The sequence below is a fragment of the Jaculus jaculus genome, chromosome 2, assembly GCF_020740685.1.
Source record: "Jaculus jaculus isolate mJacJac1 chromosome 2, mJacJac1.mat.Y.cur, whole genome shotgun sequence".
NCBI lineage: Eukaryota > Metazoa > Chordata > Mammalia > Rodentia > Dipodidae > Jaculus > Jaculus jaculus.
Genome location: NC_059103.1, coordinates 100575287 through 100856199, shown reverse-complemented (window position 1 = coordinate 100856199; position 280913 = coordinate 100575287). Strand labels below are relative to the sequence as shown.

General features: G+C 41.4%; 5 protein-coding genes and 3 pseudogenes across 8 annotated transcripts; 2 read left to right on the top strand and 6 right to left on the bottom strand.

Annotated features, from left to right (window-relative positions):
• Positions 1 to 421: 421 nt before the first annotated feature.
• On the bottom strand, positions 422 to 3076 carry LOC105944361 (annotated as a pseudogene).
• A 49255-nt stretch (positions 3077 to 52331) lies between these two features.
• LOC123458676 lies at positions 52332 to 64383 on the top strand (annotated as a pseudogene).
• Positions 64384 to 111385: 47002 nt separating this feature from the next.
• Positions 111386 to 125020, bottom strand: LOC123458675 (annotated as a pseudogene).
• A 21233-nt stretch (positions 125021 to 146253) lies between these two features.
• Positions 146254 to 146931, bottom strand: LOC101597622 (uncharacterized protein CXorf65 homolog). Its single transcript, XM_045143526.1, has one exon. It carries the CDS (start codon positions 146929 to 146931, stop codon positions 146254 to 146256), a length of 678 nt encoding a protein of 225 aa, XP_044999461.1.
• A 1428-nt stretch (positions 146932 to 148359) lies between these two features.
• LOC123458813 (DNA-directed RNA polymerase II subunit GRINL1A-like) lies at positions 148360 to 150246 on the bottom strand. Its single transcript, XM_045144327.1, has one exon. The coding sequence runs from the start codon at positions 150211 to 150213 to the stop codon at positions 149107 to 149109; it is 1107 nt and encodes a 368-aa protein (XP_045000262.1). The 5' UTR covers positions 150214 to 150246; the 3' UTR covers positions 148360 to 149106.
• Positions 150247 to 151452: 1206 nt separating this feature from the next.
• LOC123458674 (transmembrane protein 202-like) lies at positions 151453 to 159593 on the top strand. Its single transcript, XM_045143525.1, has 4 exons — positions 151453 to 151656; positions 152384 to 152555; positions 158695 to 158841; positions 159206 to 159593. Exons 1-4 carry the CDS (start codon positions 151453 to 151455, stop codon positions 159382 to 159384), a joined length of 702 nt encoding a protein of 233 aa, XP_044999460.1. The 3' UTR covers positions 159385 to 159593.
• A 6145-nt stretch (positions 159594 to 165738) lies between these two features.
• On the bottom strand, positions 165739 to 186696 carry LOC123458855 (3-hydroxybutyrate dehydrogenase type 2). Its single transcript, XM_045144675.1, has 10 exons — positions 186544 to 186696; positions 184554 to 184644; positions 183370 to 183448; positions 181778 to 181874; positions 180177 to 180285; positions 173767 to 173827; positions 172857 to 172970; positions 170541 to 170599; positions 169821 to 169913; positions 165739 to 166008 (listed from the first exon to the last, which is right to left on the bottom strand). The coding sequence occupies exons 2-10, from the start codon at positions 184623 to 184625 to the stop codon at positions 165955 to 165957; spliced, it is 738 nt and encodes a 245-aa protein (XP_045000610.1). The 5' UTR covers positions 184626 to 184644; positions 186544 to 186696; the 3' UTR covers positions 165739 to 165954.
• A 7748-nt stretch (positions 186697 to 194444) lies between these two features.
• Positions 194445 to 263859, bottom strand: LOC101597910 (centromere-associated protein E-like). Of its 4 annotated transcripts, XM_045143200.1 has the most exons (44): positions 263683 to 263859; positions 262435 to 262523; positions 260681 to 260770; positions 260427 to 260545; positions 259651 to 259770; positions 258763 to 258844; positions 258557 to 258624; positions 258416 to 258481; positions 255580 to 255631; positions 250667 to 250754; positions 250074 to 250203; positions 248554 to 248673; positions 247304 to 247462; positions 244227 to 244374; positions 243159 to 243247; positions 241821 to 241988; positions 239755 to 239829; positions 239426 to 239545; positions 237396 to 237518; positions 236845 to 237010; positions 236404 to 236558; positions 233783 to 234034; positions 233355 to 233627; positions 232654 to 232800; positions 229281 to 229439; positions 228830 to 229111; positions 227486 to 227773; positions 225811 to 226065; positions 225514 to 225672; positions 223925 to 224083; positions 223472 to 223753; positions 219918 to 220178; positions 218990 to 219148; positions 215303 to 215398; positions 211026 to 211244; positions 209240 to 209440; positions 208175 to 208378; positions 205850 to 206065; positions 205574 to 205759; positions 203406 to 203518; positions 202714 to 202811; positions 198278 to 198458; positions 196073 to 196359; positions 194445 to 194737 (listed from the first exon to the last, which is right to left on the bottom strand). In XM_045143200.1, exons 1-44 carry the CDS (start codon positions 263742 to 263744, stop codon positions 194643 to 194645), a joined length of 6861 nt encoding a protein of 2286 aa, XP_044999135.1. In that variant the 5' UTR covers positions 263745 to 263859; the 3' UTR covers positions 194445 to 194642. The 4 variants fall into 4 exon arrangements, with proteins under 4 accessions (XP_044999135.1, XP_044999138.1, XP_044999137.1 ...); XM_045143202.1 differs by lacking the exon at positions 227486 to 227773 and having other exon boundaries at positions 194446 to 194737; XM_045143201.1 differs by lacking the exon at positions 241821 to 241988 and having other exon boundaries at positions 194446 to 194737.
• Between the last annotated feature and the right edge of the window lie 17054 nt (positions 263860 to 280913).

Below are 280913 nucleotides of genomic sequence, written 5' to 3'. Positions count from 1 at the left end.
ACTTTTATTATTAAATAATTAAAACTGCTGTTTTAACCATCAAGTCATGTATACTGGGATGGTTAGGAAATTAATCTACTCAGTTATTATTCTGTGAAGTGCACTTGTCAGTTTGGCAAGTGTGGAGGAATTGAAAATTGAATAGAAGTCTCTCACTTTAAACTGGATAGAGGGAGTTCACAAATTACATTCATAAAATTTAAAAAAAGGAAAAAGAGAGTCAGGGGAGCTAACTGGCAACATTAATACTAGACACCACAAGACAGTGAAACTGTTTGGTCAGAATCTCAGGACATAACTGCCTTGAAATATTTCTTTAAAAAAACAACAACAATAACAAAAAAAACCAAGCATGGTCAGTGCAACATTTCATTAAGTTTCTAAAAAGCAGTCACTGGTGTTCACTGATGATCATCAATGCAGTCCCTGTGTCCTCCTCCCAGGTCAAGGGTTCCTTTGTCCCATCACCTCTAACTACAGGCGATGGTCTCCAACTGCTGCTTGGCCTCTGCGCCCATGGCCACAGCCTGCAACTGTTCTGTCTCGCTCTGCATGGCACTGGGGGTGACCGGTTTCCTCTCACTGTGCATATTGTTCTCGTGCCTCTTCAGATCCGAGGCCTTGGCAAATGCCTTGGTGCAGGAGCCACACACAAAAGGCTTTTCCCCTCGGTGTCTCTGTTCGTGCTCCTTTGACCCGCGAATGGTCTCTCCTTACTGTGGACTCGCTGGTGCTTCTTTAAGTCTGGGGCGCAGATGAAGGACTTCCCGCACACCTCACAACTGTAGGGCTTATACCCTGTGTGGATCTTCAGGTGCTCCTTGAGGTGGGCCTGGGTGGTGAAGCCTTTCTACACGTCACAGGCCAACAGCCTGTCTGCCGTGTGCAGCTTCTCATGCTTCTTCGATCTGCCTTCCTCAGAAAAGGTCTTACCACACGCCTGGCAGGCAATCTGCTCCCGGTGGTGGCCGTAAAGCGAATACTCAAACTTCGTGTCACTGGTGGCTGTGGTCCAGCCTCGTGTCTGTTCATATTTTACCTCACTCGTTCCATCATTTAAACGTTAAGGCTTGAGGGGTCTACCACCCTAAATCTTTGGACTCGGGGGTCTCCATGGATTCTACTTCCTGGCTGTAGCAGTTGACTTTTCGAACTTCCTCACTCCGCAGCTCCTTCAAAATTGCTTCTTGAACCCTGAGCATGGTCGTGGGTGACTTGCCATCCTCCTGCCTCGGGGGAGTGCCTTCTACACTGTCGTCAGAAGAACTGTCATCCTGATCCTCCATTTCCTCCACGTCACTGTCTCGGGTGTCAGCCTCATCTCCTATGGGGCGGTTTATTTTGAGGCAGTATTTACTCTTGGACTGACAATAACTAACAGCGGTCAATAACTAACTCCCGAGGCTGGTGGGTTAAAAGTGCAGGGAGCTAGGAAGGGGAGTGGCCCTACAGTAACCATGGCAACATATCAGCGTGCTGCTTCTCATTTTGGGTTGGTGTGTTTATAGCCAATACTTTAAAAAAAAAAAAAAAAGACCTGTGGAGACCGGAAAGCACAGCACACACCAATCATCTCCCCATCCCCTTTAAGATGTTGCAGTTGCTAAGTTCAAAATGAGTCAAAACAGAAGACAGACATGGCCAGTATCTGTACAAATACGTAAGGGACGGGAAGATGCGCCCACCCCACTAAAGCGCCAAGATAAAGCAGTCTCCCTTCCTAGGGGTGCTCCAAGCCTCAGGCTCCGCAGAGACGCCTTTTATGGGGCAGGAAAAAAAAAAAAAGAAATGACATAAGCAGCCACCTCCCCTGCTCGGGAGCAGCCACGACAATGGCAACCACCCCACTTCCCAGGTGCAAGCGCTCAGCTTGGGCACGGGGAGGAAGCAAAGACCGAAAGCGCAAGTCTCGGGGAGCCATCTTAGCTGTTCAGCTGTAGCCGGCACCTCCAGGCCACCCCACTACCAGAGGGAGCTGGGAAGTGGATAAAACCCTTTTGCACCTTCTTTCCTAAACAAAAAAAGCTCCGGAGCGCCGGGAGAAAGACACAGCCCACTTTCCCTTTCATCGTCCCCACGTTCCCCTCCGAGCACGACACCTTGGGGTTCCCAGGCATTAGTGATTGCACCCCCAACTCCCTGCCCCGGGCTGCGGTTGTGGCCCCACGAGCTGGGGAGCCAAGAGGTCATTTGGCCGCCTCTTCCGCAGCCCTGCGCAGCGCGGGTGGGTTGGTCAATGCCATGAGTTCAAGACCACCCTAAGACTACATAGTAAATTCCGGATCAGCCTGGGCTAGAGCGAGACCTACCTCGAAACACCAAGAAACAAGCAAACAAACAACAAAAACCTTCTTGAAATTTCTGAAATACCTGATATGCCACAAGATACATGAGTCTCCTCCCTTCTCTCTTCGATCTCACTTTCTCCTAAATTCGTACACACATGCCAAGAATCACATTGACCAACCAATCTGATTAGGGTCTCCCTTTCCATTAACTAACCAACTAACCTATTCTTCCATTCATAAAGTGTCAGGATTTTCCTGACACCCATCCTGCCCCTCCCAAACTGTCATCTCTCCACAGGTCTAATGACTTACTTTTCCAACCATCCTGTCTGTCACCATGTTTGCCTTATGGAGACAATTTTCCCCCAAATTACAGTGAGCTTATTAAACTTAGGACATTCCCGATTCTGTGAGTCACACAGTAGTAGTGTGCCAATGTCCACTTCCCACACCTTTTTAGCACTTGGACTTAAAGCCAGAGGCCAGCACAGCCAAGACTTCCTCTTATTCTCCTCCCCTCCTTTTCCTTCTGGCTTTTCAAACCTGCGGGATGGGGCTGGCTTCCTTTCCGTTCCCGTCCACAGGTCCACAGGTCCACAGGATCGGGAAGGCGCTGTGTGGAGCGCCCACCCCGCGAACCAGAACCGGAGTGGGGATGCGGGGAGGCGCTGACAACCGCCAACCCAACGCGGACCCCGCGGCCAGGCCCGGCGCCCCTACCTGTTACAGACGGGCCTCACCCGCACGCACACGGCCACGGCCACGGCCACCGCCACCTCCTCCGCCATCCGGCCTGGCCCCGGCCGAGACCCAGTGAACAAGGAAAATTAAATCCGTAGCTGCCTCCGCACGGCTGGGCTTTCACCGACCCGAGTGGAAGTTTAAAATTTGCCTAACGCCACTCTGGTTCAGCAGTGGTATTGTGACGTCACGACAGCGGAGAGGGCTCGAGACATGGCTTAAGGCACTAGACTGCAAAGCCAAAGGACCCGGGTCCGATCCCCAGGACCCACATAAGGCAGACGAACAAGGTGAGCATGTATTGGAGTCTTTGCAGTGGCTGGAGGCCCTGGTGCACCCATATTCCCTCCCTCTCTCTCTCATTCTCTCTCTCTCTCTCTCTCACAGACAGACAGACAGATAGATAGATAGATAGATGTATTTCCTGAATTTTAAGCATTCCAGTAGCTAGGATAGCATCCTGAAACATGTGATAGTTGATGAGCAGAAAAAGAAAGAAGCCAAAGAAAGGCATTCAGTTCCTCCAATGCAGGCTATTTGTATGTAGAACTGCAGCAGACGAAAACCAGTGGGAAGGAGCCTGTGTGGCTGGAAAGATTTTCCCCAGGAATTTATGGCTTAATTGATACAAAAATAAAGCCTTTGCAATTATCTCAAATAAATAAATAAATATAATAACAATAAAAGGGGTAGGAGTTATGGCTTACCAGCTAAGGCACTTGCCTGCAAACCAAAGGACCCAAGTTCGACTCCCCAGGACCCACGTAAGCCAGATACACATGGTGGCGCATGTGTCTCGAGCTTGTTTGTCATAGCTGGAGTCCTTGGAGTGCCCATATTCTCATTTTCTCTCTCTCTCTCTCTGCCTCTTTCTTTCACTCTCTCTGACTCTCTCTCTCTCTCAAATAAAAAAAAAAAACCACAATTTTTTTTTAAGCCATTAAAAGGTAGCACAAAAGGAGCAGAGAATGGTGGGACAGTGGGGGACATTGTCATCCCAGCCCTTCTGAGGCAAGAGGGTAATCTGAGACCAGCCTGGACTATAGACAAGAACATATATCATATACAGTGTGTGTGCAGATGTTTTGTGCTTTATACTCAATACACTGTACTTCAGACACAAACAGAAAAAACACATCTATGAAAAAACAAAAAAAGGGCCAGAGAGATGGCTTAGAGTTTAAGGCACTTTCCTGAGAAGCCTAAGACTCAGTTCTGATTCCCCAGTCCACTCCATGTAGGACAGATGCACAAGGTGGTGCATGTGTCTGGAGTTCATTTGCAGTGACTGGAGGCCCTTAAATAAATAAATTAATTCATTAATTAGATGAAATATATTTTTAATATATAATTTACATATTTAAATTCAAATAAACAAAAGAACAATGATTGTGATGGGGAGGTAATATGAGGGAGAATGGAATTTCAAAGGGGAAAGTGTGGGGGGTGGGGAGGGAGGGAATTACCATAGGATTTTTTTTTTATATAATCATGGAAAATGCAAATAAAAATTTAAAGAAAGAAAATATATTTAAAGAAGAAGAGGAAGAGGAGGAGGAGGAAGCCTGGCATGGTGGCACACACCTTTAATCTCAGCACTCTGCAGTTAGAGGTAGAAGGATCATTGTGAGCTCAAGAGCAGCCTGAGACTACAGTGCCGGCTATCGGTCAGCACGGACTGGAGTAAGACCCTCTCTGGAGATCTATTGCAGTGGCTGAGGCCCTGGCAAACCAATTCTCTCTCTCTCCCCCTCTAAAAGAAAAAAAAGAAAACAAAAGCTATGGACTTCAAACACCTCTGGGAAAAACAGAAGGCTTTAGACTTACAATGATGCACTGGAGGCCAAGTGGGCCATCTAGACAATGTTTTCTAAAAGGATTCTTGCCAAAGACAATAAATTGCTCTTTCTAGGGGTAAATGAGGCATTCCAGAGACATCTCCAAGGTGTTATGGGTAGCAATTAGGCTGTGCTTCCTTAGGGTCAAAAACCTTGAGTCTTTACAACTCTCCTCTGATGCCTATGTCCCAACAGTGGCCCTGTAAAACCACTTCACAACTTTGTTTACTAAGGAAAATTCTTTAACTTTTAACATTGTTTTACATTACACTCTAATTTAGAGAAGGGAGGGGTGGTTTCCTAGCCAACTGGGCTGAGTCCCTAAGTATGCGCACCCCATGTAGTCAGTCCAAAGGAAGTTAACTGCCATCCTTCCTTGAGGCAGAACAAGCCACACCTGTTTAAGACCTGCTTTTCCTTTCCTTTCCCTCCTGCAAGCCCCTTTTCTATTTCTTTCTTTGTTTTCGACCTAGAATTTACTCTGTAGTCCCAAATGTCCTTCAACTCCCAGTGATCATCCTACCTCAACTGGGATGAAAGGTGTGCACTATACCCTGCCCAGTTTCTCGCGCGCCCGCCCCCCCCCTTCCCGTTCCCTCCCTCCCCCCTTCCCTCTCTCTTTCTTTCTGTCTGTCTGTCTGTCTGTCTCTCTCTCTCTCTCTCTCACACACACACAAACACACACAAGCAGACAAACACAGAAACAGTGATACTGTGTGTGTCTATTGGGTGTGGCAAGGCCTCCATCCACCGCAAACGAAATCCAGACGCATGGACCATATTGCATCTAGCTTTTACGTGGGAACTGGGAAATTGAACCCAGGCTGCCAGGTTTTGCAAGCAAGCGTCGTTAGCCACTCTCCAGGTTCTGTTGCTATTTTTATTTTTTATTATTATTTTATTTATTGATTGATTTTGGTTTTGCGAGGTTGGGTCTCACTCTAGCTCAGGCTGACCTGGAATTCACTATGTAGTCTCAGGGTGGCCTGGAACTATGGGCGATCCTCCTACCTCTGCCTCTCAAGTGCTGGGATTAAAGGCGTGTGCCACCACACCCGGCTTTTAAAAAATATTGTATTTACTTATTTTGAGAGAGACAGACAGACAGAGAGAGAGAGAGAGACTGGGCGCATCAGGGCCTCCAGCCACTGCAAACAAAACTCCAGATGCATGTGCCACCCTGTGCAGATGGTTTACCTGGGACCTGGGGAATTGAAAGTGGGTCCTTTGGCTTTGCAGGCAAACCCCTGAACCACTAAACCATCCCTTCAGCATTTATCACTTAATAACATTGCCAACTCTGCATCCTCCGTGGGTTCAACCTAAAATTCAGGTTAGCTTCGGAGTCCCCGAGCCCCGGGGTTGAAGGTAACTTACAAGTGAACTCTCCCAGGCAGGACAGACCCGTGTTAATTAAGTGGACAGTGAAATTTCCACAGCTGACATTCTGCTTTCTTTACTGAACGGCGCCTCTATCGCAGGTACGGTTTATGGGGGGGGGGGGGGTGAGAAGTTACTACAGCCAAGGGAAGGAATCTAGATAGGCCTAGTCCCCCGAGGTGAGCCCAGTGAAAGGCTGGAGACCAGGGCTACTACAGGAGGATGGCAGGAGAGCTGCCGCAGACGGAGGAGCGGGGTGTGCAGCCAGGGCGTGGGCAAAAGCCAGAAAGGAGGGTGTGTCGGAGGGACCTGTGCCAAAGGCTCTTTGGGGAGGGAGGCGGTGACTCACCTGGGCAGCTGAGTCTGGGCCATGAGCCAGAACCAAAGAGCAGCTTCCGGTAGCACTGGAAAGCCTCGTCGAGGACAGCGAGCCGGGCTGCGCGGCCGATGCGGCATGGTAGCAGAACTGGAACATGTTGGGGTTCAGGGTGCAGCGCCCCTGGGACATGTGGATGTACTGGGGCCAGGGCCACAGGGCCGGCCCGGCACGCCAACGCCGCCAGCAGCAGCAGCAGCCCATGGTTCCCCCAACCTCGCCCCGCAGCACCGGGCGCCCGAGCCCCACGTGAGAGCCCGGTCTCTTCAGCGTCGCCCGAGCGTGGAGGCCGGCGGGCCACGTGACCGCGGCCACGCAGCCGCCCTTGAAGGGAAGACGCCCGCTTCCGCCCGCCCCTTGCACGCCGCTGGCCAATCAGGAGAGGCGCTTCGGCGCGGGAGGAAAAGGGCGCCGCCTCGCTGCCTGCTCATGCGATGGCTTGGCCTCCAGGAAGGCCTAAGGCCTTAAGGCAATTTCAGGAACTGAAAAACAGGCCTCAGTCATTGTTAAGTGTGAAGTGCTGCCAGGCAGAAAGGCACTGAGCTTCTGCAGTTCCGACCCATCCAGCAAGAAGGGAATGGCAAAATCCCAAGTATCATCTACTTATAAGGAAAAAGTGGTTTTGTTCTCTTTAGTTTGTTTTGAGGTTTTATCAAGGCAGGGTCTCACTCCATAGTCCCAGGCTAACTTCAAACTCGTAGCCATCTTGCCACGACCCTCCCCCCCCCCACCTCCTGGGTTGGGATCAAAGGCATGCGCCCTCAGGATTGGTGTAGGAAAAGAAAATGTTTAGAGGCACACACCATTGCACCATTGGTTGTCTCCCACTGGGAATGATTATAAATACCCTATGCTTCTACCCTCATACCCCTTCCCTTCAGATAGGACTTTACACATCCTGGAGACAGAGAGAGAAAGTGAGAGAGTGTATGAGTATGTGTGTGTGTGTGTGTAAACTTGTAGAGCAATTTTAGCAAAGTAGCAAGAAACAAAATCCGTAGCATTCATACATTCCAACAATGAATTTACTGAGAAAGAATTCAGGAAAACTATACCTTATACTAGCTTGAAAAAAGGACCTAGGCGCTGGATGTGGTGGCACACGCCTTTAATCCCAGCATTCGGGAGGCTGAGGTAGGAGGATTGCCATGAGTTCAAGGCCACCCTAAGACTACATAGTGAATTCCAGGACATCCTCGGTTTGAGTGAGACTCTACCTTGTAAAAAATAAGTAAATAAATAAAAGGAAATCTAGGGCTAAAGAGATAGGTAGTGGTTCAAAGCACTTGCTTGCAAAATCTAATAGTTTTGGTTTGATTCCTCAATATCCAGATATCGCCAGATGCACAGAGTAGTGCATGTATCTATAGGTACTTTGCAATGGCTAGAGGCCTTGGTGCTCATATTGATATTCTCTCTTTCTCTTTCTCTCTCTCTCTCTCTCTCCTTGCTCTTTTCTTCCTTTCAAATAAGCAAATAAAATATTGTTTAAAAAGAAGGAAAACTAGGGTCAGGGAAATTGCTCAATGGTTAAAGTCACTTGCTTGCAAAGTCTTAACAGCTTGGGTTAGATTCCCCAATACCCATGTCAAGCCAGATACACAAAGGGGCACATGGCTCTAGTTTTTGTTTGCAATGGCAAGAGGCCCTGGTATGTCTATTTCTCTCCCCATCTTTCTCTCTTTCTCCTATCAAAGTACTAAATAGACCCGGCCCCACTTAGCTTCCAAGATCAGACGTGTTCAGGGTAGTATGGCCATACACATTGGTGCTCTTTCTCTCCCTCTCTCTCTCTGTGTCTCATAAATAAAAATACATTTTAAAAGTGCCAGGGCTGGGGCTGAAGAGATGGCTTTAGCGGTTTAGTGCTTGACTGTGAAGCCTAAGGACCCTGGTTCGAGACTCAGTTTCCTAGGACCCACAGAAGCCATATGCACAAGGCAGTGCATGCATCTGAAGTTCGTTTGCAGTGACTGGAGGCCCTGGCACCCCCATTCTCTACCTGCCTCTTTGTCTCTTGTTGCTCTCAAATAAATAAAAACAAAAACAAAACAAAACAAAAATTTAAGTGCCAGGGCCACTTACCGGTGCAAATGAATTCCAGAAACATGGGTCACTGTGCATCTGGCTTTAGATGGTTTAGATGGAAATAAACCCAGGCAGTTTGGCTGTCCAAAAAAGTGCCTTACCTGCTAGGCCATCTCTTTAGCCCTCAAACTTATTCATTGAGATAGGGTTTCTTACTGAAGCCAGAGCTGACCAATTCTAGCTAGCCAGCTTGTGTCAAAGATCCCCTGCCTTACAAGATGGCACATGTGTCTGGAGTTTGTCTGCAATGGCTAGAGGCCCTGGTATGCCCATTCTCTCTCTATCTGCCCCCTCTCTCAAATAAGTAAATAAAATGAAATAAAGATCTGTTCAACAACAACAAAATTAAGATCCCCTGCCTTAGTCAGTCGTGGTGGCACACGCCTTTAATATCAGCACTCGGGAGGCAGAGACAGGAGGATCACTGTGAGTTAAAGGCCAGCTTGAGCCTACATAGTGAATTCCAGGGCAGCCTGGGCTAGAGTGAGACTGAAAAATAGAAACAAAACAAAAAGATCCCCTGCCTCTGCCTCCCTAGCACTCAGGATTACAGGAATGCACTCACCATGCTCAGCATTTACCTGAGTTGCCTGGGATTCAAACTCATTACAAACGTAGCAAAGGGTTGGGGCTATAGCTCAGTTGCTGGAGAACTTTCCTAGAAGGTAGAAAGCCCTAGCATAGCCAACACCTCTTAAACTGGGTGTGGTAGCACACATCTGCAATCCCAGCACTCTGGAGGTGGGGGCAGGAGGATTGGAAGTTCAAGGTTCAGGCTGGCAATACCGATGAGACCTTTGGCTGTATCTTACCTTACTCGCACATTGTGCTTTCAAGAATGAACAGAGTGATAAAATCCTTTTGGGTGAAGTGATGGTATGCACTAATTTGCATCAATCAGTGGTGTAACAAGGAGCCAAAAATCTGTACATCACCTTTGTGAAGGAGATCAGAGGATGGCCGACTTCCTGTTGCTGATATGGGTGGCATGGTTATAGCCACAGTATGACAGGGAGATGGCTCAGTGGGGAAAAACACTTGTGTGAAAGCATGAGAACTGGAGACATTTTACAATTAGCTACTCTTCTTATTTATTTTAAAATATTTTATTTTTTTTTGTTTATTTTTATTTATTTATTTGAGAGTGACAGAGACAGAGAAAGAGGCAGATAGAGAATGGGTGTGCCAGGGTCTCTAGCCACTGCAAACGTGCGCTCCCTTGGACATCTGGCTAACGTGGGTCCTGGGGAATGGAGCCTCAATCCGCGGTCCATAGGCTTCACAGACAAGCGCTTAACCACCAAGTCATCTCTCCAGCCCTATTTATTTATTTTTAAAGTACTTTACTTATTTATCTGAGAGAGAGAGAGAGAGAAAGAAAGAAGCAGAGAGAGAGTGAGAGAATGGGCACACCAGGGCCTCTAGCACTCCAGATATATGCATCACCTGGCATATCTGGCTTACGTGGGTCCTGGGGAATTGAAACTGGGTCCTTTGGCTTTGCAGGCAAGTGCCTTAACTCCTAAGCCATCTATCCAGCTCTATTTATTTATTTTCAATATTTATTAATTTATTTGAGAGACAGAAAGAGGCAGATATACAAGTAGATAACGGGCACACCATGGCCTCCAGCCACTGCAAACAACTCCAGATGCATGTGCCACCTTGTGCATCTGATTTTCGTGGGTCCTGGAGAATTGAACCTGAGTCCTTTGGCTTTGCTGGCAAGTTCCTTAACCACTAAGCCATCTCTTCAGCCCCCTTTTTGTTTATTTTTAAATACTTTTATTTATTTATTTATTTGTAAGAAGAGCAAGAGAAAGAGGAAGAATGGGTGTGGAAGGGCCTTTTTCCACTGCAACAAACTCCAGATGTATGCTCTACTTTATGCATCTGGGCATTGGGAGAATGAACTTGGGCTCTGCAAGCAAGCACCTTTAAGCACTGGGCAATCTCTCTAGCCTGAGGAACTGAGTTTGATTCCCAGTTTGATCCCCAGTATCCATGTGAAAAGCTAGGTTTGACCATGCATGCCTGTAATCCCACCCAAGTCAGGGCAGAGACCAGAGAATCACTGGCTAACTGGTCAGGCAGTCTGACTGAAAACTGCAGCTCGAGAGTCAGTGATACTCCATCTCGTGGAAACATGCAGAAGAGCAGGAAGGGAAGTCACATGGTATTCTCCTCTGGGTTCCACACATGTTCACACGGGACATGTTCTTCTGTGCACAAACTTACATGTGAAACAGGAAATTTAGTGTGACCTCTGTCAATGTGCCAATATATGCCAGTGGACTGATAATTTGGGATGTCCCTGAATTCTTGTTTTATGAATTCAACAAACGAAATCCACAGACCAAGGATAAGGCTCAGAAAGATTTTATGATAGCTCACATTTGGCCTTAGGAGGGAGAGTTTTAAGGGAAGGAAAACATAGTTTAGACTTTTAGAAAAGAGCTTTAAGAGAACGAGGGCTTAAGCCCAGAAGATAAGAAAAGGGGGCTGGAGAGATGGCTTAGCGGTTAAGCGCTTGCCTGTGAAGCCTAAGGACCCCGGTTCGAGGCTCGGTTCCCCAGGTCCCACATTAGCCAGATGCACAAGGGGGCGCATGCGTCTGGAGTTCGTTTGCAGAGGCTGGAAGCCCTGGCGCGCCCATTCTCTCTCTCTCCCTCTATCTGTCTTTCTCTCTGTGTCTGTCGCTCTCAAATACATAATAATTATAAATAAAAAAAAAAACAAAAAGAAAAGGGCAGCTGCTTTAGCCAGTCTAGTCCTGATGTCAGGTGTCATGTCAGGATTTCTGGAAAAGGGACATCTTCCTAGAAATCTGAATTCTCTAGGAAAAGCCTTCTTAGAAGGGAGTAGAAGGACTCCCTAACGGGACAGATATAAGGAAAGGCCAGACCCTTCTGAACTTTTGTTTTATTTTGTTTTGTTTTTTGCTTTTTGAGGTAGGGTCTCATTCTAGCTCAGGCTGACCTGAAATTCAATTTGTAGTCTCAGGCTGGCCTCAAAATCATGGTGATCCTCCTACCTCTGCCTCCCGAGTGCGGGGATTAAAGGTGTGCGCCACCATGCCTTGCCTTTATGACATTTAAGAAAATATTTTTATTTATTTTATTTTATTTTTATTTTTATTTATTTTCTTTTGAAAGAGAGGGGAGACAGATAGAGTGAGCATGGGCACACCAGGGCCTTCTGTCACTGCAAATGAGCTCTAGATGCATGTGCCACATTGTGCATGTGGCTCTAAGTGGGAAATGGGGACTTAAACCCAGGCCATCAGGCTTTCAGGCAAGTGTCTGTAACCACTGATTCATATTTCTAGCCCCTTCTGACTTTCCCCTTCACACCCAGGGACAATTCCTGCATTATTTAGTCAAAGATTTAGTCAAAAATTTATTCACTTTGGGGGTCCTGTTGCCCCTACACTGCCTCACATGTACCACACACACCACACCACACCACACATACTACACACACATGAAACAAAAAAAAAAAAAAAAAAGAAAAAGAAAAGCCCGCTGGGCGTCGTGGCACACTCCTTTAATCCCAGCATTTGGGAGGCAGAGGTGGGAGGATCACCAAGAATTGGAGTGAATTCCAGGTCAGCCTGGGCTAGAGTGAGAGCCTACCTTGAAAAACCAAAGAATAAAAATAAAATAAATAATTTAAATATAAATAAAGTGGCAAAGCAGAGTTAGGAAAGGTCCATCCAATGTGGTAATTTGACAATGACAGTCATACCTGAGAAAGGATGGGGTGTTCTTCGTTAGTGTAGACTGAGGTCAGAGATGTAGATGAGGAGAAAAGCACAAAAGGAACTTTGCCAAGTGTCCTTTGAGCCTCTACAGTACGGCCAGATTTTTGTTCTAAATCGTGCATCTGATAAAATACCCTCTTGCCCGACAGCTTTCTTTTTATTTTTGCAACAGGTTTTGCCTATATAGCCCATACTCACATCATGTTTGTGATCCTCCTCCTGCCTCTGCCTTAGCTGCTTCTTTTTATTAAACAAAAAAAAAAAAAATTGCCGGGCGTGGTGGCAGATGCCTTTAATCCCAGCACTCAGGAGGCAGAGGTAGGAGGATCATCATGAGTTCGAGGCCACCCTGAGATTACATAGTGAATTCCAGGTCAGCATAGGTCAGAGTGTGACCCTACCTTGAAAAACCAAAGAAAAAGATTATTTATTTGAGAGAGATTGAAAAGAAGCAGAGAGACAGAGAAAAAAAAAAATATGTTTGCACTAGGGCCTCCTGCTGCCTCAGACAGACTCCAGATGCCGGCACCACTTTATACCTTTAGTCACTGATTTATCTCTCCAACCTCTGCTTCTGTTTCTCAAGTAGCTGGAATTTCAGGCACGTGCCAACACAGCTGGCTTAGGCTCCAGAACGCCCTCTTTCCCCCCACCCCACAATACTGAGGATTGAACCCAGTGCCTTATACATGCTAGGCAAACGCTCTACCACCGAGCTATAGCAGCAGCCTAGATTTCTGAACTTTCATTGGCTGTGCAGTAATATCAGAATAAAATCCACTTTTTACTGATCCTCCTACCTCTGCCTCCCGAGTACTGGGATTAAAGGTGTGCGCCACCATGCCTGGCTTCAGCCCTACATTTTTTAAATTATCACATTTAAAAAAAGAATCACAGGCAAAGGGGGGGGGGAGATTGCTCTGTGGTTAATGAAAGTTGCCTACAAAGCCTGTCAGCCTGTGTTGAATTCCCTAATGTCCACATAAAGCCAGATGCACAAAATGTCATATGTTCCTGGAGTTTGCTTGCAGTAGCAAAAGGCTCTGACACACCCAAACCCACCCTATCTCTAACCCTCTCTCTCTCTTTCTCTCAAATAAAGAAATAAAAAGATTTTTTAAAGTAAAAATAAATAGAAAAATAAAATTTTAAAAAATCCACCTTTTATGATCAAAGCAAGCACTAGAAATTCATGCTATTTCAATAATGTTAGTCTACAGAAGGGATATTTGAGGTAACCCTACCCCCTTCCCCCGCCAAAAAAAAAACCCCAAACCACCAAACTCCAAAAAGCAGAAATCAGGGCTGGAGAGATGGCTTAGTGGTTAAGCGCTTATCTGTGAATCCTAAGGACCCTGCTTCAGTGATTGATTCCCCAAGACCAACGTTAGACAGATGCACAGGGGGCGCATGCATCTGGAGTTCATTTGCAGTGGCTGGAGGTGCTGGTGCGCCCATTCTCGCTCTCTATCTGCCTCTTTCTCTCTCTGTCACTCTCAAAAAAATAAAAAAAGAACAAAAAGTTGTTTAAAAAAAAAGCAGAAGTCAATGACCTTTCTGCTCTCATTTCTCTTTCTTTAGGTCTCTTCTGCTCCTCTCTGCATATCTGATCAATTTTCTCCTTGCCTGTCAGCTACTTAGTTTCCATGAACCTCAATATCCTCATGACTTGACTGTTGCACAATGTATGCTGGTCATCTTTTTTTAAATATTTATTTATTTTTATTCATATGTTTAAGACAGAGAGAGGAAGAGAGAAAGAGAAAGAGAGAGAATGGGCAGACCAGGGTCTCTAGCTGCTGCAAACGAACTCCAGATGCATGCAACACCATGTGCATCTGACTTATGGGGAACCTGGAGAATCGAACCTGGGTCCTTAGGCTTCGCAGGCAAGCGCCTTAACCACTAGGCAATTTCTCCAGCCCAGCACTTAAAATTTTTTTAAAAATTTTTTTCTATAATTTATTTATTTGAGAGCAACAGACACAAAGAGAAAGACAGATAGAGGGAGAGAGAGAGAATGGGCACGCCAGGGCTTCCAGCCACTGCAAACAAACTCCAGACGCGTGCGCCCCCTTGTGCATCTGGCTAACGTGGGACCTGGGGAACCGAACCTCCAACCGGGGCCCTTAGGCTTCACAGGCAAGCGCTTAACCGCTAAGCCATCTCTCCAGCCCAGCACTTTAAATTTTGAGCCATCTTCCTGCCCCTGAGTTGCCTCTTAAGTTTTATTATTATTAATATCATTATTATTATTATTATTATTATTATTATTTTGTTTTATTGAGGTAGGGCCTCACTCTAGGCCAGGTTGACGTGGAATTCACTAAGTAGTATCAGGCTGGCCTTGAGCTCACAGTGATTCTCCTACCTCTGCCTCCTGCGTGCTGGGATTAAAGGCGTGTGTCTCCATACCCAGGTATTAGAATATTACTATTAGCTGGAGGAGGTGGTGCATGCCTTTAATCACCTACTTCAACAACCTCTCCCCAAAAATGTTACTGTTAAAACTTTGTTTTATGTTTATATGTTTGGAAAAGTTTTTCTGTTTAAATTTTTGTTTTGTTTATTTATTTATTTGTTCATTTGTTTATTTTTGGCTTTTCAAAGTAGGGTCTCACTCTGGTCCGGGTTGACCTGGAATTAACTATGTAGTCTCAGGATGGCCTCAAACTCAAGGCAATCCTCCTACCTCTACCTCTCAGGTGCTGGGATTAAAGACTTGTGCCATACACCCCGCTCTAATTAATTTTTTTTGGGGGGGGTTTCGAGGTAGGATCTCACTCTGGTCTAGGCTGTCCTGGAATTAACTCTGTGGAATTCACTAAGTAGTATCAGGCTGGCCTCGAGCTCACAGTGATTCCCCTACCTCTGCCTCCTGCGTGCTGGGATTAAAGGCGTATGTCTCCATGCCCTTCTACAGCGACAGACACAGAGAGAAAGACAGGTAGAGGGAGAGAGAGAATGGGCGCGCCAGGGCTTCCAGCCTCTACAAACGAACTTCAGACGCGTGCGCCCCCTTGTGCATCTGGCTAACGTGGGACCTGGGGAACCGAGCCTCGAACCGGGGTCCTTAGGCTTCACAGGCAAGCGCTTAACAACTAAGCCATCTCTCCAGCCCCTCAATGTAGTTTTAATCTGCATTTCCCTGATGACTAGGGATGTAGAACATTTTTTTAGATGCTTATATGCCATCCGTATTACTTCCTTTGAGAACTCTCTATTTAGTTCCATAGCCCATTTTTTAATTGGCTTGTTTGATTTCTTATTATTTAACTTCTTGAGTTCTTTGTATATACTAGATATTAACCCTCTATCAGATATATAGCTGGCAAAGATTTTTTCCCATTCTGTAAGTTGCCTCTATGCTTTATTCACAGTGTCCTATGCAGTACAAAATCTTTGTAATTTCATGAGGTCCCAATGGTTAATCTGTGCTTATTGCCTGAGCAATTGGGGTTATATTCACAAAATCTTTGCCAAGACCAATATGTGGAAGGGTTTTCCCTACTGTTTCCTCTATCAATTTCAGTGTTTCAGGTTTGATGTTAAGGTCTTTAGTCCATTTGCATTTAATTTCTGTGCATGGAGAGAGAGAAGGATCTATTTTCATCCTTCTATAGACACATATCCAGTTTTCCCAGCACCATTTGCTGAAGAGGCTATGTTTTCTCCATTGAGAATTTTTGGCATCATTATCGAATATCAAGTGGCCATAACTACCTGGACATATATCTGGGTCCTCTGTGCTGTTCCATTGATCTACATGTCTGCTTTAGTGCAAGTACCATGATGTTTTGTTACTATGGCTCTGGAGTATAGGTTAAAATCAGGTATGGTGATACCTCCCACCTTCTTTTTGTTGCTCAGTATTATTTTTGATATTCAAGGTTTTTCGTGATTCCAAATGAATTTTTGGATTGTTTTTTCTATTTCCGTGAAGAATGTCTTTGGACTTCTGGATGGGGATTGCATTAAATGTGTAGATTGCTTTTGGTAAGATTGCCATTTTCACAATATTGATTCTTCCAATCCAGGAACAAGGGATGTTTTTCCATTTCCTAGTGTCTTCTGTAATTTCTCGCTTGAGTGTTTTATAGTTTTCATTGTAGAGATCCTTTACTTCCTTGGCTAGGTTTATTCTAAGGTACTTTATTTTCTGTGATGCAATTGTGAATGGGAGTGATTCTCTGATTTCATCCTCTGTGTGTTTGTTGCTAGCATATAGTAATGCTACTGATTTCTGTGTATTTATTTTGTATCCTGCTACATGGCTGTAGGTGTTTATCAGCTCTAACAGTTTGGTGGCAGAGTCTTTAGGCTCCTTTATGTATAGAATCATGTCATCTTAAATAATGGTAACTTGATCTCTTCCTTTCCAATTTTTATCCCTTTTTATGTGAGTTTCTTGCCTTATTGCTATGCCTAAGACGTCCAGTACTATATTAAATAAAAGTGGGGACAGTGGACACCCTTGTCTTGTTCCTGATTTTAGTGGAAAAGCTTCCCGTTTTTCCCCATTTAGTAATATGTTGGCTGTAGGCTTGTCATAAATAGCCTTTGTTATATTGAGATATGTTCCTTCTATTCCCAGTCTCTGTAGGACTTTTAGCATGAAGGGATGTTGGATTTTATCACATGCTTTCTCTGCATCTAATGAGATTATTGTGTGATTTTTGTCCTTCAATCCATTTATATAATGTATTACATTTATCGATTTGCATATATTGAACCATCCCTGCATCTCTGGGATAAAGCCTACTTGGACAGGGTGAATGATCTTTCTGATATATTCTTGTATTCTGTTTGCCAATATTTTCTTGAGAATTTTTGCATCTATGTTCAAGAGGGAGATTGGTCTGTAATTTTGTGTTTTTTTTTTTTCTATCTTTGCCTGGTTTTGGTATCAGGGTGATGCTGGCTTCATAGAAGGAGTTTGGTAGAATTCCTGCTTTTTCTATTTTATGGACCAGCTTAAGAGACAATGATGTTAGCTCTTCCTTGAAGGTCTGGTAAAATTCAGCAGTGAATCCATCTGGGCCTGGGTTAGTTTTAGTTGAGAGATTTTTGATAACTGTTCAGATGTCCATGCTTGTTAAAGGTCTATTTATGTGAATAATCTCATCTTCATTTAATTTAGGTAGGTCATATGAATCAAGGAAATCATCCATTTCTTTCAGATTTTCGTACTTTGTGGAGTATATGCTTTTATAGTATGTCCCTGATTTTTAATTTCTCTGGCATCTGTTGTGATGTTACCTTTTTCATCTCTAGTTTCACTAATTTGTGTCTCTTCTTTCTTTCTTTTGGTCAGATTTGCTAAGGGTTTATCAATCTTGTTTATCCTTTCAAAGAACCAACAAAAAAATTAAAAAAAAACAAAGACCACAGGGTGGCTCTGGTCTCATGGTGAATGGTTCCATTATTCAGGATGCTCATTAGGGAATAGGGTCAAGCCACAGCCATGGTTTTCCTTAGCACGAGTCTTGCCTAGCTTTCCCTGGGATTTGCAGCACAGCAAGGCGGTCGCCATCTTGGCCAGAAGTAAAGCCTGTTTTTGTTTTGTTTTGTGAGGTAGAGTTTGACTCTAGTCCAGGCTGACCTGAAATTCACTAAGTAGTGTCAGGATGACCTTGAACTCATGGCAATCCTCCCACCTCTGCCTCCCAAGTGCTGGGATTAAAGGTGTGTGCTACCATGCCCTACTTTCTTTTTCTGTTTTTAATCTTTTTTAAAAAATTTATTTGTGGGCTGGAGAGATGGCTTAGCGGTTAAGCGCTTGCCTGTGAAGCCTAAGGACCCCGGTTCGAGGCTCGGTTCCCCAGGTCCCATGTTAGCCAGATGCACCAGGGGGTGCATGCGTCTGGAGTTTGTTTTCAGAGGCTGGAAGCCCTGGCGCGCCCATTCTCTCTCTCCCCCTCTATCTGTCTTTCTCTCTCAAATAAATAAATAAAATAAAAATTAACAAAAATATTTTTAAAAAATTTATTTGAGATATAGACAGAAAGAAGCAGAGAAAGAGAGAGAGAGAGAGAGAGAGAGAGAGAGAGAGAGAGAGAAAGTATGAGCATGCCAGGGCTTCCTGACACCGCATATGAATTCCAGATGAATGTACCACTTTGTGCATCAGGCTTTGAGTGTACTTGGGTGTCCGTGTATTTGGGAATTGAACCAGGATTAGGTTTCAAAAGAAGTGCCTTTAACTGCTGAGCAATTTCCCAGTCCACGTTTTCTTTTTTCAATAGTCTTTTTTTTAAGTATTTTTATTTACTTATCTGAGAGTGACAGAAAGAGAAAGAGGCAGATAGAGAAAGACAGAGAATGGGCACGCTAGGGCCTCCATCCACTGCAGATGAACTCCAGATGCATGTGCCCCCTTGTGCATCTGGCTAATGTGGGTCCTGGGGAATTGAGCCTCGAACCGGGGCCCTTAGGCTTCTCAGGCAAGCGCTTAACCACAAAGCCATCTCTACAGCCCATCTTTTTTCAACATTCTTTTGCAATCACAGAGACAGTAAAAGAGAGAGGAGAATGGGAGCCATGGTGGACGCCTTTAATCCCAGTACTTTTCAGAAGAGGTAGGAGGATTGCTGAGTTCAAGGCCACTCAGAGACTACATAGTGAATTGCAGGTCAGCCGGGGCCAGAGTGATATCCTGCCTCGAAAAACATAATAGAGGGAGAGAGAGAGAATGGGTATACCAAGGCCTCTTGCTGTGGTAAATGAACTCCAGATGAATACTTTGTGCATCTACCTGTACCTGGGTACTGTGGATTGAACCTGGGCCATTGGGGTTTCGGAACAAGTGTCTTAACTGCTGAGCCATCTCTCCAGCCCCATTATATATTTTTTCTTTTTCATTTTCTTTTTGTTGTTGTTGTTCTTCTTTTGAGGTAGGGTCTCTCTCTAGCCCAAGCTGACCTGGAATTAACTATAGAGCCTCAGGGTAGCCTCAAACTCAAGGCAATCCTCCTACCTCTGTCTCTTAGCCAGGCATGGTGGCGCACGTCTTTAATCCCTGCACTCAAGAGGTGGGGGGGGGGTAATCAAGGTGGGGTTTCACTCCATCCCAGGCTGGAGAGATGGCTTAGTGGTTAATGTGCTTGTCTGCAAAGCCGAAGGACCCAGTTTTGATTCTCCACGACCCAAGTAAGCCAGGTGCACAAGGGGGCACAGGCATCTGGAGTTCATTTGCAGTGGCTGGAGGCCCTGGCACGCCCATTCTCTCTCGCTCGCTTTCTCTTCTCTCTCCCTTTCTCAAATAATTTTTTTTTAAAGTAATACTGGGCTGAATAGATGGCTTAGCATTAAAATACTTGCCTGCAAAGCCAATGGATCCAGGTTTGATACTCCAGGACCCACATAAGCCAGAATCATAAGCATCAGGCTGCGGGGCTCCTTCCCGCACAGGTAGTGCCAAGGGAATGACCAGGCCTGCTGGTTCCTCCCAAGGGGTTGAGGGGATGATGAGCGTCGGAGCGACTCAGAAACCTCTCCTGGCCACTGGAGAAAAACCACACAGTCGGGAGTCTTTGCAATGTAGGAACAACTTGCTTTATTACTCTGAGCAGTTGCTTATATCATGTTGGGGACAAAGGTGGGGATTTTAGGGTGGGAGAAGAGGTAAGGGCCAATAGTAAACTTTAACTATTAAAATGGTAATTACAATTACCACGAGGAAGTAGCAGGCCAGAAGCCCTTAGGCATCCTGCTGAGTCATAGCTGGCCAGAGACAGGTCGCCAAACTTTTGCTAGGCTCAGGAAGTTCCACTAGGCCTCACGCCTAGGCCTTTCAGGGCCCAACATCAGGCACGCATGCATCTGGAGTTTGTTCGCATTGTCTGGAGGCCCTGCCATTCTCTTTCTCTGCCTCTTTCTCTCTCTCTCTCAAATAAATAAACATAAATAAAAAATAGTAGTTAAGGGCTAGAGAGATAGCTTAGCAGTTAAGGCACTTGCATGCATAGCCTAAGGACCCAGGTCCAATTCCCCAATACCCATGTAACGCCAGATGTACAAGGTGGCATATGCATCAGGAGTTTGTTTGCAGTGGCTAGAGGCCCTGGTGTATCCATTCTTTCACTTTTCTCTCTTCTTCTCTGTCTCTCATAAATAAAACAAATAAATAGTAATAAAAAGGTAATTCTGTTTGCCAGCATGCATTATCCTACTTAAGAGAAAGAGGATCTCAACTTCTTATAATATTATCATCAGAAGAAATAATTGTCAGCTTGATATTAGTCCTGTGAAGTGAAGAAAACTCTGTGTACTAAACAACCAGTTCCTCAAAGACATGTTTTTTGGTTTGTTTGTTTGTTTTTTCAAGATAGGGTCTAGATCTAGCCCAGGCTGACCTGGAATTCACCTGGAATTCGCAGTCTCCAGGGAGGCCTTGAACTCTCAGTGAATTAAGGCCTGTGTCGCCACGCCTGGCTTCAAAAAGTGTTGCAACAGGAGCGCAGTTGGGATGGCTCCACCATCCGCCCAACTGTTTGAGTAGACTTCTCATCTCTGCTACCCTCACTCTCTCATGACAGTTGCTACGTAATGTCTATTGTATTTTATTTTCCTGCCAATTGTGGCCATTGGAATTGTGCAATGTTGTGACCTAGCTTACATATTTCCTGTAAATCTCATGTGGCCAAATATCTTGACTTGTCTACATTGTATCTGACCGGGATTAAAATTTTGGGTTACAGCTGGGTGTAGTGGTCCACTTGGGAGGCAGAGATATGAGGATCACCATGAGTCCAGGACCTCCCTGAAACTACATAGTGAATTCCAGGTCAACCTGGGCTAGAGTGAGACCCTACCTCGAAAAGCCAAGATAAAAAATAAAAATAAGTAATTCAGAGCCTACATCACTGCCCATTAATCAGTGTTTGCCATTTGTCTCTTACTCCCTTCCTTAACAAGTAGCACAGTTACAGCCTCCAGAAGCCTAGTGCACAAGTCCGTGTAAATCCTCTTCCTTCCTCCTTGCCTGCCTGCCTTCCTTCCTTCCTTCCTTTTTTTTTTTCCTAGGTAAGTAGGGTCTCACTCTAATGCAGGCTGACCTGGAACTCACTTTGTAGCCCAGTCTGGCCTCCACCTCACAGCAATCCCCTACCTCAGTCTCCCAAGGTAGAGTGTGTGGTGAGGTGTGCGCCCCCACACCCAGCCCATGTGATTTTTTTCCGACCTTTGGCCAATCACTAACACTAAGCTTCAGAAAACTAGTGATGCAGGACTGTGATACAAGTTTCCAAGAAGCACATTTCACTGACACTCAGAGAGGGCTTTGTTGTGATAAAAGCAGAGTTAGAATTTGCTCTGTTTGAAGCGGTGCTTTTTTTTGTTTGTCTTTGGTGGTGGTGGGGGGCGTTAAGGTAGGGTCTCACTCTATCCCAGACTGACCTGGAATTCACTCTGTAGTCTCAGGGTGGCCTTGAACTTATGGCGATCCTCCTACCTCTGCCTCCCGAGCTCTGGGAGTAAGGCGTGCACCACCACTCCCAGCTAAAGTGATGTTTCTGCTGTTCTTGTTTTGTTTGCAGTGCTGGGCCTGTCCCCGCTAGGAAAGTATTCACCACTGAATTCCACCCCCAGCATCCAAGTGCCTTGTTTAGGGGGATGAGGGGTTTTTCCTTTGGATTCTGTTGGTTTTCATTCATGTTTCGATTGTTTCTCCCTCTTAGGACTTGTGTCATGTGTGTGTGGCACAGAAAATGCTCTGATACTTAAGTCACCAGAGGAGACTTGGGAAGAGAAGCTTGGGTGCTCAGTACTAGAGGACCTACAGTCGGTCAAAGAAAACAGGGCGGTGCTGGAGAGATGGCTTAGTGGTTAAGCGCTTGCCTGTGAAGCCTAAGGACCCCAGTTCAAGGCTCCATTCTCCAGGACCCACGCTAGCCAGATGCACAAGGGGGTGCTCGCGTCTGGAGTTCATTTGTAGTGGCTGAAGGCCTTGGTGCGCTCGTTCCCTTTCTCTCTCTCTCTCACTCTCTTATTTTCTCTCTCTCTCTCTGTGCCTCTTTCTCTTTCTGTCTGTCACTCTCAAATAAATAAAAATGACAAACAAAAAAATAAAATTAAAAAACACAGAGTGGCTCTGGTGTATGGTGCATGGTTCCATTATACAGGATGCTCATTAGAGATTTGGCTCAAGCCACAGCCATGGTTTTCCTTAGCACGAATCTCTCTCAGGAACCTGGTAGACACCTTAGTTAACTCGTACGAAGACAAACCATTACACAGTACCCCATCCAGAATAAATATCAGACACCCACCGAATTCCACAGAGAAAGACTCAAGCTCTAACAAAGACTTAGGGAAAAGCATGCCTCTCAATAGATGCTGCTGGCAGTGTGTATGTGTGAAGGCTTACTGTTCTCTCCTAGTGTGTGTCTGCAACTCTCCTTGCCCACAAAAGCAGTAGACATGTAGGGGAATTTTTTTTTCTCAATTTTTATTAACATTTTCCATGATTATAAAAAATATCCCATGAAAGCCTGGCATGGTGGCGCACACCTTTAATCCCAGCACTAGGGAGGCTGAGGTAGAAGGTCAACCCGCGAGAGGATCCACATTCCCTGTCCTCCTCCACCCCTGAGCTCTCCCACTGACAAGAAGATCCACCTTAATAAAGTCTTGCTTATCTTTCCCTTGGATTTGCAGCACAGCAGGGCGGTCGCCATCTTGGCCGGAAGTAAGGCCTGTTTTTGTTTTTTTGAGTTAGAGTTTGACTCTAGTCCAGGCTGACCTGAAATTCACTAAGTAGTCTTAGGGTGACTTTGAACTCATGGCCATCCTCCCACCTCTACCTCCCAAGTACTGTGATTAAAGGTGTGTGCCACCATGCGCTACGTTCTTTTTCAGTTTTTAATCTTTTAAAAAATTTTTTATTTGAGAAATAGAGAAAAAAAGCAGAGAGAGAGAGAGAGAGAGAGAGAGAATGGTCATGCCAGGGCTTCCTGACACTGCATATGAATTCCAGATGAATGTACCACTTTGTGCATCTGGCTTTGAGTGTACTTAGGCATCCATGTATTTGGGAATTGAACCAGGCTATCGGGTTTTAAAACAAGTGCCTTTAAGTGCTGAGCAAATTCCCCAGCCCACTTTTCCTTTTTTCAATAATTAAATATTAAAAATATTTTTATTTATTTATTTGAAAGTGACAGACAGGGAGAGAAAGAGGCAGATAGGGAGAGACAGAGAATGGGCACCCTAGGGCCTCCATCCACTGCAGATGAACTCCAGACGCATGTGCGCCCTTGTGCATCTGGCTAACGTGGGTCTTGGGGAATTGAGCCTCGAACCAGAGTCCTTAGGCTTCTCAGGCAAGCGCTTAACCAGTAAACCATCTCTCCAGCCCATCCTTTTTCAATATTCTTTTGCAAGCACAGAGACAGTAAAAGAGAGAGGAGAATGGGAGCCATGGTGCACACCTTTAATCCCAGCACTTGGAAGGAAGAGGTAGGAGGATTGCTATGAGTTCATGGCCACTCAGAGACTACATAGTGAATTGCACATCAGCCTGGGCCAGAGTGAGACCCTACCTCGAAAAACATAATAGAGAGAGAGAGACAGAATGGGTATATCAGGGCCTCTTGCTGTGGTAAATGAACTCCAGATGAATACTTAGTGCATCTAGCTGTACGTGGGTACTGGGGAATGCCTCTTATCTGGGCATGGTGGCTCACGCGTTTAATCCCCACACTCAAGAGGCAGAGGTAGGAGGGTTGCCCTGAGTTCGAGGCCACCCTGAGACTCCATAGTAAATTCCAGGTCAGCTTGGGCCAGAGCAAGACCTTACCTCGGAACCGCCCCCCCCAAAAAACAACCCATTTTATTTATTTATTTGAGAGAGAGAGAATGGGCATGCCAGAGCCTCTAGCCACTGCAAACAAACTCCAGATGCATGTGTCACCTTGTGCATCTGGTTTACATGGCTCCTGGAGAATCAAACCTGGGTCCTCTGGCTTTGTATGCAAGTGCCTTAACTGCTAAGCCATTTCTCCAGCCCCCTCCCACCCTCCACCCGCATCATTCTTTTCAACTAGACTGGCTGACCAGGGAGCACAGTCTCCCTCAGCCACAGTGCTGGGCTCACAGCATTTTTATATGCATGGTAGGAATCAAATTCATGGCCTCATGCTTGTGTAGCAGCATTCTTACTCACTGAAACATCTCCCAGCCCCTTAAATTTTTATTACTTTTTTATTTTTTAGTTTTTCGAGGTAGGGTCTTGCTCTAGGCCAGGCTGACTTGGAATTCACTATGGAGTCTCAGGGTGGCCTTGAACTCACAGAGATCCTCCTACCTCTGTCTGCAATGTGTTGGGATTAAAGGCATACACCACAACGTCAAGCTTAGTACTTCCTTTTTCTTTTTTTTTTTTTTTAATATTTTTTGTCCATTTTTTATTTATTTATTTGAGAGCGACAGACACAGAGAGAAAGACCTATAGAGGGAGAGACAGAGAATGGGCGTGCCAGGGCTTCCAGCCACTGAAAATGAACTCCAGACACGTGCGCCCCATTGTGCATCAGGCTAACGTAGGACCTGGGGAACTGAGTCTCGAACCGGGGTCCTTAGGCTTCACAGGCAAGTGCTTAACTGCTCAGCCATCTCACCAGCCCCACTTTCTTTATAACTATCATATAATTTGTTTCTCAAGGTAGGGTCTCCCTCTAGCCCATGCTGACCTGGAATTCACTATATAGTCTCAGGCTGGCTTCAAACTCATAGCGATCCTCCTACCTTTGCCTCTCGAGTGCTGGGATTAAAAGTATACACCACCACACTTAGTAGAGAGAGAAACAGAGAGAGAGAGAGAATGGACACACCAGGGCCTGTAGCCTGTGCAAAGGAATCTGAGACACATGCACTACTTTGTGCATCTGGTTTTATGTAGGTACTGGAGAATCAAACTCTTGTCATTAGACCCTACAGTAAAGTGCCTTAACTGCTGAACCATCTCTCCAGTCCCGATCATACAAACTTTTTTTAATTTATTAGAGAGAGAGAGAGAGAGAGAGAGAGAGAGAGCGCACACACACAAGGGCCTCTAGCCACTGCAAACAAACTCCAGACCCATGTGCCACCATGTGCATCTGCTTTTTTGGGTTCTGGGGAATTGAACCTGGGTCCTTAGGCTTCACAGGCAAGTGCCTTAACTGCTAAACTATCACTCCAGCCCTCATACAATTTTTATTTTATTTTATTTTATTTTATTTATTTATTTTGTTTTTTCGAGGTTGGGTCTTACTCTAGCACAGGCTGACCTGGAATTCACGCTGTATTATCAGAGTGGCCTCAAACTCATGGCGATCCTCCTACCTTGCCTCCTGAGTGCTGGCATTAAAGGCATGAACCACCACGCCTGGCTCCTCATGCAGATTTCTTTTTTTCAAGGTAGGATTTCATTCTAGCCCAGGCTGACCTGGAATTCACTATGTAGTCTCAGGGTGGCCATGAACTCACCATGATCCTCCGACCTCTGCCTCCCAAGTGCTGGGATTAAAGGCATGTGCCCCCACACCTGGCTCCTCATACAGATTTTTGACACCATGCACACAAAATACATTTCATTACCTTTAATACAATCTCTTTTGGTAATGTGGACATGATACAAAGAAGGATTTCCAGAATTTTCACAATCATTCCCAACTAAAAGCTGCCTTCCCCTTTTTAAGAGAGCAAGGTTTTGTGTTTCTGGTCCCTATCTGCATCTTGCTCTGCGTAGTTTGTGCGCTCTCTTGTTTACAGGTTCCGGGTCAGGCTATGACTCTTCAGCTCCAGCAGGTGTACTGGTGTCACTGGACCAATCCGCAGCCTTGGCGTTTCCCTTGGCACCTCAGTGACATATTTGTCATGGGTCTGAGATCTGAACACTAGGTAGTTGAGAAAAGAGAATTCCTAGAGAATGGGGGGAAATTGAGGTGAGGTTCAGTACATAGATGATCTTTCAGCTTTGAAGTCTTACTCATTCTTTAATATTTAGTTCAAAAACTCCCTTTTCAGTGAACTCTTCTCTCCATTGGCAAGGTTAATTGATTGCCCTGCTCTCCCACCTCATACAGTATTCCAGTCCGCTTAGATATATATATATATCTTTCAAGGTAGGATGTCACTCTAGGCCAGGCCAACCTGGAACACACTCTGCAGTCTTGGGCTGTCCTCAAACTCACTGCAATCCTCCTACTTCTGCCTCCAGAGTGCTGGGAATAAAGGCGTGCGCCACTATATCTGGCTTCTCTTCCATTTAAAAATTGGTTCTTGCCAGGCGTGGTGGCTCATGCCTTTAATCCCAGCACTTGGGAGGCAGAGGTAGGAGGACTGCTGTGAATTCAAGGCCACCCTGAAATTACATACTGAATTCCAGGTTAGCCTGGGCTAGAGCAAGACCCTGCCTTGAAAATAATAATAATAATAATAATAATAATAATAATAATAATAATAAATTGGTTCTCTTGTTTTCTATGTGATCTTAATCAAGTTATGCAACGTGTCTGTACCTCATTCTGTGAAAAAAAAAAAAGCACAGCCTACTAATTGTAGATTCTAGACTTCCACGTCCATTACTGACCGCCTCTCCATGGGTAAATGTTCTAAATGGGACAGATGGTGCCTCTGTCTATTCTAGATTCTACCTCCCTTTCCAGAAGTGAGGCCCTTCTGGCAAAGGGTGGAGCCCAGGGGATGGGGACTCACCACCACACATGTATACGTTGTCACTCAACCAGTTAAGATAATAGGGCCATAGGAAATCCGCATCCATGGCGCACCTAGCATGCCATTGAACCTGTTGCAGAAACAGGTAGAGGCCAAAGAACAAGCAGGTGGCTGGACCAGAAGAAAAGACGTCACAGTTCATTAGCGTCTTCATTCCTCGTACTGCCACCCCCAGCTCTCCTTTTGCCTTCAGGAACCACATGTATGGCAACAAACAAAAGATTAAAAACTTCTGGGTTAGGCCAGGCCTGGTGGCGCATGCCTCTGAATTCCAGCACTCGGGAGGCAGAGGTAGGAAGATCGTGGTGAGTTCAAGGCCACCCTGAGTTGATGAAGTGAATTCCAGGTCAGCCTGGGCTAGAGCAAGACCCTACCTGGAAAAACCAAACAAAAGAGGTTTTAAGATAGAATGTATGAAAGTCCCACAAAGACACTTGGGTTAGAATAGAGACTTGGGTCATCATACTTAGCCATTCTAAATACTTCTTTTAAAGTATATATATTTTAGGGCTGGAGGGATGTCTTAGTGGTTAAGGCGTTTGCCTGCAAGGCCAAAGGACCCAGGTTCGCTTCCCCAGGACCCATGTTAGCAAGATGCACAAAGGGGCGACATGTCTGGAATTCATTTGCAGTGGCAGATGCCTTGGCACAGCCATTCTATCTCTCTCCCTCTTTCTCTGTCAAACAAATAAATGATAAAATAGTTAAATATATACACATTATTTTATTTAAGGGAGAGAGAGAAAGAGGCAGAGAGAGGGGGAGAGAGAGAGAGAGAGGAAGAGAGAGAATGGGTGCACCAAGACATCCAGCCACTACAATTGAACTCCAGACACATGCAGCACCTTGTCCATCTGGCTTATGTGGATCCTGGGGAATCAAACCTGGGTCCTTTGGCTTTGAAGACAAGCATCTTAACTGCTAAGCCATCTCTCTAGCACCATTCTAGGTACTTCTAAGCCTTGGAATCCAAGTCCAGTTTCCAAGTAACCCAGGAAAATGAAACTGTGTGTTCAGATGATTCCAGTATTAGCAGAAGTGGTGGCTCACATTTGAAATCCTAGTATTTAGGAGGTGGAGGCAGGAGGATCAGGAGTTCAAAGTCATCCTCAGATACATAGTGAGTTCTACACCAGTTGTATATGAGATCCTGTCTTAAAACAAAACAAACAAACAAAAGAACATTATTTCAGTCTTGAGCTTTGCTTCATAAATTTTACTTTGTGCTCCAGACCTGACACTTAGGATCACTAATATTCCTTATCATGAGAGAAGCCATATCCTACCTACAAACATGAGTTGCCAACAAGTTAATTACGTTAAAGCAAAATAATTCAGGGTAGCCGGAGAGATGGCTCAGCAGTTAAGATGCTTGCCTGCAAAGCCGAAGGACCCAGGTTTGATTCCTCAGAACCCATATAAAGCCTGATGCACAAGGTGGCACATGTGTCTGGAATTTGTTTGCAGTGGCTAGAAGCCCTGGTGTGCCCATTCTTATTCCCTTTCCCTCCCTCCCTTCCTTCTTTCCTTCTTTCCTTCTTTCCTTCTTTCCTTCCTTCCTTCCTTCCTTCCTTCCTTCCTTCCTTCCTTCCTTCCTCCCTCCCTCCCTCCCTCCCTCCCTTCCTCCCTCCCTTCCTTCCTTCTGTCTTTCTTTCTTCCTTTCTTTCTGCCTCTTTTTCTCTTATACACTCTCTCAAAGAAATAAAATTTAAAAAAACAACAACACCTGGGCATGATGGCACATGCCTGTAATTGGGAGAGAGAAGTAGGAGGGTATCCATGAATTGAGGTCACCTTGAGACTATATAGTGAATTCCTGGTCAGCCTGAGCTAGAGTGAGACCCTGCGTTAAAACAAATTAATTAATTAAAAAAATAAATAATAATAATAATTCCGGCTGGGGATATGGCTCAGTGGTTGAAAGTCCTTGCTGTTCAAGTTTGACAACCAGAGTTTAGATTCCTAAAAATTCACATGCAGTTCAATGCAAGTAGCCCACATTTTGTTGTTGTTGTTTTTGGTTTTGCAAGGCAGGGTCTCACTCTAGCCCAGGCTGACCTGGAATTCACTATGTAGTCTCAAGGTGGCCTTGAACTCATGGGGATCCTCCTACCTCTGCCTCCTGAATGCTAGGACTAAAGGCGGGTGCCACCACACTCAGCTTGCCCACATGTTTTGAATCCCAACATGCTTAAGGCAGTGGGAGGCAGAGTCAGAAGAAGCCTAGGCGCCAGTCTGGCATTCACAGTGACAACCAACAAGAGATTCCCTGTTTCAATCAAGGTGCAAAGTGAGAACAGACACACCAGCACTGCCCTCTAACCTCCACACATGTGCTGTGGCACATATGTGCCCCCCCCCCACACACACTCAGATACATCCCATACATTCATATATATGTGTACATACACCAAAAATTTCAAAAGCCCCACATTTCCTTTCCTTTTTTTTGTTGTTGTTATTCTTTGTTTTGTAGTTTGTTTTTTCGAGGTAGGGTCTTGCTATACCCAGGCTGACCTGGAATTCACTATGTATTCTCAGGCTGGCCTTAAACTCACGTTGATCCTCCTACCTCTGCCTCCTGAGTGCTGGGATTAAAGGCATGCGCCTCCACGCTGAGCTCAAAAATCACCACATTTTTCTAAAGTCTGGATCATTCAGAATTAGCAATAAATTTAATTTTCAGAACTATCCGCCCAGATTGAGCTGTATGAACCCAAAGACAGGTACTTTTTGATGAGTTTAGCCTACAATACCTCAAGGACCCTAGCAGTCCTTGTCTATAGCCTTCTGACAATAGCTAACTGGGTCATGAAGGGGACAGTGGACCAACTTGGATCAGTCTAATTATTAAGCTCAGAAACGTGGATTTCCTCTTTTGCTCACGGGAACTCAGACGACATAGAACTGGACTGGGCTATTGCTTCTAGAGCACTGTCACTAATAAACAGGAAAACCAGAGCTGTACAGATAAAACAGAACAGAGATGAGAGGCAAAGAGAGATATTAGGGAGTGATGAGTGACTGCATGGATTGTTTTTTGTTTTGTTTAGTTTTCTCTGCCTGAGATGCCACTCTTGAATCCATAAATACCCAGGGCACTTCTAGCCCTTCAATCTCCATAACAACTTTTGAATCTTTTTTTCTTTTTTCTCTTATTTGCTTTTTTGAGGTAGAGTCTCACGCTAGCCCAGGCTGACCTGGAATTCATTATGTAGTGTCAGGGTGGCCTCCAACTCACGGCTACCCTTCTATCCCTTCCGAGTACTGGGATTAAAGGTGTCTGCCACTATGCCCAGCATATCTTAATTTATTTATTTGAGAGAGCAGGGAGACAGAGCAGCAGATAGAGGTTGGGTGCACCAGGGCCTCCAGCCACTGCAAACAAACTCAGATGCATGCACCACCTTGTGCATCTGGCTTTTATGAGTACTGGGGAATTGAACTTGCGTCCTTGGGCTTCGCAGGCAAATGCCTTAACTGCTTAGCCATCTCTATAGCCCCTTAAATTTTTTTTTAATTATAACCAGGTGTAGTGGCACATGCCTTTAAACCGAGCACTTGAGAGGCAGAGGGAGGACGATCACTGTGAGTTCAAGGTTACCCTGAGATTACATAGTGAATAGGTCAGCCTGGGCTGGAGTGAAACCCTATCTTGACTACCCCCTCTCCCCCCCTCTTGAGTGCAGGGATTAAAGGCGTGGGCCACCATGCCCGGTTAACAGACAGAGGTAGGAGGATTGCCTTGAGTTTGAGGCTACCCTGAGGCTCCATAGTTAATTCCAGGTCAGCTTGGGCTAGAGCGAGACCCTACCTCAAAACAACAACAAAAAAATGAAAAAGAAAAAAAATATAATGGGGCTGGAGAGATGGCTCAGCAGTTAAGACACTTGTTTGGAAACCCCAATGGCCCAGGTTCAATTCCCCAGTACCCAGGTACAGGTAGATGCACAAAGTATTCATCTGGAGTTCATTTACCACAGCAAGAGGCCTTGGTATACCCATTCTCTCTCTCTCCCTCTATTATGTTTTTCAAGGCAGGATCTCACTCTGGCCCAGGCTGACCTGCAATTCACTATGTAGTCTCTGGGTGGCCTTGAACTCATAGCAATCCTCCTACCTCTTCTGAAATGTACTGGGATTAAAGGCGTGCACCATGACTCCCATTCTCCTCTCTCTTTAACTGTCCCTGTGCTTGCAAAAGAATATTGAAAAAAGATGGGCCGGAGAGATGGCTTAGTGGTTAAGCGCTTGCCTGAGAAGCCTACGGACCCTGGTTCCAGGCTCAATTCCCCAGGACCCACATTAGCCAGATGCACAAGGGGGCACACACATCTGGAGTTCATCTGCAGTGGCTGGAGGCCCTAAGGTGCCCATTCTCTGTCTCTATCTGCCTCTTTCTCTCTCTGTTACTCTCAGATAAATAAATAAAAATATTTTTTAAAAAAGAATATTGATAAAAGAAAATGTGGGCTGGGAAATTGCTCAGCAGTTAAAGGCACTTGTTTTAAAACGTGATGGCCTGGTTCAATTCCCAAATACACGGATGCCCAAGTACACTCAAAGCCTGATGGACAAAGTGGTACATTCATCTGGAATTCATATGCGGTGTCAGGAGGCCCTGGCATGCCCATTCTCTCCCTCTCTCTCTCTCTCTCTCTCTCTCTCTCTCTCTTTCTCTGCTTCTTTCTCGCTATTTCTCAAATAAATTTTTTAAAAAAGGTTAAAAACAGAAAAAGAAAGTAGGGCATGGTGGCACACACCTTTAATCCCAGCATTGGGAGGCATAGGTGGGAGGATCGCCACGAGTTCAAGGTCATCCTGAGACTACTTAGTGAATTTCAGGTCAACCTGGACTAGAGTCAAACTCTACCTCAAAAAACAAAAACAGGCCTTACTTCCGGCCAAGATGGCGACCGCACCTGACGATCCCAGGGAAAGATAGGCAGGACATTAAGGTGGGTGTTCTTGTCAGTGGGAGGGCGGGGGTGGGGAAGACAGGGAATCGCAGATCCCCTCGCGGGGTGTCCCCCTACCTCTGCCTCCCGAGTGCTGGGATTAAAGGTGTGCGCCACCACCCCAGGCCATAACAGGCGTTCAGGATCATTGGTCAGGGCTATCTTACTTTCTCGTCTCTATATATCTGGGGAAATAGTTCTCCACTACTGTGCTGTTTAGGGTTCAGTTTTCTTCACAACTACAAGATCTCTGTGTTTTGTTTTTGGAAACCAGACCAGGTCGGCCTTAAACTCCCGGTCCTATTACCTCTGCCGCCTGAGTGATGGGGTTAAAGGTGAGCACCACCACCAGCATTTCTGGGTCACTTTTATATTACGTAACATCGCTCTCAGTAATGGAGGCCACCCTGAGACTACAGAGTGAATTCCAGGTCAGTCTGGGATAGAGTGAGACCCTACCTCAACGCCCCCCACCACCGCCAAAGAAAAACAAAAAAAAAAGCACCACTTCAAGCAGAGCAAATTCTAACTCTGCTTTTATCACAACAAAGCCCTCTCTGAGTATCAGTGAAATGTGCTTCTTGGAAACTTGTATCACAGTCCTGCATCACTAGTTTTCTGAAGCTTAGTGTTAGTGATTGGCCAAAGGTCGGAAAAAATCACATGGGCTGGGTGTGGGGGCGCACACCTCACCACACACTCTACCCCGGGAGACTGAGGTAGGGGGATTGCTGTGAGGTGGAGGCCAGCCTGGGCTACAAAGTGAGTTCCAGGTCAGCCTGCATTAGAGTGAGACCCTATTTACCTAGGATAAAAAAAAGGAAGGAAGGAAGGAAGGCAGGCAGGCAAGAAGGAAGGAAGAGGATTTACACGGACCTGTGCACTAGGCTTCTGGAGGCTGTAACTGTGCTACTCGTTAAGGAAGGGAGTAAGAGACAAATGGCAAACACTGATTAATGGGCAGTGATGTAGGCTCTGAATTACTTATTTTTATTTTTTATTTTGGTTTTACGAGGTAGGGTCTCACTCTAGCCCAGGTTGACCTGGAATTCACTATGTAGTTTCAGGGAGGTCCCGGACTCATGGTGATCCTCCTATCTCTGCCTCCCAAGTGGACCACTACACCCAGCTGTAACCCAAAATTTTAATCCCGGTCAGATACAATGTAGACAAGTCAAGATATTTGGCCACATGAGATTTACAGGAAATATGTAAGCTAGGTCACAACATTGCACAATTCCAATGGCCACTATTGGCAGGAAAATAAAATACAATAGACATTACGTAGCAACTGTCATGAGAGAGTGAGGGTAGCAGAGATGAGAAGTCTACTCAAATAGTTGGGCGGATGGTGGAGCCATCCCGGCTGCGCTCCTGTTGCAACACTTTTTGAAGCCAGGCATGGCGACACAGGCCTTAATTCACTGAGAGTTCAAGGCCTCCCTGAAGACTGCATAGTGAATTCCAGGTCAGCCTGGGCTAGATCTAGACCCTATCTTGAAAAAACAAACAAACAAACAAACCAAAAAACATGTCTTTGAGGAACTGGTTGTTTAGTACACAGAGTTTTTTCACTTCACAGGACTAATATCAAGCTAACAATTATTTCTTCTGATGATAATATTTTAAGAAGTTGAAAAAAAAAGAAGTTGAGATCCTCTTTCTCTTAAGTAGGATAATGCATGCTGGCAAACAGAATTACCTTTTTATTACTATTTTTTGTTTTATTTATGAGAGACAGAGAAGAAGAGAGAAAAGTGAAAGAATGGATACACCAGGGCCTCTAGCCACTGCAAACAAACTCCTGATGCATATGCCACCTTGTACATCTGGCGTTACATGGGTATTGGGGAATTGGACCTGGGTCTTTAGGCTATGCATGCAAGTGCCTTAACTGCTAAGCCATCTCTCTAACCCTTAATTACAATTTTTTATTTATGTTTATATATTTGAGAGAGAGAGAAAGAGGCAGAGAAAGAGAATGGCAGGGCCTCCAGACGCTGCAAACAAACTCCAGATGCAAGCGAGCCAGATGCTTATGCTTCTGGCTTATGTGGGTCCTGGGGTATCAAACCTGGATCCATTGGCTTTGCAGGCAAGTATTTTAATGCTAAGCCATCTGTACAGCCCAGTATTACTTAAAAAAAATTATTTGAGAAAGGGAGAGAGAAGAGAAAGCGAGCGAGAGAGAATGGGCGTGCCAGGGCCTCCAGCCACTGCAAATGAACTCCAGATGCCTGTGCCCCCTTGTGCACCTGGCTTACTTGGGTCGTGGAGAATCAAAACTGGGTCCTTCGGATTTGCAGACAAGCACATTAACCACTAAGCCATCTCTCCAGCCTGGGCTGGAGTGAAACCCTACCTTGATTACCCCCCCCCCACCTCTTGATGCAGGGATTAAAGACGTGCGCCACCATGCCCGGCTAAGAGACAGAGGTAGGAGGATTGCCTTGAGTTTGAGGCTACCCTGAAGCTCCATAGTTAATTCCAGGTCAGCTTGGGCTAGAGCGAGACCCTACCTCAAAAGAAGAACAACAACAAAAAAAAAAAAAAAAGAAAAAGATAAAAATATAATGGGGCTGGAGCGATGGCTCAGCAGTTAAGACACTTGTTCCGAAACCCCAATGGCCCAGGTTCAATCCACAGTACCCAGGTACAGGTAGATGCACAAAGTATTCATCTGGAGTTCATTTACCCCACCAAGAGGCCTTGGTATACCCATTCTCTCTCTCTCCCTCTATTATGTTTTTCGACGCAGGATCTCACTCTGGCCCAGGCTGACCTGCAATTCACTATGTAGTCTCTGGGTGGCCTTGAACTCATAGCAATCCTCCTACCTCTTGCAAAAAGCACTGGGATTAAAGGCATGCACCATGGCTCCCATTCTCCTATCTCTTTTACTGTCTCTGTGATTGCAAAAGAATATTGAAAAAAGATGGGCCGGAGAGATGGCTTAGTGGTTAAACGCTTGCCTAAGAAGCCTAAGGACGCTGGTTCCAGGCCTAATTCCCCAGGACCCACATTATCCAGATGCATAACGGGGCACACACATCTGGAGTTCATCTGCAGTGGATGGAGCCCCGAGCGTGCCCATTCTCTGTCTCTCTTTATCTGCCTCTTTCTCTTTCTGTCACTCTCAGATAAGTAAATAAAAATACTTAAAAAAAAGACTATTGAAAAAAGAAAAAGTGGACTGGGAAATTGCTCAGCAGTTAAAGGCACTTGTTTTGAAACCTGATGTCCTGGTTCAATTCTCAAATACACGGATGCCCAAGTACACTCAAAGCCAGATGCACAAAGTGGTACATTCATCTGGAATTCATATGCGGTGTCAGGAGGCCCTGGCATACCCATACTCTCTCTCTCTCTCTCTCTCTCTCTCTCTCTTTCTCTGCTTATTTCTTTCTTTCTGTTTCTCAAATAAAATTTTTAAAAAAGATTAAAAACAGAAAAAGAAAGTAGGGCATGGTGGCACACACCTTTAATCCCAGCACTTGGGAGGCAGAGGTGGGAGGATCCCCATGAGTTCAAGGTCACCCTGAGACTACTTAGTGAATTTCAGGTCAGCCTGGACTAGAGTCAAACTCTACCTCAAAAAACAAAAACAGGCTTTACTTCCCGGCAAGATGGTGACCGCCTTGCTGTGCTGCAAATCCCAGGGAAAGCTAGGCAAGACTCGTGCTAAGGAAAACCATGGCTGTGGCTTGACCTAATCTCTAATTTGCATCCTGTATAATGGAACCATGCACCACCACACCAGAGCCACCTTGTGTTCTTTGTTTTTTTAATTTTTTTGTTTATCAGTTTAATTTATTTGAGAATGACAGACAGAAAGGGAAAGAGGCAGACAGAGAGAGATAGAGAGAGAGGAGAATGGGCACACCAGGGACATCAGCCACTGAAAACGAACTCCAGACGCGAGCACCCCCTTGTGCATCTGGCTAACGTGGGTCCTGGAGAACCGAGCCTCGAACCGGGGTCCTTAGGCTTCACAGGCAAGCACTTAACCACTAAGCCATCTCTCCAGCCCCACCCTGTGTTCTTTGACCGGCTGTAGGTCCTCTAGTACTGAGCACCCAAGCTTCTCTTCCCAAGTCTCTCCCTGGTGACTTAAGTATCAGAGCATTTTCTGTGCCACACACACATGACACAAGTCCTAAGAGGGAGAAACAATCGAAACATGAATGAAAACCAACAGAATGCAAAGGAAAGACCCCCTCACCCCCCAAAACAAGGCACTTCAGCGCTGGGGATGGAATTCAATGGTACACAGAGTTTTCTTCACTTCACAGGACCAATATCAAGCTGACAATTATTTCTTCTGATGATAATATTATCAGAAGTTGAAAAAAAAAGAAGTTGAGATCCTCTTTCTCTTTATTTTTCTTTTTTTTTTTAAAGATTTATTTATTTATTTATTTATTTGAGAGCGACAGACACAGAGAGAAAGACAGATAGAGGGAGAGAGAGAATGGGCGCGCCAGGGCTTCAGCCTCTGCAAACGAACTCCAGACGCCTGCGCCCCCTTGTGCATCTGGCTAACGTGGGACCTGGGGAACCGAGCCTCGAACCAGGGTCCTTAGGCTTCACAGGCAAGCGCTTAACCGCTAAGCCATCTCTCCAGCCCAGAGATCCTCTTTCTCTTAAGTAGGATAATGCATGCTGGCAAACAGAATTACCTTTTTATTACTATTTTTTGTTTTATTTATGAGAGACAGAGAAGAAGAGAGAAAAGTGAAAGGATGGATACACCAGGGCCTCTAGCCACTGCAAACAAACTCCTGATGCATATGCCACCTTGTACATCTGGCTTTTCATGGGTATTGGGGAATTGGACCTGGGTCCATAGGCTATGCATACAAGTGCCTTAACTGCTAAGCCATCTCTCCAACCCTTCATTACTATTTTTTTTAGGTTTATTTATTTGAGAGAGAGTGAGAAAGAGGCAGAGAAAGAGAATGGCAGGGTTTCCAGCCACTGCAAACAAACTCCAGATGCATGCGTGCCAGAAGCTTATGCATCTGGCTTTGTGGGTCCTGGGGAATCAAGCCTGGATCCTTTGGATTTGCAGGCAACTATTTTAATGACTAAGCTATCCGTCCAGCCCTGTATTACTTAAAAAAAAATTATTAGAGAAAGGGAGAGAGAAGAGAGAGAGAGCAAGAGAGAATGGGCATGCCAGGGCCTCCAGCCACTGCAAATGAACTCCAGATGCCTGTGCCCCCTTGTGAACCTGGCTTACTTGGGTCCTGGAGAATCAAAACTGGGTCCTTTGGCTTTGCAGACAAGCACATTAACCACTAAGCCATCTCTCCAGCAATAATACCTTTTGAAGATGTGTCTGGAGAACTAATTATGACTAACTAGTAACTCAAAGAAATTAAATGATCTGGGCTAGAGACCAGTTGGTTGGAGTGGCTGGAGGCCCTGTTGTGCTCATCCTCTCTCCCTCTCTCTCTCTTTCTGTATCTGCCTCTTTCTTTCTCAAATAAATAAGTAAATGCATATTTTAAATATGAGAAAACATTCTTTTTTCCAGGCAGAGAAGTAAAACCAGCTAATTTCATTTAAAATAAAATTTTTTTTCTGGGTGCAGTGGCGCACGCCTTTAATCCCAGCACTTGGGAGGCAGATGTAGGAGGATCGCCATGAGTCCTAGGCCACCCTGAGACTATAGAGTTAATTCCAGGTCAGCCTGGACCAGAGTGAGACCCTACCTCGAAAAACCAAAAAATAAAATAAAATAAAAATAAATAAATAAAAACCCTTTTATTTATTTGCGACAGAGTGAAAAAGAGGCAGATAGAGAGGCAAGTACTCTGGCCCCTCTCTAAGCCATCTCTCCAGCCCTCCTGTTATGTTTTGATTGTCAAGCATATTAGTAGCAGGAAGGAAGAAACTCTTGAATTCAAGGCCAGCCTGAATTGTGAAGAAAAACTCCATTTCAGCGGCAGGCAAGATGACTCAGGGTAAGAGGGCTTGTGGTACTGTGCTATGCAAACATGAGGATCCGAAATGTTCTGAGACTGCATCGGTTTCATCCCCAGACCCATATAGAAAGCTGAGTGTTCTGTCTCCCTCGTTCACTCTGCTTATCTCTCTGAAATAAATAAATAAAATAAAACATTGAAAAAAGAAAGCTCGATATGGCCACTCATGCCTCCAGTCTCTGCTCCTCACAGCAAGTCCTGTGAGGAGACTGGAGAATCACTTGGGTTCACTGGTCAGCCAGTATGGTTAAAAATGGCAGCTCAAAAGGAGACATAAAGGGAAGAGAAAGGAAGGGAGGAAGGTACTTAAAAGGTTGATATTGTATATATGTAAGTACAATGATTGTGATGGGGAGGTAATATGATGGAGAATGGAATTTCAAAGGAGAAAGAGTGGGGGGGGGAGGGCCATGCCAACTTGAACCGACAGCGGGACCCAAGCAGGAGCAGAGGTAACTAGGATTACACCCAGGAAGGGTCTCACCTGGTCATAAGATGACTTGGAACTCTCAACAGATCAGAAATTTTAACCTCCTCCAAATCTATCTTAGGGTGAAAGGTTGGAAAACGGTGTTTCAAGCAAATGGACCTAGAAAACAAGCAGGGGTTGCTATCCTAATATCTGACAAGGTAGACTTCAGTCCAACATTAGTTAAGAAAGATAAGGAAGGTGACTTTATATTGATCAAAGGCACCCTCCAACAGGAGGACATTACAATCCTAAACATATATGCACCTAACATGGGGGCCCCCAAATTCATCAAACAAACACTATTAGAACTAAGGTCACAGATAACACCAAACACAGTGGTAGTGGGAGACTTCAACACCCCACTCTCATCAATTGACAGGTCATCCCGGGGGAAAAAATAAAGAGAGACATATGGACTGAATGAGGTCATAGAAGGAATGGACCTAACAGATATTTACAGGATATTTCATCCAAATGCTGCAGAATACACTTTATTTTCAGCAGCACATGCAACAGTCTCTAAAATAGACCATATATTAGGACACAAAGCAAATATTAACACATACAGGAAAATCAAAATAATTCCTTGCATTCTATCTGACCACAATGGAATCAAGCTATAAATCAATAGCAAGAAAGGCTATAGAGCATACACAAAATCATGGAAATTAAACAACACACTACTAAATGATGAATGTGTCAATGAAGAAATCAAGAAAGAAATCAAAAAACTTACAGAGTCAAATGATAATGAGAACACAACATACCAACATCTCTGGGACACAATGAAGGCAGTCCTAAGAGGTAAATTTATAGCTTTAAGTGCCTATATTAAGAAATTAGAAAGGTCACAAGTAAACGACCTAATGCTTCACCTTAAAGCTTTGGAAAAAGAAGAACAAGGCAAACCAAAGACCAAAGAAATAATAAAGATTAGGGCAGAAATTAATGAAACAGAAACAACAACAACAACAACAACAACAAACAATTCAAAGAATCAATGAAACAAAGATTTGGTTCTTTGAAAGGATAAACAAGATTGATAAACCCTTAGCAAATCTGACCAAAATGAAGAGAGAAGAGACAGAAACAAAAAAATTAGAGATGAAAAAGGTAACATCACAACACATGCCAGAAATGAAAAAAAAATCATAGGGACATACTATAAAAGCATATACTCCACAAAGTACGAAAATCTGAAAGAACTGGATGATTTCCTTGATTCATATGACCTACCTAAATTAAATGAAGATGAGAGTATTCACTTAAATGGACCTTTAAGAAGCATGGACATCTGAACAGTTATCAAAAATCTCCCAACTAAAACTAGCCCAGGCCCAGATGGATTCACTGCTGAATTTTACCAGACCTTCAAGGAAGAGCTAACATAATTGCTTCTTAAGCTTGTCCATAAAATAGAAAAAAAAGGAATTCTACCAAACCCCATCTATGAAGCCAACATTATCCTGATACCCAAACCTGGCAACGATAGAACAAAAAAAGAAAATTACAGACCAATCTCCCTCATGAACATAGATGCAAAAATTCTCAACAAAATATTGGCAAACAGAATACAAGAATATATCAGAAAGATCATTCACCCTGTCCAAGTAGGCTTTATTCCAGAAATGCAGGGATGGTTCAATATACTCAAAATGATAAATGTTATACATTATATAAATGGATTGAAGGACAAATGTCAAACAATCATCTCATTAGATGCAGAGAAATCATTTGACAAAATCCAACATCCCTTCATGATAAAAGTCCTATAGAGACTGGGAATAGAAGGAACATATCTCAATATAACAGAGGCTATTTATGACAAGCCTACAGCCAACATATTACTAAATGGGGGAAAACGGGAAGCTTTTCCACTAAAATCAGGAACAAGACAAGGGTGTCCACTGTCCCCACTTTTATTTAACATAGTACTGGAAGTCTTAGCCATAGCAATAAGGCAAGAGACACACATAAAAGGGATACAAATTGGAAAGGAAGAGATCAAGTTACCATTATTTAAGATGACATGATTCTATACATAAAGGAGCCTAAAGACTCTGCCACCAAACTGTTAGAGCTGATAAACACCTACAGCCATGTAGCAGGATACAAAATAAATACACAGAAATCAGTAGCATTACTATATGCTAGCAACAAACACACAGAGGATGAAATCAGAGAATCACTCCCATTCACAATTGCATCACAGAAAATAAAGTACCTTAGAATAAACCTAGCCAAGGAAGTAAAGGATCTCTACAATGAAAACTATAAAACACTCAAGCGAGAAATTACAGAAGACACTAGGAAATGGAAAAATATCACTTGTTCCTGGATTGGAAGAACCAATATTGTGAAAATGGCAATCTTACCAAAAGCAATTTACACATTTAATGCAATCCCCATCCAAATTCCAAAGACATTCTTCACAGAAATAGAAAAAAACAATCCAAAAATTCAATTGGCATCACAAAAAACCTTGAATATCACAAATAATACTGAGCAACAAAAAGAAGGTGGGAGGTATCACCATACCTGATTTTAACCTATACTCCAGAGCCATAGTAACAAAAACATCATGGTACTTGCACTAAAGCAGACATGTAGATCAATGGAACAGCATAGAGGACCCAGATATAAGTCCAGGTAGTTATAGTCACCTGATATTTGATAACGATGCCGAAAATTCTCAATGCAGAAAACATTGCATCTTCAGCAAATGGTGCTGGGAAAACTGGATATGTATCTATAGAAGGATGAAAATAGATCCTTCTCTCTCTCCATGCACAGAAATTAAATGCAAATGGACTAAAGACCTTAACATCAGACCTGAACCTTGAAATTGATAGAGGAAACAGTAGGGAAAACCCTTCCACATATTGGTCTTGGCAAAGATTTTGTGAATATAACCCCAATTGCTCAGGCAATAAATACAGATTAACCACTGGGACCTCATGAAATTACAAAGATTTTGTACTGCATAGGACACTGTGAATAAAGCATAGAGGCAACTTACAGAATGGGAAAAAATCTTTGCCAGCTATATATCTGATAGAGGGTTAATATCTAGGATATATAAAGAACTCAAGAAGTTAAATAATAAGAAATCAAACAAGCCAATTAAAAAATGGGCTATGGAACTAAATAGAGAGTTCTCAAAGGAAGAAATACAGATGGCATATAATCATCTAAAAAAATGTTCTACATCCCTAGTCATCAGGGAATGCAGATTAAAACTACATTGAGGGGCTGGAGAGATGGCTTAGCAGTTAAGCACTTGCCTGTGAAGCCTAAGGACCCCGGTTTGAGGCTCGTTTCCCCAGGTCCCACGTTAGCCAGATGCACAAGGGGGCGCACGCGTCTGGAGTTCGTTTGCAGAGGCTAGAAGCACTGGCACACCCATTCTCTCTCTCCCTCTATCAGTCTTTCTCTCTGTGTCTGTCACTCTCAAATAAATAAATAAATAAATAAATAAAATAAAATAAAAAACTACATTGAGATTCCATCTCACTCCTGTCAGATTGGCTTCCATCATGCAAACAAATGATCATAAATGCTGGCAGGGATATGGAAAAAGAGGTACCCTTGTACACTGTTGGTGGGAATGCAATCTGGTCCAGTCATTGTGGAAATCAGTGTGAAGGTTCCTAAGACGGCTAAAAATTGATCTACCATATGACCCAGCTATAGCACTCCTAGGCATATATCCTAAGGACTCTTCCCATTTCCTTAGAAGTACATGCTCAGCCATGTTTATTGCTGCTCAATTCATAATAGCTGGGAAATGGAACCAGCCTAGATATCCCTCAACTGATGAGTGGATAGTGAAGATGTGGCACATTTCTACAATGGAGTTCTACTCAGTGGTAAAGAAATATGAAGTTATGAAATTTGCAGGAAAATGGATGGATCTGGAAAGGATTATACTAAGTGAGGTAACCTAGGCCTAGAGAGCCAAGTGCCGCATGTTCTCCCTCATATGTGGATCCTAGCTACAGATGATTGGGCTTTTGTGCGAGAAGGAAAAAACTCAGTAGCAGAGGCCAGTAAGTTAAAAAGGAGATATAAAGGGAAAGGAAAAGAAGGGAGGAGGGTACTTAATAGCTTGGTATTGTATATATGTTAAGTCGAAGAATAGATTAATGGGGGTGAAAAGGTCCAAAATTAGGTCAGGGGAAGAGACTGAGTAAAGGAAAGGTGGAGGCAGGGCTAATCAAAATCTAAGAAGATATAAATAAATCATATGGAAACTTCCTTTTCTGGACAATAGGACACTAAGGAGCCATAGATTGTGACTAGAAAATTTTCAATACCAGGGATGGGATACCTTCTAGTGAGTTGTTGGCCAGGGAGGTCATGGATGCCACCAAAACATTATTACATGCCATTGCCAAGGCCCTTGCTTTCCCACCAGGAATAGATGGTAAGACCCTATTGCTGAAGACTCCGCATACTTGGGCTACAAGGCCACTGAGAAATCCTGCTGGAAGTGATGTGATAACCTCCTCCATGTAGACCAACTGATAGAAAGCTGGAGAAAGCCATGCTGCACTCAGTTCAGTGGGAGCGAGAGAAATCAGCAGTGAAGGTACTCAAAAGCGGACACTGCAAGCCTTAGATTTGGCCAGCCAGGCCAAATGAGCCAACGGGTGCAATAGTGGTATGTCTGTTATGGGGGAAACCAACTGCCCTCTAATTGGACTGGAGGCCCGCTCCATGGGAGGAATACATCCCTGATACTAAAAACCTACAACAGGGTTAGCCATGAGCCATAGGGGTGTAATGTCTGCTGCTGTCTGGCTAAATGTATATACTATGCTCACCAAACTTCCCAGTAAGCACTTCTCTTAATGTTCATACCCATATATTAATGCTGCTCTTAATTTTGGTTAGAGAAGCTTCTCTTTTCAGATGGCAGAGACCTTGGGATGACTCAGAAGGCATCATGGTGCTGAGAAGAATTGACAGAGGAGTGCTCAGCACTGCAATATCTCTATCACACATTCCCAGGCTCAGAAGAGGTGGCAAAACGAATTTAAGAGCCAAAGGAAGGATAGGACTCCTTACAACGTGCTCCTCTCGACACAAATAGCCTGGATATAGGTCTATGACCTTGCAGTGCCTGACACAACCTACCCAAGATCATCATAGTTGGAGGAAAAGATCATGACATCAAAATAAAAGAGGGACTGATTGAGAGGGAGAGGGGATATGATGGAGAGTTTAATCTCAAAGGGGAAAGTTGGGGGAGGGAGGGAATTACCATGGGATATTGTTTACAATCATGGAAGTTGTCAATAGAAATTAATTAGAGCCAGGCGTGGTGGTGCACGCCTTTAATCCCAGCACTCGGGAGGCAGAGGTAGGAGGATCGCCGTGAGTTCAAGGCCACCCTGAGACTACAGAGTTAATTCCAGGACAGCCTGGAGCAGAGTGAGATCCTACCTCGAAACCCCACACCCCCCCAAAAAAATTAATTAGAGCCGGGTGTATGGCACAAGTCTTTAATCTCAGCACCTGGGAGGTAGAGGTAGGAGGATTGCCTTGAGTTTGAGGCCATCCTGAGACTACATAGTTAATTCCAGGTCAACCCGGACCAGAGTGAGACCCTACTTTGAAAAGCCAAAAATAAACAAATGAACAAATAAGTAAATAAACAAAACAAAAATTTAAAAAGAAAAACTTTTCCAAACTATATAAACATAAAACAAAGTTTTAATAGTAACATTTTTGGGGAGAGGTTGTTGAGGTAGGCGATTAAAGGTATTCACCACCTTGTCCAGCTAATAGTAATATTCTAATAGCTGGGCATGGAGACACTCGCCTTTAATCCCAGCACGTAGGAGGCAGAGGTAGGGGAATCACTGTGAGCTCGAGGCCAGCCTGAGACTACTTAGTGAATTCTACGTCAACCTGGGCTAGAGTGAGGCCCTACCTCAATAAAACAAAATAATAATAGTGATAATGATAATGATAATAATAATAATAATAAAACTTAAGAGGCAACTCAGGGGCAGGGAAGATGGCTCAAAGTTTAAAGTGCTGGGCTGGAGAAATTGCCTGGTGGTTAAGGCGCTTGCCTGCGAAGCCTAAGGACCCAGGTTCGATTCTCCAGGTTCCCCATAAGTCAGATGCACATGGTGTTGCATGCATCTGGAGTTCGTTTGCCGCAGCTAGAGACCCTGGTGTGCCCATTCTCTCTCCTTCTCTTTCTCTCTTCCTCTCTCTGTCTTAAACATATGAATAAAAATAAATAAATATTTTAAAAAGATGACCAGCATACATTGTGCAACAGTCAAGTCATGAAGATATTGAGGTTCATGGAAACTAAGTAGCTGACAGGCAAGGAGAAAACAGATCAGATATGCAGAGAGGAGACCTAAGAGAAAGAGAAATGAAAGCAGAAAGGTCATTGATTTCTGCTTTTTTTTTAAACAACTTTTTGTTCTTTTTTTATTTATTTCTTTGAGAGTGACAGAGAGAGACAGAAAGAGGCAGATAGAGAGCGAGAATGGGCGCACCAGGACCTCCAGCCACTGCAAATGAACTCCAGATGCATGCGTCCCCTTGTGCATATGGCTAACGTTGGTCTTGGGGAATCAATCACTGAAGCAGGGTCCTTAGGATTCACAGATAAGTGCTTAACCGCTAAGCCATCTCTCCAGCCCTGATTTCTGCTTTTTGAAGTTTGGTGGTTTGGGGTTTCTTTTTGGGGGGGGAAGTGGGCAAGTTTACCTCAAATATCCCTTCTGTAGACTAACTATTGAAATAGCATGAATTTCTAGTGCTTGCTTTGATCATAAAAGGTGGACTTTTTAAAATTTTATTTTTCTATTTATTTTTACTTTAAAAAATCTTTTTATTTCTTTATTTGAGAGAAAGAGAGAGAGAGGGTTAGAGATAGAGTGGGTTTGGTTGTGTCAGAGCCTTTTGCTACTGCAAGCAAACTCCAGGAACATATGACATTTTGTGCATCTGGCTTTATGTGGACATTAGGGAATTCAACACAGGCTGAGAGGCTTTGTAGGCAACTTTCATTTCCACTGAGCAATCCCCCCCCCCTTTGCCTGTGACTCTTTTTTTAAATGTGATAATTTAAAAAATGTAGGGCTGAAGCCAGGCATGGTGGCGCACACCTTTAATCCCAGTACTCGGGAGGCAGAGGTAGGAGGATCAGTAAAAGGTGGATTTTATTCTGATATTACTGCACAGCCAATGAAAGTTCAGAAATCTAGGCTGCTGCTATGGCTCGGTGGTAGAGCATTTGCCTAGCATGTATAAGGCACTGGGTTCAATCCTCAGTATTGTGGGGTGGGGGGAAAGAGGGTGTTCTGGAGCCTAACCCAGCTGTGTTGGCACGTGCCTGAAATTCCAGCTACTTGAGAAACAGAAGCAGGGGATGGAGAGATAAATCAGTGACTAAAGGTATAAAGTGGTGCCGGCATCTGGAGTCTGTCTGCAGCGGCAGGAGGCCCTAGTGCAAACATATTTTTTTTTTCCTCTGTCTCTCTGCTTCTTTTCAATCTCTCTCAAATAAATAATCTTTTTCTTTGGTTTTTCAAGGTAGGGTCACACTCTGACCTAGGCTGACTGGAATTCACTATGTAATCTCAGGGTAGCCTTGAACTCATGAGGATCCTCCTACCCCTGCCTCCTGAGTGCTGGGATTAAAGGCATCTGCCACCAAGCCTGGGAATTTTTTTTTTTTTTTTATAAAAAGAAGCAGCAGGGGCTGGAGAGATGGCTTAGCGGTTAAGCGCTTGCCTGTGAAGCCTAAGGACCCTGGTTCGAGGCTCGGTTCCCCAGGTTCCACGTTAGCCAGATGCACAAGGGGGCACACGCATCTGGAGTTCGTTTGCAGAGGCTGGAAGCCCTGGCGCGCCCATTCTCTCTCTCTCCCTCTATCTGTCTTTCTCTCTGTGTCTGTCACTCTCAAATAAATAAATAAATAATAATAATAAATTAAAAAAAAAAAAGAAGCAGCAGCTAAGGCAAAGGCAGGAGGAGGATCACAAACATGATATCAGTATGGGCTATATAGGCAAAACCTGTTGCAAAAATAAAAAGAAAGCTGTCGGGCAGGAGGGTATTTATCAGATGCACGATTTAGAACAAAAGTCTGGCCGTACTGTAGAGGCTCAAAGGAAACTTGGCAAAGTTCCTTTTGTGCTTTTCTCCTCATCTACATCTCTGACCTCAGTCTACACTAACGAAGAACACCCCATCCTTTCTCAGGTATGACTGTCATTATCAAATTACCACAGCTGTATGGACCTTTCCTAACTCTGCTTTGCCACTTTATTTATATTTAAATTATTTATTTTATTTTTATTCTTTGGTTTTTCAAGGTAGGCTCTCACTCTAGCCCAGGCTGACCTGGAATTCACTGTGTAGTCTCAGGTTGGCCTCCAATTCTTTGTGATCCTCCCACCTCTGCCTCCCAAATGCTGGGATTAAAGGAGTGCGCCACCACGCCCGGCAGCCTTTTCTTTTTTTTTTTTTTTTTGTTTGCATGTGTGTGTAGTATGTGTGGTGTGGTGTGGTGTGTGTGGTACATGTGAGGCAGTGTATGGGCAACAGGACCCCCAAAGTGAATAAATTTTTGACTAAATCTTTGACTAAATAATGCAGGAATTGTCCCTGGGTGTGAAGGGGAAAGTCAGAAGGGGCTAGAGATATGAATCAGTGGTTACAGACACTTGCCTGAAAGCCTGATGGCCTGGGTTTAAGTCCCCATTTCCCACTTAGAGCCACATGCACAAAGTGGCACATGCATCTAGAGTTCATTTGCAGTGACAGAAGGCCCTGGTGTGCCCATGCTCACTCTATCTGTCTCCCCTCTCTCTCTCTCAATAGAAAATAAATAAAAATAAAAATAAAATAAAATAAAAATATTTTCTTAAATGTCAGAAAGGCCAGACATGGTGGCGCACACCTTTAATCCCAGCACTTTGGAGGCAAAGGGAGGAGGATCAGCATGAGTTGGAGGCCAGCCTGAGACTACAAATTGAATTTCAGGTCAGCCTGAGCTAGAATGAGACCCTACCTCAAAAAGCAAAAAACAAAACAAAAGTTCAGAAGGGTCTGGCCTTTCCTTATATCTGTCCCGTTAGGGAGTCCTTCTACTCCCTTCTAAGAAGGCTCTTCCTAGAGAATTCAGATTTCTAGGAAGATGTCCCTTTTCCAGAAATCTTGACCTGACACCTGACATCAGGACTAGACTGGCTAAAACAGCCTCCTTTTTCTTATGTTCTGGGCTTAAGCCCTTGTTCTCTTAAAGCTCTTTTCTAAAAGTCTAAACTATGTTTTCCTTCCCTTAAAGCTCTCCTTCTCTTAAAGTTCTCCCTCCTAAGGCCAAATGTGAGCTATCATAAAATCTTTCTGAGCCTTATCCTTGGTCTGTGGATTTCGTTTGTTGAATTCATAAGACAAGAATTCAGGGACATCCCAAATTATCAGTCCACTGGCATATATTGGCACATTGACAGAGGTCACACCAAATTTCCTGTTTCACATGTAAGTTTGTGCACAGAAAAACACGTCCCGTGTGAACATGTGTGGAAACCAGAAGAGAATACCATGTGACTTCCCTTACTGCTCTTCTGCATGTTTCCACGAGATGGAGTCTCACTGACTCTGGAACTGCAGTTTTCAGTCAGACTGCCTGACCAGTTAGCCAGTGATTCTCTGGTCTCTGCCCAGACCGGGGTGGAGGTACAGGCATGCATGGTCAAACCTAGCTTTTCACATGGATACTGGGGATCAAACTGGGAATCAAACTCAGCGCCTCAGGGTAGAGAGATTGCCCAGTGCTTAAAGGTGCTTGCTTGCAGAGCCCAAGTTCAGTCTCCCAATGCCCAGATGCATAAAGTGGAGCATACATCGGGAGTTTGTTGCAGTGGCAAAAGGCCCTGGCACACGCATTCTTCCTCTTTCTCTTGCTCTTGTTACAAATAAATAAGTAAATAAAAGTATTTAAAAATAAACAAAAAGGGGGCTGAAGAGATGGCTTAGCGGTTAAGGCACGTGCCTGCAAAGCCAAAGGACTCTGGTTTAATTCTCCAGGACCCACGAAAATCAGATGCACAAGGTGGCACATGCATCTGGAGTTGTTTGCAGTGGCTGGAGGCCCTGGTGTGCCAGTTATCTACTTGTATATCTGCCTCTTTCTCTCTCTCAAATAAATAAATAAATATTAAAAATAAATAAATAGAGCTGGAGAGATGGCTTAGGAGTTAAGGCTCTTGTCTGCAAACCCAAAGTACCCAGTTTCATTTCCCCAGGACCCACGTAAGCCAGATATGCCAGGTGATGCATATATCTGGAGTGCTAGAGGCCCTGGTGTGCCCATTCTCTCACTCTCTCTCTGCTTCTTTCTTTCTCTCTCTCTCTCTCAGATAAATAAGTAAAATACTTTAAAAATAAATAAATAGGGCTGGAGAGATGACTTGGCGGTTAGGCGCTTGTCTGTGAAGCCTAAGGACCCCGGATTGAGGCTCCATTCCCCAGGACCCACGTTAGCCAGATGCACAAGGGGGCGCACGGTTGCAGTGGCTAGAGACCCTGGCGCACCCATTCTCTATCTACCTCTTTCTCTGTCTCTATCTCGCTCAAATAAATAAATAAAAATAAACAAAACAATAAAATATTTTAAAATAAATAAAAAGAGTAGCTAATTGTAAAATGTCTCCAGTTCTCATGCTTTCACACAAGTGTTTTTCCCCACTGAGCCAGCTCCCTGTCATACTGTGGCTATAACCATGCCACCCATATCAGCAACAGGAAGTCGGCCATCCTCTGATCTCCTTCACAAAGGTGATGTACAGATTTTTGGCTCCTTGTTACACCACTGATTGAAACAAATTAGCGCATACCATCACTTCACCCAAAAGGATTTTATCACTCTGTCCATTCTTGAAAGCACAATGTGTGAGTAAGGTAAGATACAGCCAAAGGTCTCATCGGTGTTGCCAGCCTGAACCTTGAACTTCCAATCCTCCTGCCCCCACCTCCAGAGTGCTGGGATTGCAGATGTGTGCTACCACACCCAGTTTAAGAGGTGTTGGCTATGCTAGGGCTTTCTACCTTCTAGGAAAGTTCTCCAGCAACTGAGCTATAGCCCCAACCCTTTGCTACGTTTGTAATGAGTTTGAATCCCAGGCAACTCAGGTAAATGCTGAGCATGGTGAGTGCATTCCTGTAATCCTGAGTGCTAGGGAGGCAGAGGCAGGGGATCTTTTTGTTTTGTTTCTATTTTTCAGTCTCACTCTAGCCCAGGCTGACCTGGAATTCACTATGTAGGCTCAAGCTGGCCTTGTACTCACAGTGATCCTCCAGTCTCTGCCTCCCGAGTGCTGATATTAAAGGCGTGTGCCACCACGCCTGACTAAGGCAGGGGATCTTAATTTTGTTGTTGTTGAACAGATCTTCATTTTATTTTATTTACTTATTTAAGAGAGGGGGCAGATAGAGAGAGAATGGGCATACCAGGGCCTCTAGCCATTGCAGACAAACTCCAGATGCATGTGCCATCTTGTAAGGCAGGGGATCGTTGACATAAGCTGGCTAGCTAGAATTGGTCAGCTCTGGCTTCAGTAAGAATCCCTATCTCAATGAATAAGGTTGAGGGCTAACGAGATGGCTCAGCAGTTAATCACTTTTTTGGAAAGCCAAACTGCCTGGGTTCAATTCCCCAGATTCCATCTAAAGCCAGATGCGCAGTGACCCATGTATCTGGAATTCATTTGCACTGGTAAGAGGCCCTGACACTTAAATTTTTGTTTTGTTTTGTTTTTGTTTTTATTTATTTGAGAGCAACAAGAGACAAAGAGGCAGGTAGAGAATGGGGGTGCCAGGGCCTCCAGTCACTGCAAACGAACTTCAGATGCATGCACTACCTTGTGCATATGGCTTCTGTGGGTCCTAGGAAACTGAGTCTCGAACCAGGGTCCTTAGGCTTCACAGTCAAGCACTAAACCGCTAAAGCCATCTCTTCAGCCCCAGCCCTGGCACTTTTAAAACATATTTTTATTTATGAGACAGAGAGAGAGAGAGAGAGAGGGAGAGAAAGAGCACCAATGTGTATGGCCATACTACCCTGAACACGTCTGATCTTGGAAGCTAAGTGGGGCCGGGTCTATTTAGTGCTTGGATGGGAGAAAGAGAGAAAGATGGGGAGAGAAATAGACATACCAGGGCCTCTTGCCATTGCTAACAAAAACTAGAGCCATGTGCCCCTTTGTGTATCTGGCTTGACATGGGTATTGGGGAATCTAACCCAAGCTGTTAAGACTTTGCAAGCAAGTGCCTTTAACCATTGAGACATCTCCTTGACCCTAGTTTTCCTTCTTTATAAACAATATTTTATTTGCTTATTTGAAAGGAAGAAAGAGCAAGGAGAGAGACAGAGAGAGAGAGAGACAAAGAGAAAGAGAGAAAGAGAGAATATCATTATGAGCACCAAGGCCTGTAGCCATTGCAAAGTACCTATAGATATATGCACCACTCTGTGCATCTGGCTTTATCTGGATATTGAGGAATCAAACCCAAGCTATTAGATTTTGCAAGCAAGTGCTTTGAACAACTAGCTCATCTCTTTAGCCCTAGATTTCCTTTTATTTATTTACTTATTTTTTACAAGGTAGAGTCTCACTCAAACCAAGGATGTCCTGGAATTCACTATGTAGTCTTAGGGTGGCCTTGAACTCATGGCAATCCTCCTGCCTCTGCCTCCCGAGTGCTGGGATAAAAGGCGTGTGCTACCACACCCAGCGCCTAGGTCCTTTTTTCAAGCTAGTATAAGGTATAGTTTTCCTGAATTCTTTCTCAGTAAATTCATTGTTGGAATGTATGAATGCTACGGATTTTGTTTCTTGCTACTTTGCTAAAAGTGCTCTACAAGTTTACACACACACACATACACATACACTCTCTCACTTTCTCTCTCTGTCTCCAGGATGTGTAAAGTCCTATCTGAAGGGAAGGGGTATGAGGGTAGAAGCATAGGGTATTTATAATCATTCCCAGTGGGAGGCAACCAATGGTGCAATGGTGTGCCTCTATCATTTTCTTTTCCTACACCAATCATGAGGGCGCATGCCTTTGATCCCAAGTCAGGAGGTGGGGGGGGAGGGTCGTGGCAAGATGGCTACGAGTTTTTAGTTAGCCTGGGACTATGGAGTGAGACCCTTCCTTGATAAAACCCCAAAACAAACTAAAGAGAACAAAACCACTTTTTCCTTATAAGTAGATGATACTTGGGATTTTGCCATTCCCTTCTTGCTGGATGGGTCGGAACTGCGAAGTTCAGTGCCTTTCTGCCTGGCAGCACTTCACACTTAACAATGACTGAGGCCTGTTTTTCAGTTCCTGAAATTGCCTTAAGGCCTTAGGCCTTCCTGGAGGCCAAGCCATCGCATGAGCAGGCAGCGAGGCGGCGCCCTTTTCCTCCCGCGCCGAAGCGCCTCTCCTGATTGGCCAGCGGCGTGCAAGGGGCGGGCGGAAGCGGGCGTCTTCCCTTCAAGGGCGGCTGCGCGGCCGCGGTCACGTGGCCCGCCGGCCTCCACGCTCGGGCGACGCTGAAGAGACCGGGCTCTCACGTGGGGCTCGGGCGCCCGGTGCTGCGGGGCGAGGTTGGGGGAACCATGGGCTGCTGCTGCTGCTTGCGGCGTTGGCGTGCTGGGCCCGGCCCTGTGGCCCTGGCCCCAGTACATCCACATGTCCCAGGGGCGCTGCACCCTGAACCCCAACATGTTCCAGTTCTGCTACCATGCCGCATCGGCCGCGCAGCCCGGCTCACCGTCCCCGACGAGGCCTTCCAGCGCTACCGGAAGCTGCTCTTTGGTTCTGGCTCATGGCCTAGACTCAGCTGCCCAGGTGAGTCACCGCTTCCCTCCCCAAAGAGCCTTTGGCACAGGTCCCTCCGACACACCCTCCTTTCTGGCTTTTGCCCACGCCCTGGCTGCACACCCCGCTCCTCCGTCTGCGGCAGCTCTCCTGCCATCCTCCTGTCGTAGCCCTGGTCTCCAGCCTTTCACTGGGCTGACCTCGGGGGACTAGGCCTATCTAGATTCCTTCCCTTGGCTGTAGTAACTTCTCACCCCCCCCCCCCCCAATAAACCGTACCTGCGATAGAGGCGCCGTTCAGTAAAGAAAGCAGAATGTCAGTTGTGGAAATTTCACTGTCCACTTAATTAACACGGGTCTGTCCTGCCTGGGAGAGTTCACTTGTAAGTTACCTTCAACGCCGGGGCTCGGGGACTCCGAAGCTAACCTGAATTTTAGGTTGAACCCACGGAGGATGCAGAGTTGGCAATGTTATTAAGTGATAAAGTGCTGAAGGTATGGTTTAGTGGTTCAGGTGTTTGCCTGCAAAGCCAAAGGACCCACGTTCAATTCCCCAGGTCCCAGGTAAACCATCTGCACAGGGTGGCACATGCATCTGGAGTTTTGTTTGCAGTGGCTGGAGGCCCTGATGCGCCCAGTCTCTCTCTCTGTTTCTCTCAAAATAAGTAAATACAGTATTTTTTAAAAGCCGAGTGTGGTGGCCCACGCCTTTAATCCCAGCACTTGGTAGGCAGCTGTAGGAGGATCGCCCATAGTTTGAGGCCACCCTGAGATTAGTGAATTCCAGGTCAGCCTGAGCTACTGTGAGACCCTACCTCGCAAAACCAAAATAAATAAATAAATAAAATAATAATAAAAAATAAAAATAGCAACAGAACTTGGAGAGAGTGGCTAAAGGCGCTTGCTTGCAAAACCTGGCAGCCTGGGTTCAATTTCCCAGTTCCCACGTAAAAGCTAGATGCAATATGGTCCATGGGTCTGGATTGCATTTGCAGTGGATGGAGACCTTGGCACACCCAATACACACACACAGTATCATTGTTTCTGTGTGTGTCTGCCTGTGTGTGTGTGAGAGAGAGAGAGAGAGAGAGGTGGGGGGAGAGAGGAAGGGAGGGAAGGGAAGAGAAACTGGGCAAGGTATAGTGCACACCTTTCATCCCAGTTGAGGTAGGATGATCACTGGGAGTTGAAGGGCATTTGGGACTATAGAGTAAATTCTAGGTCGAAAACAAAGAAAGAAATAGAAAAGGGGCTTGCAGGAGGGAAAGGAAAGGAAAGGAAAAGCAGGTCTTAAACAGGTGTGGCTTGTTCTGCCTCAAGGCAGAATGGCAGTTAACTTCCTTTGGACTGACCACATGGAGTGCGCATACTTAGGGACTCAGCCCAGTTGGCTAGGAAACCACCCCTCCCTTCTCTAAATTAGAGTGTAATGTAAAACAAAGTTAAAAGTTAAAGAATTTTCCTTAGCAAGTAAAGTTGTGAAGTGGTTTTACAGGGCCACTGTTGGGACATAGGCATCAGAGGAGAGTTGTAAAGACTCAAGCTTTTTGACCCTAAGGAAGCACAGCCCAATTGCTATCCATAACACCTTGGAGATGTCTCTGGAATGCCTCATTTACCCCTAGAAAGCGCAATTTATTGTCTTTGGCAAGAAGCCTTTTAGAAAACATTGTCTAGATGGCTCACTTGGCCTCCAGTGCATCATTGTAAGTCTAAAGCCTTCTGTTTTTCCCAGAGGTGTTTGAAGTCCATAGCTTTTTGTTTTCTTTTCTTCTTTTAGAGGGGGAGAGAGAGAATTGGTTTGCCAGGGCCTCAGCCACTGCAATAGATCTCCACAGAGGCTTGAAACACCTAGTGGACATGTGCGACATTGTGCTCGCCTCACCTTTGTGAGTCTGGCTCCGATCTATGGCCTGTAATCTCCCATAGTAGGTGTTGATTCCAAGATCCCAGGCCTGAGTTTGCTTATGGGGAGGGGTAGAAACACCTCTTGAAACCTCCATTTTCCATATCCTGGCTTGGGAGGAAGATAAGTGCTGTGACACTGACAAAGACCAGAGAAGCAATGAGCAACTTCTGTCTGGTGAAGATATTTACTTGAACAGGAGACTGAAATTACCCATTCTTTCAAGAAAAGGGGTGAGTGCGTGCGTGCGTACACACACACACACACACTCACACACACACACACACCTCTTGGGGGATTAAAATGAAAAGAAGACACAAAACTGGAAGTGAGAATTCAATGAAAAAGAAACTGTTAAAGTTTACAATCTAAAACAATACAGCGGAGGGCTGGAGAGATGTCTTTGCGTTTGGGGACACTTACTTGCCAAGCCTGACAGCCTGGGTTCCATTCCCCATCATCCATGTAGAGCCATATCCACAGGGTGGCACATATGTCTGGAGTTCCTTTCCAGTGGCAGGAGGCCTGGCACGCCCATTCTCATATTCATCTTCTCTCCTCCCCTTCCCTCCCTCCCTCCCTTCCTCTCCTTGCAAATAGACAAATAAAATTTTAAAAAATAATAATAAACAACACAGCAGGAAAGCACAGTGAACAGTAATAAAGGCAAACTGGCATTTGTCAGTGTCTCTCCGCTGGCTTGGGTAGGGAAGACCTAAGACCTGGGTGTAGACCCAGGCTAGGGAACCAGACAGCTTGCCACCTCAGAGCGGCCAGGCTGGCGCAGCGTCCCTGGAGAAGGTCTTAGGACTGATGCCCTACTAGGGGCATAAAGTGATGTAGGATATGTTCTAACATATGAAAGTCAGCTCCTTTCTCATCCGTTTTGGAGCTCCATGAAAAGGCATTATGATTAAGTCAAATGGGCGTATTGACCACCTGTTTCTAGTGTGTATTCTTCCACAGCAGATAATGGAAAACTAAAAACGTCTCCCCAACTTCCTCCCAAGTGAGTTCTGTCTTGCAAGGGGAGTCCAGCAAGTACATTATTTGCCAGAGGTTTCAAAGACAGGGGTGAGGCTGAGGCATCTTCCTGCTATTTTTAGCTGTTTTCTGTTGTCAAGGACAGTCCAGGTGATGCCAGGGTTAGTCATGACAAATGCGGGTGTCAGGAAGCACTTCCCCTCCAGACTCAGCCTTGTGTGGAGTTGTCGCCAGCCCTGTGATTGTCTAGAAGGGGTGCAGCATAGGGGCACATGTCTTTCATCCCAGCCCTCAGCAGGCTGAGGCAGAAGAATCAATTGTGAGGTTGGTGTAGTTGACTTTAGTGAGATCTTGTCTCAAGCAGCAGTTGAGGGAGGTAGGTGCCCATGTTCTGTGCTCTCTATCCAAATATGTCCCCGACCTGGCTTCTCTGGGTGACAGGTACAGTCCTAATCTCCTCTCTCTCTCTCTCCCTCTCTCTCTGTCCTTCTCCCCCCCCTCTCTCCCTCTCCCTCTCCCTCTCTCCCTCCCTCCCTCCCTCTCCCCCCCCCCCCCCGTCTCTTTTGGCTTTTTGATGTAAGGTCTCACTTTAGCCGAGGCTGACCTGGAATTCACTATGTAGTCTCAGGGTGGCCTCGACCTCACGTCTATCCTATCTCTGCCTCCCTGGTGCTGGGATTAAAGGTGTGTGCCACCACACCTGTAGTCTCTCTCTCTCTCTCTCTCTTAATTTGCTTATGTGTAGAGAAGGTGGGAGGGACACACACCATGGTTTCTTATTGTTGTAAATGAATGGCCATCCAGCTTTAGTTGGATGGCTGTGGAATTGAACCCAGGATGTCAGGCTTTGCAAGCAAGTGCCTATAACTGCTGAGGCATTTCCCCAACCTCTACGTGATGCTGTGGGCTGTTATAGGCCCTGTGGAACCTCTTGAGTATAGCAAAAGTTGTACATTTCTTAACCACCTGTTGTTAGTGTTCTGGAAGTCATCCTTGGGAGCCTAGACTTCACACTTCAAAATTCTCATGATTGGGGCTGGAGAGACGATTGCTTAGTGGTTAAGGCATTTGCCTGCAAAGCCAAAGTACCTTGGTTTGATTCCCCAGGACCCATGTAAGCCAGATGCACAAGGGGGCACTTGTGTCTGGAGTTTTTTTGCAGTGGCTGGAGGCCCTGGTGCACCCATTCTATCTTTCCCTCTCCCTTTCTATCTCTCTCTCTGTCACTCAAATAAAAATAAACAACAAAAAAATTATTTTGAATTTTAAAAAAATGAAAGTGCTGTGGGAAAAGAGGAACCCTTCTACACTGTTAGTGGGAATGCAATCTGGTCCAGCCATTGTGGAAATCAATGTGGAGGTTCCTAAAACAGCTAAAGATTGATCTATCATATGACTCAGCTATAGCACTCCTAGGCATATATCCTCAGAACTCATATCATTTCCTTAGAATTACGTGCTCAACCATGTTTATTGCCGCTCAATTCATAATAGCTGGGAAATGGAACCAGCCTAGATGTCCCTCAACTGATGAGTGGATAATGAAGATGTGGCACATTTATACAATGGAGTTCTACTCAGTGGTAAAGAAAAATGAAGTTATGAAATTTTCAGGAAAATGGATGGATCTGGAAAGGATTATACTAAGTGAGGTAACCCAGACCCAGAAAGCCAAGTGCCACATGTTCTCCCTCATATGTGGATCCTAGCTACAGATGATTGGGCTTCTGCATGAGAAGGAAAAACTCAGTAGCAGAGGCCAGTACGTTAAAAAGTAGATATAAAGGGAAGAGAAAGGAAGGGAGGAGGGTACTTAATACGATGGTATTGTATATATGTAAGTAGAAGAATAGATTAATGGGGGTGAAAAGGCCCAAAGTGAGGTCAGGGAAAAGACTGAGTAAAGGAAAAGTGGAGGGTGGGCTAATCAAATCTAAGAGAATGCAAATAAATCATATGGAATCCTCCAGTTTTGGACAATGGAACACTCAGAAGCCATAGATCGTTGTTCAAAAATTTTCAGTGCCAGGGATGAGATCTCCTGTGACTTGTTGGCCAGGGAGGTCCCTGATACCCCCAAAACATTATAGACCACTGCTGAGGCCCTTGGTTTCCCACCAGGAATAGATGGTAAAACCCTATTGCTGAAGATTTCCCACACTTGGGCTGCAAGGCCACTGAGAAATCATGCTGGAACTGAGCTGATACCTTCTGCATGTAGACCAGCTGACAGAAAGCTGGAAGAAGCCATTCTACATGCAGTTCAATGGGAGAAAGAGATACCATCAGTGAAGATACTCAACAGTGGACACTACAAGCCTTATAATTGGCCAGCCAGGCCAAATGAACAAACGGGTGCAATAGTGGCACGTCTGTCATGGTGGAAACCAACTGCCCTCCAATTGGACTGGAGGCCCGCTCCATGAGGGGAAACATCCCTGATAGTGAAAACTTAAAACGGGTAGTCATGAGCCATAGGGGTGTAACATCCGCTGATGTCTGGAAATATATATGTAGTATGCTTATCAAACTGCTCAGTAAGCACTTCTCTTAATATTTATACCCTTATATTAATGCTACTCTCACTTTGGGTAGAGAATCTTACCTTTTCAGATGGCAGTGACTTTGGGATATCTCAGAAGGTATCATAGTGCTGGAAAGAAGTGGCTGGAGTACTGAGTAACATCTCGATCACACCTTCCAAGGCTCAGGGTCTAATGCGGAAGAGGTGGCGGAAAGAATGTAAGAGTCAAAGGAAGGGTAGGACTCCGTACAACATGCTCCCTCCAGACATAAAATGGCCTGGATATCCATGACCTCATAGTGCCTGACACTACCTCAAAGACCATCATAAGAGGAGGAAAAGACCATGACATCAAAATAAAGAGAGACTGATTGAGATGGGGAGGGGATATGATGGAGAATGGAATTTCAAAGGGGAAAGTAGGGGGGAGGGTATTACCATGGGATACTTTTTATAATCATGGAAAATGTTAATGTTCTATCTAAAAGAAGTACCACTTTCAGTATACACTTGATTCATGAAGAAGCTTTGATTTCTTTTATTTTTATGTTTTTTATAAATTTATTTGTGTGTGTGTGTGTTTGCACATGATGTGCCAAGGCCACTTGCTGCAACACTTACTGTATCTGACTTACATGTGTGGCTTGGGATTAAACCTACAAGCACCTTTAACTGCTGAGCCATCTTAGCCCAGAAACTTCCATTTCTATTAACTCTTTCCTTTGGTCCATCCTTGAGAGTTATTCATATTGTAAAAGATTCTTAGTAATGGTGACTACAAATATTTAAAGTAGTCTTCATTTGCAATAGGCCACACAGCTCTATTATCTTGGGCTCATCTTTTTCCCACTTACTCTATTCTATTACTGCATTTTCTTTCTTTAAAAAAATTGTATTTATTTATTTGCAGAGAGGGGGGGGGAGAGAGAGAGAGAGAGAGAGAGGGAGGGAGGGAGGGAGAGAGGGAGGGGGAAAGAATGGGCATGCCAGGGCTTCTAGCTTCTGCAAATTCCAGATGCTTGTGCCACTTGGTGCATCTGGCTTTACGTGGGTACTCTCTGTCTATCTGCTGTTTCCCTCTCTCAAATAAATAATTAAATAAAATTTCTAACAGTTTTATTTATTTATTTATTTACAAGCAGAAAGAGTGACACAAAGAAAGAGTGGGGGAGCACGTGTGCTAGGGCCTCCACACTTTGCAAATGAACTTCAAATGCATGTTCCACTGTGTATCTGGCTTTAGGTGGGTACTGCGGGATTGAACCATGGTCGTTAGGCTTTGTAGGCAAGCAGTTTAGCCCCTAAGCCACCTCTCTATACCTAGTCATAATTCTTTTTATTTATTTATTTGAGAGAGAGAGGGAGAGAATGTGCACCCACTGCAAATGAACTCCAGATGTATGTGCCACCTCATGCATCTGGCCTACATGGGTCCTGGGGAATCAACCCTTGAACCAGGATCCCTAGGCTTCAAGGACAAGTACTTAACTGCTAAGCCATCTCTCCAACCCACAATTTTAAAAAAAGTATTATTAATTTATTTATTAGAGAGTGAATGAGGCAGAGAGGGAGAGAGAGAGAAAGAGTAGGCATACCAGGTCCTGTATCTGTTGCAAAGGAACTCCAGACACATGCACCACCTTGTGCATCTGATTTATGTGGGTCCTGGGGAATCAAACCTGAGTCCTTTGGCTTTGCAGTCTAGTGCCTTAAGCACTAAGCCATGTCCTGAGTCCACTCCGCAGCCGTGACATCACAATACTGCTGCTGAACCAGAGTGTCGTTAGGCAAATTTTAAACTTCCATTAGGTGCAGTGAAAGCCCAGCCATGTGGAGGCAGCTATGGAGTTCATTTTCCTTGTTTATTGGGTCTCAGCCAGGCCAGATGGTGGAGGAGGTGGCTGTGTGCATGCGGGTGAGGCCCCTCTGTAACAGGAGGGGTGCTGGGCCTGGCCGCGGGCTCCACGCAGGGCTGGCGGCTGTCAGTGCCTCCCCGCTCCAGTCCTGGTTTGGGGGGTGGGCACTCCACACACTGCCTTCCCTATCTGTGGACCTGTGGACCGGAACAGAAAAGAAGCCAGCTGGGTCCGCAGATTTGAAAAGCCAGAAGGAAAAGGGTGTGGGAAGTGGATATCAGAACACTACTACTGTGTGATTCACAAAATCAGGAATGTCCGGAGTTTAATAAGCTCACTCTAATTTGGGGGAAAAGGTGTCTCCATAAGGCAAACATGGTGACAGGCAGGATGGTTGGAGAAGTAAGTCATTAGACCTGTGGAGAGATGACAGTTTGGGAGGGGCAGGTTGGGTGTCAGGAAAATCCTGACACTTTATGAATGAAAGAATAGGTTATGTGGTGGTTTGATTCTGGTGTCCCCCATAAACTTAGGTGTTCTGAATGCTAGGTTCCCAGCTGATGGATATTTGGGAATTAATGCCTCCTGGAGGGAGTGTATTGTTGGGGGCGGGCTTATGGGCTTTATAGCCAGTTTCCCCATGCCAGTGTTTGGCACACCTCCTGTTGCTGTGGTCCATCTTATGTTGGCCAGGGGGTGGTGTCCACCTTCTGCTCATGCCATCGTTTTCCCCTGCCATCGTGGAGCTTCCCCTCGAGCCTGTAAGCCAAATAAACCTCTTTTTCCCAGAAGCTGCTCTTGGTTGGGTGATTTCTACCAGCAATGCGAACCGGACTGTAACAGGTTAGTTGGTTAGTTAATGGAAACAGAGACCCTGATCAGATTGGTTGGTCAATGTGATACTTGGCATGTGTGCATGAATTTAGGAGAAAGTGACATGGAAGAGAGAAGGGAGGTGACTCATGTATCTTGTGGCATATCAGGTATTTCAGAAATTTCAAGAAGGTTTTTGTTGTTTGTTTCCTTGTTTCTTGGTGTTTCGCGATAGGTCTCGCTCTAGCCCAGGCTGATCCGAAATTTACTATGTAGTCTCAGGGTGATCTTGAACTCATGGCAATCTTCCAACTTCTGCCTTGCAAGTGGGGGTTAAAGCCTTATGCCACTACCCCTGGCTCCAGAAGGCTTGTAAGGGTTTAAAGCAAGAAGAACATAATCAGCCTCGCATTTTGTATCTATTCCTTACAATTTGGCTGGGAGTGTACACTTCATTCAGAAACTCCTTTGAGAAAGAGGTCGCTAAATCCCACTTTAGCAGTGAAGCCTTCCGAAGGACATAATCAGTTTCAGTCTGTATCTGTTCCTTCCAGTGCAGGTACTTAGGTGGGAGTGAAGCACTTCATTTAGGAACTCCAATGAAAATAGTCACTAAACCCTACTTCAGCACTCAAGCCTTCCAAAGCAGTCTTTCCATCGTTCTCTTATGTATTTTCCCATTGGTTAAAATATCCTCCACCACATGAAATATTTTCACTGAGCTTTACTGTCACGTGATTTCTGTGATCAATTATATTGTCCTAATGTTTTGTTTTTATTATTATTTTAGGGAAGGACTGGAAGAAGCTACTCATGTTTATTGGAAAACTGACAGTAATGCTATTTGTCAGATTGATGGGAGTAAATCCTTCAGTTTTGGCAAGCTTACAACAGCATCAAAATTAGCTTTTAAGAGTCCTAGTAGCCTCTAATCCCTGTAGTAAAGCCGGTACAACAGCATCAAAATTAGCTTTTAAGAGTCCTAGTAGCCTCTAATCCCTGTAGTAAAGCCGGAACATCAGGAGTTCAAGGTCAACCTGGGCTACAAAAAGCAAGATTGGTACCCAGACAGCCCTGAACCCCATATACAATCACTGCAGTCTACTGCCTGTTGAAAATGATAGAGTTACCAGGCATGTGGTGCTCGCCTTTAATCCCAGCACTTTGGAGGCAGAGGTAGGATCACCGAGAGTTCAAGGCCAACCTCAGATTGCATAGTTAATTCCAGGTCAGCCTGGACCAGAATGAGATCCTACCTCGAAAAACAAAACAAACAAATAAAAAAAAAGATAGAGTTGAGTAGTTTTTGTTCATGAGAACCAACACATTCAACCTTTGAGAAGGGTATTTCAGAAAAGAAAAAAGTTGATAAGATACTGCTTAAACATGGCACCATTCAATATCCTGACAATGTTCAATATCTTTGGTAAATTACTCATTCAGTGAAAACACAGTTGATTTCTTTAACTTCTATCTTCTTTTTAGATCGTGTCTTTCATAGTAATGAAATGACTAAAATGTATGTGATGAAACCGCAGTACCGATCATCGATTCTGCCATACAAGGCAACAGTGGTTTGTATTCACCTTGTGCTGCAGAAGCATTTTAAGTCTTTGGGTCCATCCCGCAGCATTGTTAGTCTTACTCACTACAGGAGTATTTCAAACGTTTGTGTGTATGCTTTGAGCTCATTTCTTTTGTTTGTTACAGGTACTGTATTTGCCTATGGGCAGACTGCATCTGGAAAAACACATACCATGATGGGTTCACAAATTGTTTAGGAATCATCCTGAGAGCTATACATGACATTTTTCAAAAAATTAAGAAGGTTGTAATTTCACTGAGTTCTTACAAAGATGGGTAAACTAATAATAACTGGATAGAAATTAGTGTCTTCCTCTTGTAATTATGGATAAAACAGGCTTGAAACTTCCTCTTGATTCTGTGCGAAAAGAAGAAAGGGATAGCACTGTTTCACTTTTATCACACATACTTTATAAAGCTTAAACTTGTGTCATTCTTCCCATGGAGTCATGCGACAGGAATATTCTCCACAAAAAGTCAACTGAGTTAAGTACTAAAGAATTCTTGTCAAATGGTTAGTTCAGCATTTCCACCAGTGATGACTAAGGAACAGTAACAGTGTAGGTAAAAATAGAAAGGAGTCAGAAGGCCAGACTCCCCATGCTCATTAGGTAAGGCCTGATTTTAAATGAGCATTTTTGTTAAGGTTAAGTATTAGGATTTTATTTTGAGCCTAGACAGTTGGATTGAGTTCTCTGTTCTTCATGATAGCATACTTTTATTATTTCTGCAATAGCCCTCTTGATTTTGAGTATTATTAATATATAACCATGGTTTTTGCTTGTTTCATAAAAATAACTTTCTTTTCCTCTGTAATATTAGAAAACAGACATGCAAGATTATGTTGTATAATTGGGTGCTCTCTAATATGTTAAACTATTTTTTTGTCTTAGCTTCCTGAGAGAGAGAGTTTCTCTTATGGGTATCTTACATGGAACTATATAATGAAACCATTACAGATTTACTTTGTAACACTCAGAAAGTGAAACCACTGATAATTTGGGAAGACATTAATGTGAGTAATAGAATTAAGGTGACTCCAACACATGTGCTTATTTGCATTGTTTGGAATGATATAAAATTTTTCCAGTTTCTGGGTTTTTTTCCTTTCTTTTTCATATTCTAAATATTTGTGGAGATACACCTTTGAGTCACTGTGTGTAGTTTCAATGTATTAGCAGCTGGAATATTTTGGTTTAAGTGCTGACAATAGAAAAATTGAATCAGGGCTGGAGGGATGGCTTAGCAGTTAAGGATTTGCCTGCAAAGCCATAGGACCCTGGTTTGATTTCCCAGGTCCTATGTAAGCCAGATGCACAGGGTGGCACATGCATCTGGAGTTTGTTTGCAGTGGCTGGAGGGCCTGGCACACCCATTCCCTCTCTGTGTCTCTCTCTTTCAAATAAATTAATGAAAAATATTTAAAAAAAAAAACTTGAATCAGGATAGAATCTGGTGTACTGTAACATATGCACTTTTGTGAATTTTATGGATACATTGCTGTTTTCTACAAAACAATGTTTCTTTTTATTTATTGGAAGGAGAAAGAGAATCGGCACACCAGGTTCTCTAGGTATTGTAAATGAACTGCAGATGCATGAGCACCTTGTGCATTTGGTTTTATGTAGGTAATGGGGAATCAAACTCCTTAGGCTTTGCAAACCAGCACCTTAACCACTGAGATATCTCTCTAGCACCTGCTTCCATTTTTTAACACTCACAGATGAATTCTACAATAAGTTGCAACTTCTTTTTGAAAAGCAAACTGATTGTTTCTCTCATCTTTCCATGATTAAACCATTTTAAGAGGAATGTGTATTTTGCTGATCTCACAGAGGAAGTGGTTTCTACATCAGAAATGGCTCTGCAGTGGCTCTCCAAGGGAGAAAGTAAGACCATTAAGCTAAAATACAATACTCTTGGACTACACTTGTTATCAATAGACTGGGAAAAAAGTGATGGGTTTTTTTTTTTTTTAGTTTAATATATATGCAGCAGAAATATAATTCATTTTTACCGAAAACAGACATAATGGAATAACCAAAATGAATCAAAGAAACAGTCATTCATATACCATTTTCAGACTGGTAGGTAATTCCTTCTTCTATATCTGATCTTTCTAAATGAGAATTAACTCATTTTTGACAAGTTCCGTTTTCTGCTTAGATTTTAGAAAGTAGAGAAAAAGGTGAATCTTCAAATTGTGATGGCTCTATTAAAGTGTATCATTTGGTGAGTATTAATACACCACAATAAATTTCATACAGGCTGAAACAAGACAGTTCACCTGTTGGATGTTTGCTTTAATGAGAATTGTTACCTAAATAAATTGGGGGGAAAAGGCCAGTAAGTTGGCAGCTTAAATGGCCTTATCAGTAGCCTCAAATTACTAGCCAAAATGTTTCAGTGAGAATTTAGGAGCCTGGAGAGATGGCTCAGTTGATAAAGTGCTTACCATACAGGGTGAGGACCAGAGTTCAGGTGCTCAGCACCCATTTATATTATACCAGATGGGATGGTGGCTGAGTTGTAATCCCAGCATGCAGGAGGCAGAGATAAGGAAGTCTCTGGGGCAAGTTGGCTACACTAGGCAGCTTTGGATTCAAGTAGGAGGCTGTACCTCAGTAAATAAAGTGGAGAACAATTGAGGAAAATAACCAATATCAGCCTCCGGCCTCTCTGTGTATATGCATCCACACACAAGGAATTTCAGTAGAAAATGCTTTGGTATGTCAGACTTCTCTCTCCTCAATTAGATGTGAAGCTTACAGGTGTTGAGTTTCTTTTTCTTTCTTTCTTTTTTTTTTTTTCACAGCTACTAATGGAATTATGTAATCTTTAAAAAAAACTTTTCAAATATTTGTTTGAGAGAGAGAGATACAGAATGGGTGAGTCAGGGCCTCCTACCACTGAATATAAATTCCAGGTACACACATCTTTTTGTGCATCTAGTTGGCTTTGCATGGATACTGGGGGTGGGGCTGCACCCCAAGTTGTCAAGCTTTGCAAATAACCATCTTCAACTACTGAGCCATCTCTCCAGCCCTTTAATGTTCTTTTCTATACGTATCTGATAGTTTTAGGAATCTTAGAATTTGGAGTTTTTGTTTGCTTTACTTTCAGCTAATAATAATTTAGATTTGTGTAATCAAGAAAAATCTAGGTAGAATGCTTAAGACACATTCTTTAAGTTTTTTCTTGGAAACAGAGAGAAAGTTTATATTATAAGTGGTGAGAATTTTAGGGGGTGTTGTTTTGCTCTCTAGGGATCAACTTTAGAGCCTTGGGCATGCTAGGCAAGTACTCTACCCCTCAGCTAGATCCCACAACACACATACACAAACACAATTATGATTAGCATTATACGCTATAAATCCCTTCAACTGAAAAGTAGCAGTATCCCATTCATGGTTATTAATATCAAAAAAAGGGATAAAACCTTTCCTGTTTTATTTCTGACTTGTAATAGTTCACTGTAATTTTGCCATTTCTCTTAATTTAATTTTAATATTCTTAACATATTTGGTTCTCTCCCTTCTTCCTCTGACATACCATCTGTGCTTCTTAGATTCCGTCTGGGCCAACCCATAAGATTCCTGTAAAAGTCTGCTGGGGAATAAGTCTTCCCCTCAGAGGGAGCTTTAGCCCTTGGGGGTGGTCTCATTTGTAATTGTGTCCTAGCCCCAGGAAGATGGCAAGATCCAGGCTCTCTTAGCTCTGCTCACTCTCCCTGCCTGTCTGTATCTCTTCTCCTACTCTCTTATCAAAGTCTTTGGCCTTTCTTCAGGTTCTTGCTCTCATGATTCTGTCAACATTTCTGTGTCATTGACTGCCCGATCCTCAATTGGTCTAATATGTGTTGGCTTCTAATTCATATCATCCGAAATGCTACTACAATTTGGTATCCATTATCTGAAACTTCAATGTATCTAGAACTAAATCAACTTCTTCCCACCCTAGTCACTGTTCTTTTTTCCCATTAAAACCAACATTCTGGCCGAGCGTTGTCGCACACATCTTTAATAATAGCATTCAGGAGGCTGAGGGAGGAGCATCACTGTGAATGAGTTCAAGGCCACCCTGAGACTACACAGTGAATTCCTGGTCAGCATAACCTAAAGTGAGATCCTACCTCGAAAAACCAAAAAAATTAAAAAATAAAGAATAATAAGCCGGGGGTGGTGGTGCACGCCTTTAATCCCAGCACTCGGGAGGCAGAGGTAGGAGTATTGCCATGAGTTCAAGGTCACCCTGAGATGACAGAGTTAATTCCAAGTCAGCCTGGACCAGAGTGAGATACCCTACCTCGAAAAACCACAATAAATAAATAAATAAATAAAATAAAAACATTCTGCACATAAGCAGGAAACCTTTAGTCAAATTTAACTGATCTTTTTCTGCCTCAAACAGGTTGAAGGTGATGATGGATGCCAGGAGCTGGCCTCTGACCTCCACACACGTGATGTGGCATGCGTGCATCCACACACAGATAGGCACATCATACACATACACTAAAATAAAAATAAGTAATTTGGGTGGAAGTCCATAATTGCCTTTATTTAAGGTTTATTTAAAAATCAGATTTGGACTATGGATATTTAGGAGCTCTTTTAGGACATGTGGTTTTCCTAACTCTTCTCTGTCTTCTTTTCGTCACAGGTGTTGATACCACACCCTGTTTGCAAATGGTTTTTAATCTATTTTTTGAAATTTAATTTTATATATTAGATAGATAGAAGGGGAGAGAGAGAGGGAGAGAGAGAGGGAGGGAGAGAGGGAGGGAGGGAATGGGAATGTAAGGGCCTTCAGCCACTGTAAATGAACTCCAGATGCATGCACCACCTTATGCATTTGGCTTACATGGGTCCTGGGGAATTAAACCTGGATCCTTAGGATTTGCAGGCAAATGCCTTAACCCATCTCTCCAGCCCCTGCTTTGTTTGTTTGACAGAGCAAAAGAGGGAGAATGAGAGAGAGAGGAGGGGGGGGGGCGAGGGAGAGAGAGAGAGAATGGGTGTGCCAGGGCTCTATCCTCTGCAAATGATCTCCAGACACGTGTGACCCCTTCTGCAGCTGGCTTACGTGGGTCCTGGGGAATCAAATCTTGGTTTTTTACCTTTGCAGACAAATGCCTTAACTGCTAAACCATCCCTCTAGCCCTATTTTTTTCTTTTCTTTTTTTTTTTTTTTTTTTTTGAGGTAGGGTTGACTCTAGCCAAGGCTGATCTGAATTCAGTATGTAGTCTCAGACAGGCCTTGAGTTCATAGAGATCCTTGTACCTGTGCTCCTGCTCCTGAGTACTGGGATGAAAGGCATGTGCTATCAAGCCAGGCCCTTTCTTTCTTTCTTTCTGCTTTTTTTTTTTTTTTTTTTTTTTTTTTTTGGAGGTAGGTTATCACTTTAGCCGAGGCTGACCTGGATTGACTATGTAGTCTCAGGGTTGCCTCGGGACTCATGGCAATTGGTCTACCTCTGCCTCCAGAATGCTGGGATTAAAAGCATGTGCCACCACGCCTGGCCAGTCAGTGGTTTTCATATGGAGAAGGATCAACTCATTCTCCAAAGCTTGCCATGCCCATTAAGTGTGGAAATGTTCCATGAGTAATTTATAAATACTTCTCCATAGGGGCTGGAGAAATGGCTTAGTGGTTAAGGTGCTTGTCTGCAAAGCCTAAGGACCCAGGTTTGATTTTCCAGTACCCAAGTAAGCTAGATGCAGATGGCTTATGCTTCTAGAGTTCATTTGCAGTGGCTAGAAGCCCTGGTACACCCATTCTTTCTCTTTCTGCTTGCAAATAAATAAATAAATTATTTTTAAAAATAGTTCTCCAGGGCTGGAGAGATGGCTTAGCAGTTAAGCGCTTGCCTGTGAAGCCTAAGGACCCTGGTTTGAGGTTCAATTCCCCAGGACCCACGTTAGCCAGATGCACAAGGGGGCACACATGTCTGGAGATCATTTGCAGTGGCTGGAAGCCCTGGCACACCCATTCTTTCTCTCTTCCCCCCCCTCTCTCGCTCTCACTCTCAAATAAATAAATAAAGATAAAACAAACCAAAAAATATTTTAAAAAATAGTTCTCCAAACCACCCCATGCTGGCTGTGAAAATTTGAAAATCTTAATCCTGCATAAGCAATATTTCTTTCCAGAGGACAGTCATAATTCTTTCTTTAAAAATGTTTTATTGGGCTGGAGGGATGGCTTAGTGGTTAAGGTTAAAGTTAAGGCCTGCAAAGCCAAAAGGACCCAAGTTCAATTCCCCAGGATCCACATAGGCCAAATGCTCAAAGCAGCGCCTGTGTCCTGTCTTTGTGGCAGGAATCATCCACCTCCAAATTATGAGCAAGTGAGGTGAGAATGTGCACCAGTAAAGTTACAGTTAGAAAATGGGCCAAAGATTACTGGTCCTTTTTTCACAGCATGAGCTAAGGTTAAGTCTTCCTTCCATATGAGCCAGGTGAGTTCATGGTTCTGGTGACTCATGTATTCAGAGAGGCTCCTGGACTCTCCCTGCTGCCTGGTGGGAATGGTCCCCTTTACATCTCTGTGCTGCTGAGCTCCCCTGGTGTGCTTCCACAACACAAGGCTCTGGAAGCCTCTGCCACTTGATTCTAAAGGGGTCCAGTGGTGTGGAGTGGGACAAGGTGTTAACTCCTTCACATCTGCTGCTTCTCACAGGAGGCATGGGATCTTCCCAGCATACAGCTGGCCAAGTACCTTAGCAAGGCCACACATCTCAGATGGCACGTGGTGGACCAGCATATGAGATGTTGCTCACATGAAGATAGGATGTCCCAAAGGCTGTGTTCTTCCGATTCGCTGGGCGCACACAGTTGCACCTGATTCCCTGCTGGATGAAGTCTGCAGCCACGGACTTTGTGAGGCCTATCACAGCTGCCTTGGTGGTGCTATACACACATCTATTCTCCACTCCTGGGAGAGAAGGCCAAGGTCAATACTTGGAGGAAGTATAGGCAGTATGCCCAGGCAGGCTGGCCCTGGAGCTTGCCTTTCAAATCTACAAACCAATCGGGTCTTCCCCGTGCAAACCTGACTGACAAAAGAACACATTTTCTTTTCTTTTTTTTTTTTCTTGCTCATTTTCTTTTTAAAATTTTATGTTATTATTTTATTTTCTTAAATTTTTATTAACATTTTCCATGATTATAAAATACTATCCCATGGTAATTCCCTACCTACCTCTCACACTTTCCCCTTTGAAATTCCATTCTCCATCATATTACCTCTCCATCACAATCATTGTACTTACATATATACAATATCAACCTATTAAGTACCCTCCTCCCTTCTTTTCTCTTCCCTTTATATCTCCTTTTTAACTTACTGGCCTATGCTACTAAGTATTTTCCTTCTCACACAGAAGCCCAATCATCTGTAGCTAGGATCCACATATGAGAGAGAACATGTGGTGCTTGGATTTCTGGGCCTGGGTTACCTCACTTAGTATAATCCTTTCCAGGTCCATCCATTTTTCTGCAAATTTCATAACTTCATTTTTCTTTACCACTGAGTAGAACTCCATGGTATAAATGTGCCACATCTTCATTATTCACTCATCAGTTGAGGGACATCTAGTCTGGTTCCATTTCTCAGCTATTATAAATTGAGCAGCAATAAACATGGTTGAGCACATACTTCTAAGGAAATGAGATGATTCCTTCAGATATATGCCTAGGAGTGCTATAGCTGGGTCATATGGTAGACCAATCTTTAGCTGTTTTAGGAACCTCCACACTGATGTCCACAATGGCTGGACCAGATTGCATTCCCACCAGCAGTGTTGAAGGTTTCCTCTTTTTCCATATCCATGCCAACATTTATGATCATTTGTTTTCATGATGGTGGCCAATCTGACAGGAGTGAGATGGAATCTCAATGTAGTTTTAATCTGCATTTCCCTAATGACTAGTTATGTAGAACATTCTTTTAGATGTTTATATGCCATTTGTATTTCTTCCTTTGAGAATGCTCTATTTAGCTCCATAGCCCATTTTTTGATTGGCTTGTTTGATTCCTTATTATTTAACTTTGAGTTCTTTGTATATCCTAGATATTAATCCTCTTATCAGATACATAGTTGCAAAGATATTTTTTCCCATTCTGTAGGTTGCCTCTTTGCTGTTTTCACTGTGTCTTTTGCAGTGCAAAATCTTTGTAATTTCATGAGGTCCCAGTGATTAATCTGTGGTTTTATTGCCTGAGCAATTGGAGTTGTATTCAGAAGGTCTTTGCCAAGACCAATATGTTGAAGGGTTTCCCCTACTTTTCTCTCTAGCAGTTTTGGAGTTTCAGGTCTGATGTTAAGGTCTTTAATCCATTTGGACTTAATTCTTGTGCATGGTGAGAGAGAAGAATCTATTTTCATCCTTCTGCAGATATATATCCAGTTTTCCCAACACCATTTGCTGAAGAGGCTGTCTTTTCTCCAATGAGTATTTTTGGCATTTTTGTCGAAATCAGGTGGCTATAGCTACTTGGACTTACATCTGGGTCCTCTATTCTGTTCCACTGATCTACATGTCTGTTTTTGTACCAGTACCACATCACAGCTCACATAGACCTAACTGACTTGGAATTCGTCTATAAATCTTGGGCTTCTGTGCAGAGATCAACAATCATTTTTCTTTACACTGATGGCTGTGAAACTGCCACAACTTTTTACTTCTTAATTCCTAAGGACTGCACTTTTCACTCTCACCATGGATGTTTTACTTGTCTCATCCATATCTGTGTGGTTTTATCATCATTCTCCAGGTTTGCATCTAAGTTAGTTGTGCTCCTGCTGGGTTCTTGGACTATCTTTGGACTTCTCACTTCACACAATTCTTACTCCTGGTGGGCAGATCCACACAGGAGAAACTCCTATTTCCTAGTTGAATCCCAAATGAGCCCTTAGTATTATAAGAAAAGTACTGCTTATCCAGAGGTTATAGGCTTTCTTCTCTGTTGATTGTAGACTTATTTGTGGACAACAGCCATTTACTGTCTTATTATTTATGATTACTTAACATATTTGATTAACTGTCCATGAGAAAACTTTTCTGTAAGCATTTCAAACATATAAAATATAAAAACAAATGTGGAATCTATAGTATCAATCTACTTTTTCTGATTTTATAAATAACAAATACATTGACAGTACATACTTTATTAACTATGCAAGAAAGGAAATATATCAGAAAGCAGAATAAATACACTCATCACTGTTAAAACTGATTTGAGTAATACTGGCTGTTATGAATCAGTGTTATAAGACACAGCATCTAGTAAAGAATTAAAGACAAGCAAACATAAGAAGACTCCCAATTGGTGGATGAATATGTAAAGGAAGATGAGAACAGAGTTTTTTTAAATTTAATTTATTTTTTATTTATTTATTTGACAGAGGGAAAAGAGGACGGAGGGAGAGAGCGAATGAGAGAGAGAGAGAATGGGTGTACCAGGGCTTCTAGCCACTGCAAACGAACTCTAGATGCATGTGCCACCTTGTGCATCTGGCTTACATGGGTAATGGGGAATCAAACTGAGGTCCTTTGACTTTGCAGACAAGCGCCTGTACCACTAAGCCCTCTCTCCAGCCCAGGAACACAGGGATTTTTTTTGTGGCGTTAGAATGACCCTTCATGATAATGGGATGAGAGATTATGTCATTACACCTTATGAAACCGAGTGAGACTCTAATGTAAATCTTGGCCTTTGGGTGAGAATGAAGTATTAGTCTAGGCTCACAGACTGTGTGCAATTTTGGTGTGGAATGTTGGTAATGGGAGAGAGCAAGTTGGTGGAGGATGGGTATGTGAGATTTCTCTAGTTTTGGCTCAGTTTTCTGTGAACCTAAAATCACTCTTATTTCTCTCTGTTTTTAAACTAATACTAACCCCACGAAGTCCAGGATTAGCACATATGGTAGTGAGAATGCTGAGGTAAAAGGCATGAGAGGCCCTTCCAGGGATAGGCAGCAATGCTTGTGGCTGTCCCCAAGTAGCTCCTGCTCAGAGCCTGCTGACACAGCCTCAAGTTTCACCTCATCTGAGATGACTTGGGGGTAAAAACTCGATTCTTCAGGAATGGGAAGGAAAAGGGAAAGTAAGTAGCCAGCAAATTCAGGATTCGATAAGTGGAAACTTGAGTATCACACACAGCAGTTGCTACTATAACAAGTACAGACATAGTTAAGGAAGCAGAATACATTAGAAGCAGTTCAAAATCAAAACGTTTTATAAAGCCTATGTAAATATATTTAAAAAATGTACTCATAATCAAGTCATCCTAAGCCCTTTTAGGAATGTAGTAGAAAAACAAAAGCCAACAACAGAAAGAATGAGGTAGAATAATGGAACATTGTACTTACAATTATCTTATCATTATAGAAGTTATTCACTTGAAATAAGCTACTGTTTTCTTTCTGGATACCAAGTTTAAGTTTTTCTACATCAAAAGGAGCACTCATTCTTCCAAGAACTGACACTTTTCTTTTTGATCATTTAGTAGTTGTTGAAATTCAGTCCTTATACTTCGGAAGTCATATTCTGAGAAATCTTTGAGAATTTCCTGTGTGAAAAGTAAGTATCAAATTGCTTGAAGATAAGCAAAGTTGAGATTCAAATGTTATATGAGAAATAAAATTGCCATAAAAGGAAAAAATACCAAGTGGACTATAATTCTTCATATTGTAAAGCAAATTAGAATTATAATCCTAACTTAAACTTTATTCTAGTTATTTGCATTACAAAATGTGGCAGTAAACTCTAATGTGACAGAGGAGCATCTATAAATTCTAATTTATGCCTCAATATCCCAATTCATATAGTGCTTCTGGAAGCTGCTGTTTCGTGTCTCCAGCAGGCCTATTATGCATGTTAGGAATTGGCGTTCAGCTTTGTACTGCTGGGGAGAGGAGAAGAGTCTTTGTGGGGCTGTGACAGTGATAAGACTTCTTTTAGTCGCAAGTGTAGGGATTTTCAGAGGCATTAGAAAACCTATTCCAAACATAGTGGCCTATGACTCCTTATTTGCTAATGTTGTCAATTTCTGTGTCTATGACAGAAGTCTAAGATATCAATTGGTAATCAATCCTATGTTAGGTCAAGTGTCACTCAGCAAGCTATTTTTAATTTTATTTAAAAATTATTTATGAGAGAGAGAGAAAGAATATGGGTGCCAGGACCTCTAGTCACTTCAAACAAACTCCAAATGAATGCACCAATTTCTGCATCTGGCTTACGCGGGTAATGGGGAATGGAGCCTTGGCCTTTGCAGAGAAGCGCCTTAACCGTAAAGCATGTTCTCCAGTCCTTATGGTTAATATGTATTTATTTTGTCTTTTTTGAGGAAGTCTTGCTCAAATTAAAATTGATTTACACATATGGAAAGGTACCTTTTTGTGTGATAAAGGCTTAAAATCATTAAATCCATTTGAAATAAAATATACCTCAATATGTAGGTCAATATTTGGGTTCAATTTGAGATCCTTTAATTCTCTGGATGCTGGCGCATTGTAATCCATATCACAACACTGAATTTTAGTTTGCAATTCATTTTGCTTCTCTACTTCTTCAACAAAAGCCAATACAAATTTATTGATGGTATCATGTTGTTCTTCCTTTATCCTTGTAACATGGTTTAACACATACTTGAAGAGAAAGAATAAACAAGCTGGAAAATAAAACTCTTACTGCATTTAGAGTACTTTGTGCCCTTGAAATGGTAAGGAAGGAAGTGGGGAAGAAGGAAGCAGCTACTCTTCATCCTTAAATGTCTCCCTTTGCCATCTACTACTTCCATACATGACTTCCCACTGGATATACCTCCTGGATGTCTTAGCAGGATCTCATATTCAGTATGTTTCAAGGGCTACATGGTCCTTTCTGCCTTTCATGTTGTCTCACTTTTTGTTAAATTGGCAGCCACCTAGACCAAGCATTTGAAATATCCAATGCAGTGTCCTGCCAACCTTGACTGGATAACCAAAACAGTGTCATATGCTTCTAGTTTTTGTTTCCAGCACAGTCAGATGTAAGTACTGGATATCTGACTGTCAGGATTTGCAGAATGATTAACAGAATCTAAGGAATCAAGGCAGGTTAGATACATGCTTTCTCATTTCCTCAACCATTCCTTAACTTCTTATAATCTGACCAGACAACAACTTTCACTGCATCTATGATCAGAAACCGAGGTAATATCTCCATGCCATCGTCCTGCTCTCTGAAGCATTTCCGCCCTAGGTAACTTCATCTCTGACATCCTCTCACTCATGTATCTGAGTGACAGTGCTTCTGCTTAGTTCTCTTTTGTCTCTTGGATTTATCTAGCTTTGATCCCATGTTTTGTTCCTTTTTGGGGGTACTATCCTAGACATTTACATTTTTTGCTGTTCTCTTCTTATGCTTTCTAGATGATCTTACTCATGTTATATTACCTATTACCCATATGGCGATGATTTCCAAATTTTAGCCTTGACTCTTCTCCTGACAAAGCCTAGGCACGCACTAAGTGCTTTCTTGATTCTCTTCTTGAATGGAACCACAAGGGTGCTGCAATTCCAACTAGTTCAAATCAAACTCCTGATATCTCCTGCTCCCCCTCCCCATTCCTATCTACAAACCTAGCTAAGAAGTCATGTTGGGACAACATTCCAACTTCTTCCCCTTTCTTCTACTATTGACTACACTTGCAGCTGCTAAGCATTTCCTTTAATCCCTGTTTTCAATTCACCCTAAAGAACTTTACCTAGATGTACAGTTAGTTACAAACCATACCCCATCTGGACCACTGTAACTCCCTCTTAGCTCTTCTCATACTCGCCTCCCGCCCCCCCCCATTGGCATAGTAATCTCAGCATGTTCCCATCAATAGTTAAAATGATTGTCCATAGGCTCTGTGTCACTTTCAAAATGAACTCCAAGCTTTATTGCTTGAGGTCTGGTTTCTACTACAGCCTCATTCTCTGCAACTTCTTACACATGGGATGCGTGCGGCCCTCCATCACTGCACTCATTACCTGTGATACATCTACGTTGCCAGATTATGATATCTTTGAGATATGTCTCATACCTGTCTCCTGAGCACCCTTACACTGTTCAAGCCCTTAGACAGAATTCAGGTTTTGTTTAATGAATTCTATTTTCAGAACCAAATCTTTAATGTGGTGATATAAACAGTACATATGTTACCTTCTAAAGAAGTGCTTAAATACAATGAAATGTGTCGCTAAAATTTCATGTGGATATTACAACAGGTGGTACCTTAAATTTCTTTATGACTCTGTAGGATTCTATAGAACACCTTTGGTTTTCTGCAAGAAGTTTTTGAATCTGTTTGGTTTGTGAGTATGGCAGGTACAGGTTTCCTTTTACTCTAACTGAAAGCTCTTTTTGGGTTTCATTTTCCTTCTCCAAATCAAGAGACAATCTATCCAAGCACTCATAATCATTATCCATTTCTGAGTATTTTTTCAGAAGCTCCTAAATAAAATCAGAATTCACCCAATTTAACACAAAGTAGTTCCAAAGTTAGAATTTAAACAAAGCTCTTATTTTAAAACTTTCTTTTGGAAAGAAATTAAGATCTTTGTATGGGGAAGAAATTAATATTAATTCTTGAGTGAGGCAAATGAGATTTATTGACAAGTGGTGAAAAAGTCCTATTGTATCAGGACAAACACACTTAGGCTTTCAGCTGGTATTCAAACAAGAAAACTATGGGGAAAAGGGAAAGAGAAAGAAGAAAATTATGTTGAGTTAGAACTCAGAGGACTGGCCAAACTCTGCTGTGAAGGTCTGTAAGCAATTGCCCCAATTGTAGATTATACAAATGACATATCACATGGAAATTAAAACAAATATTGGCAAATACTGAAAAATCAGACAATATTATCATTTTGAGGTATCTTCTGAGTTTTTTTAATCATGCATGATTTGAACAAGCAGTGGTAAAGTATGAAGAAAAATGTGAACTCACTTTAAAGTGCATCACATTCAGGTTGAATGTTGGCTTATGTTTGTAAAACATAAGTGTTTGCAGGGAAGCCAGGTTGGCGTAGCCAGTTCACACATTTTGTGACTTACCAGTACTGCTTTCCACACCTGTGCCATCACTGGAGTTCATACTCCAGTTGAATTGGGGAAGTCATTGAGTCATTTTTCAACAAACTATGATATCTACAATTGTCGGAAAGTTTTCTAGTGGGTCAAGCAAAACACACACACACACACACACACACACACACACACACGTATAAGGCATGGAATAGATACAAACATATCTTGAAGGAAATAAAATAAAATATTTAAAAATATTTCCACCACTCCTAGGCATATATCCTAAGGACTTGTCTCACTACCTTAGAGATACTTGCTCAACTATGTTTATTGCTGCTCTATTCACAATAGGTAGGAAATGGAACCAGCTTAGATGCCCCTCAACTGATGAGTGGATAATGAGGATGGGGCACATTTACACAATGGAGTTCTACTCAGCAGTAAAGAAAAATGAAGTTATGAAATTTGCAGTAATATGGATGGATCTGGAAAGGATTATACTAATAACTAGCCCAGGCCCAGAAAGCCAAATTTTGCATGTTCTCTTGTCATATGTGGGTTCTACCTACAAATGATTAGACTTCTATGTGAATAGGAAGAAAAGTCAGTAGCAGAGCCCAGTAAGCTAGAAAGTAGATATAAAGGGAAGAGAAAGGAAGGGCAGAGGGTACTTCATAGGATGGTATTTATATATGTAAGTAGAACAGATTAATGGGGCTGAAAAGACCCAAGTGAGGTCTGGGGAAGAGATTGAGTAAAGGCAAGGTGGAGGGAGGGATAATCAAAATCTAAGAGGCTACAAATAAATCATATCAAAACCTACTTTTTTGGACAATGGAACATTCAGGAGCCATAGATTGTTAGTAGAAAAATTTCAGTGCCAGGGATGGGATACCTTCCAGGGAGTTGTTGGCCAGGGAGTCCCTAACGTCCCCAAAACATTACAGGCCATTGCTGAGGCCATTGATTTCCCACCAGGAATAGAATAGATGGATGGTAAGACCTTGTTGCTGAAGACTCCACATACTTGGGCTATAAGGTCACTGAGAAATCCTGCTGGAACAGAGCTGATAACCTCCTCCATGTAGACCAGCTGACAGAAAGCTGGAAAACCCCACTGCATACAGCTCAATGGGAGAGAGAAATCAGCAGTGAACTCAACAGTGGACACTGCAAGTCTTATATTTGGTCATCCAGGCCAAATGAGCCAACAGGTGCAATAGTGACATGTCTGCTATGGGGGAAACCAACTGCCCTGTAATTGGACTGGAGGACTGCTCCATGGGAGGGAAAACATCCCTGATATTAAAAACCTACAACAGGGGTAGTCATGGGCCCTAGGAGTATAATGTCTGCTACTATCTTCCTAAATGTATATACTATGCTCACCAAACTGCCCAGTAAGCACTTCTCTTAATGTTCATACCCACATATTAATGCTATTCTCAGTTTTGGTTAGAGAAGCATGTCTTTTCAGATGGCAGTGACCTTGGGATGACTCAGAAGGCACCATGGTGCTAAGAAGTGACAGAGGAGTGCTCAGCACTGAAATATCTCTATCACACCTCCCAAGACTCAGGGTATTGTAGAAGAGGTGGTGGAAAGAATGTAAAGAATGTAATAGCCAAAGGAAGGGTAGGACTCCTTACAATGTCCTCCTCCAGACACAAAATGGCCTAGATTTCCATGACTTCACACTGCCTGAGACTACCTACACAAGACCAACATAATAGGAGGAAAAGATGATGACATCAAAATAAAATAGAGGGGAGGGGTGGAGGGATGGCTTAGTGGTTAAGGCATTTGCCCACAAAGCCAAATGACCCAGGTTCAATTTCCCAGGGCCCACGTTAGCCAGATGTACAAGGGGGCACACTTGTCTGGAGTTTGCAGTCCTTGGAGGCCCTGGCATGCCCATTCTCTCTCTCTCTCCCTCTTTCTCTGTCAAATAAATAAACAAAAATAAATTTTTTAAAAAAAGAGATGGGGTAGGGATATGCTGGAGAGTAGAATTTCAGAGGCTAAGGGGGTGGGGGGGGGAGAAAGGAGGGAATTACCATGGGATATTGTTTACAATTATGGAGGTTGTCAAGGGACATTGTTTACAATTATGGAAGTGTTCAATAAAGAAATTAGCAATACATAACTAAAGATGCAAAAAAAAAAAAAAAAGAAAAAGAAAGAAAGAAAGATGACAAAAAGGAAGCTGTTAGACCTGAGAAGATCGTGGACCTTATATATTCCTACTTAAACACTGCATTTCCTGTCACAACATCTTTTGCCACCTACAAGTAGAATGAAGTGTTGTCTTGGGTTCTGGTGTACATTGCAATAAACTTTTGTAAACAAACAGACAGACAAACAAACTGCAAAGTATTTCTACATCCAAGATTTAAACTTGGGCCTGGCAGAATCAAATCTGAGTTTACTAATTTACTTTTTTTTTTTTTTTTTTTTAATTTTCGAGGTAGGGTCTCACTCTGGTCCAGGTTGACCTGGAATTAACTCTGTAGTCTCAGGTTGGCTTTGAACTCACGGAGATCCTCCTCCCTCTAACTCCCGGTTGCTGGGATTAAAGGCGTGTGCCACCACAACTGGCTTTACTAATTTACTTTTTGTGTGTAACACTGAGAAACTGCTAAAGTTCTTCCCTTAACTTCCTTTTTTTTTTTTAAATATTTTATTTACTTATTTGAGAGCGACAGACACAGAGAGAAAGCTAGATAGAGGGAGAGAGAGAGAGAATGGGCACGCCAGGGCTTCCAGCCTCTGCAAACGAGCTCCAGACGCATGCGCCCCCTTGTGTATCTGGCTAACGTGGGACCTGGGGAACCGAGCCTCGAACCGGGGTCCTTAGGCTTCACAGGCGAGCGCTTAACTGCTAAGCCATCTCTCCAGCCCTTAACTTCCTTTTTTATAAATGGAGTAATAAAACCTATTTCCTAAGGTCAAGGACCTAGTACGGTACCTGCTGCAGGAGATATATGTAATAAGCCTGAGCCCATATGCTCAGGTAACTAAATACCAGGCAGGTGACAAGCTGGCCAGAGCACAGGGAAAGGATGAAACGGGGAAAGGAGGGGAAAAGAGCACACCTTCTCACCATCTGTCCCTCAATCTGGGAGGTTTGAGCGGGGATTCCTGCCTTTGTCTCATGATGAACTACCTAACAATATGGAACAGCACATGAAATACCTCAGCCACGAACGAAATAGCCTACACAAATAACAGAAAAGTTCTTAAAGCGCTGCTTCAATTATGTGTTCAGAATAGAAACACTTCTTACCACCAAATTTGCTACCTCTCTACCACCTCTGGCTAGATTACTGAAATGAGTCTTTGTGTTTTCACACAGTTTTCAATACAACATTCAGAATTTATACTTTGAAATGTAAGTCAGAAGCCAGGTGTGGTGTTACACCCCTTTAATCCCAGTACTCAGGAAGCAGAGGCAGGAAGATTCATGAGTGTTCGAGGCCACCTTTAATCCTAGCACTCGGGAGGCAGAGGTGGGAGGACTGTTGAGAGTTTGAGGCCACCCTGAGACTAAATAGTGAATTCCAGGTCACCCTAAGCTAGAGTTAGACCCTACCTTGAAAAACACAAAAACAAACAAACAAAAAAATTAAGTCAGACTAGGTTGTCTCTCATATGGTCCAAATTCTCCAGTGTGAACTCAGAGACCTTTTGTGGCCTCTTGGTCTAAAACTTTCCATTGGCTCTGACTCTCCTCCTCATTAGCCTTTCTTGGTCTTGATGCCCCTTGGACACTGGGCAGGCCTGTGCTCCAGGGCCTAGTACCATTGTGTCTTCTGTCTAGTCAGCTCTTACCTTGACTCCATGTCTGGCTGAAACATTTAGTGGTTTCAAGGATTGCTAAGTATCAGTGAGGCCTAAAAATAATCACAAACTTGCCTTTCCAGAATCTTATGTTAAAGTGACCAAGACAGGGTAGTAAGATGATATGGAACGGTGTGTAGGGGGAAAGCAAAAGAACACATTTGACATGTAAATGGGTTGAGCACTCCTAATCTGATACCCAAAGTGGAAGGTTTCTGAGCACCTATGTATAAGTATACTCATGCATACTGTACCTGATAACAAGGCTTAGAACAACCCTGGTATTACCTGTTCACTTCACAGAGACTCCCTTTACTCCATGCGAGGCTTTGGGATGCCTTTGGAATAGGAGTAACATGCACATGAGTATTTATAGAGGACACTTACTTTTATATTCACACATTTTTCTTTCAGGCTTTCTGTAGGATGTTGTTCTGCATCATATAGCAATTTTCTTTTGTGTTTTACCTCTCCTTTGTGGTTCTGATAGAAAGAACAAAAACACCACCATGATATATTTGTATTTTACATTTCATAAAGAAGTAGGAAACAAAATAAGAATCCCTCTTCCCTTCCATAGCTTCTCCAAGTTGTGTGACTTGGTCACTTTAGTGCCTAGAAGAAAGTTTCCTAATTAGGCTTGTCAATTGATAAACCTGTCTATGAATTTACTTAGGATCCATATAAAGACAATTTACTAAGCATCTAGTGTTTTTTTTTTTTCCGAGGTAGGGTCTTATTGTAGCCCAGGCTGACCTGGAATTCACTATGGAGTCTCAGGGTGGCCTTGAACTCAGGGCAATCCTCCTACCCATGCCTCCTGAGTGCTGGGATTAAAGGCATGTGCCACCATGTCCAGCACATCTAGTGTTTTGGTTGATACTAAATATGATGCTTTCAACATTAATCTTCAAGTATAAAAATTTAAAAAATTACATTCATTTTATTCAAGTATTTGTCTGAACTTTATTGTGTTTTAGAGGGTCTGACTGGGTTTAAAAAGAAATGTTTCAGTGCTGGAGGGATGGCTTAGCAGTTAAGGAATTTGCCTGCAAAGCCAAAGGACCCATGTTCAATTCCCCAGGCCCCTCGTTAGCCAGATGTACAAGGGGGCACATGCACCTGGAGATCAATTGCAGTGGCTGGAGGCCCTGGCACACCCATTCTCTCTCTTTCTGTCAAACACATTTAAATAAATTTTTTAAATAAAAAAAGGAAATGTTTCAAATATAAAAAGTCAAGAACCTCCCTGCTGTTAAAAAAACAAAACAAAACTCTTATCTTACTTTTTTCCTTCTAACTTTACCAATGAAAAGCCACATCTAGAATTCTGTCATAGAGGTAGAGAAACGGATAGTCTTTTTCAAATTTTATCCTTCATATATTTTTCCATTTAGAATATTATTTGTTTCAGAAAATGAAATCTTTGTTGTTTCCCTGTCTGCACATGTTTGAGTATTTGTATGGGTGTGTACATATGTGGAAGCTAGAGGATGATATTGTGTCTCTTCTTCAGTCACTCTTTACTTGATTCTTTTAGACATGGTCTCAATGAACGTATAGCTCACCGATTCAGTGAGACCACCTGGCAAGCCAGCCAGCTTTTGTCTCTGATGCCCCAGTGCTGGGATTGTAGGCACAAGCCACCACACTTGGCCTTTACAAGGGTTCTGGGGACCCAAACACAGGTTCTCATGTTTACATGGAAAAAATTTTACCCAGTGAGTCATTTACTTGCCCCAACAAATCTTTTTAAAAAAATATTTATTTTATTTATTTGAGAGAGAAAGAGGGAGGGAGAGAGAGAAAGAGAGGAGAAAGAAAGATAGAATGGGTACACCAGGGCTTCTAGCCACTGCAAACTCCAGACACATGCACCACCTTGTGCATCTGGCTTACATGGGTACTGGAGAGTCTACCTGGGACTCCTTAGACTTTGCAGGCAAATGCCTTAACTGCTAAGCCATCTCTTCAGCCCAAATCTTTTTTTTTTTTTTAATGAAGAATTAAATAGCATTTTCTAATAAATATTTGGCCTCTTTAAATATGAGACTCTTTCTCAGGGAGGCACAATCACTTTTTAAACAAAAATTCATTTATTTATTTATTTGCAAGCAGAGAGAGGAAGAGAGAAAAGAGACAGACAGAGAGAGAATGGGTATGCCAGGGCCTCTAGCTATTGCAAATGAACTCCAGACTCATGTGCTACATTGTGCATTTGGCTTATGTGGGTCCTCAGGATTTGAACCTGGATCCTTAGTTTTTGCAGGAAAATGCCTTAACCACTAAGCCAGCTCTCCAGCCCAACAATCACTTCTTTTCTTTTTATTTTGTGGAGTGAGGGTTTCACTCTAGCTCAGGCTGACCTGGAATTCACCATGTGTCTCAGTATGGCCTTGATCTTGTGGTATGGCAGTCCTTCTACCTCTGCCTCCAGAGTGCTAGGATTAAAGTCATGAACCACCACACCAGGCTGACAATTACTTTCTTTAGTGGTGTAGCCACTGGTCAGTTGCCCACACACACATGAATAACCCCCAACCCATGCTTATACAATCACTTCCATGACGTTCAGTGGGTGGCAAACAACAAAGACCACAAAAAGACACTGAAAGTAGGAAGTGGACTAGTTGGGAAGAAAATGGTTCAGTGGAAAGGGACTAAGACAGCAATGTACTAGTAAAAATGATCAAAATATACACAGGTTTGCTGGGCATGAAGGTGCATTTCTTTAATCCCAGCACTTGGGAGGCAGAGTTTGGAGGACTGCCAAGAATCTGAGGCTACCCTGAGACTGCATAGTGAATTCCAGGTCAGTCTGAGCTAAAGTGAGAACCTACCTCAAAAAAAGTATATATATATATTTTGAATTATTAAAGATACCAACATTTAAATAAAATGCTTCTATGCTTCCTTTTCATTTAACAATTATGTTGTTTTCCTACCCACCTTTACTGTTCTCAGAAGTTTTCAGAAAAATAAGATCAAAAGCAAAACAAAACAAAATTTAAATAACCCATTTTTTAAAAACAACCTAAATTCTTATAGTTATAAATAGGGGAAGTTTCTGAACTCACTCTAGTTTTTGTTTTCCTTATGGATTCTCTGAATTGGACTCTTTCCATTTTGAGAGACTCTTTTATCTTCCTTAGCTCATTGCATTCCTTAGCTACATTTTTTATTTCTTCAAGGGTTTCATAAACGCTTTTAATCAAGTGAAAATTGTTTGTAGCTATACTCTGCACCGATGTATGTTGGGCCTCATGTTTTTTCTTCAATTGTTCTATTTCATTCATTTTGGTATAACTTTTACTGAAATCTTCTTTAAAAAGCTGAAGCTCTTTCATCAGAAGTATTGCATCTTAAGATAATTATAAAATAAATTTGAATGCAAATATAATTTCATCAAGGGAGGAAAATAGTTTTTATTACTTAACTATGCTTATATAAAAAAATTGAGCTTCCTTATCTGAAATGCTTGGTAGCACAAGTACTTCAGATTTTAGAGTGTCTGTGCTAACATCACTGGTACAACACCCTTGATCTGAATGAAATGCTTTCAAGACCAAGGTTTTGTGTTTTACAGGTACTCAGAAACCTTCCACTTCAGTTATCAGATTAGGAGAACTCAACTTGTCTTTACTTAAACATAGAAACATCCTTTCTCATTCTACAAATGATTATGGACATGGTTACTATCTTAAGAACAACAAGATATATACCTTTGTTGGTAATTTATCTTTTGATTTATCTAAATCCTTCTGGTTGTCTGAAATTTGAGTTGTCTTTTCACCAAGTTTCTCTCTCAGTCTATCAATATTTTCTTCTTGTTCTTTCAAATTCATGGAGCAATTGTTAGTTCTTGTTGTGTGTCTAGATCCTTTATTAGAAGAAAAATGTGATAATATAAAGGAACATTATTGTTCTTAATGATTAATGACTTTCAGCATAATTTAATAAAAGTGTATGCTCAACTACAAACAAGTCCTATCTCAGGTCACAGATTGGAAAAGGGCTGCAGGATATGAGGTACAAACTCCCACCCCTAGCCTTTCCTTCCAGCCCTGCTCCCTGCTGGACTCTGCCACCCACTCTTTTCCTTCGCTACACCCATCTTTTGAAAAAAGCACCCTACTCCTAGGCTCAGAATTCCTTTATAGGAGAAACTTCACTGACTTAGTGCCTTGTGGGTAGATACCTGGGTTACTTCTAGATTTTCATCACCACAAGTCACAACTTACTGAAGAATGTTATGTTTTTGTCCAATGAGTGAAGAACATATTGGTAGGATAAATTCCTAGAAGTGGTACTTCCATGCCACCAAATACATGTACTTATAATTAAAAAAAAAAAAAAAAAGACATTGCTGAGCTGCCTCTTAAAAGGTTGTAACATTTACCTTTGTACCTCTAATATATCTTGTATTTTCTAGGAAGAATAGTTTTGCATTAAGAATTGTGTGTAGGGCTGGAGAGATGGCTTAGTGGTTAATTGCTTGCCTGTGAAGCCCAAGGACCCCGGTTCAAGGCTCCATTCCCCAGGACCCACATTAGCCAGATGCACAAGGGGGTACATGCATCTGGAGTTCCTTTGCAGTGGTTGGAAGCCCTGTTGTGCCCATTCTCTCTCTCTCTCTCTATCTGCCTGTCTCTCTCTGTGTCACTCTCAAATAAATGAAAAATGAACCAAAAAAAAAAAAAAAGAATAGTGTGTAATGCTGGGCATGGTACCACATGCCTTTTATCCCAGCACAAGGGAGGCAGAGGTAGGAGGACTGCCGTGAGTTCGAGGCCACCCTAAGACTCCATAGTGAATTCCAGGTCAGCCTGTGCTAGAGTTAGACCCTACAGCGAATCACCCCACCACCCACAAAAAGAATAGTGTGCACTGGGTAGAAAGAATGCACACCATTCACTTTAGCTGTGATTTTCTCTAAGTTCTCCTTAAGTTGGTCTCTTTCCAGTTTAAGTATCTCCTCTGCTTTCCATAGGTTATCTCTTTCTGTTACAAGAGTGTCGGGAGCCATTTTGGCTGGACTTGTATCCATAGCTCTAGGCTTATGGCAGCAAGACATTAGCAAAACTATAGCAGCCTTCCTGTAAGAAAGATTATGTATAATCAGCCATTTGGCTGGTCTTTTGTACTGAGAAATGATTGAAATGCAAAAACTCTGTAACAGGAAGGTTTTTTTGATAGGAACTTGTAAAGCTCATAAAATCTTTGTCCATGGAAAAACTGTTTGTAAAAAGGTATAAAAAGGAATGCTGTAAAATAAACCTGGTCTTCAGTCCTGGTTTGAGGCCTTGCTTCAGCCCTGGACTGGGGTCCATGCTTTCAGTCTTTCTTCTGTCTTTCCTTAATCCTCATTCCCCATCAGGCTCGAACCCTTTCAGCTGGCAGGCTCCAGCACAAGAGTCTTTATTTCTTCAAAAGCTTAGAAATAGAATTCCCATATGAACCAGCAAGATATGCACACCAATGAACTGCAAGTAGAGTCTTGATATCTGCACACACATATTCACAGCAGTGTTAACTTTGACTACTCACAGTAGTTGAAAGGTACAAGCACCCTATATGTCCTGAAAAGATGAAGGCTCAGTGGTTAAGGCATTTGCATGCAGAGCTTAATGACCTGGGTTCGATTCCCCTAGTACCCACATAAAGCCAGATGCACAAAGTGTACATGGTTCTGGAGTTTGTCTGCAGTGGCTAGAAGCCCTGGTGCAACCATTCTCTCTTTCACCTTGCTTGCCAATAATAGTAAAAAGTGTTTAGGGCCAGGTGTAGTGGTGCATGTCTTTAATCCCAGCACTCGGGAGGCAGACGTAGGAGGATCACTCTAAGTTCAAGACTACCCTGGTACTAAATAGTGAATTTCAGGTCAGCCTGGGCTAGAGTGAGACCCTACCTCAAAAAACACACAAACAACAACAACAAAAAGTGTTGGGGGGGGGGGAAGCATTAGAGAGACTCTGACTTTTCAATGCTTAATCAGCCCAAACCTTACTGTATTTATTGTGTCCTGAATGTCATTTCTAAGTTGGTCTCTCTCAATTTGCAGGCTCTCTTGGAGTTGCTGCAGGTCATCTTTTTCTTGAGTCAAAGCTTTTACTTCTTCTAATGTTTGCTGTAGCATCTCAGTTAGCAGGCTGTTTTCCTTTGCTACAAATCACAGCACAGAATCCTTGTTTTCTAGCTTTTCCTTCAGTTGTTCCACCTCATCTAACCTGTCCTGACTCTTGGCTGTTTCCTGCTGGAGCTCCTGAGTCTTTCCAGAAAGCTTTAAAGTAAGAAAAGTAATGTGATACCGTAAACACACACACACACACACACACACACACAAAAACCAAAAAAACAAAAGGTCATTATTTTTCTAGATAACATTTTGTACCAATTTCAGTTGTCAAACTTACACCAAGACTTTCTGCATCTTTAGAGAGATTTCCTACCTCTTGTTTCATTTTCTCTTTCTCTTCCAGGATATTTTTGTATTTTTGCTCAAGTTCCATATGAAGAGTTTTGAAATGTTGAAATTCTTCATCAATATTCCTGCAATCCAGCTGGGAAGCTGCAAGGTCACCTTTAGTTTTCCCCATTTCTCAAGTAAACTTTGAATTTTATTGTCTTTATCAACTACTTCAGAAAATAATTTTTCTTTTTCTGAAGTTATTATAGTGAGCTCTTTAGACTTCTTATGTATCTGTAGAAAAGAGATAAGATTTAAAAATGTTTGCAATACATGACAGCTATCCTGAAACAAGTTTCAAAGAAAAAAAGTTGTTTAAATTAAGGTGAAAGGCCCAAGAAGCCAGAAGCCTAGAAATACTATCACACTCCAAAAGGAGCTTTAGTGGGGCCCTGCATACCTTAAATTCCAGGCCCTACTCTCTGCTAGAAAGTAAGTAAAAAGTCACTCTTCTTATTGTGTTACAGCCTGCCCTCGATATAAAACTAGGTAAAAGGGCATAAGACAGGCCCTTGAGGATGGGAAGTAGTAATGGCTTAAACCACTTATCTGGCTTCTGTAAACTGCTTGCACCATAAGCCCTAATAGCCTGTCTTAACCACACTTTATCACCCCCACCCAAGAGCCCGCGCAAATGCTGACCGCTGAGGTTATAGGAAACTGATTGGTCCACGGAGTGCGGGCTTGAGTAATTTAAAATGATTGGCTTAGAAATTATGGAGTGGCATAAACTGACTGGCCCGCACTGCACGGGCTCCTGATGCTAAGAAATGATTGGTTTTAATGCACAGGCTTTGTTAGAAATCATATAAAAGCTGTGCATTCCTGCATTTGGGGATCTGCAGTCCTCTACCCCTGCATGGTGTACGACTGTGGGCCCCAGCACGCTTGGAATAAAAATCCTCTTGCTGTTTGCATCAAGACCATTTCTCGAGTGATTTGGGGTGTCGCCACTTCCAGGCGGAGTGTGGGGGGGGTCCATGTTCTGGGGGTCTTATATTTGAGGGCTTGTCCGGGATTTGCGACCACCCCTCATGCCTGAGAACTGACTTGGAGGTAAGGGGGACTCCCCTGGAGTGAATGTGTGCCAGCCAGTGGTGTTTCTGTTCTGAGTATTTGTTTACTGGGATGTCTGAGTATCTGTTTTCTGGGATGTGCACTTTTGGTTTTAGGTTTGCAGCCGTCCTCTTGGGCCGTAAGGACCAAAGGACTGTGTTCAGCAGACATGCGAGGAGGATCACAGGCTGCCACCCTGTGGGATGCCCTGGGAGTTGAGGAGAGCCAGGGACACCTGGTGGTCTCCTACTGTCGATCAGAGGACCGAGTTCTGTTGAAGCAGAAGCTTCCCTCTCTGTGGCTGTCCAATTCTTTTGCCTGCTTGTGGAGGACGCGGAGGGTCCACTGATGTCTGGATCTGTTAGTCTCAGTTGTGTGTGTCTTTGTCCTTTGTGTCTTTGTCTACAGTTTTGTCATGTGACAGACGGTGAAGACTCCCCTTAGCTTGACTCTTGACCATTGGACTGAACTTAAACCTAAGGCTCATAATTTGTCAGTTGAGATTAAGAAGAGACCCTGGAAAACCTACTGTGCCTCTGAGTGGCTGACTTATGAGGTCGGGTGGCCATCAGAAGGAACCTTATTTCTGAGACTATTCTGACTGTTAGAGACATTATTTTTCAGAATGGACCAGGCTCTCATCCTGATCAAGACATTATATCCTCACATGGAAAGATTTGATGAACAACCCCCTGCCATGGGTTAAGCCATGGTTGAACAGACCAAGGAAGCCAAGCTCCTGAGTCCTGGCCCTTGAAAATGAAAGAAAACCCTCGCCTGAGAAAGTCAGACCTCCTCCTCATATCTATCCTGAGATCGAGGAGCCCCCAGCTTGGCCGGAACCTCACCCTGCCCCTCCTCCTTACCCAGCCCCAGATGGTGAGGTAGGGCCCTCCGCAACTCCCAAGTCTCTGGCCCTCCACCCCTTCCAAACCTCCGGCAATGGGAGGACCAGCTGCAAGAACATGGAGCCAGAGAGATGCCACCCCAGAAGGAGTAGACAGGATTAAAACGTTGCCACTATGCATGTCAGGTCCTCCCATGTCGGGGGCCAACTACAGCCCCTCCAGTATTGGCCTTTTTCCTCTGCAGATCTTTATAACTGGAGAGCTAACCACCCCCCTTTTTCAGAAGACCCCAATGCTTTACAGGGTTGATGGAGTCTCTTATGTTTTCTCGTCAGCCTACTTGGGATGATTGCCAACTGCTGTTACAGACGCTCTTCACAACCGAGGAGTGGGAGAGAATTCTGATAGAGGCCAGAAAGAATGTTCCTGGGGCCGATGGGTGACCCACACAGTTGCAGCATGAGATAAATATGGGATTCCCTCTGACTCGCCCTGCCTGGGACTACAACACGGCTGAAGGTGCTGGCAGATACACCCAGAAGAGACACCATGCCCACTGCTGAAGCCTCAGCCCCAATTCTTGCAGGGGGCACTGATGAGATGGACAGGGTGGGTGAGTGTTCTCCCAGAGGGACTGGGAAACATCGGCCCATGCGGCCTTGCCTCCATGTTTTTGAGGGCTGACAGGTTTCTCTTTCTCCTCCTCTGTCTCAGATTCATGAATTAAGAGTTCTTTTAAAAGTTAAGGAAATTAGCTGTTCCAGAGGGAGGCAAGCTCCTTTTGGGAAGAAGTCATCCAGGTCATTTCTGGATTTCTGGGCATCCATGTGGACCTGCATAGCTTATTCTGGCTAGGAAATGAAAAGTTCAGGAAGGAAATTTCCCCTCACTCCCTTTAAGTAGCAAAACTACAAGCCAGTTTTGCAAGAGCTCCAAAGTGGCTTAAGTCAGAGTCAGATGGAAGACAGACAATGGCCCCTCTGTCCATGCAGGTGCTATGTCTCCACCTCCTCCCCCAGGAGGCCCACTCTTTCAGCAGCCTCCCAGTGGGTCGCCTTCTTCAGAGGCCTCCTGGCAGTCCTGGAGGCCCTTTCTCCTTCAGATAATCAGAATCCTTGGCCGCCCCAACAATCATCTTGGCCATTACCTCCACGTGTACTAGACTGGACCTCTGGGGAATGCCGGGAGTAAGGCAGAGCTGATCTAAGATGATACAAATCCCGCCCATCCGCAACAGTGCACCAAAAAGCTGCAAGGGAAAAAGAAGTTATATTTAACTACAGCCTAGAAAGAACTAAAGTTTTACGTGCTATCATGAATATAATTACTAAACTTATGTTCTAGGTCAACTTTAACTTTCATAGAGGAATATTAAAAACAACAGAATTCTTTCTAAAGTGGTAATTTAATAGTTTTTTTTTAAATTGTAATGTACTTAAAAGGAGGAGACAACAGACCTGACTTCTAAGCCAGCCTGCCTCAAGATAACAACAATATTTGCCTTAGATTAATGTCTTATTGGTATTAATGACATAACATTGTCTTTAGACTACTCACTTATTAATGAGTAATGAGATTAATTAATTTGGTGTAGTTTTTCATAATAGCCTTATAAGAAAGGTGGTTAATAAGGGGATAAGATAAATTGATTAAAGGAACTGGAAAAATTTTTTTTCAATGTTGGGACATACAATGTTCATTAAAAATGCCTTTTGAGCGGTACTTAGATAAAAATGTTAAAGTAGGCAAATAAAGATGTGCGTATATAGGAAAAACTTTTCAGGCTACACCTATACACCATGCCTAAAGTTAAGAGATTTTTCAACTGTTTCCAGACTCTTAAGGATACTCTAAAAGTTTTATATAGGGACATAGTCTTAATCTAAATTCATCTTATATTAGACACAGGTGATGCCTATACTAGGTGGGTCACAAAATTATAAGTACAGATGTAATTAGAGGTTTAACCAGGTTAATCATAGACAAGAGTCTATCACCTTGTGTTTTGCAAATGGGTGAATTTGCTATGTAAAAACAACTTCAGAATAGGATAAGGAATGTCAGGATGTTTATCTCTCAGCTCTGTAACTTCATTTTATCTTGCTTTCCAACATATGCTGCTTAAATTCATGAAAAGCTGGACTCTGAAAAAAACGGATGAAACCCCCTTTTATCTCAGACCCCATACAAGTTTCAGCTGTGTATCCCCCAGACTCTGACTAAAGATACAATGGCCAATTGTCTCTGACAAAGTAAAAGGAGTACAACATACAACTGTGGTTCTCTTTAGTTCTTCTCTTTCGAACACCTAAAGTTACATCTGTTAGATAAAGTTTCTCACTAGACAAAATGTTAAATAGGTAAACTGAGTCAAGGTATTTGATCAGCTTACAAACTCCTTACATAAGACAAACATCAGGCTTATCTAATGTGTATATGTGAGTTCTGAGGTCAGATCCTCACACTTGCATGACAAGTACTTTATCCCTTGAGCAATCTCCCCAGCCCTGAAAACTTTTGGATAATTGCTCACTATTTTCTCTTTCAGCACCAGGTTTTCACTTGTAAGGAAGGTTGATTTTCTCTTGGCATAAAGGACTACAGCTTCTGTATCAACCAAATCTTGTTTCATTTGTTTTAGGTCTTCAGTGGTTTCCTGATGAGGAGACACATAGGATCCAGTTAGATACAATTTTGGTAGATTTGGAAATTACTTTGGAAAACATGTACATAGTACATGTACATATTGATTTCCTGGGGATGTAGCTCAATTGGTAGATGGTTTTCCTAGCATGCACAAAGGTCTGAGTTCAATCCTCAGCACCACATAAATGCAGCTATGGTGGCAGCAAACGCATAATAGGAGACCAACATTGGCTACATGAGAACAAGAGACTCTGTCTCAACAAATCAAACAAAACAAAAAAAGATGTTGATTCTAGCTAATCAAAAAGTGTGAAACTTGGGGCTGAAGAGATGGCTTGGCAGTTAAGGCATTTGCCTGGCAAGCCTAAGGCCTCACGTTTGATTGCCTGAGTACCCATTTAAGCCACATGCACAAGGTGGTGCATGTGTCTAATATTCTTTTGCAGTGGCTGGAGGCCCTGGTCTGCCCGGCTCTCTCTCTCAAATAAATAAGTAAATAAATAAAACATTTAAGAATGTGAAACATATGCTATTCCATATGAAAAGATTTTTTTTTTCCTGTTTTTTTAAGGTAGGGTCTCATTCTAGCTCAGGCTGACCTGGAATTCACTCTGTAGTCCCAGGGTGGCCTTGAATTCATGGCAATCCTCCTACCTCTGCCTCCCAAGTGCTCAGATTAAAGGCATGCACCATCCCACCTGGATTGAAAAGAAATGCTTTCCACAATTAAAAACATTTAAGAGATTCTAGCCATACTGTTCCATATCAAAAAAAGTAATATATGCAATGAGAATAATTTCTTTATGTGTGTGTTCACAGTATGTTTGTGATGTATAGGGCATGCACATGTGTGCACCTCATGTATGCAGAAGACAGAGGACAATGTGCTGTTCCTCTCTATCGCTCATCTGAATATCTTCTTGAGTCATGGTCTCTCCCTCAACCCAGAGATACTGTCCATCAGTGAGCCCCAGTAATTCTCCAGTTTCTGCCCCTGCAGACTGGGGTTCATATATGTGCATAGCAATGTCCAGCTTTTTATGTAGGCTCTGTGGAGTGAAGTTTAGTTTCTGGTCCTAATGCTTAAGTGACAAGTGCTTTTAATTGCTCAGCCATCTCCATGGCCCTACAAGTATTATAACTTAAGACATCTGTTTCTGCTTAATAAATGACTTAATTAATAAGCTATAGAAGCAGTTATTTTGAATTATAATATTTTGATCTCTATTAATCAAATGAAAAAAAACCTCAACTTATTTATTTGAGAGGGAAGGAGGGAGGGGGAGACAGAGACAGACATACAGATACATAGAGAACACAGATGGATCAGGGCCTCTTGCCACTACAAAAAATCTCCAGACATGTGACTGTTTCTGCCTTTACGTGGGTACTGGGAAATTGAACCTGGGCCAGCAGGCTTTAAAAGTAAGTGCTTTTAGGGCTGGAGAGATGGCTTAGCGGTTAAGCGCTTGCCTGTGAAGCCTAAGGACCCCGGTTCGAGGCTTGGTTCCCCAGGTCCCACGTTAGCCAGATGCACAAGGGAGCGCACGCGTCTGGAGTTCGTTTGCAGAGGCTGGAAGCCCTGGCGCGCCCATTCTCTCTCCCTCTATCTGTCTTTCTCTCTGTGTCTGTCGCTCTCAAATAAATAAATAATTTAAAAAAATATTAAAAAAAAGTAAGTGCTTTTAGCCCCTGAGCCGTATCCCCAGCCCATAAATTTATTTCTAAATTCTATGAAGTTGTAATGACACTGACAGTATATTTTTCAAAGAGTTATTGACAGATTAAATATATTGAGTATAATCAAGCCCAGAATATACTTGGTTCAATACAAGCATCTGCTCTCATGATGATTATGATGTCATATTAGAAATGGCAAAGCAATCACATGAAAAAATAAAGCCAAATTTTACCAATGAATATGACAAGTACATTTTTATAATATCAGAGTTTTGTATGTCTATGCATTTCTATAAATTCTTAATCTGGTCTTCTTTATCTTTAATAAGTTCAACTTTTGAACTTAGTTTATTCTAAAATATGGGACATTGAACTAATACTTGGACTTTGATATGAATTTCTTTTAACAGTTTTCTCTGCAGTGCAAGTTATTAAACTAAAGGTACTCTATTTTTCAAATGTGTTCCAACAGAAATCCTTCATAACTTCTAGCATGATATCTTAATAAAGAATAACGTTCTCTTAAAAAAATAGAATGAAAGAAAAATAAAACAGTATTTAGTATATAAATTGAATTTAAAAGGATTAAAAATAACATACATGATATTTTGAATTGGTCATAACTCAATTGGTAATATTTACAATGTAATCCCTTTATTTTCTATAACCCCGTGTAATTACATAGTACACATTTTATAGCTGCAGTTACTTATCAACAGAAATAACATTCGCATTTACCTCCAGATCCTGATTATATGCTTTTGCATGCTTAACTAAATCCTTTAAGTTGGAAATTTCATAAATTAGTTCCACCTGCAAGAGCACTTGAACAGGAAACAAAGCAAGTGAATAGTTCGTGAAGCAAAATAAATAAATGAATAACAATTTTTTACAAAGGGTATGGGGAAGAAAACCAGAGAAGGCATTCTTTCCCAGCTTCAGAATCTCCCACACAGGTGGGACTGAGAGATCACTTCCTAAAGCTACTGCAACAGAGCACCTCATGATCTACACTCTAAGAAACACCACCTAAGCAAAACAAAACCTACAAAATAAGGAAAAAAAAAAAAAAAACCAAAAACCCAAAAAACAGAAACCTTGGCCATGATCCTATAAAGCTACAATAATATTAGTAGCAAATTAGTAATCACCAACCAGAGGAGACAGTACAGTGTAATCACAATTTTTAAAATATATATTAATGGATTTTGTTTAGAGTATGTTTATTCTATATGATTTCTTTTTTGGTCTTCCCAGTAACCATTAACTTGGCTCTATACTAACATGCTTTTGCATAGGTATGATCTGGAATCAATGTTTGAAGTTGTGTCATTTCATGTAGGATCTTTATGATATCATTATCACTCAGCCAAACTGTTTGGGATTATTAATTATTACTCTGTGAGTTATATAGGAAATATTGGGAAAATGATGCTATTGCTTTATATTGTTTATCTATTTAAGAGTACAGAGAGGAAAGTATTTAACTTTAGTTTTGTTTTCTCTAAAATATCTGTAGCTTAATTTTTGAGTACTGGAAAATCTTATACTCAAAACTAGTAAACCACAAGTGATCAAAGAAAAATAAATTTTTCCTTAGAATCATTTAATAATAACATTCAGACAAACACTTAAGTCTAAGTTTCTGGGTACATGTTCATATACTGGCATGTGTGTGTGGTGAGCTTGTGGAAGTCAAATTTCAATGTCAAGATTTTTTCTCAACTGTTCTCAACCTACTGATTAAGACAGGGTTTCTGACTGAATCCAGTGATCGCCCATTTAGTTACTGTAGCTAGTCAGTTTGCCCTGAGGATCCACTTGTTTTTGCACATTCATAGATGTGCATCGCCATACCATTTGGTCCTTATGGTCATGCGGCAAGTGCTTTATTAATTGAGCCACCTCCTCAGCTGCTGATTGCTTTTGGCATACAAACACAAAAAATACCTTCGCCAAAGCAATGTGGAGAGATCCATTGACTAACAAATGGAGTATACCCGACCCTGTATTAATATGGGGATGAGGATCTGTTTGTATATTTTCACAGAAAGAAAATGGAGCCAGATGGTTTCCACAACGTTTGGTGTGGCATGCAGGCCACAAGATCAAGCAAGAGGACACTGCTGATCCTGATGATATGGAGTCATCTACATCTTGCTTACAGTGAACTTTACTGGACCTATGTTCCTGATCCTCCTATATTACATCCAGTGACTTGGGAGAAAAAAGAAATCATAGTTCTAGTCAATAACACTCGGTTGCTAAGTATACCATCTAGTAAAAATGTAGAATTACATCAAATAATTATGAGTTCATATTCAGGGTGTAGTCTAGGTAATCTACTATGGTTTTCTAAGACTAGAATAGTGGGATGTTTTGAATTAAAGGAAAGAAACATTACTGTAAAGCATGTACAAGAGCATGTAAAAGGTACAAAGAAGATAAAGCAGGTTCAAATAAGCAGAATTTCTATTTGGCTTCCCTATGGAAATCAAGTTACAGGGGATAGTCCACCAGAGGACTTTATTCCCTGTGAAGGAAATACACCTTGGTTCAATAAATCTATACATTGGAGTAAATGTGTAGGGAAAAAATTTATCAGGTATAATGTTTCTGGACCAACTAGATATGTTAAGGACTGGTCAGGATCAGCAGGCTCTATAGAGAGTAAAACTGAATGGGTTAATGATTGGGCTACTGGACTGTCCTCAGGATTGTGGTGGTCAGACAATGGACATCAGCAAACTTATGTGTGGAAAATTGCTGCTGCTATGGGAGGTATCAAAGTTACATCTGCCAGCAATAATTCAAATAGCCTTCCAAAGGGAACTGTTATGGCCTGTGTTACACCACCTTATGCCCTGATGTTAAGGGATATAAATATTACCTGGTATCATGGGTCTGAGGAAATGTTTAATGTTACCTGTGATAATTATAGTCTGTCCAATTGTATTTTTAGAAGCCCTGTGCCATTCTTTAGTTAAGTCTATTTCAGTAATTAAATGTGCTCCATATGTATGTACATCCAAGCTGATGTAACTTCCTTTCTAAGTGTGTTAATCACCTATGTAGAAGCCAAAGCCAAATGGAATCATCAGAGTAAAAAGTGTCAATATTTTGGCCTGTGCTCCCATGTCATGAGGCCACTGGAAATGATGGGACACTTCTACACTGGCCCCCTGATAAGTCACCTGTCTTCCTGAGCAGGGAGGATATGGAGACCCAAACAAAAGTGGTGTACAATGTAAAACAGGAGAGTCACAATTGGGAAGCAATCAGTCCTCCTGACTTCCCAAAGAAGGGAAAACTACTTGGCCAGCATGGCCCTGACTCATCCTAACAGGCCAAAGACACTAGTAAGCTGTGGGGCTACTCCTGTGTCCCTAAAGTCTCTTTGGAGAGCCATTAATGACCTCCAAAATTAATCCTTAATTAACTTTTGGCTATCTGCAAGGTCTTAAACACTCAGAGAAAAATGTATAACCAAAGATAAAAAATAGCTCTTTATTATTAAGATTAAATGTTATGTATATGTTTCTGATAACTCTGCTAGCATCTCATCTGTTTTACAAGCCATGTTAAATACTACTGTGCCATTTAATGAACAGTTCTGAAAGAAAATCTTAGCCAGCTCATCCTCAGATGGTCCTGCGATGATCCAAGCCTGTCTACCTGGATTCCCTCGACCTACAAAAAGACCAGTTTGCTGTGTGTTCACTTCTCAGTAACTCCTTACTTTTATTCTTTCTTTCCAAAGTTATCTTTCAAGATTATCTTCCTACACTCTGGGGTACATTAAAATAGTTCCCCTCTCTAGGAGAGATTCTCTAACTGCAACAAGTCTCCACTTCGTGTCCCGTTCAGCAGGAAGTAGTAAATGATCTGATGTCTTCGACCCAGCCCCCTAAAGGAGTTAGAGTGTCTTCTCATGAGAGGGAGAAATAAAAGGGAAATAGACTGTCTATACCATACGTTACTGTTGTCATAGATAAAGTTTACTTAAAATAAGTTTATTTAAAGTTCCTCAAATAAAATTATAGAGCTTGATTGAAATGCCATACAGATTAAAAGTTCTAGGACCTCCCTTTTATGAGGGAATTGCCATCCTTACATCTCCTGTGTCTACTAACAGTGCAGAGGGATTATTCTGGCACTCTGCCCCAAAGGGGGGTATTACTCTTACATCCATTTCCGGCCTCGGACTGTGTCTATTAGGCCCTGATATGCTCCCTCCTCTGACTCTTGAACCAGTATGCAACCAAACTGCTATTATCAATGATTCCTTTATATATACTAAAGCCCCTAGTAACTCCTATCTTGCTTGTTCCAAAGGGCTGACTCCCTTTATTGTCAACAAGGACTTTTTACAGACTAAGGACTATTGTGTTGTAGTTATAGTTTTGCCACGATTTTTCATTCATGATTCTGAAAGTTTTACAACTACTATAGATCAAGGCATTGCCATTAGACCAAAAAGAGAGCCTTTAACTGCCCTCACCCTGACTGTGCTCCTGGGACTTAGTGCTGCAGGGGCCGGGACAGGTATTGCCTCGCTGGTAACCTCCCAACAGCATTTTTCACAACTCAGTGCCTTAGTGGACAGAGATCTTAACCTCATACATGAGGGGATACAAGATCTCAAAGATTCTTTGGCCTCACTCTCTGAGGTTGTACTTCAAAACCGGAGAGGGCTAAATTTGGTGTTCTTAAAGGAAGGGGGACTCTGTGTAGCCCTCAAAGAAGAATGTTGTTTTACTTAGATAAGACTGGGCTAATACAAAATAGCCTTGATAAAGTTAAAAGAAATCTAGAGGATAGAAAAAGGACTCTAGAACAACAAGAATCTTGGTATAAAAATTGGTTTTCCACATCTCCCTGGCTAACTACTTTGCTTCCCAGTCTTTTAGGCCCTTTTGTTGGATTCCTTTTGCTTATCTCCTTTGGCCCCTGGGCCTTCAGACGACTAACCAGTTTCATTAAGAGTCAGGTAGATTCTGCAATCAAGCCGGTGGAAGTCCACTACCTCGCCTCGCCACAGAAGAAACATTTGCCGCTGACCCGCCAAAAGAACAAGACAACCCCCCATCTCGACCCTTAGACTTTACCTCCCTGCAAAAACCCACCCTGGGGTGGAAATTTTGGTCCCGCCCCTCCAAATAATAACTCAGGTCTCCGCGACCCCTCATACTAATTGGCTACCAAACATATTTCCTCCAGGATCCTTATGTGGCATTGATGGTCTTGTTGAGAGCAAAATGCGTTACATTTCCACAAAGTGAGTGGTCTGGTAAGTCAGCGACTGAACGGGTAGCTAAGTCTCGACCCGCCTAAGACAGGACGACCTCGCCGAGAGGAGGCCGATCCAATGACGGGTAAGGGTCCAGCACTGCTCTTCTAACAGGCTCAGACCATTTGTGCCCCTTGTTCTAAGGTCAATCCAAATGACTTTATTAAAATCAATGACCTATGAGTAACAGCGCTCAACCTACTCTGGGGAACGCTTGCCTCTCTGATGTCAAGTTACTGTCAGGTTGCTCCTCTGGATCCATTTTTACTCTTAAACAAAAATAATCGGCCACCAAAATAAGCCCTTCTTTGGGACATCATTAAGGGGTCGCGGTAACCTCCCTATCCTGGTCCTTGTATACAGAAGAGGGGGAGATGCTGGAGACGAGGAGATGAGCCCTGAACAGATCTTTGCCCTGAAATAACCTCTGCCCTGAGGTAACTTCTGCCCTGAGCAACTTCCGACCTTTCCTCATCCCCCCACCCTGCCATACCTAACTGATTCCATCCCCTCACCCCGCCACACCTAACTAATTAACATCCTGCCTGGCGACTGCAGAGACGTGAGAACTATACCGGGAATTCTTAGAATAACTGCAAACTGTCCTAGGCCAAAGGCCAAGAAGATTCTGTAACTTTCCACCACCTGCCTCCTCCAGCCCCCCCTCACCCAAGACCCTAACCCTAACCCTTAAAAAGGCCGCTGTGGCTCAATAAAATTGGACTCTTGACAAGTGTACATTTGCTTGAGTCCCTTCCTCTCTCTCGCCCATCTTATTTCAGGTTGGGGTCCTCCTCGCCCCCACGAATAACGAGGTCCCGCGGGTCGGGACAAGTGGCGCCCAACGTGGCGGCTCGAGGCACGGACTCCTACCAGACGGAGACCCCCAGTTCAGCGACCTCCGGAGGATTTGTTAAGTGGTCACCGCTTCTCCACCCAAGAAGACGGCAAGACCTGGTAAGTTTTCCCTCTTCATTCCATCCCATCAAGGTGGGCCATTCATTGTCTAAAGAGGCTTCTTTCATAAAGGATTTAAAAGCCTCTCTCAGAGAGCGAGGAATACGGGTATAGAAAAAGGATCTTATACAGTTTTTTATTTTTGTTGATAAGACATGTCCATGGTTTATGATTGATGGACCTAACATTCATCCCAAGAAATGGCAAAGAGTCGACACCTCTGTCTCCTGCGTGAGATATGATATGTGTCGACCCCAGAGCTCTGGTTTCCTGAATAAAGCCTCATGCTTTTGCAGCAAGTTGGGTCTCCTGTGTGTCTTTGGGTGCGTGCTATCTCGAGACTTGAGTGGAGCTCGTCCAGGGATTTGCACGTCTACCCAGGACTCCGGAGACCCCCTTGGAGGTAAACAATGTAAATGTCTGCAGCGCTGCTTGTCTGAGTGTTTGTCTGAGTGTTTGCCTGAGTGATTTCTGTGATTTCTGTTGCTCTGATCTGTTTTAATTTCGGTTTGGGCAGCTGTTGTTCAGGACCGTGAGGACCTGACAATGGTGGTTGGCAGGACCACAGGCTGCAATCCTGGGGGATGCCCCAGGATCTGAGGAGAGTCAGGGTGGCTGACAGTCTCCTATCTGGTAAAGGAAGATTGTGTATTTTTCCTTCAGGAGAAACCACAGAGGCATCTTCCATCTGAAACTGCATTTGATTTTCTGTTCTGGACGCATCGGAGGTGTCACAGTTTTTGGTTTCTTTTTGTCAGTATCTATTTTGTGTTTGTTTGTGGACTCTTGTTTCTAATTATGGTACAGACTATGACGACCCCCCTGACTCTGACGGTATCTCATTTCTCTGAAGTTAGAAGTAAGGCTCATGACTTATCTGTAAAAATTAAAAAAGGTAAATAACAGACTTTCTGCTCCTTTGAATGGCTGCCAGAGGGAGCATTTGATCTAACCATTATTTCTGCTGTTAAGAATATTGTTTTTCAGAAGGGACCCATTGTCACCCAGATCAACAGCCATACATCCTGGTCTGGGAGAGCCTAGTGATGGATCCCCGGCATGGGTCAAGCCCTGGATCCACCCCCCACCACGGTCAGGCTCCCGAGTCCTGGCAGTTGCCCAACAAGCCACGAGAAAACCAAGCCGAATGGCCACAGACCCCTCGGCTCAGCCCAAAATATATCCTGAAATAGAGGACCCTCCCGAGTGGCCCTCTGCCCTGATTCCATCTCCCCCACCTTAGCCCCTGCTCTCCCTGCTCCAGCTTTGCTCGAGGGAAGAGGAGATGGGCCCACTGCAGGGACTAGAAACTGAAGGACCTGAGCCTTTGGTCCTTCCCCTGACCCTAGCATGTCTCAGGCCCAAATGAGTAGCCTACCTAGCTCCCAAATGAGATTGATGTGGGATTCCCTCTCACCTGACCTGAATGGAATTACAACTCAGCAGAAGGTAGGGAGCAACTGACAGTCTACCGCCAGGCTCTGATGGCAGGTCTCAGGGGGGCTGCTCGCCGCCCCACGAATCTGGCTAAAGTAACTTCCCTCTACTTTTTTAGAATGCTTGATGGGGGCTTCCCGGAGATATACTCCTTTTGGCCCTACTTCTCCGGGTCAACAGGCAGCAATAACAATGACATAGATAAGGCAAATCTTTGTCTATCACTCTGATGCAAAGGGATGGAGAAAAAACAGTCTTTAATATCCACTATAATAAGTTCCCAATGTTTTGGCAGAACTGACAATAAGGGCAGACCTTTTTGTATAGGTCCCATAATTTGCATTTGAGTATTAATAGCTCTCAGGTCATGTAAAAGTCTCCATTTTCCTGACTTTTTCTTGATCACAAAAATAGGAGTATTCCAGGGTGATTGTGAGGATTCTAAATGTCCCTGCTCTAATTGTTCCTGCACAAGTTCTTTTGCTACTCTTAATTTCTCAGAGGTGAGAGGCCATTGGGGTACCCACACAGGTGCCTCCGTCACCCAGGGTATGGGCAAAGCATCCTCAATGGCCCCTAGGAAAAACCCAGTCCTTTTCGATCTAATTTTTGAGTAACAGTCACAGGCTCTGGACTTCCTTGTAACATTTTTCCTAATCCTTTTCCTGGAACACACCCCATATCTCTCATAATTTGTTGACTCTGACTAGAGTAATCATTAGTCAATTTAAACTTCATCTGATGTAAAATATCTCGTCCCCACAAATTTACTGGTAAAGGGAGTACATATGGTATGAATTCTCCCGCACGCCCTTCATGATCCCTCCATTTTAAAGCCTGAGAACTTATACTTGGAGAAGACTCATATCCCAGCCCTTGTAAGGTTTGTGAAGACTGATTGACAGGCCAATTAGAAGGCCACCATTTGGTGGAGATGATACTAGTATCTGCTCCCGTATCGAAGATACCAGAGAAAATTTTTCCTTGAATAATTAACTCCAAGGTTGGTCTTTCATCCAGATCCAGCGAGACATAGGCACATCCTCCTCCAGAGGATCCAAGACCTTTTGTTCCCCTAGTATCCTTTTTATGAGGGAACAAGCCATGTAGGCTAGGCAATACTAAAAGTTGAGCAATACGATCCCCACAGGAAATAGAAGATATCCCTCTAGGGGAAGAGCACAGAATTTTTACTTGTCCTTCATAATCCTCATCAATGACTCCAGGGTGAACAATTAAGCCTTTCAGAGCTGAAGATGAGCGTCCTAGCACCAAGCCTACTGTATCAGGGGGCAGGGATCCTTTAAAATCAGAGGGGATTGGTTGACAGCCCATTTGTGGTGTTAATACTGCTTGGGTGGTGGCACAGAGGTCCAATCCTGCGGAACCCGGAGTGGCTCTCCGTGGCTCCCCGGTGGCCTCATGGATACCTTGGGTGGCTCGACATTCATGGCCCCATACATTTGAGGGCCCTGGGGTCGAGGGCCCCTCTGTCTGTTTTTTGGCTGGTTATTAGAATCATTTGTGAGCACTCTCCCCTTAATATCTTTAACTGACCTACACTCATTGGCCCAATGTTTACCCTTCCCACAACATGGACACATCCCAGGAACTTTCTTCTGTACATTAACTCTGTCTTGACTTCCTGGAATCTGACTCTTACACTGCCTTTTTATGTGTCCTCTTTTCCCACAATTATAGCAAGTAATGTCTCTAACCCTTTGTGCAGCAAGGACAGCTGCTGCTATCCCCGCATTAGACAAAGGACCTCCTATCTCTCTGCATGCTTTCATCCAGGCATTAAGCCCTTTTCCTTTCCATGGTGTAATAGCATTTCTACACTCCTTTGTACATTGCTCATAAACAAGCTGTTCTATAAGGGGCATAGCAGTATCAGGGTCTCCAAAAATTCTACCTGCGGCCTCCATCATTCTTGCCACAAAATCCGAAAAAGGTTCATTTGTGCCTTGAACTATTTTTGTTAAGTTGCCAGTAACTTCTCCTTTATTGGGCAGGCTCTTCCATGCTCGTACAGCTATCTGGTTAATCTGTCCATATACCTCCACAGGGTAGGCCGTCTGATTAACCGTCTATTGTCCCTGGCCAGTCAACATTTCATAAGTCCAAAATGGCCGACCATTAGCAGCATTTTGTCTAGCCTGAGTGGCGCAGGCATCTTGATAGATTGATTTCCAATCAAGATATTGTCCCATTGTTAAGCAGGCTTTCACTGTATTATACCAATCTGCAGGAGTCATTGCATGAGCAGTGAGTCTCTCTACCTGAGCCTGAGTAAAGGAGGCATTAGTCCCATACGTCCTAACTGACTCTGCAAGATCCTTTAACTGTTTATGCCCTATGGGCTCATGATATCGGCCCTGAGCTGGATCATCAAACACTGGAAATATTTGTTGAATTTTTCTTATTTCTTTTGGCTTATAGAAAGAAGTTCCCTCCATGTATCTCGGCACTTCCCTATTTGTTAAGGGTGGGGCAGAAGGCACAACAGGCGGGTCAGGGCGATATCTCTCAGCCTGATACTTGGCAGCTTCCTCCTCTAACACAGTCTCATCATACAAGTCCAACTTCCCTTCGCTGTCTGAGGATTTAAAAGATCTTACAGAAGCAGTCTCAGAACTTGATGAGCTTGCCACATGTAAATGTTTGAATTCACTTAATAAAGGATATAAATTATTACCTTCTAAATCTTTAAGCTTAGTTTCCTTTTTACCACTAACCTTCATTACATTTTGTTCTTTCCTTTTATTCTGTTTTCCTTTTTGTTCCCTTTTTTCTGTTTCTGACATACTGTCCTGATGTTCCGCTAAAGTCCTCTGGCCCTCTTTCACTTTCCTTTCACACCGCTTATCATCCAGACAAGCTCTAACCATCCTCCACAAAGGCAAAGTTCCCGGTCTTAGCGTATTGTTGTCTTTCTCCCATTGCAGATCTTTTCCTAACTTTTCCCAAGATGGTACCGTCAATGACCCCGTAGCTACAAACCAGGGTGCAGCCCGGTCTATTTCCTTCAGAAATCCGTTTAAAGTTGATTCTGATATTTTAAGATTTCTCTCTTTTAGCAATCCTTGTAAAGCATGGAGTAACGGTCCCGAATGAATATTGCCCATGATTGTCTCTTTTATGTACAAGAGCGGGCAGCCAGCAGAGTTATCTACCTCTGACTTACAGCAACAACAAACACAACAGACAAGAACTATAATGAGCACACAGGGCAAGAAGAAAATCACAACAATAGGATCAACCCCCCGGGGCAGCATACCTCTCAGAAAAAAGTCCGGATCCGTCTGTCCCATGTGTCAATTCTGAATCCTCCTAAAAACAGGGATCTTCGCTGGTGCAAGATGTCTTTGTTCCCGGGTTTCGGCACCATTTGTCGCGCCCATCTCGCCAGCAAGGAAGACGCCACAATCAGGATTCTTCTGTACACACTTTATTGGGGACTGCCAAGCTGCTAGATGCGAAGACCTCGAACCAGGAAAGGCCACGGGTTATATAGGGTTCTTGACTGCATGTCCACTAATGATTGGTTACCAAAGGATATGTGACTGCCAGTGATTGGTTACTCCCTGGATACCTCATTAGCATCTGCCCACACCAGGTCACTTGTGTAAGTGAACATGCGCACTGTGCTTATTTACTTCAACTGTGACCAAGAAGAAACCAGAAACCGGCGCCATCTTGTAATGGCGTCTGCACGGCTCCTTACAGTATGGCCTTGGCAAACAGTCCTCAGGCACAGAGGCATTTGTGGAGCAGACTCTAGGCACATAGGCACTGTCTGGAAAGCTTTATTTTCTATATATAAGCTTGTGCTTGCCTGAATAAATCTGAGACCTTGGTCAGAATATAGACTTGGTCTCTTTCTTTGTGTCTCTTGTCTCCCATCCAGGTTACTTTCCCCTCATGTCCTTGTTTACCTCCCCGCTGGCCAGGGCACAATGGAGAAGTATTTACCAATGGAAAAGGCATATTCTGTCCCGTCCTGCGGGCCTTAGTTATTCATGGGGGCGAGGAGGACCCTAACCTGAAATAAGATGGGCAAGAGAGAGAAAGAAACTCAAGCAAATGTACACTTGTCAAGAGTCCAATTTTATTGAGCTGGAGCGGCCTTTTAAAGGGGTAGGGATAGGGTTAGGGTTAGGGTTTTGGCTGAGGGAGGGGCTGGAGGAGGCAGGTGGTGGAAAGTTACAGAATCTTCTTGGCCTTTGGCCTAGGAGAGTTTGCGGTTATTCCAAGAAGTCAAGGTACAGTTCTCAGTCTCTGCAGTTGCCAGGCAGGATGTTAATCAGTTAGGTGTGGCAGGGTGGGGGGATGGAATCAGTAAGGCAGGGTGGGGGGATGAGGAGAGGTCAGAAGTTGCTCAGGGCTTGTCTCTAACAATATTCTAAGGAAGTATAAGGGATTTAATAAAATGGTATCTGCTTAGAACAGTTTTTGGAGGCCTAACTCAGTTCTGGTTGAGTTCTAGACTTCAGACTAGTACTATAATTGACATTCCTATTTAAGTCCTATCCAATAAAAATGTAAGAAAGAACCCCTGAAAAACATCTTAGCACTATTTCTGAGTGCTTATAGTGTAATATTTTCTCGATTAGTTCATCTTAACCTGCAACATAATATTAAGTAGCTAGAAAACTTAAGTGACATGGTTCATTTCTAAAGAACTCTTTTAATAGATCTTTCTATATATTTTAAGACTATTTTAACTACTTATAAACATACTTTATTTTTTGGTTTTTTGAGGTAGGGTCTCACTGTAGCCCAGGCTGACCTGGAATTCACTGTGTAGTCTCAGGGTGGCCTTGAACCCATGGCAATACTCCTACTATGCCTCCCAAGTGCTGGGATTAAAGGCATGCACCATCATGCCCAGCTTATGAATATACTTTTAAAAGTGAAAAATCATTAATACGAAGCATCCACATGTATAACATCTAGCCACATAGTAAAATTCCTACTGGTCTCACCAGGAAATGAGGTTCTCTGGGCAGCATCTAGCGTGCCTTCAGTAACTACTTAACACAAATAACCAAGAGACACAGCCCCACGCTTCCCCAAGATGTTCCTGTAAGCATGATGGAAACAAATATGTTTAACCATGTTAAATCAAGGTAAATACATTCATCCTTAAATCCTCCAGTTGTGTGTATTTGCTTACTTCTGAGTCTTTTAAGAGGATGATATTTCTGCTAAGTGTGGTTTCTAGTTCACCTTTCCCATATCTCTTCCTCTTACCTCTTGATCTTTTTTACCTTCTCTTTCTAGAGTCTCAAATTCACCTACACCATTTTTTTCTGTTAATTTCAATTCCAGGATTTTATTTTGTCTTCTTAGCTGTTCACTGTCTAATACCAAATTATCATATTTAGCATGAAGGGAATTCAGCTCGCCTTCTAAGTTCTCCTATTATTAACAAAACCAAATTTTCTAAGAGATGTTCAAGTCACAAATTTTTTATTTCCTTAAATAATATTTAGATGAGTTGAAGGCCTAGGGCATTCTCTTCTTCAACCTTTCTAATACTCGGGCAAATTTGCTAACTCTGAATAGCTTATTTTGGAAGGAGCATAATAAATTAACAATCATACAAATAAATCATAACTCTCCCTGTGCCAGATAGGGGAAATCCAATTGCAAAAGCAGAGAAAATACTGATAAGCCCATGTAAGTACAAGTTAAACTCAGTAATTAAACTGATTCTTCAGTTGCTCATCTGTCTGACTCATTTCTCAGATGGCTCTGAATTCAGGAAGCACACAGATATTAGGTTGACCTCTTAATCTCTAATGGTTATTATGTTTTATGATAGGTCCTTAGAGAAGCCTGTTTCTATGTCATTTTGAGAAAAGCTATGATGAGGCAAAAAAAGTTAAACTGAGGATTTGAAAATATGCTATATTGTTTTAATTTTTTAAATTAACTATTCATTTATTTGGTTTTCTGAGGTAAGGTCTCACTCTAGCTCAGGCTGACTTGGAATTCACTATGTAGTCTCAATATGGCCACAGACTAACACTGATCCTCCTACCTCTGCCTCCCAAGCACTGGGATTAAAGGTGTGTACCACCACACCCGGCTTTGCTGTATTGTTTTTAAATAACAAACTCTAATTTCTAATGTCTTAGGGATACAAAAACACTTTGTCTTTAATATGTTATAATCATCAAAAATGGTAATTATAAATGCATAAAGTACTTAAATTATATTCCAAAATTAAAATAAAAATTTCTTTAAAATTTATAGAACTATACTATATGTTTGAATATTTTGTCACTTTTAAATCAGCCTTATATCCTCATGGCATTTCCAAAATCAAACTTCAAACTAAAACTACCACATATATGAAGATTTGCTGGTAAATTCGTAACTTCATAGCACACACCTGTAGCATGGAATGTTTAGCCTACCTCTAGATGTCTCATAGTTATTAACCAGAGAGGTATAAAATGAGAGAAATCTTCATTACAGTCAAAATTTTCTAAGATAGTGCCCAAGTTAGCAACATGCTACAACAATAAAATCCAGTAACAAATTTAAAGACAATTATTCTGTAAAATATTTTAAGTTACCTGACTTAGTAGCGTTGTTGCTGAGCTCCATTCTGTCTCAGTTAATGGTTCAAGAGTATTACTAAAGGTATCAGTCTCAACACACACAGCTAGAATTAGAAAAAGACATGTCTATAGGCATTTATACATGTACCTATATAATTTGGATATATACATATTTATAAATAATTTTGCTCCAACTCAAATGCGTGATTACTAAAAACCATTCTGAGCAGAGGTAAGGCCATAGAAACCCATGGACTCTGAACATAAACAATGAGCATACACTAACAAAAGAGGCGCTTAACTATAACACTGTGAATTAAGACAGCTGGATGGAACCAGTACAGTGATGACATATATCCTGGAAAGCTGGGTGTGGTGGTACAGGCCTTTAATCCCAGCACTCAGGAGGCAAAGATAGAAAGATGGCTGTGAGACTGAGGCCAGCCTGACAGTAGAGTGATGGCACCCTGAGCTAGAATGAGACCCTACTTCTATCATCACTCCCCAAATATTTTTATCTCCTTGACCGAGTGTAGATTTTTGAATTAAACATTTGATCATTATCAGTAGATCTTTAAACACCTCTCAAATATAATGCTGGAGACATAATTCTGAAACAAATTTCTATGAAAATACCACTCTTTAAAAACTGGGAAGGCTTTAGGCAGATGTTCCATTCCAAATGAGTAACCTAATAGCAAGAAAACATATGACTCATGATTCCACATTCTTTTCTTTTTTTTTTGAGACAGGGTCTCATAGTTCAACCGTGACTGGCTTGAAACTACAAGCTTATGCTGGTCTTCAACTCATGGTAATCCTCCTACCTCAGCCTCCCAGGTGCTGGGATAATAGGCCCGAGCCACCATACCCAGATTATTAAGAGTTCTGGAATTAGGAGCGAATATTTTACAACTGTTTGCTTTCTTAAAATTACTTTTGTCATAATCTTGTAATCAGATCTACCATAAATGCATTTTATTTAACCATGTTTAACATATTGACTGAGTTAGTGTATCTCTATGGAGAAGCTTTTATAATCTAATGCGGTTCCACTTAAGGCACTCACATTCATCGCTTTCTCCTGATACAGTTATGGAAGATTTGTGTGTTCTAGTTGTTACATTTGTTGGCACTTCAAATTCATTTACATCAGTTGAATCACTCATTATGTTAACTTTGCCTAAGCACCAAGTAACTCTTTGCTACTTTTTGGACTATAAAGAAAGAAATCAAAATTACATCATACAGATCTGGGCTCAGACATTAATAAAACAAAAGAACTAATTCCTGGATGTAAAAGCAGCACTGTGACACCATGTTCAAAGCAAAGGAAATGAAAGTGAGGATCAATACCTGAAAGCTGTCCTCTGACCTCCACCTGTGTGCTGTGGGATATGTTCTTTCTTTCTTTTGCTGATGTGTGCACATAATTGCATCCCCCACCCCAGCAAAAGAAATCCACTGATTTGATAGAATTCTTAGGTCTACTTTAGGTCCTTCTACATTAAAGAAAATATACTCAAAATTTTCAAATCAGTAATCACATAATGCATTTGGTAAAAACTTCTTCTTCTTTTTTTTTTTTTTTTGTTTTTTTAGTTTCCCAGATGACAACCGTTATTGGAAAGTTATACACCTAGACTTACTCATCTTATGTAGTTGTTATCCTTTCAGTTTATCTGTTCTCTTAACCCCAAGATGGCTACTTACTTAACACGGTCTGCCCCTTGCTGCAGCACATTCTTCCTGCCAACTCCTCTTGTTTCTCAGTAGTCATTCCAGATTCCATAGATTATCAATTTCACCATGTTTGTTATTTCAGGTTAGTATCCTCAAACGATTTGGCTCCTTCTCTGTCCCTCAGCTTCCTCATGAAGCACATTTGCGGCTAGATCACGCTGCCTTTAAGTTTCTACCAGCTTCCTGCACACTGCCAGAGTCACATAGCTGGACAAGTAGGTGCCAACATTTAAAGTCTTTAATGCTCCCTGGCAGGACTTTTTTTGCTTGTCAGATTTCTTTCCCACTTCTAACAAAAACAAGAATATTCAAATTCTTGGACTATCTGGGAAACCTGTGATTCGGCCTTTACCTGCCACCACAGCACACAAGTAGCCTGGATTTAGAAAAGCAATGGTTTTCCTCCACGAGTCCTCCCAAAAGACAGTCTCTTTCTTTCACTTAGAACCTGCTCCCTCTATTAGATTCAAGAGTTCATCCTAGCCCACAGCAAGGCAGGATTTTAACTTCACTGCATAACTCAACTTAACTTTTGGATATGAGTTCCCTTTTCCTAAATGCAAAGGGATTTTATTTATCTTCATTTAATTTCTTGTCAGAATGTGATACTATTGTCCATTCCTTACTTGAAATCCCTTCTCAGCTGTGACAGTCACCTTACTTCCTTAATACTAGAGCAGAATTTAGACTCCTTTCTAGTTTCTTCCCTTTAAGATTTGTGCTGGGTCGCATGTTTCTCCTCTGTGCTCTTCTTTTCCTTTTTTAAAAATTTCATTTATTTATTTGTAAGTACAGAGAGGAGAGAGAGGAGAGCAGGGAAAGAGTAGGCACAATAGGGCCTAGGGCTGCTGCAAACTCCAGAGGTATGGGCCACTTCGTGCTTTACATGGCTTTACATGGGTGCTGGGAAATAAAACTCAGGCTTCCAGGCTTTACAAGCAAGTTCCTTTAACCACCAAGTAAACTCTAGCCCTGTGTTCTTTTTTTAATGTACGTATTCCAAATACCTCTTCAGTTTCTCATTGCACTAATGAATTCTGGGCCTCCAGCAAGCAAAGCAATGATTGCAGGTCTTTTTGGGTATCTCTACCTCCAAACATTCACAAAATGCTGCTGAATCTACCTCTCTTCTCCCAGAATGACAACTTTTGCATAGGGTCAACTAATCGGATATACCCAGTAGCCACATCTTTCTAAACAGCAATTCTGATATAAAGCTCTTTCTTGTCTTTAGCACATCACATTCAAATTCCTCAATGTGACTGGATATGCCCTGGTCACCAGAACATTTTTTAAGTCCAAAGAATGTGTCATGCACGTTCACAAATCCAGGCTTTTGTTTATGTAGGTTTTCCTGAAACACTCTTCCTGTACCTTCCACTAGGCTATTTCCTACTTATCATCCAATACTTCTACCTTATAAACACTGAGTACACTGACTGATACAGTATGTCTAATAATAATAACAATCATATTTACGGCTTACACTTACAGAAGATTTGCTGTGCTGAACTATTATGTTAAGCATGTTCTATGTATTATTGAAATCTCATAAGATGGGATATCAATTTACCTTAACAATAAGGGTAAGAGTCAGTAATCAAGGTAACTGAATTAAGATAAACTTGGTATAGCTCTACAGTCAGTCCATCCTTCTGTCCCTCAAAGTATCTTGTGGATGAAGAAAGCCCTACTCCAGTAAAAACAAAAAGGACATGAACTAGAAAGTAGAATTTTGAACACAGCATTACCCTACTGTCCTACAGTTCCCAATCATGCAATAAATTTCATTCAATTTTATTAAGAAGCATCATTCACATAGATTCTTTTGACAATATTCTAGAGTTCTTGAATTAGACCCTGTATGAGGAAGAATTGGGGTGAGGTACTTTTTTAAAAAGTTTTTTTTTTTTTTTAATTTATTTATTAAGAGACAGAGAGAAGGAGGGGTAATAGGCATGCCAGGGCCTCTAGCCACTGCAAACTGAACTCCAGAAGAATGTGCCACCTTGTAAGTCTGGCTTATGTAGGACCTGGGTCCTCAGGCTTTGCAGGCAAGTACCTTAACCACTTCGGCATATCTCCAGTCTAGGGGGGAGGAACTCCTAATGAAATACCTGTAAAGTAGATATACAGGCAAATACACACTAATTTGGTTTTTCTTTTTCTTTTTTTTTTTTTTTTTACACATTTTAAACATTTGTTTATTTATTTATTTGAGAGTGACAGACACAGAGAGAAAGACAGATACAGGGAGAGAGAGAGAATGGACGCACCAGGGCTTCCAGCCTCTACAAATGAACTCCAGATGTGTGTGACCCCTTGTGCATCTGGCTAACGTGGGACCTGGGGAACTGAGCCTCGAACTGGGGTCCTTAGACTTCAAAGGCAAGCACTTAACCGCTAAGCCATCTCTCCAGCCCCTAATTTGGTTTTTCAAGGTAGAGTCTCACTCTATCTCAGGCTGACCTGGAATTAACTATGTAGTCCCTCACAGTGATCTACCTACCTCTGCTTCCCAAGTGCTGGGATTAAAGATGTGCACCATCACACCATGTGTATTTTAGGTTTCTTAAATATATTGTAGTAATGAATAACTAGCACATAACCTTATAGTAAACACACAGAAATGTGTATTCTATTTTTTACTGACATGATCACTGGCCATGTTTCAGTGTACCTTTAGTTCCTGTTGCAAGGCAATAGAAGACGAGGTGACCAGCATCCGCTTTAAGTTCTGAATTTTCTTGTCCTGTACTTTTAGAAGCAAGTCTTTTTTTCATCTAAAAGTTGGGCCAATTGGTCTTTTTCCATTTCTTGTACCCAAGTTTTTACACTTACCTAAAATGTGGTATTAGGTTATGTAAACCATACATGTAGCAAAATTTTAAATCCTCAGTGTTTCAACAATATTAATTTGTATTTAATGTATCAAATTTCTATGAGCATTTAAATTTTTTGAAATAAGGCATTTCCTACATGTAAGAACTTCAACAGGCAGTTACCATAACCAGTAACTTCTCCAACTTACCAAACTTAAATATAACATATTAACTTCTTATCATACTATGTATATAATGTAAAATATAATGTTGTGAAAACAAGTCTACTATTTGCCTGCGAATATGCATGTACCATATATTAAATATCATAACCGCTGATATTTAAACACCAATAGTCATATTTCATCTCATTTATTTAAAATTTTTATTAATTAGGAACTTTGTTATCTGGGCAAAATACGGGTTGGTCCCATTCCTCTCATACTATTCTTTTATATCCCCTCCTCTCCCATAAGGGCCCTCCTTATGGGATTGCTGTTATTCAGGGGTATGTGTTAACAATGCAGCAGTCACTGAGTGTGTATGGGGTGGGCAATGCCTCAAGATAATCCTTCCCACCTTGGGGCTCTTACAATCTTTCCAGCCCCACTTCCTCAATGTTTCCTGACTCTTGGTGGGTTTGTTATAAGCCTACTTTAGGTCAACTCATTTCTTAAAAGATCACTAAAATGGAAGACTTTTATGAACTATGAGACCATGATGACGAAAACGAACAATTAGAATGACAGGTTGACTGTGCTATGTTATTAGAGGACTACGTATACTCAAGAAGGAAGAGAAATTCAAGAAACTGTTATCTTTCAATTTATAGTATATGAATTTTTTTCTTTCAGTTTTATAGTAAATTATTTTTTTTCTTTCCATTTTGTAGTGGTCCTAGGAATGCAACTCAGTATCTTGTCTGTGCTAGGGAAGCATTTACCATGAGCTTCAACCTATTCCTTAAGTTAAAATTTTATGAGTTGATTTTAGTTAAAAACTGTTTTGTTTTAAACTTAAGTTAGAGTCAATGAGATATTCAGGAATCAGGTCTGGGCAGATCTCCATTGCTCTAATAGGCCTGTATTTACTAAAGTAAATGATTCATACATACTTCTTCTAATTGTTTACTCAGATCCACTATTTCTTTTCTGTATCGTTTTAGGAGTGCTTCATCACTTGATACCTCATTCACAAAAGGAGTGTTCTTCATTTATTTAGCAGTGCTGGCAAACTGCAACAAAGTAGTATAAAATCTTCAATATTAATTCTAACAGTTGATAGAATATCTTATTTTCTTACATCAACTTTCTTGGAATAAACAAACTTTTCCCAGTTGGCTTAACACTTCTGACTACAGGAAGCATTCCATGGCCTTTTAATGTTTTGTAATTCGGTCAGGTCAAGGAGAGGGGAAAGTATACCTTGAAGACAGATGCCAATAGAACCTTCAGGCACTGATTTCTTGGAATCCCACTTACCCTGCAGAATGCTTCCTTTATTCTGAAGCTCCATTTTTGCCGCATAAGTTTCTCCCCTTGCTTTGGACTCCATTCTACTTATTGGCTACTTAACTAGCAATCCATGGCAAAAATGTTGGAAGACAAGTCTTATCTATTCTATAAATTTTATGAATTTTGGCAGTAGTTTGACTCAGTGCTAAATAACTTTTAATTTCCCCTTCATTTTTATTTAGTTATTTATTTTTGTAGCCTAGGTTGGACTGAAATTTCCTATGCAGACCAGGCTGGACATGAACTTGGCAGTTTTCCTGCCTCTGCCTTCCAAGACCGGAATGACAGGCTGATCTCAAGGGATTCACCCTCCCAAATGCTAGGATTAATCACATGTACCACCATGCCCAGCTTTAAAGCATTCTTTTTCTTTTTGCTTGTGGAGGGGATCAAACCCAGGGCCTGTGCATGTTGTGAAAGCACTCTCCCATTGAGGTATGGTCCCAGCCCCTTTGGCAGCTACTTAATACCATGGTTCTTGAGTATGAATCCTCGAAGTAACCTAAAGTGGGTAGATAAGACAACCACTGAATCTATCATTGAGAAAACAATTCTGTTAATCTTTTCATTTCTTCCCCTTCCTTTGTCTTTTCCTCTTTTTTATTTTTTAAATTTTTTAAATTATTTTTTATTTTTTTACTTTTTTGAGCCCGGGTTTCAATATAGCCCAGGCTGACCTGGAAATCACTAATTAGTCTCAGGGAGGCCTTGAACTCATGCTGATCCTCCTACCTCTGCATACCAAGTCCTTGAATTAAACGTATGCACCACCATGTCCCGCTTTACCTCTTTTTAAATAGAATGTGTAAATTTGCAGCTCAGATCAAGGCAGGGAATAGTTAGGTAGCAGAACTTCAATAGTAATATCTACATATATATACATACATGAGTTAGTTTTTTTTTTATGGAACTATATTAGTCCCATAACATTTCCTATGCTCCAATTTTAAGTACAAAAAAGAATTATTTAAATAAAATACCAAGTGATTTAAGTTGTATCTATCAAAAAATCATGGAGAGGGCTGGAGAGATAGCTTAGTGGTTAATCATTTGCCTATGAAGTCTAAGGACCCCGGTTCGAGGCTCGATTCCCCAGGACCCACTTTAGCCAGATGCACAAGGGGGCGCATGCATCTGGAGTTCATTTGCAGTGGCTGGAGTCCCTGGCATGCCCATTCTCTCTCTCTCTTTGCCTCTTTCTCTCTCTGTCACTTTCAAATAAATAAATAAAAATAAAAAAAATTTTTTTTTTAAATCATGGAGAAAGGATATAAATTATTAAAGCCCAGAAATATATTATTTAAGAGATTATTACAACAGGAATTATGTCCAGAAAGGAAAACTGTATCTAATCTGACTGCTTTTCTTATATTAAGGTTAGATAAAAATCAAGTTCACCTGGAGAGTAAAAAGGCTTTCATCAAAAGAAATTGGAGTAAGTGTACAAATAATATGTGTTTTTGCATTTCCTCCCAGGGAATTCTGAAGAATATGTGTTAATTGGCTATCTCAATAATTTATGAAACCACTTCACCAGAAACAAGTTTGGGAAGAAAAAGATTGATAAAATGCATATAGTAATATTTTTTTAAAACACTTAAATTAGTAATCATTAAAAAATGCTTTTATAGGTTACATAAGGCAAATGAAAATACTAATCAAAACTACTTAAAGTAGCAGGTCAATTCAATAGGTTATAGTCATACGAATAAGAACCTATTCTGATAGAATCCCCAAAGCTTTTGAATATGTAGATGAAATCAATATACGTTATTATTACTGAAGTATTGCTTTCTTTTGAGTTAGGTTCTAATTCTAGCCCAGGTTGGAGCTCACTAGGTAGCCCCAAGCTGACCTTGAATTCACAGATCCTCCTAGTTCAGCCTCCCTAGTGCTGGGATTAAAGGTGTGTGTCACCACACCTGGCTTTGCATTTTTCTATTGAATATAAAACACAAGCAATAAGTGCACAATGGGATAAACTTACCCAATTTGCCTATCACTAAGTTTCTTGATCACTTGTCTCAAAATAAATAATCTTTGATTTATATTGCAGCCTTCCTTGAGTTGCACCCCTGAATTTATTACACAAATATAAAAGTTAACCCCTGTACTAAATGATGAACTGACTTATATGGAAGTTATGTGAGAAATCAGACATGAAAGGTCAGATGCTAGTTTATGCTCTGAGTTGGACACAAGTCCACAATTAGTAAAACTGAGAGGCGTTCTTTTGCTTTTCTGCCCACCTACTATATCAATCAGAAATATCATCACCTGTGACAAAGAGGAGGAAGACAGAGAAGAGGTAGGAAAACCCCATATCCTAAAAGAGCTCCTCTATATCCTCAGTTCAAATCTGATTTTTAAATAAACCTTAAATAAAGGCAATCATGGACTCCCAACCAAATTAGTCATTTTTATTTTAGTTATTTTTGTTTTAGTGTATGTGTATGATGTGCCTATGTGTGTGTGGATGCACTTATGCTGCTTCACGTGTGTGGAGGTCAGAGGCCAGCTCTGGCATCCATCCTCGCTTCTACCTTGTTTGAGACATTGTTTGCTCCTGGGTACACCAGGCCAGCTAGCCCATGAGAGTCCAGGGATTCATCTGTCTCTGCCTCCCAATGTTGGGGTAAGGAGTACTGGGATATAGATGCATGCCACTGTTTCCGGTTTTATGTGGATCCTTGAACCATATCCTCAGCTCAAGTTTTTAATTTATTTTTATTTACTTATTCATTGGGGTGGGATAAAGAGAGAGAATTGGCATGCCAGGGTCTCTAGCCACTGCAAAGGAACTCCAGACATATGCACCACCATGTGCATCTGGCTTATGTGGGTTCTGGGGAATCGAACCTGGGTCCTTCAGCTTTAAAGGCAAGTGCCTTAACTGCAAGCATGAATTTTTAAGTTTTTAACTTAATATGCTTACATGATTCAAGAAGTTATAAGAAAGAAAACATGTACTGTGTGAGAAAGCTCCTTCCTACTTCATCTCCCATTTAAATAGCTTTTGTTCCCCATGAACAAACCACTATCATTTCTTTTCTCACTCTTCCAGAGGTTTTCTTAAAAATTTTATTTTCATTTACGTATTTATTTGAGAGCAAGAGAGAGAGAGAGAGAGAGAGAGAGAGAGAGAGAGAGAGAGGGAGAGAGAGAGAGAGAATATGAATGAATAGACACACCAGGGCCTCCATCCACTTGCAAATGAACTCCAGATGCATGTGCCCCCTTGTGCATCTGGATTACATGGGTTCTGGGGTATCGAGCCTTAAACCCAGTTCCTTAGGCTTCACAGGCAAGCGCTTAACCACTAAGCCATCTCTTCAGCCCCAGAGATTTTTTTAAAATGGAAATCTATACATATTCATTTTTTACTTTCTTTTTTTCATATAGACTGCACACTTTATTTTGTACTTTGCTTTTTCCCTGGACAATATATCTCAGAAAAATTTCTACATCAGTAAGGATTTTTATTTATTTTGTTATCACAGAGCACTACCATATGAATTTACTACAATTACCTAAGGCTGCAATGAAAGGCATGTAGTTTTCCAACCTACTGATCCTATCAAAAAATATTATGACAAACATTTTGAACAAATATGTTTCAGTTACACCAGTTAATGATGAGTTTCTACTTAACCAGAAATGTTTCTTGGTGGCTTGAGATGGCTCAGAGGTTAAAGGCACTTGCTTTTAAAGCTTGCAGTCTGTGTTTGATTGCCCAGTATCCATGTAAGGTAGATACGCGAAGTGGCACATGTGTCTGGACTTCATTTGCAGTGGCAGAATGCCCTAGAAAGCCCTCAGACTCTCTCTCTCTGTTTGCAAATAAATAAATATTTTCAAAAACTGTATTATTTCATGTTCAGATGCCTGATAGACTGGTTTGGTGCATGACCAGTGCCTCTAGTGAGGCAGCAGGGGAACCTTCTGCATCATATCTTCCTGCGGGAGGCAGAAGCTTTCCTTAGTGCTTGGCATGAATGCAAGCATTGTGCATCCTGAACCGTTCTAAACCTTCCCTTGGGTTTTACAGCTATTAGTTTTTCTTTTCAGTTTCTGCACTTAGTGTAGTATGTATGCAAACTGACTTCTAATAATTCTCATGGCTCTTTGTAAGACAAATTCTTCAAGCTGTTCAAAATGTATTCCTTGGTATGTGACTATGGATGTAATCTATTTTTTTTTTTCAAATGGCTATCACAAATTTGAAGGACTTTAAGATTTTTTTTAATTCATTTTTACTAATTTATTTGAGAGACAGAGAAAGGGAATGGTTGTGCCAGGGCCTGTAGCCACTGTAAACAAACTCCAGACAGATGCATCCCCTTGTGCATCTGGCTTACATGGGTCTTGGATAATCGAACCTGGGTCCGTTGCTTTGCAGGAAAATACCTTAAACACTAAGTGTGGTGGTTTGATTCAGGTGTCCCCATAAACTTAGGTGTTCTGAATGCTACATTCCCAGGTGATAGAGACTTGGGAATTAATGCTTCCTGGAGGAAGTGTATTGTTTGGGGTAGGCTTATGGGTGTTATAGCCAGTTTCCCCTGGCCAGTGTTTGGCACACTCTCCTATTGCTGTTGTCCACCTTATGTTGGCCAGGGGGTAATATCCACCCTCTGCTCATGCCATTATTTCCCCTGCCATCATGGAGCTTCCCTTAGAGCCTGTAAACCAAAACAAATCTCTTTTTCCCACAAGCTGCTCTTGGTCAGGTGATGCGAACCTGACCTGGAATTCACGATGTAGTCTCAGGGTGGCCTCAAACTCATGGCCATCCTCCTACCCCCGCCTCCCGAGTGCTGGGATTAAAGGTGTGTGCCACCACGCTCGGCCTATTTGAAGACTTAACATACAAATTGTGGTTACTTTTATCAGCTTCTACATGTGCCAAGTAGCACTTTGAACTCATAAAAGAATAGGAAGACACCTAGTGGTTCTCATTACCTTCGGCTCCTGTTTGAGAAGCTCTTTCACTGCCTCCAAGATCCACCAAATTATGTAAGACAGATGAAAATGAATTTTTAGGAGGGGAAATTGAAGTCATGAAATCCACATTACTCTAGGAACATTTAAAAAACATGGCTTAGGACACCAAGACACTGAAAGATTTATGTCTGAGAATACCACAGTATTATTCAGCATTCTTAACGGAGGAGCGAGAGTGGCAGCAGGAAAGCCAGTAGAAGCACACAGCAGAGGACACAGGCAGCTGGAGGCAGCACAGCCTAGGACGGCAGCAGCGGAACCCACCTCTCTTTAAGAGAGGGCTCTTGTCTTTCTTTTCATCTCAAAGCCTAGCACTCTACTCTTAATGTGAGAAAGACTCAGTATATATTCTGAATGCCTTACATACGTCAGAGCTTTATTTCTCTGTGGAGATTTTCAAGAAACATATGAGTAATCATATACTCACTCCTCTAAACTATCGATCTTACAAAGTATCCACTATAGACAATTCAGATATGCAAACACAGGAAAAGCAACAATGGAGGCAGCATGAGTGAAAGAAGCTATTAGAGAGGGAGCAAGAAGTCATAAGCAGACATGTTTGAGAGAGAAAGTAATGGAAGGAAGTAAACTGAGAGTGATTAAAAGTGGCCAAATAGTTCCTAAGATTTGGGACCTAACAAAGCAGTGTTTAGTAGCCTCAGAAGTCGGTCTGATGGACTGAAGAAAGGAAAACTGAATCACAAAGGTCAGATTCAAGAGAAATGATCACTTAAATAGTGTAGCATCCACAGGAATGTACCAAGATGAAATAATGAAGACATGTGACCAACAGACAAAAGGAAATGCAGAAAAAGATCAGTTAAACTTGGCTAAAAGTTTCCTGGTTATGTGAAGAATGTTTTTTTTAGTTTTGTTTTTCTTTTTTGTTTTTTTGAGGTAGGGTCTCACTTTAGGTTACGCTGACTTGGAATTCACTATGTAGTATCAGGGTGGCCTTGAACTCACAGTGATCCTCCTACCTCAGCCTCCTGAGTGCTGGGATTAAAGATGTACGCCGTCATGCTTGGACAGAATGTTGGTTTTAATGGGAAAAAGAACAGTGACTAGGGTGGGAAGAAATTCATTTAGTTCTAGATATATTGAAGTTTCAGATAATGGATACCAAATGGTAGTAGTCTTTCTGATGATATGAATTAGAAGTCAGATATATTAGACCAAATAAGGACTGGGCAGCCAATGACACAGAAATGTTGACAGAATCATGAGAGGAAGAACCTGAAGAAAGGCCAAAGTCTTTGATAAGAGAGTAGGAGAAAAGATACAGACAGGCAGGGAGAGTGAGCAGAGCTAAGAGAGCCTGGATCTTGCCATCTTCCTGGGGCTAGGACACAATTACAAATGAGATCACCCCTGAGAGCTAAAGCTCCCTCTGAGGGGAATACTTCTTCCCCAGCAGACTTTTATAGGAAGTCTTCTGGGTTGGCCCAGACGGAGTCTAAGAAGCCCAGATGGTATCTCAGAGGAATAAAGGAGAGAACCAAATATGTTAAGAATATTAAAAATAAATTAAGACGTAGCCGGGCGTGGTGGCGCACGCCTTTAATCCCAGCACTTGGGAGGCAGAGGTAGGAGGATCGCCATGAGTTCAAGGCCACCCTGAGACTACAGAGTTAATTCCAGGTCAGCCTGGACCAGAGTGAGACCTTACCTCAAAAAACCAAAAAAAAAAAAAAAAAAAAAAAAAAAAGAATATTAAAAATAAATTAAGAGAAATGGCAAAATTACAGTGAACAATTACAAGTCAGAAATAAAACAGGAAAGGTTTTATCCCTTTTTTTGATATTAATAAACATGAATGGGATACTGCTACTCTTCAGTTGAAGGGATTTATAGTGTATAATGCTAATCATAATTGTGTGTGTGTGTGTGTGGTGGGATCTAGCTGATGGGTAGAGCACGTGCCTAGCATGCCCAGGCTATAAAGTTGATCTCTAGAGGATAATACAACACCCCCCCCCAAATTGTCACCATTTATAATATAAACTTTCTCACTGTTTCCAAGAAAAAACTTAAAGAATGTATCTTAAGCATTCTACGTAGCGTTTTCTTGTTTGCACAAATCTAAATTATTATTAGCTGAAAGTAAAGCAAACAAAAACTCCCAATTCTAAGATTCCTAAAACTATCAGATATGTATAGAAAAGAACATTAAAGGGCTGGAGAGATGGCTCAGTAGTTGAAGATGGTTATTTGCAAAGCTTGACAGCTTGGGGTGCAGCCCCACCCCCAGTATCCATGCAAAGCCAACTAGATGCACAAATGATGTGTATACCTGGAATTTATATTCAGTGGTAGAAGGCCCTGACTCACCCATTCTCTATCTCTCTCTCTCTAAAATAAATATTTAAAAAGTTTTTTTTAAGGTTACATAATTATATTAGTGGCTGGGAAAAAAAATAAACTCAACACCTGTAAACTTCACATCTAAATTAGGAGACAGAAGTCTGTCATACCAAAGCATTTTCTACTGAAATTCCTTGTGTGTGTGGATGCATATACACAGGGAGGCCGGAGGCTGATATTGGTTATTTTCCTCAATTGTTCTCCACTTTATTTACTGAGGTACAGCCTCCTACTTGAATCCAAAGCTGCCTAGTGTAGCCAACTTGCCCCAGAGACTTCCTTATCTCTGCCTCCTGCATGCTGGGATTACAACTCAGCCACCATCCCATCTGGTATAATATAAATGGGTGCTGAGCACCTGAACTCTGGTCCTCACCCTGTATGGTAAGCACTTTATCAACTGAGCCATCTCTCCAGGCTCCTAAATTCTCACTGAAACATTTTGGCTAGTAATTTGAAGCTATTGATAAGGCCCTTTAAGCTGCCAACTTACTGGTCTTTTTTTCCTCCATTTATTTAGCTAACAATTCTTATTAAAGCAAACATCCAACAGGTGAACTGTCTTGTTTCAGCCTGTATGAAACTTATTATGGTGTATTAATACTCACCAAATGATACACTTTAATAGAGCCACCACAATTTGAAGATTCACCTTTTTCTCTACTTTCTAAAATCTAAACAGAAAAGGGAACTTGTCAAAAATGAGTTAATTCTTATTCAGAAAGATCACATATAGAAGAAGGAATTACCTACCAGTCTGAAAATGGTATGTGAATGACTGTTTCTTTGTTTCATTTTGGTTTTTCCATTATGTCTTTTTTGTGTAAAAATGAATTATATTTATGCTGCATATATATTAAACTAAAACAAATGCATCACTTTTCCCCAGTCTATTGATAACGAGTGTAGTCCAAGTGCATTGTATTTTAGCTTAATGGTCTTATTTTCTCCCTTGGAGAGCCATTGCAGAGCCATTTCTGATGTAGAAACCACTCCTCTGTGAGATCAGCAACATACATATTCCTCTAAAAATGGCTCAATCATGGAAACATTAGAGAAATAGGCAGTTTCCTTTTCAAAAAGAAGTTGCAACTTATTGTAGAATTCATCTGTGAGTGTTAAAAAATGGAAGCAGGGGCAAGAGGGGTATCTCAGTGTTACGGTGCTAGTTTGCAAAGCCTAAGGAGTTTGATTCCCCATGACCTACATAAAACCAGATGCACAAGGTGCTTATGCATCTGGAGTTCATTTACAATACCTAGAGAACCTGGCATGCTGATTCTATTTTTCCTTCAAATAAATAAAAAGGAAGCATTATTTTGTAGAAAATAGCAATGTATCCATAAAATTCACAAAAGTGCATATGTTACAGTACACCAGATTCTATCCTGATTCAATTTTTTAAAAAAAATGTATTTCATTTATTTATTTGACAGAGAGACAGAGAGTTAATGGGGTGTGCCAGGCCCTCCAGCCACTGCAAACAAACTCTAGATGCATGTGCCACCATGTGCATGTGGCTTACATAGGACCATAAATGCTAAGCCATCTCTCCAGCCCTGATTCAATTTTTCTATTGTCAGCACTTAAACCAAAATATTTCAGCTGCTAATACACTGAAACTACAAACACTGATTCAAAGATGGATTTCCACAAATACTTAGAAAATTAAAAAGACAAAAAATATATATATATACAAAATTTGGAAAAAATTTTAAATCATTCCAAACAATGTGAATAAGCATGTGTGTTGGAATCATCTTAATTCTATTACTCACACTGATATCTTCCCAAATTATCAGTGGTTTCATTTTCTGAGTGTGACAAAGTAAATCTGTACTAGTTTCATTTATATATTTCCATGTAAGATACCCATAAGAGAAACTCTCTCTCAGGAAGCTAAGACAAAAAATTTGTTAATACATTAGAGAGCACCCAATTATACAACATAATCTTGCATGTCTGTTTTCTAATATATTTTTAAACCTTTTTCACATTTTGTTATTTGACAGAGAAAAAGAGAGAGAGAGAGAGAGAGAGGGAGGGAGAGAGGGGGAAAGAGAATATGCATGCCGGGGACTCCAACCACTGCAAACGAACTCCAGACACATGCGCCCCCTTGTGCATCTGGCTTACATGGATACTGGGGAATCGAACATGAGTCCTTTGACTTTGCAGGCAAATGCCTTAACTGCTAAGCCATCCCACCAGCCATGTTTCCTAATACTAAAGAGGAAAAGAAGAAAGTTATTTTTATAAAACAAGCAAAACCTATGGTTATATGTTAATCATAACACTCAACTTACAAACGGCTACTTCAGAAATAATAAAAGTATGCTATCATGAAGAACAGACAACTCAATCCAACTGTGTAGGCTCCAAAGAAAATCCTAATACTTTACCTTAACAAAAATGCACATTTAAAACCAGGCCTTAACTAATGAGTGTGGGGAGTCTGGCCTTCTGACACCTTTCTATTTTTACCTACGCTGTTACTGTTCCTTAGTCATCACTGGTGGTAATGTTGGACTAACCATTTGGACAACTCAGTTAACTTTTGATTGAGAATATTCCTGTTGCATGACTCCATGGGAAGAATGAAACACGTTTAAGCTTTATAAAGTATGTGTGATAAAAGTGAATCAGTGCTCTCTGTTTCTTCTTTTTGCACAGAAATCAAGAGGAAGTTTCAAGCCTGTTTTATCCATAATTACAAGAGGAAAACAATAATTTTTATCCAGTTATTATTAGTTTACCTATCTTTGTAAGAAGTCAGTGAAATTACTACCTTCTTAATTTTTTGAAAAATGTCATGTATAGCTCTCGGGATGACTCCTAAACAATTTTCTGAACCCATCACGGTATGTGTTTTTCCTGATGCTGTCTGCCCATAGGCAAATACAGTACCTGTAGAAACAAACAAATGACCTCAAAACATACACGCAAACGTTTGAAATACTCCTGTAGTGAGTAAGCCTAACAATGCTGCGGGATGGACCCAAAGACTTAAAATGCTTCTGCAGCACAAGGTGAATACAAACCACTGTAGCCTTCTATGGCAGAATCGATGAGTGGTACTGCGATTTCGTCATATACATTTTTAGTCATTTCATTACTATGAAAGACACGATCTAAAAAGAAGATAGAAGTTAAACAAATCAACTGTGTTTTCACTGAATGAGTAATTTCCCAAAGATATAACATTGTCAAGATCTTGAATGGTGACATATTTAAAACAGTATTTTTATCAAGTTTTTTTTTTTTTTTTTTTTTCCTGAAAATACCCTGCTAAAAAGGTTGAAAGTGTTGGTTCTCATAAACAAAGACTACTCAACTCTATCTCTTTTTTTGTTGTTTTGTTTTGTTTTTGAGGCAGGATCTCATTCTGGTCCAGGCTGACCTGCAATTAACTATGTAATCTGAGATTGGCCTCGAACTCTCGGTGATCCTCCTACCTCTGCCTCCCAAGTGCTGGGATTAAAGGCGAGCGCCACAATGCCTGGCGACTCTGTCATTTTCAACAGGCAGTAGAGTGCAGTGATTGTATATGGGGTTCAGAGCTGTCTGGGTACCAATGGTGCTTTTTGTAGCCCAGGTTGACCTTGAACTCCTGATGTTCCTGCTTTACTACAGGGACTACTAGGACTCTTAAAAGCTAATTTTGATGCTATTGTAAGCTTGCCAAAACTGAAGGATTTACTCATATCAATCTGATAAATAGCATTATTGTCAGTTTTCCAATAAACATGAATAGCTTCTTCCAGTCCTTCCCTAAAATAATCATTAAAAAAGAAAATTCTGTACTTTAGTACAATATAATTGATCACAAAAATCATGTAACAGTAAAGCTAAGTGAAAATATTTCATGTGGTGAAGGATATTTTAACCTATGGGAAAATACATAAGAGAACGATGGAAAGTCTGCTTTGGAAGGCTTGAGTGCTGAAGTAGGGCTTAGTGACTATTTTCATTGGAGTTCCTAAATGAAGTGCTTCACTCCCACCCAAGTACCTGCAATGGAAGGAACAGATACAGACTGAAACTGATTATGTCCTTCGGAAGGCTTCACTGCTACAGTGGGATTTAATGACCTCTTTCTCAATGGAGTTTCTGAATGAAGTGTACACTCCCAGCCAAATTGTAAGGAATAGATACAAAATGCGAGGCTGATTATGTTCTTCTTGCTTTAAACCCTTACAAGCCTTCTGGAGCCGGGGATAGTGTCTATGCCTTTAACCCCAGCACACGCAAGGCAGAAGTAGGAAGATTGCCATGAGTTCAAGACCACCCTGAGACTACATAGTAAATTTTGGGTCAGCCTGGGCTAGAGTGAGACCTACCTTGAAACACTAAGAAACAAACAAACAAACAACAAAATCCTTCTTGAAATTTCTGAAATACCTGATATGCCACAAGATACTTGAATCACCTCCCTTCTCTCTTCCATGTCACTTTCTCCTAAATTCATGCACACATGCCAAGTATCACATTGATCAACCAATCTGATTAGGGTCTCCATTTCCATTAACTAACCAACTAACCTATTCTTCCATTCATAAAGTGTCGGGATTTTCCTGACACCCATCCTGCCCCTCCCAAACTGTCATCTCTCCACAGGTCTAATGACTTACTTCTCCAACCATCCTGCCTGTAAGCTTGTTTGCCTTATGGAGACACCTTTTCCGCCAAATTAGAGTGAGCTTATTAAACTCAGGACATTCCCGATTCTGTGAATCACACAGTAGTAGTGTTCTAATATCCACTTCCCACACCCCTTTTAGCACTTGGACTTAACGCCAGAGGCCAGCACAGCCAAGACTCCATCTTATTCTCCTCCCTGCCTTTTCCTTATGCTTTTCAAACTTGCAGGCCCCGGCTGGCTTCCTTTCCATCCATGTTCACAGGTCCACAGATCAGGAAGGCGCTGTGTGGAGCGCCCACCCCATGAACCAGAACCGGAGTGGGGAGGCGCTGACAACCGCAAGCCCAGCGCGGACCCCGCGGCCAGGCCTGGCGCCCCTACCTGTTACAGACGGGTCTCACCCGCACGCAGGCAACTCTGCATGTCTTGTTCTAGCCCAGGCTGACCTGGAATCCACTATGTAGTCTCAGGGTGGCCTTGAGCTCACATCTACCATCCTACCTCTGCCTCCCAAGTGCTAGGATTAAAGGTGTGCGCCACCATGACTAGCTTGTTTGGCATTAAGAATTCTCGTTGTGCTTTCACATATCTTTTGGTGTGATCCTAACAAGTGTGTGTGTGACTGATATGGTTCTGAGCTCCACCTATGGTGTGCCAGTCTTTGAGGGCAGAGTTGGCAGCCTGGAGCCTTGTTCTGAGCTTAGCTCAGTGGTGCACCAAAACTAGTCAGTGCAGTCGATATTTTCTCATATGAAACACAAAACAAGAAACACATCAAAGGCAGTATGAAGAGTGTATCTGCAGAAATGTGATCATTCAACCTTAAAACTGTGTTGAAGATAAATTTCAGTTTTTTAAGAAATTACAAATGTTTTCAGATTTTAAGAGCAAACAGGTTAACATTAACCTCTACTATGCAGCAGTTGTTATTTATTGCGTGTGTGAATACATTTCAAATCTCTTTATATGTGCTTGACTTTTATTGGGAAGAACAGTTGAGCCATTTTTTTTATGGTAGTTAAGTACCAGCAGTAATAAGGAGCTAAAAAGACCAGCAAAATCACAATGATTCATTTTAAAAGTAGATTAGTGGTTCATTTAGATTTAGTCTTGAATGCCATACTTACAAAAGGAGTTTATGTGTGGAAAAGTTAAATGAAAAGGATTGGAAAATACCTGCAGCTTTCTACTTACTTGAAGTATCTTGGGCCTGTTGATTTCTTCTGAGATTTTCTCTTAGTGCCCGTATCATTTCTTTTTGATATTCAATAGTAGCTTTTGTAGAATTCATTCTAATGAGAACAATAATTAAAGTGTAAAAACCCAGTATATAATGTTAGGTGGAAGAGTAATTAGAGCTATTGTTATGGATTTTCTAATCGATATACCCTACTGACATAGTCTCCATAAGTACTAGTAGTAGTCAGCCTCCTAGACAGCACACTGCTACCATGATGCCCTTGACGATAAAAGCCAGCCACATGGAAACTAAGGCATGCAAAAGTCCTTAATGTTCACTTTGAAGTATACAAGACAACTTTAAAAATTTTATTGACAGATGATTCAGGAAGACATTCAGAGACACAGTGACCAGAGCTGGGCTCACTATTATTTTCCTTTTCAGACTGGCTGTTGAAACCAGGGAGGCCTTGTGCTTGCTAGGCAAGTACTCTATGACTAGCTTCACCCCAGTTCAAAATTGTACATATCAGGTGACAACTGAATGAGTTTAAAGTCTGTGGGCATTTGAATTTTCATACAGCAATAACAATTATTTTCATAAGTTGCTTTTAAAAATTTTAATTAATGCTAAGATATTCATATAGTTTAGAAAGAAATGTATGACTAAAGTCATGTTCAAGAGAAGCAAAGATACTCTTTTTCATGTTCTCTGCCATTTTTCATCTTTTCTAGGTCTGTTTTGAACAGTTTTGTTTTCAGGTCTTCAATTTCTTCTTTATAAAGTTTAGCTCCTACAGCAACTTCTTCTTAATTGTTATAGGAAAAAGAAAAGAAAAATAATGATTAGTTTTAATTTCCCTAGTTTGATGTTTTTACATTTATTTGAAAAAGAAGGAGAGAGAGAGAGAGAGAGAGAGAGAGAGAGAGAGAGAGAGAGAGAGAGAATATGGGTGCAACAGGGCCTCCAGCCACTGCAGATGAACTCCAGATGCAAATGCCACCTGGTTTATCTGGCTAACATGGCTCCTGGGGAATTGAACCTCAAACTGGAGTCCTTAGGCTTCCACAGGGAAGCACTTCACCACTATGCCATCTCTCCAGCCCCTCATTTCTCCAGTTTTGAAGAGAGTTTGGCTACCTTTGCAAAGAATATCTAGTAATTTTCAATACATGAAACATAATGCTAGTCATTAACTTTAATTGAACATCTACATATCTGATATAAAGTATATCTGAAGGTAATAAGTCAATATTTGATTTTTATTTCTTTTCTAGCTTTTTGCTTGCAAGAAGCCAGAGATAGAAACAGAGAGACAGAGGATGAGAATGAATAAATATGGGCATGCCAGAGCCTCTTGTCACTGCAAATGAACTCCAGATCCATGTATCACTTTGTGCATCTGGCTTGGCATGGGTACTGGGGAATACAATCCAGGAGCTTGGCCTTTATAAGGAAGTACACTTAACTGCTGAGCCATCTCTCTGGCCCCTATAACATGTACATTTTTTCCCAAGAAAAATAGTAATATAGTTTACAAAATGAAACAGGATAAAAATTATGTGTGGTCACAGGCAGATACAGAAAGGGAAAAATAGCAGTAGTGACACTTCACACAAAATGCAGTGTGAACATCAGTGACTTCACACCACAAAGCAGTATGAGCAGCCCTGACTTGCTTGCCACAAAGGAGGGTGAGCAGCAGTGACTTCAGGCTACAAAGCAATGTGTGGTAGTTTGAATGTGAATGTAGGGCCCCATAGCCTCAGAAGTATTTTTTAAAAAATTACTTCCTTGTGAATGAGAGAAAGGGAGGGAGGAAGGAAGAGAGGGAGGGAAGGAGGTAGGAGGAGAGAGAATGGGTGCATCAAGGCCTCCAGCCACTGGAAACAAACTCCAGATGCATAAGCCACCTTGTGCATCTGGCTTTAAGTGGGTACTAGGGAATCAAACTTGGGTCCTTAGGTTTTTCAGACAAGCACCTTAACCACTAAGATATCTCTCCAGCCCAGTTACTTTTAAGTGATTAATTTATTTGCATGGAGAGAGAGAGAGAGAGGGGTGTTGGAGGGTACACACACAAAGAGAATAGGAGTGCCAGGACCTCCAGCTGTTGCAAACAGACTCTGACACATACCACTTTGTGCATCTGGCTTTATCTGGGTACTGGGGAATTGAACCAAGGTCGTTAGGTTTTGTAGGCAAGTACTTAAATTGCTAAGATATCTCTCCAGCACAGTAAGTTATTTTTTAAAGAGTAAACTAACACATGCAATTCTAACAACATGGAACTGACTATAAGAAAGTGTGAACAGCAGTGACTGCACATCACAAAACATTATTGGGATTTATGTGAAACCTGGAAAATCGAACCTGAGTCCTTAGGCTTCGCAGGCAAGCACCTTAACCACTGGCCATTTCTCCATCGCAGCACTTTAAATTTTGAGCCATCTTCCCTGCCCCTGAGTTGCCCCTGAAGTTTTTTATTATTACTATTATTATTATTATTATTATTATTAATCATTATTGTTTTGTTTTATTAAGGAAGGACCTCATTCTAGCCCAGGTGGATGTGGAATTCACTAAGTAGTCTCAGGCTGGCCTCAAGCTCACAGTGATTCTCCTACCTCTGCCTCCTGTGTGCTGGGATTAAATGTGTGTCTCCAAACCCGGCTATTAGAATATTACTATTAGGTGGGCAAGGTGGTGCATGCCTTTAATCCCAGCACACAAGAGGCAGAGGTAGGAGGATCACTGTGAGTTTGAGGCCACCCTGAGTCTACATAGTGAATTGAAAGTCAGCTTGGGCCAGAGTAAGACCCTACCTCAACAACCTCTCCCCCAAAATGTTACTATTAAAACTTTGTTTTATATTTTGGAAAACTTTAAATTTTTTTTGTTTTATTTATTTATTTGTTTCTTTTTGGCTTTTCAAAGTAGGGTCCCACTCTGGTCCAGGTTGACCTGGAATTAACTATGCTGTCTCAGGACGGCCTTAAACTCATGGCAATTCTCCTCCCTCTACCTCCTAAGTTCTGGGATTAAAGACTTGTGCCATACACCTGGCACTAATTAATTTTTATTGACAACTTCCATGATTGTAAACAATATCCCATGGTAATTTCCTCCCTCCCGCTACTTTCCCCTTTGAAATTAAACTCTCCATCATATCCCCTCTCCCTCTCAATCAGTCTCTCTTTTATTTTGATGTTATGATCTTTTCCTCCTATTATGATGGTCTTGGGTAGGTAGTGTCAGGCAGTGCAAGGTCATAGATATATATCCAGGCCATTTTGTATCTAGAGGAGCACATTGTAAGGAGTCCTATCCTTCCTTTGGCTCTTATATTCTTTCTGCCACCACTTTGGCAATGGATCCTCAGCCTTGGAATGTGTGATACAGATGTTGCAGTGCTGAGCACACCTCTGTCAATTCTTCTCAGCACCAGTGTACCTCCTGAGTCATACCAAGGTCTCTGCCATCTGAAAAGAGAAGCTTCTCTAACCAAAAGTGAGAGTAGCATTAATATATGAGTATGAACATTAAAAGAAGTGCTTACTGGGAAGTTTGGTGAGCATAGTATATACATTTAGCCAGACAGCAGCAGATGTTACACCCTTATGGCTCATGGCTAACCCTGTTGTAGGTTTTTAGTATCAGGGATGTATTCCCTCCCATGGAGCAGGCTTCCAGTCCAGTTAGAGGGCAGTTGGTTTCCCCCATAACAGACAACCACTATTGCACCCGTTGGCTCATTTGGCCTGGCTGGCCAAATCTAAGGCTTGCAGTGTCCACTTTTGAGTATCTTCATTGGTGATTTCTCTCTCTCCCACTGAAAAAAAGTTCAGCATGGCGTTCTCTAGCTTTCTATTAGTTGGCTTACATGGAGGAGGTAATAAGCTTAGTTCCAGGAGGATTTCTCAGTGACCTTGTAGCCCAAGTATGTGGAGTCTTCAGCAATAGGGTCTTACCATCTATTCCTGGTGTGAAACCAAGGGCCTTGGCAATAGCATGTAATGTTTTGGGGGCATCAGGTACCTCCCTGGCCAACAACTCACTGAAAGGTATCCCACCTGTGGCATTGAAAAATTTCTAGCAACAATCTATGGCTCCTGAGTGTTCTAGTGTCCAGAAAAGTAAGTTTCCATATGATTTATTTATATCTTCTTAGATTTTGATTAGCCCTGCCTCCATCTTTCCTTTACTCAGTCTCTTCCCCTGACCTCATTTTGGGCCTTTTCACCCCCGTTAATCTATTCTTCTACTTACATATATACAATACCAAGCTATTAAGTACCCTCCTCCCTTCCTTTCCTTTCCCTTTATATCTACTTTTTAATTTACTGGCATCTGCTACTGAGTTTTTTCCTTCTCACAAAGAAGCCCAATCATCTGTAGCTAGGATCCACATTTCAGGGAGAGCATGTGGCACTTGGCTTTCTGGGTATGGGTTACTTCACTTAGTATAATCCTTCCCAGATTCATCCATTTTCCTGCAAATTTCATAACATCATTTTTCTTTATCGCTGAGTAGAACTCCATTGTATAAATCTAGGCTGGTTCCATTTCCCAGTTATTATGAATTGAGCATCAATAAACATGGTTGAGCATGCACTTCTATGGAAATGGGATGTGTCCTTAGGATATATGCCTAGGAGTGCTATAGCTGGGTCATATGGTAGATCAATTTTTATCTGTCTTAGGAACCTCCACACTGATTTCCACAATGGCTGGACCAGATTGCATTCCCACCAATAGTGTAGAAGGGTTCCTCTTTTTCCACATCCCTGCCAGCATTTCTGATCATTTGTTTTCATGATGGAAGCCAATAAGGCAGGAGTGAGATGGAATCTCAATGTAGTTTTACTCTGCATTTCCCTGATGACTAGGGATATAGAACATTTTTTTAGATGCTTATATACCATCCGTATTTCTTCCTTTGAGAACTCTCTATTTTGTTCCATGGCCCATTTTTTAATTGGCTTGTTTGATTTCTTATTATTTAATTTTTGAGTTCTTTGTATATCCTAGATATTAATCCTCTATCAGATATATAGCTGGCAAAGATTTTTTCCATTCTGTAGGTTGCCTCTTTGTTTTATTCAGTGTCCTATTCTGTAAAAAATCTTTGTAATTTCAGGAGGTCCCAATGTTTAATCTGTGCTTTTATTGCCTGAGCAATTGGGGTTATATTCAGAAAGTCTTTGCCAAGGCCAATATTTTGAAGGGTTTCCTCTACATTTTCCTCTATCAATTTCATAGTTTCAGGTCTGATGTTAAGGTCTTTAGTCCATTTGGATTTAATTCTTGTGCAAGGAGAGAGAGAAGAATCTATTTCATCCTTCTATAGATACATATCCAGTTTCCCCAGCACCATTTTCTGAAGAGGCTGTCTTTTCTCCAATGAGTACTTTTGGCATCCTTATCGAATATCAGGTGGCTATAACTACCTGGACTTATATCTGGGTCCTCTATTCAGTTCCATTGATCTACATATCTACTTTTGTGCAAGTACCATGCTGTTTTTGTTACTATGGCTCTGGAATAGAGGTTAAAATCAGGTATGATGATACCTCCCATCTTATTTTTGTTGCTCAGTATTATCTTAGATGTTCGAGGTTTTTTGTGATTCCAAATGAATTTTTGGATTGTTCTTTCTATTTCTGTGAAGAATGTCTTTGGAATTTTGATGGGGATTGCATTAAATGTTTAGATTGCTTTTGGTAAGATTACCATTTTCACAATATTGATTCTTTCAATCTAGGAACAAGGGATGTTTTTCCACTTCCTAGTGTCTTCTGCAATTTCTCGCTTGAGTGTTTTATAGTTTTCATTGTAGACATTCTTTACTTCCATGCTTGCAAGGTACTTTATTTTCTTTGATGCAATTGTGAATGGGAGTGATTCTCTGATTTCATCCTCTGTGTGTTTGTTGCTAGGATATAGGAGTGCTACTGATTTATGTGTATTTATTTTGTATCCTGCTACATGGCTGTAGGTGTTTATTAGCTCTATCAGTTTGCTGGGAGAGTGTTTAGGGTCTTTTATATATAGAATTATGTCATCTGCAAATGATAACTTGATTTCTCCCTTTCCAATTTGTATCCCTTTTATGTGTGTCTCTTGCCTTATTGCTATGGCTAAGACTTCCAGTACTATATTAAAGTGGGGACAGTGGATATCCTTGTCTTATTCCTGATTTTAGTGGAAAAGCTTCCAGTTTTTCCCCATTTAGTAATATGTTGGCTGTAGACTTGTCATAAATAGCCTTTGTTATATTGAGATATGTTCCTTCTATTCCCAGTCTCTGTAGGACTTTTATCATGAAGGGATGTTGGATTTTGTCAAATGCTTTCTCTGCATCTAATGAGGTGATCATGTGATTTTTGTCCTTCAACCCATTTATATAATGTATTACATTTATAGATTTGCATATATTGAACCATACCTGCATCTCTGGGATAAAGCCTACTTGGTTAGGGTGAATGTTTCTGATATATTCTTGTATTCTGTTTGCCAATATTTTGTTGAGAATTTTTGCACTATGTTCCTGAGGGAGATTGGTCTGTAATTTTCTTTTTTTTTTGTTCTATCTTTGTCTGGTTTTGGTATCAGGGAGATGCTGGCCTCATAGAAGGAGTTTGGTAGAATTCCTTCTTTTTCTATTTTATGGAAAAGCTTAAGAAGCAATGGTGTTAGCTCTTCCATGAAGGTCTGGTAAAATTCAGCAGTGAATCCATCTGGGCCTGGGCTTTTTTAGTTGGGAGAGTTTTGATAACTGTTTGGATCTCCATGCTTGTTATATGTCTATTTACATGATTAATCTCATCTTGATTTAATTTAGGTAGGCCATATAAATCAATGAAATCATCCATTTCTTTCAGATTTTCATACTTTGTGGAGTATATGCTTTTATAGTATGTCTCTATGATTTTTTGAATTTCTCTGGCATCTGTTGCAATGTTACCTTTTTCATCTCTAGTTTCATTAATTTGTGTCTCTTCTCTCTTTCTTTTGGTCAGATTTGCTAAGGGTTTATCAATCTTGTTTATCCTTTCAAAGAACCAACTCTTTGTTTCATTGATTCTTTGAATTTTTTTTTTTCTATCTCAATAATTTCTGCCCTAATCTTTATTATTTCTTCCTGTCTTTGGTTTGCCTTGTTCTTCTTTTTCCAAAGCTTCAAGGAGAAGCATTAGGTCATTTACTTGCAACCTTTCTAATTTCTTAATTTAGGCACTTAAAGCTATAAAATTACCTCTTAGGACTGTCTTCATTGTGTCCCAGAAATGTTGGTATGTTGTGTTCTCATTATCATTTGACTCTATAGGTATTTTTGATTTCTTTCTTGATTTCTTCATTAACCCATTCATCATTTAGTAGTGTGTTGTTTAATTCTATGATTTTGTGTATGCTCTATAACCGTTCTTGCTATTGATTTGTAGTTTGATTCCATTGTAGTCAGATAGAATGCAAGGAATCATTTCAATTTTCCTGTATTTGTTAAGATTTGCTTTGTGTCCTAATATGTGGTCTGTTTTAGAGAATGCTCCATGTGCTGCTGAAAATAATGTATATTCTGCAGCATTTGAATGAAATGTCCTGTAGATATCTGGTAGGTCCATTCCTTCTATGACCTCATTTAGACCAGATACCTCTCTGTTTATTTTTTCCCCGGGATGACCTGTCAGTTGATGAGAGTGGGGTGTTGAAGTCACTCACTACCACTGTGTTTGGTGTTATCTGTGACCTTAGTTCTAATAGTATTTGTTTGATGAATTTGTCGTCCCCCATGTTAGATGCATATATATTTAGGATTATAATGTCCTCCTCTTGGAGGGTGCCTTTAATCAATATAAAGTGACCTTCCTTATCTTTTTTTAACTAATGTTGGACTGGAGTCTACCTTGTCAGATATTAGGATAGTAACCCCTGCTTGTTTTCTAGGTGCATTTGCTTGAAACACTGTTTTCCAACCTTTCACCCAAAGATAGTTTCCATCTTTTATAGAAAGGTGGGTTTCTGGGAGGCAGCAAATTGAAGGATCCTGCTTTTTAACCCAGTCTGCGAAACTATGCCTTTTGTTTGGGGCATTAAGGTTGTTGGTATTAAGAGATAATATTGAAAGATGTGTATTCATTTTTGCCGTTTTTTGTAGTTCTTGTGGTTTTGCCTTTGCTCTCTTGTGTTAACTAGTATTTCAGTATTGTTTGTTTTTTCCCAGTTCCTTATATGTGTGCTTTTCTTTTTCTTCAGCATGGAGGATTCTTTCAAGTATTTTCTGTAGAGCTGGTTTTATCTTCAAATACTCCTTTAGCCTGCTTTTGTTGTGGAATGTCCTTATTTCTCCGTCTATTTGAATGGATAGCTTTGCAGGATAAAGTAACCTTGGTTGACAGTTGTTATCTTTCAGGACTTGGAATATATCATTCCATGCCCTTCTGGCTTTTAAAGTTTGTGTTGAGTAATCTGCTGTAATCCTGATAGGCTTGCCTTTGTAGGTAACTTGATTTTACTCACTTACTGCTTTCAATATTTTTTCTTTAGTTTGTGTGTTTGGTAGTTTGGTTATAATATGATGAGGAGAGGTTCTTTCCAGGTTTCATCTGGCTGGTGTTCTAAAGGATTCCTGTATCTGCATTGGCACCTCTTTCCCAATTTGGGGGAAGTTGTCTTCTATGATTTTGTTGAAGATGCCTACTATGCCTTTGGAGTGAAATTCTTCTCCTTCTACTATGCCCTGAATTCTTATGTTTGATCTTTTCATAGTGTCCCAAATATCTTGAAATTCCCACTCATACTTTTCTATTAGTTTGTCTTTCTCTTTGTTGGACTGTATTAGATCTGCCACCTGGTCTTCTATCTTAGATAGTCTGTCTGCTCCTTCATCCATTCTACTGGTGATATTTTCTCCAGAGTGTTTTATTTCATTAATTGTGTTCTTCATTGCTAGTAATTCTGACTGGTTTGTCTTTATTATTTCTATTTCCTTATTTATGTCTACTATTGGCCTCTTTATTTCATTAAATTGGTGTTCTGTGTTTTCTTTGATTCCTTTGATTTCCTCTTTCATTCCTTTGATTTCTTCTTTGAACATATTTATAATCATTCTTTTCAAATCTTTCTCAGGCATTTCCTCTAACTCGTTCTCATTGGAGGTCATTTCTGATGCATTAATAATTTTTGCTGGATTTATATTGTGGTTATTTTTGGTGTTTCTTGTGTTATAATGTATATATATTTGCATCCTGGATTATTTAACGATTGGATTTTCTACTTACCTGGGTATTATTCGATGTATCAGACACTCTGATGTTATATAACCTCAGGGTAAGAGCTGAAGGCATTAGTTGTGGCTCTCAAGAGTCTCAGAGTATCTACAAAAGTGACCCTAGGTGATGGGTTTGTCTGCTATTAGAGTATACAAGTAGGCTGAGTGGAATAAAATATAGGCAGATTCTAAAATTTAACTGAACAATGTACACTTTCAGTGAAAAAACAGCTCAGATTATTTATCCAAAAGTAGGTATTATGATAACCAGATCCTCTGTCTGTCCCTTAGGGTGTGTAGTGCCCCACCTATATCCTTAATCCTGACAACAAAGAGGTTAAAATTTCTGATCTGTTGAGGGTTCCAAGTCATTTTATGACCAGGTGAGACCCTTCCTTGGTGTAATCCCAGTTACCTCTGCTCCTGATTGGGTCCCGCTGTCGGTTCAAGTTGGCATGGCTGGTCTGGGGACTGCTGCTCTGTTCGCTAGAGCTGGGCACTGGTGGGGGGCGGGGGTGGGGGAGGCTGCCCATGCTGCTCTAGTTCTCTCACTGTTCCTCTTGTTCCTCTTGTTCTTCTACCTTGTGATCTGCTCCTCCATTGTTCTCTGCTGCTCTTCCTTCACGTTTCTTGAGTTTGCGGAGAGCTCCAGTGTGAGTGGAAAATCCTCTCACCTGGCTTATCCTCTGCTCAAGCGGAGCCTGGTGGCTTTCTGGTGTGCTGCCGCTGCCGCTGCGGTCCACGAACCTGCCGGGCCGCTTCTGCCAGCCCGTGAGGGCTTTGGATGCTCTGGATCTCTCCTATTATTCTGCTGCCATTTCAATTTCCTATACACCTTGCTTTTTAGTAAAAATGTATATTTTATGGAGTTTTATTTTCTCTCCCCCCCCCCCTTTACCATGGTACCTAAGCCACCATCTTAACTGGAAGTCCACCTCTTCCTTTTTTAATGACATGTATTTTTTAAACATATTTATTTATTTCAGACAGAGAAAGAAGGAGGGAGGGAGGGAGGAAAGGAGAGAGAGAGAGAGAGAGAGAGAGAGAGAGAGAGAATGGGCCCTCCAAGGCCTCCAGCCACTGCAGACAAACTCCAGATACATGCACTCTCTTGTGCATCTGGCTTATGTGGGTCCTGGAGAATTGAACCAGGATCCTTTGGCTTTGCAGGGAAATGCCTTAGCCACTTAGGAATCTCTCAAGCTCCCTATTGCTATTGCTGTTCCTCTTTATCCCTTAAGTTGTGATCTCTCACTGAACATTGAGCTGCCATTTTTAACCATACTGGCTGACCAGTGAGCCCAAGTGATTCTGCCTCACAGGACTTCCTGTGAGGAGCAGAGACTGGAGTCATGAGTGGCCATGAGCTTTCTTTTTTTCTCACTGTTTTATTTTATTTATTTATTTGAGAGAGAGAAGCAGAGTGAGCGAGGGAGAGAGAACACTCAGCTTTCTACATGGGTCTGGGATGGAACCTTTCGGATCCTCATGTTTGCATAGCACAGTACCACAAGCCCTCTTACCCTGAGTCATCTTGCCTGCCACTGAAATGCAGTTTTTCTTTACAATTCAGGCTGGCCTTGAATTCAAGAGTTTCTTCCTTCCTGCTACTAACATGCTTGACAATCAAAACATAACAGGAGGGCTGGAGAGATGGCTTAGAGAGGGGCCAGAGAGCTTGCCTCTCTGTCTGCCTCTTTCTCTCTCTGTCTCAAATAAATGTTTTTTTTTTTTTTAATGAAATTAGCTGGTTTTACTTCTCTGCCAGGAAAAAAGAATGTTTTCTCATTTTCAAAATACGCATTTACTTTATTTGAGAAAGAGGCAGATAGAGAAAGAGAGAGAGGGAGAGAGAATGAGCACAACAGAGCCTCCAGCCACTCCAACCAACTGGACTCCAGCCCAGATCAGTTAATTTCTTTGAGTTACTAGTTAATCATATTTAGTTCTTCAGACACATCTTCAAAAGATATTATTGCTGGAGAGATGGCTTAGTGGTTAATGGGCTTGTCTGCAAAGCCAAAGGACCCAGTTGTGATTCTCCAGGACCCAAGTAAGCCACGTGCACAAGGGGGCACAGGCATCTGGAGTTCGTTTGCAGTGGCTGGAGGCCTTCGCATACCCATTCTCTCTCTCTCTTTCTCTACCTGCCTATTTCTCTCTCCCTCTCTCAAATAAATAAATAATTTTTTTAAAAAGTAATACTGGGCTGGAGGGATGGCTTAGTCATGAAAATACTTGCCTGCAAAGCCAAAGGACCCAGGTTTGATTCCCCAGGACCCACATAAGCCAGATGCATAAGGGGCGCATGCATCTGGAGTTTGTTTGCAGTGGCTGGAGGTCCTGCCATTCTTTTTCTCTGCCTCTTTCTCTCTCTCTCTCAAATAAATAAACATAAATAAAAAATAGTACTTAAGGGTTGGAGAGATGGCTTAGCAGTTAAGGCACTTGCCTGTATAACGTAAGGACCCAGGTCTAATTCCCCAATACCCATGTAAAGCCAGATGTACAAGGTGGCATATGCATCTGGAGTTTGTTTGCAGTGGCTAGAGGCCCTGGTGTATCCATTCTCTCTCTTTTCTCTCTTCTTCTCTGTCTCTCATAAATAAAATAAATGAATAGTAATAAAAAGGTAATTCTGTTTGCCAGCATGCATTATCCTAATTAATAGAAAGAGGATCTCATCTTTTTTTCAACTTCGTATAATATTATCATCAGAAGAAATAATTGTCAGCTTGATGTTAGTCCTGTGAAATGAAGACACTCTGTGTACTAAACAACTAGTTCCTCAAAGATTTCTTTTTTTTTTTTAAGATAGGGTCTAGCTCTAGCTCAGGCTGACCTGGAATTCACTATGTAGTCTCCAAGGAGGCCTTGAACTCTCAGTGAATTAAAGGCATGTGTCGCCACGCCTGACTTCAAAAAGTGTTGCAACAGGAGCGCAGCCGGGATGGCTCCACCATCTGCCCAACTATTTGAGTAGACTTCTAATCTTTGTTACCCTCGCTCTCTCATGACAATTGCTAGTAATGTCTATTGCATTTTATTTTCGTGCCAATAGTGGCCATTGGAATTGTGCAATGTTGTGACCTTGCTTAGATGTTTCCTATAAATCTCATGTGGCCAAATATCTTGACTTGTCTGCATTGTATGTGACCGTGATTAAAATTTTGGGTTACAGCTGGGTGTAGTGGTCCACTTGGGAGGCAGAAGTAGGAGGATCACCATGAGTTGGGGGCCTCTCTGAGACTACATAGTGAATTGCAGGTCAACCTGGGCTAGAGTGAGACCCTACCTTGAAAAACCAAAATAAAAAATAAAAATAAAAATAAAAATAAGTAATTCAGAGCCTACATTACTGCCCATTAATCAGTGTTTGCCATTTGTCTCTTACTCCCTTCCTTAATGAGTAGCACAGTTACAGCCTCCAGAAGCCTAGTGCACAGGTCCGTGTAAATCCTCTTCTTTCCTTCCTTCCTTTTCTCCTTCCTTCCTTCCCTCCTTCCTTCCTTTTTTTCTAGGTAGGTAGAGTCTCGCTCTAATCCAGGCTGACCTGGAACTCACTTTGTAGCCCAGGCTGGCCTCCACCTCACAGCAATCCCCTACGTTAGTCTCCCGAGGTAGAGTGTGTGGTGAGGTGTGCGCCCCCACACCCAGCCCATGTGATTTTTTCCGACCTTTGGCCAATCACTAACACTAAGCTTCAGAAAACTAGTGATGCAGGACTGTGATACAAGTTTGCAAGAAGCACATTTCACTGATACTCAGAGAGGGCTTTGTTGTGATAAAAGCAGAGTTAGAATTTGCTCTGCTTGAAGTGGTGATTTTTTTTGTTTGTCTTTAGTGGTGGGGGGTTTGAGGTAGGGTCTCACTCTGGCCCAGACTGACTTGGAATTCACTCTGTAGTCTCAGGGTGGCCTTGAACTTATGGCGATCCTCCTACCTCTGCCTCCTGAGCATTGGGAGTAAGGCGTGCGCCACCACGCCCAGCTAAAGTGATGTTTCTGTAGTTCTTGTTTTGTTTGCAGTGCTGGGCCTGTACTCGCTAGGAAAGTATTCACCATTGAATTCCATCCCCAGCACTGAAGTGCCTTGTTTTGGGGGTGAGGGTGTCTTTCTTTTGCATTCTGTTGGTTTTCATTCATGTTTCAATTGTTTCTCCCTCTTAGGACTTGTGTCATGTGTGTGTGGCACAGAAAATGCTCTGATACTTAAGTCACCAGAGGAGACTTGGGAAGAGAAGCTTGGGTGCTCAGTACTAGAGGACCTACAGCTGGTCAAAGAACACAGGGTGGGGCTGGAGAGATGGCTTAGCGGATAAGCGCTTGCCTGTGAAGCCTAAGGACCCCGGTTCGAGGCTCCATTCCCCAGGACCCACGTTACCCAAATGCACAAGGGGGTGCTCGCGTCTGGAGTTCGTTTGCAGTGGCTAGAGGTCCTGGCGCACCCATTCTTTCTCTCGCTCTGTATTCCTCCTTCTCTCTCTGTCTGTCGCTCTCAAATAAATAAAAATGATAAACAAAAAAAATTAAAAAAAAAAAAAGAAGATCACAGGGTGGCTCTGGTGTGATGGTGCACGACTCCATTATACACGATGCTCATTAGAGATTTGGGTCAAGACACAGCCATGGTTTTCCTTAGCACGAATCTCTCTCAGGGACTTGGTAGATACATTAGTTAACTGGTTCGAAGACAAACCATTATATCATACACCGCCCGGAATAAATATCGGACACCCACCGAATTCCACAAAAAGACTCAAGCTCTAACAAAGACTTAGGGAAAAGCATGCCTCTCAATAGATGCTGCTGGCAGTGTGTATGTGTGAAGGTTTGCTGTTCTCCCCTAGTGTGTGTCTGCAAGAAAAGAACTCTCCTCGCCCACCAAAGCAGTAGACATGTAGGGGAAATTTTTTTTCTCAATTTTTATTAACATTTTCCATGATTATAAAAATTATCCCATGTTAATACCCTCCCTCCCCCCACTTTCCCCCCTTTTCTTGTCTCCATCATATCCCCTCTCCATCTCAATCAGTCTCTCTTCTATTGTGATGTCATGATCATTCCCTCCTCTTATGATGGTCTTGTGTAGGTAGTGTCAGGCACTATGAGGTCATGGATTTCCAGGCCGTTTTGTGTCTGGAGGGAGCACGTTGTGAGGAGTCCTACCCTTCCTTTGGCTCTTCCATTCTTTCCACCACCTCTTCCGCATTAGACCCTGAGCCTTGGAAGGTGTGATGGAGATGTTACTCAGTACTCCAGTCACTTCGTTCCAGCACTATGGTACCTTCTGAGTCCTCATGTGGGGGAAATTTTTGAGAATCATAAACAATAGGTATATGTGAACTTAGAAAATATAGAGCTCACTGGGCATGGTGAGGCACACATTTAATCCCAGCACTCAGGGGGCAGAAGTAGGAGGATCACCATGAGTTTCGAGGCCACCCCACCCCCAAGAATACAGAGTGAATTCCAGGTCAGCCTGGGCTACAGTGAGACCTCGAAAAAACAAAAATAAAAACTAAAACAAAAATAGCCCGGTGTGGTGGTGCATGCCTTTAATCCCAGCACTTGGGAAGATTGCTGTGAGTTTGAAGCCACCCTGAGACTATGTAGTGAGTTCCAGGTCAGCCTGGACTAGAGTGAGACCCTATCTCGAAAAACCAAAAAAAAAAAAGAAGAAGAAGAAGAAGAAAAAAACTGAAACAAAAATATTCTTCAGCAGTTAAGGGCACTTCCTATACAAGCATGAGGGCCCGAGGAAGTCCAAGAGATGGCTTAGGTTTGACCTCCAGGACCCACATCAGCAGCTGGGCATAACTACACTCACTGAAACCCCATTATCATAGGGGAGTAGAGACTAGAGAATTTCTAGAGCTTGAAGGGGGGCAAGGCAGGGTGGCAAGCTCTGGGATAAGTAAGAGATTACAGCTCACATAAGAACCACAGAGTGGAAGCTGGTCATGGTGGCACATGCCTTTAATCCCAGCTCTTGGAAGGCAGAGATAGGAGGATCACCATGAGTTCAAGGCCACACCCTAGACTACCGAGTGGATTCCAGGTAAGCCTGTACTAGAAGGAGACTCTACCTCAGGAAAAAAAAGAAAGTATGACAGAATGGAGCTAGAGATATTGCTTAGCAGTTAAGGCCCTTGCCTGCAAAGCCTAAGGACCCAGGCTTAACTCCTTAGAACCCACGTAAGCCAGGTACACATGATGGTGCATGCACCTGGACTTGTAGGCCCTGGCGCAACCATTCTTTCTCTCTCATGCATAAATAAATTAAAATAAAATAACTCTTAAAAACAAGAATGACAGAGTGATGGGAGTGGGACTCCCAACATTCCACTTCAGCCACACCACACCACAGGTGAGTTAATGGGGCTTCACAAAGGTACATGCATATGCATACATTCACATCTTCACATCATACACATAAGCAAAGCACAAATAAATAAAAAGAGGCATCAGAATCTACTAAACTTCCTCGGGGGCTGGAGAGATGGCTTAAAGGATGTGGCACTCACCTGCAAAGCCAAAGGACCCAGGTTTGATTTCCTCAGGACACATATGAGGGAGATGCACAAAGTGACTCATGTGTCTGGAGTTCATTTGCAGTGGCTAGAGGCCCTGATGTGCCTGTTCTCTCTCTTTCTTTGTAATTTATTTATTTATTTTTATTTTTGAGGTAAGGTCTCGCTGTAGCCCAGGCTGTCCTGGGATTCACTACGTAGTCTCAGGATGGCCTCCAACTCAGAGCGATCCTCCTACCTCTGCCTCCCAAGAACTGGGAGTAAAGGCATGCATCACCATGCCCCGCTGTTCTCTTTCTTTCTATCTGCCTCGCTCCCTCTCTCTGTCAAATAAATAAATGAAAAATAGAAAAACTTCCTTGGCTCTCTATGAGCCAGACAGTGGCAGGAGGCCCATGGAAGGATCAAGGATTGTTAAGCCAACAAGGAAAGAGAAAGGCAAGTAGGAAGTAATGACAGCTCTAAGCATGTAGACAAAGGCCAAAGACGTTGAAGTTTCCATTACTGAGAGCGATGTTATGTAAAGTAAAAGTGACCCAAAAATGCTGGTGTTGGTGCTCACCTTTAACCCCAGCACTCAGGAGGCAGAGGTAATAGGACCAGGAGTTGAAGGCCGACCTGGTCTGGTTTCCAAAAACAAAACACAGAGATCTTGTAGTTGTGAGGAAGACTGAACCCTAAACAGCACAGTAGTGGAGAACTATTTCCACAGATATATAGAGATGAAAAAGTAAGATAGCCGTGACCAATGATCCTGAATGCCTATTATGGCCGGGTGTGGTGGTGCACACCTTTAATCCCAGCACTCGGGAGGCAGAGGTAGGAGGACCGCCATGAGTTCGAGGCCACCGTGAGACTCCATAGTGAATTCCAGGTCAGCCTGAGCTAGAGTGAGACCCTACCTCGAGAAACCAGAAAAACAAAACAAAACAGAATTCCTATTAGGAACCACAGCTCCCTGGGCCCTCATGGCCTGTGCTGTCTCTCCTCTCCCACCCCCTTGCTCATCCTTTGTCCCTCCTGCAATTCCTAACGCATTTTCTCAGTGTTCCAAGAGAGAGAGAGAGAATGTGATTGGCCACACTAGAAAATTAAGTCATTCTTTTAAAAAATATATTTAATTAATTTATTTATTTGAGAGAGAGAGAGTGGCCACACCAGGGCCGCCAGCCACTGCAAACGAATTGCAGACACATATGCTCCCTTATGCATCTGGGTTACATGGGTCCTGGAGAGTCAAGCCAGGATCATTTGGCTTTGCAGGCAAATGCTTTTCCTGCTCAGCCATCTCTCCAGCCCCCACCCCAAATAAGCCATTCTTGATCCAAATATTAAGGGCACATTGTATAGATCAGGGATAGCAGGGTCATTCAATTTTTTTTTTGTTTTTGGCTTTTCAAAGTAGGGTCTCACTCTAGCCCAGGCTGATCTAGAATTCAGTATGTAGTCTCAGGCTGGCTTTGAACTCACAGAGATCCTCCTACCTCTGCCTCCCGTGTGCTGGGATTAAAGATATTCGCCACCACGCCCGTCAAGGGACATTCACTTCAACATGTTCAAAACTCCATCCTGACTAGGCATGGTCGCACGCACATGCAATCTCAGCACTTATGAGGCTGAGGCAAGAGGATTGGGAGTTTGAGACCAGCCTGGGCTACAGTTAGACCCTGTCTCAAACAAATAGCTCTATCCTTGAGTGGGTGCTAGTGAGAACAGATTCACTTAGAAGGAGATATGCAGAGAGGCAATAACTGTCATTTCTTTACTACACCAAGCAATATGTATCTGTTTTAGAAATTCAAACACCAGGGCTGGAAGCATGGCTTAGTGATTAAGGCATATGCCTGCAAAACCAAAGGACCTAGGTTCAATTCACCAGGACTCATGTTGGCCAGATGCACAAGGGGCCACACTCATCTGGAGTTCATTTGCAGTGCTGGAGCCCTGGCACACCCATTCTCTCTCTTTCCCTCTTTCTCTGTCAAATAAATAAGATAAAATATTTTTTTAAAACCTTAAAAAATTCAAACACCACAATATTGTATGCAGAAAGTATGATTTGCAGTTTACCAGTTCTGCTATGCTGGAATCAATAGTTTTTGTTTTGATTTTTTTGAGGTAGGGTCTTGCTCTAGTCCAGGCTGACTTGAAATTGACTTTGTAGTCTCAGGGTGACCTTGAATTCATGGTAATTTCCTACCTCTGCCTCCCGAGAGCTAGGATTAAAGGTGTGCACACCATGCGTGGCCTAGTTTTTAAAGCATGCATGTGCATGTTTGTGTGTAAGCAGGTGCATATGTGTGTACAGATGGGTTTCAAAGGACAACCTTGAGTGTCCCCCCAAGGAATGCTGTCCACTTTTTTTCATTTTCTTTTTTATTTGAAACAGCATCTCTCATCAGCCTGGAGTTCCCCCATTAGGCTAGACTGGCTGGCCAGTGAGCCCCAAGGAGGCTCCTCAACTCTGGGATCGTTAGCACTTGTCACCATAGGTACTTGCTGTCATGCCCAACATTTTTAGGTGGGTTTTGGGGACCAAACTCAGATCTTCATGCTTTTGAGGCAAGCACTCTACACAGATGGTTGCTGAAACATTTTTAGTCTCAAATTATAACCACAAGCAATAGAATCCAGGAGAAGTTGTTATACTTTGGGTTTTTTTTTTTAAATTTAAATTTTATTTATTTATTTATTTATTTATTTTGGTTTTGTGAGATAGGGTCTCACTCTGGCCCAGGCTGACCTGGAATTCACTATGTAGTCTCAGGGTGGCCTTGAACTCACAGTAATCCTCCTACCTCTGCCTGCCAAGTGCTGGGATTAAAGATGTGTACCACCATCACACTAGGCTCTTAAAAAAAATACATACATACATATATATATATATATATATATATATATATATATATACACACACACACACACACACATATATACACATATATATACGCACATATATATGTATATATATGTATATATATTTAAGATTTTTATAAACTTTTAAAGAAATATAAACACAAATACAGAGATTTTTTTTAACAGGGGCAAGGTGCTAGTCATAGGGTGAATGCTTTTTTCTTTCTGAAGGCTTTGTCATAGTGACATGATCCAAACACTACTGACAATGCTAGTGGAGACAAGGAGAAGTTGAAAAGCGGTGGGTAGCAATAGTGAACATGGGAAAGAGCTCCCATTTGGATCAGGATGAGAAAAAGGTCTGTGCATAATTTAGGTTGGAATGTAAAAACCTAAGCCCGTCCCACACTCTGTCAATTTGTGCCTGGGAGAGGGTGCTGCTTGAAGAACCGCCACACTCTTGTATGACCTAATGTGGGTTAATGCTAAGGGAGAGTGCATTGAAGCCTGGAATTAGCTTGGGGCCTCCAAGAGGGGCAGGAGGAGTGAGAAAGAGAGAAGGATTTAGGGTGGTAAATTTAGGCACAGAGACCTCTCTGTTCATGGCCTGGGACAGCTGTCCCTGCCCTTCTTCCCCTTCCTGGACTCCCAAGAGTTGTGTGGTGGCAGGCAGGGCTGAGGAGGGGAACCAGGAAGGGGGCGCTTGGCTGAGGGTCTGGGAAATGAGCTGGGATGGGGGCAATGTGGATCAGGTTTACTAGCACCTGCCAGGGAGGCCATCTGGGGCTCCTCAACCCCAGGACCCAAGCCATCCCTCCCCCAGTGCCCTTTGCATTGTTCCCTCCCCCATCCCTGCTGTGGGTTCCCATGATTTCCTGGGTCAGCGCCCGGCCTACACAGATTGTATCATGTGCTAGATTGGAGTGGGGAAGTGTGTCAAATCAATAAATGAATAAATTCAATAAATGTCTATATCCAGCTCTGGTTTCTGCTCTCTTACTGTTCCCCTCCATTAGAGAGGGGAGGGAGGAAGAGGAAAGTCGAAGGGCAGTAAGTCCAAGGGTAAGGGTGGTGGGAGGGACTGCCTGCAGGCTAGGAGGTAGGGGGGTTGGGGGAATTTCAGCCTGGGAGGTAATGAACTGTGGTGGGGGAGGGACCTGTAACCCCAGCAAGAGTAGGCGGGGAGATGGGCTTTCCAGAGGGGAGGCTGTGTGTGAAGACGCCACCCCCTACTCACTCGGGCCCTCAAAGGCTCCTTGTACTAGACTTCACTGCCCAGGCCAGTCCTCTCTGGTGGCTAGGGTCCACCCTCAGCCTTCCTGGTGCCTGGGGCCTACTTAAGCCCTTTTGTCCATGTACTGGCCAAAAGAATCTTTCTGAAGAAAGAGCTTCACGTTGAATTCCAGTAATTTCATACCCACAGTTGCTGCTCTCACTGGACTACTTATAAGTTCTTGACTTATAGTATCCTCTGTGGCCCCTGTTATCTTCTGACCTTCCACTTTTGGACTTCTGTTTACTTTTTGAAGACAGCTTGCCCAGCTTGGCTTGCTTGGTCTGGCTTTTGGCTCTTCTTCTTGGAGTCTCATAGATGATTTAGATGCTTCTAGCACAGCTAATCTCTTAGCTTCTAAGGCTCTAAGCAGCTTTATTCGGCTCCTCTCCAGGAACTCACATTGTGTACACAGGGAGTCAAGTAGCTCAAATGTTGCATTCTTCAGGAGGGGCACAATAGCTTTGTAGGGATGCTCAAGTTTGATTTCTTTTCCTGGTGCCCCACGCTCCACTTTACAAACATAGTAGGTGATTCCAGCTGTAAGGAATTTGCAGGCATAATCTCCAAGGGTCTTCAACAGGAAAAACAACTTCAGAGTCCCTGATTCATCACACAGATGGATGATGTCTGTTTTACGCAACCTTGTTTTTGTGCGAATATAATGTAGCAGTATCTGGATAGTGCAATTGGTATTGACAAGGAACTCTTGATTATCTGCATGTTTGATGATGATAAACATGCTATCAAGAGCATCTCACTCTTCCAAGTTCATCCCAATGAATCATAGGGAAGGAAGGCATTTTACGGGCCCTGGGTGGTCTTTGATGGCCCATAGGGTTGGTGGGCTGGAGGGGCAGGTTGATCTCAAGCTGGTGGAGGCCTAGACTGGGAAATATATACATACGTACATACATATATACATATATATATGTATATGTATATATATGTATGTGTGTATATATTATATATATATATTATGTGTGTGTGTTTGTGTGTGTGTGTGTGTATATATATATATATATTTCCAAGGTAGGGTCTCGCTCTAGCTCAGGCTGATTCAGAATTCACTACATAGACTCAGGGTGGCTTTGAACTCAAGGTGATCCCTCCTACCTCTATACTTCTGGATCCTGAGTGCTGGGATTAAAGACATGCACCACCACACCTGCTATTTTTAATTTTTCTACTTTTTTATGTATTGATTTGCAAGGAGAAAGAGAGAGAGAGAGAATGAGGGAAGGAGAGAGAGAAGAAAGAAAGACAGAATCGGTGTACCAGGACCTCCAGCTACTGTAAACAAGCTCTAGATGCATGCACCATCTTGTGCATCTGGCTTACACGGGTCCTGGGGAATCGAATCTGAGCCCTCTGGCTTTGCAAGCACGCGCCTTAACTGCCCAAGTTATACTTGCTTGTTTGCTCTGAGAGAACTGCATCTTCATCTTCATGCCCCAGTATGCAGCATGAAGTCTGACATACCACACTTGATGACAACATACGGGTGGATTTCCTTACCACAATGGAGACATAGGAAACAACACCCCGCACACAGTGTACTGATTTCTTCCTGCTGTGGGGAGACCAAGGAGACAGAAGAGAAATGGGGTCTGAGCTCTGGGCTCTGAATTCTGCCAGCATGGGTGAGGAGGCTCTGAGACAAATTCCGTGGCAGTTAGAAAACAAATGGCTGCCAAGATGGAGAGGAACGAATGGGTCTTGACCTTCCACAATCCTAAAGTCCACAAAATCAAGGGGAACCAGTCATACCAGAGGGGGAGGAGGTACCTAATTGTACTTAGAGAGAAGGAAGAGAACTTACTTAAAGATCTGACTGGACAGAGAAAAGATTATCCTGAAAATTCTGACTTTTTTTTTTTGAGGTAGGGTCTCTAGCTCAGGCTGACCTGGAATTCACTATGGTGGCCTCTAACTCATGGTGATCCTCCTACTTCTGCCTCCTGAGTGCTGGAATTAAAGGCGTGCACCACCACATCTGGCTTTAAATTCTGACTTTTAAATATATATGTATATGTATATATGATTTATATATTTATTTATTTATTATGATTTTTTTTTTTCAGGGGACTGTTATTTTATTTCTCCTTTCAATACTTTTAAAGATACCACATATTAGACAAAGAATTTTTTGATAACGTGTTAACTTCTCTGGATATAACCATATAATCATTTTACATGACATGAACATGTACACATGAGATGGGAGTTTCTACAGTCTATAAATGCTTCTTTTGGTGGGAAAAAAAGGCAATATATTGACAATTCAATTGTAACTTGCAGAAGTTGGTTTCCTTACCAAGCATGACTGCTGTGTGTGAACCAACCACTCATGACAGCAATGAACTCAAGTCAGGTGAACCCAACAACAGCTGCCCCCAACTCAGGTCAGCTTGGATGCTACTCCAGAAAGACACTCCAGCCACAGGCACCTTCAACTGTCCTTACTCCTCACGAGACGTGTCTTCTCGCAGAAACACGGAGCAGAAGCAAATACTCTGAGGCGCTCCGGGGTCTTCCCACCCCACACCTCAGAAACCCCATGCACAGGACCCTCAACTAAGCTATCACTAACCAGATGTAATCAGTGCTGATAAAGAAGCCAAATTACCCGAAACAGAAACACAAGTGTGCTCCATTACACACTAAGATATCAGACCAATGCACTACATAGTGGAAAACTTTAATACAATACGGGCAAGCACAATATTCAAATACTAAACTTGTCAAGCACAATGAAGATCGTCTTCTGAAAGACAAGACTGGGCTTCACTTTGGAGCGACCTGTGTAACGTAGCCTGCTTTCCCTCCGCAGCGTCCCACAGCGATCTCATACTTGTTAGCGGTTCCATGGAAGGAATGACCACGTGGCTCAGAGACTAGAAGAACGCAGCCCCTCCTAGAACTCCTCCGAGGACTCGGCGTCGTCCTCATCCCTCACTTCTCGGTACTGCCCCGACGACCCCCCTTCGGGGTTGTAGCTCTGCATCTTAAAATCCAGTCTCTCCGCTAGTTTCTGTGCCGCGAGCTTGGCCTGAATCTCCTCGTAGTTCCGCTGCTGCCGCCTCTGCAGCGCCAGCGACTCCTCCATGGCGAGCAGGCGCGCGGGCTCGTGGTGCAGCGGCCGCAGGCGCGCGGCCGTGACGTCATCGAGGTGCTGCCGCTCGTGGCGCCGCCGCTCCTCTGAGACGGGAGCCAGGCCCCGCGGAGGCTGACCTGGTGAGTCCCTGGGCGGCGCGGGTAACACATTGGTTTTAAACTTGTGTGTTGGGGGCACTGGGTTTCTGGCTCGCGTCTCTATCACTTCCATGAAATGAGGCTTCTTAGGAGTCCCTGGAAAATGGCCCTTCAAGTTCTCAGCACTCGTGTTTTCTTCTGAGTGGTGTTCACTTTGATCTGAAAGTGTGATCCTTTGTAACTTATCAATAAACAGGCTGTCAAAGCTGTGGGCAGAGTCTTCTGCTTGACTTGAAGTACAATGCTGGGAGAGACGTTGGCTAGCTGCAGATGAGGAAGGCTCCCTGGCTGTTCTTTCAGAAGCTGGGCACGTGTTCACTGTGTGCTCAGCCTCCACAGCCTCTGCGCTGCCTGTATGAGCAGGCTGTGCAAGTCCCTGTGTTTCTGAGGTTGTCTTAGATGATGTGATGTTGTCTACAGAGGAGCAGCCAGGAACTAATGATGAAGTATCAAATATCTGGTCAGAATTCTGGGCTTTCTCTATGTCCACATCAACTCTTGCAATGGCTTTGTGCCTTAGCTTACAGTCTAAACTAACGGGGTCAAACAGTTCACTTCTTCCTCTAAGCTCTTCACGTTCCGCAATGGCAGCTTTCAGCTTGGCAACAGTATCTGCAATCTTCTTACCTTTGTCGGGCAATTTGCAAATGAATTTTTCGTTGCGCAAAAGTCTCTCCTGGCGCCTCCACATCTCCCGCAGCTCCGCCAAACTCCGCTGCCCCAAGTCCTCGGGAGCTCGGGGCTCGAAGCCGCGGGGCAGCGAGCACATTGTGCACGGGCCGGGGCTGCGGCTGCGGCTGCGGCTGGCGGGGCGGCGGGCAGTCGGCGTCCTCGGCGGGCCCCACCGCTGGCGCCGGGTCCGCGGCCGCCGGCGACTCCGGGGCGCGAGCGGGAGTCGCCATTTTCCCGGAAGCTTATTATGATTTTTTGAGGTAGAGTCTCACTCTAGTTCAGGCCTACCTGGAATTCACTATATGGTCTCAGAGTGGCCTCAAATTCATAGCAATCCTCCTACCTCTGCCTCCTGAGTGCTGAGATTAAAGGTGTGTGCCACCATACCTGCCTTAAAATATTTTTTAAAGATTTATTTTTTATGTTTTACTTTTGTGTGTGTGTGAGAGAGGCAGGGTTGGGGGAATGTACATGCTAGGGCCTCCAGCCACTGCAAACAAACTCCAGATGCATGTGCCACCTTGTGCATCTGGCTAACATGGATACTGGGGAATTGAACCTGAGTCCTTTGGGCTTTGCAGGCATATACCTTAACTGCTAATCCATGTCTCTAGCCCTAAAATATTTTTTTTATTTATTTAAAAGAGAGAGAGGGGGTGGGTCTGGAGAGATGACTTAGGATTTGAGGCATTTGCCTGCAAAGTCAAAGATCCCTGTTTGATTCTCCAGAACCCATATAAGCCAGATGCACAAGGGAGGCATGCATCTGGAGTTCATTTGCAGTGTCTTGAGGCCCTGGCAAACTCATTCTTTCTCTCTCTCCCTCTCCCTCTTTCTCTCTCACAAATAAATAAATAAAAAATATTTTAAAAAAATTATAAAAGAGAGAGAGGAATGAGAAGGAGAGAGGGGGAAAGAATGAGTATGCCAGGGCCTCTAGCTACTGAAAACAAACTCCAGATGCATGTGCCACCATGTGCATCTGGCTTTATGTGGTACTAGGGGATTGAACCTTGGTCCTTAGGCTGCTCTCCAGCCCCAAATTCTGACTTTTGTAAAAGAGGGAGGGGTAGAGAGTCACAAATCATACCCACATGGGAATATCTGAGGTAGAGATGAATAGGAGGTCTTGGGGCTCAGAGATGATCTTCTTGGGTAGGCAATATTTTCCTCACTTTTGTAGCCTACTATTCCCACTGGGAAACTTCTGAAAGCCTCCATGCCTCCTCAGGAGCAGAAGCAGAACAAGGATCAGATGTACTCCTCTGTGGCTATGGACTCCTGATGCTGATCTTCACGTCCCCACTGAAATGGGTACAGTTCCTGGTGACCAGCAATGGCCTCGAGCTCTATGCAGGACTCTGGACCTTATGCCACCATGAGCTGTGCTGGAGCCACATACCCAAGCCACCCTGTGAGTGACATAAGAATCGATGCCATTGGATCCCAGAGCTTTCTGCTGCACTGGTCATTCCTGTCTTTTCATCCAGAATCTTTTGGTTCTCACCTGTCCAAATCCAGCATGGGTGTCACTCAAGTTGTAAATGTGGGCAGTCACCCTTTCCATTGGATTCTTCAATGACCCCTCCTCCTTCCTATCCCAGATTGATTGATTGATTGATTTTGGTTTTTCAAGGTAGGGTATCTTTCTAGCTCAGGCTGACCTAGAATTCACTATATAGTCTCAGGGTGGGCTTGAACTCACAGTGATCCTCCTCCCTCTGCCTCCCAAGTGCTGGGATTAAAGGTATGCACCACCACACCTGGCTGAATTTTTTTTTTCTTTTCTGATTTTTTAAAAATTTTTTAGGTAGGACCTCCCTCTAGCCCAGGCTGACCTGGAATTCAGTATGTAATCTCAAACTGGCCTCAAACTCACAGTGATCCCCTTACCTAGGCCTCCTGAGTGCTAAAATTAAAAGTATATGCCACCACGCCTAGCCATAGGAAGAATTCTTTTGATATTTATAGGGTGCAAGTTTCAGACATGTTTGGACACAGGTGACCCATCACTGATGACATATGAGTATTCATTTTTACCTATAGCATTCTCCTTTCTGGACCACAGCTTATTAAAACATTCTAGCAGGCCCTTTGTAACTGAGATCCTAAGAGTTTTAAAACTTTGCTCAGTAAGCTGCTGCCCTTTAAAAGCTCACATCATGGAGAATGGAATTTCCAAGGGGGAAGTGTGGGGGGAGGGAGGGAATTACCATGGGATATTTTTTTTATAATCATGGAAAATGCTAATAAAAATTTAAAAAAAGAAACAAGGATCAGATGTACTCCTCTGTGGCTATGGACTCCTGATGCTGATCCTCACGTCCCCACTGAACTGGGTACAGTTCCTGGTGACCAGCAATGGCCTCGAGCTCTATGCAGGACTCTGGACCTTATGCCACCATGAGCTGTGCTGGAGCCACATACCCAAGCCACCCTGTGAGTGACATAAAAATTTTTAAAAAAGCTCACATCAGTGGGCTGGAGAGATGGCTTAGCAGTTAAGGCGCTTGTCTGTAAAGCCAAAGGACCCATGTTTTATTTCCCAGTACCCACGTAGAGCTAGATACACAAGGTGGCACATTCATATTATTTAAAGTGAGGTCCTGGAGCACCCATTCTCTCTCTCTTTCTCAAATAAATAAAATGTAAAACATAAAAGGATTTACAAAATATTTTATTTTTATTGATTTATTTAACAGAGAAAGGGGAGAGAGAGAGAGAATGGGTGTGCCACAGCCTCCAGCCACTGCAAATGATCTCCAGATGCATGCACTCCCTTGTGCATCTGGCTAATGTGGATTCTGGGGAATTGAACCTGAGTCCTTTGGCTTTGCAGGCAAATTCCATAACTGCTAAGCCATCCCTCCAGCCCATAAAAAAGATCTTTAGGGGCTGGAGAGCTGGCTTAGTGGTTAAGGTGCTTGCCTATGAAGCCTAAGAACCCAGGTTTGATTATCCAGATCCCATATAAACCAGGTGCACATGGTAGTGTATGCATCTGGAATTCATCTGCAGTGGTTAGAGGTCCTGGTCTGCCCTTTTTTTTTTTTGAGACAAGCCCAACAGATTGACTTTTATATACATACATATGCAAGAGAGAAAGGGGGAGAGGGAGGGAGAGGATTGGTGTGCCAGGGCCTCTAGCCACTGCAATCAAATTCCACACGCATGTGCCCCTTTGTGCGTGTGTGCGACATTGTACGCTCGTGTCATTGTGCGTCTGGCTTATGTGGAGCCTGGAGAGTCAAATATGAGTCCTTGGGCTTCACAGGCAAGCACCTTAACCACTGAGCTATCTCTCTAAGCCCAGTGTTAATTCTGTAAAAAGTAAAGGCTATGTCTGGGAAGAGAAAGGAGACAGCCCAATCGGTAAAGTGCTTGCCTTTCAAGCATGAGGATCTGAGTCAGATCCCTAGAATCCATTTTTTTTTAAAGCCCAAGTATAGTACCTTGTTTGCAATCCTAGTGCTAGGGAAGTAGGGACAGGTAGATCCTTGGGGCTCACTGACTAGCCAGTCTATCCTACATGGTGTTTTCCATCATGAGGTCAGGGATGGGGAGATGGTTTAGCAGTTAAGTGCTTGCCTGGGAAGCCTAAGGACCCTGGTTCAAGGCTGCATTCCCCAGGACCCACGTAAGCCAGATGATACGGTGGTGCATGCATCTGGAGTTGGTTTACAGAGGGTGGAGGCCCTGGCGTGTCCATTCTCTCTCTCTCTGCCTCTTGCTCTGTCACTCTCAAATAAATAAATAAAAATAAAAAAAGATCCTGTCTTCATAAAGGTGGATGGAGTTAAAAAGCTGTCTCACATGCTGGAGAGATTGCTCAGTGGTTAAAAGCATTTGCTTGTAAAACCTAACAGCCTGAGTTCACTTCCCAGGGTAGCCTTGAACTCACAGTGATCGTCCTGCCTCTGCCTCTTAAGTGCTGGGATTAAAGGCATGCGCCACAACACCTGGCAATAAATTTAAAAAAAAAATTAAGGGGCTGGAGAGATGGCTAATCAGTTAAGGCATTTGCCTGTGAAGCACAAGGACCCAGGTTCAATTCCCCGGTACCCATATAAAGCCAGATGCACAAGGTGGTGCATGCATCTGAGTTTGTTTGCAGTGGCTGGAGGCCCTGGTGCACCCATCCTCTATCTGCTTCTCTGTCTGTCTTCCCTCTCAAATAAATAAATTAAGATATGCTGGGCATAGTGGCACACACCTTTAATCCCAGCACTCAGAAGGCAGAGATAGAGGAGTAGCCGTGACTTGGAGGCCACCCTGAAACTACATAATGAATTCCAGGTCAGCCTGGGCTAGAGTGAGACTCTACCTCAAAAAGCAAATAAGAAAAAAGAAAAAAGATTCAAAAGTTGTCATGGAGTTCGAAGGGCTAGAAGTGCCCTGGGTATTTATGGATTCAAGAGTGGCATCTCAGGCAGAAAAAAACAAAACAAAACAAAAAACAATCCATCCAGTCAGTCATCACTCCCTAATGTCTCTTTGCCCCTCATCTCTGTTCTGTTTTATCTGTACAGCTCTGGTTTTCCTGTTTATTAGTGACGGTGCTCTAGAAGCAATAGCCCAGACCAGTTCTATGTCGTCTGAGTTCCCGTGAGCAAAAGAGGAAATCCACGTTTCTGAGCTTAATAATTAGACTGATCCAAGTTGGGCCACTGTCCCCTTCATGACCCAGTTAGCTATTGTCAGAAGGCAATAGACAAGGACTGCTAGGGTCCTTGAGGTATTGTAGGCTAAACTCATCAAAAAGTACCTGTCTTTGGGTTCATACAGCTCAATCTGGGCGGATAGTTCTGAAAATTAAATTTATTGCTAATTCTGAATGAAAAATGTGGTGATTTTTGAGCTCAGCGTGGAGGCACATGCCTTTAATCCCAGCACTCAGGAGGCAGAGGTAGGAGGATCGACGTGAGTTTAAGGCCAGCCTGAAAATACATAGTGAATTCCAGGTCAGCCTGGGTATAGCAAGACCCTACCTCGAAAAAACAAACTACAAAATAAAGAATAACAACAACAAAAAAAAGGAAAGAAAATGTGGTGCTTTTGAAATTTTTGGTGTATGTACACATATATATGTATGTATGGGATGTATCTGGGGTGGTGTGTGTGTGTGTGTGTGTGTGTGTGTGGGCACATATGTGCCACAGCACATGTGTGGAGGTTAGAGGACAGTGTTGGTGTGTCTGTTCTCACCTTGCACCTTGATTGAAACAGGGAATCTCTTGGTGATTGTCACTGTGAATGCCAGACTGGCTCCCAGGCTTCTCCTGACTCTGCCTCCCACTGCCTTAAGCATGTTGGGATTCAAAACATGTGGGCAAGCTGAGTGTGGTGGTGCCCGCCTTTAGTCCTAGCATTCAGGAGGGAGAGGTAGGAGGATCCCCATGAGTTCAAGGCCACCTTGAGACTACATAGTGAATTCCAGGTCAGCCTGGGCTAGAGTGAGACCCTGCCTTGCAAAACCAAAAACAACAACAACAAAATGTGGGCTACTTGCATTGGACTGCATATGAATTTTTAGGAATCTAAACTCTGGTTGTCAAACTTGAACAGCAAGGACTTTCAACCACTGAGCCATATCCCCAGCTCGCATTATTATTAATTTTTTAATTAATTAATTATTTTTTTGAGGCAGGGTCTCACTGTAGCTCACGCTGACCTGGAATTCACTATATAGTCTCAAGGTGACCTCAATTCATGGACACCCTCCTACCTCTGTCTCCCAATTATAGCCACGTGCCACCATGCCTGGGTGTTGTTGGTTTTTAAAATTTTATTTATTTGAGAGAGTGTGTAAGAGAGAAAGAGGCAGAAAGAAAGAAAGAAAGAAAAATAGAAAGAAAGAAAGAAAATAAGAATGGGCACAAGAGGGCTTCTAGCCACTGCAAACAAATTCCAGACACATGTGCCACCTTGTGCATCAGGCTTTATATGGGTACTGGGGAATCGAACCTGGGTCCTTCGGCTTTGCAGGCAAGCATCTTAACTGCTGAGCCATCTCTCCGGCTACCCTGAATTATTTTGCTTTAATGTAATTAACTTGTTGGCAACTCATGTCTGTGGGTAGGATATGGCTTCTCTCAATGGTAAGGAATATTAGTGATCCTAAGTGTCAGGTATGGAGCACAAAGTAAAATTTATGAGGCAAATCTCAAGACTGAAATAATGTGCTTTTGTTTGTTTGTTTTGTTTTAAGACAGGATCTCAAATACAACTGGTGTAGAACTCACTATGTATCTGAGGATGACTTTGAACTACTGATCCTCCTGCCTCCACCTCCTAAATGCTAGGATTTCAAATGTGAGCCACCACTTCTGCTAATCATTCTGGAATCATCTGAACACACACTTTTGTTTTCCTGGGTTACTTGGAAACTGGACGTGGATTCCAAGGCATAGAAGTACCTAGAATGGTGCTGGAGAGATGACTTAGCAATTAAGGTACTTGTCTTCAAAGCCCAAAGACGCAGGTTTGATTCCCCAGGATCCACATAAGCCAGATGGACAAGGTAGAACATGTGTCTGGAGTTCGACTGTAGTGGCTGGGTACCTTGGTGCACCCATTCTCTCTCTTCCTCTCTCGCTCTCTTGCCCTCTCTCTGCCTCTTTCTCTCTCTCCTTTAAATAAAATAATGTATATATATTTAAATATCTTATTATTTAATTATTTGACAGAGAAAGAGGGAGAGAGATAGAATGGGTGTGCCAATGCCTCCAGCCACTGCAAAAGAACTCCAGATATGTGTGCCCCCTTATGCATCTGGCTAACATGGGTCCTGGGGAATCGAACCTGGGTCCTTTGGCCTTGCAGGCAAATGCCTTAACCACTAAGACATCCCTCCAGACCTAAAATATATATATTTTAAAAGAAATATTTAGAGTGGCTCAATATGATGACCCAAGTCTATATTCCCAGTACTTGGGAAGACAGAGGCAGGATGATCTTGAGTTCAAGGTTATCTTGGAATATATACTAAGACCTGTCTCAAAACATAAAATTTAAAAAAAAAAACATAAAAATAAGGGCTTAGGGAGATGGCTCTGCATTTAAAAGCACTTGTTTGCAATTTTTGCTGACCCAGGGTTTGATTGCCCAGTGTCCACATAAAGACAGTGGCACAAAGCTTCCCATGCATGTGGAATTTATTTGCAGTGACAAAAGGCCAGCTAGCATGCCCATTTTTTCCCTCCCTCCTTCCTCCCTGCCTTCCTTCTTTCTCTCTCAAATAAATAAAATAAATAAAAGTTCAATCTGAAGAACCCAAACAAAACAGAAGTGTTTCAAGAACATTTTTTTTCAAGGTAGGGTCTCACTTTAGCCCAGGCTGACCTGGAGTTCACTATGTAGTCTCAGGATGGCCTCAGACTCACAGCAATCCTCCTACCTTGGACTCCTGAATGTTGGGATTAAAGGTGTATATCATTATGCCTGGCTAAGAAAATCTTTTTGTCATTTAAAAATATTTTATTTATTTGATAGGGAGAGAAAGAGAGAGAGAAATAGAGAGGGAGATAGAGATAGAGAGAGACCAGGGTTTCCATCCATTGCAGACTAACTCCAGATGCATGTGCCATTTTGTGCAGTTGGCTTTATGTGGGTACTGGGGAATTGAACCCAGGTTGATAGGCTTTGCAGACAAGTGCCTGAACCCCTGAGCCATTTCACCAGCCCCCGAAATGTTTCTATTTATTTGAAAGCAGAGAGACAGAGACAAAAAATGGGTGTGCTAGGGCCTGTTGCTGCTACAAACAAACTCCAGATGCACGTGCCCCTTTGTGCATTTATGTGAGTACTGGAGAATTGAACTTGAGTTGTTAGGGCTTGCAAAAAATTGCCTTTAACTACTGAGTCATCTCTCTAGCCCCCTCATATATTTTATTTTTTTAAATAATTTTTGTTCATTTTTATTTATTTATTTGAGAGTGACAGAGACAGAAAGAGGCAGATACAGAGAGAGAGAGAGAGAGAGAGAGAGAGAATGAGAATGGGTGTGCCAGGGCTTCCAGCCACTGCAAACGAACTCCAGATGCATGCGCCCCCTTGTGCATCTGGCTAACGTGGGTCCTGGAGAATCGAGCCTCGAACCGGGGTCCTTAGGCTTCACAGGGAAGCGCTTAACCACTAAGCCATCTCTCCAGCCCTATTTTATTTTATTTTTTTGAGACACGTTCTCTTATAACCCAGGCTGGCCTTGGACTCACTGTGTACTTTAGATTGGCTTTGAACTCCTAATCCATTGCTGCTACCTCCTGAGTGCTGGAATTATAGGTGTGTGCTATTCCTAGCTATCCAGCTTTCTTTCTTTCTTAAAAATATTTTATTTTTATTTATTTATTTGACAGAGAGAGAGAGAATGGGCTCGCCAGGGCTTCCAGCCACTGCAAACAAACTGCAGACACGTGAGCCCCCTTGTGTATCTGGCTAACATGGGTCCAGGGGAATTGAACCTGGGTCTTTTAGCTTTGCAGTCAAATGCCTTAACTGCTAAGCCATCCCTCCAGCCCTCCAGTTTTCTTTAGGCACGTTACTTCCTGGACTAATCAAGCCCTTCCCCCTTTCCTTGCAGATTATATCCAATATTCCAGGGCTTGCTTCATCCTTTCCACCCTTCCCATACTCAGAGGCCTTGGCTGGCTCTTTAGCTCTTGCTTTCCTGAAAGAGAAAACATGATCACCAACTTGGATCTGAAGGTATCCATGCTCAGCTTCATCTAGGCTGGAGGGCAATGCCTTGATGAAATAATCATGGTAACCCAAGTGTCTATGTGGGACTTTCATACATTCTCTCTTAAAACCTCTTTTGTTTGGTTTTTCCAGGTAGGGTCTCACTCTAGCCCAGGCTGACCTGGAATTCACTATGTCAACTCAGGGTGGCCTCCAACTCACTGTGATCCCACTACTTCTGCCTCCCTAGTGCTGGAATTCAGAGGCATGCACCACCATGCCCGGCCTAATCCTGAAGTTTTAAATCTTTTGATTCTTGCCATACATGTGGTTCCTGAGGGAAAAAGCAGAGCTGGGGGTGGCAGTCAGAGGAATGAAGACGCTAATGAACTGTGACGTCTTTTCTTCTGGTCCAGCCACCTGCTTGTTCTTCAGCCTCTACCTGTTTCTGCAACAGGTTCAATGGCATGCTAGGTGCGCCATGGATGTGGATTTCCTATGGCTCTATTATCTTAACTGGTTGAGTGACAACGTATACATGTGTGCTGGTGAGTCCCCCTCCCCCAGGCTCCACCCTATGCCGGAAGGATGAAAGGGGCCTCACTTCTGGAAAGGGAGGTAGAATCTAGAATAGACAGAGGCACCATCTGTCCCATTTAGAACATTTACCCATGGAGAGGCGGTCAGTAATGGACGTGGAAGTCTAGAATCTACAATTAGCAGGCTGTGCTGTTTTTCCCCCACAGAATGAGATAAGGACAGGTTGCATAACTTGCTTAAGATCACATAGAAAACAAGAGAACCAATTTATTATTATTATTGTTGTTGTTATTATTATTATTCTTTTCAAAGCAGGGTCTTGCTGTAGCCCAGGCTGACCTGGAGTTCAGTATGTAGTTTCAGGGTGGCCTTGAATTCACAGCAATCCTCCTATGCCTTCTGAGTGCTGGGATTAAAGGCATGAGCCACCACGCCTGGCGAGAACCAATTTTTAAAAGCAAGAGAAGCCAGATGTGGTGGCACACACCTTTATTCCCAGCACTCGGGAGGCAGATGTAGGAGGGTTATGGTGTTCACAGCCACACTGAGACTACATAGTGAATTCCAGGTCAGCCTGGGCTAGAATGAAACCCTACCCTGAAAAACAAACAAACAAAAAATCTGTATGAGGAGCCAGGCATGGTGGTGCATGCCTTTTTAATCCCAGCACTCGGGAGGCACAGGTAGGAGGATCACTATGAGTTTGAGGCCACTCTGATAATACAGCATGAATTCCAGGTCAACCTGTGCTAGAGTAAGACCCTACCTCATAAAAACAAAATAAATAAATAAAATAAAATAAAAATTGTATGAGGGCTGGAGAGATAGCTTATCAGTTAAGGCACTTGCCTGTGAAGCCTATGGACCCAGGTTCAATTTCCCAGAACCCACATAAGTCAGATGCACATGGTGGCACATAGGTCTGGAGTTTGTTTGCAGTGGCTAGAGGCCCTTGTGTGCGTGCTCTCTCTCTCTCTAATAAATTAAAAACTGTTGTATGATAGGGACTGGAGAGATGGTTCAGCAGTTAAGGCACTTTACTGTAAAGCCTAATGACAGGAGTTTGATTCCCTAGTACCCACATAAAACCAGATGCACAAAGTAGTACAAGCATCTCAGATTCCTTTGCAGAGGCTACAGGCCCTGGTGTGTCCATTTTCTCTCTTTCTCTCTCTGCTAGGTGTGCTGGTGTACACTTTTAATCCCAGCACTCAAGAGGCAAAGGTAGGAGGATCACTATGAGGCCAGCCTGAGACTATATAGTGAATTCCAGGTCAGCCTGGGCTAGAGGGAGACCCTACCTCGAGAAACAAATTGTGTGATGGTTATAAAGAAAGTACTAAGCCTGGTGTTGTGGTGTATGCCTTTAATCCCAGCACATGGGAGACAGAGGTAGGAGGATCTCTGTGAGTTCGAGGCCACCCTGGGACTCCATAGTGAATTCCAAGTCAGTCTGGCCTAGAGCAAGACCCTACCTCGAAAAACCAAAACATAAAAAAGTAATAAAAATTTAAGGGGCTGGGAGATGTTTCAGTGGGTAAGAATGCTGCTACACAAGCATGAGGCCATGAATTCGATTCCTAGCATGCATATAAAAATGCTGTAAGCCCAGCACTGTGGCTGAGGGAGACTGTGCTCTCTAGTCAGCCAGTCTAATTTAAAAGAATGATGCTGGTGGAGGGTGGGAGGGGGCTGGAGAAATGGCTTAGCGGTTAAGGCACTTGCATACAAAGCCAGAGGACCCAGGTTTCATTCTCCAGTACCCATGTAAACCAGATGCACAAGGTGACACATGCATGTGGAGTTCATTTGCAGTGGCTAGAGGCTCTGGCATGCCCATTCTCTCTCTCTCTCTCAAATAAATAAAATGGGTTTTTAATTTTTTTTTTTTTTTTTTTTTTTTTTTTTGGCTTTCCGAGGTAGGGCCTCGCTCTACCCAGGCTGACCTGGAATTCACTATGGAGTCTCAGGGTGGCCTCAAACTCACGGCAATCCTCCTACCCCTTGAGTGCGGGGATTAAAGGCGTGCACCACCATGCCCAGCTAAGAGGCAGAGGAAGGAGGATTGCCATGAGTTCGAGGCCACCCTGAGACTCCATAGTGAATTCCAGGTCAGCCTGGGTAGAGCGAGGCCCTACCTCAGAAAAACAAAAAACAACAACAAAAAATATATAATGTGGCTGGAGAGATGGCTCAGCAGTTAAGACACTTGTTTGTAAACCCTGATGGCCCAGGTTCAATTCCCTAGGACCCAGGTACAGCTAGATGCACAAAGTATTTATCTGGAGTTCATTTACCCCAGCAAGAGACCCTGGTATACCCATTCTCTCTCTCTCTTTTTTAAGTTTTTCAAGGTAGGGTCTCACTCTGGCCCAGGTTGACCTGCAATTCACTATGTAGTCACAGGCCTTGACTCATAGCAATCCTCCTACCTCTTCCTTCCAAGTGCTGGGATTAAAGGCATGCACCATGGCTCCATTCTCTCTCTTTTACTGTCTCTGTGCTTGCAAAAGAATATTGAAAAAGAGAAAGTGGGCTGGGGAAATTGCTCAGCAGTTAAAGGCACTTGTTTTAAAACTTGATGGCCTGGTTCAATTCCCAAATACACGGATACCCAAGTACACTCAAAGCCTGATGCACAAAGTGGTACATTCATCTGGAATTCATATGCGGTGTCAGGAGGCCCTAGCATGCCCATTCTCTCCCTCTCTCTATAAAATTCTACTTCCTAAAAGACAGACCAAATGACTGAACCTTCACTAGTCCCTTACAGGAAACACCTGAACCACAAGACACTGGAGAGGGTAGGATCAAGACTGACCTAAATCTCCTACATCTTCCCTCCCTCCCTCTCCCCCTCTCCCCTCTATCTCTCTTCTCTCTAACTCTTGTATATTAGTTATCTTTTTCCTCAATTTCTTAGTGGACACTGACCTGTAACCCCCACTTCCAGCTTGGGCCTACAATCCACAATGAGCTTTTGATCAAAGAAACCTACAAGGTTTCCCAAAACAATGACAGACTTCTGTCAGAGTAATTGATGACCCACCAAAGGCCAGTGGTAAGACCCTATTGCTGAAGACTCCATACGCAGCTGACACGTAAAATGGAATGACATGGCTGGAAGCCAGGAGAGAGTCAGTCCCCAGACAGTCAGCGTGTCTAGTGCCAGAAGGCGCTACATAGGCGACTGGGGGAAGTGACCAAGATCTGTCCAAGCAACACATTGTTTAACCTAAGTAGCAACAATTAACCGGATGTGATACCCACACAAGTGCAATAGTGGTACACAGCCATGGTGAGGAATCAATTGCTCTTGATTTGGCTAACTGATCCACTCAGTGGTACTAGACCCTTAGCTGGAGCTGGGAAACAAGTCAGAACCATACCCAAACACAAGCCCACTCTACAATATCAAGCTACCATCAATCACGGGGTATAAGAGGGCCTACACCTATCAAACTGTCTATCAAAAAAGTAAGTGTTATCTCAATTTTCTGGGTGCTAACTCACTCTCCGTTGGAGAATCTGCTTCTCTTTTCCAGATAGATGCAGATCCTAAGAAGGGAGCTGCCCCAACATACCTCAGAAGGGGCCCAACTGAAACTAAGGACAACTGGCGAAATAAGCAAGGATGATGTTTTCCTGTGAAATGGATACCAGCACAAAGGGGAAGGAGATCAATTCAGAGAAAAATCAACTCCTACCAAATCAGAGAGCCAGAGCCTCAGAAGCCCCCAACACCTCAGCACTGAAGCAGACCAAAAATGAACCCAACATGGCTCAGGGAAATCTTGCGGAAGAGGGGGCGGAAAGAATGTCAGAGTTACATGTTGGGTCATGATTTTCAGAGACATTTATCATACTAATAACTGGGGGCTAACTCCACAATGCACGACCCATTTTCAATAATAAGGAGGGTCTAATGGGAGGGGGTAGATCACAGATGAGCCTAAATAATGGTACCTAACTGCCTGTATTTACTGAAAAGAAAACTAATAAATTAAATTAAAAAAAAAAAAAAGATATACTACTAAAAAAAAAAAAAAAAAAAAAAAAAAAAATTAAAAACAGAAAAAGAAAGTAGGGCATGGTGGCACACGCCTTTAATCCCAGTACTTGGGAGGCAGAGGTGAGAGGATCGCCATGAGTTCAAGGCCACTCTGAGACTACATAGTGAATTCCAGGTCAGTCTGGACTAGAGTGAAACCGTACCTCAGAAAACAAAAACAAAGAAACAAACAAACAAAAAAAGCAGAAAAATGAAAAATGGGGAGTTTCAGGTTCAGTGAGAGACTCCATCTCATGGAAATAAGGCAGCAGAGTGACAGAGAAGGACATCTGACCTCTTCTGTCTTCCACTTGAGTGTCCATCTGCACACACAGGTGCCTACACAACATGCATGCCCCACCCGTGCTACACACACTCCTACCAAAGGAATAAAATTCACTTAAGAACTCTACAAGAGGGCTTGGAGAGATCGCTTAGCGCACTTGCTTGAGAAGCCCAAGGACTTGGGTTCAATTTCCCCAGCACCCATGTAAGCAAGATGTACAGGGTGGTGCATGCATCTGGAGTTCGTTTGCAGTGGCTACAGGCCCTGGCATGCTCATTCTTTCTCTCTCTCTCATCATATATATATATATATATATATATATATATATATATATATATATATATATATATATATATATTTTAAAAAAGAATTCTAAAGCCGGGCGTGGTGGCACACGTCTTTAGTCCCAGCACTCGGGAGGCAGAGGTAGGAGGATTGTCATGAGTTCAAGACCACCCTGAGACTACATAATGAATTCTAGGTCAGCCTGGGCTAGAGTGAGACCCTACCTCGGAAAAGCAAAACAAAACAAAACAAAAAGTATCCTAAAAGAAAAACATCAGTGTTTAGGGTCACAAGTGATAGAAACTAACAATAGATGCAGCATGGAACAGAGGGCTCTTTGGGTATCAGGTGTCATGTACTGGAATGGCCCATGATGGAGGATGTTCATTCTGTGTGAAATTTTCTTTCTTTTTGTAAGTCTTTATTATTATTTATTTATTTGATGGGGAGGAGAGAGAGAAGGGGCACACCCAGGTCTCCATCCACTGCAGATGAACTCCAGATGCATGTGCCATCATGTGCAACTGGCTTACCTGGGTCCTTTGGCTTTGCAGGCAAGTACCTTAAGTGTTAAGCCATCTCACCTGCACTGAAATTTTATTGCTAGCCTTTTAAGAATATATATTTATATTTATTTTATTTATATTTTATTTATTCCAGAGAGAGAGAAAGGGAGAGAATGGGTGTGCCAGGACTTCCAGCCACTGCAGATGAACTCCAGATACATGTGCCCCCTTGTGCACTGGCTTATGTGGGTCCTGGAGAATCAAACCCAGATCCTTTGGCTTTGCAGGCAAACACTTTAACCACTAAGCCATCTCCCCAGCCTGAAATTTTCTTTATGCACACTCACATTTCATTGTGCATACTCGGATAGAAGGCACTTTGATACCTATTATTGATTTCCTGGAGAATCGAACCTGGGTCCTTAGGCTTCACAGGCAGGTGCCTTAACCATTAAGCTATCTATCTCTTCAGCCTGTATACAGAACTTTATAAGCATTTCTTTTCCTGTGAAGAGAGCATGGACTCCATCAGATACTTTTTTTTTCCCCCCAAGGTAGGGTTTCACTCTAGCTCAGGCTGACCTGGAATTTACTATATAGTCTCAGGGTGGACTCAAACTCACGGCAATCCTCCTACCTCTGCCTCCCAGTGCTGGGATTAAAGGTGTGCCCCAGTCCCCCACCAGCCCCAACCCCAGCATCCATCAGATAATTTTGCATGTCTGTGGTTCCTCTGGATCTTTTAAGCATCAATTATATTCTATTGAGCCAAGTGAAACTGAAGGGCTTCTGTGGTGGTTTGATTCAGGTGGCCCCCCATAAACTTAGGTGTTCTGGATGCTAAGTTCCCAGCTGATGGAGATTTGGGAATTAATGCCTCCTAGAGGCAGTGTGTTGTTGGGGGCGGGCTTATGGGTGTTATAGCAGGTGTCCCCTTGCCAGTGTTTGGCACACTCTCCTGTTCCTGTTGTCCACCTGGTCAGGAGGTGATGTCCACTCTCTGCTCATGCTATCATTTTCCCCTGCCATCATGGAGCTTCCCCTTGAGCCTGTGAGCCAAAATAAACCTCTTTTCCCCACAAGCTGCTCTTGGTTGGGTGATTTCTACCAGCAATGCGAACCTGACTGCAACACCTTCCTTCAGCCTGAGACTGTCACTGGACACAGACCTTGCAGCACCTTGACCTAGCATTTTTTTGACTTTAGACTAACAAATATTTGTTCCTTAAGTCCCAAGCTATGATAATTTATTATACCAATAAGAAGTTTATGAAGCAGTTCATTTTGCAAAAGCTGAATTTATTAATGGTCATTTCAAAAGAGATTAGAAAAACTTAAAGAATCAAACTTGTGGGAACAATCATTAAAAGGGGCATTTTTTCATTAATATCATTCAGAAGAGAGATGGCCAGTGGTAGTTTTCTTGAGAAACAGGTGCGCTGTGCATAAGAAGGGCCTGCCTTCCTTCCCGGCAAGGAGAATCAACCGTGGTGGTCACAGGCTCCAGCCTCCGTCAATGATGACAGGGTTGCCTGTTACATAGGCTGACTGCAGTGACAAGTGCAGAAGACCCAAGTTAACCAAGGACAGTATTGAAGCTGTTTTCTATGACTGGGAGGATTAAACATTGACTCTCATGCCAACATGAACTTCAACTTATGAACTGAATTTGGAGCAAAACAAAGTTTGGATGATTTAGAACTACTGAGTGTTCCTGTTGATCTGAAGCAAATGGCCTGTGGCTATTGCTCCAGTATGCTACATTCAACACAGGGTAAGTCAGGTGTTTGGGATCAGAATAACAAAATTAAGGAGTGGTTATATAAAGTGTAGGCTATGATTCCTTCTTTTCTTTTCTTTCTAATTTATTTTTAAATATATTTTATTTATTCATTTATTTATTTGAGAGAAAAAGAGAATGGGAATAGAGGACCCAGATGTAAGCCCAAGTAGCGATTCGATATTCGATAAAAATGCCAAAAATACTCATTGGAGAAGAGACAGCCTCTTCATCAAATGGTGTTGGGAAAACTGGATATATATCTGCAGAAGGATGAAAATATATTCTTTTCTTTTGCCAAGCACAACAATTAAGTCCAAATGGATTAAAGATCTTAACATCAGACCTTAAACTCTGAAACTGCTAGAGGAAAAAGTAGGGGAAACCCTTCAACATATTGGTCTTGGCAAAGACTTTCTGAATACAACCCCAATTGCTCAGGCAATAAAACCACAGATTAATCCCTGGGACCTCATGAAATTACAAAGATTTTGCACTGCAAAGGACACAGTGAAAAAAGCAAAGAGGCAACCTACAAAATGGGAAAAAACTTTGCCAGCTATATATCTGATAGAGGATTAATATCTAGGATATACAAAGAACTCAAAAAGTTAAATAATAAGGAATCAAACAAGCCAATCAAAAAATGGGCTATGGAGCTAAATAGAGAGTTCTCAAAGGAAGAAATACGAATGGCATATAAGCATCTAAAAAATTGTTCTACGTCACTAGTCATCAGGGAAATGCAGATTAAAACTACATTGAGATTCCATCTCACTCCTGTCAGATTGGCCACCATCATGAAAACAAATGATCATAAATGTTGGCGGGGATGTGGAAAAAAAGGAACCCTTCTACACTGCTGGTGGGAATGCAATCTGGTCCAGCCATTGTGGAAAACAGTGTGGAGGTTCCTAAAACAGCTAAAGATTGATCTACCATATGACCCAGCTATAGCACTCCTAGGCTTATATCCAAAGGACTCATTTCATTTCCTTAGAAGTACATGCTCAACCATGTTTATTGCTGCTCAATTTATAATAGCTGGGAAATGGAACCAGCCTAGATGTCCCTCAACAGATGAGTGGATAATGAAGATGTGGCACATTTATACAATGGAGTTCTACTCAGCGGTAAAGAAAAATGAAGTTATGAAATTTGCAGAAAAATGGATGGATCTGGAAAGGATTATACTACGTGAGGTAACCCAGGCCCAGAAAGCCAAGCACCACATGTTCTCTCTCATATGTGGATCCTAGCTACAGATGATTGGGCTTCTGTGTGAGAAGGAAAATACTTAGTAGCAGAGGCCAGTAAGGTAAAAAGGAGACATAAAGGGTAGAGAAGGGAAAGGAGGAGGATACTTAATGGGTTGATATTGTATATATGTAATTACAATGATTGTAATGAGGAGGTAATATGATGGAGAGTGGAATTTCAAATGGGAAAGTGTGGGGGTGGGGAGGGAGGGAATTACCATGGAAAATGTTAATAAAAATTAAAAAAAAAAAAAAAAAAGAGAATGGGCATGCAAGCACCTCCAGTCACTGCAAACGAACTCCATGTGCATGCGCCCATTTGTGTGTCTGGCTTACATGGGTCCTGGAGAGTTGAACCAGAATCCTTTGGCTTTGCAGGCTAAGGCCTTAACCACTAAGCTATCTCTCCAGCCAATACCTTATTTTCATTGCGAAACTCAGAACCATCCAAAACTAGCTAAACTCTAGCCCACTAATCCTTTTTTAAAATCTCTCTTACTACTTTAATTTATTTTGTAAGCAGAGAGAGAGAGAGAGAGAGAGAAAGCAAGAAAAAGAGAGAGAGAGAGAATATGAGGTGGAATTGCTAAGACCTCTTGCTGCTCTAAACGAACTCTAGATGCATATTACTCTGTGAGCCTGACTTTACATGGGAACCAGGGAACTGAACCTGGGCTGGTAGGCTTTGCAAGCAAGTGCCTTTAACTACTAAGAAATCTCCTGAGACCTAATTTTTTAAATATAAGCTTTTTAGTCATAAGCTAACCATGCCAATGACCAAACAAACAAAAACAAAGTGGATATTAGTTGACCAATACATGGAAATGCACTAAATTTTTTTTTATTTATATGAGCAATAATTGTTGTAAGGTATTAAGTTATGAAATAATGTTTTGTACCAGTTTTACATCTATCCAAATCTATATAAAATGGAAAGAATTAAAAAGATTAATTATTGGGCAAGCATTGTGGTTCATGCCTTTAATCTCAGCACTTGGGAAGCAAAAGTAGTAGCAGGATTGCTGTGAGTTTGAGGCCAGCCTGAGACTACATAGTGAATTCCAGGACAGTCAGAGCTAGAAAGAGACTTTAAATGGAAAACAAACAAAAGAAAAAACAAAACAAAACAAAGCAAAGAACAACAACAAACAAAAGCAAAAACAAAAATAAAAAAAAACTGTTAATATAAATTAGAAGCACTTGGGGTTCTAATAACTAGGGGCTATTAGTCACTTTACCCAAGAAAGTCCAACTTCTCTGACTTTCCAGCTGTCTGTTTTATATATGAACTGTGCCTTGCCTCTCTAAATGGCCAGAAGTCCTTTTGCTTAACATTTCATGTCAGAATATGTACAAACCAAGGGCTTTATAGTTATCAGCTGAGCTTGTAACTCAAAAGAGCTTCCTAAAGAGTTGGCTTTAGAGTAATCACAGACTAAAACACTGGTTCTAGTCATCATTTCTCTAGTAATCATAGCAGTTCCCCCAGCTGCTCACAGCTGCTGCTAGCCCCACTGAGAAGTGGAGACTGCTGGGCCAGAATATTTCAGCTCTTGTATTTGCCATTCACCAATCATCTGCTCAGCACTGAGTCACCATAGAGCGGCCAGTGCTAACTCAAAAGTATCCTTGCCACTCCCACCTCTCCCATTCCACCTGTTTATGCTCACAACATGCAAGCATATAGAGCAGAAGAGGAAGTGCTTTTTGTCTGCATCTTCTAACATGGCTTTTACTTTGCCAGCTATATGCCATTACAAAGTATACAGTGGCCACCAGGGAAGAAACAATCACTGGACAGATGCAACATGGAAGAGAGAGGGTTGGGAAATTTTACCCAGATGTCAGACAAGTAGGACTAGGAAAAATAGCCAGTGGACATCTCCCAAACAAGTCCCCAGTAATACTAACTGCCACACGCCAGTCTGCGCCCCCTGAACACAAATTGGCTAACCCAATTACTATTTCATTTCAAGGACTCACAGTCCCCAAAGATTTCTTTGTTTGACTAGTGTGTAATTGGTTGTTTACCAATTGTAACTTAAGAAAGTAAATTTCTGAGAAAATGGAGCACTTTTAATTTTTCCCCACCCTTCATTTCATTTGTGATATGCTTCGAGACATATAAATGTGAATGAGGAAAAGTTGGTTTCACATAAAAGTGGCTTTTCTTTGAGAAAATTAAATCAAAACTTATTCCTACCTTGGAAGTGAAGCATGTTAGCAACATATGCCACAGACTCTCTAAAATGTCATTGTCTTAAAGAGCAAATAGTAGCCTGTGGTTGAGAATGATGAGTTCTGGGAAGAAGAGTGCTTACTTCATCAGAGGCCAAGAACACGCAGAGCAGGGCTACTTCTTCAGCGGTCGCAAATCTTCCTGTTTTCTGTCTCTTTAGGAAAGAACTCAGCGCCTGTGATGAGAGGCCATTGCAGATGTGAGTAATATGGGTTGGCATAGGGGCTCCCCTATAACTCCTTACGGGGTTAAAAGCAAAAGGAATCTACAGAGGGATTACTGAGGTTACCATGACATTTTCACCCCGGCATTCAAATTGTTCATGACACACTAAACTCTGTACATACTGGGACAGTTGAGAAGGATAATGGCGACGAACAACTAATCAAGTGTTGTTTCCTAAAACAGGTATGATCAATGATGGTGCATGCTGGTAATCCCAATTCTTGGGAGGTTGAAGAAGGAGGATTCAAGTTCAAGGCCTACGTAAGCTATATATTGAGACCCTAGCCCAAAAACAAATGTGGTATTCACAAAAAAGATAAAATTTATCGTGTAGCCACTTCTCGTGCACAGTTCCAGAGCAGTAAGCCCACTCACCTTATGTGCTGCTGTCACCCACTCTCCATAGACCTGGTTTCACCTCACAAAACTGCAAATCTACTAAGCCATATCTTTCCATCCTTCCCCCAGGCCCTGACAACCTCCACTGGACTTTGTGTCCCTGTGAATCTATCTCATGCAAGGAAGAAAACATTTCATGGGCCAAAATGTTTGAACACATTCAAAGTACTAGATATACCTCTTCAGGGTTTTCTCTGGCTTGAATTCTTTCTTGCAGAGAGGGGGTATCAACCGTTCCTAAACCAAAGAGGCACATTCAGCATGGTTTCTTAAATTGAGAAAGAAATTAAACTCGAAACTTTCTTTCCTATATGATACAACAATCAGCCAAATCCTTGCCTTTTCACTTAAAAATGTTCCATTTCCTCCACTTGCCTGACCACTTATTTATTAGGATTATAACATCTTTAATAACAAACATTACTATGAATTTTAAAAACACACACCATGATTTTTTGTGATACTAGACAAGGACTCTGAATGAATGACCTAGCACCGTCAATGACATATATTTTAGTCACATTATATTTACATGATGCTTTCTTGATATTAAATACCTTCATTTACTTTAAAAATATTCTATTTATTTAATTGCAGGAGGGAGGGGGGAAAGAAAGAGGCATATATATTTATTGGGGTGGGGGAGAGAGAAAATGGGCATACCAGGGTCTCTAGCCATTGTGAACAAATTCTACATGCATGTGCCCCCTTGTACAACTGGCTTACATAGGTCCTGGACAATGAAAACTGGGTCCTTTGGCTTTGCAGGTAAGTGCCTTAACTGCTAAGCCATCTCTCCAGCCCTTTAATACTTTTATATGAATTATTTCAGTAATCCCCACATGGCCCATAAGCACTCTACCAGTTTGCCTCAATGATCTCAAAGCCATTCTGCTCCAGCCCTCAAATTCCTGTTTTTAACTACTGTTTTAAGTTTCTCATAAAAATATAATTGGGTGGGGGGAGAGACTAGAGAGGTGGTTCAGAGGTTAAAGGCACTAGTTTTCAAAGCCTGCTGACCTGAGTTCAAATCCTTACTACCCATATAAAGCTGGATGCAAAGTGTGAACCTATGCACCTATGAACCCAATGGGAGGTGGAGCCAGGAGAATCCAAAGCTTAAGGGACATCTCATCCTTATGTCTGCAGCCCGGCAGTTTACTTACAGTGGCAAGAGACCCTTCTCAAAGAAGGTGGATCACAGAAAACCCAAAGGGCTTCTCTGGCCTCTACAGCAGCACAATGGCATGTCTGCCCCATACCACACACACAAATAAATAAAAAATATATAATTCATTTTTCTTTTAAAAAGAAAAATAATGATTAAAAACTGTAAAATCTCACTTAGTTGACACGTCTCTAGACTTTTTTCTTAGTTTGATCTTTAAATTCTCTTAGAGAACCTTTTTTACAGAATGGATGGTACTCTAGGGAACCATTTGATTTTTCTGAAGTTAGAAGAAACAACTTTATAGTCACACCTCAGCTAGACCACACTCCCGAGAATGCCCAAGATTTAATCTATGCTCTGGAGATGTTTGCTTTTTAAATTTTATTTATTTTTACACTGAGGAGGAGGGAGAGAGAAATAGGATGGGCGTGTTAGAGTCTCTAACCACTGCAAACATCCTCCAGATGCACGCACCACCATGTGTCTCTGGCTTACATAGGATCTGGGGAGTTGTAACTGGGTCCTTAGGCTTTACACACAAAGCGCCTTAACTACCACGCCATCTCTCCAGCTCTGGAGATGTTTCCTTTTTTTTTTTTTGAGGTAGGATCTTATTCTAGCCCAGGCTGGCCTGGAATTCACTTTATTCTCAGGGTGGCCTTGCACTTACAGTGATCCTCCTACCTCTGCCTCCTGAGTGCTGGGATTAAAGGCATGTGCCACCACGCCTGGCCAGTCAGTGGTTTACATCTGGAGAAGCATCAACTCATTCTCCAAAGCTTGCCATGCTCTTTAAGTGTGGAAATGGTCCATGAGTAATTTAAAAATACTTCTCCATAGGGCTGGAGAAATGGCGTAGTGGTTAAGGTGCTTGCCTACAAAGCCTAAGGACCCAGGTTTGATTTTCCAGTACCCAAGTAAGCTAGATGCAGGTGGCTTATGCGTCTGGAGTTCATTTGCAGTGGCTAGAAGCCCTGGTACACCCATTTTCTCTCTTTCTGCTTGCAAATAAATAAACCAATGATGGTCCGCTTTGCATCTCTGTACTGCCAAGTGCCCCTGGTGTGCTTCCACAACACCAGATTCTGGCAGCCTCTGCCACTTGATTCTAAGGGGTGCTGTGGGGTGGGGTGGGACAGGGATGTTAACTCCGTCACATATGCTGCTCCTACCAGGAGGCATGGGATCTCCTTCCCAGCATACAGCTGGGCCGGTACCTTAGCAAGGCCACACATTTCCTCAGCTGGCACATGGTGAACCAGCATATGAGATGTTGCTCACCTGGAGATAGGATGTCCCAAAGGCTGTGTTCTCCCGACTCACCTGGGCACACACAGTTGCACCTGATTCCCTGCTGGATGAAGTCTGCAGCCACGGACTTTGTGAGGCCTATCACAGCTGCCTTGGTGGCACTGTACACACATCTATTCTCCACTCCTGGGGGAGAAGGCCAAGGTCAATATTTGGAGGAAGTATAGGCAGTATGCCCAGGTGGGCTGGCCCTGGAGCCTGCCCTTCAAATCGACAAACCAATCGGGTCTTCCCAGTGCAGACCTGGCTCTTACAAAAGAACACATTTTCAATCATCTACAAAAGCTGTTCCCAGCCTTGTCTCTCTCTCTCTCCTTCCCCCAGCATCCCCTTGCTCTGCCTCTCCTCACTCTGGTCCCAGTGATACACATGAGACTCATGTCTATAATCCCAGAATATGGGAGGCTGATGCAGGCAGGCTGACATGAGTTTTAAGGCCAACCTGGTCTACATAGTGAGTTCAGGACTGCATGGGCAACACACCATGTGTTTGTACCATCATTTCCCACCCCCCACCCCCATTCCATGGAGTACCCTCCTTAGTGGGATTGCTGGTATTCACCATGGGGTTGTGGGTTATAATGGGGGCTACAGAGATGGGTCAGTGGTTAGTGGGCTTGTCTGCAAAGCCCAGTGACCCCAGTACCCATGTAAAGCCAGATACACAAACTTGGCACATGCATCTGGAGTTTGTTTGCAGTGGCTGGATGCCCTGGCACACTCAGTTCTCTCTTTCTCTTTGCAAATAAATTAAAAATATTTTAAAAAGACAATAATAGTTATTGTAAAATAACTAAAAATGAAAAGGAATTTTGAAATTATATACAGGTTTTATGACTTCCTCTATACTTATTTCCAAAGCCTAAGCTGAGAAATGTTTATGTGTGAGGGCATTACAAACCCTAGAGAAAGGCATCCCTACCTTTGATGCTGGAGGCCACGGAGGACATGTTGATAATGTTGCCAGATTTCTGAGCAAGCATCTGCCAAGACAAAACAAGGAGCTCTACTCTGCAGGCCAAAATCACTACTGTTAAAAAATCCACTTTTTTTTAATGTAACCAATTTGATGTTTTTCATTTTCCTGCTTCCTTCCCTCCTTCCTTCCCTTTGTAGTTTTTGAATTATATTTATTTATTTATGAGAGAGAGAGAGACAGAGACAGACAGACAGAGAATAGGTGCATCATAACCTCCAGCCACTGCCAACCAACTCAAGACACATGTGTCACCTTGTGCATTTGGCTTTATGTGGGTTATGGGGAGTCAAACCTGGGTCCTTTGGCTTTGCAGCCAAGTGTTTTCACTGCTAAGCCATCTCTCCAGCCCTTCTTTTGTTTTTGAGGCATCGTCTCATATTGTAGCCTGAACTGGCCTAGAACTCAAAATATTTCTACTATAGCCTAAGAGAACTAAGATTGCAGCATTTAGTACTCTGTCAGCTCAACTTAACCTTAAGATCTATGAAACTGAAACATTTTTTAAAATTTATTTTTATTTACTTATTTGAGAGCAACGGACAGAGAGAGAAAGAGGCAGAGAGAGAGAGAGAAAATGGGTGTGTCAGGGCCTCCAGCCACTGCAAACAAACACCAGATGCGTGCACCCCCTTGTGGGTCTCACTAACATGGATCCTGGTGAATCCACCCTCAAACCAGGGTCCTTAGGCTTCACAGGCAAGTGCTTAACCACTAAGCCATATCTCCTGCCCAACTATGAAACACTTTTACAAGTAAATCTGAAACACTTAGCACATGCTTTGATGGGAACTGGTAAACACTTATTGACATTTCTGAGAGATGCTACTACCTTATTGTGGTACCAGAGCATTAGCAGCAAGACCAAGAATGAATTCTGAGTTAAAATATGAATAAAGCATTCCTGATAATTGTCAGACTTTTACTCTATTCAGCATGTATTTAGCAAATATCTACTCTGCTCAGGTATTACACAGGGGTTCAAAGATAAATGGGCATGGTTCCTCCCATGGTGGGCAGCCAGCCTAACTGAAGAGGCTGACATAATTAGCCTCAGTGGTGACAGAAGAGGGTAGGAGGCTGCTCTGGGCTCAGGGCATTCAGAGAGGAACTCCTGAGGAGGAGGGATCAGCACTGAATTTTGAAAACTAGATGGTGAGTCAGAAAAAAAACAGACAAAAGCGGAGGTGCTCCATGGGGAGGCTACCACAGGTATAAAGGCTCAAAAGAGGGACAGGGGAGGAGTGATGGGGCTGGTTGAATGCAGGCCCAGGGAGGAGCAAGGCTGCAGAGAGGAGCCCATGCTGACCTTGGAAGCAGTGCAGTAATACTGAAGGGCTTACAGCGGAAGTAGGGTGGCACATCCAGATTTGGGGGTTATCAGGATGACTCCGGAGCCATGCAGAAAGCAGTGGAAGCATGTGCAGGGACTTGGGACAGCACGGTAAAGCAGAGCTGCAAAATTACTTAGTACAGAGTGGGAGTGCTGAAGTGGGATGGGCAGGCCTTGGTAAAGGGCTATCCCCGTGAAAGCAGGTGCCACCCACTTGGGACTGTGATTCCTAAGATGCCTCTTTGAGAATTTCCTAAGATGTGACATTATCAAAAGAGGTCTTTGTCTTCCTTATAGTGCACCCTGTAGGCAGTCAACATATTTGGTTGAGTAAGGTTCTCCGGATGCTACCCCAAACTGCAGATGCTACACCCTGTCCTAGATCTAAAGAAATGTATAATGAACAAAGTTGCTACAAATTTTAAAATGTTTTAAAAACATGGGCTAGAGAGATGGCTTAGTGGCTTAGGCACTTGCCTGCAAAGCTAAAGGATCTAGGTTCAATTCCCCAGGACCCACATAAGTCAGATGCATTAGTCTGGGATTTGTTTGCAGTGGCTGGAGGCCCTGGTAAGCCCATTCTCTCTTTTGCTTTCTCTCTCAAATAAATAAATAAAAAATGTTTTAAAATTAATTCTGCTTTATTAGCCACAACTCCAATGTATGTTTTTAAGACAGCAGACAGGCAAGGGCATAGGTATCCATGATTATTCTGGGAGAGAAGCAGGAAGTTAGTGGAATTCCCAATTATTGTGTACCAAATTTTCTGTGAAGTCACTGATGAGGCAGACTGCCAGGAAACAAGGCCAAGGTGGTGGAGGACACAAGAGAGACAAAGTATTCAAATAACTTCTGGGGAATGCAGGTCACAAAGTCAAGAACGTGAGACCCAACTTGTGTCACACTGAAAATTAAATGATGTCTCCATGCAATGAACGATCTCTACAGGTGCTGGAAAGGATCTGTCCTCTTGGGAGCACACACCAGCATTCAGGAACAGAACTGGAGGAGAGGAGATGTGTGGTGACAGATGGACACAGGGCTGAGGAGGACATGATGATATACTTCTGTATGGTATTTTTCTTACGTTCTATTTTAATATTCCTAGCTAGTTGTACCCAGGGTTAAGTCATGTAAAGTAACTCCAAGGCTTTGCACGGCAAGGACTAACAGGATGCAAGGAGAGGCAGGGGTGATCAGGCCAGGTCAAGGAACACAGCACAGGAAATGCAGCAATGAACTTCAGTGTGCTTTCTACCTGATATTGGAAATTGTAACCAAACAGGGTCCTTTTTCATCAAAAGACCTGGAATGTTTGTAGGATATAATTATGGTGAAAACCAAGTCTTAAAATTGTTCTTTCTTGTCCATTTTAACTGACATGCCCTACCTTTGGTGTGTGCATCTTCATGTGTGTGTGTGAGTGCACGCACAGTATACGTGTGGAGGTCAGAGGACAATATCTGGGTCGGTCCTCACCTTTCCACCTCATCTGAGGCAGGGCTTCCATATCTGGATCTTTCTCCATGGTTCTTTGCTGTGCCTACCACCAAGAGCTTCCATGACAGGCTCCTGTTTCCACCTGTCATCTTACCATCACCTCAGCATGCTATGAATACAGAAGCCCAGATGCAGCTTCATGCTTTGTACATGATGTCTGAGGATCAAATTTGGGTCCTCAGGCTTGAGCAGCAAGCAACTTATCCATGCACCATCTCCCTAGGCCCCTGCTTTTAATACACAGAGAATATGAACAGTTCATTTTAACAAGTAAAGATTGGCTCAGTTCCTGGTCTTTTGAAATGAAGTAATTCCCTGGACAAAACCCTTAGAAATCAGTCACATTGGAGATGCTCATGATGCCCTTAACACTTGTACTGTCCATTCCACCCAGGTTCATCTGCAGTTCTTGTCCTTGTCTCCATCCTGATGGCCCCAATGCCAGCTCAGTTCCTGCTGCTATGACATAATTCAATCACCCAGCTCCCCATGTGACAGCACTCTTATGGGTATGGAAAGTGAAGCATGATTCACCTCCAAGAAACTCCAGTGCAGCCTACAGAGCCCTCTGAAGGGTCCTTTTGTCTGTATCAAGTTAGTCTTCTCAGACCCAGTCCTTCTGTCCCCATTGGAAAGACCTCAGCTCCTATCATTGGCAAGTCTTGGCCACTTAAGTCTTTGAGTTCAGAGCTGACCCCCATCTGGACTGACAACTTTGATTGATTTATTCATTCAATAAATCTTGGCTGGCTAACTCTATGTGCTAGTGACTCCCTTGAAATAAAACAAAGAGAAAAAAACCCCAAAGAAATGAACAAACCCAAAGAACAAAGATGTCACCAAGCCTGTGCCTTAGTGGCTGTTCTCTTATACTGGACCTTGAGCCCATGTTTACCTCTCCTAATAGAACCTTCATCCTGGTCTTGCCTCTTGACTGATCCTCCCATCTATGATGGTTTGTTGTACATCTTTCCATGAACAGATGTTGTCCACAGGTATCACCATGTGCTGACCAAGTAACTTTTATATATATGTGGGTTCCAAATCCTGACTATCTCTGGAAACTTCTACTCTGGTGTTTATGTGTCAGATTTAGTGAAAGAGAAAATCTTAGTTAGGACTGGAAACGACGTGCAGTGTGGGTGACAGGCAGACACTGGCAGGACACAAGTGCATCTTCTACAGCACAAAGCCTAGGAGGTCAGAGTGTGCCCAGGGACTTCTGACATCAGTGTGTGAGACCAAGAGTCAAGCTTCTCAGGGTCATTTCCCCCACATGACTAGATCTTGCACAGCCTGGACTGGTCTCAAAATTCTAGTCCCCCTGCCTCAGCCTCCAGAATGCAAATATTACTGATGTGTGCAGTGCACCTGGCTCAGTCAGTTCAAGCAAGTGACAAGGAATCCCTCTGATTCCATAACCCAGCCAATATATTTTTCTGTTAAAAAAAAAGAGTGAGTTACTGCCTCACCTAGGTCATTGTTAGGATGCATTATTCTTGGCAAACTCACTAATTTATGAGGTGGCATCAGTATATTTTAAAAGTTAACGTGGATGACAGGTTTCAGTCCTACTCAGCTGTGCTCCTAATGTCTCTCCGAGCCACTGCTTTTGCAGGACTTCAAGCTTATAGAAGGCTGGATTGGAAAATGAGTTGTGCTCATGTCTTGCCCTCTGAGACCTACTTTTCTCTCCCTGAGTGACCTTTTTTTTGTCTTCAAATCTACTTTGAAATCCTAAAAAGCACAGATTCTCATAAACTTTAAGTAGGCAAGAAGGGAACATATTTTAAAGGATATAATATATGTATGTATGCATGGTTTCACTGTAGCCGAGGCTGGCCTCAACCTAAGAACAATCCTCTTAACTCAGCCTCCTCAGTGCTGGGATTAAAAGTGTGTGTCACACACTGGCTTATTCAATATTTTGTGAGCCTACCCAATGTCCTTTTAGGCACCAAATAAGGACTTCAAAAATCTGTTATTACCAAGTCAGTAACTAGCTTTCCTGTCAGTGTTCACATAGATTTTTCTTAACATTTGTTTGACTATCCAGAGCAAACTGGCAGCCACATCTTTCCATTAGCAAAGCTGTGTGCCTGCCATGGGTTGGGCAGCAGCCAGTCAGGACCTTTGGTCAATCATCCAGTGCAGCTGAGGCAAAGGGAACGTGGCTCCTGTATATTTCACCCATTATCTGACAACCTGGAGCCGGACTGGCTCAGGCTCAGTATCTTCCACATTGTCTGCTACTGGTTCAGGTGCTCATTCAAAGCCAGGGCTGTGCACATCCCACATTGACACCACACAGAGCACCCAGAACAGTACTTTGTACTCAGAGATGTGTCAGTGTTGCTTGAAAGTGAAACTTAAAATCCTGATGAGGTGGGTGAAGACTAGAGAATTCAGGGGAGACTGAACTTAGAGGCCCATGGTGGTTTGAATCAGATGTCCTCCATAAACCTATGTGTTTAATGCTTGGTCCCCAACTGGTCATAATTTGGGAGGTGGAGCTTTGCTGAAGGTGTGTTGTTGTGGTGGGCTTAGGGGTGTTATAGCCAGCTCCCCCTTGCTAGAGCTCTGTTCACTCTCCTGCTGCTGTTTCTACCTGCTGTGGCAAAGGAGATGCCCATCCGCTCATGCCTTGCTTTCCCCTGCCATCATGAAGCTTTCCCATTAAGATTGTAAACAACCAGACTAAAATCTTTCCTACCATCAACTACTTTTGGTCAGGTGCTGTGTCCCAGCCATAAGAAGGTAACTACAACAAGACTCCACTCACTCTCTCCTCCCCAATCCCTTGTGGCTCAATTCAAAATAGAAGCAGGAGACTCCAGAGTGGAGAATAGCACTGGGGCTCATGCACCTTGACAGTGTGCACCAGAAGCTGGAATTGTGAAGGGATGAGCTACCAGGCTTCATATTTTGCCCCCAATCATTTGCTGGTCATGTAACTCAAAGCAAATTCCCTATCTCCTCAAGTTTCACCTTCTCTATAGTCAGTGGATATGATAAAATACCACATGCTTCACATGATCCTTCAGGTCCTGCATGCCTTCTTGCTGGCTCTTCTGTCTGGAGACCTCTCCCCAGATACTTATGACATTCACTCCCTCCCTTCATTTCCATGGCTCTGAGCATCCCACCTTGTCAGTGATGTACTGGAGGCTCTCACTGGTATCCTAGCTCCTTTGACTTCATGGAACTTACAAATACTCCACATTTTATATGTCATTTGGATTACTTGTCAACCTGTCTCATTAATTAATAATGGGAACTATCTTGTGAAGAACTTAAGTTTGTTACTGCAGTTCCTTTGTGTAGAATGGAGTCTGGTGAGCAGAATGTGTCTAAAATATACTTCTTGAATGTAAGATCTGGAAAGTTAAATGAATCAATTTATATGAAATATCCAGAGAATATTTGCCATTCTGTTATCTATCATCACTCTAGTACATTTGTGTTTCCGTCCTGAATCCCAGGAGGAGACTTCGCTCATTTCTTATCGTGGCAGTCCTCTTACTTTGGGAAGAAATGCCTTGATCATCAGGTACATGCTGCGGACATTAAGATTCATTGAGAAGTCCCAGTCTTTTTCTTCACAGTCTAGAATGGTTCCATGGTGCACAAAACTGAAGAAGTAATTAAACAGAGGGGAAAATACACTGTTAAAGGGCTATAAATTGGGCTCTGTGGTGAAGTATTTCCTTAGCATGTTTGAGGCTCAAGGACTCAATCTTTAGCACCAGATGAACAAACAACACAATAGCAGCAGTAGCAGCAACAACAAGAACACACGCACACACACATGCACACTTGTGATTGGAAACTTCTGTATTCTAGATAATGATCATTTTTACTGTCCTTTACTGACTTTAACCATCATCCCTTCACCTTATCACAGCATTAAACAATTCACACTAGTACCATTCAACACATACTATGAATAACACCAACAACATAAGCCTGAGCATTTGTTAAGTGAAAATACCATTCTTTAAGAGAAGGCAAGGATCAGGGGTTGCTGAACATGAAAAATTTATACCACATCCATTTGGAAACACCATTGCCATTAAAAAGCAAACAAGAGGACTGGAGGGATGGCTTAGCATTTAAGGCACTTACCTGTGAAACCTAAGGATTCATGTCCAACTCTCCAGATCCCACATAAGCCAGATGCATAAAGGTGAGGTAAGCACAAGGTTGCACATGCCCAGTGGGTGGTGCAAGTGTCTGGGGTTTGATTTTAGTGGCTGAGGCCCTGGGGCAATTTTTTCTCTCTCTGTGTCATGTATGTATGCATGTATGTATGTACATACGTACGTATGTATGTACATATATATGTATGTATATAGCAAGCAAGAGATGAACAGAACAGGAAGTCTGTCCTGTTCGACTCCCATTTCCAGAGCAGCAGTGCCCTCAGGTGGCAGAGGTATAACATTCTTCAGGGAAGTCAACATTTGAAGGAAAACAAGTCTTTTAATTTCTCAGGATAGCAAAATAACATTGGTTCTGTTGCTGCTAGTTGTGAAAACAGAACAAGAGAAAGTCCTTAAAATAACCCCCTCTCCTTTGTAAGCCTAACTTCCCCCAAGGAAGCTTTTAACACCGGCATCCTTACTGATTTGGTCCTCTGGTCCATGATTACATGTTAACTATAGAGCATGTGGTTTCCATTGACAGCAGGGCTTCCAGTTTAGCTACTCTGTCAGCTTCCTGCAGCAACAGTTCAACATTGACCAGATGCTGAAAAGCCACCTGCAAATTTGCTGTATCTCAAGATATAGAAGGATAAGCAGACTAATTATAAAATAGATAACCAGGATCCACTGCTTTACTTAAACTTCTATAGTCTAAGACATAGAGCTGAGACACACTTTGCATCAGTATCAAGTGTCTTGCATAGACTTTAACTGTCTTTCAGGCCACAAGTCCCCATGAGGCACCAATTTTATTTCACTTGCTGTATCTTACTTATAATGCAAATGCTTTCTGAAATGTGGCCAGACTTCCCAAGGAATTTCATGGCCCATAGTCAACCATGTTTTCATATTACCACTATGCACCTAATAAAGTCATAAAAAAAACTTTCTGAAAGTGAAATTAAGTGGTTTAAATTACCCAGCAACGTTAAAGAGAACATCGACTCTCTCAACTTCATTGGCAAACTGATCAATTTGTTTTTTCTTTGTGACATCAAGGACTCGTGTTTGAATACCTGAAGAATAAAGTAAAAGGCATTTAGCTATAAAACTATTTACCTCAAGCATCCTCAAGCAGCTGCTTCCTGACATACATCCATTGCTGAACCTAATCTCTTTTCTGTACCCTAACTTACAAGGGGGAAGAAAGGGGGAAGAACAATCCAATGGCTTTCAGAAGCCTTATCTGTGAAAAAATGTATAGTCTCGATGGTTTTTCTGTTTTGTGGTGTGGGGAATGTAGTCCAGCCACGATGTAGTCAATTATAGGTCAGCCTGGACCAACTAGTGAGTCCCTGTCTCAGAACAACAAAACCCCACCCCATCATTTTCTACCCCTTTAGTGTGCTTAGTTTTTAGTTGTCAATTGTATCCTGGTAAAGGCAAAAGGAAAAATAACAACAGGGCTGGAGAGATGGTTCAGTGGTTAAGGCACTTACTTGCAAAACCTAATTGGCTCTAGTTTGATTTCTCAGTACCTACACAGAACCAGATACACAAAGTGGCACATGCATCTGGATCTTGTTTGCAGCGACTAGAGACTCCTCCACACCCATTCTCTCTCTCTTTCTTTCTGCCAGGTATGGTGGTGCACACCTTTGATCCTAGCATTTGGGAGGCAGAGGTAGGAGGACCACTGTGAGTTCTTGGCCACCTTGAGACTGCATAGTGAATTCCAGGTCAGCCTGAGCTAGAGCAAGACCCTACTTCAAAACACTAAAAGAAACAGGGGCTGGAGAGATGGCTTAGTGGTTAAACACTTGCCGATATAGCCTAAGGACCCTGGTTCAAGGCTTGATTCCCCAGGCCCCACGTAAGCCAGATACACAAGGGGTTGCATGCATGTAGGGTTTTTGCAGTGGCTGGAGGCCCTGGTGTGCCCATTCTCTCTCTCTCTTCCTGTCACTCTCAAATAAATAAAAAAAATAAATAATTTTTTAAAAAACCAAAAAAACAAACAAACAAAAACACCCAACAATAACACCAACAAAAGATGGAGGTGAATGTGAAGATGTATGCATGTGACCAGTAACATCTCAGCACTCAGGAGGCTAAGGCAGGGAGATTGCAAGTTAAAGGCCAGACTGGCCTATATGGTAGAACTTTGTCTTCAGAAGGAGAGTAAAACATTCTCTTAATATGTTTATTATTAAATTATTTTCTACTTTTTTCAAACCTGAATTTGCAATTATGTGAGGATCTTACCATGTTACTATTGGGCGGAAGCACAAGTGAAACATTACCATTAATGGTTAACCCTAACTGTTAATTTTCATACATGATTGTGTAACTGGGAACTAAAGCCCTTAACATGATGCATGATATAACATCTTAAGTATACACCTTCAGATTTCTCCTTAAGGACTCAGATCTTGTTTGTTGGTTCACAGACTAGAGACATGGTATCAAAGAGTCAGGCTGAGACATAGAGTTTTCTTCCAACATGTGAGTACCCTTGTTCTCTAATACCTGGCTGACTGAGTGCCATGGCCCAGCTGCTGAGTAGCTCACCTGGGTACTCTTCCAGGTCTTGAAGTTTAGACTCATTGATATCCGTGGCTATGACCTTAGCACCTTCTCTTGCAAAAGCCTGGTGGACACAAAGTATGAGTCAATCCATGTTTACTTGACTGAATCGCTCTGTAAAGAGAAGTCATTTGTTCTTTTTTATGCTTATCATATTTTTGTTGTTTTTCACAGAAAATATGTGGAATGTAAGTCTGGTCTCATCTTCCCCTTCTCCTTGTTGTAATTATTATTTATTCATTTTCATTTATTGGTCCAACATGATATACACTATGCTTGTCATTTTTGTCTCTTTATTATCAAACAAAATAGTGGAGTTTTTAAGCTCTACTTTTTTTTAAATTTTTAACTTTTTTTCTTTTTTTTCTTCTACTTTTGTTTATAATGTTATTACTGTGACAAGAGCCTTTATGCCATTTCCGAGTGATGACTAAACTCTGAATGAGAGAAGCACAAATGATTTTCCCTCCCAGGAGTATAGGAGTCCATGCATAATGTCAACCCACACCCAGCACTATACTTCCAGTGCATTACTAGCTGGGGGAAGGCGGTACAGAAGTTGAGGTGAAACATTAAAATGGACCTTAGGGTGTCATGTCTGGGCTATGGCCACATGGTCCTGGGTTGTGGATGTGCCGGATTTCATTTGATCCCGATGCTAAGCAGTGTTGCCTCCTTCCCCCACCCCTGTGGTATTTGGATGGGAGTTTTATAACTCTGGAGTTCTGGAAGCTATGTACCCCTGTGGGTCACCTGCAGAAAATTTCCAAGTCAAAGATTATCAGAGATATCACGTAACAAGCAGAGCATACTCATTCCTTCATCCGTGTCAGGATTAGGGATTTTTTTCTGAGCTCCACCCTTTCCCACTTCCCTTTGCCCCACTGCTCCATGGACTTTAATTTTTCTTCTAACTTAAGACACCAGAAGCATAAAAGTTAGAAAATGGAAACTGGCCAGGAATGCAGCTCAATGGCAAGAGTTTATACTTAACCTGCTCGGCCTGGGGTTCAATACCCAGCCCCTCCCCCACCAGAGAGAAGAAAACTGAAAAGAACTGGGCAAAGAAAAAGAAAATAGTACAGAAGAATCAAATAACCATGGCATTGGTCCATACAACTCAGTACTTAGTAAAAGTGAGAACGTAAACAAAAACAGTATCAACTCACTAGGGCAGAAGCCCGGCCGATCCCCTGGGCAGCGGCTGTCAGGACAATGACTTTCCCTTCAAGTCGTCCCATTAGGAGCCTGCAGTGGAACCTAGCGACACGAGCAGATAATGCTTTCACTGCAGCAAAGGCGTCATGCAGGCAGAAACACCCGGAATAAGTCTTCGGTGTGCTCCGTGACGCATGTGAGCACAGCTGCTGCAAGCCTCCCCAGCCATGCGTACCTGCTTTTCTCAGGTCCGACTCGAAAGGCGTAACTTTCCCTTCTTCCCTTTTCTATCTCTTCTTTGGATCCTGACCAAAACCCTATGTATGCCCTGAACGTCGAGGTTTTCTCATTGTTTCTGTGAAGACCACCTATCCTCAAGCAGCTCTTTGTTGACATACATCCATTGCTGAACCTAATCTGTTTTCTGTACCCTAATTTACAAGGGGGAAGAAAGGGAGAAGAACAAGCCAATGGCTTTCAGAGGCCTTGTCTTTTCTGCAGTTAGGAAGTCCTCATGGATGCCCACCTTTGTTTCACTGACCACATGTGTGCAAGGAAGCAGAGGTGATGAGAAAGGAGAGCATTGGAGCAGTTTGTCTAGCCATCAGTGAAAAGCAGGAGGGAGAACTGCACTTGGTGGGTGTTGAATGAAACTGGTCAAAATAACCTTCACATTCCTCTGCTCAGCTGCTGGCCTGATAAAGCTCAGGAAGCCTTGAGCACTCACATTTCCTCCTGTCTTTGGAACTTTTCACTTGAGCCAGCTAAGCTTTGTTTTATTTTCTTAATTTATTCTTTGATGTTTTACCCATGTACTCTTTTTTTCCAATCCTCTACAGTTTGGTCTAAGCTATATAAGTTCAAGTGCTTGTAGGCAGCTGGCATTGGGGGATTCATGAGAAGACAGTTAATTTTTTCAAATTCACAAATTAGAAATATTCCTGGGTTGGTACAAGGTCTGGTAAATTGAGGATTACACATTTGCCTTCCAATTACAGGGTGAAGAAAAGACCTCCTGGTTCTCCTATCTCCAGTAGGCTTCTAAGTCTCCAGGGCTGGGCCAGGAACCCGAGCTTTGTATACCAGGGACTATGGGAGAGAAGTGGTCATGAGGTCCCCTCACCAGAGGCCATTCTCCACATGAAGGCAGCCCTGATTTCCCTGATGCCCGGATCTCCTTCTCCACATCTCCCACCCCATCTACCACCTTGCTGAAGGCCATCACGGTGGCACAGTGGTCAGGGCTCATCCACACCACCTGCTTTGTTCCCTCCCTCTCTGGCACTATGGTAGAAAGTTCTCCCAGTCTTACCTAACTCCTTCCTCATTTCCTCTAACAAGATGCATGTCTGGGTAAGTCCATCTTGGAGGTTAATTTTTGGAGAACCAGCCCAGCACAGTCATTTTATAACAAGTAACTTCTGGCTGTGCTCCAGGTATGTTCACAAATGTTAGGGGACAGAAACTTTCCCCCTCCACCCATGCCTCACCTACTCTGATACAATGTCTTTTCCTTTTCTTCTTGCACAAAACTTACTTCCCAGCATGGCCATTGGTGATGCTAGGACTGGAACCCTAACAATAGATAAGACTGCGTTATTACTAAAATGGATTTCTTTTGGAAAAAGAGAGCAAATTCGGCCAGAAATCATAGGATAAGCTCATTGTTAGCAAATCCAACATGAAACTTGAGTACTTTGGCTTTCTCACTCTATTGAGAAGATCATCATTAACTTTTGATTAGTGGGGACTCAGAGCATATTCAGGAATTCCTTCTATCTTCATAAACCAGACAAACAAGTTTACTTAGGATCGATAATGTGAAAGCTGTCTTTTTTGGCTATTTTGAAAAGATCTGGCAAATTCTGTCCTTTTAAAATCTTTATCCTTCTAACTTCTAACATTCATCTTGAAATAGGCATGTACAAAATAAATAACATCTAAAAGTTAAACGTGCCATTTCCCCCAAAGTTTTGTTTTAAAGCTATTAGAAAATCTTACTTTAGTGTAGTGAGTTGATGCAGTCCTCCGCTCCAGCAGCTGAGAAGTTTGTGCAGAGCTGAATCACATGCTCAGGAATGCTTGCTGGGATATGTAGTTCCAATTCTTTGTGGCGCACTAGCCAGTGCAGTTACTGTTTAGAAGGAGTTGCAACAAATATATACCTTATATGACTATGTGCTTCCATCTAGTGGAAGATACGTGGAACTGTTAACTCTAAGCAGGTGAACTTTGGAAAGTCACGTTACAGATTTTATTATTTATTTACTAATGAGAAAGAGAGAAAGAGGGCGGGGTGGGGAGGGAGGGGAGGCAGGGAGGGAGGGAGGGAGGGAGGGAGGAAGGGAGGGAGGGAGAGAGGGAGAAAGGGGGAGGGTGCACCATGGCCTCCAGCCACAACAAACAAACTCTACATGTATGCACCACCTTGTGCATCTGGCTTAAGTGGATCCTGGGGGATCCAACCTTTGGCCTTGCAGGCAAATGCCTTGACCGCTGAGCCGTCTCTCCAGGCCACATTACCGATTATTTGAGTTGAATGAATCCTTTTTTCTTTAGCTTCTTAAATCTCTAGCTTTTTAAAAATCTCTATCTAGTTTTTGTTAGTATGCACTTATCTGGAGCAGTAAAAATATGTGAGACTGAGGAGATGACCCAGTGGTTAAAGTGCTGGCCCCACTAGTGAAAGGGCTGAGTTTTGAGTCCCAGCAGTCACATAAGAAGCTGGGCATGGTGACATAGGCCTTAAACCCTGCCCAGGGGAGATAGAGACAGGAGGGTCCCAGAAGTTAAATGCTACTTAGTTTACTTCTGCAGAAGAGTGTGCTGTCAGAAAGAGTTCAGGCAAGTAACCACACCCCAGGCAGTTCACTAGAGTCCCTGAGCCTCACTTTAACTTATTGGTCAAAGTTTGGCTTCACACTCTTACCAGATTGTCCTAAATATGAAATGGCGAGTGTTGCTGGGGGATATCTAAGGGGAAGGCTCTTTGGGGGGAAAGTATTGTTGATCATTTTGGTTTCAGAGACTGCAGACTTTCTGGGTTTTAAAAAAAGGTTTTTTTAATTTTAAATTTGTTTTGTATTCAGCAAATAGAGGCAGTTTGGTACCATTACTAGGTTTGTTTTTTATGAGAGAGAGAAGGAGGGAGGGAGGGAGAGAGAGGGAGGGAAGGAGGGAAAGAGAGAGGTGGAGAGCTGGCTTAGCAGTTAACGTGCTTTCCTGAGAAGCCTAAGAAAGCCAGACTCAAAAGTGATGTAAGTGTGCAATGTCACACATGCGCACAATGGTGTGCACAGGTCTGGAGTTTGTTCACAGTGGCTGAAAGGGCCTGGCATGCCGTTTTTTTATTTCTGTGGGTCTTCCTCTCTCTCAAAAATAAAAAAGAGAGAAAGGAACAGGCAGATAGAGAGAGAATGAGTGCACCAGGGCTTTCAGCCATTGCAAGTAAACTGCAGACGCAAGCGCCACCTTGTGTATCTGAATTAGGTGGGATCTGGGAAATGGGACCTGTGTCCTTAGGCTTTGCAGGCATGTGCCTTAACCGGTAAAACATCTCTCCAGCCCAACTGTCTAGGTATTAAGGTTTGCTTACTTCTTAGGCCCCCAAGGACTTATGAGTCAGCAGGAACTTTCAGAAAGCTGCTCTTCCTCACAGTCAAGATGTCCTTAACCCTTTGATAGAAAAGACAGCATGTCTATTTCTCACATTCCTCACAAGCTGAATCTGTGAGCTCCAGGTTCAGGGGGAGAACCTGACCCAAAATAATAAGGTGGGAAGTGATTGAAGAAACTTGATATCAACCTTTGGCCTCTGCACCCACATGCAACACAGGTGCACATTCACATACACATGTACCCACGTACATGAGTGTACACACACACATAGAAAGAACTCAGCTCACTGAAGATTTCTGGTCATTCTTAGAGCTTTATCCTAGATTGTCAAGAGGGAGGAGAAGGAAACTTCCCTGAGGTAAGCTGCCATGCATACTGTACTGTATTCTCATACTAACGCACGCATAGGGGCAGACAGCTGGGTCACTCTGGAGTGAGGGAGTGAAGCACACCAAGCTCCAATGGAAGTGTGAAGATCTGAAAGGAAGAACCTCTTGGTTAACAGCAAAAAGACAAGTGTGGCTGAAGAACACAATAGATACAGAAAAGATGAGGCTAGTGATGCTTTATCAAATTGTGAGGAAGCTGAGTAATTATGTAGGTCATCTGTAAATGTCCTACATAAACTTCTCAGTTCACCTCACTTACCCATTGCTTTTTCCTTTTGAGGGCAAGAAAACAAAGCTATCAAATTCCCAGTCTTTTTTGTTGCCATGCCGCCCAGATCTAGCTATTGAAATGTAGGCTGAATTTTCTGAGGGCTTCTTTCTGAAAGAGAAATGTGATGCCTCTCTCAGGCTCTTGTCCCTCCCCTTCTTTTTCTATGTGATGAGGTTATGAGGCTTTTGATATGAGCACAGACACCATGGTGCTGCTCCCAGGATCTGATGCACAAGATAAGGACAGAGCAGAGCAGGAAAAAGCAGCCTGGTCCCATGAAGACAGTTCAGGGTGACTCTCTCCTTAGTGGGTTGTGTCAACTTCTGATCACTGTTTCTGTTTTGTTGTCATTATTGTTACGAGGCTCTGGGTTCTGAGTGTGGTGAGATTACAGGTGCCTGTAATCCTAGCATTTAGGAGGTGGAGGCAGGAAGGTCAGAGATTCAAGGTTATCTTCAGCTACATATTGAGTTTGAGGCCAATCTGGGCTACAAGAGTCTAGATCTGGTGAAGGAAGGCTAATTAAAGACTAATTCCCTAGGGCAAATGCCAAGAGTTTTCCTCACTAGCTGAGTGAGCAAGTCATTTCAGCCCTCAAACATTGTCAGTGGAGTTTTATTATAATTGGTAATAAAGCTGCCCTTTTCAATCCCTGTAGTTTCTGCATGTGTCCTGTGAGGTCTTCTCTGACATCATTCTTCTCTGCTTTACTGAAGCTTCCTGTGATCTGCAGTCACATCCATCTGCATGCTTAAACATACCTGCCTTTGTCTTTGGAGGCCTTTGGAACAGAAACACATTTTAATAAAAGTATAACCAGAGTTGTTAGACTCATAAGAGTTTGGGCCCTTAAAAATATTTATTTGCAGGCTGGAGAGATGGCTTAGCGGTTAAGTGCTACTTGCCTGTGAAGCCTAAGGACCCTTTTCGAGGCTTGATTCTCCAGGACCCATATTAGTCAGATGCACAAGGGGGTGCATGGGTCTGGAGTTCATATCCAGTGGCTGGAGGCCCTGGCATGCCCATTCTCTCTCTATCTGCCTCTTTCTCTGTCTGTTGCTCTCCAATAAATAAATAAAAATAAACAAAAAATTAAAAAAATATTTGCAAGCAGCCAGACGTGGTGGCGCACACCTTTAATCCCAGCACTCAGGAGGCAGAGGTAGGGGATCACCACGAGTTTGAGGCCACCCTGAGGCTACATAGTGAATTCCAGGTCAGCCTCAGCTAGAGACTCTACCTCAAAAAACAAAAGAAACAAAAAATTTGCAAGCAGATAGAAAACACACATAGAGAGAGAGAAATGGGCACATCAGTGCCTCTAGCCACTGCAGGTGAATACCAGATGGATGCATGCCCTACTATGCATCTGGCTTTCGGTAAATACTGGGGAATCGAACCTGGGCCATTAGGCTTTCCAGGCAAGCACTTTATCCTTAATGGGCAAATTCAAGACAGATGAATTAAGAGTGGACACAGATTTATTCAATGTGGCTATTCCTTCCCCCAGCAAGAATTTGGCAGTAGTTGCCAACCATACACTTTCACTGTCTTACCTTGAGGATGTATCAACTCTCCAACAATTTGTCATTAATTTAGTTTGCAGGAATCTTGATTTCTTTTCTCTCCTACAAGATATTATACTGGGCCATTTATTACATTGATCATATCATGTTGAATGGACCCGATGTACAAGAAGTAGCAAACTCTGGACTTTTTTGGTGACATCGTGGCAAAAAGGGTAGGAAGTGAATCCAACTAAAATTCATGTTTTCTACCTCAGGGCAATTGCTAGGGGTCTAGTGGTATGAGGTACATGCAGATATTTCTTCTGGCTGAAGGTTCAGAGGTTACACATGACCCCTAGGACATTTTTTTTTTTTTTTAAAAGGAACAATAGCCTTTTGGATTTTGGAAACAAGCAGTTTTCACTTAGACCTGTTTCTCCAGCTCATTCATGAGTGATTAGAAAAGCTGCTAGTGTTGGTTATGGTCCAGAACAAAAGGTGGCTCTGCAGTAGTTCCAGTCTGCTGTGTATGTTTCTCTGCCATTTGGGTCATATCACACAGCAGATCCAATAGTACTTGAAGTGTCTGTAGCAGAGCAGGCACCTGTGTGGAGCCTTTGACAAGCTCCTGTAGGCAAGACCTTTAGGATTTTGGGATAAGATCATGCTATCATTTGCAGCAAAATAGCTCTTGATCTTTACATAGACTGAATACTTGACTATGAGTCACCAAGTTACCATGTGACCTGAGCTGCCTGTCAAGAACTGGGTGAGATGTGAATGTGTACCATAAATTATATGTAGCATAAACCATGAAGTTTGGTATGCAAGCAGTAGTCCCTTATCAAATGGAAGTACTATGTACATGATTGGACCTGATCAGGTACTGAAGGCACCAGTACACTTATATGAAGAAATGGCCTAAATAGGCATAATTTGAACCCTGCTGTATCACTTTCTACATCCTTGTCTGTAGTATAGTTTTATGAGAGGTACTCTGTTGTCACCTGACAGAGGAAGATAAGGCTATAACCTGTGTACAGACAGCTATGTGTGATTTGTAGGCACCACTCCAAAGTGGACCAGTACAAGCTTATAGAACTATTCCTTGACAGTGGTGTAAACTTCTCTGTGGGTGGAACTTAGGTCAGGGAATCTGTGTGCACATTGGGAGTAGGAATAATAGTCCTATCATATACTTTTTCATAGACTGTGGACAATGGTATGACTGGATGGTCAAGGACATGGACAGAACATAATTAGAAAAATGGTTACAAAGAATGTAGGGGATGAGATACATGGATAGATCTAAGAACTACACAGACTTGGCTCTGGACATTGTACAAAACATGAAGCCCTTAACCCTTCCACAAAGAGAGGATGCTAAGAGAATCCTTTGCTGAACATAGAGGAGAGGGAGGAGTGTCATGACTCACTGAGGTGGAGGAGAGTGAGGAGCGCCATGACTCACTGAGATGGAGGAGAGTGAGGAGCCCCGTGACTCACTGAGATGGAGGAGAGTGAGGAGCGCCCTGACTCACTGAGATGGAGAGTGAGGAGCGCCATGACTCAATGAGGTGGAGGAGAGTGAGGAGCCCCATGACTCATTGAGATGGAGGAGAGTGAGGAGCCCCGTGACTCACTGAGATGGAGGAGAGTGAGGAGCCCCGTGACTCACTGAGATGGAGGAGAGTGAGGAGCCCCGTGACTCACTGAGTTGGAGGAGAGTGAGGAGCCCCGTGACTCACTGAGTTGGAGGAGAGTGAGGAGTACCGTGACTCACTGAGATGGAGGAGAGTGAGGAGCGCCCTGACTCACTGAGATGGAGAGTGAGGAGCGCCATGACTCACTGAGGTGGAGGAGAGTGAGGAGCCCCGTGACTCACTGAGATGGAGGAGAGTGAGGAGCCCCGTGACTCACTGAGTTGGAGGAGAGTGAGGAGCACCGTGACTCACTGAGATGGAGGAGAGTGAGGAGCCCCGTGACTCACTGAGATGGAGAGTGAGGAGCACCGTGACTCACTGAGATGGAGGAGAGTGAGGAGCACCGTGACTCACTGAGATGGAGGAGAGTGAGGAGCCCCGTGACTCACTGAGGTGGAGGAGAGTGAGGAGCACCATGACTCACTGAGATGGAGGAGAGTGAGGAGCGCTGTGACTCACTGAGGTGGAGGAGAGTGAGAAGCGCTGTGATTCTCTACATGGAGGAGACTGAGGAGTGCTGTGGTTATAGAAACAAAGAACCTATAGCAACATAGACCTACAGCATTAGAGAGACAGGTGAACTTCTCTAAGTGGAAAATACCAGTATAAGCCTATAGTCGTTGTATGATCCATAATGGTTTAAAAGCCCCCCTAATGTCTCATTGGCCTGATGAACTTACAAGCTATCCAAGAAGTTGGTTATATATATCTATATATCTATATCTATATCTATATCTATATCTATATCTATATCTATATCTATATATCACTGTTGTTGGATGAATGCTTGCAGTTCATAAAACTCAGAGAGAAAAAACAAAAATGTTAAAACAAGACAAAACAAAAACCCAGAGAAAGTTTATGAAGAACCAGGGTAACACTGTACAAAGGATAAAAATAAGTTATCAGAAAATAATCCCAAATAAATTGGTATGTTTGAATTATCTAAGAAAGAAATCAAAATAAACACCTTATATAAACATAGCAGTCTATAAGAAAACATATTAAATATATATTCAGGGACCAATACACAAACAAAGTGAGATCAACCTAGAAAGGCTGTATTAAGAGCATCCAACAAATTTTTCAACTAAGTAAAGGAATTGAAATGTTCAATGGGTTAATGAGTAGAGTTGATCAAGTAGGAAAATTAGTAAATTTGAAAGCACTAATTTGAAACTACTGAATCTGACAAGCAAAGAGCAAGTAAGAGCTTGTGAATGTGCAAACAGAGCAAGGGAGTAACACGCACTGTCTCAGGCATCAGGATATACGCATTATGGGAAACTCCAACAGAAGGAAGAGAACAGTGCAGGCTGCACTAGGAGCAGCAGCCTCAAGTTCCCTAAATCTGAGGAAGGAAATGGGCATCTTAATTCAAGAATTCTGCAACATTCTACTGGCCTGGATACTTGACATTTCATTACATTTTTAATGGCCTTAAAGGAGTTCTACTATGCAGGTTAACTCCAGGTTACTTTTGTTCAGTGGAGGAACATCAGGTCTACAGTAGTTAACATGTTGTGTTGGCCAAGGTAGAAAGGGAAGCCAGTCTACCAAGGGGCAGGACTCAGGAGAAGTGACAAACAGGCTTCATTGTCTGTAAGGCCTAGCTAGCAAAGGCAATGTGTAAGGGGAATCATGTCAACTCTGACCTTCTGCAACTAGTTCTTTTAAATGGATTTTTCAAGGCACTATAACATAAAAGTAATGTTAGCTAATTTCTAAAACCAAAGTTTAAAAAAATTTTTTTTGAGGTAGGGTCTTACTCTAGCCTAGGCTGACCTGAAATTCGTTTTGTTGTCTCAGGGTGGCCTCGAACTCATCACGGTGATCTTCTTATCTCTGCCCCCTGAGTACTGAGATTAAAAGCATACACCACCACACTGAGCTTTTTTGAAGTAGGGTCTCCCTCTAGCCTAAACTGATGTGGAATTCACTAAACTAGAGTTACCAGATTTTATTTATTTTTGTTGTTTTGAGGTAGAGTCTCATCTCATACAGGCTGACCTGGAATTCACTATGTAGTCTCAGGGTAGCTTTGAGCTCATCATTTTGTTAATGTAAGGTTTTTATTAACTTATATACAGTGCTTAACAACTGTCATATAAGTCATATGTAAATAACCTTAACAAATAGAATTGCATAAATTTTCCTGGGCGTAGTGGCACACACCTTTAATTCCAGTACTCAGGAGGCAGAGGTAGGAGGATTGCTCTGAGTTCAAGGCCAGTCAGAGAGTACAGAGTGAATTCCAGGTCAGCCTGGGCTAGAGAAGGACCCTAACTTGAAAAACCAAAACCATAACAAACAAAAATGTATACCTTTTGTGTCTATATAGAAAGACTGGAAATGTTTTTTTAAATAAGTTTATTCTTTACAATATACAAAAATAAATAGTCCAATGTTTTAAAATGTTAAGCATGAGCACAGAGTACTGCTATACTGTCATTTTAACTTATTGGAAAAAAAATTTCTCGTTCCTTCTTTGTCTCAGTTTAAAGACAAAGTAAAAATTAAACTGAAATTAAGTCGGACTATAACATTAATGGGTAGATGCATAAGGAAAGTTACTGCAAACATTCCAGGTTTCCAGACAAGTGTGGGACGTCTACTGCATTTTGCAGTCATCTGTTTCTTTTCTTGACGAGGAGGGCCACAGATCTGGCTTAGCATCCAGACTGTTTGTTTCTATTGTTTGTTCCTCTGAGAAAGAAAATAAAAATCAAAATTAATCCTACTACTTAAACCTAGAACAGCAGGAAGCAGAAAGGGTGTTAAATCAGAATATTTAAGGAATGAAAAATAGCAGTGTGGTTCATGTGTTTGGTAACAAGCAAGATCTGTCACCCTGTTAGAGAACTTATTTCCCACTGAGTCAGAAGATGAACTGCTAGGAAATGGTGTTACATATCAAAGAAGTGATAAAATTTTATTTAGAATTAATTAGCTGGATATTTAAAGTGAATCAAATATGAACTAGTTGTCTTTAAAAAAATCTAGTTAAAAAAAGGAATGCTAATCAAATGCAGTAGTCTTCCCTTGTCCATAGTTAGCTCTGCCTGGTTTCACGTACCTGTCAAGCTCATTCCAAAACTATGAAATGGAAAACTGAAAAAGAAGCATGTCAGACACCTTTCAGTTGTATTCTGGGCATGGTGGTGCATGTCTATAATCCTAGCACTTGGGAGGCTGAGGCAGGCAGCCAGGAATATGACTTTGAGTTAGAAGTGTGCTGCCTGGACACATAGTGAAAAAAAAAAAAAATCAACTGTGAGCTATTCTGAGCAGTAATGAAATCTCATGCTGTCCCTCTCATCCTGGATACCAGTCATGTGTCCATTATACAGTATCCACTGTCTGTGCCCATCCATCAGTAGCCATCCCAGTGATCAGAAGGACTGTCACTGATGGTGATGCCTGTTGTCAAAGGAACCCTTAGTGTGATAATCCCCTAAAGCGTAAGAGTAATGAGGCCTGAGGTGTGGAAATGCCAAAGAAGCTGTAAACTGCTTCCTTGTAATGAAAAAAGGTTAATTTTATCGTAACTATTATGCGTATCAATGCATGTCTATGTACTACTACTCAGGATGTTGGAGATGTTGGCAAGAAGCCTCCCTAGATAAGGGGGAGCTATTATAGTACACATTTTACACAGTACTGAGTTATCTTTGAGGAGCTTTCTTTGAGCTGTGTACAGATTCATGTAGGTGAACACGAAGAACTGCAGCTTTTGTTAAGTTGTGTCAATGAACTTTTTTCACTCTGACAGCAAGTGGAGCAACACTGGGACTTTAAGCAACGGCAAGGGAATGGAATGAGTTGTAAGCTTTGAAAGCACCCCCTCAACTGTACGGTAACCAACAAATGACAAGAACCTCTTGTTGCTGCTAATGACAGCAAATGTTCATGAGGCAGTGTAACAATGTTCGGCACTGCCATGGAGGCCTATAGACAGCAGGGCTGAGCAGAACCCTGCTTTGTGTAAACTGACCCCCTGGGACCAAAGCTGACAGATGAACACCACCTGCCATCACCTACCTGGGAACAGTCCCAAGCTGGAGTTATCGAAATAGCGAACTGGATAGCATGCTGGTAAAGACTTCGATCGGCTATCAAAAAACGATGATTTTGGAGATTCATTTAGCACAATGTCACGTAAATTTCCCTCCTTATACTGAGAAGGTGTGTTTAGCTTCTTCTTGGTGCCTGTTCTGGTCACTTTAGGAGATTCTGGAGAATTTTCACAAGTTCCTTTTTTATAAGCTTCACTTTTAAAGATTCTTTCCTTCCAAGTTTTAATCACACTGGAAAGATGATGGTTTTCACTTAAGTGTAGGGAGAAACAGAGATTAGACTTTGACTCTTAAAATATAGTCACACGAAAAACTTAAAAACAACTCTACTAAAATAAACGTCAGATTTACCATTTGCCACATTTGTATTTTAATTTCAACCTAATGCTTTCTCCTTTGGCTACTTCAGAAAGTGAAACTGAGAGATTTATTGATCATGTCAATAAAAAAGAAAAGTGAAATGGAGCTATAGAAGTGGAATAATTGATGTAAAACTTTGTGGTCATAGTTTTTTTTTAAATTTATTTTATTTCAGAGAGAGAGGGGGGGGGGGAAGAGGCAGACAGAGAGAATTAGAGAGACTGGGCACTCCAAGGCCTTCAGTCACTACAAACAAACTCCATATGTATGCGCAACCTTGTGCATCTGGCTTATGTGTTATGTGGGTCTTGGAGAATCAAACCTGGGTCCTCTGACTTCACAGGCAAGTGCCTTAACTGCTAAGCCATCCTTGCGGCACAGTTTTGAGAGACAGAGAGAGAAAAAAATCAATCCAAACTATGACTTCAGGATTTATAATGAATCTACCATCTCCCAGACTGGTTTATATATTTACAGTTTATTGTAACAATTTGAAAATTAGTTTAATAGATGGCTTTTCCACAAACCTTTATAAAAATGTTATATTTTCATCCAGCCTAATTCCCATTCATTTCTTTTTCCATCCTTTCTTTTATTACTTTTGAGGGGGGGTTTCAAGGTAAGGTCTCACTCTAGCCCAGGCTGACCTGGAATTCACTATGTAGTCTCAGGGTGGCCTCGAATTCATGGCCACCCTCCTACCTCTGCCCCCCAAGTGCTGGGATTAAAGGTGTGCACCGCCATGCCGGGCTCCCATTTATTTCTTTAAAAATTATTTATTTGTGTGTGTGTGTGATGTGTGCCAGGGCCTCCTGTCACTGCAAACCAACACCAGACACTTGTGCCTCTTTTTGTGTCCAGCTTACACAGATGGCTTGGGAATTACCTGGGCTAGCAGGCTTTGCAAGCAGGTGCATTTAACCAGAGTCTCACCTTCCTAGCCCCTCTAGTCATTTCTTAAATCTTAGATTTTTGCTCATCACTTTCCCACTTCTATACACCAAGATATGGTCAGATTCCTCTTTCATAATGTACTTAAGAAAGTTCTGCCCTTTTTTTCTTTCTTTTTGAGATGGGGGCTTGCTATATATCCCAGGATAGCCTTCAACTTACCTTCTTATCTCTGACTCCTGAGTGCTAAGACTACTACAGCTTTTTGCTATAAAACCACTTTGGATGATGCTGGATTCATTGTAAAACCTGAAGTCATATTTTGGATTTTTTTTTCAAAACTATGGCCACAAACTTTGTAGTTCAATTATTCCAAAATGCCTCTGGCCTTTTGCTTAATAGCATTCATTGTACAGAACTATGTATTTTTAAAGCTATTTGCTCTAAGCCATTTTATTCATTTCTTGGTGGTGTAAGGAAACTGAACCCAGGGTCTTGTGCTTGTAATGTAAATATTCTGATACTAGGTGACACCCCAGCCATCTAAGTTATTTAAAGCCTATAGTACAGAGTTTGGCACACATGTGACTCTAGAAGGCAAATAATTAAAGTTGTTAGGTTAGTTTGTATAGTAGGCAGTCTATGATGATGCACCTAAGGGCACTGAGCAGATCTGGTTCACTCTCTCAGTTGTCTCTTCAAAGGTCTTGATTGTCTGACACTTGCTTGGTTAGAAACAGGTCAGGGATTAAACAACAGACATTTGTAGCAGTGCCACTACATTCTGATTTCTTTTAAAAGAAACATTTATTACACAAAGTCTCTAAGTTACTTTCCCCATATTTTGTGAACTGTTGCCAACTGCACCAACATACTTAATGGCCATAAGCATAGTATTTGTCATATTAGGTTGACTTACCTTAACAGCTCATTTTTTTGCTTTGTTATCTCCTCGTTTTGCTGCTTTAACTTGGACATTTCCTTTTCTAGCCTTACATATTCACTTTTTAAAATAAGAGCTTTGGTGCTTTGTATAATACCACTGCCACCTCCACAGGTTAAAGGCTTCACTGGAGGTTGTAAATCATATTCTGATGTCACTGTAGGAGGTGAAGACACAGAGATGACAATTTTTAAAAAATATTTTATATTTATTTATTTGAGAAAGAGAAAGAGAGAGTGTGTGTGAATATGGGTGCGCCAGGATCTCCAGCCACTGCAAACAAACACCAGATGTGCATCTGGCTTATGTGGATCCTGGGGAGTTGAACCTGGGTCCTTTGGCTTTGCAGGCAAGCCCCTTAACCACTAAGCCATTTCTCTAATACTGTGTAGGCCAGGCTGGTCTTGGACTTGTGGTGAGCCTCAGGTTTCTGAGTGCTGTGATTCTACATGTGTGCCACCATGCCTTGCTGGGTTAATAACCTTATACATTCACAAAGTTCAAAATACAAATCGAGAGCACCTCACTGATATGATCATTTGTTCTACATCAACAAGATGTTCTACCATAACAGGCTCACTAAGACTGTCCACTGTGATGGCACCAACATCAACTTCCCACAACCTATCAACCCTGGATTATCTATACTCTACATTAGGCTTGTTGTGTGTCACTTTGTAACAACATGCTTGGAGTCCATCCCTAAGAATATTATTTATTTAAGCATATGTTAGTAAGTACTGCATACTATATGTGTAAAAGCAATGGAACAGACTGTTTAGTAACTTATAGGAAAAAAATACATAAAAATATGATGTATCAATTATTTACTAGAATAACCCATTAAGTCATCAGGAATTCAGAAAATAAGAGTGTAGGTGTGAAAGAGATTCTTGTTTATTTTCTTTAGAATTTGGGTACAATATCCATTGAACATTCCTAATCAGAAAATCTGAAATACTCCAATATTCAAAATTTTGAGCATTCAGTAAGGACCCAGACTTTGGGTAAATTAACTACAGCTACTTGATATTTGACAATGGCCCTAAGAATGTAGGCTGGAAAAAAAACAGCATCTTCAACAAATGATGCTGGACAAAGTGGATATCCACATGCAGGAAATTGAAACTTGATCTGCACATCTTGCCATGCAACAGTCAAGTCCCAATGGATCAAAGACCTCAATATAAGACCAAAAATTCGGTTACTACTGGAAGAAAAATAGGAGGAACTTTCCATGATATAGGAATTGGAAAAGACTTCAAGAACAAAACTCCAGTAACACAGGACCTTAAACAATCACTCAACCATTATGATCTCATAAGGCTGAAAAGTTTTGTCACACACAAACATACAATAAGCACAGTCAACAGATTACACACAGAATGGGAGAAAAATTTTGCTGATTATCCAACTGACAGAGGTCTAATTTCTAGAATCTAGAAAGAACTCAAAAACTCCCACTCACAAAATGGAGCAAAAAACTGGACAGGCAGTTCTCAGAAGAAAGACAAATGGCAAACATACACTTAAGAAAATGTTCGGGCTGGAGAGATGGCTTAGCGGTTAAGCGCTTGCCTGTGAAGCCTACGGACCCCGGTTCGAGGCTCGGTTCCCCAGGTCCCACGTTAGCCAGATGCACAAGAGGGCGCACGCGTCTGGAGTTCGTTTGCAGAGGCTGGAAGCCCTGGCGCGCCCATTCTCTATCTCTCCCTCTATCTGTCTTTCTCTCTGTGTCTGTCTCTCTCAAATAAATAAATAAATATTAAAAAAAAAAAAAAGAAAATGTTCAACATCCTTCATCATCAGGGAGATGCAAATTAAAACAGCTATGAGATTCCACCTTACACCAGTAAGGATAGCAAACATTAAAAAATCAAAGAAAATAAATGCCGGCGAAGTTGTTGAGAAATAGGAACCCTCATCCACTGTTGTTAGGAATACCTGAACCACAGAACCCTGCAGAGAATATAATGAAGACTGACCTTAATCTTCTCCTGTCTCTCTCTCTCTCACCCTCTTCTTTCTATCTTTGACATTACTCATCTTTTACTTTCTTCTCTTCCTGTAACTCCTAGTACCAGCATGTGGCAAACATCCACAATGAGCTGTAGATCAGACAGACCTACAAGGTTTCCCAAAAGAAGACAGATTTCTGTCAGAGTACCTGATGACCCACCAAAGGTTAGTGGTAAAGTCCTACTGCTGAAGACATGATATGCTGTTGGTATGTAACATGGAATGAACTGGCTGGAATCTGGAAGAGAGTCAGTCCCCACACAGCTTGTCTAGTGCCAGAAGGTGCCATATATATATATATATATATGTATATATATATATGAGCAATTGGGGGGAAAAAAGACCAACATCTGTCCAAGCAACTCCCGGTCTAAGCTACTCAGCAGCAAACAACCTGACAGGATGCTCATACAAGTGCAATAGTGGCACACAGCCATGGTGGGAAGCCAAGTGCTCCTGATATGGCTAACTGATCTGCTCAGTAGAATGGAACACATAGCTGGAGCTGGGAATCAAGTCAGAATCATATCAAAAAATGAGCACACACTCTACATTATCAAGCTCCCACCAATCATGGGCTGGAAGAGGGCCTACATCTATTAAATTCTCTCTCTCTTAAAAAACAAAAACAAAAAAAAAACAAAACAGGCTATCCCATTTATCTGGCACTAACTTCGTTTTTCACTGAAGAATTTGCTTCTCTTTTTCAGATGGATGCAGATTCTAAGGATAGAACCACCCATTATACCTCAAAAGGGCCCAATCTGAAACTAAGAGAAATTGGGGAAATGAGCAAGAGTGCTGCTTCTTTGGTACCAGCACAAGGGTAAAGGAGGTAGACACCAAGAATACTCAACTCCTACCAAATCAGATATCCAAACACACAGAGGCTTCCAAGAACTCATCACTGAAGCAGACCTAAAAGGAACCCAACATGGTTCTCGGAGATTTGCGTAACAGGAGGTGGAAAGAATGTTAGAGCTACACGTTGGGTCATTATGCCCAGAGACATTGCCTCTTACCCATAACTGATGGCTACCACAATGCATGCCCCATATTCCCTAATGTGGAGGGTCCATGCAGAGGGGGTAGGATGGGGAGGAAGCTAACAATGGCATCAACACGACTGTATACACTGTGTCCATAACTAATTAAAAACAACAACAAAAAAATTTTGAGCATTCAGATTTACAAGGGGGTGCATCCACCTGGAATGCGAATGCAGTGGCTAGAGGCCCTGGCACACCTATTCTCTCCCTCCCTCTGTCTCTAATAAATAAACAAAAATAAAATAAAATAAATTTGAACAATAAAATGATACCTCAGGAGGAAATTTACACTGTTCCAATGGTGACTGAGACAGTAACAAATTTACTTTCTAATGGTTCGGTGTAAAAACATTTTTGTTTCATGCAAAAAACTGTTAGAAACACTGTATCTTCAGGCTTTGCATTTTAGTGTCTAAGAAGCATACATGAATCATTTTGTAATAGATACTCAGGAAGTTCAACCTGGAGTAGGTATCAGGCAACATCTTTTACATGGCTTTCTCTATTTTCTTTTTAAAAACTAGATAATAATACATACAATTTGGCATTTAGTACCACTTTTAAAAAATTTTTCTTTTGGTTTTTCAAGGCATGTCTCGCTCTAGCCCAGGCTGACCTGGAATCTACTATGTAGTCTCAGGGTGGCCTTGAGCTCACAGCCACCATCCTACCTCTGCCTCCCAAGTGCTAGGATTAAAGGTGTGTGCCACCATGACTAGCTTGTTTGGCCTTTAGAATTCTCATTGTGCTTTCACATATCTTTTGATGTGATTCTAACAAGTGTGTGTGTGACTGATATGGTTCTGAACTCCACCTATGGTGTGCCATAGTCTTTGAGGGCAGAGTTGGCAGCCTGTAGACTTGTTCTGAGCTTAGCTCAGTGGTGCACCAATACTAGTCAGTGCAGTCAATATTTTCTCAAATGAAACACAAGAAACACATCAAAGGCAGTATGAGGAGTGTATCTGCAGAAATGTGATCAACCTTAAAACTGTGAAGATAAATTTCAGTTCTTTAAGAAGTTACCAATGTTTTCAGTTTTTAAGAGCAAACTGGCTAACATTAACCTCTACTATGCAGCAGTTGTTATTTATTGCTTGTGTGAATACATTTCAAATCTCTTTAGATGTGCTTGACTTTTATTGGGAAGGACAGTTGAGCCATTTTTTTTGTAGTAGTTAAGTAACATCAGTAATAAGACTAGCACAATCACAATGATTCATTTTGAAAAGTACATTAGTGGTTCATTTAGATTTAGTCTTGAATGCCATACTTACAAAATGAGTCTATGTGTGGAAAAGCTAAATGAAAAGGATTGGAAAATACCTGCAGTTTTCTACTTACGTGAAGTATCTTGGGCCTGTTGATTTCTTCTGAGATTTTCTCTTAGTGCCCGTATCATTTCTTTTTGATATTCAATAGTAGCTTTTGTAGAATTCATTCTAATGAGAACAATAATTAAAGTGTAAAAACTCAGTATATAATGTTATGTGGAAGAGTAAGTAGAGCTATTGTTATGGATTTTCTAATTGATATACCGTACTGACACAGTCTCCACAAGTACTAGTAGTAGTCAGCCTCCTAGACAGCACACTGCTATCATGCCCTTGATGATAAAAGCCAGCCACATGGAAACTAAGGCATGTAAAAGTCCTTAATGTTCACTTTGAAGTATACAGGACAACTTATAAGTTTTTATTGACAGATGATTCAGGAAGACATATTCAGAGACACAGTGACCAGAGCTGGGCTCATTATTATTTTCCTTTTCAGACTGGCTGTCGAAACCAGGGAGGCCTTGTGCTTGCTAGGCAAGTACTCTACGACTAGCTTCACCCCAGTTCAAAATTGTACATATAAGGTGACAACTGAATGAGTTTAAAGTCTGTGGGCATTTGAGTTTTCAAACAGCAATAACAATTATTTTCAGAAGTTGCTTTTTAAAGAGTAAGAGCAAACTAATGCTAAGATATTCATGTAGTTTACAAAGAAATGTTGTATGACTAAAGCCATGTTCAAGAGAGGCAAAGACATACTCTTTTTCATGTTCTCTGCCATTTTTCATCTTTTCTAGGTCTGTTTTCACCAGTTTTGTTTTCAGATCTTCAATTTCTTCTTTATAAACTTTAGCACCTACAGCAACTTCTTCCTAATTGTTATAGGAAAAAGTAAAGAAAAATAATGATTAGCTTTAATTTCTCCAGTTTGACTTTTTGAAATTTATTTGAGAGAGGACACACACACACACACACACACACACACACACACACACACAGAGAGAGAGAGAGAGAGAGAGAGAGAGAGAGAGAGAGAGAGAGAGAGAATGGGTGCAACAAGGCCTCCAGCCCCTGCAAATGAACTCCAAATGCAAGTGCCACCTGATGCATCTGGCTTACATGGGTCTTGGGGAATTGAACCTCAAACTGGAGTCCTTAGGCTTCACAGGCAAGTGCTTCACCACTAAGCCATCTGTCCAGCCCCTAATTTCTCCAGTTTTGAAGAGAGTTTGGCTACCTTTGCAAAGAATATCCAGTAATTTTCAATACGTGAAACATAATGGTAGTCATTAACTTTAATTGACCATCTAAGTATCTGATATAAAGTATATCTGAAGGTAATAAGTCAATAGTTGATTTTTATTTCTTTTCTAGCTTTTTACTTGCAAGAAGCCAGAGATAGAAACAGAGAGACAGAGGATGAGAATGAATAAATATGGGCATGCCAGGGCCTCTTGTCACTGCAAATGAACTCCAGATCCATGTACCACTTTGTGCATCTGGCTTGGCATGGGTACTGGGGAATCCAATCCAGAAGATTGGGCTTTATAAGGAAGTACCCTTAACTGCTGAGCCATCTCTCTGGCCCCTATAACATGTACATTTTTTCCCATGGAAAATAGTAATATAATTTACAAAATGAAACAGGATAAAAATTATGAGTGGCTGGAGAGATGGCTTAGCGGTGAAGCGCTTGCCTGTGAAGCCTAAGGACCCCGGTTCGAGGCTCAGTTCCCCAGGTCCCACGTTAGCCAGACGCACAAGGGGGCGCACGTGTCTGGAGTTTGTTTGCAGAGTCTGGAAGCCCTGGCACGCCCACTCTCTCTCTCCCTCTATCTGTCTTTCTCTCTGTGTCTGTCCCTCTCAAATAAAAAAAAAAAAAAATTATGAGTGGGCACAGGCATATACGGAAAAGGAAAAACAGCAGAGGTGACAATTCACACAATAAAGCAGTGTGAACATTAGTGACTTCACACCACAAAGCAGTATGAGCAGCCCTGACTTGCATGCCACAAAGGAGGGTGAGCAGCAGTGACTTCAGGCTACAAAGCAATGTGTGGTAGTTTGAATGTGAATGTAGGGCCCCATAGCCTCAGAAGTATTTAAAAAAATATATTTCTTTGCGAATGAGAAAGGGAAGGTGGGAGGAAGAGAGGGAGGGAAGGAAAGAAGGAGGGAGGGGAGAGAGAATGGGTGCCTAAAGGCCTCCAGCCACTGCAAACAAACTCCAGATGCATAAGCCAACTTGTGCATCTGGCTTTAAGTGGGTACTAGGAAATCAAACTTGGGTCCTTAGGTTTTGTAGACAAGCACCTTAACCACTTAGATATCTCTAGCCCAGTTACTTTCAAGTAATTTATTTGTAAGAGGAAAGAGAGAGGGAGAGAGAGAGACAGAGGGAGAGAACACACACAGAGAGAATAGGAGTGCCAGGACCTCCAACTGTGGCAAACAAACTTCAGACACATACCACTTTGTGCATTTGGCTTTATGTGGGTACTGGGGAACCGAACGAAGGTCGTTAAGTTTTGTAAGCAAGTGCTTAAATTGCTAAGCTATCTCTGCAGCCCAGTTAAGTTATTTTTGAAAGAGTAAACTAACACATGCAATTCTAGCAACATGGAACTGACTATAAGACAGTGTGAGCAGCAGTGACTGCACATCACAAAACATTATTGGGAGTCCTTTTGTATCAAAAGACAGTTCAGTCATAAAAGTATTATATGCATGTGTTTTGGTTTGCTTTTTTGAGGTAAGATCTCACGCTAGCTCAGGCTGACCTGAATTTCACTGTGTATTCTCAGGGTGGCCTAGAACTCACTGATCCTCCTACCTCTGCCTCCTGAGTGCTGGGATTAAAGGCATGCGCCACCATGCCTGGCTCAAAACTTTTTTTTTTTTTTTTTTTTGAGATGATTTTAGCTTACCTGAAGTAACTGAATGGTTTCTTTTGCTTTTTCAAGACATTTGTTTGACTCATTAACTTTGTTTTCAAGTTTTGCTATTATGTCATTAGTCACTTTTAGTTCTTCCTGCAACTTTACAATCTTGTCTTCTTTACGTACAGCACTTTCTTTAGCTTCATGTAGGGAAGTTTCTAGCTCCTGAATTTTCTGTTAGAGAAAACATACATCCCTAATGTGTATCTTAAAGACAGTACATTTATTTGAGACAAACGGCATTTTGGTATTGTTAGTACATACTTCTGCAGTCATCTGTATGCGTCCTGAGGCAACATGCTGAGTCTTCCTGCTTGGTGTAGTAGAACAAATCCGGGCACTAGATTGAGAAGCTGTCAAAGACTGGTAGTCTTCAACTAGTTTTTTAGTTTTTTCTTTCATGACGTTTAGGTCGCATTTCCAGTCTTTTGATCTGATAGCACTTCTTTCCTCAAACTCTGTGGATTCATTTATTATGGCCTGTGAACAGTGAAAGGTCACTGCAGCTCTAAAATATTTTAAAAATCTAGAAACATGAGGAAGAACAGTAGGCTCCCAGAACAGAGTATACATTGAAACTCATTATTTAGAACATTTTAGAACAGTGCTTAGGACAGTGATGGCTGGAGAGGATTCATATTGATCTGTAAGACAATCTCACTTAGTATGCAAAGAAATGGCAGACCTGTGCAGTTAGAGTCATCATCTCATGCCTGATAAGGAAATACTAACTGTATCTGAGAGCAGAGCACTCCTAGTGGACAAGAGCTAGCTCTTTTTCCTGCCTCACTCCAAACGTCAGTGCTCACATAGATCTAACTCACTTGGAATTCGTCTATAAATCTTGGGCTTCTGTGCAGAGATCAACAATCAGTTTCTCTTTTACACTGATGGCTATGAACCTGCCACACCTTTTTACTTCCTAATTCCTAAGGATTGCACTTTTCACTCTCACCATGAATGTTTTACTTGTCTCATCCATATCTGTGTGGTTTTATCGTCATTCTCCAGGTCTGCATCTAAGTTAGTTGTGCTCCTGCTGGCTTCTTGGACTATCTTTGGACTTCTTCCTTCACACAATTCTTACTCCACACAGGAGAAACTCCTATTTCCCAGTTGAATCACAAATGAGCCCTCAATATTACAAGAAAAGTACTGCTTATCCAGAGGTTATAGTCTTTCTACTCTGTGGACTGTAGACTTATGTGTGGATAACAGCCATTTACTGTCTTACTATTTATGATTACTTAACATATTTGATGAACTGTCCATGAGAAAACTGTTTTCTATAAGCATTTCAAACATATAAAATATAAAACAACTTGGAAACTATAGTATCAATCTAGTTTTGCTGATTTCATAAATAACAAACACTTTGACAATACATATTTTATTAACTATACAAGAAAGGAAATATATCAGAAAGCAGAATGAATACACTCATCACTGTTAAAACTGATTCAACCAATACTGGCTCTTATGAAGCAGTGTTATAAGACACAACATCTGGTAAAGAATTATAGACAAGCAAACATAAGACTCCCAATTGGTGGATATATATGTAAAGGAAAATGAGAACACAGGTTTTTTTTTAATTTAATATTTACTTATTGATTTGACATAGGGAAAGGGGAGAGGGAGGGAGAGAGGGAAAGAGAGAGAGAGAGAATGGGTGCACTAGGGTTTCCAGCCACTGCAAACAAACTCCAGATGCATGTGCCATGTAGTGCATCTGCTTACATGGGTACTGGGGAACCAAACTGAGGTCCTTTGATTTTGCAGGCAAGCACCTTAACCACTAAGCCTTCTCTCCAGCCCAGGAACACAGGGACTTTTTATGGCATTAAAATGACCCTTCATGATAATGGGATGATAGGTGATGTCATTACACATTATGAAACAGGATGTTCAGTACCAAGCGAAATTCTAATGTAAATTATGGACTTTGGGTGAGAATGAAGTATTAGTCTAGGCTCACAGACTGTGCAATTTTGGTGCAGAATGTTGGTAATGAGAGAGAGCAAGTTTGTGAAGGAGGATGGGTATGTGAGAATTCTCCAGTTTTGGCTGTTTTGCTGTGAACCTAAAATCACTCTATTTCTCTCTGTTTTAAAACTAATACTAACCCCAAGAAGTCCAGGATTAGCACATCTGGTAGTGAGAATGCTGAGGTAAAAGGTATGAGGGCCTGCCAGAGAATGCCAGCAATGCTTATGGCTTTCCCCTAAGTAGCTCCTGCTCAGAGCCTGCTGACACAGACTCAACTCTCACCTCATCTGAGATGACCTGGGGGTAAAGCTCAATCCTTCAGGAATGACAAGGAAAAGGGAAAGTAAGTAGCCAGCAAATTCAGGATTCCATAAGTGGAAACTGAGTATCACCCACAGCAGTTCCTACTATAACAAGTACAGTTAAGGAAGCAGAACACATTAGAAGCTGTTCAAAATCAAAATGTTTTATAAAGCCTATGTAAATAAATTAAGAACTCTACTCAAAATCAAGTCATCCTAAACCCTTTTTGGAATGCTGTAGAAAAACAAAAGCCAACAACAGAAAGAATGAGGTAGAATAATGGAATATTGTACTTACAGTTATCTTATCATTATAGAAGTTATTCACTCGAAATAAGCTACTGTTTTCTTTCTGAATAGCAAGTTTAAGTTTTTCTATATCAAAAGGAGCACTCAACCATTCTTCCAATAACTGACACATTTCTTTTTGATCATTTAGTAGTTGTTGAAATTCAGTCCTTATACTTTGGAAGTCATATTCTGAGAAATCTTTGAGAATTTCCTGTGTGAAAAGTATGAGAAGATCAGCAAAGTCGAGACTCAAATGCCATAGGAGCAATAAAATTGCCATAAAAGGAAAAAATACCAAGTGGACTATAATTATTCATATTGTAAAGTAAATTAGAATTATAATTCTAACTTAAACTTTATTCTAGTTATTTGCATTACAAAATGTGGCAATATAGTCTAAGGAGACAGAGGGACGTCTATAAATTCTAATTTGTGCCTCAATATCCCATTTCATATAGTGCTTCTTGAAGTGTTGTTTTGTGTCTCCAGCAGGCCTATTAAGCATGTTAGGAACTGGCTGTCAGCTTTGTACTACTGTGGAAAGGAGAAGAGTCTGTGGGGCTGTGACAGTGATAAGACTTCTTTCAGTTGCAAGTGTAAGGATTTTCAGAGGCATTAGAAAACCTGTTCCAGTGGCCTATGACTCTCATTTGCTGATGTTGTCGATTTCTGTGTCTATGACAGGAGTCCAAGACATCACTTGGCAATCCTATGTCTGGTCAGGTGTCACTCAGCAAGCTATTTTTAATTAAAAAAATATTTATGAGAGGGAGAGAGAAAGAATATGGGTGCCAGGGTCCCTAGGCACTGCACACAAACTCCAAATGCATGCGCCAATTTTTGCATCTGGCTTATGTGGGTAATGGGGAATAGAGCCTTGGCCCTTAGGCTTTGCAGACAAGCACCTTAACCATTAAGCATGTTCTCCAGCCCTTATTTTTAATATGTATTTATTTTGTCTTTTTTGAGGAAGTCTTGCTCAAATTAAAAGTGCTTTAGACATATGGGAAGGTACCTTTTGTGTGATAAATAAAGGCTTAAAATCATTAAATCTATTTGAAATAAAATATACCTCAATATGTTCGTCGATATTTGGGTTCAATTTGAGATCCTTTAATTCTCTGGATGCTGGCGCATTGTAATCCATATCAAGACATTGAATTTTAGTTTGCAATTCATTTTGCTTCTCTACTTCTTCAACAAAAGCCAATTCAAATTTGTTGATGGTATCATGCTGTTCTTCCTTTATCCTTGTAACATGGCTTAACACATACTTGAAGAGAAAGAATAAACAAGCTGGAAAATGAAACTCTTACTGCATTTAGAGTACTTTGTGCCCTTGAAATGTGGAGAAGAAGGAAGCAGCTACTCTTCATCCTTAAATGTCTCCCCTTGCCATCTACTACTTCCATATATGACTTCCTATTGGATATACCTCCTGGATGTCTTAGCAGGATCTCATATTCCGTATGTTTAAAGTGCTACATGGTCCTTTCTCCCTTTCATGTTGTCTCACTTTTTGTTAAATTGGCAGCCACCTGGATCAAGCATTTGAAATATTCAATGCAGTGTCCTGCCAACCTTGACTGGATAACCAAAACAGTGTCATATGCTTCTAGTTTTTATTTCCAGCACATGTAAGTACTGGATATCTGGCTGTCAGGATTTGCAGAATGATTAACAAAATCTAAGGAATCAAGGTAGGTCAGATACATGCTTTCTCATTTCCTCAACCATTCCTTAACTTCTTATAATCTGACCAGACAACACCTTTCTCTGAGTCTATGATCAGAAACCGAGGTAATATCTCCACGCCATCGTCCAGCTCTCTGAAGCATTTCCGCCCTAGGTAACTTCATCTCTGACATCCTCTCACTCGTGTATCTGAGTGACAGTGCTTCTGCTTAGTTCTCTTTTGTCTCTTGGATTTATCTAGCTTTGATCCCATGTTTTGTTCCTTTTTGGGGGTACTATCCTAGACATTTACATTTTTTGCTGTTCTCTTCTTATGCTTTCTAGATGACCTTACTCATGTTATATTACCTATTACCCTTATGGCGATGATTTCCAAATTTTAGCCTGGACTCTTCTCCTGACAAAGCCTAGGCACGCACTAAGTGCTTTCTCGATTCTCTTCTTGAATGGATCCGCAAGGGTACTGCAACTTCAGCTAGTTCAAATCAATCTCCTGTCCTCCCCACCACCCCTTTCCTATCTACAAACCTATCTAAGAAGTCATGTTGGGACAACATTCCAACTTCTCCCCCTTACTTCTACTACTGACTATATTTGATGCTACTAACCATTTCCTTTAATCTCTGTGTTCACTTCACCCCTAAAGAACTTTCCCTAGATGTACAGTTAGTTACAAACCATACCCCATTTGGACCACTGTAACTCCCTCTTATCTCTTCTCGTATCCCCCCTGCCCATTGGAATGGTAATCTCAGCATGTTCCTACTACTACTTAAAATGACTGTCCATAGGCACTGTGTCACTTACAAAATGAACTCCAAGCTTTATTGCTTGAGTCTGGTTTCTACTACAGCCTCATTTTCTGCAACTTCTTACACATGGGATGCATGCAGCCCTCCATCACTGCACTCATTACCTGTGATACATCTGCCCTGCCAGATTATGACAACTTTGAGATGTGACTCATATCTGACTCCTGAGCACCCTTATACTGTTCAAGCCCTTAGACAGAGTTCAGGTTTTGTTTAATGAATTCTATTTTCAGAATGAAATAATCTTTAATGTGGTGATATAAACAGTACATATGTTACCTTCTAAAGAAGTGCTTAAATACAATGAAATGTATAGCTAAAATTTCATGCGGATATTAAGATACATGGTACCTTAAGTTTCTTCATGACTCTGAAGGATTCTACGGAACACCTTTGGTTTTCTGCTAGAAGTTTTTGAATCTGTTTGGTTTGTGAGTATGGAAGGTACAGGTTTCCTTTTACTCTAACTGAAAGCTCTTTTTGGGTTTCAATTTCCTTCTCCAAATCAAGAGACAATCTATCCAAGCACTCATAATCATTATCCATTTCTGAGTATTTCTTCAGGAGCTCCTAAAGGAAATCAGAATTCATCCAATTTAACACAAAGTAGTTCAAAAGTTAGAATTTAAACAAAACTCATACTTTAAAACTTTCTTTCAGAAAGAAATTAAGATCTCTGTATGTGAAAGAAATTAATATTGTTTAATTTTTGATGAGGCAAAGGAGATTTATTGATAAGTGGTGAAAAAGTCTCAGTGTATCAGGACAAACATACTTAGGCTTTCAGCTGATATCCAAAGAAGAAAATGTAAGGGAAAAAGGAAAAGAGAAAGAAGTTAGAACTCAGAGAAGTGGGCAAACTCTGCTGTGAGGGACTGTAAGCAATTGCCCCAACTGTGGATTACACAAATGACATATAACATGGAATTTCAAACAAATATTGGCAAATACAACAAAATCAGAAAATATTACCATTTTGAGGCATTTTCTAAGTTTTTTAAATCATGCATGATTTGAATAAGCAGTGGTAAAGTATAAAGAAAAATGTGAATTCACTTTAGAGTGCATCATATTCAGGGTGAATGTTGGCTTATGTTTATAAAACACAAGTGTTTGCAGGTTAAGCCAGGTTGGCGTAGCCAGTTCACACATTTTTTGACTTGCCAGTACTGCTTTCTAAGCCTGTATCATCACTGGAATTCAGTCTCCAGTTGAATTGTGGAAGTCATTGAGTCATTTTTCAACAAAATATAATATCTACAATTGTCAGAAAGTCTTCTAGTGGGCCAAACAAAATACATACACACACACACACACGTATAAGGTATGGAATAGATACAAACATATCTTGAAGGAAATAAAATAAAAAATTTAAAAATATTTCTACCACTCCTAGGCATATATCCTAAAGACTTGTCTGACTACCTTAGAGATATAAAGGGAAGAGAAAGGAAGGGAGGAAGGTACTTCATAGGATGGTATTTATCTATGTAAGTACAACAGATTAATGGGGCTAAAAAGGCCCAAGTAAGGTCAGGAGAAGAGACTGAGTAAAGGCAAGGTGGAGGGAGGGCAAATCAAAATCTAAGACGATATAAATAAATCATATTGAAACCTACTATTTTGGACAATGGAACACTCAGGAGCCATAGATTGTTACTAGAAAAATTTCAGTGCCAGGGATGGGATACCTTCCAGGGAGTTGTTGGCCAGGGAGTCCCTGATGCCCCCAAAACATTACAGGCCATTGCCGAGGCACTTGGCTTCCCACCAGGAATAGAGTAGATGGATGGTAGGACCCTATTGCTGAAGACTCCACACACTTGGGCTACAAGGTCACTGAGAAGTCCTGCTGGAACTGAGCTGATAACCTCCTCCATGTAGACCAGCTGACAGAAAGCTGGAAAACCACAATGCATACAGCTCAATGGGAGAGAGAAATCACCAGTGAAGATACTCAACAGTGGACACTGCAAGTCTTATATTTGGCCATTGAGGCCAAATGAGCCAACAGGTGCAATAGTGACATGTCTACTATGGGGGAAACCAACTGCCCTGTAATTGGACTGGAGGACTGCTCCATGGGAGGGAATACATCCCTGATACTAAAAACCTACAACAGGGGTAGTTATGAGCCCTAGGGGCATAATGTCTGCTGCTATCTGGCTAAATGTATATACTATGCTCACCAAACTGCCCAGTAATCACTTCTCTTAATGTCCATACCCATACATTAATGTTATGCTCACTGTTGGTTAGAGAAGTTTCTCTTTTCAGATGGCAGTGACCTTGGGATGACTCAGAAGGTACCATGGTGCTGAGAAGAAGTGACAGAGGAGGGCTCAGCACTAAAATATCTCTATCACACCTCCAAATACTCAGGGGTCCATTGGAGAAGAGGTGATGGAAAGAATGTAAGAGCCAAAGGAAGGGTAGGACTCCTTACAAGGTGCTCCTCCAGACACAAAATGGCCTAGATATCTGTGACCTCACAGTGCCTGATACTATCTACACAAGACCAACATAATAGGAGACCAACATAATAGAAGGAAAAGATGATGACATCAAAATAAAAGAGAGACTGATTGAGAGGGGGGAAGGGAGGGCTGGAGGGATGGCTTAGTGGTTAAGGCATTTGCCTACAAAGCCAAATAACCCAGGTTCAATTTCCCAGGACCCACGTTAGCCAGATGTACAAGAGGACGCACGCATCTGGATTTTGCAGTGGTTGCAGGCCCTGGTATGTCCATTCTCTCTCTCTCTCTCCCTGTTTCTCTGTCAAATAAATAAACAAATAAAAAGAAAATATTTTTAAAAAAGAGAGGGGGAGGAGATATGATGGAGAGTAGAGTTTCAAAGGGTAAAGTGGGGGGGGATAAGGAAGGAATTACCATGGAATATTGTTTACAATTATGGAGGTTGTCAAGGGACATTGTTTACAATTATGGAAGTTGCCAATAAAAAAAATAGGAACATATAACAAAAGCCACAAAAAAAAAAAAAAAAAAAGGAAAAAAGAGAAAGAAATCTGACAAAAAGGAAGCTGTTCCATAGACCTGAGAAGATCGTGGCCCTTATCCATTCCTATTAAACACCTGCATTTCCTGTCATAACATCTTTTGCCACCTATAGCTAGAGTGAAGTGTTGTCTTGGGTTCTGGTGTACATTACAATAAACTTTTGAAAAAAACAAAACAAAAACAAAAAACTGCAAAGTATTTTTACACCCAAGATTTAAACTTGGGCCTGGCGGAATCAAATTCCAACTTGACTAATTTACTTCTTGGGTAACACTGAGCAACTGCTAAACTTCTTCCCTTAACTTCCATTTTTATAAACGAAGTAATAAAACCTATTTCCTAAGGTCCAGGACCTAGTACGGTACCTGGTGCAGGGGATACATGTAATAAACCTGAGGCCATATGCTCAGGTAACTAAACACCAGGCAGGTGACAAACTGGCCAGAGCACAGGGGAAGGACAAAACAGAGAAAAAGGAGGGGAAAAGAACACAGCTTCTCACAATCTGCTCCTCATTCTGGGAGGTTTGAGAAGGGATTCCTGCCTTTGTCTCATGATGAACTACCTAACCATATGGAACAGCACATGAAATACATCAGCCACGAATGTGATAGCCTACACAAATAACAGAAAAGGTCTTAAAGCTCTCCTTCAATTACCTGTTCAGAATAGAAACACTTCTTACCACCAAATTTGCTACCTCTCTACCACCTCTGGCTAGATTACTGAAATGAGTCTTTGGGCTTTCACACAGTTTTCAATAAAACGTTCAGAATTTATCCTTTAAAATGTAAGTCAGAAGCCAGGTGTGGTGTTGCACGCCTTTAATCCCAGTACTCAGGAGTCAGAGGTAGGAAGATTCACGAGTGTTCGAGGCCACCTTTAATCCTAGCACTCAGGAGGCAGAGGTGGGAGGACTGCTGAGATTAAACAGTGAATTACAGGTCAGCTTAAGCTAGAGTTAGACCCTACCTTGAAAAACACAAAAACAAACAAACAAAAATTAAGTCAGACTAGGTTGTCTCTCATATGGTCCAAACTCTAGTGTGAACTCAGAGACCTTTTGTGGCCTCTTGGTCTGCTACTTTCCATTAGCTCTGACTCTCCACCTCATTAACCTTTCCTCGTCTTGATGCACCTTGAACACTGGGCAGGCCTGTGCCCCAGGAGCCTAGTACCATTGTGTCTTCCATCTAGACAGCTCTTCCCTCAACTCCATGTCCAAATGGCTGAACCCTTCAGTGGTTTCAAGGATTGCTTAGTATCAGTGAGGCCAGAAACAATCACAAACTTGCCTTTCCAGAATCTTAGCTTAAAGTGACCACGACAGGGTAGTAACATGACAAGGAACAGGGTATAGGGGGAAAGCAAAAGAACACATTTGACATGTAAATGGGTTGAGCACTCCTAATCTGATACCCAAAGTGGAAGGTTTCTGAGCACCTATGTATAAATATACTCATGCATACTGTACCTGATAACAAGGATTAGAACAACCCTGGTAACTACCTGTTCACTTCACAGAGGCTCCCTTTACTCCACGCGGGGCTTTGGGATGCCTTTGGAATAGGAGTAACATGCACATGAGTATTTATAGAGGACACTTACTTTTATCTTCAGGCATTTTTCTTTCAGGTTTTCTGTAGGGTGTTGTTCTGCATCACATAGCAATTTTCTTTTGTGTTTTACATCCCCTTTGTGGTTCTGATACAAAGAAAAAAAATGCCACAATGATATATTTATATTTTACATTTCATAAAGTATGAAACAAAATAAGAATACCTCTTCCCTTCCACAGCTTCTCCAAGTTGTGAGACTTGGTCACTTTAGTGCCTAGAAGAATGTTTGCTAATTAGGCTGGTCCAATGGATAAACCTGTCTATGAATTTACTTAGGACCCATATAAAGACAATTTACTAAGCACCTAGTGTTTTTGTTGATACTGATATGATGTTTCCAACATTAATCTTCAAATATGAAAAGAAAACATTTAGATTCATTTCATTCAAGTTTTTGTCTGAACTTTGTTGTTTCTAAGAGGATCTGACTGGGCTTAAAAAGAAATGTTTCAGGGCTGGAGGGATGGCTTAGCAGTTGAGTCATTTGCCTACAAAGCCAAAGGACCCAGGTTTAATTCCCCCGGACCCACATTACACAGTTGCACAAGGGGGCACAGGTATCTGGTGTTTATTTGCAGTGGCTGGAGGCCCTGGCGCACCCATTCTCTGTTTCTGTCAAACAAACAAACAAACAAAATTTAAAAATAAAAAAAGAAATGTTTCAGGGCTGGAGAAATGACTTAGCCGTTAAGCGCTTGCCTGTGAAGCCTAAGGATCCTGGTTCAAGGATCGATTCCCCAGGACCCACGTTAGCCAGATGCACAAGGGGCGTCTGTGTCTGGAGGTCATTTGCAGTGGCTGGAGGCCCTGGTGCACCCATACTCTCTCTCTCTCTCTCTCTGTGGCTCTCAACTAAATAAAAAAATGAACAAAAAAAAAAAGAAATGTTTCAAATATAAAAAAAATCAAGAACCTCCCCCCATTTTAAAAAACACACTCTTAATTTTTTCCTTCTAACTTTACCAATGAAAAGCCATATCTAGAATTCTATCATAGAGGTAGAGAAACGGACAGTCTTTTTCAAATTTTATCCTTCATATATTTTTCCATTTAGAATGTTATTTGTTTCAGAAAATGAAATCTTTGTTGTTTTCCTATCTGCACATGTTTGAGTATTCGTATGGGTGTGTACATGTTGAGTGTGTGTGTATGTGTGTACATATGTGGAAGCTAGAGGATGACATTGTGTCTCTTCTTCAATCACTCTTCACTTGATTCTTTGAGACATGGTCTCAATGAACCTACAGTTCACCAATTCAGTGAGACCAGCTGGCCAGCCAGCCAGCTTGAGAAATCCTCCTGACTCTGATGCCCCAGGGCTGGGATTGTAGGTGCATGGCACCACACCTGGCCTTTACAAGGGTTCTGGGGACCCAAACACAGTTTCTCATGTTTACATGGAAAAAATTTTACCCAGTGAGTCATTTCCTTGCCCCAACAAATCTTTGTTTTAATATTTAATTTATCTATTTGAGAGAGAAAGAGGGAGAGAGAGAGAGAGGAGAGAGAGAAAGAGAGAATGGATATACCAGGACCTCTAGCCACTGCAAACTCCAGACACATGCACCACCTTGTGCATCAGGCTTACATGGGTACTGGAAAGTCTATCTGGGACTCCTTAGGCTTTGCAGGCAAATGCCTTAACTGCTAAGCCATCTCTTCAGCCCAAATCTTTTCTTGAAAATGAAGAACTAAGTAGCATTTTCTAACAACTATTTGGCCTCTTTAAAAATGAGATTCTTTCTTGGAGAAGGACAATCACTTTCTTTTTAAAAAAAAATTCATTTATTTATTTATTTGCAAGCAGAGAGAGAAAGAGGGAAGAGAGACAGACAGAAAGAGAATGGGTATGCCAGGGCCTCTAGCTACTGCAAATGAACTCCAGACTCATGTGCCACATTGTGCATTTGGCTTATGTGGGTACTAAGGAATAGAACCTGGATCCTTAGTCTTTGCAGGAAAATGCCTTAACCACTAAGCCATCTCTCCAGCCCAACAATCACTTCTTTTCTTTCATTTTTGTGGAGTGAGGGTTTCACTCTAGCTCAGGCTGACCTGGAATTCACTATGTAGTCTCAGTATGGCCTTCAACTTGTGGTATGGCAATCCTCCTACCTCTGCCTCCTGAGTGCTGGGATTAAAGGTGTGCACCACCACACCTGGATGACAATTACTTTCTTTTTTTAAAAAAATATTTTATTCACTTATTTGCAAACAGAGAGAGATATAAAAGAGAAAGAGAGACAGAGAGTACGGGTGCAGCAGGCCCTATAGCCACTGTAAATGAACTCCAGATGCATGTACCTCTTTGTGTGTCTGGCTTTACATGGTTTCTGGGGAATTGAACCTAGGTGGTTACTTAGCAGGCAAGTGCTTTAAGCACTAAGCCAACTCTCCAGCCTGACAATTACTTTCTTTAATGGTGTAGCCACTGGTTAGTTGCCCCCACAGACATGAATAACCCCAACCCATGCTCATACAATCACTTCCAAGACGTTCAGTGGGAGGCAAACAACAAAGACCACAAAAAGACACTGAAAGTAGGAAAGGGCCTAGTTGGGAAGAAAAAGGTTCAGTGGGAAGGGACTAAGACAGCAATGTGGGAGTAATATGATCAAAATATACAAAGCTTTGCTAGGCATAGCGGCACATTTCTTTAATCCCAGCACTAGGGGGGCAGAGTTAGAAGAGCTGCCAAGAGTCTAAGGCCACCCTGACACTACATAGTAAATTCCAGGTCAGCCTGAGCTAGTGAGAACCTACCTGAAAAAAAAAAAAAAAATAAAATATATACATATATATATATATATGTATATATATGTTTTAAATTGTTAAAAATACAAACATTTAAATAAAATGCTTCTATGCTTACTTTTCATCTAAAAATCATGCTCAGTTTTCCTACCCACCTTTACTGCTCTCAGAAGTTTCCAGAAAAATGAGATCAAAAGCAAAACAAAACAAAATTTAAATAACCCATTTTTTAAAAACAAACTAAATTCTTATATATAGTTATAAATAGGGGAAGATTCTGAACTCACTCTAGTTTTTGTTTTTCTTATGGATTCTCTGAATTGGTCTCTTTCCATTTTGAGAGACTCTTCTATCTTCCTCAGCTCATTGCATTCCTTAGCTACATTTTTTATTTCTTCAAGGTTTTCATAAACGCTTTTAATCAAGTGAAAATTGTTTGTAGCCATACTCTGCACAGAGTAATATTGGGCCTCGTGTTTTTTCTTCAATTGTTCTATTTCATTCTTTTTGGTATAACTTTTACTGAAATCTTCTTTAAAAAGCTGAATTTCATTAATCAGAAGTTCTTGGATCTTGAGATAATTATAAAATAAAATAGAATGCAAATAATTTCTTCAAGGGAGAGAAATAGTATTGATTTCTTATCTATGCATATATAAAAACAGAGCTTCCTTATCTGAAATGCTTGATAGCACAAGTACTTCAGATTTTAGAGTGTCTGTGCTAACATCACTGGTACAACACCCTTGATCTGAAATGCTCTCAAGACCAAGTTTTTGAGTTTCACAGGTACTCAGAAACCTTCCACTTCAGTTATCAGATTAGGAGTGCTCAACTTGTCTTTACTTAAATATAGCAATATCCTTTCTCATTCTACAAATGATTATGGACATGGTTACTATCTTAAGAACAAGATATATACCTTTGTTGGTAATTCATCTTTTGATTTATCTAAATCCTTCTGGATGTCTGAAATTTGAGTTGTCTTTTCTCCAAGTTTCTGTCTGAGATTATCAATATTTTCTTCTTGTTCTTTCAAATGCATGTGAGCAATTTTCAGTTCTTGTTGTGTGTCTAGATCCTTTATTAGAAGAAAAACGTGATAATATAAAGGAACATTACTGTTGGTAATGATTAATGGCTTTCAGCATAATTTAAGAAAAGTGTATGCTCAGCTAGAAACAAGTCCTATCTCAGGTTACAGATTGGAAAAGGGCTGCAGGATATGAGGTACACATTCCCACCCCTAGCCTTTCCTTCCAGCCCTGCTCCCTGCTGGACTCTGCCACCTGCTCTTTTCCTTTCCTACACCCATCTTTTGAAAAAAGCACCCTATTTCTAGGCTCAGAATTCCTTTATAGGAGAAACTTCACCAACCTAGTGCCTTGTGGGTAGACAACTGGGTGACTTCTAGATTTTCATCACCACAAATCACAACTTACTGAAGAATGTTATATTTTTGTCCAATGAGTGAAGAACATATTGGTAGGATAAATTCCTAGAAGTGGTACTTCCATGCCACCAAATACATGTACTTATAATAAAACAAAAAGACACTGCTGAGCTGCCTCTTAAAGGGTTGTAACATTTACCTTTCTACCTCTAATATATCTTGTATATTCTGGGAAGAATTGCATTAAGAATAGTGTGTACTGCTGGGCATGGTAGGCATGCCTTTAATCCCAGCACTCAGGAGGCAGAGGTTGGAGGATTGCCTTGAGTTCGAGGCCACCCTAAGACTCCATAGTGAATTCCAGGTCAGCTTGGGCTAGTGTGAGACCCTACCACTACCCCACACCTCCCAAAAAAAGAATAGTGTGCACTGGGTAGGAAGAAAGAAAACCACTCACTTTAGCTGTGATTTTCTCTAAGTTCTCTTTAAATTGGTCTCTTTCCAGTTTGAGTATCTCCTCTGCTTTCCTTAGGTTATCTCTTTCTGTTACAAGAGTCTTTATTTCTTCAAAGTTTTCATGAAGTTTCTGAGCCAAAGTTAAATTCTCCATCTCTATCTTACTCAGAGTCATGCCTTGTTCCTTGAGTTGTTTCTGTGCTTCACTGTGTTTTCCTTCTAATTTAAGAAGCTGAAGTTCATTTTCCTTCAGTTCTTGAATCTGAAAATATCATGAAACTATGTTAAGACACAGATGTTTAAAAAAGAAAGGCTAAAGAATACTTTCTAAACATCTTAAGCGGTTGGTTTTTCCATGTTATTCCCATTCTACATAAATTCACATATTTTTCTTTTGAGGTGTAATAGAAAGTCTACTAATCTTCAGCATGTAGCTCAATTGCCCTTGATGTATGCATGCATGTATAATAGTATAACCCAGATCAAACTAAAGGACATCTCTAGCACTTACAAAGTAGCTATGTACCCCTTCCTAGAAGTAACCCTATTCCATTTTTATCAACTTGGATCAGTTTTGTTTACTTTTGAATGTATGGATGATAATACTATTATGTATTTTCTTATGGATAAATACTTAGATTGGTTTCATTTTCCTATTATTTTGAGTAAAGTTGCTATGAATATTCTTGTAGGACTTTAGGTACATACCCAATGAGTGGAAATGCTAGGCCTTACTGCAGGGGTATATTCACCAGCAGGAAAGTGCCAAGTTGTTTCTCAACATGGCTGAACTGTTTATATCTCCAAAGGTTTAAGACATAAAGAAACCAGATGCCAGATCAAGGGAGTGCCCTTTCCTTTCCCAAAACACCTTTTTTCTTTTTTGAAAGTTAGTGTCTGAATATTCTAAATCCACTTTCATGTGGATTCTTAGAAATAATCCCCCTGAGCATGTTGACAGTGCTCTTTCTGAGCCACACAGCAATTCTTAGTTCCTTCTGCTTTAAGAGACCCTTGAAAGAACAGTGACTCATCTGATTATTACACAATAAAATTAATTACATTTTAACTTGTTCATTACTGTGAAACTGGAGCTTGAACCAGAAGCCAGTGAATACTAGGCAAGAGCTCTACTCCTGTGCAACACTGCCAGCCTGCTTATACTTCTCTATTGTTAGAAAACTCTTCCCTGAGCTGGGCATGGTGGCACAGGCCTTTAATCCCAGCACTTGGGAGGGAGAGGTAGGAGGATTGCCATGAGTTTGAGGCCACCCTGAGACTACAGAATGAATTCTAGGTCAGCCTGAACTAGACTGAGACCCTACCTCGGAAAACAAAACAAAACAAAAAAACACTCTTCCTGTGCTTATCTCCCCATGCTCCTTCTACTTCAAGAAATAAACAGCCAGGGCTGGAGAGATGGCATAGCGGTTAAGCGCTTGCCTGTGAAGCCTAAGGACCCCGGTTCGAGGCTCGGTTCCCCAGGTCCCACGTTAGCCAGATGCACAAGGGGGCGCATGCGTCTGGAGTTCGTTTGCAGAGGCTGGAGGCCCTGGCACGCCCATTCTATCTCCCTCTATTTGTCTGTCTCTCAAATAAATAAAATTAAAAAAAAAAAAAAAAAGAAATAAACAGCTGTAACTGTGAACCTGGTCCCTAGTCGATGGCTGGGAGGGTCACAGGCCCTTTTGTAGAAGCTTATACAGCTTTTTGGCTAAATGTACATGATGTGCCTATCAAGTGTTTTCTAAATAACCATATTTCTGCCTATAGATCAGTGCTGCTGACAGCTTTGGTCACAAAAATCTGCTTTTTGTATTGGTCAGTTGTACCAGTAGAGCCTCCTAGATGAATAAAGTGCTGAGAATAAGTGATTGATACATGTCCAGCCATAAACAGGGAATCTATTTACTTAACCCAAGGCTTAGGGAATACTTCAGAAGAGAGAACAAAAGAATGTATGAGCTGGAAGAAATGGGAGAAAATGTGTGGAATGCTGACTTCCAGGCATCTTGTAGTATTACTCTCTTGCTTCACAACAGCAGTGATTACCTTCGCAAACTAGGTTTCTGAGCATCCTGTGTAGGATTGCGCCACCCAACCCTCCTGAGGATTTACACATAGTTAATGGTTAATGGGAGAGAGGGAGGCATTTTCTTCAGTGATGTAGCCACTAGTAAGGTACACAATGGTCTTGTAAACAAACTCTCACACCTGCTCCTGGAAACAACCCTACCAAAAAAAAAAAAAAAAAAAAAGTAGAAAAGGGGGCAAAAAAGTTGGGCAAATGAAAGGATGAGGGGGACAGAAGGAAAAAAAAATTAGTGGTGAATTAAAATACATGTTTGAAAACATCACAAGGGCTGGAGAGAAGACTCGGGAGTAAAGTATGCTTCCTGTGCCAGTGTGAGAGCCTGAGACTGTTAAGACTTCAAATCTCCAGATCGCATGAAAAACAGCTGGGCGTGGCCACTGTCACCTCAGTCTTCCAGGGGAGCAAAGACTTGAGAATCTTCAGAGCCCTGCAAGCTCTGGAATCAGTAAAGACTCCCGCCCAAAGAAGACCAGGGGGGAAACTGATGGAGCAGGACATCCAATGTTCCACTGTGGCCATCACAACCAGGTGAGCAAATGGGGTGCTGCAAGGGCACATAATCATGCCTACAGCACACAAACCACGTACACACATACCACACTATACAAACGTGCATACAAGCAAAAAATAAAGAACATGTCATTGTGAAACTCACTATTATACATAATTAATGCAGCATAACAAAAACATAAAAGGAAACAAAGACATACACACACACATATATACGTAAAATTTAACAGCATGCTTCTCTGTTAGTGGTTAAGTTTTTGAGCTTCCAATAAGACTTTCAACTTGGTTTCTTTCTTTTTTTTTTTTTTAAAGACTTGCGCCACCAGGCCTGGCCACAAGTATTATCTTTTCTTTTTATTTATTTATTTGAGAGCGACAGACACAGAGAGAAAGACAGATGGAGAGAGAGAGAATGGGCGCGCCAGGGCTTCCAGCCTCTGCAAACGAACTCCAGACGCGTGCGCCCCCTTGTGCATCTGGCTAACGTGGGACCTGGGGAACCGAACCTCGAACCAGGGTCCTTAGGCTTCACAGGCAAGCGCTTAACCGCTAAGCCATCTCTCCAGCCCAACTTGGTTTCTTTTTTTAAGGCTTCTATGGGATTTTGACACATTACTAAGCTTCTTTCTAAGGTACACTGAGATTATTTCCCCTTTTTGTTACAAACCACTACAATAAACAACTTTATGGTAGATATATTTGGGTGCATGTTTATACACACACATATATACATATATATGCATATAAATACACACTTGTTTGACAACTGAGTCAACATATAAGTATAGGATAAATTTCATAAATACTGGTTATAGAATTTAAAAAGTTCAAGAATCGTAACAGACTGTATTACTTCCCACTTGCCAACAATATCACTTGTTGCAAAGAAGGATGCATTACTGCCAGAAAACAACATTTCCCTCGTTGCAAATGGAATGTGTATAACTTACATTGGCTTCTGCTTTTGTAAGGCTTTCCCTCAGTTGGTCTCGCTCTGCTCTGAGGGTTTCCTCCTCACATTTTAGGTTATTGTTTTCCTCAGTAAGGAATCTTATTTCTTCAAGGTTTTCATGAAGTTTTTTATTCAGCCTGAACTTCTCTATATCTGCACATTCTAGAACTGAATTCTGGGTTTTGAGTTGCTTCTTCAATTGCTCCATTTGATACATGAATTCTACCAGATCATCTTTTGCTTTAGTAAGTTGATCTTCTTTTTCTTTAAGTTCCTGGATCTTAAGATAATCATACAATAAGTTTGGGCACACACACACAAAGGCAAATAGGTTTACTATGGAAATTTTTACCTGCCTTGAGTTTTAGGTTAATTCACATTCTATTTCACTACACAGAAGAGCTAGCTAGTTCAGGTCTCCTAGTTACTTAGATAAGTTTAAAATGCATACCTGTGCTTTTGCAGCAGCATTTGCATGTCCTAAGTCCCTCTGCACAGCTGCTAGTTCATCTGTCTTGTCAGTAACAGCCCTCTTGAGCTTGTCGACAGTGTCTTGCTGCTCTTTCAGGTGCACGTGAGCAATTCTTAGTTCATCTTCTTTTTCCAGGTCCTTTATATTAGAGAAAGAAAGACTACACTGAGAGGAATACTATTCCAATAGCACAGGAATGCATGTGGTCTCCTTATCCTCCTCTCAAGCCTTCTAGTCCTTGCCCTCCAAGTTACTTTTGCATGTGAACAGTATTCTAGATATATAGCTACCCAGTTAACATTTTCCCTAACAGAACACTTACAAATGCTGCATTATGGTTCCACTTCACTTGTTATCCAAGGTGTAGTACTCCATGATCTGAACATACTTACTGAACTGACTCCTATTCATTTTATCATGTGAATATCCTACAAATATCTTTGCATAGTCAAGCAATGGGTGTAGTACAATTAGTCACAACCAGACTCTCTGGAGCTGATTTTATACTTCCAGTCACCCTGTCACACTGATCTTTTAGGGAAAGACAGATCAACTCATTTTATTGATAGCTGAAGGTTTCCCTTGAGCTGGTCTCTCTCAGTTTTGAGAGTCTTCTCTACACTCTTCAGGTCATCCCTTTCTTTTTACACATCTCACTGCTTGAAGGCTCTCATTTAGTCTTTGAGTCAACCTCACATTCTGCATTTCCACATTTTCCAGAGCTGACCTCTTGGCCTAAACTTGCTCTTTCAAGTGTTCTGTTAGATATGCATTTTCTGCGGTGCCATCAATAGAATCTGTCTTAAGAAAGTTTTCCTCTTTCTACTCAAGCTCCTGCTTGAGAGAGCAAGAGGGGGACACAGGCAGAATATTTTGTTTTTAAGAAAAAAGGATAATGCAGTTTAAATTAAGGCAAAAAAACTTACATTTTAGTCTAATGTATGCAGCTTTCTTTGCTCAGGGACATGAACACAACAATGAGATGTCATTTTCTTTCCTGTCTTTTTTTTTCTTTTTTCTTTTTTCCGAGGTAGAATCTCACTCAAGCTCAGGCCCACCTGGAATTCACTATGTAGTCTCAGGGTGGCCTTGAACTCACCATGATCCTCCTACCTCTGTCTCCCAAGTGGAGATGCGATTTTCTAACTTAATAAAACAAAACAAGTCCTGAATTTTCCTGTAACTCTGCATTTGGGTTTCCCAAATCCCTCAGCATATTTGCTACTTAATCTCTTTCTTAAAATATTCCTTGCACTATGATTTCTGGTTAATCATTAAGATCTCTTGTGACAAGCAGCTCCTTAACTTATTTAACTTCATACATATTTTCATGAGATTTCTGAGCTTCCATTCCATTAAGTTCTTCCTGTTTCTCATAAAGCTCCTGGATCTTTAAAATAACAATAAAAGAAGTTACTGTCCCAAAATATACATGCATGTGTATATATACGTTTATTTTGAGGAAAAATAAAAGATAAGTTCCAAAATGCTTTGTTTGTAAACAGCAGTATTACAGACAGCTGTCTCCTTCTCAAGGCTCCTCCCTCTGTTCCTCACCCTCAATTTACCTTTCTCTGTAATTCATGTTTGGCTGATTCCAGCTGCATCTGAAAGGAGGATATTTCATATTCCTTCTCTGATAGGATCGCTGTCAATCTATTAATCTTTTCATGTTGCTCTTTCAGACAACAATGAGCAATTTTAAGTTCTTCCTCGGCTTCCAGATGCTGTAGTATTAGAGACAATTCCAAGAAATTTATAGAAACATAACCATTACAATATAACCAACTTCTTTTGTGAAGCAGTTTTACAACATTTGCTTACAAAATATTTTAGGAAATTCTCTGTGCAAAGATGAAACCTACTTTGGTTGTGACTTCTCTCATGTGGCCTGTGAAACGGTCCTGCTGGGAGGGAAGACTCCGCTGTAGTTGGTGTAGGACACCCACTTTCCCATGGCCTTCAAGGCTCCCAGGCAACTTTTCTACGTCTATTCTTGGTGGTGCTGAATATCTGGCTTTGAACCTCCTCTTCAGTGGTCCTTTCTTACTTATTTTCGTAGTATCACCATCCTTTTCCCCCACAGTAAAGGAACATTCTCTGCCTTGAGCTTCTTGGATCTTAAGAGAATCATAGAATACAGTCGTTACTCAGAAATATTTTAATTTAGAGAGAAAGAAATCTGGAAATTTTTTGAAAAACTGAAACAGTATTTAGTGGCTCATTTTAGAATCTTTCTTTCTTCTTTGTTTGGTTTTTCAAGGTAGGATCTGGCTCTAGTCCAGGGTGGCCTGGAGTTCACCAGGTAGTCTCAGGGTAGCCTTGAACTCAGAGCAATCTTCCTACCTCTGCCTCCCAAGTGCTAGGATTAAAGGCGTGTGCCACCATGCCCACCCAGAATGATCTTTCTATTCCCCTATTCTTCCATTATTCAAGCAGTTGATGTCTTTTTAAAAGGACTAACTGTATTGTCAGGTATCTTATTAAGAGATTGGAGATTAAAAAATACAGGATTTCACATGATTTCTATCATGAACATTAAGGAAACAGACAGATATAACCCTAAACATCAATATACAGAGGTGCTGGGCTCCTACAGCAGGGCATTAATATCAAACTTATGGGTGAATAGAAAGGGTTTCATGGTATTGGGGTTTGGGCGATGTTCCCTGGGTCATAGAAAACTAAAAGCTGAAAGCTGTAGGAAGGAAGCACAAGTTCCACAATGGAGAGAGAGTGTGAATCGTGTAGGCAGTGAGATGATACCACAGCACCCCAAAATCCCAAGGTTTGTAGGAGAGCACTGTAGGGCTGTAGTGGGGCCCAGTAGCAGCAAGGTTCCTAGGCTACAAGTAAGATTCTGGTCTTTATTTCAAGAATGACAGTAAGATAGCAACCAATCAGTGAAGAAAAGTTTGCTTGGGATCAGAATGGGAAATATGTCACTTATATGTTTCAGGGTGGCCTGGAACTTGCAATTCCCTGTCAGCCTTCCAGGAGCTAGGAGTATAGTTCTGTGCTAAGATAACGGAGCAAATAATTTATTGTTGCCTTTATCCTTTACTTTAATTCACCACTGCTTCTTCTAAATCAGTTTTGAGTATTTAAGAAACAGTTGCTTCTGAACCAATTCTTTTTCAAGTTCAAGAGTTTCTTAACACTCATGAGCAATATGTAGTAATTTTCCAGTTCCCGTCACTTAATGATTAAGAAACATTTGAATAATACTGACTGGCGTGTGATTTTAACTAAAAGAGAACAGGCTTTTTATAAAGACTTAATTCTGATGAACTACTAATTAAATGGAAGAACAAGAGCTCACTTCAGCTGGGAATGATGTGCATGCCTGAAATCTCAGCACTAGGGAGGTGGAAATGGGAGGATCAAGGGGCTCAAGATCAGCCTTGGATACATGAAACCATGTCTCAAAAAAAAAAAAAAAAAAAAAAAAACCACATCAAACAAAAACCAACCAGCCAACCAACAGACCCACTGACCAACCAACCAACCAAAAACAAAACAAAAGTCCCAAACCCTCACTTTAGCAAGAATTTCTTTACGGTCTTCTTTGAGCTGGGTATGTTCAAGTTGAAATGCCTCTAAGATTTGCCAATCATCACTTTGTTTAGTTAGATATTTTATCTCTTTCTTTCCTCCTTGAAGTTTCTCCGTTAGCCTGAGCTTTTCCATAGCTAAGTTTTCTAGTGATGTTGAATCCATGGGTTTGGATTGTTCTTCTAGTGGCTCTAATTTATTCACTGTTTCTGGACATTCACTGACTTCTTTCACATTCGGAAGTAGCACTTGTTCTTTATGAAGCACTGGGATCTTGTAATATTAATAAAGTACAATGGTTACTATCTTGGCACTAGGATCTTGTAATACTAAAAGTATAAAGGTTACTATCTAGGCACTATAATCTCCTGATATTAATGAGGTACCCAGGCTACTATGTAGATTTTTATCATTTTTTAAAAAGAAAATATAAGGGCATTTATCAGGGTCTACCTTAGATCATAAACCTTTGTTTACTACTCTTCTTTAATCCCACTGATGCTATTCATGATTCTTAGTGCCTTTCTGGCATAACTTACTTCACTCCTGCTTAGAGACAAAGAAAAGCAACCCTTGTATTCTATCATCAAACTCTTAATTCAGTTAGTGTTTGAGACTAGTTCCCAAACTACTGCCGTTTTGTTTTTTTTTTTTTAATTTTTTTTGTTCATTTTTTATTTATTTATTTGAGAGCGACAGACACAGGGAGAAAGACAGATAGAGGGAGAGAGATAGAATGGGCGCGCCAGGGCTTCCAGCCACTGCAAATGAATTCCAGACACATGCTACCTTGTGCATCTGGCTAACGTGGGTTCTGGAGAATCCAGCCTAGAACCGGGGTCCTTAGGCTTCACAGGCAAGTGCTTAACCGCAAAGCCATCTCGCCAGCCGTACATCCCATTTTTTATGGGGGCAAACTGAATTCCCCTGATCTTAGTGGGACCATGTCATTTTGCATAGCATATTTCTGCATAGGAATTGAGGGATTTTAAAAATATGTGTGCACTGGGGAAAAGGACACTTTTCTTTATAGCATAGTTTCAATGCTTGGCACACAGAGGTTTTATTAGAATCTTTCAGTTTCTACACAGCATTTATGATTATTTGACATCTTCTTTATTTGATTGCTTATGTTTTGACATCCGAGTCAATATATATGTGTAGGATAAAATCCATAAGAAACAATGGTTATAGAATTTTTAAAGTTCAAGGATACTGACAGACTGTATTATTTCCCACTTGCCAACAATATCACTTCTTGCAAAAAAGGATACATTATTGCCAGAAAACAACATTTCCCTCGTTGCAAATGGAATGTATGTAACTTACATTGGCTTCTGCTTTTGTAAGGCTTTCCCTCAGTTGGTCTCGCTCTGCTCTGAGGGTTTCCTCCTCAAGTTTTAGGCTATCATTTTCATCAGTAAGAAATCTTATTTCTTCAAGGTTTTCATGAAGTTCCTTAGTCAGCCTTAACTTCTCCATTTCTGCAGATTCCAGAACTGTATTCTGGGTTTCGAGTCGCTTCTTCAATTGCTCTATTTGATCCATGAATCCCACAACATCATTGTTTGCTTTAATAAGTTGATCTTCTTTTTCTTTAAGTTCCTGGATCTTAAGATAATCATACAATAAGTTGGACACACACGTACAAAGGCAAATAGGTTTACTATGGAAATTTTTACCTGCCTTGAGTTTTAGGTTAATTCACATTCTATTTCACTACACAGAAGAGCTAGCTGGTTCAGTCTCCTAGTTACTTAGATAAGTTTAAAATGCATACCTGTGCTTTTGCAGCAGCATTTGCATGTTCTAAGTCCCTCTGCACAGCTGCTAGTTCATCTGTCTTGTCGGTAACAGCCCTCCTGAGCTTGTCGATAGTGTCTTGCTGCTCTTTCAGGTGCACGTGAGCAATTCTTAGTTCATCTTCTTTTTCCAGGTCCTTTATATTAGAGAAAGAAAGACTACACTGAGAGGAATACTATTCCAATAGCACAGGAATGCATGTGGTCTCCTTATCCTCCCTGAGGCCTTCTAGTCCTTACCCTTCAAGTTACTTTTGCATGTGAACATGTATTCTGGATATCCCGCTAACCACTTAACATTTTCCCTAACAGAACACTTAAGAATGCCGCATTATGGTTCCACTTCACTTGTTATCCAAGGTGCAGCACTCCATGATCTCAACATACTCATTGAACTGACTCCTATTCATCTTATCATGTGAATATCCTTCTACAAATATCTTTGCATAATCATGCAATGGGTGTGGTACAACTAGCTACAACTAGACTCTCTGGAGCTGATTTTATACTTCCAGTCATCCTGTGGCACTGGTCTTTTAGGGAAAGACAAACCAACTCACTTTAGTAATATCTGGAGTGTACAATGGCAGAGAAAAATCCCACCTTGTTACAGACATAAAGGGCAGTGTTATCTTGAGAAGCATCTATTAATAAAAACTGGACTACAGGGTCATACACACATCTGGAGTTCCTCTGCAGTGGTAGAGGATCTGGCATGCCCCCTCACCCCACCTCTTTCTCTCAAATAAATAACATATTAAAACAAAACAAAACAAAACTGAACTACACTGGTAGTCTAAGACCAAAGAACATCTACAGGTTGGGGGTTTCAGTCTGGCCTGCTACAGTTATGGGGTGAGGGAGAGTCCAGACAGGCATTTGTAGAGAATAAGAGGGCTGGACAGGGTATGGGCAATGCTTAGACGTCAGGAGTAGTCTGGCTCAGAGTATAAAGTATGGAAGCAAAGCATGTGTGTGTGTGTGTAAGGGGGGGGGGAGGGCAGATGTTATCAAGTGAGATTTACCCTAGAATTTAATAACTGAGCTTGAGGCCAGAGGGTGAAATAAATTCTGGAAGCAACAGTGTTGTTCACTGTTGTAGAGTCTGAATATCTTGAAGTCCTGGGGTGTACATCATAATTATAGCTGAAGTCCTCCAGCAGGCCAATTAACATTTAGGAGGCTGCATAAGTATGGACGCAGGTTCTAAACTCTTTTCAGTGCTGTGGGTGCCCCCAGACTCTCAACAAATTTGGGGGTATTCTTCAGTTTAAATGTATGTATATCAATGAGCTTAATAGCAGCATGCAAGAACTGCTTTCTTTTTAGAGAAGCAGATAAAAGAGAGAGAGAGAGAGAGAGAATAGGTATGTCATGGCTTCCAGTTGCTGTAGACGACATCCAGACACATGTGCCAATTTGGATATTCTATGTGGGTCCTGGAGAATTGAACCTTTGGCTTTGTAGGCAAGTGCCTTAACCTCTAAGCCATCTCTCCAGCCCAAGAACTTTCTTATATAATCCAAACACTAAACCTAAGATTCTACAGGACAGGAGTAGGGACTACCCTGAAGGCACAGACAGGCCAACTCCCTGATCAGATCATTACACATTGTACAGCAAAAGTGAAATATACTATGTACCAAAACATGAGAGAACACAGAAAACAAACTTTTGTATCTTAAAAGACATAAGAAGTGAGGGATGGAGGTCACTGGTGGAGCACTTTTCTAATATGTAGAAGGTCTCTGTCTGATGCTCAGTAGAACATGACAAAACAGCATAACAGTATAAAACAGTACAAAAGTAACCTATGGAATGGGAAAAGTACTTATGAATTATATAATGAATACCACATAAAAAAAAATTCACAACTGGCCCTGCACTGGAGGGTGCATGCAGCGGGCACAGAAAGGCAGCAAGACTGGAGGAGATAAACTACCCTGTGCACTTGAGCCAAACCACAGCAGAATCCACACAGGAATGGGGAGACGAGTAAGAGTGCTGCTTCCATGCTGGTCCCGATAACCAGCATCAGGGTGCAGGAGACAGACACGGATGTCAGGACGCTCAACACCTACCAAAGCAGAGATCCAGAAGCGCCTAAGAGCTCATCACTGAAGTAGACTTAAAACTCACCCACCACAGCTCAGGGAATTTTGCAGAATTGGGGGTGGAATGACTTTAAGAGCCACAGGTTTAGACATCATGCCCAGAGACATTTCCTCCCCCAAAAGATAACTGACTGCTACTCTATCAATGCATAAACTACAACCCCATGGGGAATATCTGCAAACCCACTGAGGAGCGTCCCCAACGGAATGGGGCAGGGACAAGGGAAAACAGGGTACCAGCATATGATGCATCCACATGAAACATTTTGTTAATAATATAAAAAATTAATAATTAAGAATTTATTAAAAAATTAAAGCTCAACAAACAATAGAAACAACACTCAGGCATCCTGCAAATAAGATATCAAATAACAAAGATCTAGAGAAGGAAACTTCCTTCTTTGCGTGGTTCTAACATCAAACCCAAGGCTCTGTTCATGGTAGGCACGTGTTCACATGGAGGAACACACCCGACGCAGAAGCTGGAACTATGTCCGCAGCTGGTGATTACACAAAAGGGGACAGCCACCATGAACAATATTGCCATATTTCTTCAAAAGCTTAGAAATAGAATTGCCATATGACCCAGAAAGGTATGCACACCAACGAACTGCAAGCAGAGTCTTGATATCTGCACACACATATTCACAGCAGTGTTAACTTTGACTACTCACAGTAGTCAAATGTACAAGCACCCATTATGTCCTGAAAAGATGAAGGCATAAGTGTAGTGTATACACACGCATGCACGCACACACACACACACACACACACACACGTTATTATGCCATGTAAAGGAAGGAAAAACATATTGATGCTTTGAGGACATTATGGTAATTGGAGAAAAGCCACCAAATAAGATAAACAGTGCATTCTTCTACTTTTCCAAAGACCCCACAGTAGTTAAGTTACAGAGACAGCACAGTTGAGTGGCCATTAGGTCTGAGAAGAAACAGTTTCTGTTTGATGGCTATTTAAAGATATCTAAACTACATCAAGTGTCAGAAAATATGTGATCTTCGATGTTTAATACATTTTTTTCTCTTTCCTTTTATGCTGCCTGCTAGCAGTTTTACTCCACGTTACTTTACACATATTCAACTTGGGCTCATAAAATTTTGAGCTATTCCCACTTTAAATAACAGATAAAACTGTGACCACCACTACATATGAAGCACATGCTGCTGCAGAGAAAGCTTCGGTAAGAGAACATGGAAGAGTAAAACTCATCCTTTACCTCTTGCTGAAGTTGACCCATAGCATCCACTGTATGCAGTGTCTCAGAAGAGTTCTCAGAAATGTTTCTTTTCAGTGTGTTAATTATTTCTTTGTGTTTCTTCAAGGACTCGAGTGCAGTGCGCAATTGTTCTTGAGTGTCTATGTTCTTTGTCAGAGAACATAAAACAATTTCCATTAGAATGTGATGCACAATGAATTCATAGCTTTTATTTCATTAGAAAAATGATGCCTATAAAAGTGTTTAGAAGGGCTGGAGAGATGGTTGAGCCGTTAAGGCACTTGCCTGCAAAGCCTTATGACCTGGGTTCTATTCCCCTAGTACCCACATAAAGCCAGATGCACAAAGTGTACATGGATCTGGAGTTTGTCTGCAGTGGCTAGAGGCCCTGGTGCAGCCATTCCCTCTTTCATCTTGCTTGCCAATAATAGTACTAATTTTTTTTTTGTTGTTGTTGTTAAAAGTATTTAGGGCCAGGTGTAGTAGTGCACACCTTTTATCCCAGCACTCGGGAGGCAGAGGTAGGAGGATCACTAAGTTTGAGACTAGCCTGATACTACATATTGAATTTTAGGTCACCCTGGGCTAGAGTGAGACCCTACCTCAAAAAACAAAGAATAACAAAAAAAAAAAAAAAGTGTTTAGGGAAAAAAATGGGTTAGAGACGCCCTGACTTTTCAGTGCTTAATCCCAAACCTTACCGTATTTATTGTGTCCTGAATGTCATTTCTAAGTTGGTCTCTCTCAATTTGCAGGCTCTCCTGGAGTTGCTGCAGGTCATCTTTTTCTTGAGTCAAAGTTTTTACTTCTTCTAATGTTTGCTGTAGCGTCTCAGTTAGCAGGCTGTTCTCCTTTTCCACAGATCGCAGGGCAGAATCCTTGTTTTCTAGCTCTTCCTTCAGTTGTTCCACCTCATCTAACCTGTCCTGACTCTTGGCTGTTTCCTGCTGGAGCTCCTGAGTCTTTCCAGAAAGCTTTAAAGTAAGAAAAAGTAATGTGATACAGTAAACACACACACACACCCAAACCAAGAAAAGAAAAGTCATTATTTTTCTGGATAACATTTTGTACCAAACTCAGTTGTCAAACTTACACTAATGCTTTCTGCATCTTTAGAGAGATTTCCTACCTCTTGTTTCATTTTCTCATTCTCTTCCAGGATATTTTTATATTTTTGCTCAAATTCCATATGAAGAGTTTTGAAATTTTGAAATTCTTCATCAATGTTTCTGCAATCCAGCTGGGAAGCTGCAAGGTCACCTTTAGTTTTCCCCATTTCTTCAAGTAAACTTTGAATTTTATTGTCTTTATGAACTACTTCAGAAATTAATTTTTCTTTTTCTGAAGTTATTATAGTGAGCTCTTTAGACTTCTTATGTATCTGTGGAAAAGATGTAAGATTTAAAAATGTTTGCAATACATGACAGCTATCCTGAAACAAGTTTCAAGGAAAAAAAGCTGTTTAAATTAAGGAAAGACAATTATTACTAGTTTTGCACTGCTGGAGCCGAGCACACCGGGCATAGTAGGCCATCTCTCCTACTCAGCTTCATTCTCAGCTCAGGCCACATTCTTGCCACTACTCCTCTAACTGGGGCTATTGAACTTCATCTTCAATGCTGTCTTTCTATTCTCTTTGGGCTCTAGTAAGGAGTACAGAGAAAAAAAAAAAAAAAAGCCAGTGGAAACACTTAAAGAGTTCTGTCTTTGTTTCCTTAGCAATCATTTTGGATTTCCAATACTATCACATGGCAGGAATTTTGTGTATTTCCTCAAAATTAATCTTTCTTTCTCTTTCTCTCTTTTTCTTTTAAATTAAAACTACTGAATGTAGCTGCTCAAGAGTTAAAAAAAAATTAATCTCCCAAGTACTAATCAGGACTGACCCCACTTAGCTTCTAAGATCAGAGGAGACTGGGTGTGTTTAGTATGGTATGGCCATAGACTAAAAAAAAAAAAAAAAAAAAAAAAAATCTATGGATAAATGTTCATATAAAATTGTTCTTTAAAAATATTATGGGGCTGGAGAGATGGCTTAGCCGTTAAACACTTGCTTGCAAAGCCTAAGGATTCCGGTGCAAGGCTCTATTCCCCAGTACCTACATTAGTCAAATGCACAAGTGGGCACACACGTCTGGAGTTCATTTTCAGTGGCTGGAGGCACTGGCACACCTACTCTCTCTCCCTCTTTCTCTCTGTCTGTCACTTTCAAATAAATAAATAAAAATAAAAAAAATATTATGTATGGGTGGAGGGATGGCTTAGCAGTTAAGGCATTTGCCTGTAAAGCCAAAGGACCCAGGTTTTATTCCCCAAGACCCACGTTAGCCAGATGTACAAGGAGGCACACACATCTGGAGTTCATCTGCAATGGCTGGAAGCCCTGGCATGCCATTCTCCCTCTCTTTGTTTGTCTTTCTCTGTCAAATAAATAAATAAAGTATTTAAAAAATATTATGTAAAAAATCAAATGATCTATATTGAGTTGTTGAATAGTTCATCACTGTGAAAGAGTAATGTGGAGGAAAATGAGCAAAAAAGAAAGCAGGACTGAAAAGATGTCTCAGTGGTTAAGGCACTTGCCTTCAATGTCAAAAGACCCAGGTTCAATACCCCAGTAGCCATGTAAAGCTAGATACACAAGGGGGCACATGAATCTGGAGTTCATTTGCAGTGGCTAGAGGCTCTGGTACACCCATTCTCTCTTTGCCTCTTTTCTCTCTCAAATAAATAAAATATTTAAAAAAGAGAGAGCAAAGAAGAGACAAAGAAAAGTTATATTACAGAAGAAGGTATAGTTAACAGCTTTACAGGCACATCAGTGTGAATCAACTATTACGTGTATTTTTCCTTTGGAGGGAAGACTAAAATCAATACCCACTTTCATACATCTCAAGTGTTGAGAAGTAAAAAAATTAGATTAAATTTTTTGTTGGTGTTGAGAGAGAGGGAGGAAGTGCATGTGTACAGGCATACCAAAGGCTACTGATACTGCAAATGAACTCTCGATACATGTTCCACTTTGTGCATCCAGTTTAACATAGGTGCTGGGGAATCAAACCCAGGCCAGCAGGCTTCACAAGCAAGTGCTTTTAACCACTGAACCACCTCCCCAGCCCAAGAACTTAGTTTTATGTTTCTAGGACAGCTGAATGAAATGCTCCTAAGACTAGTAAGATCTCTGCCACAGACTAGGCACTCCCATTCCCTCTTCATTTTTATAGAGGGAAAGATACAGAGAAAGGAGACACTGACAACAGGTATTTCCAGGCTCATTTAATAGCTGGAGTTTCATAGTGACTCTAAAAACTACTGGTGCTTTCTCCTTCTTTTCTTTTGGATGGTAGTACAAGGTGGCCTGGACAACTTCCAGCAAACTGGCTGCTTCAGCCTCCCAAATACTGGGAACATCAGGCATGAACTATCATGCTTAGCTACTTTTTGACATTTTTCTTCTTCAATGTAGTTATATGATTAGTAACACCCCTCTTTCCCCACACCCAATAACAACGACGATAAAAAGGTAAATACCAAGGGTGGGTCATAGAATTCTTCACATGCATGACTACTGAAATGGCTGGAACATGAATTATGCTATTAAGTGTATTCGTAAATATATCTTACACAAACACACCCACACCCACACATGAGTTTCTATTCAGTAACATAAACACAGACTAGAAGATGAAGTATTTATTTTCATTTCAGGTTGAGTGAAATGTTTAGTGTCTCTTTCCTAAATCTGCTTACCTCTGTCCTTAGCATTTGCACTTCTGAAGGTAAAGGTTTTAATTCTGAGAGCAATTTAACTTCTTTTCTCAAAGTTTCATTTTCATTAAATTCTTTGTTAAGTTCACTTTGGAGGTCATCAATCTTTCTTTCCAATTCCAAATTACAGAGCAAATCTAAGAAAGTTTTGATAAATTAGCCAATGTTGAAAAATCTTAATTTAATTTTTGATAGATTCTGAACCACTTTTCTCAAAATATGGTCCCTTGTATTTGAAAAACAATTGTTAAACACCTCAGCCTGTGGAATCTTTAAAATAAACACTAACAATGGAATGATAATGCAAGCAAGTATTGTTATTAAAATTCAGAACATTTTAACTGTTGGAATGTAGTCAAATTATTTAGGTACATTTCTCTACAAAGTCAATTTGGAAAAAAGATGTCTGATATTGTAAACTACCTTTTGGAACTTTGCCATCTAGGAGGGAATTGAGTTTTCTTATTTCATTAAAAGAAGATTGCAATTCTTTATCCAGATCAGCTTGTGTTTTCTTTTCTGTCTCCAATTGGCGTTGATATAGTTGAATATCATCTTCCATTTGCTTGCAGGAGTTTAAAAGTTTTTTCTATTGCAAAAAGATTGAAAATTCACAAAAACAGGAGTGACCATGATAACTACCTTATTATAAATGTGTGTGTGTGTGTGTGTGCACCATGATGCATGTGTGCAGGTCCAAGGGCAGCCCCTGGTGACAATCCTTGCCTTCCATTCTGAGGCAGAGTCTCTTGCTGTTCACTACTGTGCTCACCAGGCTAGCTAGCTCCCAAGCTTCTGGGGATTCTCCTGACTCTGCCTCCACCCACTGTAGGAGCTCTGGGGTTACAGACACTTGTGCTACTACTATTCCAACTTTTTGTGAGTTCTGAGGTCAGATCCTCACACTTGCATGACAAGGACTTTATCCTTTGAGCCATATCCCCAGCCATGAAAACTTTTGGATAATTACTCACTATTTTCTCTTTCAGCTCTAGGTTTTCACTTGTAAGGAAGGTTGATTTTTTCTTGGCATAAAGGACTACAGCTTCTGTATCAACCAAATCTTGTTTCATTTGTTTTAGGTCTTCAGTGGTTTCCTGATGAGGAGACACACAGGATCCAGTTAGATCCAATTTTGGTAGACTTGGAAATTATTTTGAAAAGAATGTAAATAGAACGTGTACATATTGATTTCCTGGGGATGTAGCTTAATTGGTAGATGGTTTTCCTAGCATGCACAGAGGTCTGAGTTCAATCCTCAGCACCACAGAAATGCAGCTATGGTGGCAGCAAACGCGTAATAGGAGACCAACACTGGCTACATGAGAACAAGAGACTCTGTCTCAACAAATCAAACAAAACAAAAAAAGATGTTGATTCTAGCTAATCAAAAAGTGTGAAACTTGGGGCTAAAGAGATGGCTTGGCAGTTAAGGTGTTTGCCTGGCAAGCCTAAGGACCCATTTTTGATTGCCCGAGTACCCTTTTAAGCCACATGCACAAGGTGGTGCATGTGTCTAGAATTTTTTTGCAGTGGCTGGAGGCCCTGGTCTGCCAAGGCTCTCTCTCTCAAGTAAATAAGTAAATAAATAAATAATTTAAAAATGTGTAACATATGCTATTCCATATGAAAAGATTTTTTTATTTTTATTTATTTATTTTTTTAGGTAGGGTCTCACTCTAGCTCAGGCTGACCTGGAATTCACTCTGTAGTCCTAGGGTGGCCTTGAACTCATGGCAATCCTCCTACCTCGGCCTCCCAAGTATTGGGATTAAAGGCATGCACAACCACAACTGGCTTGAAAAGAAATGTTTTTCACAATGAAAACATTTAAGAGATTCTAGCCATACTGTTCCATATTAAAAAAAGTAATATATGCAAGTACAATAATTTTTTATGTGTGTGTTCACAGTATGGGTGTGATGTATGGGGCATGCACATGTGTGCACCTCATGTATGCAGAAGACAGAGGACAATGTGGTGTTCCTCTCTATCGCTCATCTGAATATCTTGTTGAGACATGGTCTCTCCCTCAACCCAGAGATGCTGTCCATCAGAAAGCCCCAGTAATTCTCCAGTTTCTGCCCCCTGCAGAATGGGGTTCATACATGTTTATAGCAATGCCCAAATTTTTATGTAGGCTCTGTGGAGTGAAGTTTAGTTTCTAGTCCTAATGCTTAAGTGACAAGTGTTTTTAATTGCACAGCCATCTCCTTGATCCTACAAGTATTATAACTTAAGACATCTGTTATTGCTTAATAAATGACTTAATTAATAAACTATGGAAGCAGTTATTTTGAATTATACTATTTTCATCCCTATTAATCAAATGAAAAAAAACCTCAACTTATTTATTTGACAGGGAGGGAAGTGGAGACAGAGATAGATAGATAAATAGAGATCACAGATGGATCAGGGCCTCTTGCCACTACAAAAAATCTCCAGACACATGACTATGTATCTGGCTTTATGTGGGTACTGGGAAATTGAACCTGGGCCAGCAGGCTTTAAAAATAAGTGCTTTTGGGGCTGGAGAGATGGCTTAGCAGTTAAGCGCTTGCCTGTGAAGCCTAAGGACCCCAGTTCGAGGATTGATTCTCCAGGACCCACGTTAACCAGATGCACAAGGGGGCGCATGCATCTGGAGTTTCTTTGCAGTGGCTGGAAGCCCCGGCGCACCCATTCTCTCTCTCTGCCTCTTTCTCTTTCTTTCACTCTCAAATAAATAAAATAAAAATGAAGAAAATTAAAAAAAATTTTTTTTTAAGTAAGTGCTTTTAGCCCCTGAGCCATCTCCCCAGCCCATAAATTTATTTCTAAATTCTATGAAGTGGTAATGACACTGACAGTATATTTTTCAAAGAGTTATTGACAGATTAAATATATTGAGTGTAATCAAGCCCAGAATATAGTTGGTTCAATACAAGCATCTGCTCTCATGATGATTATGATGGCATATTAGAAATGCCAAAGCAATCACATGAAAAAATAAAGCCACTTTTACCAATGAATATGACAAGTCCATTTTTATAGTATCAGAGTTTTGTATGTTTATGTGTTTCTGTAAATTCTTAATCTGGTCTTCTTTATCTTTAAGAAGTTCAACTTTTGAACTTAGTTCATTCTAAAAGAATGAGAGAAAAATAAAACAGTATTTAGTATATAACTTGAATTTAAAAGGATTAAAAATAACATACATAATATTTTGAATTGGTCAGAACTCAATTGGTAATATTTACAATGTAATCCCTTTATTTCCTATAACCACGTATAATTGCATAGTACACATTATAGCTGCAGTTACTTATCAACAGAAAGAACATTAGCGTTTACCTCCAGATCCTGATTATATGCTTTTGCATGCTTAACTAAATCCTTTAAGTTGGAAATTTCATGAATTAGTTCCACCTGTAAGAACATGTGAACAGGAAACAAAGCAAGTCAATAGTTAGTAAAGCAAAATAAATAAATGAATAAAAATTTTTTACAAGGGCTATAGGGAAGAAAACCAGAGAATGCATTCTTTCCCAGCTTCAGAATCTCCCACACAGGTGGGACTGAGAGATCACCTCCTAAAGCTACTGCACAGAGCACCTTGTGATTTACAATCTAAGAAACGCCACCAAAGCAAAACAAATCCTATAAAATAAGGAAATATGACAAAAACAAAATAAAACACAGAAAACCTTGGCCATAATCCTATAAAGCTACAATAATGTTAGTAGCAAACTAGTAATCACCAACCAGAGGAGACAGTACAGTGTAATCACAATTTTTAAAATATACATTAATGGATTTTGTTTAGAGTATGTTTATTCTATATGTTTTTTTTGGTCTTCCCAGTAACCATTTACTTGGCTCTATATTAACATGCTTTTGCATAGGTGTGATCTGGAATCAATGTTTGAAGTAGTGTCATTTCATACAGGAACTTTATGATATCATTATCACTCAGCCAAGCTGCACAAGTTTGGGATTATTAATTATTACTCTGTGAGTTATATAAGAAATATTGGGAAAATGATGCTATTGCTTTATATTATTTATCTATTTAAGAGAATAGAGATGAAAGTATTTATCTTTAGTTTTGTTTCCATCAAAATATCTGTATCTTAATTTTTGAGTACTGGAAAATCTTATACTCAAAACTAGTAAGCCACAAGTGATCAAAGAAAAATAAATTTTCCCTTAGAATCATTTAATAGTAATATTCAGACAAACACTTAAAGTCTAAAAGCAAAGTTTCTGGGTACATGTGCATACACTGGCATGTGTGTGTGGTAAGCTTGTGGAAGTCAAATTTCAATGTCAAGTTTTTTTCTCAACTGTTCTCAACCTATTGATTAAGACAGGGTTTCTGACTAAATCCAGCGATCACCCATGTAGTTACTCTAGCTAGTCAGTTTGCCCTGAGGATCCACTTGTTTTTGCACATTCATAGGTGTGCATCACCATACCATTTGGTCCTTATGTTCATGAGGCAAGTGCTTTACCAATTGAGCCACCTCCTCAAAGGAGAAGTATTTATCAATGGAAAAAGCATATTCTAAGGAAATATAAGGGATTTACTACAATGGTGTCTGTTTAGGACAGTTTTTGGAGGCCTAACTCAGTCTGGTGAGTTTTAGACTTCAGACTAGTGCTATAATTGACATTCTTATTTAAGTCCTATCCAATAAAAATGTAAGAAAGAACCCCTGAAAAACGTTTTAGCACTATTTCTGAGTGCTAATAGTCTAATTATTTTCTTATTTTCTGGATTAGTTCATCTTAACATGCAACACAATATTAAGCAGCTAGAAAATTTATGTGACATGGTTCATTTCCAAAGAACTCCTTTATAATAGGTCTTTCTATATCCTTTAAGATTACTTTAACTACTTATGAACATACTTTGTTTTTTGTTTTTTCAAGGTAGGGTCTCACTCTAGCCCAGGCTGACCTGGAATTCACTGTGTAGTCTCAGTGGCCTCGAACTCATGGTAATCCTCCTACCTCTGCCTCCCGAGTGCTGGGATTAAAGGCGTGCACCATCATGCCCAGCTTATAAATACACTTTTTAAAGTGAAAAATCATTAATATGAAGCTTCCACATGGTTAACCACAAAGTAAAATTCCTACTGGTCTCAGCAGGAAATGAGGTGCTCTGGGCAGCATCTAGCGTGCCTTCAGTAACTTACTTAACACAAATAACCAAGAGACACAACCCCACGCTTCCCCAAGATGTTCCTGTAAGCATTATGGAAACAAGTATGTGTAACCATGTTAAAACAAGGTAAATACAGTCATTCTTAAATCCTCCAGTTGTGTGTATCTGCTTACTTCTGAATCTTTTAAGAGAATGATACTTCTGCTAAGTGTGGTTTGTATTTCAGCCTTACCATCTCTCTTCCTCTTACCTCTTGATCTTTTTTACTTTCTCTTTCTAGAGTCTCAAATTCACCTACACAATCTTTTTCTGTTAATTTCAATTCCAGGTATTCATTTCGTCTTCTTAGCTGTTCATTGTCTAATACCAAATTATCATATTTAGCATGAAGGGAATTCAGCTCGCCTTCTAAGTTCTCCTATTATAAACAAAACCAAGTTTTCTAAGAGATTTTCAAATCACAAATTTTTTATTTCCTTAAATAATATTTAGACTAGTTGAAGGCCTAGGGCATTCTCTTCTTCAACGTTTCTACTACTCGGGAAAATTTGCTAAGTGTGGATAGCTTATTTTGGAAGAAACATAATAAATCAACAATTGTACAAATAAATCATAACTCTGCCTGTGCCAGAAAGGGAAAGTCCAATTGGAAAAGCAGAGAAAATACTGATAAGCCCACGTAAGTACAAGTCAAACTCAGTAATTAAACTGATTCTTTAGTTGCTCATCTGTCTGACTCATTTCTCAGATGGCTGAATTCAGGAGGAACACAGATATTAGATTGACCTCTAAATCTCTAATGGTTATTATGCTTTATGATATATCCTTAGAGAAGACTGTTTCTATGTCATTTTGAGAAAAGCTATGATGAGGCAAAAAAAAAAAAAAGGTTAAACTGAGGATTTGAGAATATGCTGTATCATTTTTATTTTTTCAATTAATTATTTATTTATTTGGTTTTCTGAGGTAGGATCTCACTCTAGCTCAGGCTGACCTGGAATTTACTATGTAGTCTCAGGATGGCCTCAAACTAACACTGATCCTCCTACCACTGCCTCGCAAGTGCTGGGATTAAAGGTGTGCACCAACACGCCTGGCTTTGCTGTATTGTTTTTAAATAACAAACTCTAATTTCTAATGTCTTAGGGATACAAAAACACTTTGTCTTTAAAAAATTATAGTCATCAATAATGGTAATCATAAATGCAGAGAGTACTTAAATTATATTCCAAAATTAAAATAAAAATTTCTTTAATATTTATAGAACTATACTGTATGTTTGAATATTTTGTCACTTTTAAATCAGCCTTCTATCCTCTTGGCATTTCCAAAATCAAACTTAAAACTAAAACTATCACATATAGGAAGATTTGCTGCTAAATCTGTGACTTCTTAGCACACACCTATTGCATGGAATGTTTAGCCTACCTCTAAATGTCTCATAGTTATTACCCAGAGGTATAAAATGAGAAAAACCTTCATTACATTCAAAATGTTCTAAGATATTGTCCAAGTTAGCAACATGCTACAACAATAAAATCCAGTAACAAATTTAAAGACAATTATTCTGTAAAATATTTTAAGTTACCTGACTTAGTAGCGTTGTTGCTGAGCTCCATTCTGTCTCAGTTAATGGTTCAAGAGTATTACTAAAGGTATCAGTCTCAACACACACAGCTAGAATTAGAAAAAGACATGTCTATAGGCATTTATACATGTACCTATATAATTTAGATGCATACATATTTATAAATAATTTTGATCCAATTCAAATGCATGATTACTGAAAACCATTCTGAGCAGAGGTAAGGCCATAGAAACCCATGGACTCTGAACATAAACAATGAGCATACACTAACAAAAGAGGTGCTTAACTATAACACTGTGAATTAAGACAGCTGGATGGAACCAGTACAGTGATAACATATATCCTGGAAAGCCGGGTGTGGTGGTACAGGCCTTTAATCCCAGCACTCAGGAGGCAAAGATAGAAAGATGGCTGTGAGTCTGAGGCCAGCCTGACAGTAGAGTGATGGCACCCTGAGCTAGAATGAGACCCTACTTCAATCATCCTTCCCCACATAAATATTTTTATCTCCTTGACAGAGTGTAGATTTTTGAATTTAACAATTGATCATTATCAGTAGATCTTTAAACACCTCTCAAACTTTAGTGTTGGAGACATAATTCTGAAACAAATTTCTATATAAATACCACTCTTTAAAAACTGGAAAGGCTTTAGGCAGATGTTCCATTCCAAATGAGTAACATAATATCAAGAAAACAAATGACTCATGATTCCACATTCTGTTATCTTCTTTTCTTTCTTTCTGAGACAGGGTCTCACAGTGCAACCCTGACTGGCTTGAAAGTACAAGCTCATGCTGGCCTTCAACTCATGGTAATCCTCCTAACTCAGCCGCCCAAGTGCTGGGATAATAGGCCTGAGCCACAATACCCAGATTATTAAGAGTTTTGGAATTAAGAGAGAATATTTTACAACTGTTTGCTTTCTTAAAATTACTTTTATGATAATCTTGTAATCAGATCTACCATAAATGCATTTTATTTAACCATGTTAAACATATTGACTGAGTTAGTGTATCTCTATGGAGAAGCATTTATAATTCAATGCGATTCCACTTAAGGCACTCACATTCATCAATTTCTCCTAATACAGTTATGGAAGATTTGTGTGTTCTGGTTGTTACATTCGTTGGCACTTCAAATTCATTTACATCAGTTGAATCACTCATTTTGTTAACTTTGCCTAAGCACCAAGTAACTCTTCGCTTCTTTTTAGCCTATAAAAAAAGAAATCAAAATTACTTCATACAGATCAGGGCTCAGACATTAATAAAACAAAAGAACTAATTCCTGGATGTTAAAGCAGCACTGTGACACCATGTTCAAAGTGAAGGAAATGGAAAGTGAGGATCAATACCTGAAAGCTGTCCTCTGACCTCCACCTGTATGCTGTGGGATAGGTTCTTTTTCTTTCTTTCTTTCTTTCTTTTGCTGATGTGTGCACATAACTGCCCCCAGCCCCCCCCCCCCCCCGCCCCGAAAAAAAAGCCATTGATTTGATAGAATTCTTCTTAGGTCTACTTTAGGTTCCTATACATTAAAGAAAATATATTCAAAATTTTCAAATCAGTAATCACATAATGCAGTTGGTAAAACTTTTTTTTTTAGTTTCCCAAACGACAACCGTTATTGTAAAGTTATACACCTAGACTTACTCATCTTATGTAGTCGTTATCCTTTCAGTTTATCCGTTCTGTTAACCCATGATGGCTACTTCCTTAACACGGTCTGCCCCTTGCTGCAGCATGTTCTTCCTGCTAACTCCTCTTGGTTCTCAGTAGTCATTCCAGATTCCATAGATTATCAATTTCACCATGTTTGTTATTTCAGGTTAGTATCCTCAAACAATTTGGCTCCTTCTCTGTCCCTCAGCTACCTCATGAAGCACATTTGCGGCTAGATCACACTGCCTTTAAGTTTCTACGAGCTTCCTGCACACTGCCAGAGTCACATAGCTGGACAAGTAGGTGCCAACATTTAAAGTCTTTAATGCTCCCTGGCAGGACTTTTTTTGCTTGTCAGATTTCTTTCCCGCTTCTAACAAAAACAAGATTATTCAAATTTTTGGATTATCTGGGAAACCTGTGATTCTGCCTTTACCTGCCACCACAGCACACAAGTAGCCTGGATTTAGAAAAGCAATGGTTTTCCTCCACGAGTCCTTCCAAAAGACAGTCTTTCTCTTTCACCTAGGACCAGCTCCATTTATTAGATTCAGGAGTTCATTCTACCCCACAGCAAGGCAGCTTTTTACCTTCACCATATAACCGAACTTACTTTTGGATATGAGTTCCCTTTTCCTAAATGCAAAGGGATTTTATTTATCTTCATTTAATTTGTCAGAATGTGATACTACTATCCATTCCTTACATGAAATCTCTTCTCAGCTGTGACAGTCACCTTACTTCTTTCTTAACTCTAGAGCAGAATTTAGGCTCCATTCTAGCTTCCCTTCTTATCTCTGCCTTTAAGGTTTGTGCTGGGTCGCATGTTTCTCCTCTGTGTTCTTCTTTTCATTTTATAAAAACTTCATTTATTTATTTGTAAGTACAGAGAGGAGAGAGAGGAGAGCAGGGAAAGCGTAGGCACAATAGGGCCTAGGGCTGCTGCAAACTCCAGAGGTATGGGCCACTTCGTGCTTTACATGGGTGCTGGGAAATAAAACCCAGGTTGCCAGGCTTTACAAGCAAGTTCCTTTAACCACCGAGCCACCTCTCTAGCCCTGTGTTCTTTTTTGAATGTAGATATTCCAAGTACCTCTTCAGTTTCTCATTGCATTAATGAGTTCTGGGCCCCTAGCAAGCAAAGCAATGATTGCAGGTCTTTTTGGATATCTTTACCTCCAAACATTCACAAAATGCTGCTGAATCTACCTCTCTTCTCCCAGAATGACATTTTTTGCGTAGGCTCAACTAATCTGATATACCCAGTAGCCACATCTTTCTAAACAGCAATTCTGATATAAAGCTCTTTCTTGTCTTTAGCACATCACATTCAAATTCCTCAATATGACTGGATATGCCCTGGTCACCAGAACATTTTTTAAGTCCAAAGAATGTGTCATGCACGTTCACAAATCCAGGCTTTTATTTATGTAGATTTTCCTGAAACACTCTTCCCCTACCTTCCATTAGGATATTTCCTACTTATCATCCAATACTTCTGCCTTATAAACACTGAGTATGCTGACTGATACAGTATGTCTAATAATAATAACAATCATATTTACGGCTTACACTTACAGAAGATTTGCTGTGCTGAACTATTATGTTAAGCATGTTCTATGTATTATTGAAATCTCATAAGGTGGGATGTCAATTTACCTTAACAATAAGGGCAAGAGTCAGTAATCAAGGTAACTGAATTAAGATCAAATTGGTATAGCTCTACAGTCCATCCTTCTGTCCCTCAAAGTATCTAGTGGACGAAGAAAGCCCTAATCCAGTCAAAACAAAAAGGACATGAACTAGAAAGGAGAATTTTGAACACAGCATTACCCTACTGTTCTTTAGTTCCCAATCATGCAATAAATTTCATTCGATTTTATTAAGAAGCATCATTCACATAGATTCTTTTGACAATATTCTAGAGTTCTTGAATTAGACCCTGTATGAGGAAGAATTGGGGTGAGGTACTTTTTAAAAAAGTTTTTTTTTTTTTTTAAATTTATTTATTAAGAGACAGAGAGAAGGAGGGGTAATAGGCATGCCAGGGCCTCTAGCCACTGCAAACTGAACTCCAGACGAATGTGCCACCTTGTAAGTCTGGCTTATGTAGGACCTGGGTCCTCAGGCTTTGCAGGCAAGTACCTTAACCACTCAGGCATATCTCCAGCCTAGGGGAAAGGAACTAATGAAATACCTGTAAAATAGATATACAGGCAAACACACACTAATTTGGTTTTTCAATATAGGGTCTCACTCTATCTCAGGCTGACCTGGAATTAACTATGTAGTCTCTCACAGTGATCTACCTACCTCTGCTTCCCAAGTGCTGGGACTAAAGTGTGCACCATCACGCCGTGCCTATTTTAGGTTTCTTAAATATATTGTAGTAATGAATAACTAGCACATAACCTTATAGTAAACACACTGAAATGTGTATTCTATTTTTACTGACATGATCACTGGCCATCTTTCAGAGTACCTTTAGTTCCTGTTGCAAGGCAATAGAAGACGAGGTGACCAGCATCCGCTTTAAGTTCTGAATTTTCTCATCCTGTACTTTTTGAAGCAAGTCTTTTTCATCTAAAAGTTGGGCCAATTGGTCTTTTTCCATTTCTTGTACCCGAGTCTTTACGCTTACCTAAAATGTGGTATTAGGTTATGTAAACCATACATGTAGCAAAATCTTAATCCTCAGTGTTTCAAGAATATTGATTTGTATTTAATGTATCAAATTTCTATGAGCATTTAAATTTTTTGAAATAAGGCTTTCCTACATGTAGAATTTCAACAGGCAGTTACCATAACCAGTAACTTCTCCCACTTACCAAACTTAAATATAACATATTAACTTCTTATCATACTATGTATATAATGTAAAATATAATGTTGTGAAAACAATTCTACTATTTGCCTGTGAATATATGTGTAACATATATTAAATATCATAACAGCTAATATTTAAACACCAACAGTCATATTTCATGTCATTTATTTAAAATTTTTATTAATTAGGTACTTTGTTATCTGGGCAAAGTATGTGTTGGTCCCATTCCTCATATACTATTCTTTTATATCCCCTCCTCTCCCATAAGGGCCCTCCTCCATGGGATTGCTGTTACTCAGGGTTATGTGTTAACAATGCAGCAGTCACTGAGTGTGTATGGGGTGGGCAATGCCTCAAGATAATCCTTCCCACCTTGGGGCTCTTACAATCTTTCCAGCCCCTCTTCCTCAATGTTTCCTGACTCTTGGTGGGTTTGTTATAAGCCTACTTTAGGTCAACTCATTTCTTAAAAGATCACTAAAATGGAAGACTTTTATGAACTATAAGACCATGATGATTAAAATGAACAATTAGAAGGACAGGTTGACTGTGCTATGTTATTAGAGGACTACTTATACTCAAAAAGGAAGAGAAATTCAAGAAACTGTTATCTTTCAATGTATAGTATATGAATTTTTTTCTTTCAGTTTTATAGTAAATTAATTTTTTTTTTTCTTTCTATTTTGTAGTGGTCCCAGGAATGCAACTCAGTACCTTGTCTGTGCTAGGGAAGCAGTTTACCATGAGCTTCAACCTTATTCCTTAAGTTAAAATTTTATGAGTTGATTTTAGTTAAAAACTGTTTTGTTTTAAACTTAAGTTAGAGATATTCAGGAATCAGGTCTGGGCAGATCTCCGTTGTTCTAATAGGCCTGTATTTACTAAAGTAAATGATTCATACATACTTCTTCTAATTGTTTTTTCAGATCCACTATTTCTTTCCTGTATCGTTTTAGAAGTGCTTCATCACTTGATACCTCATTCACAAAAGGAGTGTTCTTCATATATTTAGCAGTGCTGGCAAACTGCAACAAAGTAGTATAAAATGTTCAATATTAATTCTAACAGTTGATAGAATATCTTCTTTTCTTACATCAACTTTCTTTGAATAACACTCTTCCCAGTTGGCTGAACACTTCTGACTACAGGAAGCATTCCATGGCCTTTTAATGATTTGTAACTCGGTCAGGTCAAGGAGAGGGGAAAGTATACCTTGAAGACAGATGCCAATAGAACCTTCAGGCACTGGTTTCTTGGAATCCCACTTACCCTGCAGAATGCTTCCTTTATTCTGAAGCTCCATTTTTGCCCCACAAGTTTCTGCCCTTGCTTTGGACTCCATTCTACTTATTGGCTACTTAACTAGCAATCCATGGCAAAAATGTTGGAAGACAAGTCTTATCTATTCTATAAATTTTATGAATTTTGGCAGTAGTTTGACTCAGTGCTAAATAAGGCTTTATCCCCCGCTTCTTCTTTTTTTATTTGTAGCCTAGATTGGACTGAAATTTCCTATGTAGACCAGACTGCACTTGATCTTGGCAGTTTTTCTCCCTCTGCCTTCCAAGATGGAGTGACAGGCTGATCTCAAGGGATTCACCCTCCCAAATCTTGGGATTCATGGCATGTACCAACCATGCCCAGCTTTAAAGCATTCTTTTTCTTTTTGCCAGTGGAGGGGATCAAACCCAGGGCCTGTGCATGTTATACACTCTCCCATTGAGGTATGGTCCCAGCCCCTTTGGCAGCTACGTAATACCATGGTTCTTGAGTATGAATCCTCGAAGTAACCTTAAGTGGGTAGATACGATGACCACTGAATCTATCATTGAGAAAACAATTCTGTTAATCTTTCCATTTCTTCACCTTCCTTTGCCTTTTCCTCTTTTTTATTTTTTAAAGTTTTAAAATTATTTTTTATTTTTTTACTTTTTTGAGCCCGGGTTTCAATCTAGCCCAGGCTGACCTGGAAATCATTATGTAGTCTCAGGGAGGCCTTGAACTCCTACTTCTGCCGCCCAAGTGCTGGAATTAAATGTATGCACCACCATGTCCCGCTTTACCTCTTTTTAAATAGAATGTGTAAATTTGTAGCTCAGATCAAGGCAGTTAGGTAGCAGAACTTTAATAGTAATATATACATATATATATACATACTTAAGTTAGTTTTTATTTATGGAACTATATTAGTCCCGTAACATTTCCTGTGCTCCTATTTTAAGTACAAAAAATGAATTATTTAAACAAAATAACATGTGATTTAAGTTGGATCTATCAAAAAATCATGGAAAAGGGATTTAAATTAGTAACACCCAGGAAGTTATTATTATAGAGATTATTACAACAGGAATTATGTCCAGAAAGAAAAACTGTACCTAATCTGACTGCTTTTCTTATATTAAGGTTAGATAAAAATCAAGCTCACCTGGAGAGTAGAAAGTGTTTCATCAAAAGAAATTGGAGTAATTGTGCAAATAATACGTGTTTTCGCATTTCCTCCCAAGGAATTCTGAAGAATTCGTGTTAATTTGCTATCTCGATAATTTATGAAACCACTTCACCAGAAACAAGTTTGGGAAGAAAAGATTGATAAAATGCATACAGTAAGATTTTTTTAAACACTTAAATTACTAATCATTAAAAAATGCTTTTATAGGTTATATACAGCAGATCAAAATACTAATCAAAACTACTTAAAGTAGCAGGTCAACTCAATAGGTTATAGTCATATGAATAAGAACCTATTCTCATAGAATCCCCAAAGGTTTTGAATATATAGATGAAATCAATATACGTGATTATTACTGAAGTATTATTACTATTTTTTTTTAAGGGAGGTTCTAATTCTAGCCCAGGTTGGAGCTCACTAGGTAGCCCCAGGCTGCCCTTGAATTCAGAGATCCTCCTAGTTCAGCCTCCCTAGTGCTAGGATTAAAGGTGTGTGTCACCACACCTGGCTTTGCATTTTTCTATTGAATATAAAACACAAGTGATAAGTGCACAAAGGGACAAACTTACCCAACTTGCCCATCACTAAGTTTCTTGATCACTTGTCCCAAAATAAATAAGCTTCGATTTATATTGCAGCCTTCCTTGAGTCGCACACCTGAATTTATTACACAAATATAAAAATTAACCCCTGTACTAAATGATGAACTGACTTATATGGAAGTCATGTGAGAAATCAGACATGAAAGGTCAGATGTTAGTTTATGCTCTGAGTTGGACACAAGTCCACAATTAGTAAAACTGAGAGACATTCTTTTGCTATTCTGCCCACCTACTATATCAATCAGAAATATCATCACCTGTGACAAAGAGGAGGAAGACCGAGAAGAGTTAGGAAAAACCCATGTCCAAAAGAGCTCCTCTATATCCTCAGTTCAAATCTGATTTTTTAAAAAAATTTTGTTTATTTATTTATTTGAGAGCGACAGAGAGGAGGGAGGGGTGGGGGCGGATGGGAGCACCAGAGCTTCCAGCCTCTGTTAACTCGAGATGTGTGCGACCCCTTGTGCTTCTGGCTAATGTGGGTCCTGGGGAATTGAGCCTAGAATCGGGGTCCTTAGGTTTCTCAGGCAAACGCTTAACCACTATGCCATCTCTCCAGCCCTCAAATCTGATTTTTAAGTAAACCTTACATAAAGGCAATCATGGACTCCCAACAAAATTAGTCATTTTTATTTTAGTTATTTTTGTTTTAGTGTATGTGTATGATGTGCCTATGTGTATGTGGATGTTAAGAGGTAAGCTTCTGGCATCCATCCTCACCTTCTACCTTGTTTGAGGCATTGTTTGTTCCTGTGTACACCTGGCCAGCTAGTCCATGAGAGTCTCTACCTCCCAACGTTGGAGTAAGGAGTACTGGGACTCTAGATGCATGCCACTGTTTCCGGTTTTATGTGGATCCTTGAGCCATATCCTCAGCTCGATTTTTAAATTTATTTTTATTTACTTATTCATTGGGGTGAAGAGACAGCATGGGCATGCCAGGGTCTCTAGCCACTGCAAAGGAACTCCAGACACATGCAGTACCATGTGCATTTGGCTTATGTGGGTTCTGGGGAATAGAACCCAGGTCCTTCAGCTTTAAAGGCAAGTGCCTTAACTGCCAGTATGAATTAAAAAAATTTTAACTTAATATGCTTACATGATTCAAGAAGTTATAAGAAAGAAAACATGTACCCTGTGAGAAAGCTCCCTCCTACTTCATCTCCCATTTAAACAGCTTTTGTTCTGCACAAACCACTATCATTTCTTTTCTCACTCTTCCAGATTTTTAAAAAAAAATTGTTTATTTTCATTTATGTATTTATTTGAAAGCAAGAGAGAGAGAGAGAGAGAGAGAGAGAGAGAGGGAGAGAGAGAATATGAATGAATAAGCACATCAGGACCTCCAGCCACATGCAAATGAACTCCAGATGCATGTGCCCCCTTGTGCATCTGGCTTACATGGGTTCTGGGGAATCGAGCCTCGAACCCGGTTCCTTAGGCTTCACAGGCAAGCGCTTAACCACTAAGACATCTCTCCAGCCCCAGAGATTTTTTTCCAAGTGCAAATCCATACACATTCATTTTTCCTTTGTTTTTTTTCATATAGACTGCACACTTTATTTTGTACTTTGCTTTTTCCCTGGACAATATATCTCAGAAAAATTTCCACATTAGTAAGGATTTTTATTTATTTTGTTATCACAGAACACTACCATATGGATTTACCTGAATTACCTAAGGCTGCAAAGAAAGGGATGTACTTTTCCAACCTACTAATCCTATAAAAAAAATATTATGCCAAACATTTTGAACAAATATGTTTCAGTTACACCAGTTAATGATGAGTTTCTACTTAACCAGAAATGTTTCTTGGTGGGTGAGATGGCTCAGTGGTTATAGGCACTTGTTTTTAAAGCTTGCAGTCTGGTTTGACTCCCTAGTATCCATATAAGGTAGATACACGAAGTGGCACATGTGTCTGGAGTTTGTTTGCAGTGGCAGAAAGCCCTAGCAAGCGCTCAGACTATCTCTGTTTGCAAATAAAGAAATAAATATTTTCAAAAACCTTATTATTTCATGTTCAGATGCGTGATAGATTGGTTTGGTGGATGACCAGTGGCTCTAGTGAAGCAGCAGGGGAACCTTCTGCATCACATCTTCCTGCGGGAGGCAGAAGCTTTCCTTAGTGCTTGGCATGAATGCAAGCATTGTGCAACCTGAACCGTTCTAAACCTTCCCTTGGGTTTTACAGCTATTAGTCTTTCTTTTCAGTTTCTGTACTTAGTGTAGTAGGTATGCAAACTAATGTCTAATAATTTTCATGGCTCTTTGTAAGACAAATTCTTCAAGCTGCTCAAAATGTATTCCTTGGTATGTGACTATGATGTAATCTAATTTATTTCAAATGGCTATCACAAATTTGAAGGACTTTAAGATTCCTTTTTTTTTTTTAAATTTATTTTTACTTATTTATTTGAGAGACAGAGACAGAGAATGGTTGTTGCTAGGGCCTCTAGCCATTGAAAACAAACTCCAGACGGATGCATCCCCTTGTGTATCTGGCTTACATGGGTCCTGGATAATCGAACCTGGGTCCTTTTGCTTTGCAGGAAAATACCTTAAACCCTAAGTGTGGTGGTTTGATTCAGGTGTCTTCCATTAACTTAGGTGTTCTGAATGCTACATTCCCAGGTTATGGAGACTTGGGAATTAATGCTTCCTGGAAGTAGTGTATTGTTGGGGGTAGGCTTATGGGTGTTATAGCCAGTTTCCCCTGGCCAGCATTTGGCACACTCTCCTATTCCTGTTGTCCACCTTATGTTGGACAGGGGGTAATATCCACCCTCTGCTCATGCCATTATTTCCCCCTGCCATCGTGGAGCTTCCCCTAGAGCCTGCAAACCAAAACAAATCTCTTTTTCCCACAAGCTGCTCTTGGTCAGGTGATTTCTACCAGTAAGGTGAACCTGACTGCAACACTACGCTATCTCTCCAATCCAAGGTTCTTAAATATTTAGGATACATGTTGTATTTTCCTTCCTTCTCTCCATCCTTTTGTTACGAGATAGCATCTAACAATGTAACTTAGGCTGGCCTTGAACTTGCAATCCTCCTACCTCAGCCTACCAATGTGCTAGTTTATGTGTACACTTCAAGCGTCTGTATTTTCCATTCAGTTCCATTGGGTTCATCTACCAGGAGTATGCTGGCTTAGTTACTATGACATCGTAATAGGTTTTATTATCTCTGGGGGATAAAGTTCTACTCATGGCTCATTTTCAGAACCTTATCTGGTGAGACTTGTACGTTACTTTTCCATACACACTTCAAAATCACATCTCATTCAAACACAAAAATGTACTTTTGATCTTGTTTTTAAGATTATTTCAAATCTAGAATATACACAGGTTTGATATTTTTTCCATTTTTCATTTTTATATTTAAGGTATCTTTCCTATTACTTTAGTCTGTAATTATATCCTTCAAGTTTGTACTCATTAAATTAGTTTGTTCCTAGATATCACATCTCTAAGTCATTACAAATGGAGTCTTTGTCAACTAAAGCAAAAGCTGGTTTTTCCTTAGGAAAGTTATATCTGTTAATTTTGTATTCTACCAGCTATTATTGTTTTCCTTGTGTTTTATTACATGTATAGAGAATGGCCTGTAATAATAAAAATAAAAATCAATAAAAAGTAATAAAAAGTAAATGAACAGTCTTGTGATGAAAAATTAGGTCTTAGTTAAATCTGGTATCAACACTGAAATTCTCCTGTATGGATACAGCTGCATGCTCTGCAATCTTATTTTTCACATACTAGAATGAGATTTTTCTTGGATTTTGGTTGCTGTACTTTTTCTTTTTAGTGCTAAGCATGTTTACCTATGATCTTTAATTAACATCAGTCTGCATGAATTTTGCAAGAGAAAGACATGTGCCAAGGGCTTGAGGGACACTGCAGAAGTTAAGGTACTTACTTGCAAAGTCTAACAACTTGGGTTCAATTCCCCAGTACCCATGTAAGCCAATTGCACAAGCAGCGCAGGCATCTGGAGTTCTGATTATAGTGGCTGAAAGCCCTAGTGTGCCCATGCTCTCTCTCTCTCTGTCTCTCTCACTGTCTGTCTGTCTCTTTCTGTCCCTCTCTGCTTGCAAATAAGATATTTAAAAGATGTGTCAAGAAAATTGTACATGATGTACCCTAGACTCCTAAAATCAGTATGTTAGAAATGGAAAGCTGCCTCACTCTACTTTTTTTATTTCCTTACTAATTAAGAAAATTTAGGGCTGGAGAGATGGCTTAGCGGTTAAAGCGCTTGCCTGTGAAGCCTAAGGACCCTGGTTCGAGGCTCGGTTCCCCAGGTCCCACGTTAGCCAGATGCACAAGGGGGCGCACGCGTCTGGAGTTCGTTTGCAGAGGCTGGAAGCCCTGGCGCGCCCATTCTCTCTCTCTCTCCCTCTATCTGTCTTTCTCTCTGTGTCTGTCACTCTCAAATAAATAAATAAAAAAATTAAAAAAAAAAATTAGATGGTTTTCATTGTACTTTCATGGGCTTCCCAGCTTTACAACTCTATGAAGTCACATAATTTTTAAATTGATTCTATAGTAGTTCCAAGTAAATAGCTAACCAGACACACATGCTAACTTATATTTGAAGACTTTTTTTTTTTTTTTTTTTTTGGTTTTTTCAAAGTAGGGTCTCATTCTGGTCCAGGCTGACCTGGAATTCACTATGTAGTCTCAGGGTGGCCTCAAACTCATGGCGATCCTTGTATCCCGCATCCCGAGTGCTGGGATTAAAGGTGTATGCCACCATGTCCGGCTTATTTGAAAACTTAACATACAAATTGTTGTTACTTTTATCAGCTTCTAAATGTGCCAAGTAGCACTTTGAAGTCATAAAAGAATAGGAAGACACCTAGTAGTTCTCATTACCTTCGGCTCCTGTTTGAGAAGCTCTTTCACTGCCTGCAAGATCCACCAAATTCTGTAAGACAGATGAAAATGAATTTTTAGGAGAGGAAATTGAAGTCATAAATTCCAACTTACTGAAGGAACATTTAAAAAACATGGCTTAGGACACCAAGACACTGAAAGATTTATGACTGAGAATACCACAGTGTTATTCAGCTGTCTCAAGGATCAGTTGTGGCCCTTAACGGAGGAGTGAGAGTGGCAGCAGGAAAGCCAGTAGAAGCACACAGCAGAGGACACAGGAAGCTGGAGGCAGCACGGCCTAGGACGGCAGCGGCGGAACCCACCTCTCTTTAAGAGAGGGCTCTTGTCTTTCTTTTCATCTCAAAGCCTAGCACTCTACTCTTAATGTGAGAAAGACTCAGTATATATTCAGAATGTCTTACATAAGTTAGAGCTTTATTTCTCTGTGGAGATTTTTAAGGAACATGTGAGTAATTATATACTCCCTCCTCTAAACTATCGATCTTACAAAGTATCTACCATAGACAATTCAGATATGCAAACACAGGCAAAGCAGTAACGAAGGCAGCATGAGTGAAAGAAGCTATTAGAGAGGGAGCAAGAAGTCATAAGCAGACATGTTTTAGAGAGAAAGAAATGGAAGGAAGTAAACTGAGAGTGATTAAAAGTGGCCAAATCTTTCCTAAGATTTGGGACCTAACAAAGCAGTATTTAGTACCCTCAGAAGTCTGTCTGATGGACTGATGAAAGGAAAACTGAATCACAAAGGTCTGATTCAAGAGACATGATCACTTAAATAGTGTAGCACCCACAGGAATGTACCAAGATGAAATAATGAAGACATGTGACCAACAGACAAAAGGAAATGCACAAAAAGATGAGTTAAACTTAACTAAAGTTTTCCTGCTTATGTGCACAATTTTTCTTTTTCTTTTTTGGTTTTCTGAGGTAGGGTGTCACTTTAGGTTACGCTGGCCAGGAATTCACTATGTAGTCTTAGGGTGGCCTTGAACTCACAGTGATCCTCCTACCTCAGCCTCCTGAGTGCTGGGATTAAAGATGTGCACCACCACACTTGGCCAGAATGTTGGTTTTAATGGGAAAAAAAGAACAGTGACTAGGGTGGGAAGAAATTCATTTAGTTCTAGATACACTGAAGTTTCAGATAATCGATACCGAATTGTAGTAGTCTTTCTGATGATATGAATTAGAAGTCAGACAAATTAGACCAAATAAGGATTGGGCAGTCAATGACACAGACATGTTGACAGAATCATGAGAGCAAGAACCTGAAGAAAGGCCAAAGACTTTGATAAGAGAGTAGGAGAAAAGATACAGACAGGCAGGGAGAATGAGCAGAGCTAAGAGAGCCTGGATCTTGCCATCTTCCTGGGGCTAGGACAGAATTAGAAATGAGACCACCCCCGAGAGCTAAAGCTCCCTCTGAGGGGAAGACTTCTTCCCCAGAAGACTTTTTACAGGAAGTCTCCTGGGTTGGCTCAGATAGAATCTAAGAAGCACAGATGATATGTCAGAGGAATAAGGGAAAGAACCAAACATGTTAAGAATATTAAAAATAAATTAAGAGAAATGTCAAAATTACAGTGAACTACTACAAGTCATAGTTAGAAATAAAACAGGAAAGGTTTTATCCTGTTTTTTGATATTAATAAGCATGAATGGGATACTGCTACTCTTCAGTTGAAGGGATTTATAGTGTATAATGCTAATCATAATTGTGTGTGTGTGTGGGGGGGGGGTCTAGCTGAAGGGCAGAGCACTTGCCTAGCATGCCCAAGGCTCTAAAGTTGATCCCTAGAGAGCAAAACAACACCCCCTAAAATTCTCACCATTTATAATATAAACTTTCTCACTGTTCCCAAAAAAAACTTAAAGAATGTGTCTTAAGCATTCTACCTAGTTTTTTCTTGATTGCACAAATCTAAATTATTATTAGCTGAAAGTAAAGCAAACAAAAACTCCTAATTCTAAGATTACTAAAATTATCAGAAACGTATAGAAAAGAACATTACAGGGCTGGAGAGATGGCTCAGTAGTTGAAGATGTTTACTTGCAAAGCCTGACAGCTTGGGGTGCAAGCCCCCCACCCCCAATATCCATTGAAATCCAACTAGACGCACAAAATGATGTGTGTACCTGGAGTTCGTATTCAGTGGTAGGAGGCCCTGACTCACCCATTCTCTATCTCTCTCTCAAATAAATATTTTAAAAGTTTAGTTTTTAAATTACGTAAGTATATTAGTAGCTGGGGAAAAAAACAAAACTCCTACACCTGTAAACTTCACATCTAAATTAGGAGACAGAAGTCTGACATACGAAAGCATTTCTACTGAAATTCCTTGTGTGTGTGGATGCATATACACTGGGAGGCCAGAGGTTAATATTGGTTATTTTCCTCAATTGTTCTCCACTTTATTTACTGAGGTAGAGTCACCTACTTCAATCCAAAGCTGCCTAGTGTAGCCAACTTGCCCCAGAGACTTCCTTATCTCTGCCTCCCACATGCTGGGATTACAACTCAGCCACCGTCCCATCTGGTATAATATAAATGGGTGCTGAGCACCTGAACTCTGGTCCTCACCCTGTATGGTAAGCACTTTATCAACTGAGCCATCTCTCCAGGCTCCTAAATTCTCACTGAAACATTTTGGCTAGTAATTTGAAGCTACTGATAAGGCCATTTAAGCTGCCAACTTATTAGTCTTTTCCCCCCCATTTATTTAGCTAACAATTCTTATTAAAGCAAACATCCAGCAGCTGAACTGCCTTGTTTCAGCCTGTATGAAATTTATTATGGTGTATTAATACTCACCAAATGTGACACTTTAATAGAGCCATCACAACTTGAAGATTCACCTTTTTCTCTACTTTCTAAAATCTAAACAGAAAAGGGAACTTGTCAAAAATGAGTTAATTCTTATTTAGAAAGATCACATATAGAAGAATTACCTACCATTCTGAAAATGGTATGTGAACGACTGCTTCTTTGATTCATTTTGGTTATTCCATAATGTCTGTTTTCTGTAAAAATGAATCATATTTCTGCTGCATATATATATTAAACTAAAAAAAAAAAAAACCCCACCCATCACTCTTTTTCCCAGCCTAATGATAACAAGTATAGTCCAAGTGTATTGTATTTTAGCTTAATGGTCTTACTTTCTCCCTTGGAGAGCCACTGCAGAGCCATTTCTGATGTATAAACCACTTCCTCTGTGAGATCAGCAACATACACATTCCTCTAAAAATGGTTTAATCATGGAAAGATGAGAGAAACAGTCAGTTTGCTTTTCAAAAAGAAGTTGCAACTTATTGTAGAGTTCATCTGTGAGTATTAAAAAATGGAAGCAGGGGATAGAGAGATATCTCAGTGGTTAAGGTGCTGGTTTGCAAAGCCTAAGGAGTTTGATTCCCCATTACCTACATAAAACTAGATGCACAAGGTGCTCATGCATCTGGAGTTCATTTACAATGGCTAGAGAACCTGGCATGGCAATTCTCTTTCTCCTTCAAATAAATAAAAAGGAAGCATCATTTTGTAGAAAATAGCAATGTATCCATAAAATTCACAAAATTGCATTTGTTACAGTACACCAGATTCTATCCTGATTCTTCTTTTTTAAAAATATATTTCATTTATTTATTTGAGAGAGGCAAAGAGAGAGAGAGAGGGAATGGGTGCGCCAGGCCCTCTAGCCACTGCAAACAAATTCCAGATGCATGTGCCACCGTGTGCATCTGGCTTACATAGGACCTGGGGAATCAAACCGGGGTCCTTTGGCTTTGCAGGCAAATGCCTTAACTGCTAAGCCATCCCTCCAGCCCTGATTCAATTTTTCTATTATCAGCACTTAAACCAAAATATTCCAGGTGCTAATACATTGAAACTACACACACTGATTCAAAGATGGACCTCCACAAATACTTAGAAACTTAAAAAGAAAGACAGAAAAAAAAAAAAAAAAAACAGAATTGGAAAAATTTTACATCATTCTAAACAATGTGAATAAGCACATGTGTTGGAGTCACCTTAATTCTATTACTCACATTGATGTCTTCCCGAATTATCAGTGGTTTCACTTTCTGAGTGTTGCAAAGTAAATCTGTAATGGTTTCATTATATATTTCCATGTAAGATACCCGTAAGAGAAACTCTCTCTCAGGAAGCTAAGACGAAAAAATAGTTTAACACATTAGAGAGCATCCAATTATACAACATAATCTTGCATGTCTGTTTTCTAATATTACAGAGGAAAAGAAAGTTATTTTTATGAAACAAGCAAAAACCATGGTTATATATTAATAATACTCAAAATCAAGAGGGCTATTGCAGAAATAATAAAAGTATGCTATCATGAAGAACAGAGAACTCAATCCAACTGTGTAGGCTCAAAATAAAATACTAATACTTTACCTTAACAAAAATGTTCATTTAAAACCAGGCCTTAATTAATGAGCTTGGGGAGTCTGGCCTTCTGACTTCTTTCTATTTTTACCTATGCTGTTACTGTTCCTTAGTCATCTCTAGTGGTAATGCTGAACTAACCATTTGGACAAGAATTCTTTAGTAGTTAACTCAGTTGACTTTTTGTTGAGAATATTCCTGTTGCATGACTCCATGGGAAGAATGACACAAGTTTAAGCTTTATAAAGTATGTGTGATAAAAGTGAATCAGTGCTATCCCTTTCTTCTTTTCACACAGAAATCAAAAGGAAGTTTCAAGCCTGCTTTTCTTTTTTTATAATTACAAGAGGAAGACACTAATTTCTATCCAGTTATTATTAGTTTACCTATCTTTGTAAGAAGTCAGTGAAATTATTACCTTCTTAATTTTTTGAAAAATGTCGTGTATAGCTCTCGGGATGACTCCTAAACAATTTTCTGAACCCATCATGGTATGTGTTTTTCCTGATGCAGTCTGCCCATAGGCAAATACAGTACCTGTAACAAACAAACAAATATGCTCAAAGCATACAAACAAACGTTTGAAATAAGCCTGTAGTGAGTAAGACTAACAATGCTGCGGGATGGACCCAAAGACTTAAAATGCTTCTGCAGCACAAGGTGAATACAAACCATTGTAGCCTTGGATGGCAGAGTCGATGATCGGTACTGCGATTTCGTCATATACATTTTTAGTTGTTTCATTACTATGAAAGACACGATCTAAAAAGAAGACAGAAGTTAAAGAAATCAACTGTGTTTTCACTGAATGAGTAATTTCCCAAAGATATAACATTGTCAGGATCTTGAACGGTGCCTTATTTAAGACAGTATTTTTTTTTTCCATAGAAAACACATGTCATTTATTATTACATGGACTTAAAAATCAACACAAATCAATTTCAGGCACTTCTTGAATACACACTATGAGAAATTTCTACCAAAGAACAGCATATCTAGCAGGCAATACCATAAAGACTTATACTTTTACATTTTCATTTTTAGAATACACGAGGGGTGGCCGAAAAGAAACATTGCATAATTGACCCAACTGTACCCTTTCATATTTCTTTACAATTTCAAACCATTCTAGAGTTGAATATAAACACTAATTTTTTAAAATTATTTATTTATTTATTTGAGAGCAATAGACACAGAGAGAAAGACAGATAGAGGGAGAGAGAGAGAATGGGCACGCCAGGGCTTCCAGCCTCTGCAAACGAACTCCAGACGTGTGCGCCCCATTGTGCATCTGGCTAACGTGGGACCTGGGGAACCGAGCCTCGAACCGGGGTCCTTAGGCTTCACAGGCAAGCGCTTAACCACTAAGCCATCTCTTCAGCCCTAAACACACACTTTTTAAGGACCCAAAGTGCTAAATCCTTTTCCTTACTCCATTAGCATGGTCTTCATTCATCACACCTGCTCTGAGGGAGCATGTCCTAAAAGTTTTTGTAAGTGGAGCTTTGAAGACTGATTTTCTACATTATCACTGGTTCTACTCTGTAAGCCAAAATTCTGATGTCCCCACTACCCCAAAAGTCTGTGTTCTTAGGTAGCTCCAGTTCATCTAATACTATTTAGACCAGGTCTACCTTGAGCAACCCTACCTCAGCCTCCTTTGTGCTGGAATTACAGGATTGGGCCACCATTTCTGGCTTATTCTGATGTCTTTTTTTGTTTTGCTTGAGATAGGGAAAGACAGTATTTTTATCAAGTTTTTTCTTTTCTGAAAATACCCTTCTCAAAGGGTTAATGTGTTAGTTCTCATAAACAAAAACTACTCAACTCTATCTTTTTTGTTTTGTTTTGTTTTTTGAGGTAGGGTCTCATTCTGGTCCAGGCTGACCTGGAATTAACTATGTACTCTCAGGGTGGCCTCGAACTCTCGGTGATCCTCCTACCTCTGCCTCCCAAGTGCTGGGATTAAAGGCGAGCGCCACCGTGCCTGGCAACACTATCATTTTCAACAGGCAGTAGAGTGCAGTGATTATATGTGGGGTTCAGGGCTGTCTGGGTACCAATCCTGCTTTTTTTTTTAAATTTTTATTTATTTATTTATTTGAGAGTGACAGACACAGAGAGAAGGACAGATAGAAGAAGAGAGAGAGAATGGGCGTGCCAGGGCTTCCAGCCTCTGCAAACGAACTCCAGACGCGTGCGCCCCCTTGTGCATCTGGCTAATGTGGGACCTGGGGAACTGAGCCTCGAACCGGGGTCCTTAGGCTTCACAGGCAAGCGTTTAACCGCTAAGCCATCTCTCCAGCCCCCAATCCTGCTTTTTGTAGTCCAGGTTGACCTTGAACTCCTGACGTTCCTGCTTTACTACAGGGATAAGAGGCTACTAGGACTCTTAAAAGCTAATTTTGATGCTGTTGTAAGCTTACCAAAACTGAAGGATTTACTCCCATCAATCTGATAAATAGCATTATTGTCAGTTTTCCAATAAACATGAGTAGCTTCTTCCAGTCCTTCCCTAAAATAATAAAAACAAAACCATGTACTTTAAGACAATATAATTGATCACAGAAATCACGTGACAATAAAGCTAAGTGAAAATATTTCATGTGGTGAAGAATATTTTAACAGATGGCAAAAACATAAAAGAAGGATGAAAAGTCTGCTTTGGAAGGCTTGAGTGCTGAAGTAGTTTGGTGACTATTTTCATTGGAGTTCCTAAATGAAGTGCTTCACTCCCACCCAAGTACCTGCACTGGAAGGAACAGATACAGACTGAAACTGATTATGTCCTTCGGAAGGCTTCTCTGCTAAAGTGGGATTTAGTGACCTCTTTCTCAAAGGAGTTTTTGGATGAAGTGTACACTCCCAGCCAAATTGTAAGGAATAGATACAAAATGCAAGGCTGATTATGTTCTTCTTGCTTTACACCCTTAAAAGCCTTCTGGAGCCGGGGGTAGTGGCGTAAGCCTTTATTCCCAGCACTCGCAAGGCAGAATTAGGAAGATTGCCATGAGTTCAAGACCACCCCGAGACTGCATAGTAAATTCCGGGTCAGCCTGGGCTAGAGCGAGACCTACCTCGAAACACCAAGAAGCAAACAACCAAAAACCCTTCTTGAAATTTCTGAAATACCTGATATGCCATAAGATACTTGAATCACCTCACTTCTCTCTTCAATGACACTTTCTCCTAAATTCATACACACATGCCAAGTATCACATTGACCAACCAACCTGATTAGGGTCTCCCTTCCCATTAACTAACCAACTAACCTATTTTTCCATTCATTTTCCTGACACCCATCCTGGCCCTCCCAAACTGTCATCTCTCCACAGGTCTAATGACTTACTTCTCCAACCATCCTGCCTTTAACCATGTTTGCCTTATGTAGAAACCTTCTCCCCCAAATTCGAGTGAGTTTATTAAACTCAGGACATTCCCCATTCTGTAGTAGTGTTCCAATGTCCACTTCCAACACCTTTTTAGCACTTGGACTTAAAGCCAGAGGCCAGCACAGCCAAGACTTCCTCTTATTCTCCTCCCCTCCTTTTCCTTCTGGCTTTTCAAACCTGCGGGATGGGGCTGGCTTCCTTTCCGTTCCCGTCCACAGGTCCACAGATCGGAAAGGCGGTGTGTGGAGCGCCCACCCCCGCGGCCAGGCCCGGCGCCCCTACCTGTTACAGACGGGCCTCACCCGCACGCACACGGCCACGGCCACCGCCACCTCCTCCGCCATCCGGCCTGGCCCCGGCCGAGACCCAGTGAACAAGGAAAATGAAATCCGTAGCTGCCTCCGCACGGCTGGGCTTTCGCCGCCAGGAGTGGAAGTTTAAAATTTGCCTAACGCCGCTCTGGTTGAGCAGCAGCATTGTGACGTCACGGGCAGGCCCACCGCCGCGCGGCGCGGGGGAGGTCGGAGCGGTCCACCGATTCGCGGGGGTGTGCGTGTGTGGGCGTGGCCATCCAGTGAAGGCGGAGGTCGCTGAGGTCGGCGGATCCGCGGGAGGGGGGCGGAGCCCTCCAATGATGAGGGCAGGGGAGCGCCGTGTCCAGAAGGCTCAAGGGAACTGGCCGGGAGGGGTGTCTAGTCATAGGTGGAATACCTGGGATCAGAGAAAAGCCACTCAACACCCCCTTCCTTCCTCCCTACCACGCCTTATTTTTTATTTTTAAGTCTCCCACACCAGAACTGAAAATTTCTAGCTAAAACTATGGCTTCTAGGCACATTAGCCACTTCCACAGGGCACCTCGGTCCAAACTCTCTTTAACATATGTTTCATTAACTAGCAAAGAAGTTAGTTTCTACATGACTTATTCATAACATTTTCAATTTTGCTTGGCCCTCCTCCCTCCTCTCCTCCGTCCCATTCACAGACCCCACTTAGCACTCTGTCCCGCGGTTTACATGTCTCCTATGCCATACATGCATAGCCCGTTGAAGAGCCACCCTGAGGCTACCTAGTGAGTTCCAGGTCAGTCTGGGTTAGAGCGAGACCCTACCTCAAAAACCAACTAACAAGCAACAACAAAAACACACCCACAAAACAAAAGAAGAGCTTTCATGCAACCTGCACAGGGAGAGAATTATAAACTTAAAGACAAATCGAAACTAACAGAAACAAACAAAAGCTCCGAGGACAGGAGTTGAAGCCCACACTCTAGTTGGTGGGTAGAGGTTTGAGTAACTCTTTATGTTACCCTGGCTGCTTCAAACTCGTAGTGATTCTCCAGCCACAGCTTCCCTGCGGCTGGAATTACAGTTGTGAGTTACAGTGCTTGGCTCATCTGCTCTTTATGCCAACAATTCTACTCAAAAAGTATATTCAGCCGGGCGTGGTGGCGCACGCCTTTAATCCCAGCACTTGGGAGGCAGAGGTAGGTGGATCGCTGAGAGTTCGAGGCCACCCTGAGACTACAGAGTTAATTCCAGGTCAGCCTGGACCAGAGTGAGACCCTACCTTGAAAAACAAAACAAAACAAAACAAAACAAAAAATGTATATTCAGATATGTTCAAAGGCATGTGCCTATATGTATATTAAACACATGTGCACACACAAGACTATTCGTTTCAGCAGTCTACAAGAACAAGTAGCTAGAAACACATTAAATGCCAGCATTATTCATATCCAGTGGATCACTACGTAGGCATTAAAAAGAATGATGTTTGTGTATGAACTGTAGAAAGCTACTTAGGCAATTTATAATTATTATTTTAACCATGCAATTATGAAGTAATTTCAACTTAACAAACAACAAACAAACTAGATACTGGAGAGATGGCTTACTGGTTAAAGGTGCTTTCTTACAAAGCTTGCCAGCTGGAATTTGATTCCTGAGTACCCATGTGAAGCCAGATACACAAAGTGGTGCTTGTATCTGGAGTTCATTTATGGTGGCAAGAGGCCCTGTTGTGCTCAGACTATCTTTCTGCTCACAAATAAACAAAACCTGGGTAATAGATTTGAGCAGTAATTAAAAGTGAGCCTACACATTTAACATCTTGTTAGTCAGCTGCATTAGTGTGGACTATATATATATATTTTAAATTTTTTTTATTTGAAGAGTGACAGAGAAAGAGACAGAGAGATAGAGGGAGCGAGAATGGGTGCACCAGGGCCTCCAGCCACTGCAAACGAACCCCAGACACGTGGGCCCCCTTGTGCATCTGGCTAACGTGGGTCCTGGGGAGTCGAGCCTCGAACCAGGGTCGTTAGGCTTCACAGGCAAGCGCTTAACCGCTAAGCCATCTCTCCAGCCCTTGGACTATATTTTAGCCTCTGCGCTGCAGGGTTGGTAGACAGTCTGTGACACTATTACCATTGGGAAGTAGAACTTTTAAGACAAATCACCTTTTGATGAGAAAAGAGGTTAGGGCCTAGATGGGGAGGAAGTTAGGTGACTGGGTGCTTACTCAAGAGGATATATACTTTAGTCTCGTCTCCCCTCCCTCGCTCGCTCCCTCCCTCCCTCTCTCTCTCTCTCTCTCTCTTTCTCTCTCAGCATTTCTTCCAGTTATCCAGGTTGTAAGCTGGTGTCATGATGGGTAGTAGCCCAGCTTCTTTTCAGCCAGAGGACTGACTTCAAGTGTCAGTCGTCACCTTCCACCTTTTGTTTTTTAATGTTTACTTTATTTGAGAGAGAGAATTGTCCCACAAGGGCCTCAGCCTCTGCAATTGAACTCTAGACGCTTGTGCCACCTAGTGGGTATGTGTGACCTTGTGTGTCTGGCTTGTGTGTGCTCTGTAGAGTCCAAGATAGGTTCTTAGGCTTTACAGGCAAGTCCTCAACTGCTAAGCCATCTCTCCAGTCTACCTTTCACCTTATTTGAGGCAGGGTGTCTCACTATTCATCACTGTGTTTACAAGGCTGCTAGCTCACAAATTCAAGGTTTACATTAACATACCTGAAAATTCTCTGAGGGCTATGGAGGACAGTACTGTCAACTTGTTCTGTCTATCTGGTCCAGTACATACCATAATTTCCCACTGAACTCATCTTTAGGTGTCTATCCTTCCCATCCCTGCTGCAAGTGCATTGTAAACAATTTGAACAATCTTTTAAAAATATAAGTCAGGGCTGGACAGATGGCTTAGCAATTAAGGCACTTGCCTGCAAAGCCAAAGAACCCAGGTTCGATTCCCCGGGACCCATGTAAGCCAGCTGCACAAGGTGGCACATGCATCTGGAGTTCAGTTACAGTGGTTGGAGGTCCTGGTGCACCCAGTTTCACACTCTTTTGTTCCCCTTTTCTCTCTCTCAAATAAATAAATAAATAAATATTAAAAAATAAGTCAGTCAAAAAAATGTAAGTCAGGTCATGTCAATTTCAGGACACCCAGGGTCATCTCTCCTGTCTAGCCTCTGATTTCTTTCAGTATAAAACCCAGTGTTTAGGTTGGGGAAACCCTCAGGGATTAAAATGCTTACCACATGTAAGTATCTGAGTTTAGGTCCCCAGTGCCATGTAACAGTCAGATGTTATACTGTTAGTGTCTGTAATTCCAGTGTGCACCTATATTTGGAAGGGAGCAAGAAGGGAAATAGAGATAGGAGAATCCTCTGGAAGTTTTGGGCTAGCTCTTGTGAATTTAATGGTGAATGAGAGATCCTGCCTCACATACGGTAGACAGTGAGGACTGATGCCTGAAGTTGTCCTCTGATAGGTACCATGGCATATGCACACTGCATCACACACATGAACACATATGCACACATCATATGCATGTACACCAGAGCGGGAAAAACAACTACCAATCCCCTCCAATCCCCACAAAACAACAAAAATTCAAAACAAAAACCAAGCAAGAAAAAAAACCCCAAAACACAACAAAACACCCCCCAAAACAACAAACAAACAAACAGACAAACAAAACCTTAAAAAGGCTGGGAAGAAGTCTCAGTGGTTAAAGGCGCTTGCTTGCAAATCCTACTGATCTGAGTTTGATCCTCCTAGCTCCCACATAAAGCCAGGCTGAAAGCAGGGCATGCATTATGTGGATGAGGTTGCTGCTGGTGAGTACAAGAGAGTCCTATGGATCAGTCACAACAAACATACCAAAAAGCTATTTTTTTTTAAGAAAAAAAAATTTTATTTATGAGAGAGAAAGAGAGAGGAGAAAGAGGCAGGTATATATGAAGAAAGGGAAAGAGAGAGGGAGGGAGAGAGAACGTGCCAGGGCTGCTAGCCATTGCAAATAAACTCTGGAAGTATGCACCATTATGTGCATCTGGCTTACATGGGTACTAGGGAATTTAACCTGGGTCCTTAGGCTTTGAAGCATGGCCCTTAACCACTAAGCCATCTCTCCAGGCCCCAACAAACTTTTGAAAACAGCAAAAAGGAAATTCAGTTAACACATCCTATCAGATTGGGTCTGGCCCTTAACTTCTCTGGGTTATTATGAGATTCTGAGCTCCCTAGAGAAAGCATGCTCTCTTGCAAAGACAGCTTTTTTTTTTTTTTCAAGTTTTTTAAATTAACAACTTCCATGATTATAAAAACTAATTCCATGGTAATTTCCTCCCTCTCCCCGCTTGCCCCTTTGAAATTCCATTCTGCATCATCATATCCCCTCCCCCTCTCAATCAGGTTCTCTTTTTTTTCCTTTTCAAATTTTTAAAATCAACAACTTCCATGATTACTAAAAAATATCCCATGGTAATGCCCTCCCTCCCCCCATTTTCCCCTTTGAAACTCCATTCTCCATCATAATATCTTACACCTATCAATCAGTCTCTCTTTTATTTTGATGTCATGATTTTTCCTCCTATTATGAAGGTCTTGTGTAGGTAGTGTCAGGCACTGTGAGGTCATGGATATCCAGGCCATTTTGTGTCTGGAGGAGCACGTTGCAAGGAGTCCTTATCTTTGTTGCTTAGTATTGTTTTAGATAATCAAGATTTTTTTTTTTTGTGATTCCAAATGAATTTTTAGATTATGTTTTATATTTCCGTGAAAAATGCTATTGGAATTTTGATGGGGATTGCATTAAATGTGTAGATTGCTTTTGGTAAGATTGCCATTTTCATAATATTGATTCTTCCGATCCAGGAACAAGGGATATTTCTCCATTTCCTAGTGTCTTCTGCAATTTCTCGCTTGAGTTTTAAAGTTTTAATTGTAGAGATCCTCCACTTCCTTGGTCAGGTTTATTCCAAGGTACTTTATTTTTCTTTTTTGATGCAATTGTGAATGAGAGTGATTGTCTGATTTCATCTTCTGTGTATTTGTTGTTAGCATATAGGAAGGCTACTTGATTTCTGTGTATTTTGTATCCTGCTATGTGGCTGTAGGTGTTTATCAGCTCTAACAGTTTGCTGATGGAGTTTTTAGGGTCCTTTATGTATAGAATCATGTCATCTGCAAATAATGATAAATTGATCTCTTCCTTTCCAATTTGTATCCCTTTTATGTGCATCTCTTGCCTTTGTCTTTCTCATTGTTGGACTGTATTTGATCTGTCACCTGGTCTTCTAGTTTAGACATTCTGTTCTCTCCTTCATCCATTCTACTGGTGAGATTTTCTATAGTTTTTTATTTCATTAACTATGTTCTTCATAGCTAGTAATTCTGACTGGTTTTTCTTTATTTCTATTTCCTTATTTATGTCTTGTATTGACCTCTTCATTTCATTAAATTGGTTTCCTGTGTCTTCTTTGATTCCTTTGATTTCCTCTTTGACTTCTTTGAACATATTATAATCATTCTTTTGAAATCTTTCTTAGGCATTTTCTCTAACTCATTCTCACTGGATGCCATTTCTGATGTGTAAATGCTTTTTGGTGGATCTATATTGTCTTGATTTTTGGTGTTTCTTGTGTTATAATGTATATATTTTTGCATCTTGGATTAATTTAATGCTTGGATTTTCTAGTTAGCTGCTGTATTATTAGATGTGTCAATCAACCTGGGCAGAGCTTAAGGTTCTAGATGTGGCTCTCAAGACTCTTAGAGTATCTACAAAAGTGACCCTAGGTGTTGTGTTTGCCTGCTATGAGAGTATTCAGGTAGGTTGAGTGGGACAAAATACAGGCAGATTCTAAAATTTAACTAAACAATGCATACATTCAATGAAAAACAGTAGAGTATTTATGCAAGAGTAAGTATTATGACAACCAGACCCTGTAACAAAGTCATTGTCCTTTAGGGTGTGTGGTACCCCACACCTTTAATCCTGTCAAGAAGGTAGTTAAGATTTCTGGTCTGTTGAGGGTCCCAAGTCAGCTTGTGACCGAGATCCTTCCCTAATGTACAGCAGAAGAGGAAACAAAGCCACTACAAACCAAGAAGCAACAAATAACAAGCCCAAAATATAGCTTATTTAAGAATGGCAAATTGACCATCCATTAGATTTAACATATATGGAAGGTGCAAACAGAACTTCCGGTTCAGGGCTATATATCAGGCTTATTTGGTGGGTACTGACCTGGTGTAATCTCAGTTACCTTTTGGGATGATTTTGGTCTCAGTTATGCTACGCTCTTTGGTGCACTGTGGGTTCAAGTAGGCTGGCTGGGTTGTTGAATCACTGCTCTGGTCACCAGTGCTGGGTGATATGAGCTCCCTTCTGCTGGTCTCTCCTGCTTGCCGGTGCTCCTGCAGGTGGGGGGAGGGGCGCGGAAGGGAGGCTGTGGATGGTGGTGGTTCTAGTTCTCTTGCTCGTCCATGTGATCCTGTACCTCGTGATCTGTTTCCTCTGTTGCTTGCTGTGGTTCTTCACATTTCTTGAGTTTAAGAAGAACTCTGGTATGAGTGGAAAATCCCCTCACCTGGCTTTTCTTGTGGCTTAAGCTGAGCCTTGCAGCTGTGGCCCTGCGGACCCGGTGCCGCCACTGCTGGAGCCACTTCTTCCAACATATGTGGGCTCTGGATGCTTTGGATCTCCTACTTTTCTGCTGCCATTAGTAATTTCTTATACACCTCACTTTTTAGAAGAGTATATTTTGCTTTCTTTTTGTTTGTTTGTTTTCTCCACTAGGTTGCTTTGGCATGGTTCCTATGCCACCATCTTAACTGGAAGTCTGCAAAGACAGCTTCTGATGAAGCTATTGGTGAACTTGATACAGTAAGTGAAGAATCAAGCTGAGACAGTACGCTAATAATGCAGTAACTGAGAGACAACCGACATTATGGGCATCAGATACCCAAGGAGATAAAGTAGAAGCAGGAGAAGGAAGGGAAAATTAATGGGCCTTCTGACTTTTGTCTGCCTCATTCTAAAATTTACACAGTAGAGCATTTGTCATCCATGCTGTCCCACAAATAGTTTTTTTTTTTTTTTTTTTTTTTTTAACTGAGGTAGGGTCTTACTCTGGCCCAGGCTGACCTGGAATTCACTATGTATTCTCAGGGTGACCTTCAACTCACAGCAATCCTCCTACCTCTGCCTCCTGAGTGCTAGGATTATAGGTGTGTGCCACCACACCCAGCATAGCTTTTGTTTACTATTTATACAGGTTTGTGATACTTCTATTTGAATTTCTCTATTTCCATTGTGGTTTTCAGGTTCAATATTAGGGGAGTAGAGCCAGTTAATATTTAAGGAGTTATTCCTTTTCATATTGGTGTGGCCAATATGGGAATGTTATAAATGTTTGGCATAGAACTCCCGGTACATTGTGACTTCACAAGGGCCAGTGTTAAAACTTCTTCCATGTCTAAGCAAAGAAAACCACCTAAATTTTGGTTTGTTCTGGTATGGAATAAAAGGTGTAATTGGTTCCAGTTACAAGTGTAGTTATTGTGGGTACCTATAAGGTTTGAAGCACTTACAAGGCTGTAGTACAAACAGCTATCCCATGGAAAACTACATGTTGGAATTACGTATTTCTGTGGAATAGTCAATCTCAGCATGCACACCTTGGACTACAGCTACAGAAATGTTCTTTAGAAGAAGCTGTGATCCAGTTTACTCTGGATAAGGGCAGAAATGGTTCACATTCCATTATTTGTAAAGTTACCTGCTGTTTGCTTTCATTATTTCTGTTACACATTTTATTTGTATTTAAATGTTTTTGCCAATATAAGAACAAATGTGAAAGTAAATATGCAGTAAAATGAACTGCTTGGTATTCATAACTTCATGTGCATCAAGCACAGCAGTAAACAAAAATCCCATGTACTTAACTTTAAAAATTTTTTTGCTTTTATGAATTTTTTTAGAAACTTATATGACATGAATGTACTATAAAAACACTTAACAGGGAAATGACTTGAGATTATGGCTAGCTTTGTTTAATGTTTTATGAAATTTTCATGAATAATCCAAGAATAATTAAGAACATGTATACTAAGTTCATGTTAGTGGAATAAAAGTTTGTTTTTTTAAGATTTATTTTTATTTATTTATTAGAGACAGAGAGAGGAGAGAGGAAAGAGAGAATGGGCACATCAGGGCCTCTAGCCATTGCAAATGAACTTCAGATGCATGCGCCACCATGTGTATCTGGCTTATGTGGGACTTGGAGAATCGAACCTGGGTCCTTAGGCTTTGCAGGCATGTGCCTTAACCACTAAGCCATCTCTCCATCCCTGGAATAAAAGTTTTATGAATGGATTTTTCAACTGCTTTCTCTACTGCTTTTCATGTAAATTAGGCTTGGTTTTCAAATTTCTCTAAAGGAAATTGTACATTCTTGGAAATTCCTTATTCTCTCTTGGCAGCTAATGGGCTTAACCAAGTTTATCATAACAACAAAAAATGCTAATATAAATGCTATTCTTTACCAAGTCTTATTTCCCCCTTCCCCCAGTGAAATTAATTTTTTTTCAGAGGCAGGGGCTGATTGGCAAAAGGTAATATGTTCCATTTAAAATCTTGGTATATGGCATTTTCTAACTTAGGAAGCCACAATGTTCTTGGCATGTCATGACATTAAGTTCTGTTCTTCCAAATCACTTTTTTTTTTTAAGACTATCTTGATATTCTTACATCCTAACTTTGATTTGATCCTTTATTATTTCTGTTAAGTGCACAAGATTACTCTAGTTTCTTATCTTGGCACTAACCATTCCTACTTAGTGGCCACGTACTTGGGAAAACACTGCATGATGTTTCTGGCTCCACCCATGTCTAAGGATACTGCTCTGCTTCCTTTGTTGGCACCCACACGTCCTCTTCACTGCAGCACACATCTTCTTAGTTGGTGAGATTATGCCTGTCCCCTATCCAGAATGGTCTGTCATGGTCTGCCTTTAAGATCCTTCCTCTTCCTCCTCTTTACACAACAATGGGGCCAAGTTACCAAATCTTTCTTCAGTACTTTACAGAAAACACCAAACAAAAATGCCATTTTAAAAGAGTAGCATTTTGTTTTTTCCTTTTAGAACATAGGCTACTCATGGGCAGGGACAATGTTTTCTGCATGTTCTATTGCGCCTAGTACACTGTAAATGCTCAATAAATATTGATGATGGAAGCCAGGGAGTCTTGTCAATGAGAATAAGAAACACCCCAACACTGTTTTAGTGTTTTCATTGTAATCTGATGAAATTGACAAGTACTAGCACTTTTGGACAACTATCACAAATACTTGATTCAAATAAAAATGCAATATGGGTGAGATTTCCAGAAGAAGCAAAAAAATCTCCCACATCTGGGGCATGAAGCATCTCATTTATTTCAATGCCAAGGAGATGAAACCATTACAGCCAAGGAGAATTACATACTTGGTCAACTGAGGATGGATTTCATCTTATTCAAGTAAATTATTTAACGGGAACCTGTCACATTTGCCTATTTGTATGCATTATCATGGTTAAACAAGTTTGATTCTGAAATTATCATACTTCACTAACATTCTATGAATAGTCCCCAGTAGATGGGAGATTTTCAGCCTGAGATTTTTTTCCCCTTGAAATTACTTGAGTACACATGCTTTATTTCCCTAATTGTCACCCTGCCCCAATAAAGAAGGTGGATGAGGATCCCAAAAATCTTGTAGTTGTCCTCTGATCTCATGTGCTTCATGGCATGCATGTACCTACACACACCCTCCCACAAATAACTAAATAAATAAAAACAGAACAAAACTCTAGTCTTCTTACATCCCAAGATCATTGTCTCTTTTGTCCTCTTCCCACCACTTTTCTTTCCCTTTTCTTTATTGTGCTGTGGGCATTGAAATCAGGGCCTCACACCATGATAAACATGGGCTATACCACTGAGCTACCCTTGCAGCCCCACTTTTTATCCATGTGGCCTTACCTCCTACTTCCCACTCTCCCTTTTGATCTTTTCACTTCAGTCCTTGGAACTCTGGAAGATTATTAAATGTTACTCAAGCTCCCTTTCAAAGCCTCTGGACTGGCTGGTCTTTCTGGCAGGTAGGTTTTTACTCAGATATCCAGGTTTCCCTCCTTCCCTGTGATTCTGGCTTCTGCTTAGATGTTACCTTCTCAGAGCTCACTTTCCCTGCATAAAAGGCTTATTATTTCTAAATTTTTGCTCTATTTTTTTTCCGAGGTAGGGTCTCACTCTAGCCCAGGCTGACCTGGAATTCATTAATTAGAGTCTCAGGGTGGCCACAAACTCATGGTGATCCTCCTATCTCTGCCTCTCGAGTGCTGGGATTAAAGGTGTACACCACCATGCTCGGCTTATTTTTTGTTCTTTTAAAAGATTATTTATTTACTTATTTGCAAGCAGAGAAAGCAAGACAGATAGGAGTGAGGAGAGGAGAGAGGAGAAGAGAGATAGACAGACAGATAGATAGATAGATAGATAAATAGATAGATAGATAGATAGATAGATAGATAGATAGATAGATAAATAGAAAATGAATACCAGGGCCTCTAGTCTCTGCAAACAAACTTCAGATGTATGCACCACTCTGTGCATCTGGCTTTATAAGAGTACTGGGAATCTAAACTGGATTGTTAGGCTTTTCAAGCAAGCACCTTAACCACTGAGCAATCTCTCTAGCCCTCTGATTCTTTGTTCTTGTTTTCAATCTTTCTTATAACTTCTAGAAATGACATGTACAAATTAGTTTATATTCATAAATTGATCTCTTCCCACGTAGAATATTAGCTCAACAAGGTTAGCCAAGTAGGTTTTTTACTCATCATCCCCTGTGCTTGGTATAAACACTCAACTTAAGCAACTGCTAATTCAATTTCTCAACAAATATTCAAATAACTTTTGAAATGATTCATGGATTATATATAGATTTATTTGGAGGTGATCAAATAAGTTAGAGAACTTTTTCTTACATTGTATACAATTTCATAATTATTACTATTTAATCATGTGACTATTAGTTTCTCACAAGCTAAAGACACTCTTTAACTGATAAAAATGACTTATACAAGGCTGGAGAGAATACTGAGTGGTTAAAGTGCTTGCTTGAAAACAAGAACAAAGAATCAAAGGGCTGGAGAGATTGTTCAGTGGTTAAGGTGTTTGCTTGACAGTAAGAGTTTGATTCTCCAGTATTCACGTATATCCACATGCATCTGGAGTTTGCAGTGGCAAGAGGCCCTGACATACCCATTCTCTCTCATTTTCACTCACACTTTCTCCCCTTGCAGATAAATAAGTAAATAAATAAATAAAAATATTTAAAACAAGAGCATATACAAATATACAACAGAGTCTATTCATTGAAGATTCATTTTGGTTGTTCAGCTGTGAGCTTTTATGGAGTAGGTTTTGTTCATGACTAAGCTATAGGGATACTGGATTCTCTTTAAAAATAGGTGTTAGTTGAAATGTAGTAATCAGGAAGACACAGAGATTAAATGATGTGTGAAGCTGTAAAATTTCTAGAAAGAGATGCATGCCATTTTCTCAACAGGTAATTAAAATTTTTATTAATTACTTTTTTGCTAGTATATTAATATATGTATATGAATTATGCATTATTAATTAATACATGTATAAAATTCAAATAATATAACACTCACAGTGAAAATCTTTCTAAATTTGACCCCATGCACCTGTATGTATTTTATTATTTATTGCATATCTTACATGAATAGGTGTATGACCGCAATAATGCACTCTTCTTAAAATATGATCGTATATAAGTATTTTCACTAATACAAGAAGAAAAAGTACATTTTGGAGGCTTGATGATGTTTTATTTTATTTCTTTCCTTCGAAGTGTCTTACTTATACTGAAACTACAGAGGGCACTGTGATCCTTCCAACAAATATGACAGCTGCAGGCAGTGTTTTGAAGATCATAATGTGGTACAAATTTCAGGATTGTATTCAACATACATATCAGTTCTCACTTGATTAACCTAATGTTTATCATTGTATATATTTATGCCAAGTTTTCACTTTCAGTAGGAGTAACTTTGGATGAGTACTTACAATGCTAAATTTCCAAAGCATAATTCTAATTTGAAAATATTTTTATTTACATAAAAATTATATTTTTATTTTATTTGCAAAGGAGAGAGAGAGAGAGGAAGAGAATGGGAATGAGAATGGGAGTGCTAGAGCCTAGAAACACTGCAATGAACCTGAGCCATGTACACCACTTTACACAGCTGGTTTTACATGGGTACTGGTGGATCAAACTCTTGCAAGTAAGCTCCTTTAACCACAGAGCAATCTCCCCAGCACCACTAGCTTTCAATCAGGAGATACGTATTTGTACAGATTGCGTTTTTGTAATTTTCTGGGGGCAGAGGATTGTTTTAAGCCATTTGTCTTGTGAGAAACTACTAGAGTGTTACTTGAAAGTAAGTGGAAATCCCAAATAATTCCTAAAGATCAGCTCATTTTTTAATATCACCATCAGCCTTTATTTTATTGTAATAAAATGTATTATTTTATTATAGAGGAAAAGAAGACCTAATGGTAACTCAGTGCCATCTCTCCAGCCCCTATTTTTAATTTTAAAAGAAAAATTTCCATGAAAAAGAAAGCCATCTGTACGTGGTGGTGCACGCCTTTAATCCCAGCACTAGGGAGGCAGAGGTAGGAGGATGGCTGTGAGTTTGAAGCCAGCCTAAGACTACATAGTGAATTCCAGGTCAGCCTGCCTACCTTGAAAAAGAAGAAAAAAAAAAAATATATGAAAAAGGACACACTGGGGCCTCTAGCTTCTACAAACAAACTCCAGTCACATGGGCCACCTCATGCATCTGGTTTACATGGGTACTGGGGAATGGAATCTGGATCCTTAGGCTTCAGAGGCAAGTGCCTTAACTGCTAAGCTCTATCTCTCCAGCCCTGTTTTTAATCTTTTGGATATGTTAATGTGTAGATCCTCCCCTGAATCCTCATATTGTCACTGTGAGCCTGATGAGAGCAGAACTCACTTGCATCATCGAATGTTTTGGCCGTCTTTGCTTGCTAACCAAAGAAACAGTGAAATGAAATGGAATTATGTCTAGTGGGGTTGCAGTCTCCTTCTCAACAATCTGTGTACCTTTTCCAGGCTTTGTTGCATAAGCTAGACTGATGTTTGGGACAAAGCTGGCCAGAAGTAAGTACTTCAAAGTTTATGGTGAGAAGTGGCAAAAAATGAGGACAAACCGGGAGTGGTGGCGCACGCCTTTAATCCCAGCACTCCGGAGGCAGAGGTAGGAGGATCGCCGTGAGTTCGAGGCCACCCTGAGACTACATTGTGAATTCCAAGTCAGCCTGAACCAGAGTGAGACCCTACCTCGAAAAACCAAAAAAAAAAAAAAAAATGAGGACAAGAATAACTTGCTCTGAATTCGTTTCTTGTACAGATAAGAACCTCGGGGTTCTTATCTCCCATGGCACACAGTGGAGAGGAGGGCTCCAGAGAGGATAAACAGGGAAAGAAAAATAGAGCTTTGCTATCTGTCCTGCACTGTGTGTGGAGGAGGATGTCAAGAAAGGATAATTCATGCAGTCAGTAACCTCCAGTCAGAGCAGGTGCCTATCCCAGATTCAGGGTGTTTCAAAATGTTATTATATTTTCATTTCTCTTCAAGATCATCTCACTTAACTAATAAACATTAAGAAAGATCATGAAGAAATGTTTTATCTAATAGTACTTTTTATCAATTTCATTTATAATTATTTTTCCCTCAAAACAAGGGTCTTATCAAATATGTTCTATATGTCAAGATGCATTTTGGTTAATGACATGTGCCCAGTTGAAGAGTGGTTATTGAGTATCCCTTTATGTCAGCACTTAGTGCTTACATTAATTTTTTGTTTTTATTTTTTGAGGTAGGGTCTCACTCTGGTCCAGGCTGACCTGGAATTAACTGTAGTCTCAGGGTGGCCTTGAACTCATGGCGATCCTCCTACCTCTGCCTCCCAAGTGCTGGGATTAAAGGCGTGACCCACCATGCCCGGCTACGTTAACTTTTTAAAACAAAACAGATAGAAATATTTTGCTTTCATGGGCTTGGTGGTGCAAGCCTGTCTATTCAACTACTTGAGAGCTTAAAGCTGGAGGATCATGAGTTAAAGGCCTACATCTTGTTAATAAGCTACATATTGAATTTACTCTGGGAATCTTAGTGAAATCATGTGTAAAACTCAAATGTAAAAAGAGGGCTGGGGATTGAACTCAGTAAAGTGCTTGCCTAGAAGGAGCAAGTCCATGAGTTCAATCCTTAGTGCTGCAAAAAAGAAATATATTAGACATAATTTTGCCTTTAAAAAATACATACTGATAATAGCACAATAAACCTTCACTACACTATTTAGTGGATGAAAGGCATTAATTTTTAGTAGCTAGAAGCCTTCGCATGCCTATTACCTCTCTATTAAAAAAATAGCTAACAGGGCTGGAGAAATGTCTTAGTGGTTAAGGTGCTTGCCTGTAAAGCCAAAGGACCTAGGTCCAATTCCCTAGTACCCACATAAGCCAGATGTACATGGTGGGGCATGCATCTGGAGTTTGTTTGCAGTGGCTGGAAGCCCTGGCATGCCCATTCTCTATCTACCTCTCACTCTCTGCTTCTTTCTCTCTTTCTCTCTCTCAAATAAATAAATAAATAAATAAGATATTTTTAAAAATAGTTAACAGGGTAAAGCCAAGGATTGTATCCTATAGCAAACCTATAATATAGAATACTCCTTAGGTTCAAACTTGTTGACTAGCTATCTAGTTATTATTTTTGGTAGTCAATAACTCTACCTACTAATATTATTCAATTCATACCTCTGAATCTTAATATATGAATGATGAAGAATAGCCCAAGTTCTTTGTCAAAATCTATTTCATGTGTGTCCAACTTATGGTCTTGGGGCCATATGTATCCTAGGACAGCTATGAATGAAGTCCAATCCATTTGTAAATGATAAGGTCATTTTGCAATGTCAAAAAGTTTAATTAGCATCTCTCTACCCACACAAGAACTGCAAAATAGGTGGAATAGTGATGACATCAAAAGAGAATAGAGACTAGTTGGAAAGAAGGGATTTGGTGGAGGCAGGAGTTTGGAGAGGGGAAAGAAAGAGTAGTAGGAAAGGACTATGACCATGGCATATTGTCTGTATGTATGGAAGCTTTCAATAAAAGTTAAAAATGTTGGACACACTTGATGTATTGCTATGAATTTGGCTTATGTAAATTCAGATTAGCAGTAATTTCTTTTTTGACTGCTTATGCTTAAGAGACTATTTGTATGCTTAGTCTTTTGATAATCTTCAGAATGAATTTTCAAAGTATTGAGGTCTTTTATCTAATAGCATTATGAATCATTTCATGAAAGCTTTTAATCCCACCACTTGGGAGGCAGAGGTAGGAAGATTGCCATGAGCTCGAGGCCAGCCTTAGCTAAAGTGAGACCCTACCTTGGAAAGCTAAAAAAAAAAAAACAAAACCAGAATCAGATCATGATAATGTCTGATATCATATTTCAGAATTTGATTTGTGTAGTGACTGGAAATAATTTAAAGCATATATCTGTCCATGGTACAATTAAACATTTTGCAGTGAAGTAAATTAAATGTCACATTTTAGGTTGTTTGTATAAATGATTTATAATGTACATGTATATATGTGTGCATATATGATTTTACTATGACTGACATTGTTTTCAGCTTTCTCTCTTTCTATTTGTCAATGGCTTCTACTTCTTTCATAGTTTTCTTTTTCCTAATACTCCCTCAGGTATGAGCAGTCGTAGGGATAGGTAATTCCTAGAGGAAGAAGAAAGTGTATAAAAGAGAAAGCAAATTAGTAGGAGTAGTGAAGTGATTTTTTTCAGAGATTTTTTTTCCCAGAAGATGGATCAAGCTTTTAATTTCTCCTGCATACTGATGAAAGAGAAAGCAAATTTTGAGAAATGCTACTGTGAACTATGCATGTGTTGAGAAAGAAGTAGATGTCAAGTTTTACTTATTGGGTTTTTTTCCTTGGGGGGAGATTGTGAGTGAGAAAGAAAGAGTTGTATCATTACACAAACATGCATGTGCACACACACAAAGCATGGGCATCTTAGCATAAAAGTTAATTTCTCAACTCTGATGATTAGGTTTGGGGAGGGAGTAAAAAAATTTAATCGTCTATAACTTGAATTTATGTATGTCACTGGAAATTTATTTAGAATAAATAACACTACAGATTTATTTATTGAGAGTAAAAATAAGTTCCTAGGCACTTTATATACAGGTAGTTGTGGTAAAATTTATATGAGACATGCAAAAATTTTGAGTGCATAGTTCTATGAATCTTGACAAATGCATGTTATTGACATGAACATAAATCAATCAAGACACTATTTCTATCACTGCAGAAATTTGTCCCCTTTGAGTATTATTTTATTACCTCCTTTATGACTGTAATTCATTTTTTTCTTTATTTAAAAAACTTTTTTATTGACAACTTCCATAAATTACAGACAAAAACCATGATAATTCCTTCCCCTCCCCACTCCTCCTTTACAAATGCACTCTCCATCATATCTCCTACCCCTCTCCATTAGTCTCTCTTTTATTTTGATGCTATCATCTTTTCCTCCTATTATGAGAGTCATGAAGGTAGTGGTAGGCACTGAGGTCATGGCTATTGAGGCCAATTTCTGTCTGGATGATTGCATTGTAAGCAGACCTAGCCTTCTTTTGGCTCTTACATTCTTTCTGCTACCTCTTTTGCAATGGACTCTGGGCCTTGGAAGGTATGATAGAGATGTTTCAGTACTGAACATGCCTCTGTCACTTCTTCTCAGCACTATGGTGACTTTTGGGTCATCCCAGTGAAAAGAAGATTCTCTAAGCAAAAGTGAGAGAAGCATTACTATATTGGTATGAACATTAAGAAAAATGCTTACATAGCAGTTTGGTGAGCATAATATATGCATTTAGCCAGATAAGAGCAGGCATTATACTCCTAGGGCTCATGACCACCTCCGCCATAGGCTTTAGATTAGGTTTTCTGTACCAGGCATGTATATATTCCCCCCCCATGGAGTGGGTCTCCAGTTAGATTAGTGAGCAGTTGGGTTCTTCCATAAC

What these genes read in the sequence shown, in the direction of transcription:
- LOC101597622 (XM_045143526.1), bottom strand. Translation starts at nt 146,931, where the DNA reads ATGTTTATCATCATCAAACATGCAGATAATCAAGAGTTCCTTGTCAAT.
- LOC123458813 (XM_045144327.1), bottom strand. Translation starts at nt 150,213, where the DNA reads ATGTGCTCGCTGCCCCGCGGCTTCGAGCCCCGAGCTCCCGAGGACTTG.
- LOC123458674 (XM_045143525.1), top strand. Translation starts at nt 151,453, where the DNA reads ATGGCCTCGAGCTCTATGCAGGACTCTGGACCTTATGCCACCATGAGC. An exon ending in GCATGGGTGTCACTCAAGTT is followed by an intron (nt 151,657 to 152,383) that starts GTAAATGTGGGC and finishes ATTTAAAAAAAG; the next exon opens with AAACAAGGATCAGATGTACT. An exon ending in CCACATACCCAAGCCACCCT is followed by an intron (nt 152,556 to 158,694) that starts GTGAGTGACATA and finishes CTTTCCTTGCAG; the next exon opens with ATTATATCCAATATTCCAGG.
- LOC123458855 (XM_045144675.1), bottom strand. Translation starts at nt 184,625, where the DNA reads ATGGGACGACTTGAAGGGAAAGTCATTGTCCTGACAGCCGCTGCCCAG. An exon ending in AGACCTGGAAGAGTACCCAG is followed by an intron (nt 181,875 to 183,369) that starts GTGAGCTACTCA and finishes TTTATTCTTCAG; the next exon opens with GTATTCAAACACGAGTCCTT. An exon ending in TCAAGGCATTTCTTCCCAAA is followed by an intron (nt 173,828 to 180,176) that starts GTAAGAGGACTG and finishes TTGTCTTGGCAG; the next exon opens with ATGCTTGCTCAGAAATCTGG.
- LOC101597910 (XM_045143200.1), bottom strand. Translation starts at nt 263,744, where the DNA reads ATGGCGGAGGAGGTGGCGGTGGCCGTGGCCGTGTGCGTGCGGGTGAGG. An exon ending in GTGGCTCTCCAAGGGAGAAA is followed by an intron (nt 258,625 to 258,762) that starts GTAAGACCATTA and finishes TCATTTTTACAG; the next exon opens with AAAACAGACATTATGGAATA. An exon ending in TTCTCAAACAGGAGCCGAAG is followed by an intron (nt 250,755 to 255,579) that starts GTAATGAGAACT and finishes TAATAAATTCAG; the next exon opens with GTGTGCGACTCAAGGAAGGC.